Below are 288,358 nucleotides of genomic sequence, written 5' to 3'. Positions count from 1 at the left end.
TCCAGCTGAATTTTGAAAGTATCCAACACTGGGGAATCCATCATTTCCTTTGGGAGTTTATTCCAGTGGCTGATTGTTCTCATTGTGAAAAGTTTTGCTCCTGTGTCCAACTGGAATCTCTCAGGAGTAACTTGTATCCATTGCCCCTAGTTTTTAGCATGTGACTCCTTGTAAAAAGGGAGTCTTCATCTTCTGTGTAGCCACCCTTTAAATACTGGAACATGGTGATAAGGCAAGACTGTTAACTTTACAAGTACTATTCTGTGTGTCTAAGACCACTGACTCACTATTTAGTAAGTAGCAGTAACAGAGTGAGGATGTTGATTGATTTTTGAAATTATAGTTTAAATAAAATTACATTGAATTGTGTACATGGAGATCATTTTGAAGTGATTTTTAAGCAATTTGGTGTTCTTGGAAACATTTAACCATTTGTTTCCTAACACAAGAGAACATTTTTGTAGTTTTTTACACCTTTAGTTTGGTAAGCATAGAACATTTAAGACCTCAGAAAAAATGAGGCATAAGACCGCATTTGTTGAGTGCAAGACCTCTCGTGCAAGACTCTCCTACTTAATTTTGTAGGTACACTATAAAGACAAATTATTTTAATCTATTGGTGACTGAGTGAATTAGAGATATTTCAGCTTAACCTATACATTATTGAAAGCCAACCATGTAAATCGACTTTATGATTGTGTCTTTGTCTGAATTATGATATAATTGTCAGGCAAACAGTGATAATTATCTAGACAATATTTCTTTTGCTGGATAGTTTACTACATTACTATAATCTGAGATGGAAGACTTGATATCTTACTGTTTTATGTTTTTGGTATCTTACTTGTCTTTTACTGGACAGTGATGGTTTCCATTAGGCAGGGATCATGTTCAAGCACTGTTCTTAACTGTATGTTCTGTGACATTAGATATTGCAATTATTCATTTTAGCTACCTGGGACGTTTTAAAGGGTGTGTGTTTGTTTAATAGCAATGTAACTTATTGATAGCTAGGAATCCTTGGTTATCCCTTTATAGAGCCTTTATTTCATGGAATCACAGATTGGTTAGGATTGGAAGGGATCTTAAAGATCACCTAGTTCCAACCCCCCTGCCATTGGCAGGGATGCCTTTCACTAGACCACATTGCTCAAAGCCCGATCCAATCTGGCTTTGAACACTTCCAGGTATAGGGCATACCTGGACAACCTGTTCTAGTGTCTCACCACTATAGTGAAGAATAGTGAGTATTTTTTTCCTAATGGCTAATCTAAATCTTCCCTCTGTCAGCTATGTGTATGTTTTCATGTTGGTGTTCTGAAAATAAAACAGGTACTGTGACTCTCCTTGTATTTGAGGGCAAGAAACCAAAATAGTCTTCTAGCTGTTCAGTTAGACTGATTTGTTGGTTACAGCAGCTCTTTAACAACACCTTCTGCATGAACTGCCATAACATTCATAAAGAGAGTTGCTGGTCCTTTATTAATTCATTGTAGTTGAAACCAAACACACTACTAGAATATTACCAAAAGAAATTGTTTCATTCTTAAAATTTCAGAACTTAAGAATTCCTTTAACTACCTGCATTAATGTTGCATATCTGCATATGAAAGCAGTGACTTAACTCTGCTGCTTTGAAATTTTTGCTTTTGGGGCCATGAAATCCTTAGAGCTTTCTACAGAATATTCAATTATAATGTCACTCTGAAGAACTTCTGCATCATTTCATGGAATATAAACCGTGTATGTAGTCAATGTTCTCTGGAGTAGTTACCTTTCTATTGGCATAGAATTCTATTTTCTGTCATTGATGAATGACAGTTTATGTAGGATCTCCTTTTCATAGTAGTTGTAAAACATAATGTCTGTCTCTGTATTTATATAGATAAAAATTTCAGGGAAAAAGGGAGTGAATATCAAGTTGTAACAAAGAAATCGTTGCAAAAATGTGAAGATTTTTTTTCTTTCTGTTAATTATCTTTTGCTAAGTGATGTGTGCTAGGAAGTATTTTAAGGATAAGATGGCATTAGACTGGATATACTTCTCCTAAGAGAGACTTAGAATTTATATTAATTAGGTGATATATTAGAAATTGATTTTCAGGTACTCAGTGCACGTTGGTTGTACATAGAGTTACTTGGGTTCTGTTTAATTGGGGTTTGTTTTGTTTTTATTTGGTTGTTTAAGGAGCATTGTGAAATTAGATGCTATTGGTTTGCTTAAAATATCAGCTTAAGTTAGGAATCTCTGAACCTAAGTACTGATGGCCAGATTGCGGGCTTTGCATGCCATAGTTATATTTTTTCTCATTTTGCTCAAGCTATGTATTTTCTCCTTCTCTTTTAGAATTACTTTCACAGGCAAACTTAAAAGTTTCTTGTATTGCTTTGAAAGAATAGTATTACAATTTGGAAATATAATTTTGTGATTAAATAATTGAGGAAACAAAATACAGACTTCAATTGAGGAAACAATTGCATCTGGGAATTTGTGAAGATGCTGTTTAACTCTCCTTTTTCATTGTATGTGTTTCTCATGTTTTTTGCTTTGCTTAGAATATTGTGTTGGGATAATATAATTAAGATTTTTTTTAGTACTGACTGGTATCCTGGAGAGGATTGATAATTATGCTTTAAACTTCATGTACTTTTAAGAAATGCTGCATACAAAAACACTTGTGGGGATTTTGAAACAGCTATCACTTAGTAAGCAGATGAAACAGTTGAGTAAGAAAGTAGAACAATTTATAGGAATTTAAAAAGCCATTTTAATTAATGTTCCTGAGCCCTTGGTGCTTATTTTCAAGTCTCCTTTTTTTTTTTTCTTAACATTTTTTGATACATCTTTTTTCTTCCTCCTGCTCCTTATTTGTTGAACAAATAAATACAAGAGAGGCTTTGACCAGAAGACTCTGATTATTTTACAGAGCACTTACAAAAATTGTGCAGCAAAAATTATTTTCATGGTATAAGTATACTTTAAAAAACCCCAATAAATCCAAATTCAAACCCAGAAAACCCAGCACATGATAAAATTTCTTGGGTATTTACTTCTAACCCCTTTTCTCTAACTTTAGTCTTTCTTAGCCTTGAAGCTACAGAAAGATAATCCTCCTTTACTAACATTATAGTCCCTGTTAATCTTTTTTTAAATGAGTCTGTCTAGGCTCTGGCTAGGCTGCTGAAGTGATCCATGAAGGAACTCACCTTGTGGATGTGAAATGCTGATAGGGGTAAGCATCCACCTTGCCTCACTGCAGCAGAACCTTCTTTATCGTTTTCTTTTGTATTTTACACCTGAAAACATGCCTGTGGTATTTCTGGCAAATTAAAATGGTCCTTTTTAATGCTAAAAAATGTATATAAGGAATATGATGGTCTAGATAAAATCTGCTGACAGTACCTGACCATGTGTAAAATAGTGAAGTGTCTTTTCTCAAAGGTATGCTGATCCTTCTCAATGTGTTCAGTGGTCTGAAACCTTTTGCAACAGGTAATTGAGGAGCTTGCCAGTTTGTAATATAAAAAAGAAGTGACTCTTTGAATATATTTAAATAGGCTTTCTAGTGAGGGAGGCTTACTCATTTGGGAGAGGCAGTAGATGAGAATGCTAATAGGAAGACTGTTTTAGTAATGTTTTAAACGGTACCAGAAAGTAAGAAGTCTTTCTAGGATGCAGAAGAATAGTGGATTTAGGCTTACTACCATTTTCCAAGAGTTGACTGTGCTAATCATTCAGTGGATATACTCAGCTGATATAATAGCACACACGGCCCTAAATGGCTTAAATGGTAATGAAGGGAGCATAAATGGTAAAAGGATTTACAGATAAGATGAGCTATAACTATTCAGATAGGATATATAACAAGTCTTCTCACAAACTAAAACTTGCCTTTAATTTTCCTCTGGCAAATCTGGGGGCAAAAATAAGTGATGAATAATGCAATCTTTATGGACTGTTAGATTCACCTAGAGCGAAGTGAATTCTAGGAAGAGGCTACAAACTATTTGAGACAGCATTTCCTGTGCTTCCGTTGTTTGAGCATCTAAGCAGGAGAAAATGTGGATATGGTGTAAGAAATAAGGGTAAGAAAAGAACTGTGAAATGAGAAAAAGAAGAAGAAGAGGGGAAAAAAAAATAATAAAAATAAAGGGCAGATCATAAAAACTAAGAAGAAAGCTCAGGTACAAAAGACAACAAAACGGAAGGAAGGTGAGGAATTAAGAACTACTGAATGAAATAAAAGACTTTAATGTGCTCATGTGCCTATATTTTATTATTACTACAATAAATCGTAATTGTAGTCATAAAGAGGATTGTTATTTTAGTAGGAGCTCTAGAATCTCTTAAGAGTGAATCTTGGTCATTTGTGCTGCCTTTTGAGACAGGGATTGGAGAATTTACTTTTATTCTAAATTTGAACTTTATTTTGTTGACTTGCTCTTGCATTTTTGGTGATCCTCACTTGGTCTGAAATGCTGGGTTTCTTCTGCCTTTTTTCTCCTTTTTTTTTTTCCCTTAAATCAGACAAAACTTTTAATTTATTTCTAAATTTCCTGTGTATAATATTAGTACTGAACCCATTAAAAGTGTTACAAAAATGTCTATTGACTTAATTTTCCAGTCCCTGCAGGAATCTAAGTAAAATCATACTTTCTTTAATCTACTTTCATCTTTCCTCTTTTTCTAGTAATTAATATCAAGGTCCTTCTCTCTTTATTTTGTACTTTATTTTGACCTTTTATTACTAATATTCTAACACAATATGAGAATGATTGAAGGGAAGAGGAAAAAAAATTGAACTTTCTTTTAGATGTTAATTTCTAATTTCAGTGCTCAGATATGAAGGATGTTTTGAATGTATGATGATACTGCAGTAAATCGGAGTCACAGGCAATAGTATAATTTCTGCGATTGAACCCAGTTCTCTTAGAGATTTTCTTAGGTCTAATTATAACTAATTTATTTAAATTCCCATGCAAATAACTTAATAAGCTGGAAACTGTTCTATTGTACTTAGTTAATTACTTTTTAGTAAAAAAGAGCAACCAAGAAACTGCAGGGAAGAACAGCAAACAAATGCATCAATCACTGAGGCTTCCTGAAATCACTGGATTAAATCTTCATTTGACTTGTCCATTTACGAAACAGTTCTTTTTAGCATGGTTTGGAATTGTATCTATTGTATCCCTCCCCAGCATCCCTATAGGCCCCCTTCAGATCCTGTAAGGCTGCTATGAGGTCTCCACGCAGCCTTCTCTTCTCCAGGCTGAACAGCCCCAACTTTCTCAGCCTGTCTTCATGTGGAAGGTGCTCCAATCCCCTGATAATCCTCGTGGCCCTCCTCTGGACTTATTCCAACAGTTGAGTGTCTTTTTTATGTTGAGGACACCGGAACTGCACACAATACTCCAGGTGAGGTCTCACGAGAGCAGAGTAGAGGGGCAGGATCACCTCCTTTGACCTGCTGGTCACGTTCCTTTTGATGCAGCCCAGAATACGGTTGTTTGTTTGTTTGTTTTGTTTTGTTTTATTCATAAAAGACTTTAAAGGGTCTTACCACCTTAGAGATCATCCTCTGTGCTTTACTTCTCATTTGGTCTGGTTCTGATGCTTTTGATTCCATCCTTGGAAGTTTTGTTCTGATGCATTCGTATGGCATTATTCATTCCTATTTGATCTGTTTATTCTGAACAAAGCGCTAGGAAAGAAAACCTGGCTCTGTAAAGTATGATGTAAGCTAAGAATTTATAGTAAGTGGAAAGAAAAAAACCCAAACAAACCAGCAAAACGTGCAATGAAACAAAGCCAAAACTGTTCATTTATTGCTCATGATCCAGTAAATGCATCAAAGAAAAGGAGGTTTTGTATTCCTTTTTCAAGAAAACCCAGGGACTTGGTCTGTTGGATGTTCTTTGTTTATGGGGTAGCACAGACATAATTTTGAAGAAAACCTTGTACAAACAGGTATTTATGAGAGGATAAATGTGTTTTGGCACATAAGAGGTTGCTATCTCACAATGATAGGAAGGAAAAAATGGACAATTGCTGCAAGCAATTTTAGTTTTCTTCCAGCTGCTTGTTCTCAGGGGATGCTAATAAGCTAGCAGCTGAGGTGTCCCCACCACTGCCCTGCAGTTTATTTGCAGGAAAATCAGAGGGTTTTGAAATTCACATTCTTGTTCATGAGAACAAATTCTGGCAGCAGGATATGTATGGTAGGTATGCATGGTAGCAAGATAGTATGCTGTAAGTACTGGGGTGGCAGGTAAGGTATTAATGCTTATTATTCCAAAATACTCTGTCGCAAAAATGAAGGGAATAGCCTTGTTACCTTGATCTGTATGAAGTGCCAGTCTCCCTCTCTGAAATAGGAGCTTGTCCTGCCAACTCTATGTATGTAAGCATTCAGAACTTTTATCAAATATATAATGGTTACAAGAGACATTGGAAGACTTTGTAAGTTTTAGTTGGGGATTTTTGTTTATTCTTTGGAGAGACTGATTTCTATCCAGAGACTGGATTTCCAGTGCCTGCAAAAAGATAGCAGAATGTGCTAAGAAAGATATTTCTGTCTTAGATATTTCTAAAATATTTCCCTTAGGGCTCCATGGTAAATTATTATTTGAGTTTGGGTTTTGTTTTTTCGTTTGGGTTTTTTTTTAGTATTTGCATCGGGAATAGGGACTGTTCATGTGCTTGGAAGTGAACTCTGGAGGTCATATTTCATCTTACATTCTGATGAGTTACAAGTGCAGTGGAAGTGTTGGAGTGTTGCCTGCTTACATTTGAGATGAAATTTGGCCCAGAACATGATGGAAGATAATTTTGAATATAATTTACCCAACATCTGGCACTCAGTCTTTTCTGATTGAAATAAAAAAACCCATAGATTTGGTTTTTTTTTACCAAACCCTACTGTAATATTATTTCAGAATGCCAAATGAAAACAGTCATGGAATACCTGTCAAGAAGAGTGACTAATGAAGAATTCAGAATCTGTTTGTTGTTCAAAATGGTGGAAGTTTATTGACTTTCATGGTTATTGACTTTCATATATGGTGTCTGTATAAAGGCACATAAATACTTATTGAGAGCTCATTTCCCCAAGATTCTGTCTTAAGTCTTCCATGGTTTACGCTTGCACAGAGAAACTTGATTTGTGGCTGTGTTTGCTTTGCTCCTCCTTCTGCACCTACTGCAGCTAACCCTTGTACTCTGACTAGGATTTCCAAGTGCTATGACAGTAGAAACATAGAATCATAGAATCATAGAATAGTTAGGATTGGAAAGGACCTCAAGATCATCTAGTTCCAACCCCCCTGCCATGGGCAGCGACACCTCACACTAAACCATATCACCCAAGGCTTCATCCAACCTGGTCTTGAACACTGCCAGGGATGGATAGGTAACAGTGTTCAGATAGAATTCTTAAAATAAATTTTAATTATCCAAAACCAAAGCTGTATGTAAATATTTTCTATGAATCACATATATTTTCCCTTATGCTAAGTTAAAAGCAGAGAAGCCACAGGTAAAAACTAAACTGAATAGGGATCTGAAAAGGAAGTAAAAAAATACTTAGTCTTGGCAGTATGTATTTCTGTGAATATAGATCAGAACTCAGTTACAATTTGGCAAATGGTTGGGAGACAAAGACTAACACAGGTGGTACTATCGCTGCTGCTTCAGTCCTGGGGTATCAAGCTACAGATGTAAGCCAACATTCATCAATTAGTGAATGAGGTCAAAATGAGTATGTTCCTAGCACTCTTTCCTTTCCCTGTCTGATGATTCTAATTTTTCTCAGTTTACTTTTGTAACCTTAAACGTGGTAAAGGGACTATTTCTTATTCACTAAGATCTAAAATACTTAAAGTATATTACTTTATTTGCGAGTATGTCTGCATTTTAAGTATGTTCTCCTGTATGCTTTTGGCCTCAGAAGACATTACTGTATCATAGGGACTTTTTTGTGTGTCATTTGCATAGACATTTTATGTAGGTCCTGTTTAGTGTATGCTACTGGGAAAAACACATGCAGTGAACCAAAAGATATAGGCATGGTTTTATGTGTATATATATATATATGTATATGAACAGAAGTGAATTAAACCTTACGCATTTGTCCTTTGAAATGCCATATTTGAAGGTGCTGCATGAACTTCACTTTGTGGAATATGGGTATTTGCTTCCTCATTTTAGACAACAGGTCTGGGTTATTTGAGAAGCTTGTCTCTAGTACTTAGCATATTAGCACTGAATATATGAGTAATTGGGAATACAGAGAAATTGATTTGAGCACAACCAGATAAAAGCAGTAGTGAAAGAAACCCAAATCACTTTCAGAGAGGCACATTGGTGATACCACATGCAGTATTTCACGCTGCAAATGCAAAGCAGGCTTTATAGTATGGTTAGTGCTCTTTACCAGCACTAAAGACAGTGAAATAAATTTTCATCTGTGACTTCAGTGATACTAAATGAAGGCTGATCTCTGAAGAGGTGGTATATAAAATACAGTAGATCTGGTGTTTTATTAAGACATCTTTTTCCGAACTGATAAGCTGGCAGGTGGTATGAAACCTTTTATCTGAAAGTTTTTGGCGTTTTTTTCATCGTCTGATATGACTGTCAATGGATGTAATAATACTTTATATTGGGTAAAAGACACATTTCATTTAGATAAAATGGAAGTGGAAGATCTTTTTCTGTGTGATGGTGATACACCACAAAAATAAGATACTGTTTTCTCTGCAGAATAACACATCTTGAAGATGCATAACATATCTCTTCTGTGTGGAAAAATGGAACTGAAAAAGATAAATGAGATGAACTCATTTTAAGATGTATATTTAGAGATGGGTGTAAGGAGAATAGCTGACTGTATTACAGCACATTGCTACAGTTTGTCCATAAGGCTTTTTTTAGTCAGTTCATGCATAAAAAGGAGCCTAGTATAGTATCCCAAAATATAACCTTACCCAAGAAACAAGACTAAAATTTTTTGTCTTGGTCTGAGCTATTTGGTGGCAGAGAGCATGCTGGCAGCTATTTTAGATTATCTATAGTCTAGTCACAATGTGATGATGGATGCATGCTCTCTGAGATTCCTACCTATTAACAGGGTACAAATGAAGAATTGGATATCCGTAACAGCTTGCTGCTTCTTTAACTTCTCAAAACCCGAAATCTCTTCTGCTGTGATATTGGATCTCTGTACTGTGGTTAGACTGAAGAAAAATGAAACATAAGTAAATGAAACCCTTTTTTACATGCTTGCTCTTCTTTTTATTTTTTCCCTCTTCTGAGAGTGTATCTCAATGCTTTTTTGAACTGGCATTACTTGTATTCCAATGAAAATTCTGTTGTGGGTGTTTAGTCATCTATGTATGTGTTTACCTTTCAGTCTGAAATTGTAAACTGCCACTAAAATTATTGTAAGCCAATTTTAAACAGGATTTATGTGGCAATTGGTAGTTGGAGATGGCAAAGAAAATTGAGCTGTAATCTTGGAGCAGGCAGTGGAACGTGAAGGGAATTATGTTTGCATGGATCACAAGAGGAGAGCTGACTGTGATCATTGCAACAGAGGTATAGTATATCTGCTCAGGACTACTGAAAAGAGTGAGAGAAGCAAAGCTAAGGTACTTGCCTTGCCTCCAAATAAGTGAGAAAACCAAATACATTTTCATTATTTGGCACTACTAAGAATTACTTAGAGATTAGAATAGTTACCAGTAGACTATGAAATATCATATTTTACAAAATGATAGCGCAGAAGACTTAGCCTAGTTCCTTGGGGGAAGACTTCCTAAAGGAAATTCTGGCTGCACAGAAATTGAGATAGAGGTTCAAGTGGGACTGATTTCTGGAAAACTAATATATTTAGTATTGGCGATACTGTTGGAGTAGAAATTAAAAAAAAAAAGAGTTAATTTTTCATATAGACATTTTCAATCTGATACAGTTTTCTGATCTCTTGCTACACAAAACTATTTGTTTCATTGTTTCCAGTAACTTATATTTTTTTTGTCTGCTTTAATTCGCTTATACAATCATAGAATCGTAAAATAGTTAGGGTTGGAAAGGACCTTAAGATCATCTAGTTCCAACCCCCCTGCCATGGGCAGGGACACCTCACACTAAACCATATCACCCAAGGTTTCGTCCAACCTGGCCTTGAACACCACCAGGGATGGAGCATTTACAACTTCCTTGGGTAACCCATTCCAGTGCTTCACCACCCTTTACAGTAAAGAACTTCTTCCTTCTATCCAATCTAAACTCCCCTGTTTAACTTTTAACCCATTACCCCTTGTCTATCACTACAGTCCCTGATGAATAGTCCCTTGCCAGCATCCCTGTAGGCCCCCTTCAGATCCTGGAAGGCTTCTATGAGGTCTCCATGCAGCCTTCTCTTCTCCAGGCTGAACAGCCCCAACTTTCTCAGCCTGCCTTCATATGGGAGGTGCTCCAGTCCCCTGATCATCCTCGTGGCCCTCCTCTGGACTTGTTCCAACAGTTCCATGTCCTTTTTATGTTGAGGACACCAGAACTGCACACAATACTCCAAGTGACTGCAGTCACTGGACAGTCTGGGCAGTGACTGCACACTGAAGCCGGCTCATGTTAATTTTCTCATTGACTAACACCCCCAAGTTCTTTTTGCTCAACCTGTAGCTGTGCCTGGGATTGCTCTGACCCAGGTGTAGGACCTTGCATTTGTCGTGGTTAAACTTCATGAGGTTGGCATCAGCTCACCTCATAAGTGTGTCGAGGTCCCCCTGAATGGCATTCCTTCCATCCATCATTACCAGCTGAACCACACAGCTTGGCGTCATCAGCAAACTTACTGAGGGTGCACTCAGTCCCACTGTCCATGTCGCTGACAAAGATGTTGAATAATACCAGTCCCAACACTGATCCCTGAGAGACACCACTCATTACTGTTTTCCAACTGGACACTGAGCCATTGACCACAGCTCTTTGCATGCGGCCATCCAGACAGTTCTTTTTCCACTGACTGGTCCATCTATCAAATTATAAATTATCTTTTAACATTTTGTCCCCAGCTGTGACTAGCATTGATCCAACCAGTGCAACAGGTAGTGATAACAGTGATAACCTTTTAGTAAATTACTAAGGCTTTTTATTTATCTACATTTGTGGTTTTCATGGTTTTACAATAGCAGGCAGTTCTGCAACAACATAGTCAGCTTCACTCTCATGTTGATTACCCTTTAGAGCATTTGGTGAAATGATTGTAAAATATAAACAGTTTGCAGTACGCAAAATACTAGAAATACTAGTTTTTGTTTGCATTAAATCTTAGTAAAGGAGTGGAAACATGACTAATAAGCATGATAGGATTTCCTAAGTAGTGCAAAATGTGCCAATTGTCAATTCCTATTTTCCAGAACAACTAGGAATTCCTGAATGCCATGCTTCCATTAGCTTCCTGGTGAAATTAATCATTTTTACTGTGAAAAAGCTGTGGCCTTCCTTATTATGACAATTTTGCTCATGCGTCTTCAGATGATATCTTGATTCTAGTGGTTGGTTTCAAATATAAGAGATTTGCTACGTATGATTTCAGTCAAACCTTTGAATATTGTGTTGTGGTTTCAGTACTTAGAGCTTTTTAATCAAAACTGGTAAAAATTTTTTCCTAAGGTCCAGAAAATCTGATTATAATTTATTTTTGTGCTTTATATTTGAACTTTTAAGTAAAGGCATTACTTTACAATCATATAATTGAGCTTTGCAAATAATGTTCAGAGAACTTTCTGCATTAAATTTGTGACAGTTTTTTAACTAGTCCTTCAGAGAAAATGACAAGTGATTTTGTAGCTTTTGTGAAGATAATTGGGATCATAAGCTGAAAGATTAAGGAAAAAAGGAAATTTAAAAGTAACCACAAAGTTTACAGAGTTCTGCAATAGTGGAATACTGCTTAAGATCTTGTATGCATGTATGTTCTGTGTGTATTCTTTGTATATGTTCATGCATACTTTATGCTCACATTGGTGTCTTAAATTTGTGATGACTTGTAGATTTGTATTTTGCTAAATCTTTCTTTTGTTTTGCTTAAAATATTTCTCTTGTTGAAGGGAGTATTTTTCCATGCCTAGGCAATACTGTCTGAGTGCTCCTCTGAAATGGAAACTCTTAAGTCCGTTTTGAAATACAAACTTCATCTTTGACCATGGGTGCTAACAGGGAAAGGAGAAAAATGGACTTGTCAGTATAAATTGGTATTGTTCCTGCTTATGATAAGTTAAATAATAACAAGAGAAAAGAAATTGAAATAGTCAGATATGCTTGAAAACAACATAAAATTAAAAATAAAAAAAATCTTATATTTTCTTAAGATCCATATGTGAGGTCATCTGTTACGTTGATTCTGTAATAGCGTGAGACAATATTCTTTTGGAATTGCTGCAGCCAGGATAAAGTAGATCTTTTATGAACTGAAAACTATACTATTTACAAGTACATTTAAGCAGTGTTATTGTAGTTCAAGGATCACCACATTAACATTCTCTTTACAGGTAAAGAATTAATTAAATATAGCTTATGAAACAGCATGTATCCTAAGGATCACTACACCTTTATACTTCCATGCTGAGCTGTAGAGTGGAGACCTAAGTAATGTAAACATCAAGTTTAATCAAACCTTCCTGGGTTAGAATAAGACTGAAAAGATATTTTCAAATCACATATACTAAATGCTATTTATTGCATTAGGGAAACACTAGGTTATATTTTGAGTTTTGGTCTAAACCTGTGCTGCAGTCCAAACTCCCAACTGAACTCTCAGTTTCCTGTCCAGATGTTTTGGTCACAAGTTCATGTTCACGTTCACCTGTTAAGCAAGATACTAATTCATGATACTGATGGATTTGAAAAGAATTACTGAGGCTTAATAGATTGTTTAAGGTAAAATAAAATGAGGGGTTTAGGTAGCACATTGACCTTTAAGATCAATATCCATAAATTTTAAAGACTAAAATGTTGTACATAATGTTGGTTTTGCTTAGCTTTTCAAAATGCTTGGGAATGAATTATCAGATTTCTGATTTCTAAATGGCAGTAAACCAAATATTTGATCTATTTTAGAAATGTCTTCTTAGAAAATCATACAATTTATTTTTTTGTTATATTACAAAGAATAGCAGCCAGGAAAGATGTAACCAATAAGATTATTTTCTATAACAAAATTTTAGTAAATTTAATGTTTAATTATGTGATAAGCTGTGATAGTTAATAATAAAGATGAGATGCCCTATCTTTAGGGTCACAGTTGTCTTCATAAAGACACCTTTTCTTATATATGACTGTGTACATTTTAAATAAATAACTAATTAGGGAGAAATCTGAAGGCATCCTGAGCTTTATCTGCTTGGACAATTTCTCTGTATTTCTCCCAGGCCACCTTTCCGTGCTTCTGCCTTCTGTAGGCTTTTTTTTTTTTGTGTTTGTTCAGGAGCACCTGGTTAATCAACACAGGCCCCTCACTAAAGAGTGTGCCACCAGCTTCATGATATTATTGCAGTTAGCATTTGTAGATTATAGAATCATTTGGGTTGGAAAAGACTGAAGATTGAAGATCATCAAGTCTAATTTGAGAGATCTCTACAGATTTTCTTTTTTTTTTTTTTCTAAGTTGGGTTTCTTTTCTTAATTCTCAGTCCTTTATTTTTTAAAATTCATATATATGCTCAGAAGGTGTAAGATAAAATCACCGCTATTTTACTTTGAAGGATACAACTGTTCCTTATCCCAAACCAGAATTTTGACAACCTGCGGTAAGTGGCTGTAGACAGGAAGTAATGCTTTATGACAAAAGACAGTTATTTTGATTCCTCCAGTATTGTAATACCTCCTTCACTGATCTATCTTCTAGTTTGTGAGGGCTTTACTAGATTTTTGTTTAATGAAATACACTTGGACTTGCACATTTGAATACATTCAAGATTTTAACTAAGTCACTAATACTTCTTAGTCCCTAAAAACTGTCAAGAAAAAGTGACAATGATTACAGAGTTTAATACTACAGATAATAGCAAGTGCTGCTGTAAATAGTCCCTCATTAAAAAATCTGTTTAAATATTATAACAAATTTCTATAGGGCAAACTACTCCCTCTGGAAAGGAGAAGATACTTGGTGGTGGGGGAGTTAATAAGCCTGGAATTTCATTTTAGCAGCTGTGTTGAAAACTTTTACTATGCCAGAATAAAACCAGAATTTATTGTCTTTTTCTATAAGAATAATTATAATGAGACAAATGAAAACTTAGAAATATTTTTGATGAAGCATGAACTTAAAATAACATTTCAGTGGTGTTCATTATGTCATGAAGAAATTAAGTAGTGAGAGTTATAAAGATGAACCAAAGATAATTTTTAAATAATAACAGACTGAAAAAGCATGCAAGTCTCTAAATGTGAAAGATCAGTCCTTACTAGGAAAACCAAACAGAAACATTGCAGTTAGTTTGGAAAAGTGTTCTAAAGGACTCTGAGTTTCAGTATTTGAAAATGAAAGTGGTTGTGGGTTTTCTTCAGCTTGTTAGAAAGTGTTGTAATTTATTGCACATCCTAATTCCAAGCAGTAAAGGGAAAAATTTCCTTATTTTTTTAGTAAAGTTCATTTTATATATCTTAATTTTTCAGTTATTCAAAAACTATGCAGGTACTGGAATGTCCTGTTGCTGCAAGTCCTTAGGTAAGTCCTTAGAATCTTACTACTGAAAATAAAGCTTAATGCAGATGAATAATATAGTTGTTTGCAAAGCAAAGTGTTATTTTTTTTCTTATTCAAAAGGTGATTAATGAAAATTGTAAGAAATGAACAAGAGTGGAAGGACTTATTAGAGAACTGATGCAAGTAAATATAAGAGGTACAAGAAAAACAGTTGAAAAAGATCTTATGAAGAAGGTTTGCATTTATAGAGAAACTAATTTTATAATAGTTCAATGGAGGACAGAATTTGAGGCATAGCTGGAGAACTGGGAATAGAGCAGAGTAAAATAAAAGGCTTTTTGTGGCACTGTTGAAGCTTTATGTTCCTTTGACTCTCAAAACAAAAAATAAATCTTCAGAGCCTCAAAAGGGAGGGAAAAATACCTGATTTCTACAATCCTAATTGGTAAGAAAATACAAATAATGAAGTAGAACAGGTATGCAATTGCTTTTTAGTGAAACAATTGAAGAAATCATATGGATATGTGTCTATACGCCCCTTTTTTTCTTCTTTACTCCAAAATACAGCCCTTTCACATATAAAACTTTTTTACAGTGCTCTTGGCCACATACTTTGCCATGCAGTGCAAATGCCTTGTCAGAACTAGTTGTGAGTTTGGGAGTGGTAAAATACAATGCTTCATCACCCTGTTATTGCCATTCCTACTTTGTAGAACAAGGTTTTGTCTAACAAAGAACTAAACTCTTGTAACACTATGATTCACCTTCAGGTGGCTGAAAATAGCTACATTTGATAGAAGTGTGTTCCTGCTTACAGAGAAAGAGGAAAAGATAATATTTTTGTCATTGTCTAAGAACAAAAGTTCCCAACATTGAAATTAAAGTAGGTGCTAAGGTGTAGAAAATATGACTAAAAATGTCTTAACTTTTAAACAATGCACAGAGTGAAATATAGTATTGGAATTTGTAAATGCTATAAGATACTAAAGGTAAAAACTGAAACCAGATTCATAAATTTGAAAAAGAATTTGTCTCATAAGCAATGATTATTGCTCAGTATAATTAATGGAGAAGTATGCATGTGTGGGAGATGTACCTTGACCATTTGTTATTCCTGGTCTGTACTAAATGGAAGCAGTATTAAATATGTACTTTAAGGTTTTAGTCACTCATTGTGAGAATGGAACAGACTTTCAATTTTATACGTAAGACTAACACTGTTCACACAGATGACAAATGCCAACCAAGTAATTGAGAGGGCCTGATAATCTTGGGCTGGGGGTGTATGGGGAAGTTTTGTTAGGGGTTTGGGAGTGTTGTGCTGTCTTTTATCTAGATGAAAACATACTTGGGTTTTTTTAATAGCACTGTAGATCCTAGCTAGCAGTTTCTCAATAGGTTTTCTAGCGTTTTATTAAGGAGGTAAATATTTTCTAAATGGAAAAATTGAAAGATTGAATTGAAGGTATGTTTAAGATTATTCAGCTTATTTGCATGCATTTTTAATGGCATAAGTATATGCCTGACTTTTAAAAAATACCTTGCGGTTAGGTGCCATTTATTGTTACAGACTTTGCTGGAAGACTTCTTAATATTAAACATAATAACCAGTGCTGTGATCTAAAATTTCTAGAAAGTACTTAAGCAATTAATTTGCATTAATATTCAGCTCAGCAGCAGAAAGGGTGAGGTTTTCAAATGCCAGTAAATTTGAAGGAAGCTTGTGTTTTTCAAGTGCTGCTCTGTTGAAATAGTTAAGTATTATAATGAAACACAGGAAAAGGAATATTTTTTCACACTGTTAGTCCAGTTAGAATAAAGACCTTGCTCTCTGGCTGTTCTGATCTTTCCATGAGCTGTGCTGAAGCTATGAACAGGAAGGATATCCAGTAAAACCACATTCTCAAAGGAAAAAAGAAAAAAGTTGAAAACATATTTTGTTTCCTAAAACTCATTTACATAAGCTTACCTTATTACCCTTTTTTCCTCATTAGTACCAATCTGGCAGCTTCTGATAGGCTTTTCATTTAAACAATTACAGATTTTATAGCTCAGATAAAGCCAGCATGAGGTGATGATACCTAACTGTTACTGCTGCTAAATTTAAAGTGTTCATTTAACTACATTGGCAGATATTTTTTTAATCTGATATCTCTGAAATATGTCTTGTTGTATTTTTATTTTTTTCCCTTCATTTTAGCAATATGGAGTCTCCAAGGAGACATTGTCAAACTTGTTTGCAAAATCCTGGGGCAAAAAATAAAACCTTTGCTTAAAAAGGTGACTTTTTTTTAGCTATCACTTTGTAAATAGATTATTGCAAAAAGGGTCTTGAAAATTGTGAGCAAAATTGCATTGTGATCAGTTTAGCATGGGGCACAATATCGATCCTTGGTATCTCGCTAGTGACAGGTTACTGGCTGGAAAAGGAGCTATTCACCACCACTCTCTTGGTGTAGACTGTCAGACAGATTCCCAAGCACTGCACAGACCACTTGCCTAGACTATAACATACTGGTTTCTTCAGGAGGCGGCTGTGGGGAGCCATGTCAAAAGCCTTGGAGGCATCTACCCAGACCATTAACCATTTGCCCTGTATCAACCATGTAGGTTATTTTATCAGAGAATGTGATCAGGTTTGTCAAACACGATTTGCCTCTGGTGAATCTCTGCTGTCTTTTCCCAATTATGTGCTTCCTTTGACTTATGATAGCCCCCATGAGGACTTGCTCCAAAATCTTCCCAGGGACTGAAGTAAGACTGATTTATGTATAATTTCCTGTATCTTCCTTTGAGCCCTTATAGATGGGGGTGATATATGCCTTTTTCCAGTCTTCTGGGACATCCCCTAATCTCCACAGCTTCTCAAAGGATTTTGGATATAACTAAACATAATGATACATGCATACAATGTATATAAAGTTAATACCTGTGAATTATTTCTGTTTGGCTGTCCTTAAGCTACAACATGACATTATCATCTGTTAAATCCTTGTTTTATAATGGGGCAAAAATGTGTTATTTAAAAATACTTGGAGGAAGAGACTAAATTTTCCCAAGCATTTAGGCCAGTAAATACATTACAGTACAATGTATAAATTAACATTAGAAGCCTTATGTGTTAATGCTCTTTTGAAATATGTGGAATAATTGATTAAAAAAATAGGGGTAGTAATGAGGCTAAGTTCTCAAATTTATTACTGCCAAATTAGCTGTAGCTTACGCATAGTTAATTCATTTAATGTACTTATGCAATTTCAAGTGTATGGTACTACTGCTGTTTGTTCTAAGTCACATAAAAATTTTAACATCCTTACAGAAATTGTACTGGGTAGGAGTGTGCTCTTTTTTCTTTTTTTTCTTTTTTTAATTTTTTAAACAAAAAATCCTTATAAAAATGTGCTTTATAGTAGATTAGTAAAAATCAATTATTTTATAAATTAATAACAGGAATATTGCGATTGTGTTTGAGTTGTGTTATGCAGTGCAAACTGGAAAAAGAATACAGAACATCATACTTGTCAGCAAAAGACCTTATGATGTTTTCTGACCTTAATGTCACAATAACTGTAAAAATCCCTTTACATGAAAGCAGTAAATGTCATCATCCGTTTCGTTTACCTATTAACAGGAATATGTAGTCAAGGTAGTTTCCAGATGCTCTTTGCCATTCAGCTACTGATCAGTTGGCATACAAAAATGCTTAATATATGTTTTGTAATATTTGCAGAAATACTTGTATAGATTCCATAGACAGACAGCAACCTGGAGAAATGAAAATTTTGGACTTGTTTACTACTTGGAGAGTGACCTTCATCATAGGACAGAACGACTGATACATCCTTAAAAACCAAAAGCCTGAACAATTCTGTTGTACTTAACTTATGAATGGCCATTCACAGCCTTACAAGACTTAGTGCAACTTCTTTCCCTTCATGCTGGTGCCAAAAATAAGAGGTAGAAGAAAAATTGAGTTGAAAAAGATCTTGTGAAGAAAGGTTGTATTTATAGAGAAACTAATTTTGTAATAGTTTGATGGAGGACAGAATTGAAGAGATAGTTACAGATCTGAGAATAGCGTTAAAACAAAAGGTTTTTTGGGCACTTGTGAACCTCTACCTTTCTTTGACTTTCAAAATAAAAATGAAATCTTCAGAGCCTCAAAAAGGCAAAAAAACTCCAACCCCTAACCCCCAAAACAAAAATCTTTTGCAGGTTCTCTAAGGTTGAAGTTGGGGCAAGATGGCACTTAGCTCAAGGGAGGAGTAATTATACAAATGGAAGCTTTATCTTTAAATGGAAGCAGTTATTTTAAGTGATTAATTTCAAATAACTAAATTTAGAAGCACTGAGGTTCTTAGCACAAAATTAGCGTGCAAGACAATTATATTTGGTCAGTATGTGGTTCTGTATTATGTTGAAAAAGACAGTAAAAGAGTTAATTTTTACTGTAAAATAAGGAAAGACAGAAATGCGATAGTGAGTGTATGAGAAGTGGATGCCTTCAGCACTTGTGCTCTTCTGAGATTCTTTTTGTTGGATTTTTCACTTGAGAGTTTCCCAAGTGAGTATGCTAGGCTGAGTATCTCTGGGTGGTTTGCCACAGAATTCATAGTTTTCTGGTTTTGCAGAAAATACTTGTTGGTACAGAGTGAGTTGTCTTTGATTTGCTTATTGTTCCAAGAGAATTTAGTGTAGTCCCAGAGCATCTAAGTCTTTATAACAAAGTGTAGCTCTAGAATTTTAGCATGAATGGTAGCATATGCACTTTTGATTGTAGGTCTGTTCTTGCATGTAATTAATATTGCCCTCAAAAGACAATTCCAGTTTGTCTGGCAGCACTGTAGACTTTGTAGGCAGATAGTTGCTAAGGAAATACTCTTAGTGGAAACACTAAATTGTTTTTTATTCTTAGAAACTGTCTGTCCTAAAGTTGTTTGTTTCCTTATATAAAACAATTTAGTATACAGTGTTTCATTTGAAACTAAACAACCTTTGAACTTTACGTTGGCTGTACAAATCTGTGCAAATCTTGAAAATCTGAAAAGTTTAAAATAAATAGGAGAACTGGCTGTCTTGGAAAATGTTCTTCAGGACAGTATTTTACCATGGAATTCTATATGGAATTTGGGAAATTTTCATTTTTTCTACTTAATGTGGTTTCCTATGAACCTGCATGTTCTTCTTACTGCTGAAATTCAGTCAAGAAAATACAGGCCTAACCTTTGATTTGTGTGCTGAATGAAGCTCATTCAGTTGCAATGCTGTGGCATACCCTTTTTGTTGCTGTGTGACCTGAGCCTGAACATAAGCCTGACACTGAAACTAGTTTCCATAATGTCTTCTTGATTTGTTATTTTTTTAAAAGATCCAGACTGTTAATATCAGTTTCTTTTTAGAAGTCTACTTTTCTTGTAATTTTTACTAGTTATTTTCTATATTTGAGATTGGCTCCAATTTTTTTTCCCACTTCTAGACTATTCACAGTAGAAAATTATTCTAATCTTTATTTGCGGCAGCTGCGGTGTGAATAGCTGTTTTCTGACATGAGTGGTAACAGCTGAAAACAATACCCACATAAATTGTTCTCAGAACCAATCTATTTTATGCTAATATATTTTAAATGAGAAACAATTACAAAATATGAATCTCAAAATAGTAATATTTCTAAAGGCCTGGATGTCATTATTAATAGTTCTAAAATTCCGAACTTATTATAAGTGGTGTACCTTTCTAAGTACTTTCTCTTTGTAACATATGGCACACAGACATCAGTGATTAGAGAAATATAATTTGTCTTGTGCTTAAAGTTGTTTAAATGTTTTATTTACTGAATCCAAGAAGTTGAAGTAAATATCTTTCTGATCTCTGTTGAATTAAAAAACTGACCTTCATTTAGTCTATGTCTCATAATTCTGGGCAAAATGGAATCTAAAATAACTTTAATATTCTTTTCATAAACTGTCCTTTCTCACCAGCTATTGCATCTCTCTTTAACTGCTGAATTTTAAAAAATGTACTCTGTATTGCAATAAGACTGATTCTATTTTTTTGGATGACACTTTCTTTAACTGTCATTGTAGTAGGGCTTGTTACTTCTTTTGGTACAGGTTATCATTTTCTTTTTGTTGCTGATTTTAGATTTGTGCAGGGCTTCTGGAAAAGGTAATAATTGCAGGCAAGTAAGAAAGGGCTTTGTAAACTATCAATGAAAGAAAACACATACTAATTTTGCCAAATTATTTAAATGGTAGTTTGGGTACATGGCTTCAACTAATTTATAAATGATTTCTGTGCTCTCTTAGTAAATTCTCTATAATTTATCTAGGGTTTTTTATTATTCTTGTTTCCATATATTGCATTTCAGAGTAGTAGAGCTTGACAGAGTTTACTACTTCAGTTGCAAATTTAGGAGAGATTTTAGAGAGTATTTCATTTTCACATTGGAATTAACATCTTCAAGAGGTAAGCACTCTCACATTATAACTGTTATTAAGAATTTTGAAGTATACTTCAGGAAAGCTGCAAAGGTTACGTTACCTGAACAGATCAGAGAACTAATGTCACTGGAAACTATGTAATATTGCTGAGATTGTGCTTAATTTCAGCCGATTGGTGTGTAATGAAAACTTAAATATTGTCCTTTTTTAGCTTTAAAGTAGGGGTTGATGCCATTCAGATGTGTCTGCAGAGAGCTTTGGACATAGCATTTATGACCCTTAGAGAGGAATGATTATTTCTTTTTTTCTATTTTTTTTTTTTTTTTTTTTTTTTTTTTTTTTTTTTCCCTCTAGAATACATATAGAATAGTTAGGGTTGGAGAAGACCTTAAGATTATCTAGTTCCAACCCTCTGCCATGGGGAAGATCATCTCACACTAAACCATGCCTCCCGAGGCTTCGTCCAGCCTGACCTTGAACACTGACAGGGATGGAGTATTTACCAGTTCTTCGGCAACCTGTTCTAGTGCCTCGCCACCCTAACAATAGAGAATTTTTTCCTTATATCAAACCTGAACTTCCTCTGTTTAAGTTTAAACCCTGAACTTCCTCTGTTTAAGTTTAAACCCATTACCTCTAGTCCTATCACTACAGTCCCTGATGAAGAGTCCCTCTCTGGTATACAGTATTGGAAGGCTGCTATGAGGTCTCCACGCAGCCTTCTCTTCTCCAGGCTGAACAGCCCCAACTTTCTCAGCCTGTCATCATATGGGAGGTGCTCCAGTCCCCTGATCATCCTCGTGGCCCTCCTCTGGACTTGTTCCAACAGTTCCATGTCCTTTCTATGTTGAGGACACCAGAACTGTACACAATATTCCAAGATACATGGTGTCTTTTGATACATGTAACAAATTCAACAAACAGGCAAAACAGTTGTGCTGTGTTGTTTCTGATGACTTAAAGGATTTGAGGCAAGATAATTGGTTCCTCTGCAGCCTGTAATTCCTTCCCAACAAAGAAGTATGTATACAGAAATGATTGACAGGCAATTATTTGTTTTATGGACTCCTACATAAACAGTCACAAGTAACTCTTGTTTTATATCGTCACAAAATCCATGCTATTTCCTGAAGAAATGTTATCTCTAGCTACAAAAACTCAACATTGGAGTTGCATTCATTATGTATTGTGTTTTAAAGTAATTTTTTGCCTGGGTGTAAGTTCTGGTTAACAGTTAGGAAATACATATTGTGGTCATTAAAAAATAGCTGGGAGGACTAAAGGACATGCCTAATATGAGGCTTGTGCAACTGCTGTCAATGTGTGGACCTCTATCAACCAGCTCTGAGTCAGGGAGAGAGGCTTAGGAAAGTTGCTATGTACCTAAGTTTGCTTTTGCCATAGGTTTTTCTTTTTGTAACATTTTCGGTCTGTGCTTTTGATGTGTGATTGGTAGCAAGAGTATTATCCTTGACAAAGCCTACTGAGGGGATCTAGTGTTTCAGAATGGTGGTTTCACCTGTAACTTGTTTTTTTTTTTTCAGTGTATTTTTCTAGTCTGGATTGGGAGATGTCAAGAAGAAGAGGCAAAATCTTCTCAGTTTAAAATCTATTTTCTAATTTAGTATGTCAGTATGGATCTGGCTTATCTTTGATCTCTGTACAGCAGGTAAATGAGTGGGTATAGTTTTGAGTAATATAAACTATATCCACTTCCGCAGTTCAGGCAGATGGGCTACTGTTATGTTTTTAAGCGCACATACACACTGTATTGCTGAAGTTCTAGCAAATACTGTGGCACGTGGAAGGTAGGTGGCAACTAAAAGCTGGTAAAAGCCCTAGTTCCAGTGTAAACCATGATCCCAGTGGTGAAGGAAGAAGTATGTGTAAACAGAGATTACACCTTAGATCTATGTAATCTGTGCGCAGGACTTCCGCTAATCTCTTGGCTGTCAGTTGTGTTGTTGATTGCTTCTGCAATTGTTTCTTGCTGGCAATATGATATGTTTGTCTGACTCTTTCAAGCAAAACCTGTAGTTGGCATCTGGTCTGGCATGTGACTTATTGTTCCTTTTTATGAGGTTTTAGTATGAATTAAAAACATGCCCTGTCTGATGATGGTTACATCAATGCATTCAGAGAAAAAAAAAAACCACCAAACCAACAAAACATCTCACAGGAGAGATGAGAGAAAAGCTGAGGTTTTATGCAGTCAGGATATGAATTCTGATTCATTTGGCCACTCCAAGGCAATTCAGAGCCAAGCAGCAGGCTTGAAAAAATGTATCACAAGAAAAATATATTGCTTTAGAAATCTTTTCTGAGGGATTGTTTGCTGTGTACTGCTATTGACAATAGCACAGTTTAATAAAAGAAATATTTGATTTGTTATTGATAAACAACATATGTTATGGTTTCAAGCCAGTGAAAGATACTTCCCTCTTAATAACATCTGCAGGAGTCACATTACACATGTAACAGGTTGGCTTACAAACACAGTTTGTTTCTTTAGAAAGTGCTAGCAACATTAAACAACATATAGAAGTCCATGATTAAAGACAGGGATAATGAATCCTCTAAGGATGACTACCAACATAAGTCAAGGAATAAATAATGAGTGTACCAAGTGCTCTACTTTTCCAGTTGATTGCATATTAGAAGCTACTTCCAACAAAAGTCCTAATATGTTCTAACAAATTGTGGAAAGTCATTGGACTTGTTTTCTTTACTTTTGACGATTGCATTAGTGTTGTCTTAAAAGGAATTTATTACTGACTGAAAACTGAAGCAAATTTGAATGGTTTTGAAGAAGTTATTAAAAGTTTAGCATACAGTACTTTCATGTGCAGAGAATTTTATATTATACCTGGCTTTTTCCCTCTAATATAATTTGTATGCAAGTTATTCATTTTGTAGTGGATTTTTGAGGGGTTGGGAGGAGGGTGTTTGTGGGGTTTTTGAAACTACATTGGCTTATAGTAGGCATCAGAATCTTTGGAGTGTTGCAGTGTACCTGTTGGAGAAGTTACCTGAAGCTCTTTGCTGTACTGGACCCTGCATATATAGTGCAGATTTCTTGTAGAAAATTCTTCTATGCTGAAGGACTAGTGCTATTAAATGTAAAGTTTAAGCCAGCCTGTTATGAACTCTGCAAGGAGCTGGAACTGAGCATTTAAAAAAGCTTTACACTCTGTGATAGAGATGTTTGTGGAAGTCTGGGAGAAACGATGACATTATGCAGTTTCTTAAACAGCTGATGGCTTCATATTGTGCTACAAAATCAGATGTGAGGCAGCAGAAAGGGTAGCTAGCTTTGATTATAAGATCATGTTTAAATAAAATGTTTACTATTTGTTAAGTTTTGATTGTCATATGCACTTTAATGACTTAATGATTACTCTGATAACTGTTTTTCCCACAATTTTTTCTCGTTAATTTCAATGTAATCTGTTCATCTCATTAGCTTTTTTATTTTTTTGCAAATTTTAGGCTTTTTTGCCCCTCTTATTTTGGGTTCCCAAGAGCTTCACATCTGCATCATGTCTTCAGAATCTCTGTTAATGTTCTGAAGCATTTCCTACAGTACCTAGTAGTATCCAATGTTCATTAAAACTTTTAAATTTCACTTAACACTGAAGTGTTGAACACCTTTGTAATAACTCCTGGGATTCATATCTCTTTTATCATTTGAAAAGTTCTGTCATGCTGCCCTTTCTTAAATACTTCTGTATCATAATTAAGGATTTTATGCTTCCAGTCTAGTTCCAGACAAGACAGTTGCACTATAAGTTGTGATTGTAATGATTTTCACATATGTAAGAGGGTTTTAAATTGAGTGTGTGTGTAGTTCTGTCAATATTAACATATATATATTAATTTCCTTGACTATAGAACCTTCCTGTTTCATGCTTAAGCAGGGGATATGAGACATGACTGCTTGCACCTAGAAGGCAGGTTGCAGTTTATATTTCATTGATCAGTTCACCTTTATCTCATGGAGGAAATTATATACCAGTTACAAAATCTGTAAAATATATACTGTTCAGTTCTGGGTCATGAAATCAGGTACATCAGGGCAGAATCTTGAAATGCCTATAAAAAAAGTTATGGAAAATGTTGCAGACAGAACAATATTCAGTCCAAGTCTTATCATATTTCTTTTTATGCTCCTCATTCTTTTATTTGTTGAGCAGTATATTCGTTGCTTACAATAAAGGGTATGTGGTTTTGATTTAGTTTTCTATTTAGTTTTCTTACGTTCAGACGTTATTCTTCAGTTCTACAAAGATGAGATAGGGAGAGATTCCACAACAGCAGAGTAATAAATTGCAGCTCATCCCTGTTTTTTTTCAACTGCAGTAATATAATTATGTTCTCATTGCTCAAAGTCTAGGAACCAAGTATTTATCACCTTATCAAGAAAACCTCAGCATTTTAGGTTTTACTCAGTTGTCTAAAGAAAACCTTCAAGAACTTAATGGAAAGTCTTTTGGATAAGCATCTTTTTAATAGCTTCATCTGCTGGTGCATTTTAGGATGGTTTTACTTGTGAAAAGTTACACCTAGAATTGCATTTCTGCCCTCCCCTTTAAGCTGCAGCTGTTGACACATGTCTGTTGATGAATTGCAGTTCTGCATTTCTGCTGTCTTTCATCAGGTTTTGGAAAGTAGAATTCCTGACCTGCTAAAGGAATGTCAGTTCCCACCAAATGCACAGTTTGCTAGAAGAACTTTGCAAGGCTTAATGGTTTTAATCATAGAATCATAGAATCATAGAATAGTTAGGGTTAGAAAGGACCTCAAGATCATCTAGTTCCACCCCCCCTGCCATGGGCAGGGACACATCACACTAAACCATATCACCCAAGGCTTCGTCCAACCTGGTCTTGAACACTGCCAGGGATGGCGCATTCACTAACTCCCTGGGCAACCCATTCCAGTACCTCACCTTAAGTTATTTTATCTATCTGTAAAAGGTTTGTAAAGGATGGAAATGTGAAGATCTCAGATAAGATTCAAATGAAAACTAGCTGGTAAGATTCTAAGAATTCAGCCATAGCCACACTGAAGTGTTTGTTATTAATTTATTCCTATATTCTATATACTGTTCCTGTACATTTACTGTGTACAGTATGTTGTGCAAACAGTATATTTATATGTAAATATAAAATTTAATATAAATGATACTTCTGTGTTCCTTCAGAACTCAGGAAACTAATTTACTGAGCATATTTTGAGGTATATTAGGGATAATAAGGTCTTTTTCTGCTGTTGTGGTTTATTCCAGTGGTTCAGATTCATTAGTGTCATTTCAGGTGTTTATCACAGGATAACTCTGTTGAGAAGAGTTTAGCTTCTTTGGATGATTCATATTTTGTTGCTGGATAGTGAGTGAAACTTCCAGGGGCAGTTCATCCCAACTTAAAGCCAATATACCATTCAAGGTGATTATCTTTTGTTACTGTAATAAGAAAAGCTTTACATAAATAGGCTGCCAATCTGAGAACTCATTCAAGTGACTGAATTGCTCTGCTGAGTTAGATGTGAGTACAGTTGGTGTGTACATGTGGGCAGGCTTGGGGTGGATTTTGTTTGTTTGTGGAGTTGGTTTGGGTTTCTCCCCAAAGAAAGAAATATATTTCTCCCCAAGAAATATACTGAAAAGGTCTGGTTAATCATATGGTTACCTGTTCGTTGTATATTGTGTGTATTGTTTAGGATAGTTACAGTACTTGTTGATTAGCAGAAATCAGGAGCAGAACAGCTTTGCAACTGTATCTTGGGTCACAGATAAAAATTTATGCTTTATGTCTTAAATTCCTCTGGGTACTAAGCTGGGCTTTTCTGTATTGATGAAGATGCAGCTTGAGTTTGTAATACAAAGCAATAGCAAATTCACTAGTAATTGATATATTTTAAACTAGATAGTTGGTGATTAGTATTATTTATTTATAAGTTGTATGTTTGCCTTTTAATTATGTGCGCTGAAAAAACTGAATAACATTACAAATAGGTAAAGGAAATGAATGCTGAATGAAGGGTTGCCAGCTTTTAATTATGCAAATGAGCACCATTGCAGAAGAATTATTTAGTCATGTTTTTGTGCTTAGAATTGCAAATCTCCATGATTGTGTTTAGAACAAATGAAACTGGATTTGTGTAACCTCTTTTCTGTAGATTTTTGCAGTTAGTGAGATTGAGCAGAAGTATCAGTAGTCTTAAGAGACTGTATGTGATGTGCAGTGGGTCAGGGTAGTAGAACTGAAATATTACTGCCAGTATGAGGTACTGGAATGGGTTGCCCAGGGAGGTTGTGAATGCTTCATCCCTGGCAGTGTTCAAGACCAGGTTGGATGAAGCCTTGGGTGATACGGTTTAGTGTGAGGTGTCCCTGCCCATGGCAGGGGGGTTGGAATTGGATGATCTTGAGGTCCTTTCCAATCCTAACTATTCTATGATTCTATGATTCTTGTAGAGATCCTGTTATATTATAGTACATTACTCAAGAAGCAACAATTACCTGTTTTTCATGATTTGTTGATATTATATTTTTATTGAATGTGTTTTATTAACTTTTTATAGCTGTATGTTTTTATATTCTCTCTGCTGTGGAGCTCAGTTGCATATGTAAACTATGTCTCTTTTCAAGTGGTTTATTTTTCATACTCTCTCCCTCTCTTGCAGTACTGTAATTTTCCTTGGGTGTCTTGTGTGAATTCTGCAACCTGGTACCACTCTTGCTGGCAGCACAGTTGGTGCTTTGGTACTGCATCAATGAGTAAAGAGTACTGAAAGAGTAGACTAATTTATAGTAACTAAATACTAAAAATGTACCCGAGCTTTAGTAATGCTGGTAAGCATCAGGAAATGTATTTTTAAAATTCACTGGGGAAAAAAAAAAAGGAAATAAAATAACTGCAAAATACTATTATGACAGAGGATCAATGATTAATAGAAGTGTGTTTAGTAGATTGTACACTGAATGGTAAATACTCTTTCCTAATAAGGGAAAAAGCTAGAAGATAGGTTGTCGATCACTGAGCATCTTGATTGAGCTTTCCTTTTCTGACTGGGAGACAACTCCTGACTTTCAAAATGTTAAACTGTGCTGTACAAAACACTACACAGCAGCACATTTCTTTCCCAACACTGAAGAGCGTGCATATGTAGATGAGTAATGGAGATAATCTGCCAGATATCCATATCCAGAAAAATAATTTCCTACATTTCAGTGATTTATCGATGCTCTACAAAATGGACTGATGGGAGACTTTGCATCATATTGAGTAGAATCAATATTTTTAAAATCCTTTTCTCTTTCTTTCTTTGTATGGGACTTGGACTGTGGCATAGTGCTGATATTCGGGAAAGAAAAACATATATTTTCAGAGGTGGGAAAACTGAAATTCAGAATGTGACCAGAACTGACTCTTGAGCATGGCCATTTTGGATGAGAGCTCCGAAAATCTAAAAATGCTACTGCTGACAGACAGTGTTCCCCAGAGTGTCATTAAAATACCACTCTTTGATGTCTTTTCCTCTTCCAGTATTTTTTTGTCAGCTCCTCTATATCAATGATGACAGAAGGCACCACATGGCAGGCCAGCCTTAGAAGGTTTTTCTTTATGTCTTGAGCATCCAAGAAGGCTATTTACTTAGCTAAGTAAATAAATTAATCTCGATATGAAATAAGTTTCATATCTTATGTTCTTGTTATGTTATGATATGTTGTGATGTTGTTGCTTGTAATTTTTTTAACATAAGATTATGGCTGAGCAAGAATTCCGATGTTAACATGGTTTAAAATTTTAAGGAATTGTCTGTCATTTCCTATGCAGCTCAGCTATAAAGTTTAGCTGATACTTGATTTATCTTAATGATTTATCTTCAATTAATAGGGACATGAAATTGTAGTTATCAAATTTGAATGTTAGTGGGAGGGCAACTAGTTAAAAGGGGAAATTATTTTTATAAAAAAATAAAGCTTGATATCTGAACAAGCCCTTTCTCAAGATAGGAAGGAGAATTATGTAAAAATTATGTTAAAGTCTGTACCAAACATACACCGTGAGTGAAACACAACAGAAGAAACCGTATACTTTGATTCAGCAGACAAACTCTCAATGTGTTGCACAATCTGTGTTCTTTGCTCTGAATGGGGATGGTGTGGTGTAAAGGTGTGCCAAATTTTGCAAGTTTAGGAAATGTACTTCTCGGGTAGTTTGTTTGTTTTTTAGTTGAATATTCTACTCAAGAATGAGATCTGACTTATGATTTTGTATTATGTCAGTTGTTCATGAGTACTGCTCATTCATTTTATGAACATGAACAAGACAGTGCAAACCACCAAAAGGTTTGTCCAAATGGAAAAATCATAAAAACATTTTATTGTGTTTTATTGCATGTTTTTCTCAGGCTTTTAAAGCACTCAGTTTGGAGAACAGTAATATTCTCTATGTTTACTAACTTAACAAACCCTTCTTGTTCAGAAGAATGTTTCCATGTCTTTTTAATTATTACACCCTTTCATTCTGATATATTTATTTGTACATTTAAGTACTTTATTTTCTGTTATTTGGGGTTTGCAGCATGTTTTTCACTATTACCGAAGTAGTCTGGAAGTACTGCAAGCTTGATTTCTACACCACTCAAAAGTTAAAATAAGAAGAGAGATCATGATATGTCCACTGAACTCCGGAAGTTTTGCAGGGGTCAGCTTCATTTTATGGCTAGGCTGCATACAGAAACTGTTCCTTTGAATGATCATTGTGACCTTGCTCTTACTCATTTTTATTTCTTGCTATCTCCTATTATGGCTATTTTGAGTCTGCCTTATGGGAATAGCTAGTATAAATCTGAGGTCTTGGCACCACAGGCATTCATCAAGGAAAACCTCCTCACCCTAATCACATCAGAATTCAGATATATGTTTCTGCTTGGTGCATGCATAATATAAAATTGGTCCTCATAAGTATTACTAAACATTATAATGTTTGGGAGTAAAAAAGGATAGGGAAACAGACCAAAGCATTATTCTGAACAAGAAAGATTTATTGAGACAGCAAACGTAGTTTGGAGTGGTTCTACTGTGATTATTAGTAGCATATAAATAAACATGACCACTCAGTCATTCAGGATATTGTGTGTGAACATGTTCTATTTACTGAACAAGTTCATTGTAATGTGTTACAAGATATTATAACTGCTCTGTATTTTGTTTACCTTTTGACATGTCCAGAAACATAAATTGCAGGTTTGTGTTTACTTTTCCTATAAGGGTTCTAAAACTTGTCCCTAATTATTTATGGATGCAGCCATCAACACAGTCTGGTGGCCGTAGTCATGCTTGCATGTAGCTCTGGACATGGAAATTGAGTCTACTGATTGGGAAAAGGAAGTCATCATGCTGCTAGCTCTTGCCTCTATGAAGAAATAAACATTTTTCACTGACATAAATACTGATAAATTTTCAGTTTCAGACTTGATTGCCATTTTTGTTTATTCTCAACAATTCCAATGCATGGAATGTTTTAAGGCTGGAAAAAAAATAATTGTAATATTAGTTCTGCTAGATTCGGATTTAAAAAAAAACACTAAGGTCATATTCACAGCAAATATTATGAGGCTTTTACATTGTTCTTGCTATAAGGTTAGTCAGCAGTAGCATGCTTTTTTTATTCTTTCACTTTTGCAACAGAGGCATTGCTGTTACTTAGAGGAAGTCAGCCATAACATTGATATAGTCTGCTCTTTATCTGTTGATGTTTAGGATAAAGAGATACATATGGAAAATTGATAAAAAAAAATAATGGTTATTTTACTCTACTGAATTGAGAAAATAACACTCGGTCTTCAGAAAGAAACTTGGGCTTATGGCTGAGTATAGTGCTGTATCTCCTACTTTTTTCACTCCTGGTTGGAGATGTGCTAATTTAGACTCTGGGCAATGAGTGACTTTGGTCATTCCTTTCAATTTAGAAAGGCTTTGGGAAAATGTAAATGCTTCTAGAAATTGTGTGTTTTGTGAGGGAGAAGTTAAAACAGGAAACTAGAATAGTTAGTGGTGCATTAGTGCTGATAGCAATAGGGAAAAAGGAAGACATTCTAGGTTCAAAGGGATAGCTCATCTTTTTTTGTGTACAATGAGAGAAATATTATTTTCCAGTTGATGAAGGGTATTACTACAGGATACTTGGCGTCCTGCCTATAAAAGCTGTGGCTGGTTGAAGATAGATTAAACAGTTTCTGTTTGCCTCTCTTCATTTAGGATTCATGAATTTCTCATCTAAGCAGAAGTGTAAAAAGAAAAAGAAGAGAAGCTCCTTAGCTCAAAGACCAAAGCTTAAATTAAAAGTATTAGTATTAGTGAATGATATAAAAAGTGTAGTTGTCAGTATGGTAAAATGTCATGTTAGTTACCAGCTCCAGATACAAATACGTGAACATAATTCCTTAATTTAAAAAGTCTAAGTAGCTTGTATAAGTTTTGCTGTGTTTGAATGAGGTTTTTTGGGGTGTGCTTTGTTCGGTTTTTTGTTGGAATGTTCAGTTTGTTGAGTCTGGAGTGTCTTGATATTTCAGTAAGACCTAGACTTCAGAATTTGAGCAATGCTTCTCTTTAATTAATGTTTTCTTGGAATAATACAAGGCTACAAATAATGCTGAGTCTCACTGTAGGATCAGAACTGAGTATTTGGTTCATTAAATATGTTTAGGAGTGCTGATGAATATCTTTTGACTTTCTTTTGGATTTCTCTCAAGTTCATTTTCAGAGTAGAACTTTGTTTTATAGTTGTGGATGATACTTACCATTGCTTTATAGTTAATGTACTCCTGAATTATTCCAGCATCCTATTTTATAGCTTCACATTGAACTCTTCACTAGGTATTGGAGGAAATTTCAAATGTTTTGATAACTTTGTAATTGTTAAGGTGGTGCTCCATTTTCTTTTAGTGTTTTAGAAACATACCATGTAATTTGCATAGAACTTGAATTTCCTAGAAAATGTTGCTATTTCTAAGTTTTTCATAAACTAGTCACTGACTCAGTTGAGTCAAGATATTTATATACTGAATACCTTAACTTTTTATTTTTGAAAAATAAATGTGGAGGTTTGGTTTTGTTATAAGCACTTACGTTTTATAAGTACTTGGTCACCTTCTCAAGAAATAAGTGCTGTCAGAGCTGAATCCTTGCATTATCCATTTAGTCACCCATGACTTTAAGGACTTTCTTAAAGTTGTTTTGCTATATTGAATAAAATCAGAAATTTATATGTTTTATGTATTGTTTTTTAAAATGGGTAAACAACTTATAGAATCTGGGAAAATTCAATGCGTGTAGATTTCTTGAATTTCACGTAAATAATTGTTTTGGATTTATTTTTTTTTTGCTGTATTGTTTGAGGTTTGTTCTTACTATTGCAGCATACGTAATGAAATGTCATGTAAGTTTGGGTTTTGGGTTTTTTTTTCCATTTCATGGTAGAATTTTGAAGGGTTAATAACTATAGGTACAAATGCATTGAGGCAAAACTTGAACCTGAAGAAACTTTGTGTTGTGGTTTAAAATACTACTGCTGCTGAACTTAGGACACTCTGCAAGCATCCGTATTTTTTTACTTATATTTTTGTGATTTCAAGGATTGTATTAAGAAAAGAAAGTCTATATTTCAGGCTTTTCTTCTCCTTCAAGGTGAACATGTCTTAAATATATTAAATGAACTGTAAAATACTTTCTTTGTTACTTGTCTACATTCCATCCAAGAAGGGGATGAGGGAAAGGGAGGAATACAAATTTAAAAAAAACTTGATACAGAATGTAATGTCTGCTGGTGCAGACAGGATCAACCTATGCATCAATTTAACGCTATAAAAGTTTGCTAAACAGGTGATTTCATCTCATGCTGTTGTGAAAAGTTGTGTTGAAGCTGGGATATATATTGCTATTTGGCTATCTTTCTAATGATGTGTTATCTCGAAAATAGACATTTGTTAGAGTAGGATTGTATTTTGAGGTTTGCATTTTAGGATTTGGAATATAAGCCTCCAAGAAGAATGCTCAAGAGGTCTTACTAATACTAACAAATGAATAGTACACAAGTTCTTTTTGTACAGGAAACAATCTTCAAGGTTACTTATGGAATCTAAGTTGCTCTAAAATTATGTTCATTTTGGGGAGAATTTACTAGCCTGTTGAAAAGGTGTTTGTTTCATTTGTCATTACATTTTATGGTGATATTTTAGTAAATGTTGACTGTACAAATGCATTGTACATATTGCACTCAGTTAAAATATTAATTTTATTGGTAAGCTAAACTGTAATACTCTTGGGGCATTTACTTTATAATTTTGATTTTGTTAAACAGTTAAAGAAATATTGTGACATGTAGAATGAGATGCAACTGTGTACATGGCAGGCTTAATGAGATTTCGTAAAACTAAACCAGTTACAAAATGTTGTTGAGCATCACAGGGTCATTTATTGCCTAGACATGAGGAAACATGAAGAGCCCTTCTAGAGGAAAAGTTTGGAAAGGAAATAGGCAGGTGAAGGAAGACTTCAGAGAATCATAGAATGATTTGGGTTGAAAGGACCTTAACGATCATTTAGTTCCAACCCTCCTGCCATGGGCAGGGACACATTCCAGTAGACAAGGTTGCTCAAGCTCTGTCACAGAATCACACAGAATCAAAGAATCCCAAGGGTTGGAAGGGACCTCGAAAGATCATCTAGTCCAACATCCTGCAAGAGCAGGGTAACCTAGAGTACATCACACAGGAACTTGTCCAGGCAGCCTTGAATATCTCCAACACAGGGGACTCCACAACCCACCTGGGCAACCAGTTCCAGTGCTCTATCACTCTTACAGTAAAGAAGTTCTTCCTGATGTTAATGTGGAACCTCCTATGCTCCAGTTTACACCCATTGTCCCTTGTCCTATCACTGGATATCACTGAAAAAAAGCCTAGCTCCATCATCCTGACACCCACCCTTTACATATTTGTAAACACTGATGAGGTCACCCCTCAGTCTCCTCCAAGATAGAGACCCAGCTCCCTCAGCCTCTCCTCATAAGGGAGGTGTTCCACTCCTTTAATCATCTCTGTGGCTCTGCACTGGACTCTTTCAAGAAATTCCCTTTCCTTCTTGAACTGAGGGGCCCAGAACAGGACACAATATTCCAGATGTGGCCTCACCAAGGCAGAGTAGAGGGGGAGGAGAACCTCTCTTGCCCTACTAACCACACCCTTTCTAATGCTTCCTAGGATGCCATTTGCCGTCTTGGCCACAAGGGCACATTGCTGGCTCATGGTCATCCTCCTGTTCACCAGGACCCCCAGGTCCCTTTCCCCTTCACTCCTTTCCAGCAGGTCAACCCCCAACCTGTACTGGTCCATGGGGTTGTTCTTCCCCAGATGCAAGACTCTACACTTGTCCTTGTTGAATTTCATCAAGTTTCTCCCCTCCCAACTCTCCAGCCTGCCCAGGTCTCGCTGAATGGCAACACAGCCTTCTGGTGTGTCAGCCACTCCTCCCAGTTTAGTGTCATCAGCGAACTTGCTGAGGGTACACTCAGTTCCCTCATCCAGGTCATTGATGAAAATATTAACGAGCACTGGTCCCAGCACCAACCCCTGAGGGACTCCACTAGTCACAGACCTCCAGCTAGATTCTGTGCCATTGACCACAACTCTCTGCCTTCTTCCTTTCAACCAGTTCTTGATCCACCTCACTACCTGATCATCAAGCCCACACTTCCTTAGCTTATCTATGAGGATGCTGTGGGAGACAGTATCAAATGCCTTACTGAAATCAAGAAAAACCACATCTACCGCTCTACCATCATCCCTCCACCTAGTTACTTCCTCATGGAAGGCTGTAAGGTTGGTCAAACATGACTTCCCCTTTATAAAACCATGTTGGCTGTTGTTAATGACCCCCTCATCCTTGATATGTCTAGAGGTGGAGTCAAGAATAAGTTGTACCATCCCCTTTCCAGGGATGGAGGTAAGGCTGACCGGTCTGTAATTCCCCGGGTCCTCTTTCCTGCCCTTCTTACAGACTAGCATGACATTTGCCATCTTCCACTCCTCAGGCACCTCTCCCGTTTCCCATGACTTACCAAAGATGATGGAGAGTGGCCTAGCAATGACCTCTTCCAGGTCCCTCAGCACCCGTGGGTGTATTCTATCCAGAACCATTGATTTATAGATGTCCAGATTGCATAGCTAATCCCTAATCCAATCCTCATCTACCAAAGCAAACTCCTCCTTTGGCTTGACTCCTTCTGGGGCTATAGGAATCTGGGGCCCCCAGGGAGAGTCTTCAGGAGTAAAGACAGAGGCAAAGAAGGCATTCAGCACCTCTGCCTTCTTTATATCCTCTGTCTCCAGGGCACCCACCTCGTTCAGCCGTGGGCCTATATTGCCTCTTGTGTTAGTTTTATTCACTATGTATTTGAAGAAACCTGGCCTTGAATACTTCCAGGGATGGGGCAGCCACAGATTCTCTCAGCAATCTCTGCCAGTGCCTCACCACTGGGAGAGTGAAGATTAATCTAAATCTCCTCACTTTCAACTTGAAGTCATTCCCCTTGTCCTGTGAATACATGTCCTTGTAAAAGGTCCTTCTCCAGGTTTCTTGTAGTCCACTGTGAGATACTGGAAGGCTGCTCTAAGGTCTCTGAGCCTTCTGTTCTCCAGGCTGAGCAAGCCCAAACCTCTCAGCCTGTCTTCATAAGGTCAGTGCTCTAGCCTTCTGGTCATCTTTGTGGCCTCCTCTGGGCTCTCTCAAGTGGGTTGACATCCCTTGTGTAGGTGGCCCCAGAGATGAACGTAGTGCTCTATGTGGAGTCTTATAAGAGCAGCACGAAGTGGGAGAATCACATCCCTCAACCTGCTGGACATACTCCTTTTGATGTAGCCCAGCACATGGTTGGCTTTCTGGCTAGTAAGTCCATACTGCCAGGTCATTGTGAGCTTTTAATGTTGAGGCTTTGGTGGTGATGGTCTGAAATGTTTGTAATAATGGATGGAGGCATAAAGTCTCAGTGTGTGATTGGCAGGATAGTGCAGGACAACGCACATCCAAGGATCACTATCATAATTTCTGAAGCTGTACACCAATCTAAAACAATTTGTCCATAAAATATGAAAGTATTAATGTGACTTATAAGTGTATATATGTATGTTTTATACTTTTTCCTGTTCAAATTCTTTTCCCCATCATCAGGTCTGTACAATATCTGTAACATTTTTCTCTACAGTGCTGTGTAAAACTAAACAGTAAAGACATGACTCTAACAAAGTTAATGAACATTAGTGATTATTATACTGATTGTTAGTGAGAGTCTACTAGTTCCATGTGGTAATAAAGTTTCCACTATTTTAGATGGTTTTATATCATATGCACAGGATTTCATTTCTTTTGCTGGTTACTGCCCTTGTAATATTACCAGTCATCTCACTTACCACAGTAGTTATGTGCCTTTAAATAGCTTTTTAGGTGTTTCAGAAAATTGGATAGCAGTTATGATATTTGACTTCATTTTTTTACTAATAGAAATTATTTCTTTGGCCATGTTCATTCGCATCAGTTATTTTCCTCTGAAGACATCTGACACTGTAATTCTTGCAATTTCGTATTAGTTAAATTGCCAAATACGAGACAATTTGCCCTTTTTGGGAGCTAAAAAAGTAAAACTGAATAGTATTAATAACAAGGAGAAAGTTACTTTGAGAAAGCAGTAGATGTATTCTTCAGACTAGCTAAATGTTTAAGTGTTTACATTGGTTTTATTGCTGTAATGAATATGTTTGTTTGAACTTATTGTTCCATCTGTAGAGTCAGCCTAAGAATTTAACATAGAAATATCTCATGATCTACTTTAAAACAGATATTTTATATTTACCTTCAAATCCTAGGCAAACAGCAGGTTGTAGAGAAACATGAATAAAGGGTTTGTACAGTGTCAAAATGACATTAAATTCTCAATATCCTAAAGCTTTCTCAGTGTTTTGTTGGCTTACTCTGGCTGTTGTACATTGACCTTAGAATTTCACATAAGCATTGCTTATGACCCCTAGCTCCATTTCCTTCATTTTAGCTCTTAGATCTCATTTCACATTTATGTAGACATGGCTTAGATTAATTTCCTTAGGTAGGTTACCTCACAATTATCAACTCTGAACATCATCTGCTGACATGTTGCCCCCTTGATTTGTCAATGTCTCAGGAGTTGTACCACTACCCTTAAGGTCTTACTGTCATCTGCAGACACAGACTGCACAGCATACTTCCGCTTGCAAAGCACTAATGAAGTCGTTGAATGAAACTGGTACTAGTCTTAACCAAGAGCTTTGCTCCAACAAAAAATAAAGCTGCTTAGCTTTTCTAACTCACTTTGCTGTGGAAGCTTATTAGTTCTTTTCTGGAAATCTAGATAACTCTTGCCTACTGGTTCCCATTATTCATATACTTACTGATACCTACCTAGCCCTTCAGCATGTCTCTGAGCTGGGATTTCCCTGTGCAGAAATTGTGCTGGGTCTTTCCAACAGACCATATTTGTCAATGTACCCAGAAACTTTATTCAACCTTACATGATTGCCAGGAATGGAAGCCATGCCTGGTAATGTGCAGTTCCTTGAATCTTTTATATGAAAAGAAAATTGCCTCCTTTACAAATGAAGGCAGTACTGACAACCTAACACTGCCCCGCTGCCTTGGCTTTATGCAATGGTGTTGTAGAAATTTGGCAGCAGTTCTGCAACTTCCAGTTGGTGGCTTACTAGCATCTAACTTACCTGTTGATCTAGTAGTCTCCATAGATATTGTCACACTGTTAAACATCTTTACTGGGGAGGTGAGGTCATAGAAAACTGACTGTTTCACCATTTTTCCTATTTCTTTTTTCTGTTTTCTTGCCGAGAGTCTGTTGCATATCATTTTTGTCAAAATGTTAATTGTACCCTGAGGTCTTTTTACAGAGAACATTTAAGAAAAATCAGATAAAATTGAAGACATAATCTTATCCCAAGGCTAATTGGAGAGTATTACCAAAATATAGGGATATCTGTGCATGTTCATAAATATAATAGGTGGAATAGTTAAAGGAAAGATATTAGCAATAGTTAGAAGCAAGACCCAGTCTTAAATACATAAAATATACAAAATATAAGATCTAGAAAATAGAGTAAACTGAATTGGGGAGACTTTTATCCTTTCCCTTTTTTCACCCCCCCTCCTCCCTTTATTTTTATACCACTCCACCCTCCCTTTTTTTTCTTCTTCTTTCACCAAAATTTGCCTCAATATTAGGTCTGTATGTGTATAGTACTTTGTTATCTTCCAGACCATTACTTAAGAAGCATTAATCTGAGAACAATTTCACCTGAGGTGTGTTAAGTATGTGTGATTGAGTGTAAGTACTAATCAGCCTTGAATGTGCTTGAATTGAATATTTTATCTGCTGTTTAACAATCAGCCGAGAATTCTGCTGTAGTTAATGATGCTTCTGTCTTATTAGTCTCTTCAGCATATAGATATTACAATAATCTGTAATTCCTATAATTTATGAAAACCATGATATGGCATCTAGTCTTACTTATCATCAAAAACATACTTAGCTTCTCAAATCTCATCATGTTTATCAGGGTGAAGTTGCTCTACATATATATGTTTAAATATGTTTGCAGACAGGTAAAACATATTTTTCTTCTCTGTCCCAGTTGATAATAGATGTGAATTTCTAGACTTAAAATACTATGTTTACTGGTGTAGTTGTGAATATAGTTAGTGTATCAAAGATTCTTAATTAAGCATTTCTTTGCGGCAGATATCTTACCATAAGAATCACAGAATGGGTAGTGTTGGAAAAGACCTTAAGATCATCTCATTTCAAACACTTCATCTAATTCCAACCCCAAAAGAAGTGCTGTGTGCATGAGATTTCTTTTTGTGGTGTGTGTGTATATAAATGTCGTAATAGATTGTTTCTGAATTTCAGACTCAAATATTTGTGGTTCAGCATCAACTTTTTCACTTCACAGTGGATGTAATGTCTTTGCATTGTTTAGCTTTCTTAATGAATATTTGATAACCAGATGAATCTAGATATGAAAACAATCCTGCCATACCATTATAATTCCTGGACTGCTTATGATAAAAATGAATTGACTTGAGAGTGCTGGCTAGACATTTTTCAGTTCATTTTTGATCTCTCTAGAGTGGTTCTACTTTGCATGTACCCTAACAGGTGGTACTCTGAAGTATGGATATAGAAATAGCTTTTGTTTTGTTTTCCAGTGATCTTGAGCTCCATTTCTAGGTATGCATGTGCTTAGCTAGCTTCCAAACAGCCCATCACATTTGGTCATTCAGAGCTTCTGTTAAGACACAAATCATATTATGGCACACTGCCAGATTTTCTTCTCTCCATTGCAGGTGGCTGCATTTGTAGGAGAGTCTAGAAGGATAACCTTAATAAAAAAACCTAGTTCTGTTGTTGGTGGATAAGCTCAAATATACAGTTCTAAGAGTTCTTTTTGAAGGGTTAAACTCATCCATGTCAGATGGACAGCTTAGGTTATATTGGTAAAATAGGTTATTTTGAGTGGCACTCCTGTACTGAATAGCTTCAAATTAAACTACTGATCAGGGAATGTTTTTTGTCATACTGCGTATTTTAAAGTTGGAGGTAGAACTGTGTAATGTACTTTCCTCCTGGCTGAATGTGTCAGTCTATATGTAGCTTCCTGCTTGCCTTTATTTCACAGGTAAAAGCTTTGTATAGTAACACATCTGACTCTGTTTTTCCTGTTTTCTTTCTATTTCAGCTGGTGAATTTTAGTGAGTATTGGTTATTTTGGAAAGTACAATGGAATGACTGATTTGTTAATAGAAAGTGCCAAGCAACTTCAGTGATTTTAGGTGAAAGCTGAACTGCAGATGTTCAGTTTCAAACATGGTTTTCTTAAAGTAGTTGATCAGTGAAGGATAAAATGCAGAGAAAACAATTTTTCGTTGTGGTGATTAATTCCTTGTAATTCTATGTTTGTATTTAACATCCAAAGTTTTTTAAGATTAGTGGTTACTAATTAAATAATAGAAATTATTAATGGCAAAATTAATAGGTATTTATTAAAGAAGATTTTAATATTTGATAGCTTTCAGAAGCTCTTTAGATAAATGCTGTTCTTTTGGCACTCTCATGTATTTTAGAGATTAGGTTTACATGAGCTGTTCTGAGGGGATACTTTGTACATGAGCTGTAGTTCTGCCCACAGCAAGCTTTTGATGTTTCAAGTAGTATGTCCCTATTTAAAACTTTAATATGTTGATAAGTGTGCTAACTCGCTAGACACTCCTGTTGACAAATAGAGTTTTTAGACAGTAGAGATCTGTTAAATGGAAAAACAGAGCCATGTGTAGGGTTTGGTTTTTTTAATTGTGGTAATACTGGGGAGAAGGTAAGTGCAGGGTATAGTGGGGTAAATTGCTTGTCAGTACCATTTCATATTTTAATTTAAAGCTACAAGTTGTATAAAAAATGAGCTGGAAGAAATAACAAGTTATTTAATTTTCCTTTATGTGGCACCTGGTGTGCAGCTTCATAAAATCTTGAACATCTGTCTGAAATGTGCTCTATTTTCATTCTGCTAATAAATTAAAAGTTTGTCATAACTAATGACAAGAGGTAATTTGGCTGTCAAATACAACTCAACACAATAATTCAAGCAGGCAAACATTAATGTGGCTGGAAGAAAATGCATTACCTTTCAAGTCTCTCCTTCAGAAGAAGTAGGAAGAGTAAACATTGAGGAATTCATTGAGTACTACGTAACAGGAAAATGGATACAACCTTTCTCAAAAATGCAGCTTGAAATTCTGAAGTCACTTAGACCATAATATGACAAACATCATCATTCTGGATAAAATTTCAGTTGAAAATAAGGACGTACTTCCTAATCAAATTTATTAGGTTTCCTAGTAATTATTAAAAACAAAAAATCCAAAGCAACACCACCAACAATAAAATAAACTATGGCATCAGCAATCCCTGCAGCTAAGCATAACTCTTAATTCTTTTGTGACTTCAGGCACTAGGTCCCTGTTCATTTGTTTATTTAAGAAAATTTCTTCAAAATTCAGTTTAATTTAAGGCTAAACAGAGTTCCTAATTTGGAATCTTCCTGCAAGAAATAAAAAGGGACAGGAATTAACGCTGGCTTCCAAAAGAATATTAGCTCACAGAGAAAATAAAGATCTTAAGATGTCGCTAAAAATAAATATTAGAATACATTAGCTCCAGAACGAAATTACTGTTAGAAAAGAGAGGAATACCTTTTTAAAAAGACAAATTTTAACTTGCAAAACAAAAGGATTCATCTTAAAGCCTTGAAGAAAATGTCATCATGCAGTGATTCTGTGTGTCCCTGTAAGGATCCCCAAACTGAAATTTTGAAGTCCTGTTAATTTTCGGTTTTGTCAGATTGTGTGCTAGAAAGAGTTTATTTTCTTTGTCAGAATTTCTAAGAATCTGTGCTTTGGGATTCTGGTAAAATGGGGCATTATTAATTTCTTCCAGTGATGTGTTTGTGGGCAACCTATGATACAAGACTCACTCTTTATCTTCAAATATAATTATCATAGAATCATAGAATAGTTAGGATTGGAAAGGACCTCAAGATCATCTAGTTCCAACCCCCCTGCCATGGGCAGGGATGCCTCACACTAAACCATATCGCCCAAGGCTTCATCCAACCTGGTCTTGAACACTGCCAGGGATGGAGCATTCACTACCTCCCTGGGAAACCCATTCCAGTCCCTCACCACCCTAACAGTAAAGAACTTCTTCCTTAGATCCAGTCTAAACCCATGCTGTTTAAGTTTCAACCTGTTACCCCTTGTCCTATCACTACAGTCCCTAATGAATAGTCCCTTGCCAGCATCCCTGTAGGCCCCCTTCAGATACTGGAAGGCTGCTATGAGGTCTCCACGCAGCCTTCTCTTCTCCAGGCTGAACAGCCCCAACTTTCTCAGCCTGCCTTCATATGGGAGGTGCTCCAGTCCCCTGATCATCCTCATGGCCCTCCTCTGGACTTGTTCCGACAGCTCCATGTCCTTTTTATGTTGAGGACAGCAGAACTGCACACAGTACTCCAAGTGAGGTCTCACGAGAGCAGAGTAGAGGGGCAGGATTACCTCCTTTGACCTGCTGGTCACGCTCCTCTTGATGCAGCCCAGGATACGGTTGGCTTTCTGGGCTGTGAGTGCACACTGCTGGCTCATGTTCCTTTTCTCATTGACCAACACCCCCAAGTCCTTCTCCGCAGGACTAACATGAATTTCCTTTTTGCCCAACCTGTAGCTGTGCCTGGGATTGCTCCAACCCAGGTGTAGGACCTTGCACTTGGCATGGTTAAACTTCATGAGGTTGGCATCAGCCCACCTCACAAGCATGTCAAGGTCCCTCTGAATGGCATTCCTTCCCTCTAGCGTATCAACAGAACCACACAGCTTGGTGTCATCGGCAAACTTGCTGAGGGCACACTCAATTCCATTGTCCATGTCAGCAACAAAGATATTAAACAAGGCCAGTCCCAACACTGATCCCTGAGGGACACTACATGTATCAAGATTCAAGAAAATGAGTGCAGTAATGCTGCACCGTATCTTGTTACTGTCTTTTCTGGACAAATTCTATATACTTAATTTACCATGTATATTTTTGGTATACTGTTTCCAGATGTTTTAGGTGGAAGAAAACTTTTAAAATATGGGACACTGTTGCACTGAACTTTATAGGAAAATTTGTATGGCCACTGAAGGATTTACTCTAGAATGAAAAACTGTCTGCAGATTCCTCTTTTAGAATAAGGAACAGAGGCTTCTATTACAAAAGCACATACAGAATTGGAGTCAGATTCCTCCCCTCCCCCTCTTCATTTATTTCAGGAGTATAAAGTCTTCTTGTTCCTGTGTAAGGAAAGTGATACCAGAATCTCTGTAGACCAGAGTACTACATGAACAAAGATGAGTTTAGTGAATTGCTTTTTAAAAACTTAATTCACTGCTGTTCGGGTTTCTATCTATTTTCCTTTTTTCTCTTAAGGGATTGGTGTTGTATCTTTTAATATGGAAAAGCTTATAATTTAAAATGAAGATTAACATAATGTTATTGTGCTATTTTTTAAATGACATTTATATTCATTATTATTCTTACATACTTTGTGGACAATTTTGGAGAAAGATCAGTTAATAGTGGAACCTATTTTATTATATATATACTACAGCTGGTAGCTTCAAAAGTAGCTATTAATAAAATTCTACTCTTTCCTTAATTCAGGTTAGCTTAGGTTTGTGGATTGTTTTTGTTGGTTTTGTTTGGTTTTAAAAATAGTATTTATTAAAAAAAAAGTATATGTACTTTAGTGAGCATGATCACTGGATTTGGAAGTCTTCATGCAAAATTATATATTTTTTAAAAATAGACATTCTGATGTCTCTGAAATTGGGCTACATATGGAGATTAGATTTTCAGTTCGAGACTATTTTAAACTATATTTGTGGTTGACAGATTTTTATTAGGTTAGATGTATCCTAAATCAGATGAGAAAACCAACTAATTAATTTTGGGCACATTGTTCTCTCCTATTCTCTTTGTCTCCTTGTTTTCACTGCTTCCTCCTTTTTCTAAAAGAAAAAAAAAAAAAAAAAGGAAATTTTCGTCCAAAGGACAAAAATGACAACAGTGATCAAAACAGTTGTCAGTGATCAAAACTGAGAAGGGATGGAGTGGGCATGCTATGTTTAAGAGCTTAAGGATCCCACTGTGCTCCTGCCAGTTGGGACTGAACTTGTGCTTGCCCAACTTAAGTCTTTCGAAAAATCCTTTGATCAGAAGGACATTTTTAGACTTACTAGGCAGTTGTTGCATCAGACTTGGACAGTGTGGAGAGTTGCAGTTTTTCATAAATGTAAGCTGTACTTTGAAATGATGTAATTTAAAACTGAAGAATTTTATTTTAAAACCATATTCATTTAAAAAGTGGTTTTGCAACATTGATATTTTATTGTATAAAAATATTGGTAATATATCTCCTTTTCAAACAGCAGCAAGTCATTAATTATAAGCTCTGAAGAGATGCCTGCATGCAGTAATTTGAAAACAGTGTAGGATGGTGACTTATGCACAGTAATACCATCATGGTCATGATTTTGAGAGGTACTTGTGTCAGTTTGGAATTTATATGAATAAGACAGAAGGTTGTAAGCTAAATAATATCAGAAATTTTTACTTCGGTGTGCTTTTTGTTTAAAACTACTAACAAATATGAAAACTGAGTTTTATACTGATTGAAACTCTGTAGGTCTTAACAGGTCTCTTGTGACTACATCTATTAATATTCCCCTGAAGCATGAACATGCTATGAATATCTACAAGATCTATATTTTATACTGAAATGCTGCTATTAAGGCTTCTCAATTTATGTCATAACTGTATTTCCTAAGTGTTTTATATAGACATGATATATATATATATAATTATATTTTACTTAAATGTACTAACATGGAAACTTCAACAGCACACAAACAGTTCAAGAATCAATGGCCAGTGTGTCATACGTGCATTATTAACTGCAGAGAATGAAACCAGAACGCTACTGAATATTGATTTTAAGCTCAGGCATCTCTTCAACATCAGTAAAGACATGCTGTTGTCACTTTTGGAGTAGATACAGCTTGCTGCTTTCCTTACCTGTAATGTTTCCTAATTGTACTAAATAAGCTCTTTGGTACATTGCTCATATATTTGTGGGGTTTTTTTCTGCTTTTTCTTTCTGGTTGTTCAATATTACTTTTATAGCATATATAACTCATTTTATGACACAGTAATTGAAATACAACTAAAGTGTATTTTGCTTCTGTTGCATTGTGGAGTATAGAAGATGCACTGTGGAGGGTTTCTCTGTGTGTGGTGCTATAGGCAGAATTATGCAGTCTAAGCAAGTTGTGGCCTTTTCTGCACAGAAGCATGTAGTTCCCCCTTGCCCATTTCCCCCTCTGTGATTTTGACTGGCCAGGAGCGCTTAAGTAGCATCCATAGCAATGTCTGACTATGTAATTTCAGTCTCTTAATTATTTTTTCTGCTGCATGTCGCTGGAACTCACTCCTTGAAGTGAAATACGCTAGTTTTGTAGGACCCTGCAGTGGCTTGTTGCTTTCAGTATTAACCAAGTTTGTGTGTATATTTAGGCCTGTATCCTCAATACCCACTGGTATCTTAATCTTTTTTTTCTCCCTACTGGTTTTGAAATAACAGTTTTTTAGTAATGGGTGGAGTCAGGACATAAAGATTTCCTTTTAGATGAAGTAATATTGCAGTGTGGGACTTTATTCTTCTGTTTATTCCAGATATTCATAAGCTGTAGATATCTTCAGTGTCTTTTAGTTATTTTCCATTGCAAGGTTCTTTTACCTGTTTTGAGTGAATAATGTGATTCAAATGAGCAAAACAGTACAGTGAATAAAGTTGTGGGAGGAAATCCTTACTAAAAAATATAAAGCAAACATAGATCCATTTTTTGTTGATAGTGATTCTTGCACCTTGAAGAATCTGCCTCATCATGAAAAGAGCAGAAAGAAAAATTCCAGCTCAAAAAAAGGATTTTCTTAGATAAGAACATGTTACCTTAAAACAAGACTATGTTATCTTAACATATGACTATGTTGTCTTTACACAGAACTGGCTTTCCTAGGAGTCAGGTGATCATAGTACACTGATATATCTGACCTAGAAATTTAAACTGCACTACAAAACTAATTCCTTCTCTAGTAGAGAAGCCCCATTTTTAGTTGCGCACATGCCACATTGCCTTGAAAGTTTTTCCTAAGTATCTCACAAGATGTCCCAGAAATTTGATTTTTAAGGCAAGAATGACTCACTCTGCATTTTAACACAAAGTAAGGGTAAAAACTACTTGCTAGCCAATTCTGTCAGTATTTTAGAGTGTAGAGAAACAGTGGTATGTTCTAGTATGATAAAGTAGAACTTAATTTCATTATGTTTTGGTAATAGGTACTTCGTAACTAAAGCTAATTACAGGATGCAATAAATGTCTCTTTTTAAGCATAATTCTTTTTAAACTTTATTTTTTCTTTTGAACTTTTATCTGTATTGAATCAGACCAGTTAGCATTGATGCTCATCATTAAATGGGTATAAGCTTTAAATTGCACTGCTTCACATTCTCCTATACTAAGTACAGCACAGACAATGAAAAGCCCAGAAAATATATTTCTGTATTCACTAGGTAGAATATCTTCCTGTACAGAGGGCTCAGGAAAAAAACAGTTTAATTCTTTTGATCTGTCTGATATTTAAGAGCCTGTATGATAAAATGATGTGCTTCTTACATAAACAAGGAGATCAATCTAAGCTCTCTGAGATAAATGTTTTATGAATGATGGGGTCACTCTGCATTTTTTTTTTGTCTTCTATGTTGATTTATGCGCTATAAATGTTTACTTTTGGTCTGGGTCTCATGAAAATGAGACTAGTAACATGGTACACAGAGATTTTCTTTAATTTAGCAGGCTTCCAGTATCTGAAGGGGGCCTATAAGTATGCTGGGGAGGGATGCTTCATTAGGGACAGTAATGATAGAACAACAGGTGACAGGTTAAAACTTAAACAGGGGAAGTTTAGATTAGATATAAAGGAAGAAATTCTTTACTGTAAAGGGTGGTGAGGCACTGGAATGGGTTGCCCAAGGAAGTTATGAATGCTCCGTTCCTGCCGGTGTTCAAGGCCAGGTTGGACAGAGCCTTGGGTAACGTGGTTTAGTGTGAGATGTCCCTGCCCAAGGGGAGGGTTTGGAACTGGATGATCTTAAGCTCCTTTTCAACCCTAACTATTCTATGATTCTATAACATCACTAAAATTTTAGGTTGAAATATTTACTGCTTTACTAACTGCAAAAGCCAAACATGGTGTTCTAAAGCAAATGAGTAAACCTGTCCCTAGTGTTAAAAACCCAACCAATCCCTCCTTCCTTTCTCAGTCCCTTCTTCCTCCTCTCTCCCCACCCCCCCCCCCCACCCCCCCCCCCCCCCGATCTTTAAATTTTGTAAACAAATTAATTTCCTTTTAGGCCTTATAATTCCAAAATAGGTTGATTACCTGCTTTGTTCCAGCTTTTTCACTATGTAAATAAAGCTCTTACCCAGTCATAGAGTCATGAAGAGGTGGCTATTGCTCTTCCAGCCTAGTGTACATATTGCAAGTTTACATGTGAACAGCACTGTATTGCCTTTCTGACAATGAACGGCATTGTGGCCTCAGGGGAAAACTGTATTTTGGATCTGACATTTCTCTTTGTCACATAGGCATTTGCAGTACTTATTGTCAATATTTTATTATGTTTACCAAGGTGGCTTGGTGAAAAAAAGAAAAGTAAAATGAAGCCACTGATGGTTGAGCATGTGCTTGGGGTGCACATGTAGAAGAGGTCAGAGTAGACTGAAGGCTTTGTGCCTGGTAACAGAGGTAGAGGCTTCTGATGGGAAAAAATCTATGCTATTTTAACATATGAGATTTGAGGAGGAATTGTGGTTCATCAGCATAACAAGTAGCTGTGCACTGCCTCAGTACGCCAGAACAGTTTCCAGTGATAAGCATGTAAGGTGAAGATCTACTAGAGAATTTAGAAATAGAATATGGTAATCACTGTACTTCACATTGTCATGTGCAGAAATAGATTGATTTTCTTTTAGAAGCAAAAGAAAATTAAATTTATTTTTTTTGTTAGTCCAGTTGTTTTTCTTCTTTTTTCATTTTGAGAGATGTCAGAAATGCAGTAATTGAAGCTCTGTCTTCTCTGAGGTCTAGAAATAGTTTTATTACCTTCCTCTAAAATATAGTGCTTTTGATTGTGAATTCTGAAAGCGATTGCTATTCTTGCCTGTGCCAAACCCTCTTGGCTCTGCTTACCTTTTTTTCCTGTTCACTACCAGTCTGCCTTTTCCTGGTTCCTTTGGTGATGTCTAGAATTGTTTTTCCCACTTAACAACTGACTTTTTATTTTCAGTTTATTTCTGAGAACCAGCTTGCATTTTAAAATTAAAACCTGCTGTATGATTAGTTTAGCATTCATAATACTAGGTATTTTAAAGCTCTGTGAACACAATTTCTTTATATTCACTGGCATTTGCGTGAATAAATGATGCTGTATACCCATTCTCTGAAGTTATTAACAAAAATTTTGGGTAAAAAGATACTCGTGATTGCCACTTCCAATCAGGTAATCAATTAATCAGTTCAGCAAATATCCTTATATGATGTCATAGCTGATCGCCTGGAATTCAGTTCTGCAAAGCATTTATGAATATCAGTGTGTTTTATGAAGCCATGTTTGCATATTAATTTTAGTTCTACTGTTAATTTTTACATTGTTATTTTCCATTCATTAGAAAGTTGTCTTGGAAACAAAGTTGAATCAGGTATGTGAAGAGTTTAGATTTTACCTCTTTTTACTCAGTTAATAAATACTTTCCGAAAGAATCTTGATTTGTTAACCAGCATATCTTCTAAACAGCCCACCCTAGATTAATGAAGCAATGTTGCTGCTTACTTTCATAAGACTACTCCACCGTTCTTCATCAAAAGCTCAGTGTATATGTTAACTAATTCGTATAATTCTCTGAGGTGTGCATTGCCTTTGCTAATTTGTATTTCTTAAGCCTCTCTTAACTATTCTGACTTTGTAGGAAATATTTTTCATGTTCTTTCATGAGTTATAAACTCAAAACATAAAAAAAACTCTGGGAATTCAGAATCGTAGTGATACTGTGCTGATTACATGCTTAGATACTTACCATTGTGTAAGATTGCACAATATATTTGTGTGAAGTGTCAAACAAGTCCCAACCAAATAAACTCAAGGTTTCAAGAGAATATTCTCTGGACTAGTCAGTGAGATTTTGCTTGCCAACTTATTTTCTGTATTTATATAGTACTAAAAAAGCTAGGAGGAATGGACAGGTTAATAAATGGTTAAAAGGGTGGTGTCATAGTCAAGGGTTTGGTTGTCTTGAATACGGGACCCAAATTTGTAGGCCAGGTCTACTGCGTGCTGGTGGAGCTGCTCTGATAAAGAAAGGGAAGAGTGGTTTTGATTTAGCTGTTAAATCCCTAATATTTTTAAAGAACTCATAAAGAAGACAGATTTTTGGATTTCTGCAGCTCCCAAGTACCAATTCAGGTGTCCAAGAAAGCAGTTCTCTTAACACAGATATATGTGGACTGGATGCATGGCATTTGTTAGACATCCTATTTTGTTAATCTGAACAAGTGTATGGTGAAGAATTGGTCTGTTTTATTAAGTCTCTGTGTTGCAGATGTCACATAGTGTGACACATAGTCTCTCACAGGGTGCATATATATACCTTACGAATACACAGAGGTTCAGTTACTCACATTGTAAAATACGTACCCACTGCTTGTTCCAGTAGAAAAATGCTGTCCATATGTGACTCACCTGAAGAATCAGGTGTCTGCAACTGGTATAGCCTATAAAAACCTTGAAATTTGTCCTGGTTTGAGCAGTAGCAGTCATTTTTCTCCTTCTTGGTACCTGGTGCAGTGCTGTGTTTTGACTTTCGGGCTGAGAACGGTTGCTGATAGCAGCCATGTTTTGAGTTACTGCTCAGATGTTTGGTTTGTCCAAGGCCTTTTCTGAGCTCATGCTCCACCAGGGAGGAGGGGAGGCCGGGAGGAGGGAGAGACAGCACACCTGACCCAGGCTAGCCAAAGAGGTATTCCATACCATAGCACGTCATACCCAGGATGTAACCGGGAGAAACCCGGAAGGGCTGGAGCTCTGGGGGGACGAAGGAGGTATCGGTTGGTGCTCGGTCCGGCAGGGTGGAGTGAGTTATGGGTCAGTGGCTGGTGAGGTGTTGTATTCTCTTCACTTGTTATTGGCATTATCATTATTATTTGTAGTAGTAATGGCAGTAGTGATTTATGTTATACCTTAGCTATTAAACTGTGCTTATCTCAACCTGTGGGGGCTACATTCTTTGGATTCTCCTTCCTAAGTCTCTGGGAGTTGGGGGAGCGAGGGGGGGAGTGAGTGAACGAGTTGTGTGTGGACTTGGTTTAAACCACGACAAATTAATCCATGCCAAAAAAAAAAGATGCCTTACTCTGAAGGAGAAGTCACAGTTTGGAGAGTACAGACAAGGAGTGGGATATTTATTTTCTAAGAGGCTCTGTGATCAGTATCCTTAAAATATTTCAGATAACTAAGGAAGCTGAGTCAATAAGATAATTATAAACATTTATTATTTTCAGGGTGTTTATTATGGTGTTGGAGGGAAAGCAAAGCCTTGTATCCCTAAAGATGCTAGCTTCCCTCTTGCTTTAGGAAGTGGGGCAGAACTTGACAGGAACACGCTGGGAGAGGAAGGAATGGCTAGTGTTAGGGCAATGATGAGGTCATTTTCTATAAAAAGTAACTGACTCACTGCAACAAGTGTGATAGGGTGGTAAAGGCACACTACTGAAGAAATAATACCTTCTCCTTTTTGTTTGTTTTGTTTGGACCTTTTTTTGTGTGTGTGTTTGGGCTTTTTTTTTTGTTGTTGTGTTTCTGACCCTGGAAGTTTCATGGATTTCCTAAATTATGCTCAGTAAGAGTTGCTTCTTGCATTTTGGCAGTCACAGGCAGTTTGTAGGGCATGCAGTATTTTCTGCTGATGTGCTGGCTACCTTCTGAAAATACACAGAGAAATGTCTTACTTTTGCCAATTCTAACGGTGAATGTTTGGCTTTATTCCCAGTTCTTTTTTTACTGCAGAATTTGTTTCTTCTTGAGACACAGTTCTGTCCCTTCCCCTTTTTGTGTGTATGTATTTTTCTGCTTTCCATTAATTTTTCCTTTGCATAACTGTACTGAGTGGATCATGACAAACTTCCTCACAACTCTTTCAGTTTTTTCCCAATTGCCAATGAATATCTTGTTGTAAGTTCCAGTATGAATCCCTGGTAGGGCTAACACAGACTTCTGGAGGACATTTTTTCATTGTTATGTCTTTTTATAACTGTCTCCAAACCTTCAAAAATCTTTATTTTCCAGTCTTTTTCTTCTTCCAGATCAGTAAGGAGTATGTCTGTGTCTCTTTGCTGTACCTGATCTCCCTTGAATATCCTCTTCACAAGAATTTTATCAAGTAATGACATCTGAGCATAATCCCCAACAAATCAAGTGTTTCATGTTTCTCAGTTTTCCATTTTGCTGACCCTAGCTTCTAGGGATAGGCAGCTGCACACTGTCTATTCATAAAGCTGGCTTAGTATAGTTCCAGAGAAGAGTAGTTATTTTTGCTCCCATTCTTCCAACAGTACTTACAAGTATTTTGGAATATCAAATGGCATGGGCACTGTATCCTCCTTCAGTCTCTTAGTATAAAAAGAAGGCTTCAATTGTTCAGTTCCAATCAGTCTTCTCTTCATCAAGTTATATTGATTATTTTTTCCTTCACAACTGGGAGAACAGGGTGAGTCCCTGTTAATTATCATTACTCATTTGAGGAAAGCTGGGGAGAACCTTCGCCTGCCTTACACTATTCAAGTATTTAGCCCGTTTCTGTCCAGTCAAGAACTGAAGTAGGTTGAATGCAGTAAAGATGAAATATAGATGACCATCTGTTTCTCTGTAGATTTCTCACAAAGCTTGAAAGGATTGGAAACTTTTACTTGGGAAGTTACTTGAGTTCAGTTCTGTTGTTTAACCCATGATGTCAGCAACCCGTGATGTGAGTGCCTAAAAAAAGGGGAGGGGGGGAGATTAGCTCTGTGCTGCTAACTTAGCTAATGTTTAATGTGCCTGGCAGAAATGTGACAATTAACCACTATGTATTAATCATCTTCATTATTAGAAAGTTCTTGGAACCTCTGTTTGATAAGAAGATAACTCTTGTGTGGTTAAGATTTTGTCCTCTGTGCTTTCTATGCTGCTAAATCTGATCAGAGTGACTATTAGGGAATGAATGCACTTCTGCATGCAGTTTCTGGAAGGAAAAATACAAACATAAATAGAATGGAGAAAATGAAAACATAGGGGTAATTATAAGACTAATATAAAGCATGTGAAAATTATGCCAGGATCATTTAGGTTTTGAAAATACTGGTTTTCACATAGGAATCTTAAGTCATTTAGGAGTTTTCAATCATACCTGTTATGTTTCTTCCCAAAATATCAACAAAATTTGAAAAGAAAGTCAAAGTTTATTCACTTTTTAAAACATAGAACTGAATTGCTTAGTTATTATAGCTAGTTTTAAAAGTGCATCAAGCTAATTCCAAATTTCATGTGATAAAAATGCAGAAGTTACTCCTCTGTTGTAATCATGACGCTTTCTGTAGATAATTGAGGAAGATGAATCTGAAGGTTGCTAACTTGAAAGTTTTATAAATTGCACTTCATGTTCAGCATCTGTTGGTATGGGATTTTTTTTGCGTGAGATGTCATTGTTCGTGTGGGTGCTGGAAAGATAAGACTTTCATTACAGTATTAAAATGTCATGGTGGTTTTTTTTTATAGAGAGGGAGGCACATGTATAGGCTGTCGCTATGAAACCACATTTATAAATTGTGACTGGTAATCACAGGAAACAGTTACATCCATTACTAACAAGGAAGATAAGGAAATGGAGGAAATGCTGAAGACAAAATGGGAAGCAAATTAGGGACTTGCGCCTATATATCACATTAAATTAAGGTCATGTAAACTTTAGCAACAGAGCTGTAGTTTTCATTTTATCTTAGATTCCTCGTGTCTGCACAAAAAACCTGAGCGTTCTCTGTAGTTTTATGATACCATCTGAAAGATGACGTCAGATTATAGATTAATAATGGAAATCTGTTATTTATTTTCTCTTTGTTTCTCCAACCACCTCAACACAGTGATGGTAACCAGAATGCTAATGGTTATCACATGGTAAAACACACCATTAAACATTAAAACATTAAAAACATTAAACAATTAAACATTAAAATTTTGTTCTTTTAGACTGAAACAGGACACCGTGTTGGTAGGTGCTATAAAATGAGAGACTAATATATGTTTGTGTATGTATATGTGTGTGTATATATATATATATGTATATGCATATTTAATCTAATTATTGGCAGTGTGATCTATCTTCTGTGAAAGTAAATTCTCCTGTACTCTTTCAGACAGACAGGTGAAATACAGCTTATATTTTTAAAACTGTGGATAGCAGTCAGATTTGATCCATTCTTACATTCTTGGAAGACCAAGATTGTTGTTTGCATATTGATATCATTATAATTACTATCCATTTTTACCATTTGCAAGGATGAAGACTGATTCATATTGAATATGAGGTAATCAAATTCATATTAAGATTAAACTGGTGAATGAAAAGCTTAGTGTCACTTGCAGCATGGTATTGTTGCCTGCTTACATCACAGTAGAAACTCAACAAATACAGGTCAAACCCAAAATGTAATAATTGTCATTTTAAGGTGTGCTCCTGTTCTTTGATCATAGCACTTGCTAAGTGCTGTTAATTCTGTACTTTTTAATACCTGATCCACGTATTTTTAATTTGATTTAATAGAAAAGTAGAGACATGCTTGTGGCTTTAGATCTGCAAATATTTTCCTTTCCCGAGCCATATAGCAGGGTTGCACTACACATGTATGCAAATAAGATGAAAAGGAACGCTACTTAAAAGCTTGTTCTTCATAGAATCATAGAATAGTTAGGGTTGGAAAGGACCTTAAGATCACCTAGTTCCAACCCCACTCCCATGGGCAGGGACACCTCACACTAAGCCATGTTACCCAAGGCTCTGTCATCTTTCTAGTAATCCATTATTTGGTTCACATTTCCTGTCTCTTTCCTGTTCTTTGATTGTGGACTATAGGATAACTCCACCACATGAAATTTCAACTTCAGCCTATAGGAACAAATGAGTTAGAGGGTGTTTCCTTCCATAGTTCAGACATTCATTCCCCCTGTTTCTGCCAGTTTAGCTTAGCTAGTTTCCCTTGGCGAATCTGCTTCTCTTGAAACTTCTTTCCTGACTCTTGAAGATAACATTTTTCTGTGCCACCAGATACTAAAACTAATTTAACCAATTTATCACTCCCAGAGTAAAGCTAGTGCCTGTTTGTGTATCCACTGATGTGGCTATCAGGTTTTCTCTGATGGAATATCATTAACAAAGGCTTTCTCCATCTTATCTTCTTGGTGGCCTTAAGAGAGGGAGCTGAGCAGAATATGTAAAGTGCTGGTCACAGTGCTTGTGGTCATGCCCTGCTTTATTGAGATATGAGGAGCAACAGGGATGAAGGCATACCAGAATTAAAAGTCGTGGGTTAATAACTGAAATCTAATAAGTTACTGTGTTTTTCCTGATTTTGTTGCTATTCTAACAGACTTTTAGAATTTCTTCAGTAAGACAAATTTAATCTGTTTATCTAGTTGTAGGAATATTTGAGATGACATCCAGAGAGCTGTAACAGGTGCTAGGGCTGTATGGTGTTGTATGTTTCAGCAGTCTATTTATCATCTACTTGCCTCCTCAGGTATCTGCTTTTCTGTAAGACAACTCAGCCATACTGAATCTTGTGTTGCTACTACTAGCCTGCTTCTGCAGTCTCACCTAGTTTAATTTACAGTTATGCTAATAATATGTTGTCAGTGTAGCTAGATAGAACACTTCAGAAGTTATTCTAAAACACCACAAGCAATTTAGATTATTATAAAGCTAAGTAAAGCGAAGTAATGAGTAAGCTTTTGAAAACAAAGCTTCTTTAAAAAATACACTGAAAGTATACTGAAATTATCTGATTATTGAAAGTATATTTTAATACAGCTTCTCAAATAATTCTGTATAGCACATTATTATTTAGAAACATTCCAAGTCACAGAATAGTGAGAAAAATATGATTCTGTTCATTACATGATTATTTATTCTTGATAACATGCTGTGAACTTCATTGTGCAGTGAACATTACAATTAAGTATATTAAACACAGAGCAGCCATAAATGTTCTCACTAAGTAATAATGGTAATACTATCAGCTTACTGGTATCCATTTTTGTCAAGTGATAATTTTATTGGAGAACAATACTGAGACGCAAACATTTATTGTCCTTTTATAGACAATTGTTCCAATAACTATTTAGTGAGTACTGGTATCATAGGGAGAAAATTATGTACCTCAGATGCTGTCCTGCCTGTAGCTGTAATGAAGTCTCTGTAGTAATCTAATTGTAATGACTAAGCAAAAAAACGGAATTCTAATTGACAGCATAAAGCCAAGAAATTGTCAGTAAAGACATACTGACTTAAGCCTTGTTGACAGAGGCTTGTTGGTGTCAAAGCTGTTCTTTTTGGCCAAGAAAAAAACCCAGGTTCTTCCAAATTATTCAAATTTCACAAATTATGTAATCAAACTGACTTTATAAACACTGCTTGACAGTGAAGTTATTTACATGTTCTTTACTTGAGATTTTCAGGGGTGCAAAGGGGTTAAGAAAAATAATCTTGGGGTTTGGAGTACAATTGCACCTCCATATCTGGAAGTGGTCAGGGCAAAAATCCATGGCTGGATTAGAATCTAGAAGTTTAGAATCTTGATGTCACTTGGATTTGGCACCTCTTCCTGGCAGAAATGGGTCTCCCTTCAATCTGGAAGTAAGATTTTCAAGTTAGAGATAGAAGTCTGAATGAGTGAAGCCTCTCCTGAATCAACTTTCTCTGTAGTGTGGTACTGACTCTAGGATGTGGCCTACTCATAAAATATGGAGCATAAAATCTTTCCAAAATTGCCGTGTTTTTTAAAGCTTGACTGAGGGCATACATAATGTAACTACTTTCTAGTCAGAAATCAGTGCCTGAAGAGAGTAATTTTAGGATTAAGTGTAGGGTGTTGGGTTTTTTTAAATTAAGTGGTCTGTGTCTGTATCTCAGCTGTATTTTTCAGTAGGAGACAGGATATGAACCAGCAATGTGCACTTGCCATAAAGAAGGCTAAGAGTATCCTGGGTTGCATCAGAAGTGTTTCCATGAGGCTGAGGAATATGATTCTTTCCCTCTATTCAGCACCAGTGAGGCCACACCTGGTGTACTGTGTTCAGTTCTGGGCTCTCCAGAACAAGAGAGACGTGCACATACTTAAGAGAGTCCAGTGAAGGGCCATGAAAATTATTAAGGGACTGGAGCATCTCTCCTGTGAGGAAAGTCTGAGAGAGCTGCAACAGTTTAGCCTGGAGAAGAGAACATACTCTCCAAATGCTTCTGAGTTACTGTAGCAGATTTAATAGCAATTGATCCTGATTGTACTAATCATAGAAAAAAATCTGGCAGGTGTACAATTGCCCATCAGGACAATGAGGATTTATGCTTGTTTCCATTACCGATAACATAGAATAGTGAAATAGCATTTATCATATCTGATCAACACTTTGTGGCTCACTGATCATTTATAGCATGGTCAGTTGTTGACATGCTTTTGGCTGCCTTTAGAAAGGCTCAAATGGCTAATACTGTGAGGAAAAGACTTTGCAGGTGTCAGGTGTAGCCCAGATAAAGATGTTTTCAGAGGAAGCTGGTCTTCTCCTATATTTAATTCTCTATGAATGCTACTCGAATATCTTGTCAGTCTATTCACAGTAGTTAATATGATCCCCATTAACTCAAGATGATATCATCTTTCTCTAATATTTTTGGAAATCAACTGTAGAGAACCAAACCCTTGCAGAAGAGAAGAAACAATTGAGCTGCTTCAAAGCATCCTGGATGTAACAGCAAGGGCTTTGTATATAGCTGTTTGGCATTTTAAAAGCTTTCCAAGAAAATACATAATTTTATTCATAAGGTCTTTTTAAGACATATAAGCCACTTGCTTGCCGTCTTCATATTTACTTTAGTAATATGAATATGAGCTTTGTGTTGATTTCATCCCAGCTCTGGATTTTAGAGTGAAGATTGGCGTGTAAAGTACTATTTGTGTGTTTGCTGCCTAAGAAATGTTATGGTTCTTATACTGCTTCCTGCTCTGTGTGATATATCGTTCACTACATATGTTAAACTTTCAGCCAAAGTCTATAAAGAAAACAGTAAAGTAGTATTTCAACTCTGAGTTTAATTAATGCCACATACTGTGTAGAGTGAAGCAAAATGTATGAACCCTTGTAATGTCATATGAAAAAAGAACTCTTGACAGCATGAGCTGCTGGCCAGAGGCTGTGTTACTGTCAGGGTGAGTGGAGATTGCCAGCTGGTTCTGGTAAATCATCTGTATGATGTCTGGAGCTATAGCTACTTATAAGCTGATTGCATTTTGATTTTTTTTTTCTTTAAATGCTAATGTGAGGAATTTTCCCTGCTGGTTATGTTTTTTTTTTTCCATCTCCTCACCTCTACAGCTCATCTGATTGCTAATATGTTCCTTGCAAAGCCAAATCGTTGTTGGGTCTACATGCTGTCATACTACAGTTTTGTATTTTAAAGTTCCCTTGTGTTTTAAATTCTGCTTATGGATTAAGAAAATAATACATGGTGAATCAGTCAGTGATGAAAACATATAGAATCAGTGTCATGTGCTGGGCTACAAGCATAATACCCGAGGTAACAAAAATCATTGTTTTTTGGCTTATCTGTTTAGTGGGGTGAGTAATAAACAGTTTTGGATTTGTATTTGTTGAATTAGATGTTGATTTCTTCGTTTTTTTTTTTTTAGTAAAGCTAAGTATTTCTTGTGATAATATCCAGTCAGACTTGAAAGTTGCTTTGAGCTTTAAATAATCACTTTCCATTTTTAATTAACCAATTAAGAAATCATTCCCAGAGGTATATTTCTACCACCATTAAGGTTATTTCCTTACTTAAGTCTTGCTATACCTATTCCAGTATTTATTTTTTAATAAGAATTATCACAAAAAGATTGAAGTCTTAAAATAATCGTCATAGAAAGAATGCTTTTATTTATTTTCATATGTGAAAGTATCAAATAATTGTGTTAATCTTCAACACGTCAAATGTCCTAAAAAATGTTGGACGTTGTTAAAAAAAATAATAAATAAAAATAAATTGTTCTGTCACCCCAAAGTATGAGTGAATGTCTCATGGCATCCGTCTCTATTTTATTGGGAGTTTATTCAAATAGATAGATTCCAATGAATCAATATGCTTGCAATAAGAACACTCTTTACTGAAAATTTCAAACCACTTTTAATCATTTTATTGACATTTTAAACTTACTAAGTTTGTTTTTTTTCTGTTCTATACTCTCGGGAATGCAAGCTCTATTAAACACTTTAGAATCTGTAACTGAATAATAATTTTCTAAAAGGTAGGAGTATGAAAACTTGGTTAATAGCAAGGACTGTCAAATGAAATGTATTAACTGAAGCTAGCAGAAAATCTGGGCAAGATTAGAGAGCACTGTGGGTCTCTAAGCAATCTGAGTCACAGGATTTGCTGCAGGGATGGTGGAACTCTTGAGACCTTCATCTTTAGCTTCTCAGAAAGCTGAAAAGAAATTGAGAGAGAACATGAACTAGAAAAAGTAACTTTTGACCAGCTCTCATTGTAATGCCTCCAAATTTGTATTGCCTCTCAAACAGGTAAAAAAAAAAGAAACCTGTAAGTAATGTCAAATGGAAGGCAGTAGAATGAGACTGAAGTGGTTCAGTTCTTCAGTTTTCCTCTAGTTTGCTCCTCCACAGGATGGAGGATGATGATCTGCTCCTGTAGACATCCATGGGCTATAGAGAAATATCACCAAGCCTCAGTCAATTGAACAGTGTACACTGAGGGAACTGACTGATGCCTGACTGTGGTGATGGAATGAAATTTCATTGTATTTAATGACTGTATTGCAAAGGATATGTTTCATGGGGCCACATTCATTATTTCAGGGCCAGTGCTACTTTTAGCATTCTCACTATCTGAAAGTTGACTTTTCAACTATTCCTAATAGTGATAATTCTTTCATAAATAGTAGATAAACTAAGGTCACAAGTTAATGGAAGTGGTGTAAAAAATACTAATTACTTTAAATCTCAAAATGTAATCATGCATTGCATTTTTGTTATGACTGGTTAAATAAATGTGTAGAAAGTAATTTTAAGGAGGAAGATAATTAACCCTTTCATGCATTCAGTTTCTTAATTATTAAGACATTCAGACACAGCTAGGATGAATACTGCAATGATGTGATGAGGATTTGATTTAAGATCTTAAAGCCTGGTGGTGCTTTGCTCTGGGAGGACTGAGAAACATCACTGAGGGAAGTTTGTAAAGGATTACTATGTAAATAAATAGCTAAACATTACAGTTAATTGAAATTACAGGAAAAGAGAAGCAGTTCTGCTTGAAAAGAATAAAAATGACAAAATGCCTGTTCGCTACCTTATTTAAAACCTACTTTGTAAAATAACTATTTCTGTTTGACTTATTTCAGTGATATATGTATTGTTGTTGTAATACGAATGTATATTCTATGACCTGTGGCTATCATTATACTGGGTTCATTTGTGCTATTACCATCTCATTCATTAACAAGTGTGTGGTAAAACCTCAACAGTTTTGGTTTGGATAAATATCCAACAATATGCATGATATACATAAGCATTTTTGAGCTGTAAATTTTAAAAATCTGATAAAATCAACATTTCTTTGATCCTTCAAATAGATTTAAGGAGATTTTTATTTCTAATTGCATCAACTGATCTATTATGCATTTTTAACATTATTTTAGTGAAAACAAAAGCAGTTTTTAAGCATAAACCTGATCATTCTGATTTTATAAGTTTATTGTTTGTTCGGGGATTTTTGTTATATCTGTGTTTGTTTTTTTTCCTTCTCTTGAACACAAGGCCAATCTTTTTGATGGGCATGTTTCAGGAAGAACTTTTGCATAAAAATAAAGAGGTTTCTTTAATTTCCTTTTAAGTCATGGAGAAAACTTAATGGTTTCAAATCTAAAGGCAATGTCACAGACAAATATGAATATAAACAGCTCTAAATGAAAGTCAAGTATGTAAAAAATGTCAAATGTTTTTTTATTAACACAATAGACAGGTTTTGTTCTATAGAAAAATTAATGATAACTTCTTTAAGCAGTTTGCAGTTACTGCTTGCTTGTTTGCTAGAACTTAAACTGGTTCAGGAAAACAACAGATGTTAGTATCCATATCTCATAAGGGCCAAAATTAAAGATTTGAAAGGTTTTTATATATCTTATTGTGTCAATATGGTATATACAGTGTCCTACTTCTGTGTAAAACAGGGCTGTATGTACAATGGCATAAATTATTAATTCACTAAATGTAATAAAAGAGTGGTAATTTCATCTGTTACAGACGTATTTTAGAAAAAAAATAGTTTTAGTTTTAAACAAGAATGTACTGGTCTTGCCTATAAGCTACTATGAAAGAAAATTACTTTTATCTCAGTCAAAACCAGCACAAAAAAATTACATGACTTTTCCTACATAACCTTGTAAATGACAATAAAGCGGTCTTCAAAACTAAAATGAGGTACAGACTTTTTTTTATAGCTTATTGCTGGTAAGTTTGAAATACAAATCCAATTTGAAATATCAAACTAAAAGTTTAAATTAATAAAACCCACTGAATTCTTACTAAATATGTAGGGAAAATAACATTGATGGGTTTTATGCTGAATGAATTTGCCCATTCTGTGCCCATAGGAACTGATTTTTTGTACTTTGTCAGATAATCGTCATGTAATAAGATCCATGAAAAACAGACCTCTCATTTGCTTACATATACATCCCTCTTTCTTTTACAGATGACACGAGAGCAGTATATATTAGCAACACAACAGAACAGCCTTCCAAGGACTGAACATCCTCAGTTTTACCCAGTTGGGATTTATGGATGGCGAAAGAGGTGCTTATACTTCTTTGTCCTTCTGCTGTTGGTTACCATGATTGTTAACTTAGCAATGACAATATGGATTTTGAAGGTTATGAATTTCACAGTGGTAAGTATCATAGTAACTATGTTTCTTGAAGTAATAAGTTGTTGTTTAGTTCTCTTTACCATTTTATATACAAATCTTGTAATTTTGGATTAAAAATCATGTATGCTTCTTGGAGGGTTACTTCAGTCATTTACAGGTTTTCTGTATATTCTGCAGTGGGTAGACCTGTGCCCTATCGATTCAGAGGTTTTTGGTTAATCATATGTGCTTATGGATCTTATATCTGGATCTTTAATTTTTTTAGTTTGCTCAACCAGAAGTTTTGTGGTGACTGCCCCAACCAAGCACCTCTTGGTTGCTTGTCTCCACTGACAGCAATCAGTAGAATGTTACTGTGTGTGGTCTGTATGGATGGTATCGTTCTTAGGAGTATACTTCGTTATTTAGGTCAACTTACGGTGATTTTTTTCAGTTTATGTTGTTCTTAGTATTTTTTAGACTTTACATTTGTACTGTGTTTCAGCTAGAAATTAGAATGGCTGTTTTGATGTTGGTAAGAGGTAGGAATGAAAACCATGAGCTTTTATAAGATAGCCTCCATCTGGAATCTTTTAATAGCAGCAGATACCAAGACTTATTTCAGATGTACACATGAAAGAACACCTGTGTTCATTGGGATCTGTGTTACCTGCCCAAAGCTTTGTTTGGATAAGGGTGGTTTCAGTGCTTACTAGCTGGCAGTGGAGTAGCATCTTTTTGTATATGAAAAGACAGAACACTCCAGTTTAAAATAGCAGTGCTTCTTCTAGGATATTTGTCTATGGCTTTTACGTTCATAAACCTCATTTTGATGTAGCTAGTAATATATTTGAATTTCAAGGGTCATAGCACATTTCTATTCTCCATTATCTTACTGGAAATAAAAAATACCAAACAAGACCAACATTAAACATACGTCTAAAATTGTTCTGTATTTGCTAATACTCTGTAATGCATAAATTTATCTGAGTTCATTGCCTGATGAGATATATTGTGCAAATACATTGCTATTTCTGTTTTGTCAGTAGTGGTTAAATATTTTGGATTCATATTTTGACAACTGTATGACATTAATATTACCGTACTGAAGAGTTTGTTAGAAGTTGCGGGGGGATTGGGGGGGATGGGTTTGCTTGTTTGTTTGTGAAACAGGACATGCACATGTGCTTTTGCTGCTTGTATTGGAAGCATATTTAGGCAACCTGTTTACATCAATAAAACGGTCTACTATTTTTCCAAAGGAGAATTAAGCATGGAAATTTAAATAGGTTAAGAAAATGTTTGAAAAAGCACAGGATTTTAATCTGTGCAGAAGATTGCATTCCCGTAAAATATTGAAAATACTACTTCTCTGTCTAGGCAGTGTTTGACCTTCCACACTAAAAGTTACTGCAGCACTGTCCAGTTTAAAACTCTTACAATTTGAACGTACAATCTTTTTGAAACAAAACCCAAAAAGATGCTTTAAAAAGTGTTTTTTTTTCTTGCGTGTCAAAGCTTTGTTAGAAAGTGTTATGGTGAATCACTAAACTAGTGCAGGTATCTAATTCAGGGGACAACCAGATTGTTTCAGCGGTTCTGTGTACTACTGAGTTAGTAGATTGCAAACCATGCTTCTGTAATTACAGGTGCATATCTGAAATAATTTTGCGAACAGTGGGTCAATAATTTCACAAAAATAGTGTTTGAAATGTTATGCACTTAATTGTTGCAATTCAGAAATCACAAAGCTTATGTATACCTTTTATAAACCTGAATTTGTTATAAATACAAAAAAAAAATAAAATGGAATGCCACTGGTTAGTGTAAGTTAATCATTAAACCTCCTGTTAGGGAATTAATTTTAATTTTGTATTTTCACATTTGCCATGGCCATAAAAGTGAAACATATCACTCCTCTTTCATATGAATATCCCCATCCAGCCAAAATTGCACATGCTTAGGAACTTTGGATCTTGTTCAAATCCACTTTGTTGATCATAAACTGGAGAACACATGTATTCTTCTGTAGATTAATGAAATGTTAGTCTTCTACCTGGACTAGTTAGTATTCACATTAGAGCCTCTGTATGGGTTCAAAAATTGATTGCTTGAAGATTGTCATATAAAAAGTTCAGTAATTTTCATGCTTATGTCCACACATAACCATTTGAGCACCAGTGGGAAATTTGTATCAGGTCTGAAGGAGTCATGTTCTTAGCAACAGACATCTGAGAGTAAAATAATTTAGTTTAAGAACCTAAGCTTCACGTATTTAAAGAATGTAGTAGCTTTGAAATACACATAGATTTCTTCCATGGATGTATGTATGTATGTATAGATAGATGTAAACTAAGAAAGAGTATTTGTATATCTGGGCAGTGATAGGAACTCAGAAGTGGAAAGCTTTTGGAAAGGAAAATACTTTTGTCAAGCAGGTTTAAAGAATATTTGCTCAAAAGAAAAAATGCATCTGTGATAAAATAATTGTTGAAATTGAACTGCTTTGACGTTTTGACATCATTTTAAATTATTTGCTGTTTTAGCATAAACCTGTGTTGACTTTCATAAATATGATACTAATTGCACCACTTCAAGGGGTTGTGAAGTACCAGACCATGGGTTTGTCATTGCTGGCTGACAATTGTAATAGTGTTAATTTATATTAGTTGTTGCCTTTCTATTTTTAACTGTACAGCTGCAGCCACTGGCCATTTGCCACGATAAAAGCCTTTCTGAGTTAAATTTATAGATTTTCCAGTTGGAAAGGTTTTCTGAATATACTGACCTTGCATGTAAAAATCCCGTTCTGAATTTAAGCAATTATCCCACGTTCTTTTTATGCATAGAGAGGAGACATAGGGTCTTCTGTAAGGCCATTCATCAGGCAATTGAAGTGAATTGTCCTTAAGGATTGATGTGGAATAGCTTATCAAAGAAGTAATTAAAAAGGAAATGAGGTTTATTTGAAATTGTATAAAACCAGTACAGTCAAGTTGTGCAAATCTCCTTTTAACAGATTAAGTAGTATAGCTGATAAATGTAGAGAAACTTTCAGGTATGTACAATCTCTTCTCCAATGCATAATGTAAGAAAAAAAAAACTGAAAAGTAAATACAAGTTACAAATAATTGTCCCGATATTATGTGTGTCAGATGAGCAAGCCCAAAAGTAATTAGTATCTGTGTAGCAGAAGGAATATTAGATGGAGGAATCGGAGATGTAATAACAATTTTTAAAAAGATACTCCTCCACTGGTAGCTTGTGCTTCTGTCCTTTAACATCTATTTGAGGTCTGTTACCTCACTGTTTGATCATCTCTTTAAAGTTATATGTGAAAGCATGTAAGAATCTCAGGACAAAGAAGTTCCTAAACATTAATGTGGACAGAAACATGTAATATACTGTACTATTCTGGGTTTACATGGAAAGTAATCATTCAGGAGCAGGCTATATTTGAGGGAGGTCTTACCTTGAACAAAATTTTGCCAATAACTTAGCCCTGAAATAATCCCTGCACTAAACTTGTAATTGAAATGAAATTTTCTGGTTTTTTATGTGAATCGAGTGGATCCACTCTGTCCTGAGTGGTAAGGATAAAATAATTTGACAGCCTCTATAACATATTATCACCTAATGGAGCCATCAAAATCTCTGAATCACATGCTTGAGCTTCAGACTTCATTTACTGTACTAAATTCTTTCCTGAAAAGTAAGCAACTGCTGTCTTCAAGAATGAACTCAGCTTTCCTTATCTCTTAAGCCTGATCTTTGAGACATGTAGAACACCTAGGGAAAAATCAAGCCAAGAACTAAAATCTGTGTATTTTGTCAATGTTAAAAATACGGACTTTGAAGACTTGTATTTTATGGAACATTTATAATTTCCTTTCCTTCTGCTAAGTTTGCCATGATGCACAGGCTCCCCCATGGAGATACCTGTCTTTCACTTTCCCTCAGGATGTAACTGCCTCTCACTTAGTCTAGGTTATATGTGGCTTATGAAGATCAAAACTGGTAGTTGCTTTTTTTGTGTCTGTGCAATTAGTATACTAGGTGTTTCAAGGATGGGACACTCAAGTAATAACTTGGTGACATAACCACAAGTTGGTTATGGATATGTTTTGTGTTTAAAACAACCTCATTGTTTCACTTATGTAATATATATGAATTTCAAAGGAAATCAGGGAAAAAAATGTTTTACTGTGCATGCATTCTTCTTGTCATTTATTTGTCCAGTCCAGTGCATAGGTAATTAGCTTACATTTTCTTTAAAGACTTAATCACTTGAACAGTATTCTCTGATATAATTTTAATTCTATATTGTCTTTAACTTATTCTAATCCCATTAGAACTATAATTTTATACAATTTATTTTTCATATAGCTAGCAACAGCTAAAGTGTGATAGGCTGTCAATCTGCTTGCTTACTCTATAAAGAGATTAACCTTACATTTTTTGTCAATAAGGGAACACCAGTGTGGAAATCCACAACTGAAAGGTTTCTGCAGGTGTTTCAAATTACAGTTTTAGAAAAAGAAAAGTTTGCCTCTTGCTGCTGTGAAGTGACATTGTGAAGCAAGGTGGGACAATCAGCATAGAAACGTGTTTCTAAGGGCATTTATGTGTTTTCTAATATGTACATAATTGACATTGATACTGCATTTACTTGATATAACCTTATTCTATTGTTCATTGCATCGTAATTGAAGTTTGGAGTTTACTAATGCTGAAAAATATATAATGGTAGGAAAAATGCAAATATGAACTTTTTTAGTTCTTAAGATCTCTTTTGGGTTGTCCTGTGACTCAGCCACATATCCTAGGAAGCAACAGCACCAGATTCATAGAATCATAAAGTCAGAATGGTTTGGGTTGGAAGGGACCTTAAAGATCATCTAGTTCTAATCACCTTGCCCTGAGCAGGGACACCAATGGGTTTACTAATTCTGCTTGTATATCTGGTTTGGTGTGTCTCCATATTCTGCTTTCCCCTTAGGGTTCAATGTATAAAAAGACTTTTGGTTACCCTTCTGGGAATGCTGTTGGCCAATTCAGATATTTTCTGTTGTTGTAGTTACTTGCAGTGTTCTAGTCAGTTTTGACTGCTGTCATGGCATAATGTTTTCTCTATTGATTCATGTTAAACTCTTCTTGACAGTAGTAGCATGGGAATTATTTTTAAAATCAGGAATGAGACAACTTATCAGCTGGGTTAAAACAGTTATTTCTTAAGGGACCTTGAACTTCAGTTTAGCTTCAAACATAAGCAGAACACAAACAGCAATTTGCATTTCCTGGCTAGAATTCACACACTTCATGCTCACAATTGAACATAGTCTGGTTGCTGGCTGCCTAGCTCCAACTTCACACTCTTTGGACAGCAGGTAGTTACGAGATAGTTGAATGTCTTCTTCAAGATACACATGCCAACTAAAGGATGATTTCTTTTTATGTGATAGCATATATAATAACGCAGATATGTGCAACCATTCGCTCTTCTGTATCTTTATAGATTGTCCATGTGTTCCTTTAGTTTAGTTTTTAGACTTAGAATTTTTTTTATCTGCAAAATGCTAAATCTGAATGGTAGTATTTCATTAACATCACTTATAGAGACCAGTAAACACAAGTACATTTTCTTGGGTTTTAGTTGCTGTGGAAGAATGAGGAAATAATTTCAAAATTTTAACTTTCTGTGTTGTTAGGACACACACACACACTCACTCTTCTGATCTTCATATCCACTATGAATACTTTATAATCTCTTTATAAATAAAATTTTTCCATTAAAGCTATAATTTGATACCTAAGATTTTATTGGTACAGAACTAACAGCTGTGTTCAGTGCTTTTGTCTAGGCTTATAGCAAACTGTCTTGGCATATTATAGAATATGAAAATAATTTATTTACAGAACTATACTGTAATACTCATTATTCATTTCTAAACAAGCATGACAGTGATAGGAACTGTCAGGTTTCAAAGATTATTTGATCACCCAGATCTCTTTACTTGATGTTCAAAACAGAGTTCTGTTATCAGTTCAGTTGGTTCTACTGATATATGCGATTAAGATGCTAGTTGCCATAGGCAAATACTACCACTTCAAGCAGAACTAAGAAAAAGCTCTTTTCCATTTCTTAGATAATTTTTGTTGAGATATGTCTAACTGATAGCAGATTGGCATTTGAAATGTGTGAAGTTGTGTAATAGCTGTACTTTACTCAAAACTTGTTTTGTTGTTTGGCAAATGGACAACTTCTTTCATTTTACAAAAGCAGAAGTTTGTTATTAGGTTTTGAATAAATATTATGATTTAATAGTAGAAGTGTGATTTAATTCATTGGTGAAAAAAAATTAAAAAATCTATTTATATGGTAGTTGAAGCAATTTCAGCCTGACCTTGCCAGTGGAAAATTGTACTGTAGCATCCAGTACTTGAACACTTAGGGAAAATTGTCTATAAACAATGTTTACCTTACAGAGATGCATTGAGAACATAAAGAGGTATTTGCCTCTACAAGGACACTGCTTGCCCACCTGTCTCATTGTTTCTGGTTTGCTTCATGAAGTGTCATGATTTATTTAGAATCAGGTTAGGGGTCACAGATTCATACTTGTAACTTTATCCCATGTTAGCACTTCCAGTATGCCACAGGTAGCTTGCTTCATATTTAAAAAATTTTTTGATAGGTCCATGTTTTTCCACCACTCACTGCAGTAATTTCTGATGTGTATTGAACTATGATTCTTGTAACCCCTTGTAAGAGTTTTAACATTCAAAAAGAATGCTGGTTGTGGCTATAGAAAGCATAGAAGAGGGCAACAAGCACTTTAATTCATGTGATAGGTTAGATGACAATGATAGATGACAATGAATATATCTATTTATTTTCAGTTTGTGGATGTTTTCTATTAAATATTAATAATGTGGTTTAGCTGAGTTAATACTGTTTACTAGACAGCTTATTCTTGATCATTCACTGTGCAAATAGTTGGAACAAGTATCTTGGATTCCCCCGCCCACACCTCCCCAAACATTTGCTTTCATGAAAATTAAATTAACTGAATTTCCCTTATTGGCTGATAGCTGTGTTCCCTTTCCATGTGTATTCTAGCATAACATTAATGTCTCTGGAAAGTGAGATTTTCAAGAGAATATTGTACAAATATAATTTGTCATTCTTAAAGGTTTATTCAGTAAACCAGCTCTGACACTTAAATTTGTCCTACTGCATAGCTTGAATCACAGTTGTTTGAAGAGAGATGTTGACATGCAGTCATTTTTTATGGGTGTAGAGGGAAAAGAAAAAAAAATTAATTTCATATATGAGGGTTCAAGAAAATAACACAAAGTCATTACATGAAATGAAAAGAAAGCTAATGCATCAGCATATTTGTCTCAAATAGGGCAACTAAAGCAGACCAAGTCAGTCAATTTAATAGTTCAGGCCAAGCAGTAATGTTTTTTAATGTTGCTTAGCAGCAATTAGAAAGATAGCAGACCACTTCAATAAACTTCAGTTACTTAAAGGCACCAAAAATCTGTATGAATGATGAAACGTGTCATGGTTTCTTCTTTCCCTTCTAATACTGGCATAATTTATATGGATATAGAGTACAATAAAAATTACAGTCTGTGTTTGTAATCCTGCTTTTATTTGTTGTCATGGTTTGAGCAGTAGCAGTCATTTTTCTCCTTCTTGGTAGCTGTTGCAGTGCTGTGTTTTGACTTTCAGGCTGAGAACGGTTGCTGATAGCACATATGTTTTGAGTTACTGCTCGGGTGTTTGGTTTTGTCCAAGGCCTTTTCTGAGCTCTCTGCAGGGAGGAGGGGAGGCCGGGAGGAAGGAGAGACAGCACACCTGACCCAGGCTAGCCAAGGAGGTATTCCATACCATAGCACGTCATACCCAGGATGTAACTGGGAGAAACCCGGAAGGGCTGGAGCTCTGGGGGGATGGAGGAGGTATCGGTCAGTGCTTGGTCGGTCAGGGTGGGGTGAGTTATGGGTTGGTGGCTGGTGAGATGTTGTATTGTCTTCACTTGTTATTGGCTTTATGATTATTTGTAGTAGTAGTGGCAGTAGTGATTTGTGTTGTGCCTTAGCTATTAAACTGTGCTTATCTCAACCCGTGGGGCTGCATTCTTTGGATTCTCCTTCCTAACTCTCCGGGAGTTGGGGGAGCGAGGGAGGGGAGTGAGTGAACGAGTTGTGTGTGGACTTGGTTTTAAACCACGACATTTGTATAAATCTTATATCTTGAAATCAGTACAAGTCTGTGTACAGGAGCAGAATGTGCTCATGTCAATCTAGCCTAAATTAGACCTTGTACATCTAGAAATTATGATGAAAAAGAAATTAGAAGGTAAAACAGAATGTGAAGTGCTATGAATCTTACATTGCAGAGCATTTCCTCTTCTTTAAGTCAGGATATTAGATGTGATTGGAATCTCAGGCAGGATTAAATGATGAATCAAATGTTTTACCAGGAATGATACAGAAGCAAGAACTTTTAGTCAAAAATGTGAATAAGATATTTGTGTGGCCTGCAGGGTATGAGGAGAAAAAAAATATATATATAGCACCTTTACCCAAAAGATGCAACACTGATGGGATACCTTTTTTATGTCTGATGGTCACTTTTTTACTGTGCTGCTAGATATTTTCAAGGAATAAAAATCAAGAAATCCAATAAGAGCAGAATATAAATGATATTGCCAGAGGCAATGTAGAAATAGTGGAACCACCACAAAATGGAAGTCAACGATATTATACAACCCTAAAGTTCTTGATTATAACATAAATTTTACTGTTTTATTTCTGGAAAAGTATGGTCTAAGAGCTTCTCTAATGATTAGTTATTGCAGGCAACATGGTGTATAGACTTTCTGTCACATCAGTGTCCATCATGCCAATAACATAATCAGTTGGGCATTAACCCTCAGAGGCTCAAATTGTTTTATTAGGCCATTCAGTTTAGGAAAACAAATTGAGCAGGGACTCCTGCAATATCTTCAAAGCTTTGAGTTCAAAATTTAGTTTCAAGTTTATAAGCTCAGGTTTATAAAAACCAGATGTGCAAGGAGGTAACAGATTTATGTCTTCTTCAACAAAGCCTAATTGAATTAAGCAGAATAAAAATACAGTATGAATTAATATCTATTAAATTTGATTGACTAATTCAACTTTTAATTGATCATTTTAGTTTTGTGTACTCTGATGACACAAGTTAAAAAAGAAAAGTTTTTGCATAGAATAAAAATCAAAATTACTATCATGCTCTCTGCTTAGCAGAGATGGTATTTTAATGCTGAAGGTTTCTAGATAAAAGGAAATTAAAAAAACAAACGATCAAACCACACCGAAACCACCCACAAAAGCCCAGAGAAATTTAGTCATTTCCATTTTAGTGTGAGGTGTCTCTGCCCATGGCAGGGGGGTTGGAACTGGATGGTCCTTTACAACCCTAACTATTCTATTATTCTATGATTCATATCATGCTTTTCTGACATTTTTGTAGATATGAAGAACTTTCTAATTTCCTTCATTGTCTTTGGGATTATACAGCTCACTTTAACCATCTTTCCAGCTCTGGATGTGCTATATAGAAGCAGTAGAGGAAAGAAAAAATTATGATAGCTCTATTGTATGAACCTGCAATCCAAAAGGCACTTTGAAATAATTTTGGTCATGTTTTATGTTAATGCACATACTCTTACCATTTTAATTTATTTACCAAAACATGTGTCCAGTTTTTAAAGTAGTTGACTTGAAAGAAAAATGTGTGATGTGAACAGTTAACAATAAAAAGAAATTTGCCTGTGGGTTTTTTCTCAGGGCTGATTGATATAGTTTATATGTATATGCACATCCAAAATGTATTTTTTTTCTCAAGAGCAATGTGAACTGTTTATGTTCTACTTTTCTTTTGGTTTCATGTTGGTTTTGGCTCTTACGTAATTAAAATGGTAATTATAAAGGGAGAGGGTTGATTTTATGCTTAGTTTTACATTATCTTCACTTTAAAATTGCATAAATTAAAATTTGCAAAGTAATTTAAATCGCTCTATGATTTAAACTGGATTTGGAATTATTTTATTGATTATTATAATTATTGATTATAATTTTTAATATATATTAGAATGCTTAAAGATAAGCAAATTTATTAACAAGAGACATACAATTCTAAAATTAAAAGGTGTTCTAAAATTAATCAAGATAGAATCTAGTGTGAGTTAGCAGCCACATCTTTATGGCACTTCTGAAGTTTTAATGGAAAGAATGTGAAAGACAGATAAACTTTGCTTTCCCATTTTTCATTTCAGTCACTGGGCTCAGAGATCATATTACTGTTATGTGTTTTGGAAAGCTTACTTACATAAAAATGCATTTCAGTGGGTACTGTTATTATTTCAGTTATGAGGACTATATTGCTACTCTGTAACATTTAAAATTAAATGTTTCAATTTCTGCCATTTCATAAAACAGTTCTTTGAAAGTGAATGGGGGGGAGGCAGGAAATGGGAAAGATTAAATCTGAAAGACAAAACGGGCTGAGATCAAGCTGGCACACCTTAGCCTTTCTTACTGCATTGGATATAAGCGTAATACTGTGGAAACATGGAAAGAATAAAAGTCAACCATATCTTTTCCTTTTTTTCTGGCTATACTGAAAAATCCTAATAAGAGGAGATAGAATGGTTCTGTGGAGTCTCTTACAAAGAATGCAGTTGGATCTTTCTGCAGGTGTAGGTCTAGGTCTGTTTTCCATCTTGAAAGGGTTTTTTTTTTTGTTTTTTGTTTGTTTGTTTTAAATCTGTCCTTCTGGGGAACAAGATCTGAAGTAGGAAAGATGGGGCTATCTGTGTCCGAGTAACCAAGTAAGCTCTGGTCAGGCTCTTTTTTAGTTTGCTTTGGTTCTGTTTTGTTGAAGGAAGATCTAAGGAGTCCACCTGAGTAATCCAGTCATATAACTACTTCACAGTATTCTGTCTCAGTTAACTGAAATTAGAGTATTGTTTAATATTTAACTAGTTTCCCTCTGTAAAATCTATAAGGAAGAGGCCACTATATGAGCAGTTCAGATCACTTTAATTTACATTTTTTCTTTCTTAATTGCTGTTTATTACAAGTTAAAGAAGCAAAAGCACAGTGCAGCTATCTCTGTTTTTGCAGAATTCATCATAGGTGTATACATTCTGGTGTATAACTTTGTGTGTGCATATGTGATCTTTGTTTTTTCATGTAGATGAAATATATATGTGTACTTATGAAATACATACATGTATTTTGCCTATGAAATGCATATGAAACTATGCCAAGTGCAAGGTCCTACACCTCTGTCGGGGCAATCCCAGGCACAGCTACAGGCTGGGCAGAGAAGAGATTCAGAGCAGCCCTGCAGAGAAGGACTTGGGGGTGTTAGTCGATGAGAAAATGAACATGAGCCAGCAGTGTGCACTCACAGCCCAGGAAGCCAACCGTATTCTGGGCTGCATCAAAAGGAGCGTGATCAGCAGGTCAAAGGAGGTGATCCTGCCCCTCTACTCTGCTCTCGTGAGACCTCACTTGGAGTACTGTGTGCAGTTCTGGTGTCCTCAACATAGAAAGGACATAGAACTGTTGGAACAAGTCCAGAGGAGGGCCACGAAGGTGATCAGGGGACTGGAGCACCTCCCGTATGAAGACAGGCTGAGAAAGTTGGGGCTGTTCAGCCTGGAGAAGAGAAGGTTGCTTGGAGACCTCATTGCAGCTTTCCAGTATCTGAAAGGGCCTACAGGGATGCTCGGGAGAGACTCTTCATTAGAGACTGTAGTGATAGGACAAGGGGGAACGGATTAAAACTTAAACAGGGGAAGTTTAGGTTGGATATAAGGAAGAAATTCTTTACTGTTAGGGTGGTGAGGCACTGGAATGGGTTGCCCAGGGAGGTAGTGAATGCTCCATCCCTGGCTGTGTTCAAGGTCAGGTTGGACAAAGCCTTGGGTGATATGGTTTAGTGTGAGGTGTCCCTGCCCATGGCAGGGGGGTTCAAACTAGATGATTTTAAGGTCCTTTCCAACCCTATATCTTTTATGATTCTTTGATTCTATATGTGTACTTATACAGATATTCATGTAAATCATAGACTATCTTTCTTATGCTGGCTGCATTTTAGTATCAGTCTTGTTTGTCTTCTGCTCTTGATCAAGTCAACATACATGCCAAAATTTCCAGAAGCATGTCCATATATTTGGATTTAAATGCACTTAAAGAGTTAGCTGTAGAAACATGGTGCCATTAGAATTTTAATTTGCCTTCTTATGTAGCTGCAGTTGATTAATCTCTTTGAAATAGAGTATCATCACAGAATATTAGACTATTTTCATAGTTGATTTTGAAACTAATAATACTTTAAAAAGAAATAAAATCCGCTATTAGTTGGTGTTTTTTATAGAATAGCAGTTTCTATTCAGCTGTCAACCAAAGGAAGTGAAAAATACCATCATCTCTGATCTATATACAGCAGGTTAAATGTATGGTTTCAATATTACTGAGATAAGAAGTGGTCATTTTCTAAAACTGTGTAGAAACTAAAAAATACTCAGTATAAGAGGCAAAACAATCTTTCCAATCTAAATTTAATGTAAAATGAAAGCAGAATAGACTTCATATTTTCAACAAGTTTTTTTTTTCATTTGCAAAAAATGGTCTTTGTATTAAGCACTTCAACTTTCTCTTGTTATTCATTAGATTTATTTCCTTGGAAAGCAGAATATACCTATATACCAGTATGGCAGCAACCTCCTAAAGTTTAACAAATTCCTAGAAGTACAAGAGTCAGCAAAACTTCTTGAATCTTTTTTTTCCCCACTTTTGTAAGTATTAACTGTTTTTCTATTTTTCCCCAATCCGTGGTCTTAGTCATTAAGACCCATTGCCATGTGTTATCAGCATGAAGCACATACTGATACTGCTTTGCATATTACTTGAATGTAGTCATATGATAGTGAAAAGCGTGAGGACAGAAACATCAAGAAATAAAATAGTTTAACTATTCTAATTTTCTGTGAGTGGAGCCATTCATATAGCTAAAATTTAGAGTCTCTTGTAAGCATTTAAGTTTCTACATGCTTCAAAATGGAAGTAAAAGGGTGTGCAGGAAAAGTATGTATTGGGGAGGGAAGAAGAAATGGAAGGGAGAAGAAAGGACTAACCTAATGTGGCAAAAGCTATGAGATCAAAAAAGAAATAAAAGATCAAGAAGTTGAAATAAAAAAGAACCATTAATGTTTTATATAAAAAATGTTTCTTAGCTAAGAGATGTAATAATCTCAGGCAGAAATATGTTTCAAAATGAAAAACAACATAATTTAGACTGCTGAAATTAAAATGGTGACAGCCCTACCAGATATGATACACGGCAAAGATGCGTTCTAGTCTTCTGAGTAAATCATGGGACAAGGATCATGAAAATTAGAGTTTGATTTTTATAACTCTTTGCAGATGCCTATCTGTAAATATTAAGGATTTATTGCTTAAAAATGGAAGTTATCAGAAACCCATTTGAATATTTAAAAACTAAACAATGAAATCAACATGAATATATAAGATACTGAAATTTTACAAGTGAAGAAATGTATAACCCAATGGTCATACATAAATGGATCCATTAAAGTACCCATGTTTCTTGGTAGCTAGTGTATTCCTCTTAGTAGTGGAGGGAATAAACCCAAAATGGCTTGATTATGTTGTAATGCCAAAGTGTTTTGATTAAGCTGGGATTCATTTAATTCTTATGCGTGTTATGTCTTTTCTTGATCTTTCCCACTGTTTGAGTAAAAAGATAATATGCTTTGGTGAGGTATAGTATGCATTTTTGTTTATTAGAAGGTTTATTCTTTAATAATTAAGTGCTTAACTTGTATGGTTATAACAAGCAGCCTTCACAGCTTTCAAACAGTACTTGATTATTGATTTTGTTACATAGATTTTGCCATCCTTTTAGTCATACATTATCTTCAAATAAATAATCATTGTAATTGAAAAAGCTTTTCTGATAGTAATCAACTTACTTATGGAAACAGGCTTTTTAAATATGTAGTTTTGAAAAGGAAAGCAAAAGGAAACGAGTCGAGAAAAAACGTGTGAGAACAAGTAAAAGAACAGGGGGAAAAAGTGAAAAATAATACATTAAAAGCAAGACAAAACTGATAACTGTACTCCTTATTCTTTCAAAGTGTCTAATGTCGGACTATGCCAAGATTTACTAACACAGAGAGGTACTCTGAAATATAGCTAAAACTAGGTTCTAGCTTTATATTTACAGAGGATTATACTGAACATATTTTATTACCTTTTGTGGAAACAGGCACTCAGTTCAGCATTCCCTGAAAGTCTCTGATAGCTGATAAGAATACACTAATATTTCCTCTATGATTACCATTCATGTCATTATAAGATAAATTCCAGCATATTTATCAATACCAGTAATGTGTTATTTATGTGGGTGTGAGTTTTCACAGTGCCACTGTATATGCACACATGTATGTGTTAGCAAAGTACCACAAAGTGCATGGCACTTCGATTTTATATGATTTATAGGTTTAAATGTTTCTTGAAATATTTATGTATGCTAAAAGTTCTTGAAATATCTAGAAGCTATTCAGTAGTTGTTCCTTTATTATTTTGTCCAATTAATGAAGGGCTATAAATTTTATATTAATTTAGAAATGCATTTGGCCTCTAACCATTATGATCTTTCATGATGTGGCGGTGACATAAACACAATTGCTGGATGCCTGAGCAATTTTAGAAATATTTATTACTTATTATAAAACTGTCTCTATATAAAAATTATAGTAATAAGAGAAGGGTCTTTATTAAGAAGGCAGAAGAAAAAGGAGGAGAATACTGTCTGAGTCTTAAAAGTGAAAGAAGATGTAAAAGGAATAAAGGGAAGGAAAAGGAAAAAAAGAGGAAAAAATAAAGAGAAAATAATTTCTTCAACACAAATACAATAAGGCAATTTCTAGATACTGATCTGAGGCCCATTAGACTGGTATATATATAAAGAAGCTCTAAGGAGCATAATTGTTGAGGAAAAAACATAGGTAAAGATTAATGAATGAGTGCAGAAGTTATCAAATGTTGAGAGCCCCATGTTTTCCAGGGCAATGTTTGTGTGAATTTGGAGCAGATGCTGAACAATATGGCACATCTGATTTCATGCTGCTCATGCAAGCTGACCCGTGGCATTCTGTGTGAGGTCAAAAGTTTTCTGGAATTTCAGTCAGCAGGAACAGTGTACATGCAGACTGGTAGCTCAAATCAGGTATGTCTTGCTTTTGAGCAAGCATCTGATAATCTTGCATTCAAAGTAAAATCAGAAGCTCAGAGAACACCTGAAATGTTTGTTGTTGTATAATTTTTGCTGCTTTTTAAGATGTGTTGTATAATCTGTTGTAATTTATTCCTCTTTTCATCTGATTATTCAGGGTAGAAACTATTATTGTAAACTACTCTTACCATTGAGAATTAATTTCAACAAAACAACTTGTAATGCACAGTTTAGGAAAGCATATACAGAAATAAATTGCTTGCTAGTTAGAAGTGCATTTATTACCTGTAGCACTATAATTTTTTTTTAATTGCATAGGAAAAACAATGATTCATTTAAATAAAGATCCAATTTTAAATTAAAGCTTAAATTGCTGATCTCTCTTTCCCAATAATTTACATTTTAACATTTAAATACTGTTACTTAAACGAACCCTGTGTGTTTTTTAATCTGGCAGTTAACAGAGACATTTGTCTCTAGCTGCTTTCTTATATGCACTTTTGTTACAGATATGAAGAAAAGAATTTAATATAACAGAGAACTATTTAACATCTGTGTTTTTCCGTGGCCTTCAGTAAAAGTAACATTGTTGGGATAAATTACTAGATGACATGTTTATCACATATCAAACCAGATATCAGTGTCTTATCTCTGACAACAGCAAACAGTACATGTGTAGAAAAATATGTACACTGGAGCAAATGTGTAGTAGTGCTTCCCCAGTGCTTTCCCATGTTACATATTCAAGATTCAGAGATTTTGAGTGCTAGGTGGATAGCATTGTGTAAAGAGACAGTAGGTGGAGTTGGGGAGGAAGGGCCAAGTTTAACTCCACCACTCATAATGGAATAGAAGGCAGAGAAAAGTGTCTCTAACTCCTTGCTTCACAAAATTTAGCTTGCTTGGATCCTGAAATATCTGGAGAAATTCAGTAGGAAAAGGGGAAAATAATATGCCTTGGAAACTGATGTAATTTGTGTAGTGGCAGACAAATAGAAGGTAAAGCATCCTTCAGTGTTGCAGGTTATGGATTCTTATTCAGTTCTCTAAGAATCGGAACTGAAGTTAGAATCTGGATCAGAAAACCACTTTTGATATTGAAAATATAAAGGAAAGAGGAAACAATTGTCTAAGATACTGTGTTTCACGTAAGGTTTTCTTAAAACTGTGACTGAGATCTTCAGGGTAGTGTTGGTCATCCCAGACTACCATATTCATAAAAGGAGAGAAGTAGGTATGGGAAAGGTCTGTTGTTTTGGACCAGCTTCTTTCTTAATATGAGCAGTATGGTCATATTTGATGGCAGTATTTTCAATAGCATTTTTGATTTTTTAATAGCAATGGAATGAAACAGGTTTCTAAAACTCAAGGGCATATCATGAAGCTTGTTATTGTTTGGTTCTTTTGCCATGAACTCTAAAATGTATTCACTTTTAATTGACTAAAAAAGCTTTGGTTTATTTTCTGAAGTGATAAGCATTTATATAGAGATGCCATTAAAATGCCATAGAAATATTCATTGTCTGAGAAAGCTAGCTAGCTAGAAAATATTATTAATTTTCTCACAACATTGAAAAAGAACTAATAAAGATATGATCTAGAACAACATATTAAATAGCACAGGATATAATACAAGCCACAAGCAAATACAATATTCCTCAACAGATACTGTAAAAAATAAAACTATGTAATGAGCACCTAGCACTGGAAAATTTTCTAGAAAATCTCATTATTATTTTAAAAAAATCTTTTGGGATAGTTTTAGTACTGTTGTAGGAAAAACTATGTGTCATGGTAGATGATCGTAAATTGAGAAGGCATGTGCAGTGTTGTAGAATGGCTGCTTTGATCCTAGGCTTTCCTTACAAAGGTGATTTATTCATGCACTGCTCTATGGCCTTCAAGGACATGCAAAATTTATTACAGTATAAAGTAGCACAGAGAGGGAAACAGCATGAGTTGCCTATGAAACGGTTTGTTGTTAATATTATGATATTCCAGTTAACCTCATGATCTAGGTGAAAAGACCTCTCGGGTTGTCAATCCAGTTATCCAGAGCAGCAAGCTAGGGGAAGACGAGCCAAAACCAAGGCCAACAGGGGAATGGAAACTGTTGAGAAGCAAAGGGAGCAGTAGGTGAAGAATCAGATCACTGGTGTTACCTTTCAACTTTTTTCTTTTCCAATTTTTAGAACTTTTTTGTTTGTTTGTAGATAGACTAAAACATTATTGCTGTGGGCAGTGTTTTGTTCGGACTTTCTGAGCTAATCGTATATTAAGCAAATAAGGAAAGCCTGTAGAAAGTCATTAACCTATAAGAAGAATGAAACATTTGATGGATAGGACAAGGAGTAATGGATTCAAACTTAAACAGGGGAAGTTCAGGTTAGGTATAAGGAAGAAATTCTTTTTGAGGCACTAAAACAGGTTGCCCAAAGAAGTGGTAAATGCTACATCTGAGATAGTGTTCAAGGCTAGGTTGAACAGAGTCTTGGGTGACATAGTCTAGTTTGAGGTGTCCCTGCCCATAGTAGGTGGGTTGGAACTTGATGGTCTTAAGGTCCTTTCCAACCTCAACCATTCTATGATAAAGGATGTGCTTATTAATTCTATATTTGAAGAACTGATTCCTATGAAACAAAGATACTGATCATATTTTACAGGGAATATATTCTTTCATTTATAACTGTGTAATGGGTTGACCAATTCCAAGTAGTATTTGCAAAACCCAGAAAGTTCCTAAAGGTTGTGTGAAAAAAAAAAGGAGCTATAAAGACAGACAAGTCACTAAATATCTCAAGTAAATGGAAGGCTTGACATGACAAATCTTACTTTAAGAAATTGAAAAGAATTTACTTTGGAGAGAATCCTTTTGACTGTTTGAACAACGTGGAAGAGCTTCAGCCATAGTTCATGCCTGCCTTAACATCACAATCAATCATCACTGTGACACAGGCTGCTAGTTTTATGTCTTCTTCATTAACATAGCTCCATTATCACTGTATACCATTTTACCTGCGATGAATGTCTATTCTCAGTGCCTTGGGGTTTTTTCATTCATTTTCTGGGTTATAAATATTTAAGTGGTTTCAGAATCTCTTCTGTGACATTTTAATGTTCTACTGAAAACCAATGGAATCAAGTGATGAGTCACTTGGAAATGGAAGAAAAAGTCCTCAATAGTAGTATTTAAAAGTCACATGAGCTGGCAGGCCTTGGTTGCTGGCAGACGATGTATCTGATACAAGCTTCTTTTATTACTACTATCAACATGATAAAAGCAAATTAATTTAGTCTTTTATAAAACTGAGCAGAAGAGCTGCATGCTAAGTCATAGATTCATGTAGTCACATAGCTTTGGAATAATTTAGGTTCAAGGGACCTCAGAGTGTTATTTAATCTGACTCCAGCCACAGCTGGGCCAAGTTTTGAGAGACTTTTGCAGTCTGGCTGGGGAGTGTTCTGTTCACAATGGAGATGCGTTGCTGCAGCCCTGCCGGAGGCAGCAGATCTCTCCTCTTTGAATATAACTAATCCCTTTAGCCATTGATACACCCAGAGAACATGACCTGATTGATCCCTTCTGCCTTTTATAGACTCTTTTTGCATGTGAGAAGGTAATTGCTGCCTTCAAAGAAACATTGAAATTACTAGGTAATTACAGCCTGGTCTCTTCCTAACCCTGTTCTGGTGTACTTGCCCCTGGGAAGCAGCTGAGCAAAACTGAATATAAATATATAGACAGACACCTACCTGCAAGAAGCAAGCCTGTAGTATTAATTTCATCAGACTTTGCAATGATCTTAATAGGAACAGTGTGCATCCCCAAGGAAGGTCTATAGCCTTTCTCCTTGTGAAGTTTCTAATAGGTTAGGGAAGCTTTTTTTAACAAAAGTAGTTTGTCACTTTTGACCATCTTCTTTAGTATCACATTATGGGGATGCGTAAGCATGGTGATAAAAAAGTCTTTTCCAGTAATGGGAAAATTGATGCATATTGAAAGCATGTTGCACAGGCTATTTTTCTTGGTTTTGCTCAAATAGTTATCTCTGGGATTTGAGGACATTGAAAATCAGGTGATTTGAGGTGCTCTGTTCTCCTAGTGCCCTTTAACACTGTGATCAAATAGGTTTCCACTGACTACACTCAATAGAGGAGTGCAAGTAATCTACTTAGTAAAAAAGATTAGATTTCTTCAGGTGGTTTTAAAATTTATTAGAGCGTCCTCTTGTGGAATAATTGTTCTTAGCAATACAAATGTGTTTAAAAGAAAAGAGTATTATTAATCAAGCAAAGCTGTTATTAAATCACTAAGCATTTGCTGAGTTTATATGCGCCTATTTCTTTATGTTGAATTGAGACAATGATAGGTACTTTTGGTAGCTCAATCTCGAATTCATTTTTCAGATTAAGGACAAGGCATGTCACAATACATAAACATCAAGTTGGCTAAAGATACGTTGCAAAATATTTGCTAATTTTCTAATGGAATAAAGGAAATTTTTCTAGTAAGGAAAATATATTTTCTCATTGTACAAGGAGAATGTTGTATAATTAATGCCATTCTTACACATGCACTAGTGAATGTAAAATACATTGTATATTTATCACAGGGAAGGTCTGCTTAGCAAATCAGGTCAGATAATCTCTGTGTTTCAAAGTAAATTTATATAGACGATAAGAAATAAACTCAGTGAAAACAATTCATCTCAGTCAACACTGAGAAAACATTCGTCCAAAAGTAGTTGTTTCATTTCTGACCTTATTTCTGATCCCTAATTCTAAAGGAAAACTTGCAAAATATCTTCAGTATATAAATCTTGACACAAAATTTAGCATCACTAAAAGATACAGCAAAAATTAGCTTAGTGGAATTGCTGGGTTTATGACACATTATAATTTTCTTCATACCTCTCAGATCACCCTTAATTTTCCATATATAATAATTACCTTTTTCTCCCTTGCTGTTCCTCCAAAGTTAATGACTTATTCCCTTGCTAATATCTCTTCTGCTCCAAGGGTGCAAACTATACTTGTCTTTCACATTATCTAGCTGATTAACATAATTAAGTTAGAGTCAAAGCAATTGTACTCAATTTGAGTTTGCTTCTGTTTCAGTGTGAGTTCAGTTCAGTGTGTGAGTTTATCCTTTAAACTATACCAGTTGAACTAGTACTTTTTTGTGTATCTTTGCCTTCTGCTTTCCATCTAGTTACTTCTAATATTTTTCTTATGTCATGTGGAAAAGGTAGTGAGATGATGATCTATACTTGCACGTTATCTAAGTCAATTTTCATTGATCCTGCCAAATTATCAGAATATAAAACAGGAAAGTGTCATGAGATGAGAGTTGGTAGCAATACTGGCTTGCGAAACTCCTGCCCCGACTTTGTAGTCATCACCCTTCTAGACATTACAGATACAGAATTTATAGGGGACAATGGCTGATGAAGGTGAACTGTGGTCAGGGAGTGCAGATGAACAACCAGGAAAGTTACCACTTCAGACTGCCTGTATTGCTTTGAACCTGGTCTTGCTGAACTGCAACCATCCAGTTGTCCTCTGAAGGTTATTTACACTAGGATCTACAAAAAACAGATTTGTAAAAAGAAGCGTTACTTTTATGAGAACAGATTTATGTTCTTTCTTTGAATTTCACATCAAGTTAGCCACAGAATTCCTCTATGTCAGTACTGCTTTGTCTCACAAGATGAAAAAAATCAACCTTATGTTCCACCACATAAGCAAACAGTGTTTAATTCCAAGCCTTCTTATATTAACAATAATTTAGTTAAATGTGTAAGTTTGATTTTATATTTTTCTACTTTTATTTTTTCACATTGTACTGTAACTTGATGTGTTGTTTTCTGTCTCCTTGTGAGCAAGACTGCCCAACTTTATTTATCAGACATCAAGTTTAAAGTGAAAAAACCCAATGATTAATGAGATTACAGTAAATGAATGGAAAGTTGAGGCTGTCAGAAGACTAGAAGATCAGTTAGAAAGTGTCAGCAAGGAATGCAGGAATAAAGATATATTACAAAATCATATTGAACAGAAACCTCACCGAGTCATGGGCTCATCTCTGATACTATGGAAGCTATTTTCTGGGTAGTTGTAGAATCAGTCACTAAAGTGATTACAGGCAGGGAAGGACATGAAATACAATGTGAAACTTCTTTTTGAAATACTGATGAAAGTCTAGACAGATAAAAATGGGTTTCAATAAATGAGGAATGTATAGTAAAATATTTTGAGATTTTCATAAACTTTTCTTGTTTCTCACTGAAACAAAAGTGAACTTTTCATTATTTTTAAGAATTATCTGATAGTTTTGCACTGAGAATGCAATTATAGGATGTAAAAGACAAAGTTCAAAGGATGTAGTAAAACAGCCTGAATGTGTTTGATCATGCATTCTAGTATTTCTGAAGAAATCTATCTAAATTAGAAGTCAGCACAGCAGATACACTTTCTAGTAATAATTTTCATTGGAATTTTCAATTGTATTTTCACTTGTATTTTCATGGGAAAAGTTTATTACTTGGAAAATTTCTATTCACCTGAATAATGATAAATAATGTATCTGAGTTAATGGGATGCACTTCTTGGGATTACATCAGTGGGATTTACAATTCAATTTCACAGTTTTCTTTGTGAGAATTTGACATTGTTTTCTTTAGTTTCAACCATAGAAGAGCTCCCCATGGTGAATCCTCAGCTTTGAAATTATCTCCGATTATTATTCTTTTTTTCTGATGAGATATCCTGCATGTAAAACTGCTTACAGTTTTTAGTTGCTGCTTTTCTAAGTATAGTGTATTCTGGCAGTGGCAATGGCTTTCATTTCATGACCTGCTAACTGCCTGTGCACTCAAACAAAAAGGCAGTCTCCAAATGCATCTTAAAAAAAAAAAAAAAAAACAAACAAAAACACTCTTTAATTTTTTTATTTTTTTCCCCTTTCCACAGTAATGTGCTACAGACAAGGTTAAAATACTTTTTCTGTTCATTGAGAAGGTATATGTCCAAAACCAACATTTTTAAACTAATCTGAATCTACCTTCTTTCATTTTAAAGCCATTACCCCTTGTCCTCTCACTACATGCCCTCGTAAAAAGTTGCTCTTCAGATTTTTTGTAGACCCCCTTAGGTACTGAAAGCTGCACTAAAGTCTCCTTGGAGCCTTCTCTTCTCCAGGCTGATTAAGCCCAGCTCTCTCAGCCTGTCTCCATAGGAGAGGTGCTCCAGTCCTTGGATCATTTTCCTGGCTCTCCTCAGGACTCATTCCAATAGGTCCATGTCCCTATGTTGGGGGCCCGAGAGTTGTATGCAGAACTGTAGGGGGAGCTCTGTGCACTCCAACTGGCATAAAGGGTGAAACCCCCTCCTCATCCTCCCTGCCTGTCCTTCAGGAAGAGCCTGTATCCTTCCATTCCAACACTCCAGTCATAGGAACCATCTCACCACATTTCTGTTTTGCTAGTAAGACAGTAGCCCTGGAGATGTGTGTGCATGTCTCTAACTCATCTAGTTTATTTCCTGTGCTGCGTGCATTTGCCCAGAGGCATTTAAGTTGGGCTGTGATGAAGCTGACTTTCTAGTTGAAATTCTTTTATCAAGTCCAGTACGAATTTTGCTTCAGTAGCAGTGGAAAGGATGTTAAGATTTGATCCTAAATATTTTGAGTACTTGGATATAAGGAAAGGAGATACATATTAGGATACCCTAGGATTTGAGTTTCAGTTGTTGAATGGTTTTGCTGTAGCAGTTTTTCAGCATTTTCAATTTATGCAGCAATTATCTAATAATGATTTAGAATTATCTCCTAATTAAGCAGTCATAAATAGCAATGCAAGGCATGGTAAAATAATCGTCTTACAGAGAAGTAATACCATCTTTTCTTTTTCAGTGTTGTGTGGTTCTTTTGATGTCTGACATTCAGTGCTTTTTGTTTGACAGGCCATGTCCATATCCACATAGAAGTGTTTATCACGATTCATTGAAAACTCTACACCTAAAATCCCTAAAATTTAACCATACTGTCATGATTAAACTTCATGAGGTTGGCATCAGCCCAAAATGGGACAGTAAATGCAACTAACATACTGTTGGTATTTATTGCGAGTTGTAATTGAAGCCCATTGTCACTTATTTTGATGATATCTTAAATGTGAAATTTAGCTGCTAGAGATACAGGAGATTAGATATGACTAGATCATAGAAGAAAGCATACTACATGAAATATTAATGCCTTAGCTAGCTAAGACTTCTGCAGTGGGCGCTGTAACTCACTGTCTGTGCCTTACTTCTGTAACTATTTTTTTTCTTTGCAGTTGATTTTCATTTCAGAAAAAGGTTTCCATACAATATAACTATGTTGTTGGTTTATTGCTAGTATTTTAATAAGGCACATCATAAAACAGAAATTAGAAAAGTTGTTTCTTGTTTTAAAACAAGTTGTCTATGCTAGACTGCTTGTAGAGTACAAAAGCTTGATGATACAATGCAAACTTGTCTTATATGAAGTTACAAACACATATTGAAACTTCATAATTTTCTGATAAAACAATGACCTACTTCAGAAATACTGTAGCAGATAATGGTTCTGTTTCATTATAATCTTACAGTGATGCATGACTCTTACTAGTGATGCAATGAGCTAGTAGGATAGTGACACATTCAATAACACTGCTAGAGAAATAAATTTGTATTTCATGAGTAAAATTTCAGAAGCTCATAGCATAAACCTTGTGTCTTATTATGGTGTGTATTTACGGTTTAATTATGTAGCAGTCATTATCTTTACAGAATGCAGTGTATGGGCTAGTAGTAACACAGAGGTAAATTCACTGGTAATAGGAATACTAAAGCTCCAAGAGCATTACTGGATGCAGTGCATGCTCCCTGGATTACATGTCTGAGAGATCTGCCACACTTCCGTATGCTGCTTCTCCACTCTCATTTCAAGTGAGTGCATCTGTGTCTAATAGACTTCAGTAACGCTCCAAACTGTAAACCTTAACCCTGTGGAAAAGACCATTATGGTGATGTTTTTCTTATGAGGAGAAAAAAGTCCTATTAATCAGCATGGTGTCTTTGACATCAGAGTAAGTAATTTCTTTCCCCTAATTTCTCGTATCTCTCCTGCTACTGAGAGGTAGAAGGGATACTTGTGTGTCTGTATCAAAGAGTTTGTGGGAGACCTAACTTTGCTATAATCTCTTTTCACGTGATGGCAGGAGAAGCAGCTTGTCCTATATTGTCCAGTCAGTCTTAAGGACAGCCTACCTCTCCACTTGTCTCTTGTGGACTTTGTCCTTCTTGGAATGGGTAACCTGTCTCTTTTAATTGAACCAAAACCTAAAAATGATAGACTGTGATCTGAGAATGCTAAATATATTATAATTAATTATATCAGTAAAATTCTAGTACTTATCTTTCTTATCCAGTTAGAATAGGAAAATGAAGTAGCATTTCCACTACACGACTCTGTAAAAGTATATTAAAAAAAATGTGAAAGATGAAAGTAATTCTTATAAAAATATATAAAATCCCATTCCTTCTTTACCTTGATGAATGCTGCACTGGTACACAATTTCAGTGCAAATGCTAGGGGAAGAAAGGGAAGTTGCAGACCAACTGTACCTGGAAGTAAAAAATCCTGCCCTAAATAAGAACCTTTTCCTTGCAGGTTTCTCTGTCACTAATCCCAAAAGTGAAACTCGTTAGTTTAAACTACAGTGCTGTTTTAATGTCATGTCAATCATACATTAAATTCTAGTCACCCTGACAAGAAGACAGAAAGTGTGATCCACCACCAGAAACCAATTTAACATTTAATCTATCTATTATAGAATTTTTATAGTAGTTACTCAGATGACATCAGTACAAAAAGTTTAATTGGGAGCTGCAGGATTGTAGACCAGTGGTTTAGCTGTAGTAGTGTAGGTTAGTGTCATCCAGATTGCCAGTCAAAGACTTGAGTAGAGATTATGCAGTACTTCCATGAGCAATAAGAAAATGTTAATATTGTTAAATTTGCTTTAGCATGAAGCAGATAGCCCAGTTTTCTATCAGTTCTGCTGTTTAGGTCATTAGTTTAACTGTAGTAACATGATGCTGTCTTTGCAATGCCAATGCAATTCATCTCATTACTGCTGGGTAATCTGCACTTGTTAAAATCATGAAAAACCTAATGTTTGTGTGTGTTTTTATATGAAAGAATATAATAGCAGCTGATGCAATTACTACATCAAGGACCTAAGAGGAATATTAAACACAAATTGCAGGAAAAGATCTGATTTAGATTTCAGGTAGAATAATAGTATCTTGTCCTCAGTTCAGAGAACAATTAATAAAAAAAATACTCAGTCTTGAATGATGATCCTAACAAAATTAATTTGCCACCAAACAAATCTTGAATACAGCAAACAATTTGCAGTATCACCCTACAGAGATTCATGTGGCTAATAAAGGATCATAAAAGAGAAGACAGAATTTTTGGTACCTATGTAATATTAATCATTGTACTTAACAAATCCAGCAAGAGAACAACATACGCAAGTTAGGACAGAAACTAGGTTCTGCGGTATTTTATAGAAATGAATGGAAGCAACATAAATATTTCAGTCTTTATGCATACTTGCACTGCACTAAAGATTGATGTAGGAGGAATGTTTGCTATACCATTACAAAAGAAATATGTCTTGAATTAGATGGGTTTAGACATTAAAGTCATGCAAATGTATCAGTTACTTAGAAATTCTCTTTAAGTGCTGACTATTTAGTATTCTTAAGGGAAAATATACATTGTAGTGTTGCTTTAAGAAGAAATTCTCTAATATTTCAAGGCAACACTGTGCTATTCAGCTGGTTAAAAAATCCATAATGAGACCTTCCTAGAATATTAATTTTCTCTGTAATCTAGATCTCAAGATCTTGTGTGTGTGTGTGAAAAAAATTTTTGAAGAAATGCATAAATTTCTAAATTCCTAAATTAGATGGAGAAGCATGGTCCTAAGTGCCCATAAAGACAACACCTAAAAAACTCATGTGGGATATGATAGGCAATTGTTCTAATGCTTTCTTGCATAAGGTGCGGATCATGGATCTATGTGGCCCACCACCAGATTACAGCAGTAATAACCATAGTGTACAGCTAAATAACATTGTGCAGAGATTCACGGTTATGGTGGTGACATGCAGATTGTGTGGCTCAACTGTTTTTACTGAATGCCTGGAAAAATTATGTATCTGTTTGCATAAAATTACCTCGAATTGCCAAATCCACCACTAAACTGTGTCACTAACGGCCTCATCTACACAGTTTGAGCACTTCCAGGGACGTCATTCCACCATATCCTTCCCTGGAAAACCTCTTCCAATACCTGATCACCCTTTTGGTGAACAGTCTTCCTAATATCCAGTCTAAACCTCCCCTGGCACAGCTTGGGGCTGTTATTTCTTGTCTTATCACTTGTTATCAGGGAGAAGAGATCAGCCATCTACTTGCTGCATCTTCTTTTCAGGTACTTGTAGAGAGCAACAAAGTCCCCCCTGAGCCTTCTCTTCTCCAGACTCAATAAACGCAGTTCCATAGTAACAGGCTGATGTACACTGCTGCCTTGCAGTCTGAGTTCAAATAATATATCTTGGCTCTGTGTTTAGATCAGATATTGAAACCTGCCCTCCATCAGAAATATTTCTCAGCTGTCACCTAAATGGGAATTAACAGTGACATATCAGGAAAAAAAGTAGATATCTTGCAAGACATAATTTCTGAGTACTATACAGTACAGCCTGTGTCTCATTTCCTGAATTCTTTCTTTGCCAAATCCTCGTCATCAATGTGTTTGTAATTGTGAAGCCGTGAATACTATAAAAACTTTTTATGACTTCTTGTAGGATGCTTACACAAGCACAGAAAATTCTGCTGTTCGGTGACTCTGGGCATGGATTCACATACAGTTGGACGTTCCTCCATCTTTATTCTAAACCTTGCCAGAAGTCACATCAGTAGAAAACAGCCTAAACAATGAACTATCAAAAAAAAAAAAGATTTTTAGCCAATTTACAGCATATGGATGTGTTGTGATGAGTTCAGGAGTGTTCATTGCATGATCTTTCCATGAAAGGACACAATGAAGTTTGCTACAGCTAGGTAGAAATCTGTTTGCATGAAGTAAACCTCTCAATTATATATTCTTTGAAATGAATAGTGATGCTTATTTTAAGAGGTCTGAAAAATGGCAGAAAACTTGCTTAGTTTTTAGTCTAATAACCTTTGTAGAATGCTGTGTTCTTTCCTTCCTGAATGGCACTGGTGATTGATACAATCATACAAGACAGAAAACTAAGCTTCATCCTTCCTAGCACAAACTGTATCAAAGAACTTAATGAGCTTTAACTTCATAGCTTTATTTGCAATAAAACAATGTCAATCCCAAGCTCTGTTGTTACTGCGATAAAGAAGAATGTTCAATTCGTTGCAGGTTAATCTAGTGTAAAGCTATCATTGACAAAAAGGTGGTGGATGTGAATATTCTAAGTCTATTTTGAAAACAGTATTATGATAGTAAAGTATGGAAATACACATTTTCATTTAATGTGGGAGTACAGAAAGCCTTAGAAAATGTTTATTATCTTTTCTAAATTCACTATGGGAAGTGATACCCATGAATACATTAATTCTCTAACAGGTTATTCTGGTAACAATCTTACCAAATTTCTCTCAGTTGAAATGTGCTAGGGTCAGTGCTGATGGTGCAGACCCCTCCTGCTTTCGTGGTACATTAAAGCATCATTAACATTCTGAATTATTTGTAGAGTGATAATAAGTATCCATACTGAATTCAGAAAGAAAATCTTAACCTGAAATAAAAAACTTTGCTCAGTTGCTCAGATTCAGAGCTCAAGAAATACAGGCTAGTGTTTTTGTTTTTTTTTTTCATTAATGTATAGCTCATGGATTTCCTTGGTATTTAGGAATTTTTAAAACTTTTCAAGCCTATCCCCTCACCTTTCCTATTCTTCAAGCATCTAGAGTAAACAAGAGAATCATTAGAGCTATTTGTGTGTTGTTTCGACAGAAATATCTTTCAATTTCTTTAAATTACAGAGACTTCTTTGCTGGGTGAGGTTAAAAATGCTTCAACTTAGAGGGAAACATTTTCTTAAAAACATTCTACAACCTCCTGTGTTATACCACTGATGATTCGCAGAAGAATATACACAGGAAGTTCAGTGAAGGACCATAACTGGGACCTATTTAAAGGATAAACCTCATCAGTTATTTTAGATTATATAAATTTTTTTTTCAGAGAGCTGTAGGGGAGCTGAGAGTGGAAAGCTGCAGAGCTATAGCTGAAGGACATATGTCAAACTTTCAATGAATCCTAGAAATCACATTCAAATATCTGAATTAAGCAAATGTGATGACTTTCTTATCAGTGAAAACCGTCATTGCTTTTGGAATGGCAAAACAACACTGGTAGTCAGAATCGAGGATGATCATTCTGGCAACTTATTCCAGTATTACATAAAGTAACATGCAACAAATAGTTGAAATGACTGAATAGTAGTAACACTAATATATGACATTAAGATTTAAATACAGACTTTCTGGCATCTTATGCTCGGATCATTATTTTCATTAGTGAAAATGAATGGTTTGAATTTACTTGTGAAATGAATACAGCCCAGTTTATATATTCAAGTACAGTGGAACTCATATATGTAGAAATAAAAGACTATTGCAAGAGTGAAAAGGAGAAAAAAACCTGGAAACCTAGCAAGTAGTTGCCTTTTGCTTTGCTCTTGTAGGTAAAGGCAGTACATTGTGACATGTTGCATGAAAATGCTGTATAAATTCCAAAGATGCGATCTTTGCTATACATGCTATCAAAACTAGATGTGATGATGTCTGATACAGGCTTAGTATATCTAAACTCAGGAAATATGTTTGACACTATTAGTGGCACATTACCCAACTAGCACCACCACCACATTAATTTTCATAATTTCATATACTGATGAACAAAAAATCTCTGAAAATTAGAAGTTAGAGGACATTGCTATTTTAGGAGGTGGTTGGTGTTGTGATGAATTAAAAGGTTCTGTAATCTAGAACATAAAAAGTAATTTGAAATCCAAATAACTCTTGGTGATAGAGATGTAGTTAATTTATGTCACTGTTTCAATGTGTATTCAGGACAGATACTTTTTTTTTGTGTGTGTGTGTGGACATGTTTAACTGCATTCACACATCGAAATCCATTACAGAAAATAATTATTTAAATACATTAGCCATATCACACCACTGCACAACCCTGCAGTGTTCAAAAGACTACGTTATTTGGTTAGGACTTCACTGCAAATCACCGTCCGTGATGCAGTAATATAGGAATCTGGGGCTGGAGTCTCACAAAATTATCTGTATCCATTTATTTCATGTGATCACGCAGGAAAGAGGGAAGAGGGTGAGAGGAGTCTTGGAATTCAGCCACTCCTAATGTCAGATGACACTAGTGATGCAACCAGGAAGTGTCCAGGCCCAGCAGAACCTGGACCAGTTGCAATGTACAAAGAAATTGTGTCTATTCCTTCCCATAACTGCAGCCTAAGATTACACTGGATAAGTAATCTTGATTCTCAATAGAAACTAACAGTCAGTTACTGTCTGAATCGAAGTTTGTCTGCCCTTGGAAGGAATAAACACTCACTGCCCTTATGGCAAGAATCTGGTCATTTACAATTTGGAAAAGTAATAACTCTTTTCTGCTGCCAAGAACTTTATTTATTTATTTATTTATTTACTTGCTAACTGTGCTCTAGTGTAAATGTGATTTTCCACAATGCCTTTCCATCAATATTCCCACAGCATGTGTGTGAATATTCATGATGCTACACTTTTCTGGCTGTTCTTTGATAAAGCTGGTGCCTGGCATTGAAAGAATGATAAAATCAGAGACCTACTGAGTGAATAATGTTACTGCTCAGTGAAGGTCAAGGGACTGCACTTCATGAGTAGGTATATTTCTTCTAGTTGTATAAGTCTGTCACAACTCATGTTCCTGTCTCAGCAAGTAAAATAGTATGAATTTTAAGGAAAAAAAAAGGGTTAAACCAGAATCCTATTGTTTGCACATCTCTCTTCAGGCTTAAAAGTTGGGCTTTTACAGTCCTTTCCAATTGTGGCATCTAAATTGTTTTTGTGATGATTATACTTGAGAAATCTAAGATTTTTTAAACATGAATTTGATCTTAGTGGAATTATGACTAATCTAATAGTCTGATAACTGCAGGAATTACATTTTAGTTGCTTTTGATGATTGACTTAATTCATACAAAATAGTGTTCATGTAAACTAGAAATGAAACAGTGAAAGAGAACAGAATATAGGTACTACAGTATAATTTACAACTGGTTTTATTTGCACCCCTGTATAGTCTAGAACATTAGCATCTTGTATGTGATCACATACCAAAGCCATGTATTGATAATATAAATAGGCAATACTTGAAAAAAACCCAAAAAACAGGAAAAAAAAGTAGAACAACAGTGACAAAAATATTCCATAGTTCACCTAAGTATTATTATTGCCTTTTTGAAAAGCTTAGCCCAAACTTTAGAGGCTGAACTTTTGTATATGGAAAGCTCTTTTATAACTGTCTTCTTCAGATTGGATTGACACATGATAATTTCAGTTAAGTCTTTCTTGCTGGTACTACAGAAGTGTCTGTGTGTAATCCTTTTCCATCTTAGGGAATGTGCCTCAGCAATAGATTCAGTATCATTGACTACTCACAAGATGTGCTTGGCAGCAGTAGACTCCAGATGGTGAACTAAAAAATTTGCTTTCCTGCAGCAGCAGTAGCATCTGGGTATGTGGCTGCCTTTCTTGTTGATTTCTGCTCAGCCTACTGGGCTCATTTTCTGGTTTTATAGCATCATAGATATCAAACTACCCATGTAAAAGGCTGCTTTTAGGATGCATTTTCTTATTAATGAAAAGTGATTAACTTTTTTGGTATGCTTCAGATACTTAGAAGTTTTGGGGTTGAAGTGGTAAAATGGGAAGCATGCTTTTATTGGCATGAGTCATATTTCCCCATGGACTAAATACCCATTAGAGGTTAGAGCACATAAGCATTTTCAGTAGAAAAGACTGTTTTCTGTGTGCTTTGAGAATGGAGCAGCATAAGTGGGTATTATTTGGAGATAATCTTTGGCAGATTCACACCTGAACTAAAACCATAAATTTAAATTCACCCCCAGAGCTGTTCCCAAGGCTTATGCAGGCCAGCAAGAAGTTTAGAAAATTAGCATTAACCTCAATAAGGAATATAAAGCCCAGCTGTTTTGCAATGAAATGTGAGGTGCAGGAATTTAAGATGAGGAACACTTGTAAAATATATCCTTCTCTGTCAAAGGCCTGGTCTAGATGAAAACAAAGCATCTTTTCTCTGATGATAAGGTGATGCTCTGCAGCTAATCACCTTTTCACGTCAGTGAAAACTAGATCTGTTTTTATTTTTTTTTATTTTTTTTAGGGAAAAAAACATAGACTCTGTTTGTTAGTGTTTGACGGTGTCAGAAATTATAGAAGCCCAATATTGGTCAGTCCCTGAACTTTAGTAAAGATGCACTGAAGATGCTAAGGACATCCATGCTAGCAATCCAAGCAAAGGCTGCCTACAGTTGTCTGTACACACCACATCAGAAATAAGACAAATTGTGTAATTGATGCTGTTTAGATGTAACTGGAGGGTGATAAGGTAGAATACAGCCTGATGTGTGTTACACAGCATTTGGATGTGTAAGTAAGCCTCTGTAAAAAGGCAATGAAGAAGTGTTCTGCTTCTGATCACTTTCATTGATAGGTTATATTTGTCAATGCTTGAAGAAAACGTTGTGAGTACGTGCCAGAGGCTGCTGTGGGGACAGAGGACTGTGCCATGGGTGTATGATACATCCTGCCTTGGGTGCTGTGGGGCAGAAAGCCTTGGCGTCCCTGGGTACTGCTGGGGCAGGATGCTGTGTCATGAGTGGCAAGGTGTGTGGGACAGTATGGGCAAGTATCTAAGCCAGTGGGACCCTCCAGTGCTTTGGAACTTCACCACTGAACAAGTGAAAAATCCAGGAAAATTATTAAAACACTTAAATGAGGTGTGTTGTCATTCTGGTCATACCAGAGAAGGACAAATCATGGCAATGTGCTGGGGCTTGGCCTGTGCTTACAGGGCCTTTTTCAACCCTATCCAGCAACTTCAAAAGGAAAAAAATATCCCTGGATCTGATGGCAAAGCAACAGACAGGACAGCTACTCCAGCTCCAAGTACAGCAGGTACACCAGCCCCAGCGACAAGTACAGTAGTTACTCAAACTTCAACCATAACAGACAGTGCAGGTACTCCAGCTTCAAGCACAGCAGCTATGCCAACCCCAGTGACAAATACAGCAGCTGCCCAAACTCCAACAACAGATACTGCAGCCATTCCAACCGCAGTGATAAACACTGCAGCTAAACCAGAGGACCAGTTCATGACAATATCGGTTGCCCCTGTATGCAAGGGGAAAAGCAAACAAAAAGACAAGAAAGATGAAGAAATAGGATGAAGAAGAAATGACAATGCACTTGCTACCTGGGACAGCATCTGATCAGGAGTCATCATCACATGAATCAGGGGAAGAAGAAGAGGTGACTTCTCGGCCTCGGACCTCAACCAGGCTACAGAATATGCAAAAAGATTTTACCCATCAACCAGGGGAGCACATCATCACCTGGTTGCTCCAATGCTGGGACAATGGGGTCAACAGTCACAAACTAGAAGGCAGGGAAGCCAAGCAGCTGGGATCACTTGCTAGGGAAGGAGGAATTGACAAAGCTGCTAAGACTGAAATGGTTCAGATGGACTTAGATTGGCAACATAAAAGTGAATTATTTTTGGCCTGGTGGGCTCATGACACTTCAGGCCATTTAGGGCAGAGATGCAACATACATATGGGCTTGTGATCAAGGGGTGGACTTAACAATGGACACTATTTCCCAGGTTATTCATGAGTGTGAGACACGCGCTACAATTAAACAAGCTAAGCGGTTAAAGCCTCTTTGGTGTGGAGGACAATGGCTGAAGTATAAATACGGGGAGGCCTGGCAAATTGACTATATCACACTGCCGCCAACCTGCCAAGGCAAACGCCATGTGCTTACCATGGTGGAAGCAACCACCAGATGGCTGGAAACATACGCTGTGCTCCAAAACCACTGCCTGGAACACTATCCTGGGCCTTGAGAAACAGATTTTGTGGCGACACGGCACCCCAGAGAGAATTGAGTAAGGCAATGGGACTCATTTCCAGAACAGCCTTATAGACACTTGGGCCAAAGAGCATGGCGTTGAGTGGGTATATCACATCCCTTACCATGCACCAGCCTCTGGGAAAATCAAAAGGTACAACGGGCTGTTAAAAACTACACTGAGAGCAATGGGTGGGGGAATTTTCAATGGGTGGGGGAACTGGGATACACACTTACCAAAGGCCACCTGGTTGGTCAACACCAGAGGGTCTGCCAACAGGGCTGGTCCAGCACAGTCAGAACTTTTACATACAGTAGAAGGGGACAAAGTTTCTGTGGTGCACGTAAAGAATTTGCTGGGGAAGACAGCCTGGGTTATGCCTACTTCAGGTAAAGGGAAACCCACTCACGGGGTTGCTTTTGCTCAGGAACCTGGATATACTTGATGGGTAGTGTGGGAAGAAGGGGAAGTCAGATGCGTACCTCAAGAAGATTTGATTTTAGGGGAAAACAGCCAATGAACTCAATTGTATGCTGTTGCCTGCTATATAGCGCTTTTATAGCCCACCAACTACATGTCTTCAGGTCACCAGTGACTGGCCCTGATTTACCTCCGACCATCATCCCAACAAAGAATGAATTTTGATGAAACCAGACAAGTTCTGCGGTAAAGGAGCAATCAGCATCAGCAGCCAACGATCCAACACTGCAGACAGCTTCTCCTGCTCTGAAAGACTGTTACAAGAGATGGAGCCCGACTTCACGGACCATATGGACTCAGCAGCTTTATAGGGAGTGGTCCATGCACTAAGGAATGATAACAGCAGAGGTTTAGACTGGATATAAGGAAGAAATTCTTTACTGTTAGGGTGGTGAGGTACTGGAATGGGTTGCCCAGGGAGGTAGTGAATGCTCCATCCCTGGCAGTGTTCAAGACCAGGTTGGATGAAGCCTTGGGTGATATGGTTTAGTGTGGGGTGTCCCTGCCCATGGCAAGGGGGTTGGAACTAGATGATCTTGAGGTCCTTTCCAACCCTAACTATTCTATGATTCTATGATCTCTCTCTCTCTCTCTGTGGATGGATGTATATATATACATATATATATATGTATATACATGAGATAAGAGTGATGGTGTATTGAAAATGTGGGATCTGCACATGACATAAATGGTATGGAATAAAGGGTGGATACTGTCCTGGGTTCAGCAGTAGCAGTCATTTTTCTCCTTCTAGTAGCTGGTGCCGTGCTATGGTTTTAACTTTCAGCCTGGGAACAGCACTGATAACACTGGTGTTTTTAGTTGCTGCTCAGTAATGTTTACTCTTGACCAAAAACTTTCCGAGTCTCATGCTCTGCCAGGGAAGAGGGGAAGCTGGGAGGAAGCCGAGACAGGACACCTGACCCAAACTAGCCAAACAGGCATTCCATACCACATCATACCTGGTATAGAAACTGGGGGCAGTTACGAGGAAGGCCTAGATCACTGCTCGGTTGGGCTGGGTATTGGTTGGCGGGTGGTGAGCAGTTATATTTTCTTCCCTTGTTATTTCCCTTATCATTATTATTATTGGTGGTAGCAGTAGTGGTTTTATGTTATACCTTAGTCTGTTCTTATCTCAACCTGGGAGAGTGGGAGAGTGACAGAGTGACATTCTTCTGATTCTCCTCCTGGGAGTGGGGGGGGGGGGGGGGGGGGGGGGGGGGGAGGGAGGAAGGAGGTGAGAGTGAGAGAGTGGCTGCATGGTTCTGAGTTACGGCTGGGCTTAAACCATGACAAAGGACAAAATCAACTTTAAAGTACAAATTTCTTATGCCTCTTTTTCAGAGAAAGAAATGTTGGGTTGCCGCATGCATTTAAGGTTCTACTCTGTAATAACTCATGGAAAAAGTCTGAGCATAAATGTTGTTATTTGTAATTCCTACTAAATGATAACAACTTTTACAACTTCGTTTGTCAGCTTAAATCTCACACTTCTTATATGTGATTGGTTTGAAAATCCTGTCTTTGATAATGGCTCTCTGGAAAACTATAAACCTTTTATGTTAATAAACATGCTAGATTGCCTTGGTCTTATCGAAATGTTTGCTTATTTTACGTTTATGTAATTTTACATCCAAGAAGTGATACAGTAATAATTCATATAAGTATTTGATTTTACAGTACATTTATCTGTCTTTCACTTATGCTGTGTGTTGCACTGGCTTTATTTTTCTGCGGGGTTATAGCTTATACTTTAATGTAGAGCACTAGGAGTTTCCTAAATGTATTGAAAATTTATCATAGAGCTTACATAAATTGATACTGAAATAATGCTAAATGCTTCATAGGCTGTGAAACCCGGAATATGATTACAGTTATTTAAGAGTATGCAAGGTCGTGCTTTATGGACACTAACAATTTACAATACTCACTTGCATTAAAGAATTCTTTATATGTTAACAACTTCAAGTTTTGAATAATGAAGGCAAGAGTATTTAAGATATTTTTCTCTTCCAAATGACCACATGTTGGCACCACGTAAGATTGATGGCCCTCTCTGCTGTCGATGTTTCTCTTAATGTTTTTCAATTATTTTCTTAAATTCATTTTTCTTAAATGAATTCTTAAAAGTTTTCTTAATGTCTTTCAGTACTGAGTGGGGACATATAAGAAAGGCTGAGAGTGGCTTTTTGTTAGTGCCTGTAGTGATAGGACAAGGGGTAACTGTTTTAAACTAAAATAGGGTAGATTTTGATTAGACATTAGAAAGAAATTTTTTACTGCAAGGGTGTTGAGACTCTAGCACAAGTTGGCTAGAAAAGCTGTGGCTGGCCCATCCCTGGGAGTGTTAAAGGCCAGGCTGGACAGGGCTTTGAGCAACCTGTTCTAGTGAAAGATGTCCCTGCCCATCAGTGAAGGTTGGATGAGATGATATTTAAAGGTCCTTTCCAATTTAAACGTTCTGTGTTTCTGTGTTTCTTCTTCAAGAATTCTTTAGTGTAAAAGGGAATAATGCATTATGTGCATGCTTGTTCTGTTGCATAATACTGCTAGGTATTTATACAAAAAAGGTGAAATAAAAAATTAAGAATGTTTTACTTTTATGTTTATTATAGAACATGACCTTCAAGAAATTTACTTCCCTCCCATATATACTGGTATAAAGAGGATAAGTCCTGCTAATCATAAAAACCAAATTGGCAACAATAAAGTAGCCCAATTTAGGACTGGAAAATGGGAGTCTAATAAAGAAACAGAGATGTGATGTACATGCATTTCAAGTTTTTGTGTGGGTTTCCATAATTGGGCTGCAGAGAAGACTGGGGTGCTAATAAGGGACTCTGTGTCTATATGTCTGTATCTCTTTTGCCATTACAGGATTTTTCAGTGTAACACAGATGAACATACTTTAAATAAACATTTATGTGTTTCATACAAAAACACTGTGGAAATGCCTGACTTTTTACCCCTTCAACAGAAAAAAAAAGAGAGTGATTACAAACAAGGACTGGATGATTTTTGGTGTAGCACGTATAATGAAATACAGTCTTGTGTAGTTTTAGTTGCTGTTACTGTTGCACTGCAGAGTGTAGAGAAGGTCCCCATGTTTCTCCAGAGAGTGGGGCTTCTGGTTCCTAAAAAAAAGACAGGTGATAGTGGGCATACAAAAAATATTATCCTCCACATTTTACATATGAAATGAGGCACAAGAAGATCTTGATCTACACAATCTTACAGTGGCAGCCTGAGACACATCTGGGAAGAGATGTTAGAGACTTTGTCCTGTGTTACTCATTTGCCTCATCAGCTAAATCCTCAGGATTCCCCAAAGGGAACCAGCAATTATCACTACTACCACAAAACCCCTGTTAATAATTCTGAGATACATGCTAGTCAATTGGCAGCATTAACTATGTTAAAATCATTTTCTACTGGATAATTTTCCCCAATAGCTATACAAGCTCTTCATGTGTACTTGATTGCACCAATTAATGCTAGAGCATACTTTTTTATTGCATGGCTGAAACCTAGCAAACTATGTAATATATACAGATTTCTTGAAGCTCTTAGCTCAGCGGTCACACAGAAAGAATGTTTTACCATCAACCAGATTAGTAGCTAAGAGCACCATAACCTGCAGAAATGCTAACGTTGACACAAGAGGCCAAATATACTTGGGCAACAGGAAGGGTGAACAGATGCTCAAAACCAGCTTCAGCCTACACTTAAATAGGCTTCAGCTGTTTTTATTTCAACTCAGTTTCACAAAAGGAAAAATAGACAGCAAGTAAAGTATCAAGAATGGAAAGAAAATGTTTGGTTTAACTGTCCATCCAAAGGAAATGGGCCTCTTGTATCACTTGCAGGACAAAAGAGATAGACCTCCACTTTAGTTCTAATCCCATTCATATCCCATTTGTTTAGTGCAACAGGTACTTGTCATTGTTCTGGCCTTAAAGGAATTGCGGTTAAACTGAGATCAGAACTGCATCCAAATATGCTAACTAAGAGCATTTGGCAACCAATAGGAAGCAGATCAATTCTATAGTCTGTAGAACACAAGAAATAGCACTCTGTACTACTTGCCCTTCTTAAGGAAGGCTCTTCTTCACAAATTAAGTTGTTTTCTCTCATTTCACCCATATTGATTTGCTTTGCTTAATGCTTCCTTGTACAGCTTTTGTAATCTGATCATTCAATTTGCATTCCAATTGTCCAGTTTAACTGTGGTAAGGGGAGATTTGGCAAAAAGCACTGAGCAATGCAACAGCTCAATTAGTAATGAGGCTGGTCTTAGTGCTTCATTTTTCTGGATAATGAGTAGATTATCATATGTACTATGTTACTATTGATTTGATTTTTAATTAATGTTTGTAGTCTTTTTTTTTGATAGTTAAATCATGCATATCTAAACAGAGCTCCACTGTTTAAAATTCTTGGATGTTCACTGCATCAATTTAAGAGTAGCCACAACTACTGGTACTTAAAAATCCTTTCCAAAGGACTTGTCTTTGTTAACTACAATAGGATTCATCTAGTACTGCTTAAATTAAATCCAGCTTCATAAAAATTCAAGTACAATAAGCAATCATACTGGTTTCTGACAACATAGACTTTTCTGTTAGGAACATCAGCTGTCCTTTCTGGTCTGGGGATACTGTATTTGCAATTATGGGCTAAGAGTATCTCATGTTTTATACAATACCAGTTATTTGCAAAAGTGTCACTTGTAAATAACAAAAAATTATTAGCATATGTATATTGTATGTATATTTTTGACTTGTATTTTATGAGTTTGGGTGCTGCTTGTTAAATTTTCTATGATGCCTTTTCAAGATGCCTGATGAAGCTGATTTTGTGTATTGAAAGGGAGTCAAGCTCTTGTGACTATGACTTGGCAGAAGTAATCATAAAGAATTTGGTGGTTGTTTTGATACACTTTGGCCAAGGCTTCGTGGCTTAAAGAAAAGTTGTTAATTGAACAAGTGTCTAGATCAAGGAGGTTCAGTTTAAGCTAGTAACATAGGGAAAGAGAAACATATATTGTCCTTTGTAAGTGACACAATGAAGCTACATTTTGCCATTGTTTCAAGGTATCAGTGATGGATTGCTGTCTTAAAATTATACAAATGATAAAACATTTTTTCCTGAACATCTTTTTATTCAACATCTTACACTGGTAAGTGTTACTACTATTCTGTCATTGTTAGTTATGTGTTCATTGTTAAGGATCAAAGAACGATCGTTGTCCTAGAGGCCAAGTAGTGTAGATTAACTGCATCCATGCTACCTAGCGTTTGGCTTGTTTCTGGATTGTATATGGTCCCCTGTTGCTCAAAAACTCAATTACTATTTCAGGTTTTAGTTTAAGTTGTCTGAAATAATGTACATACTTTTTGCATAGTATAAAAGTGAGGCAGTTGCATACTCTAACATAACAGGAGGATGCAAATCTGATTCAAGCTTCCACATGTTGTCTGCAACAATGGTCTGTGGGGTATGTGTGTGTGCTGCCTTCTGTCATCCTGCTTGTGTGCTTGAGTGAAAAATTAGGGCAAAACCTGTGCCAGGAGATGTGCAAATAGTCAATGTGGTGAATTGGTGGTCCACCTTTTGAGCTAACTTCCTAGGCCTGTTTAGCAGTGTATGTATACACTAATAGTATGTCTGTCTATATTCCAGTTTTTACCAGGAGCACCTGAGGTGCTCCTTAAAGACCTTTTGGTTCAAGATATAGTTAGAAGTTCTTAAATCATACTTTTTCATATAAAAAAATGTATGTGGGTGGGGATTTATTTTGGAATCTAAGCTTTGCTTGTGAGTTACAAAGATTTGTTGTTTTTATTAAAAGTCTGTATTCTGTAGTACAAATATAATATTTTCCTTCTATTTGTTCCTTTATGTACTATGATCAGACTCTAAAACCAACAACTGATTAGGGAGTTATGCAGTAATTCTGTAAATTAAGATATTCAGTGAGCATTCTGGATTGATTTTAGTTGAACAGTTTGTAGGCTCTTCTCTGGTTTAGCATCACATAAATCAGAAAGTAATGACAAACAATTTATTTAATATGGATATATTATTTATGTAGGTCATGTTTGTAAAATTGCACCCAATCAATAGTATTTTTTGCAGTTTGTTTCTAGGAAACCACACATTTGTTCTCACTGTGTTTCTTTTATGATGTTTAATCTGTGTGCTGTTTTTAAAATATCTGTATTGCTAAATTCTAACCACATAGATATTCCATTTTGGTCAGCCAGATCCAGTCAACAGTGCCTCTTTCGTTCAGATACTCTTCAATATATCCTTTAGACAGGTTTAATTATACACAATATTCTGTGAATTTTGCTCTTTTATAGCACTCTTTCCGTATATGAGTGTACAAAAAATGAGGCTATTGCATAGAAGGGTATGGTTGTTCTCAGCTCCCTATAGTGTCTGTCAGCCCAGATCTCTCTGTTTAACCAGTCAGAAAAGAGATATTTCACTGATACCTCATTGTAATCTTTATTGCTTGTTGTGTTAATTTGCGAACATCAAAAACGGTGTTGTTTTTAATGTCTATGTAACAGCTATTATAATCACTCTAACATGATTAGCTTCTTTAAGCAACATTGTAATTAAAAAAAAAGAAGGTGGAAAGGGGAATTAATTCATCACACAGCTGGTAAAAGATTTACTTGGTCACTTAGTCCAACTTCCTATGTAATACATAGCAAGGAAGTACATTAATCCTGTTTGTATGGTACCTTGCTTTTATTTTTATCTCGTAGGTACTGGAACAACATTGTTACAGAATTTGTTATGGATTTTTTTCTTCTGCATAATGGGTGTTTTCTTTCAGATTATATACCCTTAACTTTGACTGCCTCTGATGTTAAAGATGGAGCTCCTTGAATCTTTCAAAATTGCAGTACTTTTCCTAGTCCTTTCATAATTTGTCACTTCTCTAAACTTTCTCTTCAATTTATCAGTGTATTTCTTCTTGAGTTTCTGTTGATCTCTATACTTTGCGTTTTATATAAAGAAGAGGAAGCCAATATTTTAGCTATCAAAACTTAAGCAGGTGCCTATGTCTGTCTGTTCACCATGAAGATTCAGAAGAAAGTTTCTCTTTTGGGATGAATGTTTTGTAGAAACTGTTTTGCCATCTTAAAGTATTTTTACTTCTGTATTGAGTTTGCATGGCAAGGTTTTGGTAGTGGGGGAGGGGGGACACACTAGAGGGATGGCTTCTGTGACAAGCTGCTAGAGCTTCCCCCATGTTCAATAGAGCAAATGCTAGCTAGTTCCAAAACAAATCCATTGCTGGCCAAGGCCGAGCTCATCAGCGACAGTGGTAGCATCTCTGGGATAACATAGTTAAGGAATGGGTGAAATAAAATATGGCAAGTTCAGTCAGGGAAGTGGGAAGTGAGAACACGTGAGAGAAACAGCTCCGCAGACACCAAGGACAGTGAAAGAAGAGGGAAGGTGCTGGAGCAGAGATTCTCCTGCAGCCAGTAGTGCAAGTCATGGTGAGGCAGGCTGTCTCCCTGCAGCCCATGGAGATCTGTGATGAAGCAGAAATCCACCTGCAGACCTTGGAGGGCTCCATGCTGGAGCAGGGGAATGCCTGAAGGAGACTGTGACCCTGTGGGAAGCGCATGCTGGAGTAGGCTCCTGGCAGGCCCTGTTGAGAGAGGAGCCCACACTGGAGCCGGTTTGCTGGCAGGTACTGTGACCTCACAGAGGACCCACGCTGGAGCAGCCTGTTTGTGAAGGACTGCACCCATGGAAGGGGCCCACGCTGGAGCAGTTCATGAAGAACTGCAGCCTGTGGGAAGGACTCATGTTAAGAGTTCATGGAGGACTGACTTGTGGGAGGGATCGCATGCTGGAGCAGAGGAGGAGTGTGAGGAATCTTTCCCTGAGGAGAAGGGTGTGGCAGAGGCAAGTGTGGTGAGCTGACTACAGAACTCATTCCATGTTTCCCCATATGCCGCTGGTGGGGAGGCTCAGCTTTACTCCCAGAGAAAACTAGCTGAGGAGGTGAGTGATAGGGCACCTTTGTTAGGCACCTAGTGCCCAGGCAAGGCCAGCCTATCAGAATTTCACTATAAAGATACATTTTGTTGGAAGTAATACCAATTATGGATCATTCTGTAATTTCATTTGTTTCCCTAACAATGCCTCAATAGTGAAATAGTCTCAATCTGAAACCTGTGGTCAAATATTTGAGCTTGGAAAGGACTTTGTGTAATCAAAATAGTGAAAACCTAACATGCAATGATTAATTTCGAGAAATCATTTCACTTCTAATGGAACGAGAAATGTTAGATTTGTCATCAGCTGTGTTACCAAAATTTACAAATTCATAAACTAAATCCTCTAAATTCGTACCTGCTCTTCTTGTGGTTGCATTTTGAGTCACAGGAACATAAAACTTTAAAAATAGTTTAGTTAAGTTGTTTGCAAAACCTTTGCGGAATGGTTCCTGCAGTTAACATAGATAAAGCTTGAAGGAATAGATGAGGGTATGATTTGTAACAATGAAAAGGAAGAGTATTCTACAGCAGTGTTCGTACAGCACCTGTGGAAGTGTACAAGGTCTTATACAGAAAAAACTTCAGTAAATACCTTTCAATGATTTGAATAGTTTTTGTAACAACAAAATGTAATATTCCACAGTTTTATAAAGTTTGTTTAAGAGTTATATGGCGGAAAAAATAACCCATTTTCCAGGAAGAAAAAAAAACCCACATTTTTCAGCCCCTCAGCAGAAGGCTTAGTGGTGTTTCATCATAGCTGAATTCGACATGATTAAACTTTTCATTAGGTAGTTTCTTCTTGGGGTAGCTACTGTAAAAGAACACATGAAAGCCATTGCATTTGAATCATCATGGGTTTAGGTGAATATGCATACATAAAGGAGCACATGTATATATTCACATACAAATTGTAGGTAGACTTTGAGAAGTTGCCCAGCTTTAAGACGGGATCTGATTAACTTTATCTCAGTAAAATGTCTTGATATTCTATTGTTACTGCTTCCTCCAAGTCAGTGTTAAAGATACAAAATGGGAATTTCCTGTGGTACTTCATTTCTCACCAGTCTTTCAGGTAGAGCACCATTAACGACTACCCCCTGAGTCTGTGTCACCCAGACCACTTTTACTTACGTAGTTAAGCACCCGTCCTGTGATTTTTCTTTTTTTTTCCTGTCTCTGTATTATCAGTATTTGTAAGATCACATAAATCTGCTGTTTAGAATTTAACATTTACTGTTAAAATTCAGCATTTTTCAGCTAGGAGAAATCCCTGTTTTGATATTTTGATGGCTGTGTTCTTTGAATAGTTCACGTAACTGACTGGTAGAATAACTTGTCTAGTAGAATCTAAGCCAAACTGTAATTCATTACCATTTTTTGCAGGGTTAGGTTTAGAGAAATAAAATATGAAAGCAGGTTTTCTGGATGGGTTGGTTTGTTTTTTTTTTTTGGATGGGTTTGTTTGATTTTTTTTCTTTTTTGCTTTTCCTACTTTAACAAAGTAAATCCTCATCAGAACCCTGCTGTTAGTGATTGCCAATTACCTGCAACTGCAGGAGCACTAGTAAAGCATTGCCTTAATTAGGGAGGCCTAAAAGTGCCTATGGGAATTTAAACAAGCATAAATGTAGCTGAAAGGTTTTGTTTCTCCTTGACAGATACCAAATTTTGTGCAGAAACTACTGATAGGCATTCTTGGAAACACTTCCACTGAGTTGCTATGAATGTGCTGTTAATCAAATTAGGTAAATTCACCTAATTTGATACTCATCTTGATAGAAAAATTTGGGGGTTTTCATGATACTTGTTTAAAATACTGTTTTTGTAATCATAGGCAGATACACAATATCCCTTAATTCAGAATTATTTACTATGCCTGCTAACTAGTAAATGAGCAAAGGCTATTTTACCTGATACATAGCAAAAGACAAAAGCAAGAACTGTCAAAGTTAAAATGAATGAAACTACTTCAGGTAGTATAAAATCTGAAACTATTAACATTGTAGATGTAGATGATTTAGTGTCCATATTTTGCTGTGTTACAAATCTTGTGATGACTCCGATGTTTCTTTTTGCTTTTTACTTCTCCGTTTTCCATGGTTGAGCTTTTGAGTGTGAAGTTACCATTACATATAACTTCTAAGTCTTTTTAATGTTTTATTGCAATATGATAATTGTGTTGCAAGGTTAGCATTAAGGGAGTTTTTAGCATAGTTGCAATTATAGACAGAAAATCTATTTGTTCTAGTTTATCCAGGTATTAAATGATGAAACTTGTTTGTATCCCAAATTCCCTAATACTTTCAAATTCACCTTCTATTGTACTTTAAGATGTACAGTGAAGGCCCATTTTTAATAATAATAATAAAATATGTTGTCTGATGCTTTAATGGGCATTTACAGTAGTAACTCATTTAGCTGTATCGGTTATTCTCTAAACTTACTTTTTTTCTGGCTGATAAGAGTATTTACACTAGTATGTTTCTTGCAATCAAGATGTGACATGTACTCTTCTGCATCATTCTAGTATGTTCTCCATTATACTATAAAACCCTGTTTGCATTACCTTAGTAGAAGAGTTGTTAAAGCATAGATGACTAAAAAGCAACAAGAGGTTTGGTTTTGGTTTGGTGGTTTGTTTGGTTTGTTTTTTTTCTTTAGATTTTTTGTTTTCTTTGAGGGTTTTTTTGGTTACCTGTTCTTGTAGCTTCCAAGACATTTTCATTCAGAACTGGATCAAGTGTTCACAAGGTAGAAAAGATCACCTTTATAATATACAGATACCTAGATAACATGCAGTGTTCAGGCATTCATTTTTAATTTGTGACAACAAAACTATGTTGGCTGTCATGCGTGTTTTCCATGTGGAAGCATCCTGTGGGTCTAGGAGGCATAGTATTAGCTGGATTTGGTGGAATGGTTGTGAAGGTGAAAAATGCTGCTAGCCTGAGAAAGACTAGCTCACTTTTCTAGAGAAAGCAATGCCTTACTTGCTAGGTTTTAAAATAAATATATCTGACTATAAAGCCAGAACCTAAAAAAGATGTCTAAGAAAAAACATCAGAGGATAAATATCTGAAAAAATTAATTTTCTTTCATTAAAAAGTACATATTGCCATAATCTCATTTGTTTAGCATTAACTGTAACAAAAAAGCTACCTGGGTCCTTTTCCCAATACTTCTGTGGCTTTTCTGTACAAGCTCTGACAAATAACTACAGGCCAGATTACTCGTGCTGCTTTTCAACGAGAAAGGAAGATTTACAAGCTTTTTGTTCTCTCACACAGTATAAGATAAGTTAATTTTATGTTGATAGGTTATCTGAGCAACTAGAGTTTAACTCTCGTACTAGCCATATCTGAAAGAAGAAATACAGAGAATAGCAGTGTCTGGATGCCTTTTCTTTGTTTCTGGGAGAGGAGTATTTTCCTAGTGAGAATTTCCTAATTAATGGATTTTTTTTCTTTTGAAATTAATTTGTAAGTAGACTTCCCTTATTGAAGTAGTGCTGTTTTGTTTTTTTTTTTTTCATGTGCAGCTGAATGACAGAAGAGCAATTTTCTTTAGAAGCGAAGATACCATTTAATATTTCCAGAACAAAAAGTTCAAACTGGCAATTTCAATGAAGTTTCAAGTTTAAACAAAACTTTTAGTATCAATAATAATGGTATATTTTTATTGGGTTTTAATTTATTTTTTTTTACCCTTTATTTTAGTAGTGCTTACCTTGCATAAATTCAGTTGAAGTTGACCATTGGGATGAAAATATAATGCAACCAAGAGCTTTCTAGCCTTTTTTTTCTTGATTGTGGGTCTTTTTGCCTCTACCCTTTAACTTTTCAGAACATCCTACCTGCAGATTTGACATGGACAATGCTGTGAAAAATTCATTCTATAAGAATGATCTTTCTTTCTGAAGAAGAAAGGAAAGTTCTTGAATTCTGGATTGAATTCTGATACCTTTATGGCTTCCTGACCACTATGGGTAGCAATGTTGTGAATGGATATAGAAATCTGTGGGGTATGACTTTTTGTTTGGTTTTGGTTTTCCTTATATGAATTGTGTGGCATATTGATTTATGCACTAGTCTGTGCTTTGAAAGTATCTGAGGAGTGGCAGAGTAGTGACCCTCAGAATAAGAGGAAAATTTGCTAGTGATCCTCCTAAGGCTTGCAGATTTTGGGGGAGGGGGTGTTCTCATGTGCAGCAATTGTTTTCCCTTGTTATTTTATTACGCACAAAGATTGCTTTTGAATATTTTAAGTATCAGTTATGAAAAATAATAATGTTTTTATACTTGAGAACTTTGTTTCATCCCGGCTTTACTTTTCAATCTTATATAACAGGACTGCTGGTATAAATTGCTTAAGTGAAGAATAGGTTTCTGAGCTTGGTGTTGGTTTTGCATAATGCAACTGAATGTAATCAGGAAATGTTCACACTGAGTATTTAATTAGACTCTAGGTGATCAATCTTGGTAGGGACTTTGCTAATTATCAAGTGGCTGAGTCACTGAAAAAGTCAAAGTAATGTTTCAGAGGGCTGTACTTCGCTGAGGAGTTTGGATGTGTGAGAAGTATTTGACGTGATAAATGTTAAAGAAGGTGGATGGAACAGGAAAATGTTTAGTAAATGGTTTAAAGTTAATAATGATCCCTTCCCAGGTAGCAGGAATAATGAATGGAGGTACAGATGTACAAGAGACTGGAACTCCAGCCTACACTAATCTTTATAAACTACAGTTATTGAAAAAGACAGTGCACTTCTGTGAGGACAGTATGTAGAAGCTGAAAATAAATATACAGCTTAATAAAGAGGGGCTTGCAGTGAGCAGAAATAGTTAAGAGAAAAGACATACATCTCCTGAAGAGGCTATGTTAGCTCTGAATTACAATGGTAGGAATAATTCTGTTTTTCTCCTACTTTACCTTCCTTACCCTTTTTTGCACATCTCCCTGATCAATTATGTGTGAATTTTATAGATATATTTATGCAGAGCAAGCAAAGAGCATGTCGACTTTGTCCCCAAAGAGCTAACAGTTCCACTGACTGCAAGAAGGGATAGAAAAAAAAACACAAAATCAGCATCTTGGTGTCTCATCTGTTTCCCTCTGTATCCAAAGATGTTTTGCATTCCTTAAATTGTGCTCTGTTTCCATATGGCTTCTGTTAGTGCCTTGCATTTCTCCAGCATTTTCTGGAATGTGTTATTTATGGCATCTAAGACACTTGTAAAATGATGAAATGGGTCACATCACATTTCTGAAACATTGGAGCTACATGTGTCATGAGTCTTCCAAAAAACTTCATATCTTTGGCATCTGTCACTGGTCAGCCACTGTGATCCTGATACCCCACAACCCCACCTGTTTTTGTTAGTTTTTATTATTTATTGTTGTTGTTATTGGATCCTTTCTTTATTCTCTCAAATACATAATTTTAGTCTTCTTAATATCCTTCTTTAGTAAGGGATATCAGGTTGATTCCAGTTACTGTGTCTTGTTATGAACCTAGAAATACTGGTAGCATGGTTTCAGTAGCATTGATATGAGCTTTCAAGTAATTAATTAGAAGCTTATTTGGAACATTAGCACATTTCAAATGAAGTTGAACAGTTGTGTATTCCTCCCCCTTCCCCGGGATTCTCTGGTTCTCCTCCTGAAAGAACACTGTCCTGCACTTCAGGTAAGGCCTTCCTTCTGCTGCAGTGCTGAGAAAACAACTAGCTGATGCTGAGTGGCATAGAAACTTAAGGGATTGTTAAAGTATGTTGTTAAAGTATGCTTAGAAATTAAGTTTGTTTATTTGAATATTTAAATTAATGTACTTAAAACATCTGTGTATAAGTACTTCTGTGTATATAAATTCAGGCTCTTACTAATGCTTCTGTATTTTTCTACTGCTTGTTTCTTGCAGTTATATTAGTTATTTAATGCCTGTGGCATAGTAGATTGTGAGCTTTATTATGGATAGAAGTTGGTTTTGTTTTCTCTTTGGTCAACGCTAAGCACAGTTAGATTTTTACCAAGTAAACTGTCAGACACTATTGTAACACAAGTAATAAATCGAATGTAGTATATTACTGTAGTCATGGAAGAAGTAAAATTAGTTTTGAAGCATTTATGAAAATACCCTGCTTTTTAACAGTCCATGCTTAGAAATAGGTTCTACTTTTGGAATACTGTGACTATTATTCAAAGTATTTTAATGGATATTTAAAGACATATATATATGTATTTATTTTTAAAGGCACAACTACTAAACATTTGCTTGGATAATAAAGATAACAATTTCAGTAAGGATAGCAAAAACTAATATAATGATAGTTCATGTGGAACATGTAGTCTAACTTCAGTGACCTGTTTCCGAATATAGAAGTCCACATTTTTAGCTCTGTATGGAAGAGTCAATTGGATACTCTGAAGTGCAAAAATAAATCACTGTGCTCATAATCCATAGGCATGACAAAACTATACTGTCTATTCTGCAAGAAAAATGCTTTCACAAAGATATGAGTTGGATGCCGGGTTTTTTTAAGTTTTTCTTTCTTAAAATGATTTCTGCATGATTTTATCTCCTTACTGTCTTGCCCCATCAATTATTTTACAAGTTTTATTCTAATCCTTAGTTGCTTTAGTGGTCACAGTGCACACTACTGAGAGAACACACTCCCATGGTGTTTTACTAAGAGTTATAAAGTTCTGGTGGGGGTGGACTTCACAATTCCTAAACCAAGAAATGCCCATTAGTGGAGTATGGTGCATTTTTAGCTGACAAGATAGAGATGTATCTTGTGTGGGGTTTGTTTTGGTGATGTGTGGTTTGGTTTTTGTTTGTTGTTTTGTTTTTTGGTTTTTTTTTTTACCTTATCATAAGTCATGAATGTCAGATACAGATTGTAAAAACCTGCAAGAAATTAATAGAAGAAAGTGCTGTCAGGGATCATTTAATAGAACAATGTCCCTGTAGCTCAGGAAGTACCGTCATCTCGTTTCACTCTCTGCCGTCCTAATCACTTTAATGGTCAGCCAAATTATTCCCTTGTCAGGGTGTATTTCCTTATGTTTTCTGTGAAGGTAATGTGAAAATAGTCACTAAGTGTCATTTGGTCAAAACTCCAGTTGTGTTTTATGGTGGTGTGTTGGATGATGAGAAAGAAACCAAGGTGAGGCAAGGGAAGCAGTCACTGTGAATGACTGAATTGTGTCTGCCTTTGCCATTCAGAGGTTCAAGGATATTAGATGGTAGTCAGTTGTTTGTTTTTTTTTTTGGGGGGGGGGGGTTCCACTTGAGATAGCTTTCCCTGTTTATTGAAACTTAAAAACTCTTCAACTTTTCTCTTAGAGACAGGGCTTAAGGGGTTGTTTGCAAGGCGAAAGTGGCTTCTCTTGGATGAGTAGCAGAGCAGGTCCATGGAGTATTTGCTTCTCAGACATTTTGCTTGTCACTAATATTGATGTTCCAACGGTGTGGCTTGTTCTTCCCTCCAAGTAATGTTCAAGTTTTGGGAGGGGAAAAAAAATTTAAACAAACTGAAAGCAGATAGTAAGTTCTCAGTTAAATACAAGTGACGTTGCTTGTTCTGTAGCAATACTATTCAAGCTTTCACTTTCACAGTGCATTACACTGAGGGACTTTGCTTGTTACAGTGGGAGACAAAACTTACAACGTCCCAGCAAAGGAGCGAAAGCTAAATATAACACAAATCTTATAACTTTTACAGAAAAATAGAATCTGTGGGGTAAAAATGTTTGAAATGTAGCGAGTATATAACAAACAAAATGGATCCCAAATCTAAGTCATTGTGAGCCTGTAGTAATAAAAACTTACTTGCATGCAAAGCACAATGCTTCCCAAATCTTTTGTGATGCCACGATTTATATATTTTTTGTGAACACTTGATTTTCTCAGGCCTTGAAGGATTATGTTAGGAAAGCTTATGCTGAACTATGATGCTGTCTTTCCTCAAGGCTTTTGTGTCCTGGGTAATACTGGATCTGTTAGTTCTGGAACAGACATTGCAGGAAATCTATAAAAACTAATAGGGAGCTGTTTTCCAAAGAAATACAGGTAACTTCAGCAGTGCCTTTTGTTTTTTTCTGAAATTGTGCACACACCCTTGTAGCACAGTATATTCCATAACCATCCTTCATTTACATCTAGAATGTTCAAATGAAATACACCATGCCTTTTTTTAGTGAGTGCAGTAGGTTTTAATTTAGTTGTCTACAGTTTTCTTCTGACAATGTAGCTTTCTGTATGGCCACTGTAAAAAGAAAAAGTTCAGTACTAATGTAATTTTATAAAGTTTAATTATGAAAATGCTAAGTACTGAGATGATTTCCCTAGCTCTTTCAGTGTCACAGTGACTAATATTTTTCTGAAGATTATCAGGTGAACTCAGGAATAGAAAATATTTCCCTTTGAAGTACATTACTAAATTGGAGTATGGTTCTTCGCCACTGCCTGCAAAAGCAGTTCAGGTTTAGTCTGCAAATATCTGTCTCCTGCTAAGGAAAGTGTAGTTTTTCATTATATTTAATAAGTTATTTAATTAGAAATTTAAACAGTGTAGGATGAAATTCTTTTGAAAGCACATTTATTGAGGTGACATTTATTTTAATTCTTTGACTAATTTAACTTTTTTTCTATTTTCATTAAGTGTCTCCCATGGCAAGACCTCATTTATTTGAAAAGTTAAGCACTGTATTCATAGGGTGAGAATGTTTATTTACAGGAGATTGGATAATATAGACTTACAAGCCTCAAACATGTATATGCTTCTGTTTCATGTGAGGGCAAGTTATCTTGCTGAACTCTTCAACATCAGATAAAGATTAAAAGATTAGAAAGCTCTGCACATGGAGAAACAAGAAAGGTATTCAGAGCTTTAAAACATAAAATCATAGAACCATAGAATAGTGTTGGAAAGGACCTTGAGATCATCAAGTTCCAACCTTTTGCCACGGACAGGGACACCTCACACTAAACCGTGTCATCCAATGCTCTGTCCAGCCTGGCCTTGAACACCACCAGGGATGTTTCTTTTTTTATAAAAGAGAGGGAAAAGATATGTCTTAAAGTTTTACATTGTCTGTGAAAACTAATAGTAATTCATAAAGTTATATTCCAGACATTGCTTCCATTAAAGTTATTAATTTTAAGAATGAAAACTAGCCCGTTTTCTTTCACAGTGGAAGGTCTCTTATTTTCCATTCATTATTTTGGTGAAGGTTGTATTCTTCAAGTATATGATCTATATTGTTAACAGGTTATATGTTTAGAACTTCTGAAAACTTGAGGCCAGTGCCTAGCCAGATAAGAAACTATATGTTTTTGGAATTTATCAAGAAAATCCCAGAAACCTGAAGAATGCTATTATCCTACTCCATCTATCTGTACCCAAATTCTCACTGAAAATATGCCGTGAAACTATTCTCATCACATCTTAAGAAAAAATATTGGAAAAATGAAACATAGTGTGGAATAACTTTCCCATAAAGAATGGCTCTCAAATGTATGAGAGAAGGAGTGACAGAATCAGGGGTGAGAACACTAAGCACATTTACATCAGATTACTTTTAAACATATGAACTGTGAAGATCACAGCTGGCCAAATGTATGAATAAATTAAAGAAAGCCTAGACCAATTAATAAAAGTTGCTAAGGGAAGTCTCATGGGAAAAGGTACTAGGTGGTAAAGGGGCTCAAGATTGTTGGTCAGCATTCAAGGACCACTTCTTCCAAGCTCAGGATCAGAGTGTCCCAATGGGTAGGAAATCAAGTAAGGGAGCTAGGAGACCAGCATGGTTAAACAAGGAACTGCTGGGCAAACATATGTGGAAAAAGAGAATCTATGGACTATGAAAGGAGGGACTGGCCACTTGGGAGGAATATAGGACAGTTGTTAAAGGATGTAGGGAGGCAATTAGGACAGCTAAGGCCTCCTTGGAAATTAATCTTGCAAGTCAGGTTAAAGACAATAGAAAGGGCTTCTTCAAATATATAGTGAATAAAACTAACACAAGAGGCAATATAGGCCCACTGCTGAATGAGGTGGGTGCCCTGGAGACAGAGGATATAAAGAAGGCAGAGGTGCTGAATGCCTTCTTTGCCTCTGTCTTCGCTCCTGATTCTCCCCGGGGGCCCCAGATTCCTATAGCCCAGAAGGAGTCAAGCCAAAGGAGAAGTTTACTTTGGTAGATGAGGATTGGGTTAGGGATTAGCTATGCAATCTGGACATCTATAAATCAATGGTTCTGGATAGAATACACCCACGGGTGCTGAGGGACCTGGAAGAGGTCATTGCTAGGCCACTCTCCATCATCTTTGGTAAGTCGTGGGAAACGGGAGAGGTGCCTGAGGATTGGAAGATGGCAAATGTCATGCCAGTCTGTAAGAAGGGCAGGAAAGAGGACCCAGGTAATTATAGACTGGTCAGCCTTATCTCCGTCCCTGGAAAGGGGATGGAACAACTTATTCTTGACTCCACCTCTAGACATATCAAGGATGAGGGGATCATTAACAACAGCCAACATGGTTTTATGATGGGGAAGTCATGTTTGACCAACCTTACAGCCTTCCATGAGGAAGTAACTAGGTGGAGGGATGATGGCAGAGTGGTAGATGTGGGTTTTCTTGATTTCAGTAAGGCATTTGATACTGTCTCCCACAGCATCCTCATAGATAAGCTAAGGAAGTGTGGGCTTGATGATCAGGTAGTGAGGTGGATCAAGAACTGGTTGAAAGGAAGAAGGCAGAGAGTTGTGGTCAATGGCACAGAATCTAGCTGGAGGTCTGTGACTAGTGGAGTCCCTCAGGGGTCGGTGCTGGGACCAGTGCTCTTTAATATTTTTATCAGCGACCTGGATGAGAGAATGTCATGGTTTAAACTAAATCTGCACAGTTCCCCCTTTGTTTCCCCTCCCCCCCCCCCCCCCCTCACCTTCCCACTCCTGGGAAGAAGGAGAGCCAGAGGAATACAGCTCCCACGGATTGAGGTAAAATCAGTCCAGCAATTAAGGTATAACACAAATCACTACCGCCACGAATAACAAATCAATTTAGAGGAGAGAAACAGGGAGAGAGAATACAATACCACTTGCCGCCATGAGGCCAGCCCGGAAGAGAGAGCCAACCCCTCCCCTCCTGGCCAGCTTCCAGTTCCCTCTCCGAGCCCAGCCTGGAGGAGAGAGCCAACCTCTCTTGGCCAGCTTCCAGTCCCCTCCCCAAGCAGGACGTGCTGTGGTATGGAATACCTCCCCGACTAGCCCAGACCAGGCGCCCTATCTCTCCCTCCTCCCTGGCAGAGCATGAGCTACTGCTGAACCCATGACAGGGAACTGAGTGTACCCTCAGCAAGTTCGCTGATGACACTAAACTGGGAGGAGTGGCTGACACACCAGGAGGCTGTGTTGCCATTCAGCGAGACCTGGACAGGCTGGAGAGTTGGGCGGGGAGAAACTTGATGAAATTCAACAAGGACAAGTGTAGAGTCTTGCATCTGGGGAAGAACAACCCCATGGAGCAGTACAGGTTGGGGGTTGACCTGCTGGAAAGGAGTGAAGGGGAAAGGGACCTGGGGGTCCTGGTGGATAGGAGGTTGACCATGAGCCAGCAATGTGCCCTTGTGGCCAAGAAGGCAAATGGCATCCTAGGGTGCATTAGAAAGGGTGTGGTTAGTAGGGCAAGAGAGGTTCTCCTCCCCTTCTACTCTGCCTTGGTGAGGCCGCATCTGGAATATTGCGTCCAGTTCTGGGCCCCCCAGTTCAAGAAAGACAGGGAATTGCTTGAAAGAGTCCAGCGCAGAGCCACAGAGATGATGAAGGGAGTGGAACACCTCCCTTATGAGGAGAGGCTGAGGGAGCTGGGTCTCTTTAGCTTGGAGGAGACTGAGGGGTGACCTCATCAGTGTTTACAAATATGTAAAGGGTGGGTGTTAGGATGATGGAACTAGGTTTTTTTCAGTGATATCCAGTGACAGGACAAGGGGCAATGGGTGTAAACTGGAGCATAGGAGATTCCATGTTAGCATCAGGAGGAACTTCTTTACTGTGAGAGTGACAGAGCACTGGAACAGATTGCCCAGGGGGGTTGTGGCGTCTCCTACGTTGGAGATATTCAAGGCCCGCCTGAACAAGTGCCTGTGTGATGTACTCTAGGTTACCCTGCTCTTGCAGGGGGGTTGGACTAGATTATCTTTCGAGGTCCCTTACAACCCTTGGGATTCTGGTTTGTTTTTTTTGTTTTGTTTTGTTTTGTTTTTTTTCCCCTGCAGGCTCTGAGAATGCTGTTAGAGGTTTTTATGAATGGGTGATATGAGTTCTTTTAATGTGGGGGAAAATAAACCCTACCTATACTTTTGTAAATGTACTGACTATGCCAACCCTAAAAGTTTTACTTTTTAATTGAGAAATTAGCAATTTGAATTCCTTGAGCTCTCAATACTGTCTTGAAATCTTTTATTGTCTTTAATTGTTTTTTATTGTCTCAGTTTTCTCATAGCCATGGCCCCATTAAAAAAAGCTGTAGTGTCAGTCTGGGAAAATTTTATCCCTTGCTTTCAGGTATAAAGGAGTAAATGTCTCCAGTCCCATCTGCTGATGCCACTCTTCAGCTGAAATCATAGCTACAAACTCCTTTGATTGTTGTTGTCATCTGTTAAGTGACATAATTTAAGCACCTGCTTTGCATAACATGACTCCTTAAAATGCCTAATACTGAAGGATCAGACATGTTACAAAATGGGAATGTACCATTATGTTGTAATGACTGCATGGTTGAAAACCCACACTACTGTTTTTTTTTTTTCTCCAACTGAATTTCAGAAATACCATTCTTTTTCTATAAAGATAGGTCACGATCAACTTATTTCCTTATTGTTCTTCCCAGGAAGCCTGCTGGGTTACATTATACAGTGGTACCATTTGATTTTGTAGGAGGTTTGGGTGCGGGTGTACTTATTCACCCCTGTTTCAGGGTCTGTTTTCATATATTTGACTCTGTAATTATTTCTAACCAGAAAATAAAAAAACATTTAGAAGTTAATTTTTAAAATGTGGTCATGTGTAATTGCAGAAGTATAATGTAATAATATATAAGGTGTATATAATATAATGTAATAATTTTAAAAGGCTTTGAATAAATTTGTGTGCCTTTTTTCCCCTAGGATTTCTTGTTTTAAAAATATTATATTCTAGATTATAATTGCTGCTAAAGCTAAATGTTTATTACTGTGTAATTTTGGTTTTGTTCTGGGGTTGTTTTCTTTTTTTTTTTCTGATTATGCTTTTGCTTGTTTAAAGAGGAGAAAATCCTCTAGAATTATTTAAACTTTAACCTTACACTTGGCCTAATGTAACAGCCAGGGTGCTTTTCAGTTTTTTCAGTCTCCATCATAATTTGGAATATCCAGTAGTTTATGAAACCAGTAATTTTTAATTAAAGCAATGACATTCCTGTATCTATGAAGAGAATTTTGATGCCTTGTCATTTTGATGGAAAATACTTTTTTTTTTGTCTTGACTTGGGTGGAAGCATAGTGTGCTGTTCACTGCAAAAGCTTCCACCAGTCTAGGTGGTTATTCCTATTTGCTGCAAAGTGGACTCCAAACCAAGATTTATAATGTTGCTTATAGATGTTCTCTGTAAATTGTCTAATCTTGAGGCAAAGCACGTTGAATTACCTAGTGAATATGTGGGTTACTTAAACTGAACAGCACAAAGCATTTCTGATAAGTTCATATAATTTGATAGGTTTAAGCTGGAAAGATACCCAACTGAAAGATTTATGACACCTCTAAATTTCAAATGATATCCATCAAAGGAGACTTTGTGTCCTTATTTTACATTTTAATAGTTGAGTTGGCTTTGCCCTATAAATAATTAATACCACTAAGAATTTAACATCTGAAGTGATAAATAGCACTTGGCAGTAATAATGTATTGTTTTGGATCTAAGAGCACATAATTTTAGCATCTGGACTGCAAAAAGCATTGTAGAATGAATTGCATTGTTATTTGATTTATTATTATGGAAAAAAATGAAAGATCAGACTCCAGGGTCTCATCACATAGCTACTTCAGTGCTGTCAACCTTTTAAAAGGTAGAAGCTGCTTCAACCCTATCTTTTGTGTGTGTGAGACTTTCCACTGTTCAAAGCCTTTTCCAGATACACCAGTGAACTGTCTTGCCCTGCATACTGGCAGTGGCCAGTACTGGTCACAGGAAGTATTTTAGAAAGTCTGTTAAGTGAATGTGCAATTACTGAATTTCTAGCTGTCTTTTTATCCTTCTGCAAGTTTCTGTTACTTAATGATGGGCTTGTGTTTTGAATCACAGGGATTTAATGTTGAATTGTGGCATGGAGTTCTACAATTTAGTTGTATAGATGGAGGAGGTTTTTTCCCAGTTTTAATTTTAACTTTTGCTCCTCTCTTTCATTTTCATACAAGAGTTTCCTGTGGCACTCACTAGGCTACTAGATGGTGAGATTTGTGCTTGGTGAAGCCACGCTGTCTCCAATCACCTCTCTGCCTTTCATGTGCCTTAACATGGCTTCTGGGAAAGAATGCTGTGATATTCCTAGGCACAGAAGTCAGGCTGTCAGGTTGGTAGTTCCAGTTCCCTTTCCGTGCTTTTTAAAAATGGGTGCAATGTTTCTCTTTTTCCAGTCACCATGGGTCTCACCTGACTGCCATGACTTTTCAGATATTGTGGAGAGTGGTTTAACAGCTCCATCAGCCAGTGACCTCAGCACTCTGGGATGCATCTCATCAGATCCCATAGGCTTAGGTATGCTCAGGTTCCTCAGGTGATCACAAATTGATCTTCTCTTACAGTGGGAGAGACTTTGCCCCCCCAGTCCCAGTCTTGCAGTTCATCCACTTGAGATGGTATTGGAATTCAGTTATTCAATATTCGATACTTGAGAGGTATTGGAAGAGAGATTGCCAGTGAAGACTGAGGCAAAAATGTCGTTGAGTACCTCAGCCTTCTCATCTGCTGTTACAGTTTGCTAGTTCCGTTCATCGGGGATATGCTTTGACCTTCCTTTTCTGCCTGACACACCTATTGAAGACTTTCTTATTTCTGTCCCTTGACAAGTTCAGCTCTAGCTGCGCTTTGGCCTTCCTAATCCCATCCCTACACAACTAGGCAGTGTCCCTATACTCTTCCCAGGATACCCTGCGTGTTTCTTTGTTGCCCTTTAGTTTGACCAGGAGGCCTTGAATCATGTGTGCTGGTCTCTTGCTGTGCTTTCCTGATTTCTTATAATGGAGGAACATGAGATCTTGCACTCTATGGAAAGCATTCCTAAAGATCTGCCAGCTCTGTTCTGCTGTCTTGTCCCTGAAGGCAGTTTCCCAAAGGGTCCTATTGACTAACATACTGATACCTGGGGAACTATGCTTGAAACTGGCTACCATCTGTCTAGCAAACCTTTGACTACAGCTCTATGTATCTGGTGGCCCTGCCTTTTTCTACCCAACTAGTGGTTGGTTCTTGCTGTTCATGCCTCCTCAGTTATCATGGGAAAGCATGGCAGGAGGTGGCGTCAAAAGTCTTTTCTCAAGTAATGTTTGTCATTGTCTGCATACACGTACATTTCCATACAGAGTCTCTTGCTGACTATGTAGAGTGTGGAAACTTTTTACATGTAGGCTGTTGAATTCACTGAGCCATTTTTGCAAGCATATATGACTCAAGTATTATTAGTCACAATGAAATTACTTTCGGCTCTTATTGTCTGTGTAAAGTAACTGAAGTGTTTTCCTAGGGAGATTGGAAATTGAATATAGCTCAGTGTTCATGTAAATTGTTATTGAATGCTCTATAAGTTATATAATTTCTATAGAATATATTTCAAGCTGCTATTAAACATCAAAAATAATCTACTTCTAACAAAATTTTCAAAACATGCAATAATACAGAAGAAAATGTTACTAGTTAACAGAGAACTTGCTCTCATGAGACCTCACTTGGAATACTGTGCACAATTCTGGTGCGCTCAACATAAAAATAGCATGGAGCTGTTGGAACAAGTCCAGAGGAGGGCCATGAGGATGATAAGGGGGCTGGAGCAGCTCCTGTATGAAAACAAGCTGATAAAGCTGGGGCTGTTCAGCCTGGAGAAGAGAAGGCTGCGTGGAGACCTCATAGCAGCCTTCCAGTATCTGAAGGGGGGCTATAAGGATGCTGGAGAGGGACTCTTCATTAGGGACTGTAGTGATAGGACAATGCATAATGGGTTAAAACTCAAACAGGGAAAGCTCCGGTTAGATGTAAAGAAGCTCTCTACTGTGAGGGTAGTGAGGTCCAAGGAAGTTGTGAATGCTCCATCCCTGGCAGTGCTCCAAGCCAGGTTGGATGGAGTCTTGGGTGACATGGTTTAGTGTGAAGCATCTCTGCCCATGGCAGCAGGGTTGGAACTAAATGATCTTAAGGTCCTTTCCAACCCTGTTCTATGATTCTAACTGTTGTGGAATGTGCAGAGTTTTTTATTATTTTAGAAACTACTCATTGCTTATCCCACAAAATAATGAGAAGCATGAGTACCAAGTCTCATGGAGACCCTTACATGTAGGAGGCCTTAAATTTAGTCAAAGTCAATCCACTTAGAGTTTTTATAATCTAGTATTTTTAATCTTTATCAAAGTCATTGCTAAATAAAAATGATTAATGGAAAGCAGGTCCACCATGCAGTAACATGCTAATGGGTCTCTTAAGTTATACCTCAATGGAAAAATAGTTACAGGAATGTAATGACAGGGTTGAGGGTGCATACACTAGTAGCAGAGAATAATGCAGAGGGATATAACAGTGAGAAATACTGACTTAATGCCTCAAAATCCATATTTTATACTAGTTGTTAGGATCTAATGTGTTATGGGAAGGGTTTTCATATCAACCATTTCATAATAGCATTTCTTATAAGGCTATGTATTGCAGTTGATTAATCCAGATGACATGACTACATGATGTAAATACTTGTATATAAGTAAAATATATATTATTCATTTTAGGCATTTGCAGAGGTTTGGGGAAATCTTCTTTTAATCCCGTTGCTCAATGTATCTTTAAAAATATATTTTTCTGGTAAATATTTTTATCTCAATAAATTTTTCAATTAAATTATTTTTTTAACTTCTGATGCAAATAGCTTACAGACCTCCATTATTTTTTAAATGCAGTATTTTAAAAACACAATAGGAGAAAATATTTTTACTCTTTTTTAACTCCTATTCCTTGGATTTTTGAAACTAGGGTGTGTACTGGAGAACAGTGCATCTGTTCTGTTTTGAAGGTAGAATTTAGCAAAGAGTGCTCTAAGTTTAAAGATGAATCGCAATGAAATTTGTTTTGCATGCATTTTATTTTTGTGGATATAATATCATAGTGATCTGGTATTCACTCTTTTAAAAAAAGTTTTTGTCATGTTTTCAGTGAAATATATTTTGAGAACAATGGCATTACACAGAGTACTTACTGAGTTGCTAAAACATAAGCAAATGTTTCTACACTTTATTGTTCTCCTTTTATTCCCAGGATGGAAGGAAGAGGGAGACAAAGCTAGTTTCATTCTTCTTTTCTCTGTGTGCATGTGTCAGTTTTATGTATAGTAATATTTAAAAACTTGTCATATTAATAATTTCTAAAGCCATGCCTTCACCCTTTCTCAGTTTTTCTAGTTAATCATTAGCATGTACTGTCATTAAAAAGCCATTAATTTTGACATATACTGATGCCAATGAACAATTAAATAAATCTAATAAAACAATATATAGTCTATTTCAAGCCTGTGAGATAAATTTAGCCTGTGCCAAGGGGAATAATAAAACAGATGGACCTGCCAACATTTTTTGTTGTTACTTAAAGCTGGATGTTGTCTGATATGCCAATGTAGAAGGGAAAATGTTTGACATATAATGTATATATATTAAGTCTTTTTTATTACTCTTGCTTTGATCTAATTTCTTAGACATGTAAACATAGACTTTAATCTCTATCATGCATTCTATTTTACCACACTTCTCAAAAAAAAAAAAAAATCTGATATTTTCTTATACCTACAGATTCTGAGATGAAATATATGGATTTCCAGTCTGAGATTAAAGGGCAAAAGAGCAGTCAGGTTTCTGATAGTTTGCTGCTTGTTTTAATGTAGCCTTTTATTTACTACATGTTAATATTTGTTTTGTTAGCTAGTTTGGGTGGTTTTTTTTCCTCCTAAAAAAGTAGCAGCACTATTTCATTGTAAAATTGTTAAATACCTTCCTGAAATAAAATGTGGATTCTTGGGTAACAAGAAAACTTGTTTGTAATGTAGGACACTTCAGCTAATGTAGTCTGTGTTGCTAAACTGGGTGCTGTATTATTGTGAAGATACTTGGCATTCTGTGGCTGTATTTCTGAGTTATGCCTATGAGACTAGCAATTAAAATCCGAAAATACATTCTGGAAATGGTGGATAGGATTTGCCTTTCTAAAACTGCCTAAGTTCTTGATATAACTGAGTTCTGTAAGCTATTTATGGTATTGAAAGTCAGGAGCTTGGAGATAGGATTCTTTGGATGTGGGATTTGGGCTTAGAAACATAGTTTTCTTTCTCTCATTATTTTGCAAGTTGTTTATGCTGTAGAGTGGTTCCAAACATTTGCAGACTTTAGATTTGTAAAAATAGGTTTGGTAGTGTCGTGTTAGAATGCTTTTCAGTCTGCATATAGTATTTATCAGACCACTCAAGAAATACTGTGTACCATCTTTACATGGATATTTTTAGAAAAGCGCATGGTGCAGTGAATGTATGACAACAAAAATGATGTCTAACCTATTTCTTGGTATCAAGGCATCTACAGTCAGTACTTACCTGGGAGAAAACCATCAAAGTTTCAAGCAAGCTCCATGTAAGGCTAACTATGTAAAATTGAATTGCTGAAGGAATCTGCTCAGGTACTCTATGGTTTCCATTTCTGTGTAAGAATTATGATAACTCCTGGGTTTCTATTACATCAGTATGAAATTTGAAATAGGTTTCAAATTTGACCAGGTTGTCATTATATGGTTGATATTCACTAGGAGCAGAGCGGAAGGTAGGGGAAACAAAGCAGTAGATCTCATCCTCTGTCACATTTATTCTACTTTATTATAAAACAATGACTTCATTAGGACATTAAAACTCATATATTGAAAATTATATTGCATATATAGGCTGAAATACTGATTATAGTAAAATTGTTTCATTCACCTGACCCAAGATTTCCCTCCTTGCAGGTGCTACAAGGCTCTCTTATTTCTTTGTATAGAAGTTCATGTTAGTTCTGTATATTCCAGCTTTGAGTCTGAGTCCTTGACAATACTTTCTGTTTTCTTCCTGTTTTTCTTGTGTAAACAAATGAGACAAACACCTTAGCTTTTAAACATATGTAAAGCACACCTAAACCCCTGTTTTTCCTGTAATAATTGACTGAAGAAATATGAACATCACTACCCATACTGTATGAAAATGTATTCTGTAATCCAAAACCCACTTCTAAGTTGTCATGTTTTCTAGACCTGATTTTCAGGTGTATATGAGATTCGTCAATATGTATGCATACCAGGCAGACCAAATATTATACATGATGTCTTTGAAAACTTCGTGCCCTTTCATGTGTTTGAGTAATTCTTGCTGTTATTTGACAGCTGCAGTATGTCTGACTGGCATAATCTTAATACATTTATTATCACCCCCAGTATGTGTCTACCATCTGACAAAGACTTTTGCATCAGTGGATATCTTAATTTTGTAGTGCATACAATGATAGACTACCCACAACTGGATTTGTGCTATCTGGGATTTCATTTAAGTTTTCTGCTAGAACATAATCAAACAGATTGCTCATACTAGAATTCAGGGAAGCCTCCTGATAAAAATCTGTATCACTATGAAAATATTCCTGTATTTAATAACACTGTTATGAAACTTTTACTGCCTATTTTGAAAGATTAGCAGTAGTCAGTCATGCTTGGTTTTAATTATGAAAATATTTTGGGGCAGAAGAGAGAATTTAGACTCTGTATCTTGTTTAAAGATGACTGTAGTATACAAACTGTCCAGCATTCTGCAGAAGCATCATTTGTCCATGAGAAGGCAATTATTTGAACATATGAGCTGTTAGCCAAAGGGTTATAATGTCATCAACAGCATTTTGTTTTTCTTGTTCTAAACAACTTGGTGCAGATTTATATGGAGTTATATTTGTAATGTGGCTTAAGTTCCCAGATGCCTTACTTGGATAAAATTTTCAAGATTAATTTCAAACAAATTAGAGTTAGTTAGATTATAAATAAAATTAAATGTTTAGAGTTTAAATAAAAAAGGGTGCTTTATAAAGAAAGAGATATCTTTCAATCTAGATTGGACCTCAGTTAAAAAATCATAATTTGTAGTTCAGATTAGACTAGTTCTGTAGGAATAATTTTACTACTTTGGTAATGAATTTACAGTATTCAGTGTGTCACAGTATTCAGTGTGTCACAGTAGTGCACGAGAGGGAAATTTTATCACTGCTGAAGATTAAAACTGCTTGTGTTTTTCAAAGCATCAAATAGGAAAAATCAGCAGAGGGAAGTAGAAATGCCCATTAGATTGGCTATATTGACTACAGGACAGCAGTTAGAGATCTTAAAATTCTGTACTTACACTACATTCTCTTTTACTTTGGGGAAAAAAAAGCGAATTGTTTCCTGAAGTTGTACATGGGGTTTTTGGTATAAAGCATGTAACATGCAATTAGGGCAGAACGGTGTTTACATGCAGATGACTTACATAACTTTAATTTTCTTCCCCCTGCTTTCCACTGAATCGCAATTTTGAGGTTAGTGTGAGTAACTCTAAATGCACTTAAACTGGAAGTAGTGCTACCAAAAGAGAATGACTGTATTAAAATTTATTTTGTTTTTGTTGTTGCCCTTTTTTTCCTTTTCCTTTTTCCATCAACAACTTGCTGGTGACCGATTATGCAAGTGTAGTCTCATATGCATTGCAAATGCATCAGTCCAAAAACTTTCATGTCCCAACAGATGAATTGTTTCATCTTCACTGAGAACTGAAATGTTTGATCCTCTACATACATAGCTTCTGAACTATAAATATAACCATAAAAAGGATTCCAGTTGACTTCATAGAACATCAGATAAATTTCCTGGTTGTGATCTGTATTTGAGGATAATTTATCGTTTGTTCTGTTCCATCATGTATTTAACATGATGGAGTTAACAGAAAGAACCTCTTCCTTTTAATGTTTTTAATCTATTATTTTATTTGTTTTTCTCATGCGACATCTTTTTTCCTTACAAAAATACAGTAAAAATTGCATTACCAAAATGTGGCTATTAAATCTCAGATCAGTCTGTCTGACTGGTGGTCATAGAGGATGCCACTAGTAATGAAATTCAGCAATTTCATGACACTTGTAATTGAAAGTAAACAACCCAAGAAATATGTATTTGTTGAACATGTCAAAGCCGTAGATGTTGTAGGCTGTTAAGGATCTTCTCTTTCTTGTTAAGTCTTTGAAAATTATACTGAGGAAGTATTTTTCCTTTGAACCAAGACTGAAGAACTAAGCCTTGAAAAAATATACTTGTTAGTGCTTCTTCTTTTAAATTAAGATATACCTAAAATGATATGCCTTGAAAAATAGGTATGAAAGGCTAAGTTTTAGATGCTTCAAAACTGGCTTGATTACTTTTCTCTCAGTTTTGCAATTTTTCTTTGGTGAATTATTAGACACAAGGTCCTTACCTAGAGTTTCAACAAGTGTCAGTTTCACTTTAAAATAACTTCTACATTTCTTTTGATCAGTAGAACAAAATGCCTTCATTGCAGATAGTGAAGATTGCATATTTGAGATTTGGGATTACCTTACTGCATTTTTTTCCTCCTCTTTTTTCTCCGTCTATACTGATTTTCATAGTATATCTTTTTTCTTGCATTCAGGAAACCTCTGTATGCAGAAAATATAGTTAGAAATTACTATAACAGCATTTAGTCTGACCTCATGAAAGCTATTTTTTTTCACAGGAATTGAAAAAAAAATAAATGTGACTAAACCGTGACTCTAGTCACAGTTGAAAAATGATGACAGATCAAAGGAAATGTGTGGTAGTTCACATTGAGGAAAGAATATACAAAGAATAACATTTCCAAAACATTTTTCTCCATGAAATGCTGGGTTGAGTCAGTCAGTTGTTGTCTTCCTCTGCCCACCCCAGCCTTCTCTTTTTTCATTCCCGAGCCTCTTAGCACATGAAATGAGATACTTGTCCCTTAAGGTGGAGAGAGAAATGCCTCTGCTATTTTCCTTCTGAAGATGCTATAGCAAGTCCTGTCTGCACTAGCAGGAGTGGTTTGCCCATAAAACCTCTGCCTTTAAATCTCTCCCATTTTCTCACTTTGATCTAAGGGTCTGTGCTCACAGATATATTTTTGTACTTTTGATTTTATCATTACACAACCCAGTTTTCTTGCTAAAACTGACACTTATCCTGAATCTATGTTCTCTGGATAGATTATGCTGCATCTGCTTAACTGAATTCATCAGTTAAAGCCTGTCACTACTGTCTGGAGAGTTACCATATCCCAAATCATCTTTACTGTTTTCAGCCTGTTATCAGCCCAGTTTTCAGGACATTCTTTCCTATATATTCCATCATATATCCAAACAAGGATCCTGCACACCTTCTCCTGGGAGTGATGAGAAGTATGAGTAAATAAATGTATGAAAGTGTCAATGTGAAAAATTTACTGCATACTTAATTGTACTACCTTATGTAGGTATTTTCAGAACTTCTACTTTCTGCACACTAAGAAATGATGCTTGTTCCATAACTCTACTACTTCTGCCACAAAAATCTTCCTCTCCTCCCTTCCTCTTCCCTCATTTCCCCCCATGTTAGTTACTAAGTCTAGTAACTAACTAGCCTTAGTTTTCTTAACTTGTTTTCTTGCAATTCAGTAAAACTTTACCAGGGTTTATTGCTAGTCAGGGCTAATATTATCATAATTCTGAAACAGTCAAGGCAAAACACTTGCTTAGGTCTGAAGTGTACATATGTTTTGCCCATAAGTAAAATCAGCAATAAATGTTTAAGTTGAGATCATATGTTAAATATAATGATTCTGTTTGACTTCAAGGGCATTGTCAGGACAAATCATGCTGCTTTCAACAGCTGAAAGGGGTAATTCCTGAAAATTCAGGTGTACTTAAGTCTTCATCCCTTAAAATCTTTATTTATTAATTTTTTTTTAATTAATAGCTGTCTGGGAAAATATGCAGCACTTAGGCTTCTGTAAGATATTGTTTGAAAGCAGCATTCTTATTTCCTTGGTCTAGAAATATACTTGGTGTAGAAATATAGTAAATACAGTAAAAACTGGGGAAAATAATCTGCAAAAAAAAAAATGAAAAGAGCATGGGTTCACAAGTATTCTCCCGTGTCTTAGATTTTTCTTTAGTTGTGTAGCTTAGATACTTGCAGTGTATAAAGTGTCTTAAAAGATCTTTAAATGTATTTTGTACAAGTATTTCTTCAACAAAGATGAGAAAAAAAATCCTGTTCAGTACCTTATGAAGACACATTCTGTGTGTAGTAGTCTCCACATGAAAATTTGAAAAGAATTATAGACAGAGTGATAGGAAGAGTTTTCCAAAAGCCACCTGTTTCACCCTCTGCTGCAACATGGCTTAAACTGTACATCATTCTTGAGATGTGTGTCCAGAAGTTCTTAAAAACCTTTACAGACGGATATTGCACAAGCATGCAAAATGTTTGTGGTCCAATCCTTAGAGTCAAAATATACTGCTAATACCCATCTGATTCTCAGTTTCTTCATTTTAAGTTCACTGTTTATTGTTGAATTATCAGTAGGCATGAAGAAAGTGTTTTCCTACCTAAATATTACTGTGTGTCTCCCTAATTTCTCCAGTCTGAACATCATCACCAAGTTTAGCCCCTCCTTGTAGGTCTTTTAATTGTTATTTAATGCTTATTTGCTTTGTCCATTGTTTCATTCTTATCCTGTTACTCTTTTTTTCATTACCTTGCATGTCATTGATCTCTCTTCCAGCTTCCTACAAATAATACATTTGATTTTCTATTCTGGTATATAGCTCATGATATTTTTTTAGAGTTCAAGGTAAGTTGATCTTTACTACCACTATTTTGCCTTTTAAAAGATAAATACCAATTCTGCCTTTCTGGTTTTCACCTTTACAGTTTGCTTTGATCCACCCTTTACAGGCTTGCTCTCATAGACTTTGAGCAAGCAATTCAGAAAAGCGTTGAAATGGGATGCAGCAAGTTAAGGGAAAAAAGTATGTTGAACCATAGGATATCCTGGTGTAATATAAATCAATTCCTTCAGCTAGGAGCTGAGGGTGTCTGCATGAGCTGGTTACTGACCTTGAGACCTTTAGCTTTTTTAAGTGGCACAAGAAGCACAAGAACACAGGAAGTCTGTGTTTTGAGAGTATTCTGTCAGTGCATGTGCACTTGGTACTTGCTGTGGGACTTGCTTGTGCTGCAGATCACACATTGATTGAGACCTTTCTGTTCCTTTTAGAGACTGTTGCTGCACTTTGAACAGATCTTCTGATTTAATTTCATCCAAAAGGAATCCCCTTCACATACAGAAAAACTGCCCCACAGTCTGAGCCAACATGGAGTAAGTGGGGAAATGAGGGATTGCTGCAATCTACTGCTCAATGTCACTGTTGTAGCCACATTTTAGCTAATAATTTATCGCTTGCAGATATTGGATACCTCAGGATGAAGTTCATTTTACTCAGCTGGCTTGAATATACCAAGTTTATACAAGTATTCATAAATGCATTCATTCTTCCTCTGCAGGATCTTAATCCTTTATCATTCCTGCACCAATTCAGAGAACCCATTTATGTTGACCTTTAGACTAAAGAAGAAAATTAAAAAGGGAAAAAAACCCCACCAAAAATGTCAATATACTTCAGTATCTACCAGAAACCTTTCTTCTCCTTTGGGTAAATTGGTTCATTAAGAAGCTACCATTTCACTGTAATTCCTTTTTCACCTTAGGCAACTCTCCCAGGAAATCTTCACTAAGAGTCCTTTTACTGAAGTTTGCCTTCTTCAAATACATTGCTTTTAGTTGGAGTTATTTTCCTTCTAACCTAACTTTCAAGAATTCTGTCCTTTTGTTACCAATCTCAGCTACATTACCACTTAATCTTCACATTCTTATCTGTTTCTTCTCTGTTAATTAGAGGAAAATGTGAAGCAGCCCTTACCCTCATTACTCTTTTCATGAAAGCTTTTCAGGAGCTTCCTCTTCAGCCTGTGTCCTGCTGCATTCACAAAAGATATTAGTCAGTAACCTGTGTTATCACTGAGGTCCATACTCTGATTTACTTTTTATAAATACATCATCTTTTTGATCCTCCTGGTCTGAAAGGAAAATCCCAAAGTGGCAAAGTTTTTTTTTGTTTGTGTCTTGTTTGGGTTGTTGGGATTTTGTGTGTGTGTGTGTTTTTGTGTGGTTAGGTGGGGGTTTTCGTTTGTTCTGGTGTTGTTTTTTTGTTTGTTTGTTTGTTTTTTAATTTATAATCATATTTCTCAGTGATTTAGCAGTTCTTTCTCCTTTTGGTCTGAACCTTAGAACAAGTGTATCAGTCCATGCTCCCTTGCTGCTTTTCCACAGCAAACATTGAATTCTTCCATCTCTCTCTCTTCCTAAGTTGTTTATTATTACTGTAATTACAAATGAGCTGCATGAAGTAATAATCAGATGGCTGGTTAGTCTTGATTCTAGTCAGACTCACGATTCTTGATATTAAGGATGTATAGCTTCTTTTTTGCTAGCACTGGTGTGGGTTCTTTAGTTGATATTGGGGATTGGACCATCAGCTGCTTCCCTAATCACCTGCTTCTCTGGAGGGTGTCCAGTTCATCCTCCATGTCTGGTACTTCTGGATGCCTTTCCAGCTGGCCAACTGCTTTTTTACTGGAGGCTCTCGTGCTTAGCATAATATTGTTATCCTTTTGGATCATAAGAGCATTGAGCTGCCTCACTTTGCTTGTGGCTCTTTTACCAGTTTCCTAGGGAATATTTGCAGGGATTCTTTCATTCCTGTTTCCTGTATTTAAAAGTGTGGAAGTCTGTGTTCCCTGGCTTGAGCACAGAGCCTGGACTGAAAAATTCCCCTCCTGGGTTCCTGTGTGGACACAACTCCAGGTAGCCACTCACCCTCAGAACTGTAGTCTGAAACAGATTTGATGACAGAGAGGATACTGATGCTGTGCTTTTAACAGGCTGAACTGTGATACTAAACCATGCTTTCTAAAACTTCTTTTTTCAATCAGTCTTAAATTGCCCTGTTACAAAAGTCAATGAGATACTGAACTGTTGACTCACAAATACATACCTTTCATTGTCCTTCAACGGTCAGGAGTTTAGCCATACCATAGGAAGTATGTGACAACACACTATCATCCCTCAAAGTGATGCAATGAATTTGTTTTTGAGATTTCTCTTGAAATTATCCCCTTTACAAGACTTCTTCCTTTTGCCAACATAACTGATATGTTCTGAAAGTCTTGTCATGCTGAGCTTTGCAAGATTAGGTGGTTCCCCTGATCATTGTGGGGTTTAACACTCTGCAAAAAAGTGAAAGTTATGATTTTTAATCCCTTTGGGCTGCAGAGAAGGAACTTGAAGCTATCAGGAGATGAGTATTCTATTAAGCAGGCTGTTAGATAAAAGAGGAGTTATTTTCAAGCAACTTTGTGGTATTTCTTACACTTTCATTTCCTTTACCCTGATAGAGATGGATCTCTGCAACAAGCTACTTCATTCTTAGTTCCATTTAATTTTTTGAGTGTATCAATAGAGTGAGGTGTTGCTTATTGAAAGATGTGTGTTAGCTGTTTGAAAAACATGCAATGTTTATACTGGAATACTAAGTAACGTGCATAAACATAGATACTCTAAAGACTGTTAGATAGTCACACCTCTTGAAAAGTAAAATCCTGCAACTACCAGGTTTTGATAAACCCTTTCCTCACATTAAAATAATCGCTTTCGATTTTGACAGTAATGGGTTTCTTAGACTGTCTTGAAAGTTGATTTCTTTAATGCTTTTTGCTACAGTGTGATCAAGGAAGCAGTGTTAATAGCTCCTACTTAATAATGTTTTGTTATAAGAAAAGTATGTTTTGCTGAATAGAAGTGCTAGTCCAGGGAGTTACTGAAGAATGTTTTTTACTGTAGGTACTTCAGTACCTCCATGTAATGAGGTTATTATAAGTCATTGCAAGTTAAGTCTTCCTCTGTAACAAATACAGGCATATTATAAGAAAATATTTAGGAAGATACATGTGCCTTATTACGCAAGTGTAAAATATTAAGAAAACACAGGATATGAAAGCACCTTTTGGGTCATTTTGCCTAGTTGTTATCATAAGCAACCCTGAAATGAATGAATCCTCCTAAAATTGATAAATTGTACCTTCAAACATTTTTTTTACGGCTTCCCTAGTTATTCACCTGCGGTACCAGAATCCTGTTTCTTTAGATTTTGAAATCTAAATCGGGGAATATTTTAAATCTAAAGCTCGAATCTGAAGGTAAGAGTCCTAACTTGCAAGGTTTATTTTAAAATGGTCTTCAGTCTTTCTGATGCAGCAGCATGGATTTTCTGGTAATATTAAAATGTCACTTGAGATGAGGAATCTTGGTGTTAAGGGTACTGATGGTAAATGACTTAATTTTTTTTCTAATGATTTTAATTATTTATACAAACTGGACTGTTACTGAGAGCAATCATTAGAGTAATGTAATTTTAACAGTCATCAACAGATTCTACTTCTCTGAGGCTAAGGAGGAAAAAAAAAGTTGGCTCTATCAGATACAGGGTAAGTGGTCTAATGAGTACATAAAGAAAGCTATTTTTCAGCCAGTTTGTGGAATCCAATCTTTAAATTAACTTTTTTATGATAACAATTATCTGATTCTAAGCATATCATATATCAGTAACAGAAAAAAAGTTGCAAAAAACCCAGATATGCTGAAATAAACAAGTCAGTTAATTTTTCTCTGCGTAGCTGTGGTGCTCATAAACTGTTGTTTATTTGTTCTGTTTATTTTCTTTCTAATTCTTCTTAGAGCAATGTGGATCAAATAAAGGCAGATTAGGAGCAAAAAGGAAGCATTAAGATAGAAAATTATGTACAAGGAAAGACAATGAACTGTGATTATTTAGTAATGTATCTAAAGAAGAAATAGAAGCAATTGCCTTATAGTGTTGGAGGTTCAGGGTATGTATGAAGAAAGTACTTTGAACTATAAAGATAATTTAGGCAACATAGTAGGTTGTCTAAAAAAGATACAGAATCTACCTTCAGAGAATAAAACAAGAGAAACTCAAATCATTATGTCAGGAGCAGTAAAGGTATAGCTGATTTTGCCATAGTGCAAGCCAATAGTAGAACCTCTTAACTTGAATTCAAGCAATTCAAGACATGTTTTATCATTTTTGAATAGAAATAAATGCTGCTGGAAAGACTGCTAATGCTTGTTTAGTGCTTGCTTTCTTTGCTGCCCCAACTTTTCCAGCCTTGTAACGCGCAGTCCTGAATTGCTTGGAAAGCACAGTAGAAATGTGAGGTGAAATTTGAGTTAAACGTGTATTAGGGATGGGTGAATATTTTATCACAGCTTTTTTTCTTTTTTTTCAGAGAATAAAATAGAAACAGTAGAAGTCTTATTTTCTGTAATAACCTATCTTTTATTTATAAACTAGTATATGGGGATTTTGAGGAACTGCCTCATTGGATAAGTTTAGGTATATTACATGATTATTCATTCTCACCTTCTGATTAGCTAGTTTCTAGAAGTATTTTTAAGCAGAAATTGGCACAAGCATATAGAGTTTAGTGGAGCAAGAGTTGAAATTTTGGTTTTGTCACGCTCATTGACAAGGCAGGTTGCAGACACAAGAAACACCAAATGCAACTGCATCAACACAACTCATTTTGTGTGATTGAATGAATTACAAGGCATTTCCACCAAAATCATCTTTAAACTTCTAAAAAATCTAGATAATTTAGCATTAATTCAATATAAGGGCTGGAATACATGAGAGGGATATGTCCTAAAAATTGTAGAGATTCCTAGAGCAACAGCAGAGCTGCTGCTCTAACACCTTAATTCTTATGTATACACAACAAACAGTGGGACTCTACAGATTTCTTATGGTTTCTTATAGGTAAATATTTCTTACAGATTTATCAACAAAGATGACTGCTTTTGTCATCATGATTTGTTTATTTTCCTCCAGTATCAGTATGCTAGCAATTTGCAGTTTTTCATTGTTCTTTCTGAAGTCAGGCAACCACTTAAATAATAAAACACAGGGATAATGTGTGATTAATTTTTCAGCACGGCTAAATTATCTTCAAGATTCTATGTTGAAATTACAAACAAGCCCCAAAGACAGAGAAGCACGTTGAATAACCTGTGCAATTTATGTGGACTAAATAAACACTTCCACGCCCAGTAATTTATTGTTGGTCTAATTAAAAAATCAGCAGTCTTACCAAGACAGTGTTATTAGTCCAGTTACAGTGACACTAACACCTGTTATTCAAAGCATGCAATTATTACAGCTTGCTCCCAGTACTGACAAAATTAAAAGCAATATACGAAAACTTCTGCTATCCAGACTTTTCTCTGGTGTTAGATTTGCCCTGCCTGCAAATGGTAACATGAGACATTGTCATTCTTTGCCAACAGCAGCTGGAGTTGATGGTGAGGGATTCTTCCACCTTGTTCTTGGGTCGCACTTCAGTTACTTTTACTTTTTTATATATATTTTTTTTTCTTCATCACTCAATGGTCTGTGCTATAGCCAAATGGTGAAATATTCAGCTCATAATGAAATAGATACATTTCAAATTTGTTTTCCAAACCTGAAGTCTATTGGCAAAATTACTTGTAATCTTCTGTAATCAATTTGTCTTCATATATGGAAAGAAAGGGAGGAAAGATAGTGACTGAAGGAATAATACTTCTGGATTTACAACTTCTTGGTGTTTACATTCAGATGAGGGACAGACCTTCTTTACCTCATTTCTCTGTGTATTCTATTTCTTCTTTTTATCTAGTTCCTGGTGTCCTATAACTGACTCTACATAGACCTGAAACCCTTCACTAGCTCTTAATAATTTTGCCAACATTTACAGAGAATAAGATTTACCATTGCCTGACTCCGTTTGGTACTTCCATTCCACCTGCATGAACTATGGAGCTGTAAGGAGTGTTCTACATTTTCTGACTCATTAAATATTGATTGTAAAAGGTGGTATTGGATAGAACTTATTTTTTGTTGTCCTGACCACACATTAACAAAATCACAGAATTTTAATGTAAACAGAACATTGACTAAAATGGTAAAGCAGAGAACATGTATCAAAATAAAGAAAAAACTAGTTTCGTTTCCAACAGTTTAAGATATATTAGGTATAACATTGTTCACTTCTATAATGTTTGGTCTAGACTACTACCCTCGGTTCAGCAATAGCAGTCACTTCTTCTGAGTAGCTGGTGCAGTGCTGTGGTTTTGACTTTCAGCCTGGAAACAGTGCTGATAACACCGATGTTTTCAGTTGCTGTTCAGTAATGTTTACTCTGACCAAGGACTTTGTGAGTCTCATGCTCTGCCAGGGAGGAGGGGAAGCTGGGAGGAAGCCGAGACAGGACACCTGACCCAAACTAGCTAAAGAGGCATTCCATACCACATCATGCCTGGTATATAAACTGGGGGCAGTTACGAGGAAGGGCTAGATCACTGCTTGGTCAGGCTGGGTATTGGTCAGCGGGTGGTGACTGGTTGTATTCTCTTCCCTTGTTATTCTCTTATCACTATTATTATTGGTAGTAGCAGTAGTGATTTGTGCTATACCTTAGTTACTGGACTGTTCTCTCAAGCTGCGGGAGTTACATTATTTCAATTCTCTTCCCCATCCTTCCAGGTGCTGGGGGGAGGAAGGGTGGAGTGTGAGAGAACGGCTATGTGGTTCTGGGTTATGGTTTGGCTTAAACCATGACAAGCACATATCCTCTCACCACATAGTTTCTGTTAGAAATGCACGCATTCAGTGGGTCTGAAAATCCTGTGTTTATTGTTTAAATTCCAGAATGTTGGATATCTCGGGGTAAAAGAATTGCATAGTTAGGTTCTGTGTTTTTCATAATTTATTATGGTTGCTTTAAGAACATGCAATTTATACATGATTGGAAAAAATACAGTAATATGAAATATAAGAATTCTAGGAAGATTTTGTACCTTAATCTAGATTAATCTATGAGAATGCATAGTATTCTGCATTTTGCACTTGACAATAAAGGATACATCCATGTCTGAATGAAAAATAACAGAAGTACCTAGACCAGGGAATAAAATCAAACATTTAAGCATGAAAAATGCATTTTTTTCTTATTGTCTGGTCTGGGTAGGTCTGTGTTTTCTGTTCATACATGTATTTCAAGATTACCTCTATAATTGAAGAATCCAGATCATGCTCCACACATTCAAAAATCACTCTAAAGTACAGAATGTATTCAATATATTATTTTTTTTCCCCTTAGTTCATATCCCTTTAAATGTTGCTGCACTGTACTATAGTAGCTTCTTCCCCCTCTTTTCCCTGATATCCACACAGGGTCAGCTGTTATCTTCAGCAGGTGGATGAAGGCAGATGTTTCCATCAATCCAGATTTTTTGCCATTCCAGTGTGTTGTACTGGGTATATTCCTATCATTTTTACCTTTAATTTTGGCTACTGAATTTCAGCTATCTTTCATGTTAATTCAGGCAAATACACTCTGGTTTCATTTCTGATACCACTACCCTTTTTGTTTACGCAGAACTGTAGCTGTCTATGGTTTTTCTTTCAATTGTACATCCATAACTATGTACAGGTACAATTTTTCTCCAGCTGGAATTATGTTCCAACTCTCCTTATGAAATCCAGCTTTTTGTGTGTGAGCACAATACAGATAATTTCCCTTGTAATCTTCCTCCCAACCTTTTGTGTATTTTTTCCATTTTATCAACAGTGTAGCTGCTAGTATCTTTCATCTTCTTAATTGTCCCATCACTGTTCCTCTATATAGTCTGCTTTTTTGTGCATTCATATAAAATTCAGTATTCTTTTTCCATCTTCAGTATAATTCACCACTGCTTCATTGCTTCAACCACCTTTCTCTCCTTTTTCATAGCATGTTTTTACACTGCAGATGTTTCATCTGTGGTCTTTCATAGCACTACAACCGCATCATCCAGAATCCTTTCCATGTTTAGGCTCAGTTGTTATGCCCACAAGGCAACAGGCAGTGAATGCTTATTAATTTATAGGACACTGTGTTTAGGTGCTATCTTTAAACACTACTTTTAAAAAATCATTATTATTATTTTATTTTTTCCCTTCTCCAGGTTTTGTGCAGTGCTTCTTTCTTCAGACTGTGAGCTTTTGGAGACACAATGTGGGTTTAAATATATACTCAGAAAATAAGCAGAATACCATGTATAACTGCAGAACTTCTGAAAAACTTGAATATTATTGATAATAATATATTTCCTGGCTCACCAACTACTTTGTTGTTCCTGTTGTAAAGTACTGAAACAAATATTTGGTGTATTTTATTAAGGAAAACAGGAAGAATTCCATACAATACTGAAATAAAAAACCTTACTTATCCATGTTTTAGTCACTTCAGATTAAGCATCACTTCAGTTTACTTTTCCCTGCACTTGTGGTCGTAAATTCAATTATATGGTCCTAAACAAAAATCTTGTGATGCAAAGAAAATCATGCACCACTTACCACAGACTGATGCCCAGTCATTCTCTGAGCAGTGGCACCTTGAAAGATAACCCTCCTTCTCCCCCACTTTGTATTTCTGAGCCTAATGTTAAATGTATGAAATATTCCTTCAGCCAGTTTGGGTCAGTTGTCTTGGCTGTGTGCTCCCAAAACCTTGCCCATCCTCTCTCTACTTATTGGAGGGCACAGGGGGACTAAATAGGAGAAATACTTGATGCTGTGCAAGCACAGTTCAGCAATAACCAAAGCATCAGTGTGTTATGAACAGTGTTTTAGAAAAAATCCAAAGCACAGCACCATACAGGCTGCTATGAAGAAAGCTAACTTCATCCCAGTCCCAGTATGTGAAATTAGCATTTAATTATTATAAGAAAGTACTGGAATAGTTCTTTCAAGTCTGTTTTTTTTCCTAGAATAAAGTAAGTTCACACCTAAATGATAAACTGAGTATCCATTGCCTGGAAAGCCTAAAGTAATTTAGGCAGTTTATTCTGAAGATTAGCAAAAGGAATGCCTAAAATTAATTATGTTAATAATATTATATCAAAATCATATCTAGAGGAAGATGCAAATATGTTTTAAGACAGAATTCTTTTGTAGTTCTCTTTTAAACTCCTCTATATTAATTTTCATCTTTCAGGGGGAACTCCAAAGTTCAACTGATCTTCATGGTCATAAATGCATTAAGTGAACCAGGAGACTGGACCTTCTTCTGATTACTCTTTTCAATCCTAATAACTTTTAATCCAGTTCTGTTACTTCTGGAAAGCCTTGAATTTTTCTATCTAACAGCATAGTTCTAACTCAATGAAAAATTTTTCTTATTCCAACTCCTCTTTAAACTGGGTAAGGAATTACTGATGAAGAAAACATACTGGACAGTGGTTCTATGAAGGGGGAGAGCGTCATTAAGTGTGTCGTAGTATGTGTGTGACTGTTTATTTTACTATTCAATCTTAGTCATTACACATTTCAGGAAGTTACTTTCTGGAAGATTCTTACATTTGTCAAGCAATTAAGGTCACAGGCACATTCTTTCAGTTCTGTATCTTAGTTGTGGCATACACTCCAGAATGTAGTCTGTCTTCTTGTATTGAGTAATTTTACAGAAACTAGAGTGCTCCTGTCTGTCCGGTGCCTGTCTGTATTCAAAATCTTGGGCTCTGGTAGGCGAGTAGCTCTTTGCTGAAGAATTAAAGAATGAGGGCTTAGAAATGTCCCTCAGGAAAGGTGAAGCCCTAATGGATGCAGTAGGCTCTATCATTAATTTGTTTCTGAGATTCTGGCAGTTTCGACATGCTATACAAATTAACTTGCCACAGCTAAAAATAAACAGAGAAAATACGATAAGTACCAAACATTAGTGAACAAATTAATTTCTGTGCTTCAATCCCCCTTCAGTAGCATAAGAACAGTACCACTTGATATAAAGCCACTGCAAGTATTTTGAAAATTAATTAATAGTTGTGAAGAACTGTGTGACTTCAGCAATAAACACTTATGAGAAGAGAAGCCAAGAGGGAAACTGACAGTACTGTCTTCAAAGCATGGTTTTAACAGAGTGCAATAGATGCAAAGAAAATAATGAGGCAAAGCAAAATAGCGAGTAGCCAACCTCGTGTGGATTCGATGGTAGACAGTATGTATAACTATAGACTTTATTGTTTGCAGACATGCAAAGTGGAACAGATATAATTTTCCTAAGCAAACTTAATTTCAGTATTTCCAGTTTTCTGGAATTTTGACTTTGTATTTTTTCAGCCTTTCCCCCAACCGCAGTTTTGTTCTAAGTATTATTTTGTGCCTGACAGTTACAAATATTCCATAGAAGCAGATAAAACAACATACTGAATTTGCCTTTTCAGTTAGAAAATGTGTTTATATCCAAATCATAGAATCATAGAATTGTAGAATCATAGAATCGACTGGGTTAGAAAAGACTTTTAAGATCAATAAATAGGTACTTATTTCTTGTTGAGTATTTATTTGCTGAGAAAAATAGAGCATGGGGATTGTTTTTTGTTTTTCTCAGGTGATTCTTTCCCATTATGATTTTATATGTTATTGCTGTAGTATATGTAGAAAAACAGGGTTGCTGAAATTGAGAATTAGTGGATAATAATGCAGATTACACATTCAGAAGCAAAGTCTGTCTTCCTTTTCAAAAATAGGCACCGCTGTCTTATATTGCACTTTCTTAGAAAGCCTACAAATACTTGAGGTTTTATACGTCAAATAATTTTTATACACATATCTTGATTTAAGGAAAGCATTTTAAAATATTACATTACTTTTTTAAAAATCATTTGATAATTCAGCTATCATAGTGTGCTGGTTTTGGCTGGGGTAGAGTTAAGTTTCTTCATGTTAACTGGTATGGAGCTATGGTTTGGATTTGTGCTGGAAACAGTGTTGACAACACAAGGATGTTTCAGTTACTGCTGAGCAGTGCTTACACAGAATCAAGGCCTTTTCTGCTCCTCACACCACCCCACAGTGAGTAGGCTGGAGGTACACAAGAAGGTGGAAAGGGACACAGCCAGGACAGCTGACCCCAACTGACCTAAGTGATACCCCTTATTATATGGCATCATGCTCAGCATATAAGGCTGGGGAAAGAAGGAGGAAGAGGGGATGTTCAGAGTGATGGCTTTTGTCTTTTCAAGTAGCTGGCACATGTGATGAAACCCTGCTGTCCTGGAGATGGGTGAACATTGCCTGCTGATGGGAAGTAGTGACAGAATTCCTTGCTCTGCTAGTGCGCAGCTTTTGCTTTCTCTATTAAACTGTCTTAACCCACAAGTTTTCTCACTTTTACTCTTCTGATTTTCTCCCCATCCCACTGGTGGGGTGTGTGTATGAGTGAGCAGCTACATGGGGATTAGTTGCTGGACAAAGTTAAACCATGATATATAGTTTGAATACAAACAGCACTTCGTCTAACAAAAAGGCAGTTCTTGGCTTTATTTAATGTTACACGTTTTGGCAAACATATAAGCTATTGCAGAGTCTGTGAATTTCTCTTGATGCCATTACTTTAATGAGGATATTCTATATTATAGAAAGCCTTAACATTACATTTTGTTATTCCATATTTCTTTGCTTTGGAAAGGAGTTCAGTATATTTTCTGACTCTGGTGGTTTCTGGTTTTGTAGTCAGAAGCATCTAGGCTTCTAGTCCTATAACTCATATGTGAAGGCATGATTTCTAATGGTGTGTTCTTTACAGATCTGTTATAGTGTGGAAAGCTACCTATCACATATCCTTGCTGTGTTTGGGAAATTTTATCGGCTAAATTACATTGTATGAAGTGTAATTTTCTTTGTTGTCAGAAAGAATTAACATTTTCACAGCTTTGCTTCAGATGTGGATGTAAGTAGTGTCAATCAAATATCTGCCATACTGGCATCATTTGTTTTAGAAAGGGAATAGCTATAATGATATAGTGGCTACACCATCTTTAGAGAAGCATAATAGTGTTTAATTCAGCGTCCTCTTCCAGCATCAGCTGTAGCAGCTGGGGACACTTTTATCCAGCTATTTACAACTGTCCAGTGATTGGAGGTTATTTGTTTCACAATTCAGCCAACAAAACCTAAATGCAAGTTCTTACTGTTCTGCTACATTAGAGTCAGCAATGGCATCAAAACATTTAATCAGCAGTTAAGTTAAATTTGGTAACTTTGCACTTAAGTGCATCTATCTGAATTCCACTGCCTGTATGGTAAAGAATTATCTTCTGTCAGGATTATAGTAACAAGCATCCAGGGGTAAAAAGTCTTGAATTTCTATCAGTGTGCAAAATGATCCTGTTTCTTAAGTATCAAGCAGGTTTCATTGTTTTTCCTGTAAGAATACAGCCAAAGCCTTATTATGCAACTATTGTTTGCTTCTGTTATATTAAACGTTGAATCATTTGGTTTGCTTGTTATAGCCAGGCTTTTACAATGGCTCCTTTCCTATTTCTATTCAGATAAACCAAAAAATAACAGCTGAAAACAGCCCTCAACTTTTTTGAAGTTGTTCTTTTCACCAGCAATGTGCTCCTAGTAGTGATGATCAACTCCTAATAAAAAAACCCTTTTTTCTTTCTTCCTATATGATATTTTCCTAACAATTCCGTAATATTTTTTCTATTATTTTGCTAAGTAAAAATTACAGATTGCTTTACCTAATGTTACATATATATATATATTTAGAGAAAATTAACTAGTGATTTAGAAGTTGTAATTTTAGATCTAGCTTCACCTCTTCAGCAAAGGAATACTTAGGATCTGCATTTGTGCCCTTGCATTAGGTACAGCTAAGGAATAATGTATGCAGTTCATCATCAGGCTGCACAGTTCAATACCTCCATCCTAGATGAAGCTTTACCTATAAATCCTCCCCCATCTAGCTGCTGTCCAAGATCACCAGGGGAGCTCCGAACAGCGGGACCATACTCATTAGTTTTAGGTATTAGGCCAGCTACTGTGTTCTTTTTAGCTTGTTCTGGATAAGGTTATTTCCTAAAGTGAATTATATATATTATTGATTGTAGGATGGAATGGGAAATTTGAGAGTGACTAAAAAAGGAATACGACTTGAAGGAATATCTGAATTTCTACTTCCATTATACGTGAAAGAAATCCATTCCCGAAAGGTATGTGGTTTTAATCTTTTGTTTCTTAATTTACAGCTAATATAAATTAATTTCTTCAATCTCAAACTACAAAGTTTAATTCTTACACCTCCTAAATTAGCAATCAGTAGAGGTTTGCCTTGAGAATATCTTAACAGTGAAAGCTTCCTTCTTGTCAAAAATTATTTTTTTTTTCTTTTGAAACCTTGCTTGCCTCTGGAAAGAAATGTTTCATCCTACAGAAAGAAGATTCAAAGCATGCATATTTTATACTTCAGATGACCTCAGCACTGGGAATGGAACATTTGATTCTTTATTTGGTGTGAACTCCAGAAACACAGGGTTTGTGATATGTGCAAAACGCAGGGAAATAAAGAATGGGTTTGTATATGCTGAAGATCTTTCTGGTATTGGCTAGTGCAATTTCTGGGGTTTTGTTATTGGGGTTTTTTTTTCTTTTTTTCCTCAGTAGGTATAGGCTATCTTCCTAAATTGCGTAGTATCTTTAGGATTTAATTCTTCAAAGAGAACCATTTTTAATATTGCTTAAGTGCAATTATTTTATCATAAAGCACTAGGTTGTTACAGAGGAAGAAAGAAAATCAAGATACTAGGCATTCAGAAATTAAATGTAGCTTATTTTAACTCATTTATTTTGATTCAGTTATGCTGTTTATATTAATATTTTCAATGGATTAAAAGAAATACTGGAAATTTCTTCAGTTCTTTTTACCATGCAAGTGATCACCTATGATCAGAGTGGAATGTTATTATGGTTTTCAGTCAGTCATTTGCAAAGAATTTTATTGCAAAAATTAACAGGACTGCAGGATATGTTTATCCTAAATGCCTTTGTGGAAAGTTCTGTCTGCTGAAAACTGTCTTTTATGTATATAAAAAAAGTCTCAAGTATATTCAGAAATAAAATTGTGACAGTTTCCCATTTATCTTAGTTCACTCTTGTGTTAATAAGTGTGTGAGGTAGTCTTTGTCCTTTTTTTTCTGTAAAACAGAGTAGTAATATTGTCCTAAGTAATGGAAAATTCTATAATATTTAATTGACCGTATATCCTCCACAATGTTGACTTTTTTATGGAACAGACATTCTTTTACTTTTCAATTCACTATATGTAGCAATGGTTACAAAATTCTGTTCATGATGTTGCTTTTATAATTATATCTAAAAATATTAATAACTAAGACAAATCTATAATAAAACATTTAGTAATTAATTATTTCTAAATAAATGCAAATATCAGCATTCTGAGGGACATGGAAACAGTGGAACAGTCAGTGCATAAGTACATAAATGACCCTTTAAGTACCAAACACTGATACCAAAAGTAAATCAATAAAGCTGAATTCCTCCTTCTAAAATCAGAAAGGCATCTATGAAAGGAAACTTTGGCTGTGAGTTGATTTTTTCCTGCACCACCTTCCCATAGAAAGGTGTGATCACTTCTGAAGCTCTTTAAAATTTTGAAACTCTAGAATTCATTAAATCTTTAATTAAGTCTTTTATCTATACATAAATATTTTAAGGGTTCAGTTAGACTTTAGTGTCTACTACAACATACCATGCCTAAACAATAAACATCTTTAGTATGCATATTCTAATATGCAGACTTTATGAAATTGGTGTAAAATGTACAGGTTGTATAATCTTTCAGGGAGCATACTATTTCTTAAGGGTAGGTTAGTTATGGTTTGTATCTTTTTCTCAGTTCCTTTCTGCATGTGGATGGTGTCTGTTACTGTTCTGTTACTGTATGTGCGAGTTAACGATTTTGGATATTTGCTTGCACAGTGCTTTGTATTGCAGAACACTGGTTCTGGTTAAAGTAAACATGTTTCAAGCGAGTTAATGAGAGACTCAAGTACAGTCCAAATTTTACTTAGAGTTGCTTGGGGGAAAATATACACAGAAATGTAACTACTGTAAGGGAGCAGGATGCAGTCTAGCAGAAGCCTGATGCAAGGTCATGCTAGTCCTGTGAGGCTCATGAAAAACAGATAGACCTGTCAGTAAGCGGCCCCAAACCAGCAGAAGAATAGAGATAGAGCTGATCATTAACTGGACAAAGTATTTAAACTAAACTATTTTTGGTGTCACAGGTCACATTAAACCACTTGTTACCTAAATAAGAAAGTAGAATGTATATAAACTTGGTTCTCATCTTGCAGTGCTTGTGAACTAAGTTCATGTTCCAGTCTTTTGCCAACTTGCACAGTAGTTGTGATAAAGTTTCACTAACTTGTGGTGTATGCAGTTGGGTGTGTCATGAGGGAATGACGAAAAAACCCTCTGGAGCTGTATTAAGCTTTACAGTAGGGATTTGTGATGTCTCTGCATGGTGTTTCCCCAGGCTTGTGGCATCTCCATATGACATTAGTTGTTTTGTCACACTTACCTTGGTGCTGTAGAAATTTAAGAGTGGGCCAGGTCTTCTGAACTCTCATTATAGTCAGCAGAGACCTAGCCACTGCAAACAGTGAATTCTGAAGAACTATCCTAATCACCAGCCATTTTGTATCACTTTGGGTGCTACAGAAAGCAATGATTTTCCACATCTTTTCTTTTGAAGCGATAATGATTAGATACATATGGAGTTAAAATGTACCATGGAATCACAAACTCATTCGTAGCTGATGTCTTTGCAGTCTTTCACATATTGCTTATTTATTTTCTAAAATAATAGTTTACTCTTTAAGCAAAAGAACACAGCCATTGAAGTCACATAATTCTATTGACTCCTGAGATATCTTGAAGCATATTAAATAATAGCATTGAGGAATGAGTCTGTTTCCTCTGAACTGGTGACATGGTTTGTAGAATGGCCTTGTGGGGACCTCTATGTAGAGCTCTCAGTGCTGCAGGTCAGGGCATCACTGCTTTCCCATTAGTCAGCACAAAGCAGAGAAGGACAGGAAGTCCAGTGATATCAGCAGCAGGTATGTTGTATTATGGGTAAGAGGAACAGATGGAGTTCTTACGCATACTCTAGAGCTATCTTTTAGTTAGCTAGATCTGGAGCTGATAAAACGTGTTCATTGGTATGTCAGGGTTCACCTCTGATTCTGATAGTGACCTACTTCTGATAAAAGTCCCAGGCAGTCTGTTGAGTAGCTATGATGAACTGAGCTCTCCACTACTGCAATTCAAATGTGAAGGGTGGCTAGGTTTAATACTGTAAAGTTCACATATGTTTACAAAGGCTAAAATTGCCACTTTTGCCTGCAGTATACCTGGATCCTCAAATAAAATTATTTATGCAGGGTGAAATGCAGACCTTAAACTGCCTTTACCATTGAATCATAGAATCTTTTTGGCTACTTTGGGTTATGAGTCCTGTCTCTGCTCCCTCCCAGCTCCTTGTGCTCCTCCTCATGGGCACAGAGCACAAGAGAATGAAAAGTCCTTGATCAGGGTAAGTGCTACTGACTAAGAACTAAAACATCAGTGTGTTACCAGCATTATTTTCAGACTAAAGCCAAAACACAGCACTGCACGATCTACTAGGAGGAAAAATAATTGTGTCCCAGCTGAAAGCAGGAAAATTCTGTAATACTTTGAGTAAGTCAGTTAGAGAAGAAATAAAATGTCTGGTAATATTTTCTCCTGACAGTATACAATTTTCTGTCAGTAAACTGACTAGTCACTCCTGTTTTGTCTGTAGATGTGTAAATGAGAAGGCTTCTCAGAGGGTGCTGATGGTGACCTTGCTTTTCTTGCTTTGCCCTTTCTACTCTGTTAAGTTAGTGGTGTCTGCAAGCCACAGTTTTCTACACAAAACTCACATTTACGTAAAAAAATGTATTTCTATATTTTCACCAAATTACATAACCATTTGTCAGAACTTGAACTGATACATCAAAACCTGAGCAGATAGGGCTCTTTTGATTCTGAACTGACATCTTTTATATCCCTGAGAAAAGGATATTCTATAACTTCAATTTTCTGAGAGTTTCATTTTGACTATGGCTGGGCTAGCAATATATTTTTGTTCAAGTTGCTAGTCTGAAAACAGTAAGTTTAATCTAGACAATGTTGCATTTTCCATGTTCATATAATTTACATTAATATCATACAAATAAACAATGCAAACTATATTCTTTGTAGTGTACCATTAATGAGATGTATGCAATCAAATAACACATAATGCAATAACCTGAATAATTGCAATATTCCAGTTCTTCGGGATGAGATTTTTTTATCATCCTACTACTGCATCTATACTACTGCATTTGTGAATGGAAACAATCAAGGTACAGTTTTATTAGTTTGTTATATAACAATAAATACAGCTAATGATGCTTTCTTGAGAATGTATTCTGGCTATATTAATCTTTTTCATTTGCACATGCAATACTTAAGGGCTGAAGAAAATGAAATTTTCTCTTTGTTAAATTGTTTCAATTTCAGATAAAATAAGTAAATAATTGTCCCTTAAGCTGGGGGGATTGCTTTGTTTTTTTCTGTACAACTAACAAGGTAAAAAATGTATATTCACTGAACATAGAAAACATGTGTTTGCCAGAGATATCCTTAGAGTGCACAGAAGTTAATGATTCAGTTAAAAGTCATCAGAAAAAGGTCTAGAAAACAAGAAACACTAAATACATATAAACACGAAACTCTTGAGAACTCTGTGCATATCTTTAATTTTCAAAAATGTGATAGCTTGAGAATTAAGAAATTGTAGGTAGTTCTCAAAGCAGAACTTCTCTCAGGTATTCTTTCTCTCCAGATTATCCCGGTGGAGGCTGAATATTCTTCTAAATATATAGCGAATTTTATTTTACTTTGATTCGGATTTGGAAATAAAACAATCTTGACAAAAACATTTCTGCAACAGATTTCTTTTTTCACTGTGTCCCTAAGTGTACACAGTCATTGACATATAATTGATCTTTGTCAATTTCTGCCACCACATTGCAAATATTTAACTTCACGTTTGCGGCTTAGATGCCTTTGTAAGAACCCCACATTCTTTTTCTGACAGAATGCCATGCCTTTGTTGAGCTTCTCTCCCCGATAGGGTTATAAAAAATCAGCATAGGAGATCACATCAAAAGTCTTTCTGAAGTCGAGGAAGGACATCCACTGCTCTTGTGCTTTGAGCCAGTCTGCTCATTATACAAGATGATCAAATCAGGCTCTCCTTGCACCTGACTCATTTTTTTTCATGCTCGTTTTTTTCCTAAATGCCTTCTTTTCCTTCATGTACTTTGCAGTGATTTTCAGGAGGATCTCCTCCATAATCTTCCTTGGAATTGTAGGGCTGTTAGTTTCCAAAGTCTGTCCTCCTTGCAAGATGTTCATAATCTCTTGTAAGATCCTGCAAGTATGTTGTACTTGTTGATTTGGGGGCTGAGGAGGAACACATTTCCCCACCCTCCCCTGAAATATATTCTCCTAAAAATTCAAGGCCAAGTTGTTTGTTATATCCTCTCTTTTTTTTCTGCCTACAACATACCCCATTGTCATACAATAAAACTAGTTTGAAAATCCTGCAGTCCTACAGCTACTGAGGTATATAGGTATCAGAGAAATTGCAATTAGGGAATATCATTGCTCTCACCTTTTTTGTACTGTCAAAAAAGCCACAAATGTACCTAAGAATCAACCACCTTTATTGCTCAGTGTGAAATGCAATGCCTGTTTCTGCAGCTGCATGCCTCAATATTCTCAGATAAAATCTGTAATGCTCCCCAGTTCTTTTCTTCTGGTACGTACTCTTCAGCCTTGCCCTTGAATCACTCAGCTGTCGCTGAGAATAAAGTCATTATTATGGTATAAAGGACTCCTTAAGTAATTTTGGCTCTCAACATGATGTAGTTCCGATGCACTGAAAGTCCAGTGTCACTTTATTGGCTATGAACAAGATATAAGGTTTTCTTAATCACAAGCTTTGCCAAGGGACAAGTCACTCTTATATTTGTTGGTGGTCTCTGTAGGGACTTCCAGTCTGAAATTGAGTTGGCTGTTCTTACTCTTCACTGACAGCTGATAAAAACTTTCATGATTCATGATTTTCTCCTTTATTTGTTATGCTTCAGTGAAACCTGTCATGAGGGTCAGCAGTTGAACAGCCATATATTTTGAATATATATTTTTTCATGTCAACCTGTATTCCTCTTATTATTACTGTGACTTGTTCAGTCAAGGAGGATCTCTGCTTTTTATACTGAACTTTCTGAGTTAATATTAGCCAAGCCTTTTACTTTGATTACAGCTTGAAAAAAATAATGAGTGGCCTATATCCACACAATTTTGCACTAGTCTGAGAGGCTAAATTTGATCTGGGAACACTTCTTCAGAAGGATGTGGTGACATTAATGAAGTGGCAACTGTTTTTCTGGGGTTTGTTGTTGTTTTCAGTATGAATTGCATTTTCACTTTTCTAAGTACTTACTTCATGTAGTACATCTATATTCCACTGGGGCAAATTTCAGTGAAACCGTGTCATGTTTCAGTTTGTAGTTCATCATGTCTTGTGCCTGATCCTAATACTCATTCAAACTGAATTTGATTTGAGCTGATTTAAGTGTATAGCTATATTTTTTTTTTCTCGGAACAACTTTAAAATAATGTAGTTGCAATGTGCAGAGACTAAGCAGTTACTTAAGGAAATCCTGTATGTGCAAAATTAAGAAAGATAGTTATTAAAATTTCCATAGAAAATCTGATCCAAAGCATGAATGTAAAAGCAGATGCCTTGAAAGAGACTTGAAAAAGAAAAAAGTCTATGCCTTAATCTTTTCATGCAGGAATTTACTCATGTTTCATCATGAAGAAAAACATTTATCCTTTGCATTCCATTTTATAAACCTAAGGTAGACCTTACTTTCTGCTCCTCTGTAGAAATCTTAGAACTATGGATGCACAGATAAAACTGAGAGGAAAAAAAAAAAAGGGAGTCATTGCAGGGGAAATTATCCATAGGAGCCGTTAAGCTAATACAATTTTATCTCTCAAACATATGGCTAGTCTGTATTTTGGTTTGAGGATTGCTGAGATAATTTGAAGTGCATTTCTTACAAGTTGGGCAGTGCAATGCCCTCACTTGTGGGTCTTTGGCAGACAAAGACAAGTTTTCCCAAAAAGCATTGTAAACAGCATATTTGTAAGTTAAGAGGAGATCTACTTCATGTTCAAAGACCCAGCATATTAACAGCAAATTAAAAACATGTAATAAAATTATACATCTAATGCTGTTTAGAGTCCCTAACATGGATTTCTGAAGGAGAGATCATGCCTGACCAACTCGACAGTCTTCTACAGCAAAACTTCTAGATTGGTGAATGAAGACAGCTAATATTATTAATCCTATCTTTAGCATGGCCTTTGACCCAGTCTCCCATCATATACTCTTAGACAAGCTGATGATATACACTCTAAAAGGACAGTGAAATGTGCTGACAACTGGCTAAACTGCTGGGCCCAAGGGGTTGTGATCATTGGCATGAAGGTCAGCTGAAGGCCAGTCACTAGTGGTCTGCTCATGGGCTTAGTACTTAGGCCAGTGTTATTTAATCTCTTCATTAATGACCTAGACCTGCACAGTGCACTCTTAGCAAGCTTGCATATGATACTAAATCAGGGGGAGGGGTGTTCAAGTAATTTCTAGAAGCTAAAGAGAACAAGAAAAATAATGAAAGCATTGCAGTTTTAACTATTCAGATTTTAAATTATTTCCAACTCATTAATAATAATACTTTTTTATTTTCCTGTTTCATATCAGATGAATCTCAAAAGTATTAGGGGCAATAATCAATTCAGAACTATAAAGATAACACTTTGAAAATTAATAGAAGAAAGATTATCAAAGTATTCATTTGGAAACAAAAGTTGGCACCCTAAAGTTTTAATGTATAATTTTCAGAAGTGTAAGTTGACTTAAAAAATTAGATTTAGGAAAATTTGTTTCTTATGTTGAAATTAACAGTTTTTTACAGGTGTTTTTGCAGTCTTTTTTACAGTCCTCTTTTACTTGGCCAGCTTTCTGTTTCCTACACTTTGTGTCTTGTATGATGTTTCTCACTTTAAAAAAGCATTTTAAGTCAAATTATATACAGTAGATAAGCCATTAATTATCTGTAAAAAACAAGCACCAATAAAATTCAAACCCCAAATCTGTTTGTTATGCGAAAGGATATGTGAGTGGTCAAATAGACTTTCTGAAAAAGTTTTTCTTTTAATGATATCTGCAATGAAATTATAGAAATTACTTCCAAAGTTCGATGAGAGAGTTAAAAAAATATTTTTTCTACCTATTTATATAATTTAGAACACCTGTATCTGTTTTAAGTTTTGGGCTTTTTTTGTTTGTAATGGTGGTGGGAAATGTTTCCTGCTCTTGTTCTCAGCATTTTTATATTCTATTAGGAAGAGAAATATCTTACTCAAGGAAGAAAAATGCACCAAGAACCAAGTTGGATTTTACTGTGTCATAACCAACAACATTCATGCGTTTTTTTTTTCAAATGGACACTCATATATTTGCGTATTCATGCACAACACTTTAAAATTACTGGGCAGTCTTAAGAATTGGAGTCTTTTATTCTGGATAGCAAACATGCTTTTTGAGTTTATACTATACAGCATTTGTTGTCATAAGAAATATATTATGCTATAAACCTCTAGTTGCAGAAACAACTTGTCACCAGCAATAAAATTTTCTGTTTTGAAAATGCTTTTGCAGAGCATTTTTTGTTTATTTTTTACTATTCCTGAAAGAGTTTTCTATCCATCTAGTACTGTGACTTAGACTTTATGTAGTTCTGAAATCTCACCATCAGTGACTAAAATTTCATATTTTGGTGCTGCCAGATCAATTGCTCAGGAAACTTTCTGAACTTCCATCAGTTTTAGGAAGCAATGTGGCTTCAGCATTATCTGTCATGAAGAAGTATCAAGTTGAAATTAGATGCAAGAAGCGCTACAAACATTTTAATAAGCTAGTATGAATTGCTATAATATTTGTAGGTGCAACAAGTAATGTATTTTTAGAATAAAAACTATCCTTTCCCCTTTTTTAGGCAGTGCAAGAAGCATCAGTTACATTAGATTTGCAATATGTGGTTCATTCAGTCCCTCCTTAAAAAAAGGTAGTTGGAGTAACCATTCTCTATTTTACATGCAAAATAAATAAGTACCACATTTCATCATCTTATGAGTTATGCTCTTGAATCTTTGAAAACATTATTACTCCAAAGCAGTTTCAAATTTATTATTTGAAAAAATAAAATGGAAGCATCAATCATTCCATAAGGACCATGTTTTGACACTGGCCTGCATCCAAGAGTGGTAACACTAACATTAGTTGAAGGCCTTTCTGACATGAAGAGCATCCTCATGAGGTAATTTCATAAAGCCAAACAATTTATATTCTTTTCATTACCAAGTGTACGGTCAGTGACTTTGTTTGAACTCATTTTATTTAAAGATATTAAAATTTCAACTGAAAAATTAACTGAAAACAGTAAGCTGCATTCTAGAAATAAAAAATAGGTCAAAGTTTTACCAAAGTAATGAATTCCATTCTTTAATCCTGCTTCGAACTTTGGATCTAATTATGCTGTCCTTTCTCAAGTGCAGTTTGTTGCTTTTGGTAGATAAAGCATTTTCCACATTCCATTTTTTCCATGTAACATAGCTATGAAATTAGAAATGTCGTTTTCCCATTAAGAATCTGTGAGTCTAAACAAATGAGAAACTGAAGACATTAAGTTTATTTTTCAGACCTTTGGGTCTTGGTATCAACATACTCTGCTGATTTGCAGGTGGCCAAAAAGTTCAATTGTAACCATTTTTTATATCATTAGATATTATCACTTTTTTCAAAAAACCTCAAACTTCTATGGTCTCCTTGAGAGTGTACAGAACTAAATTGCAGTTAATATCTTTATGGATTACCTTCTCTTGCTAAATTAATAATATGTGATGCAGATTAGTTCAGATGAATCAGTGTCTCTTATCTTCTTGAAATAACTGTTCCTAATTTTTTTTAATTGGTGACCTAGTTGATGCATCCCTTTCTTTTTTTTTTGTGTGTGTGTGGTTTGTTTTTGTATCTCTTGTTTGTTATATCTATGCAGTGCACTCACTGAACATCTGAATAAAGGGCATTCTGTGCAATCCTCTTTATATTAGTTTTGGGCCTACTTCTGTCCTAGAAATGCGTGCATAGCAGTGTCTATGTTACATTTCAAAACTCATCCATTGTAGCAATTTGCACTCTAGGCTATAGACACATGAAATGCTTTTATATTAAGTCAGACTTCAGAAGCTCAGTGTTGATCAAACTCTTCTGATTCGCTTTTTTATTTTTTATTTTATTTATTTCTTTTAGAGCTTAGAATTAAACTGCAACAATTTTTTTAAGGTTATAACTGTATTTTTTTTCAGGGATAAATCTCCAAGCTATAAATAACTCAAAAAAGAAAGCCTTAAAACAGTGAACTAGTGCATTGCTCTATGAGGTATTATTATGTCTCATGGACACAAACTAAGGGTAAAGTGTTTTGGTTTTGGGATTTTTGTTGTTGTTGTTTGTTTTATTTTTTTTTTGTTTGGTTGGCTTTGGTTTGGGTTTTATTTTTCATTTTTTAGAAATTCAGTTGGAAATAAATACTCAATACTGCAAGCAAATCAGACTTTGGAGATGTTGGAGTTCATGGATGGGATTGGGATAAAGAAAAATCACAAGGAAAGGAAAAGTCTTATAATGGAAGCAGCTGAGCAATTTAGCATCCTGTACTGGAATTAGTAATTATGGTTTCAGCATTATGATTGTAAAACAACAGCTGGATATGTACAGTGAAGTTGGCTCCTGGGCTTCAGCCAGAGGCTCATTTATATCTTCATCTGAATTCAAATCAGTTGCTCTGCTAAGGAAGTAACGGTAGTTCACAAAATTTCTTAATTTAGGGTGGCAATCTGTCATGCACAATTCTGCAAGAGCTACTACAGTATATACTCTTGCTGAAGTCTTTGCAAGTGTAAGTGGTAAGTGGCATGGGTTTAGGTTGGTGATGGGGAATTTTCTTTTGTTCTGAAGCCTAAGTAATTTTTTAAAATAGAAAGTTATTGTGCATAATTCTTGTTAATTAAAGTGAAATATACGTTGATACTTGCCACTGTGGTTGTGATTTACATGAAGGATGCCACAATCTGTTTCAGTAGAAATTAAAATTGGAGTTTACACTGAATACAGAATGGCTAGAAAGGTTCTCCCCCACCCCTCTTGCCAGATTAATATATAAATACATGGTTTGGGCAAGCTTCATTTTTGTCTCTGAGTTTCTCCATCACTGTCCACCCAAACAGAATATTCCTATAAATCTATGGTTTCTCTTTCTGACTAAACTACGTAACTACAAAATCGCAGAAGGAAAGTGCTTCATATCTTTTTTTTTGGTGTTGTTGTTATCCTAATAAAATGTAGGCATTTAGGAATGTCAGTTAAGTCTCCTGACAAGCTGAGCCAAAATGCACAGAAAATGCAGAAAGTGGATCAGCTTTTTGCAGGAGCAAGTACTGTACATTCTACACATACCACAGAGTGTTCTTTTAAGATGTACATTCTGCTTCTCTATAGATATTAGCATGCAGTAGTTTTTTTTTTTTAAATGCTGTGGTTCAGATTGAATAGTATACTAATTTTGGGAGCAGCTTCATTGATTCTTCATCATGAATAAGGGCAATATAATTTTGTTCTTGTGAAAGTGAGGAAAATGTGTTAGTGTATGAATTGGTAGAATTCCTATACTGCACAGATAAGCTGCTGATGCAAGAAAGAAGTGATGCTTCTTATATTGAATGGTGGTGATTGAATACTAGGGAAAAATTAAAATAAGCTTGTGGAAAAGACAGGTATGTTGCAGGAGGAGGAGAATAATGTTTATACTTAGCTGTGGCACTTACTATTCCTTTTTATTTCCTCAGAGTTTTTTTGCCATAAGTTGAAAAAGAATAGCTTGAAACATTTCAGAAGTTTTCACACACAAAACACACAAAATTGATATGAATATCTGAAATATTGTCAATAGAGTCTGCAAGAGGCCATGTTTATATTCTTCCAATTGAAGACTACATTTTTTTCTTCACTTCATACCTTGGTCTTAGGCATTTATCAATTTCACTTCACAGAGTCAGAGGAGCATTAAGAAAACTGTTCTTAACTACAGATAGAGTTGATGTAAGGATTTGTGTATTTCTGGCTATTTGTTTTGTAACTTTCTGAGGTTTCCAATGATTTATTGGTCTGGGTTTTTATCTGTGGATTTCAGCAACTTGGTGTAATTGCCTATCAAAAAATTGGAAGATGTACCTGGTAAGCATGGCACAGATGCTTTATGGGTGAATTCAAGTAATATAAATCAGCATCTAATGAGTCATTCTATATAGAACTCCTTGTTGCATGTGTACATTTCTGTAACAGTGACAGGCATAAATCTGTTTTTTTGGCCTTGAATTTAGCAATTAGAAGATGATGTTTATGTACATAGAATCACAGAATCATAGAACAGTTAGGGTTGGAAAGGACATTAAGGTCATCTAGTTCCAACCCCCCTGCCATGGGCAGGGGCACCTCACACTAGTTTGCCGATGACACCAAGCTGTGTGGTTCTGTTGATACGCTAGAGGGAAGAAATGCCATTCAGAGGGACCTTGACATGCTTGTGAGGTGGGCTGATGCCAACCTCATGAAGTTTAACCATGACAAGTGCAAGGTCCTACACCTGGGTGGGAGCAATCCCAGGCACAGCTACAGGTTGGGCAAAAAGGAAATTCATGGTAGTCCTGCGGAGAAGGACTTGGGGGTGTTAGTCGATGAGAAAATGAACATGAGCCAGCTTCAGTGTACACTCACAGCCCAGAAAGCCAACCGTATCCTGGGGAGCATCAAGAGGAGTGTGACCATCAGGTCAAAGGAGGTGATCCTGCCCCTCTACTCTGCTCTCGTGAGACCTCACTTGGAGTATTGTGTGCAGTTCTGGTGTCCTCAACATAAAAAGGACATAGTACTGTTAGAACAAGTCCAGAGGAGGGCCACGCGGATGATCAGGGGACTGGAGCACCTCCCATATGAAGACAGGCTGAGAAAGTTGGAGCTGTTCAGCCTGGAGAAGAGAAGGCTGCGTGGAGACCTCATAGCAGCCTTCCAGTACCTGAAGGCAGCTTATAAGGATGCTGGGGAGGGACTCTGCATTAGGGACTGTAGTGATAGGACAAGGGGTAATGGGTTAAAACTTAAACAAGGGAAGGTTAGATTAGATAGAAGGGATAAATTCTTTACTGTAAAGGGTGGTGAGGTACTGGAATGGGTTGCCCAGGGAGGTTGTGAATGCTCCATCCCTGGCAGTGTTCAAGACCAGGTTGGATGAAGCCTTGGGTGATATGGTTTAGTGTGAGGTGTCCCTGCCCATGGCAGGGGGGTTGGAACTAGATGATCTTGAGGTCCTTTCCAATCCTAACTATTCTATGATTCTATGATTCTATGTCACCCAAGGCTCTGTCCAGCCTGGCCTTGAACACTGACAGGGATGGAGCATTCACAACTTCCTTGGGCAACCCATTCCAGTGCCTCACCACCCTCTACAGTAAAGAATTTATCCCTTCTATCCAATCTAACCTTCCCTTGTTTAAGTTTTAACCCATTACCCCTTGTCCTATCACTACAGTCCCTAATGCAGAGTCCCTCCCCAGCATCCTTATAAGCTGCCTTCAGGTACTGGAAGGCTGCTATGAGGTCTCCACACAGCCTTCTCTTCTCCAGGCTGAACAGCCCCAACTTTCTCATCCTATCTTCATATGGGAGGTGCTCCAGTCCCCTGATCATCCGCGTGGCCCTCCTCTGGACTTGTTCCAACAGTTCTATGTCCTTTTTATGTTGAGGACACCAGAACTGCACACAATACTCCAAGTGAGGTCTCACGAGAGCAGAGTAGAGGGGCTGGATCACCTCCTTTGATGTGCTGGTCACGCTCCTTTTGATGCAGCCCAGGATACATCTGTAGGACTTAGCTTCTCCACCCAGTTTTCTGTTCAGGGACTGTTTATTTTGCATGTGTCTCAGTGCAGTGAGAAGCAGGGGGGCACAAAACACCTCCTTGTCCCCCATGTATCATCTCAGTTTCTGCATAGTAGACACCTAAGTACATACATACTACAGATACCTGGTATACATGACATTGGGCCAGGACCACAAGGTGTACTGCATAACTGAAGAGGAGAGGCAAATGCATCCAGCATGATATAGCCTTGCTGTTAAGTTGCCTTCCATTTGAATGAACCAAGTTCAAACTTGGAACACAGTGAGTAGAGGAAATAAATGTAAACCAAGCCTTAACTGTGAGTGAGTCCAAGCTACAATCTAACACATACCTTAGCTTTAGGCTGAAAAGACCTTCCTGCCTAGGCAAAAGATTTCAAAGCTCTTCAGTTCTCCTAACACAGTAATGAAGTTATCCTTTGTGAGGTACATAGAGACACTTGCTTCAGACTGAGATTACCAATTTCTTCTGTGTGGATTTGTGTTGAAATGATAAGGCACATATAATTGTACACTTGGCTCAAATTCTACTTCATGTTCAAAAGTTTTGCTGTTGCGTCACTAATCCATTAAAGCAAACCTCTCCTAGAGCAAATAGCTAAAAAAAAAAAAAATAATTTTCTTTTAATTGGGAATGAAGGTTCAGTAGACATTTTTACCATTATTTTGATGTTCTACAGATTTGTGATTTTTAATAGTTTTGCTATAGTAATTTAGTCATATTTTTTTAAATTAAAACAAACATTTTAATGATTTTTTTACTTCTTTTGAATAGTCCAATTTAACGTTTGTTCTTGAAGATGAAGGTGAATGACTCACTTTCTCAGCAGCTGGGTCCGGTCTCTCAGAATACCATCTTCATCTTAAAGTCCTTTTCATATGCAGTTCTACCTCTTTAAAACAGAACCTCCTCTGATCCCTATATCGCATTTAGCATTTCAGTTTTCATCGAGATGTGCTTTTGAAGTGCCTTTCTTGATCCTCTCCAAATACTGTCTTTTGCTACATGGTATAGCATTGTCTTTCAGCATGCAAAACTGGTCCTCAGCACTGCAAGTTTCATTGTAAAAGTCTATTCTATTTCAATCATGTTGTAATTATAATCAATTTTTCAGTTCCAGTAATCAAGCTATTTCCCTTCTTTTGCTTCCATTTCCTTAAAATGAAGCCAAGAGCCCTGCAAGTTTGTCAGTCCACCTGAAGGTTCAAGGAGAAGGCTTAATTAATGCTTTCAGCTGTGATAGAGAAAATGCATTCTTCTCACATACATTTGGATAGATCTCTATGGTTAAACTAAAGTAAATCTGATAAATCTGTAAAGACTGAAATTTCAAAATCGAAATTGTAAGAGAAATGTAATGAGAAATTGTAATGAGAAATCATCCTGAGGATAAACAAGTTTCTTTGGTTTTTGACCTCTAAGTCCATTAGTTTCTTACAGATTTTAATTATATCAGACTTCGAATATCTAGTCTTTTTACTTGTAATCCTATTTTACTTTCCCATGCAGATAAAAAAATATTTTAACTAAGTTTCAATGGGAAGGGAATCTCTATAGAGCTGGAATCCAGTTCTCCATATGCATATGACTTTTGACAAATTTTCAGAAATACCTTTATGTCTTCAGAATTTTAACTTTTTTTTTTTAATTGTACTAATGAGAGAACCCTTTTGATTCATTTAGGTTTTGATGATGAATCCTATTTTTGTGGACACAGTGGTTTTATATGAGCAATTATTTTTTTTCACATGGTTCCTCCTAAGCAGTTAAACTTATATATGCTATAGGTGCTTGTGTGTGCTAGGCCTCTACCTGAGCAAGCTTTAATCAGTCTTCATTCAGTATCTTGGAAGAATCTGTATTAATTCAATGTTTTACTTTCCCTTGTTTTCTATCAAACAGAAATGCCATTCTAAACTGTATGCGATTTTTGTTATAATTTGTGAATAAAAATGTGTTAATAAAAATAAATTATTATTGCACAGAGCTGGGAAACTCAACAAGTATCTTCCTAACCTTTTGCATGTTCTGGTCTTCTGCCTTAAGGCAAGGGTGAAGTGTAAAGTTGGTAAGACACTTTGACAGTAAATAAATTTACGTTATTTAGAGTGAGATAAGCCTTTAGAAGTAAAAAATTGCTTCAAACAATTTCTCTCCCCCCAGCACCTTCATATTTCATACAGCTTCTGAGAATAGAGAGTAATATTTTTAGGAGTTACGTGAGTGCTTAGAATTTAGACTTTTATTAATTTTGTGTCATTTGTTTTTTGTACCACAGTGAATACAAAGGTTAGGAGTATCATAGCCAGGATAATTTTTTTTATTTTTAGAGGTCAATAGATTTTTCCAGGATTTCAGACAAGATGGTCCCTGCACCTCATTTCCAATCTGCAAATCAGGCCTTATAACACTTTCCTATCTCAAAGAAGTTTATACAGGCTAGATATTTTAAAAGATCATGTGTGTTGTTAAATGATATAAGCAAATAAGAGCATCAGGGCATGATAGTATTACTACAAAGTACAGAAGTATTGCATTTTTATGCTGTATCAAGCATACTGAGATCAGTCATTAATATTCAGTGCCCTCAGTTACTATTGCAATTAGTATTTTGCTTCCTGTCTGGAAGATCAAGCTTATAGGCATCATTCTAAGCTCATCCTTCTCTTATAATTTATTTCCTGTGTGTTTTGAGACTGATGAGCTATAAATTGCTCATGAGATGTGATGTTTTTTTCTAATCAGAAGCTATAAACAGTAGAGCCTGACAGTATTTTATTTCTTTACTAAACTGTTTTGTTAATGAGGTTACCAATAAAATTTCCCCATTAAAAAATGAAACTAATAATGTTGTTGCTCCTGATTGGAAAGGAAGGATAAGCAGTTTTATTATGAATTGTTTCTAACAAATATCTTAATCCTTTGAGATGCTTTGAGGGTAGGAGTGCTAACACTAGAAACAGAGCAGCAGCTCTGTCAAGGTAAGATTGAAAAACAGGAAGATTCAGTTCATCCTGCTAGTCTCAAATGTGTCCTTCCACAACAGTGCAAGTGAGCTCTGACTCTCAGCAAATAGTATTTATAGAATCATAATACAATATTTCTTACAAAAATTTATTATAAATGCAACATCACATCCTATAACATTTTCACAGGCCTGATGCTCACTACATTTTTTTTTTCTTGCTCCCTTTCAAAAGTGAATAAAGTTTGATCATAAAGAATGTTCTGCGTACCATGTTCTGAGCAACTGAAGGTGTCATTGATTTACTGGAGCCAGGCAATTTGTTAATTGCTTTCCCCACTCTATGAATTGTTATTTTTATTATATCCTTCATGAAAATGGATCTTTATCCTCTGCAACAGTAGAAAGCAGGTTCCAGGAAATTTTCTCTTTCCATGATTATTCTTGACAAAAAACATAATGGATTGGCATACAAGCCCATGTGACAGTGAAATCCATGACATTTCAAGCAGATACAATGTTGAACACAAAATGTCCAATGTAATTTGTATGCTAAAAAGTGTAGTGCTAAAAGTATCTGAAGTCTGATTCCCCAATGTGCATACAGTGTAAGTGAAATAACTATCAATCTAAACTTACATATTTGTGAGTGACTTCTGTGGTTCAGGTTAAGAAGTTAAGTGGTTACTTCACATTATCTGTAAAGTTGAATTATTCATAAAGGTTGGTATAATCAGGTGAGATATTTAAATACAGTAGAAGTGTAATTTAGTAGAGCAAAAATAGTATAAGTTTTTTTTCATGAAAAATTTATTGTTGTGCTCCATGTCTCATCTCTTTCAATAGCCTCAATGCTCAGTGGTCATCTCTCAAACTTTAAGTATCTCACACTCCTACTATCTTGTGCAAATTACATATTATTCTGAGAAACTCCTGTCTTTAGAATCTTACAGGAAATTCTAGTCATGGTTCATAATGATTTCCTCCCTTTCCTACCCCATTAGGACACACTGAAAATGCAATTAAAAGAATAGGAAATCAAGTGCCAACCTTGAGCTATTAGTTTTACTCTGGCTGAAAGGCATTAATTGAATTGAAATAGCCCAGCAAATGGACCAAACTACAATATCAGCAATTTAGAAAATGTCTATGAAACCTGAGGTGTCTCTGCTAGTGGGGCAGATAAATATGTTGAAAATCTTGTGAGAAAGAAATCTTGTTTTTTCTATATCAACTGTATAAAATAGCAAATCGTCCTTTCGTTAAAATCTTTGGGAACTTGATTTTACTTGAACAAAATAAGGATTCAGTTTGAAATATTTTAATTTTATATATTTAATGTTACTCACTCCCAATCAAATCCTGACAGATCTAGATATGGTCAGTTTAAAACTTCATAGCAGTAAATATAGTGGAAGTATATGTGTTATGTTTCTGGTAATATGACAGATTTTCTAAGGACTTGCAGAAGTTAGCTGTGCTTATGGTTGCATGTCCTGGTAGGAAGGAATTAGGAAACATTCTTAGAGTTTATCTCCTAATAATTAGATTTCTACTCAGTCATATCTGTTTTACAGTATGCAACTAAAATAGCAAATAGGGGAATTTGTGGGTTTTTTTTTCTTTGTGTTAAGGATTTTTTTTTTGCTTGTGGTTTGGGTTTATTGGTTGGGTTTTGTTTGGTTACTTTTGATTGATTGCTTTTTGGGTTTGTTTTTTCTTTTGATAAGTAGTAATATGTACCAACAGCATTCTTCAGTAGATTTGCTAATTCTGTAGTTCCTCAAGGATTTTAGAATAAAGAAGCGTTTCTGGAGAAAGCAGGAAATAAAGGGTAAGGCTTATATTTTGGTCAACAGACAATTGCTATTAGGTACTTAGGTTTTGACATCAGTCCATAATAGATCTGGATTGCATCATCCTTTGTAAATGAAAATTAGTTATTTTCCATAGATGTAAGATAGATGTAAGTTTAGGATAAACTAATTTTTGAAACTTAACAGAAAATACCAGATGGAAGATGCCAAAAAAAATTTAATTATCATAAAATTAACTTTCAATGCCCTTGAGCACAACTATTACCATTGTAGTTAATGCTAATAACTGATTTGCTGTACTATTTTTCTTTCTCTGGTATTGTCCAATAAAGAAACCTTAAGAATGAGTCACTGAAATATATGTAATATTTAATTATTATGCTTCTTTAGTCTTCCCGATTTCTGCCATTTAATGAGTTGATTCAGAACTGACAATATGAAGATTTAGATAACTTGTTTATTTTTTTAAAATGCATTATCTATTGAAGCAGTAGGTGTTCTGTTTCCTTGTGATAATCTCTAATTCTTTCTTAAAGTATGTGGTCTGCTGTGTATCCTAGTAATTCTCTTAGGTCAATTATTTGTTTTGTGAAAACACCTGAACATCCCCCCGCAAAAAAAAAAAAAAAAAAAAAAAAAAAAAACCAAATCCAAACCCAAACAGACAAAATCTTAATAGTTTTAAATTTGTTAACATTGTGCTTTCTTAGCTAACTTTGGTTAATGTATTGGAACAGAAGTGGAAGAGAACCCCAAATATTCTTTCAGTGTATTATGCATTATAGTCTTGATTCTTTTTCCACTTAAATCAACTACAAAACTCTCAGTAGTTTATTTAGTTTAGCTCCCATCAGAAATAGGTAGTTTCAAATCACTGGTTTAGTTTTAAAATGTTTTTAATTAATATTGTTTTTAAATCTGTAAAATGGGATTTCTGTATAAGTTAGGTTTTTATCAGACTCTGACAGAGCACATCTAAATCAGAAGGTGTTAACTCTGAAGTACACTGATAGTAATATCAACAGTTTAAATTGTCAGATATTTTTTTTCTCTTGATGGTTTATTTTGATTGAAAGTATTCCAGATGCGACTCCACTGATGGAGATGAGAAATTCAGCTATCAGCCCAACAGCTTCAACCTCCAACTTCTCCAACTTCTCTGATCTAACTGATTTATTGTTAAAAAATTTATATCAGTGGAAAAAAATGAAAGTGCACTGATACCATAAAAAGCTTTTTTTTCTTTTTATCAGCCTAATAATTGAGAAGAACAGTTCTGATTTTAATTTGCATTTTCATATTTAATTTAGAAAAGGTTATTCTTAATTATAGCATATCCTGCAATGGGATTTCACCTGCTGCACCAAAGTGCAATTGTAACCAGCAGCCTTTACTTAGTAATATAATATAGATTTGTGTGATTGTGCTGGGCTTTACCTAGGTCCTTAGTAATTTAATGTTGAATACTACCTGAAACAAGGTCAGTAGCTAGCAGCTTTTAAAGATTTACTGAACTGTAGAAGTGGTACACTTTAAACATGCTAGCCTTCTTCAGATACTGCATCTTCTTAACTTTGATCACAGGAAAAAAAAATGAATCTCAAACACATTTAAGCTCATATTTTGAAAATGGTTGAAATGTGTCCAAACCTGTCTGATTTGTGTAATTCAAACTCATTATCTCTGTTATTTTACTTAGTTACTCTGCCTTTTTGCAAATACACTTTATTATATGGGTTTAAACTTAAACAAGGGAAGTTCAGGTAAGACATAAGTAAGAAGTTCTTTACGGTGAGGGTGGTGAGGCACTGGAATGGGTTGCTTGAAGAAGTGGCAAATGTTCTATTCTTGGCAGTGTTTAAGACCAGGTTGGACAGAGCCTTGGGCAACATGTGTGGCATCCCTGCCAAGGTGGTTGCAACTAGATAAGCTTAAGGTCCTTTCTAACCCAAACCATTCTATTATTATAGCATAATCAAATTTCAGAGGGCTGCTGTTTCCACAGCAGAGTGCACATTACATACCAAGTCTTTAGAAATGCTTCTTCCCTATTTTTTATCTGTATTTGTGAAGGATGGCAGAGACAATCAAAACAGCAGTTAAGATGAATTTGTCTTTTGTTGACATAGAAGAAATGCTCAGAAATATTTTGTGGTATTTCAAAGCTGGCACAAGTAGTGTTTATAGTAGATAACTAGCTGATCATCAACATCTTTTCTCTAGTTGACCTAAATGCAATCAAAAAACCACCAAATTCTGTTGTAAGAACTATAGTCAATTAACATTAACTTGCAAGTAACTTTTGGTTCCTTTACCAGAGATTTTAAAATTGTTCATAACATTTCCTGTGAGACCCCACCTTGAGTACTGCATTCAGCTCGGGGGACAGCACAAGAGAGACGTGAACCTGCTCAAGCAAGTTCACAGGAGGATCATGAAGGTTATTCAAGGGGTGGAGCACCGCTCCTATGAGACAGACTAAGAGAGACAGGCTTATTCAGCTTGGAAAAATGAGGCTTTAGGGAGACCTTCCAGTAACTAAGAGGGGCCTACAAGAAATCTGGAGAGGGACTTTTTACAAGGACATGTAGTGACAGGACAAAGGGGAATGGCTTTAAACTGAAAGATTTAGACAAGATATAAGAAGTTCTTCATTATGTGGGTGGTGAGATATTGGAACAGGTTGCCCAGAGAAGCTGTGGGTGGCCCATCCCTGGAAGAGTTGAAGACCAGCCTGGCTGTGGCTTGGAGAAACCTGATCAAGTGGACGGTGTCTTTGCCCATGTAAGGGAGGTTGGAACCAGTTTATCTTTAAGGTCCCTTCCAACCCAAACCATTCTATGGTTCTATGATTTTATTAATATGAATGACATTGATCAATCCTGGATTTTTGTATTCTAATAGCATATTTTTGTAAGGCAAATTTTCCCTGATATTTTAGCTTCAAATTGTCTTTTTAAGTTATTTTCAGACTTTAATGTCTAAAAGCAACATATCATGCTGTAGAATGTAGGCATTTCTGTTTTCTCACCCATCTAATGCTACTGTCTTACCTGTCCAGCAACCAATAATGATTTGAGTCTGCATAATTTATACTTAAGTAATAACATTTATCTTTACTAGCTTTTATATATAATAACTAGTGTGGAACACAGTGGTTTTGTAGAACTGCTGTGATTTTGTAGTGATTTTCTGATATATCTCAGTTTGTCCTTTTGAATTCTGTCTTATCACATAAGTCTTGTTCTTTTCAAGTTGTCCTTGTTTTAATGAATTAAAAGAAATGAAAGAAAATGAAATGTTGATGGCTATACACAGTATTAGTGAGAGTGACAGAAACCCTAGAATACGAAGGATGTGTAGGACTGACTCATCTTCACTCCAGACATGGTTCTCAGGTGATTAAATGTGCTTCCTTGTAACACTGGAAAATATTTAAATTTTCTCATCTGAATGTTGTACTGTTTGTACGAAACATGACCCTCAGTGATGCTAATTCTCTCCTGTCTGAGAAATTACTACTATTCACAGACTGTTTGTGTGCTTCAACCTGGAAGGATTTGATTTGTGTTTGCTTTTCCTAAGTGTAGAAAGCAGTAGTTTATTTAGCTGAGTCAGATGGTATCACTTAAAAATTTTTAAAATTTATCCATATTTTCTATATGTAGGGGGAAGGGGAACAAATGGGGGGTCTTCAAGGAATAATTGTCTTTTTACAGTTCATACAAACCCTTACATTGCCATTGAACTTACCAAATACAGTTTCCAGTCTTTGATATGAAATAAGCAAGTAGGTCTAATCATAATCCTAAACCCCCAAACAGTATATTCTTACCACATGAAAATGGTGCCTCATCCTGATACCCTGCAAAGAGAGTCTGTCTCAAGCAGAATAGATCTGTGGTTGTGTCAGTGTCTGCTCACAGTATGGTGTCCTGTGAGGTAAAGGATTTATGCTGAGAAATTCTGAACAGACTTTAAATAACCAGCAGTTTGTTTTCTCTAGGACTGAATTTTGCAGAGCAGTCAGAGGTTTCAAAGCATTTTGGGAACAGCACCACTTTTTCAGCTGACAAATAAACAAGCAAATCCAGACTAGGTACAGTCAGGAATAGAACTGGCAGGTTTTATTTGAGGGAGGATGAACAGAAAGGAGGATATAGAAACTTGGATTTAAAAAAAAAAAAAATCTTAGACAAGTTTCTTATTTTTTTGGCAAATATATTTAGAATCCAGTCTTTTCTGGTTTAATAGTGTGTGATTCTGGAGAAGGAAAATGCATAAAAAATCTGCCCCCATGGCAAGGGGGTTGGAACTAGATGATCTTAAGGTCCTTTCCAACCCTAACTATTCCATGATTCTATAATTCTATGTTGGTTTAAAGTTTCACAAGCCATGATGATTTGACGGCTTTATCATGTTTTGACTTCACTATGTCAATGCTATTTCACTTTTTTAGTTTGACTTCCAAGTTATATAGGTAAAAAAAACATAATGAGAAAAGATTTCTGTACATTTCATTATACAAAATCATACCTAATTTAACAAGGTCATTCTCAGGGGTAGAGCTCAGTTTCTCAGTTCAATTTCTACTGCTTGAGCAAAAGAATTAAATGATACATGTAATAAGCTTCTGACCTTTCTGTAGACCTGCTGGTAGACACAGATAGCAAAAGCTGTATAGCAGTGTATTTTCTGGTAGTTTGATGACTGCAGTAGCACATAGACTCTAGAATATTGGGTTCTATTTCATATTTCAGAAGGAAGGTATTTAGAGGTCAGAAGTCCTCTGTTACCTCACATCTTCTAGTACCATCCATCCTTGAAGCAGATTTCTTCCTCAGCCAGGCCAAACTCTGCTGTAAGTGATAGTTTTGGATTTTATTTTGTGTATTTCTGTAATATCAAGTTTTTGCTAATTTTAACAGAAATTGTGTGTCTTAAGCTTCAAATATTTTCTCTCAATAATAACAAAATGAGAATACTACTTTTGTAATCTTGATTCAGGCAGCTTCTTCTTTCTTTCCCCAGTACAATTATTCCAAAGCCAAACATATGTAGAGGGCTTCTTCATTTTTTGGTGTTTTTTTTTAAATTTTCCCCCTCAGAATTTTCAAAAGAGGGAAGACTGTAGTAGAGATTTCCTTAAGTTGCCTATCCTTTCCCAAGGGCCTGCTGATAACACCAAGAGATGAACCCCTGGGTGAACACCTTCTGTTCACATCCTTAGTGGAAGAACATCTGCTAATGGGAGTGTTACCCAGGGATTTTAGAGTATTATCTAGTCAACACGGGCTAGATGTCTCGATGTTTGGAGTTCACAATAAAGATAGTGTATGTATGTTTACCAGACATTGCTAAGTTCATTAGCTTATTTGGATATGTACCTGCACCCTTCTTCCCCCAGGAGTGGAAGTGCAAGCAGGTGGTTTGCTGCAATTTTAATTATGACTCTTTCATCTGTCATGCTCCTCAAAAAACAAGGGTATGCTTTGATGACCAAGAACAGTAGGGAACTATACTGTCATATAACTTATATATTGATCACAGTTTTAAATATTGGCTGGTTAAATAAATAAAGTTCTTTTTATAAAAGAGAAAAGCTACGAGGTTAATCATTTGAAGCTTGAAATTAGAATCATAGAATTATGGAATAGTTAGGGTTGGAAAGGATGTTAAGGTCACCTAGTTCCAACCCCCCTGCCATGGGCAGGGACAACTCACACTAAACCATGTCACCCAAGGCTCTGTCCAACCTGGCCTTGAACACTGACAGGGATGGAGCATTCACAAATTCCTTGAGCAACCCATTCCAGTGCCTCACCACCCTTTACAGTAAAGAATTTATCCCTTCTATCCAATCTAACCTTCCCCTGTTTAAGTTTTAACCCATTAACCCTTGTCCTATCACTACAGTCCCTAATGCAAAGTCCCTCCCCAGCATCCTTATAAGCTGCCTTCAGGTACTGGAAGGCTGCTATGAGGTCTCCATGCAGCCTTCTCTTCTTCAGGATGGACAGACCCAGCTTTCCCAGGGAGAGTTAATGATGTCCATAGTGGTATTAATTTCCCTTCTTCTTCCTTCTTTGCAGTTTTCTTTTTCTCATTCTATTCCATGCTTCCAAAGTATAGACTTAGAAGTCTACTAAACTGGCTTATGTTGAGGGGTTGTAGTGACCTCCATGAGGCAAGCTTTTGCAACTAGTGGTGCTCCATTGTCATTCACCACTTCAGTAGCTTTCAAGAAATTGCTTTATTCTATAGATAGGTTCCATTTGTCTGCATGTAAGAAAAATCTATGGGGAAGTCCTCCAGGATATTTTTTTTTGAGAATCCCAGCCCTTAAAGGATTGGTCTCATCAGTATTTCAATCATATATTATTCCTAATCCGTATAAACACTGTCCCAGTGGTACTTGAGCTTGTCTTGGAAGACTTGAACAGTCATCACAATGACATATTTTGCAAAATGCTGTCCTTCCAGGTCAGTGCACGTATCAGTTGGAACAGATCCCAAGCCACAGAGCAACCCACAAATGCCCTCAGTGGGACATTGATTCTTTTTGAATAGGTGCTGAGAAAGAAGAACGTGAAAGCAGCACGTCTATGCTTTCCCCTATTTTTTGGCCTTTTATTTGAATGACTAAACTAAAAAGGGAAATTTGCCTCTGCTGGGCTGATCACCACAGTATCCCAAGATTATTGGATACTTGGAGCATAAGCACATTAACTTTATCTGATATATCAATGTCAACACATATTTAGAACTGCAGTGCATTTGCTAAAGGGGGCAGTTTATTCATTCCATGGCAGTAGAAATCCTTCCTGTTTCTTCCTAAGATCATCCAACCATTATTTCTCTGATTCTACAATGCAACCAGACAATTAATGTAAATTCGTGGTGGACCACAATGCTTCTTTTCTAGGACTTTAGCCAGTTAACACTTCTCATTTTTCTCCAACAGACAGCTAGTGAGTACTGCTGACTACTGGATTAAGTATTTCCAAAAAATATTAGAGATCTGAAATTGAATAAATATATAATAGTATGAATACTAGTAAAAAAATGTAAAGAAAAGAATAAATCAGGGACAAAATCAATACTTCTTTTCAGTTTTGTGTAGCAAAAAGATTGAAATGAATGAAAACGTGCATTCCTAGAATTTCCTGTGTTTCAGATTAACAAGTCCAAATGACAATTGTGCAGTCCACTGTTCTGATTATTATAAATTGTGGCTGGATTTCTGGGTTTGCATGCTTGTACTCATGTAATCATGGGGTTTATTTTCCATTGGTCTGTTTTTTGTTTTGTTTTCTTAACTTTTTCTTTACTCAAGTCAGATCTTTTTAAAGGTACTTATACATTAATGTTGCTAAAAGCAGAAATCCAAATGCTTTAAATCTTCATTTTATATTATTTCATAAACTGGACTCCTTTTGGTTTTTGTTGTTTGTTTTTATTTTTTCCCTAGAGAGCAGAACTTGATGCAGTAGTTTACCATTGATGTTTGTGGTAACAACAGTCTTTAAATCATACAGCTGCTATGAAAACCAAGTCTATGGTTTGTGATAGCCTGTGGTCATGACTTTCAAAGAGACTTTTCAATCTTTACTGTTGTTGAATCAATATCAGCATTGCAGTTAATAGGAATACTAATTAATATTTAAGGCTGAGAAGCTTGGGATTATTCAGCCTGGAGAAGAGCATGCTCCAGGGAGACCATATTGTGGCTTTTGAATACTTACAGGGGGTTTATAAGAGAGATGGGGAGGAACCTTTTAGTAGGGCCAGTGTCAACAGGGAAAGGGGTAATAGTTTTAAACTAATAGAGGATAGACTCAGACTAGGCATAGGGAAGACTTTATTTACAATGAGGGTGGTTACACACTGGGAACAGTTTGCCCGGAGAGGTGGTAGATGCCACATCCCTGGAGATATTAAAGTTCAGGCTGGACTGGGCTCTGAGCAACCTCATCCAGTTGAAGATGTCCCTACTCATTGCAGGAGGATTAGACTAGATGACCTTTAAAAGTCCTTTCCAACCCAAAGCTTTCTATGATATTACTAATTACAATTTTGTATGCATGCGTTACGACATCTAAATATCAGAGTGGTTAGATAGAAACAACAAAAAAAAGGACTCCTCTAAATGTTAGGCCTTAAATAGTTATGGTTAGGTATTAATCAATTAACTAAAGAATTAACTGACAAATACATAAACACTCATTCACTCTTTGTGATTAATTAAGATGAAATAAGAAAATCTTTACTCAAATTAGTGAACCATTTAAAATCTCATTTCTGGATTTTTTCAGATGAGGTTAGAAGGCCAGTCTTAAACATATGCAGCAACAATGTCTCCAGAGGAAATCAAAAGCCATCAGTACTGCACAGCACGGCTGGATTTGGAAGGAGAAAGGAATTTGGTGTTTTCTGAAGTGTCTGCTACTTAAATATGATTTGTCTGCATAGCATCTTTAGGAGATTGTGTTGGAATTGTCATAGATATTTCCAGGTGGATGCTTAAGGACTTGACACAATGGAAATAGGAAATCGCTCTAATTACTAGGTTATAAAATTACAATTCACATCCTCTCAGAATGAAGCATTATTTTAGTTTAGGGTGGCAGTGTCACAGCACCATCATTATCTTCTTGTTCATAACCTGGTTGTCACAATTGTTGGAAAAGTGAGAGTGAGAGCCATTTGAATCCCCTCAGGCTAAAAAGGGAATTAGACCATGTCTCCCACTTCTTGGGCAAATGCTGTAGCTATTAACCAACTATTAAAAAGCCTGGGCGGCAGTAGTGACAAAATCAACATTTTTTTTGACAGGACAGAGGTACCTAGATAACTTAGTTCAAACAAGACTGTGTAACTTTTGTATTTGGACAGGACAAAAAAAATCAATATCTAAGTAATTTTTCTTTTTTTGGGGGGAATGGAAAACACTGAAAGTAACTGATTTACCAGAGTGGATTACATACATTTTTATGACATAGGTTCGATTAAAAATTTAGCCTTCATATAAGATATCTTGGTGCTTTTTTTGCACCTTGCCTTGAAATCCTTAGATGAATTTGAGCACAGATTGTCAAGTATTGAATGAGGTTTTAAGAACAGAACTGTATTTTATTCCCTAATTTTCCCTATAGAAATTAAAATTGTCTCCCTTAGGAAAAGTGACTTCTCCCTCAATTTCTTCTAGCTCTTGCTTCCATGGTAATTCTTGGTGGATTATCACTGCTAATAAATCAGTGGCATATGAATAAATTAATTAAAACCAAAACAAACAAAAAACCGCCAAAGTATTTTCCTTGCTAGATGTAGGATAGTTGATTTGTCTTGAAATTAATAAATTCTGAACATAGCCAGTCTTCCAACCTCTGTTATCTTTTCTCACTCTCCATGATGTCTGTTTTAGTTCCAGTCTTTCTGCCTCTATTACCTTTCTCTAAAAAACTGGAGAGATATCTCAGCAAGAGTAAAAGCCCATATAAACCTCTGCTGCTGATTCCCTGCTGGAAACATAGATGCATCAAATTCCTGTATAAGCTTTTTTCGCAGTAATGACTCAAACTTTATGTGATACATCTTGGGTGTCATATGTTATGATAGGAGAGTATGTTTAAATAAGAATAGCAAATATTTTATATTTTAATAAATGTTTTGAAAAATATGTATAAGACAAAATTCTGTGTTTTGTATCTGTACTGAAAACATATGGTAGGTACAAATACATCTTGTAGCTACTTTAGTATCCGAGTGATTTTGCTTACAACCTGTAGAGATCTGATTTCTCCCTACTGACTGAAAGATGCTCATATTTATGCAATTTACTGTAGGTCACCCTGGTTCACATTTCCTACCAGGACTAACTTGACATGGATTTATACATAGATTTTTACTTAAAAAATATTTCTCTTTTTGTGCCTTACTGAAAGCAAGAAATTACGTTGTAGCCAACCTCAGTGTGTAAGTTTCCATGCCACTGGATGACTGTTCACAGAAGCGCTCCTTTGCTCTTTGTTGGTGACATCTAGTGAGTGTAGTAATGTATCTTCTCAGTCAGTCAGTTTGCTGAGCTACAGCATAGCTGATTTAAAACAAGACTGGGAATGTTTCACATAGCCTGCAGAATGAAAGGAACTAAGAGACAAAGTTTGAAAATCAAAGAAGAATTGATTTCCACTTCAGATTAGTCTCATTGTTTCCCTATTCTTGAATGGGAAATATACTTTGAATATTTCCTCTTGATACCAAGATGTTAATACCAGTTATTTTGGAGGAGTCTTTGGCAGCTATATCTACTTAGAATTCTTCAGGAAGAGCCACATGCAACATTAAGGTACTGATATTTAAACCCCAGAAACATTAAAACAAATTAATAATTAAGAAACATTAAATTGTTATTTTTAATATTAGTTAATTCATTAGAATTAATAAATAATGTACTCTTGTACATAACACACAATTCTAAATTACCAGGCTAATGTATTCTTCACAAAAGTACAGTTAAGTTTTGTCAAAGTGCTTTTTTACCGTACGCTTTTATTAGTAAAATATGTGTGTAGCTAGACTAAATAAGCTACTGATAATTTCTGTGAAAGTTATCAAGTTCAAGAACAACCTGACTGTTCTTTTTGGATGCTGTTGTAAATGTCAGTCTAATCATGGTTTTTCTTTTTACTGGTAAATATTGTCTGAGAGTCTCTAATGCAGTTCCGGAGGAAAACTTGTCTCAACGTTACCCTCTGAGGTCACATATGTTTTTGAAGAGCTTCTTACTAGAGCAGGGTGAGATAGAGGGTTTCAAATAAAGGCAGGCTTTTACGCCTAAACACATAAATGAATTGTCCTTAATACAGACTGATTTTTATCATAATATTTATTAATTTATTTCTTAAAAAGAAAATTATGTCAGCTTTATTGGGAGTCATGTGGAGGGACCTAAAGGACAACACTATCACTCTTGTATACATTCATAGTGTAATCACTACAGCTGGAATCATAGAATCATAGAATTACAAAACAGGGTTGGAAAGAACCCTAAGATCATCTAGTTCCAACCCCCCTGCCATAGGCAGGGACACCTCACACTAAACCATATCACCTAACGCACTGTCCAACCTGGCCTTGAACACTGCCAGGGATGGAGCATTCACAGCTACCCTGGGCAATCCATTCCAGTGCCTCATCACCCTCACAGTGAAGAACTTCATCCTTATATCCAATCTAAATTTCCCCTGTTTAAGTTTTAACCCATTACCCCTTGTCCTGTCTCTACAGTCCCTAATGAAGAGTCCCTCTCCAGAAACCTTATAGGCCCCCTTCAGATCCTGGAAGGCTGCTATGAGGTCTCCATGCATCCTTCTCTTCTCCAGGCTGAAAAGCACCAACTTTCTCAGCCTGCCTTCATATGGGAGGTACTCCAGTCCCCTGGTCATCCTCGTGGCCCTCCTCTGGACTTGTTCCAACAGTTCCATATCCTTTTTATGTTGAGGACACCAGAACTGCACACAATACTCCAAGTGAGGTCTCATGAGAGCAGAGTAGAGGGGCAGGATCTCCTCCTTTGACCTGCTGGTCACAGTCCTCTTGATGCTCCCAGGATACAGTTGGCGTTCTGGGCTGCAAGCACACTCTGAAGCCAGCTGATGTTAATTTTCTCATTGACCAACACCCCCAAGTCCTTCTCTGCAGAGCTATTCTGAATCTCTTCTCTGCCCAGCCTGTAGCTGTGCCTGGGATTGCCCCTTCCTAGCTGTAGGACCTTGCACTTGGCATGGTTAAACTTCATAAGGTTGGCATCAGCCCACCTCACAAGTGTGTCAAGGTCCCTCTGGATGGCATTCCTGATGCCATTATCAGGATGGTGGCAGGTGGCACCAGATGCATCAACCGAACCACACAGCTTGGTGTCGTCAGCAAACTTTGCTGAGGGTGCACTCAATCACAGTGTCCATTTCATCGACAAAGATGTTAAACAAGACCCATCCCAACACCGATCCCTGAGGGACACCACTGATTACTGGTTTCCAGCTAGACATTGAGATATTGACCACAGCTCTTTGCATGTGGCCATCCAGCCAGTTCTTTATCCACTGAGTGGTCAACCTATCAAATTTATGTCTCTCCTATTTAGAGACAAGGATGTCATGTGGGACAGTGTCGAACACTTTGCATAAGTCCAGGTAGATAATATCAACTGCTCTACCCCTGTCCGTCAGTTCCATAGCCCCATCAGAGAAGACCACCAAATTGGTCAGGCAGGATTTCCCCCAAGTGAAGCCATGCTGGCTGTCACCAAGCACTTTGTTTGTTGTGTGCCCTAGCATGCCTTCCAGGAGAATCTGCTCCCAGATTTTGCCAGGCACAGAGGTGAGACTGACTGGTCTGTAGTTCCCTGGGTCATCCATTTTCCCCTTCTTGAAAATGGGGGTTATATTTCCCTTTTTCCAGTCATCACGAACTTCACCTGACTGCCATGATTTTTCAAATATTGTGGACAGTGGCTTTGCAACTTCATTCGCTAGCTCCTTCAGGACCCGTGGATGGATTTCATCAGGTCCCATGGACTTGTGCACGTTCAGGTTCTTAAGATGGTCTTGAACCAGAGCCTCTCCTACAGTGACACCTCTGGTGGTCATCTAGTCCAACTCCTCTGTGGAAAACATGGTCAGCTAGAGCAGGTTGTCCAGGATTTAGTCCAGTCAGGTTTTGGATATTTCCAAGGATGGAGATTCCAGAAGTTCTCTGGGAAATCTGTTGTAGTTCTTGATCAAACTCAGACTATGTATTTTTTTCCTTGCTTCTAAATGGAATTTGTTTTATCTCAGTTTGCATCAGTTGCCTCTTTTCCTGTCACTGACACTACTAGAAGACTCTGGCTCAGTTTGCTTAGCCCTTCTCATCAGGTTTTTATAGAATAGACAGTGCTAAAATCCTTTATCCTGAGACTTATACAGGCAACAGTCCCAGTTCTTTCAGCATCTTTTCTTATGACAGATGCTCCAGTTCCTTCATCGTTTTTGTCACTCTTTTTTGGACTTGCTCCAGTATGTTGATGTCTGATTTGTATTGGGGAGCCCAGAACTGGCTGTAGCACTCCAGATGATTTTCACAAGAGCTGGCTAGGAAGGAAACTTCCGTTCTTTGACCTACTAGTGATCTTCCTAAAGCAGCTCATGTGGTTGACCTTCTTCACCTGCTGAGGTCCTGCTGAATGGCAGCACAACTGTTAGGTGTATCAACCACAGCTCCCAGTTTGTGTCATATGCAAAGTTACTGAGTATGCATTCTGTACTATTGACCACTAAACCATATCACTCAAGGCTTCATCCAACCTGGCCTTGGACACTGCCAGCGATGGAGCATTGACAACCTCCCTGGGCAACCCATTCCAGTGCCTCATCATCCTTTTTATGTTGAGGACACCAGAACTGGACACAATACTCCAAGTGAGGTCTCATAAGAGCAGAGTAGAGGGGCAGGATCACCTCCTTTTACCTGATGGTCACGCTTCTTTTGGTGCAGCCCAAGATACGGTTGGCGTTCTGGGCTGTAAGTGCACACTGCCGGCTCATGTTCATTTTCTCATCAATCAACACCCCCAAGTCCTTCTCCGCAGAGCTACACTGAATTTCCTTTTTGCCCAGTCTGTAGCTGTGCCTGGGATTGCTCCCACCCAGGTGTAGGACCTTGCACTTGTCATGGTTAAACTTCATGAGGTTGGCATCAGCCCACCTCACAAGCATGTCAAGGTCCCTCTGGATGGCATTCATTTCCTTCAGCGTGTCAACCGAACCACACAGCTTGGTAAGGGGATGGGTGAGGGACAGGTGTGTTTATTGTAAGTGAACTAAATTCAAGAATATTGATAAAGAAATATTTATAAATTAGTGTTCCTCTAAAGTTTTTACATTGGTAGATTGTTGTGTGCATTGGTTTTTTTTCCTGCAGAAAGAGAAATGTAGAACATTCTTTATCAAAGAAGATTATGTTGAATCATAATATAAAATATATTAATGAACTTTACCTCATTAGATAATATTTCAAAGTAAATAAGGCAAAAATATGACCCAAGAGATGGTGACAGAATTTTTCTCCAAGCACATTTCTAATGTGACCTCAGCAGGGGAGAAGACCATCTGTCCATGTGTTTTTCTGAAATAATATTCAGGCTTGTTTGGAAAATAACCAGAAAAAAACTGTTCTTGTAGCAATTGACAAACCTGTAATATATAATGGAGTAATTTAACAGATTGAAGGGCTTTATACAATTCAGGAGATTAGAATAACAGGAAAGGCAACACCTTAGCAGTAAAATTGACTCTATGCCCTGTACTCATCAAATAGTAATAATGGTAATACTTAGTGCTTGGTAGTTCTTTAAATGTTAATATGTACAGTAAACCCTAAGCTAAGGCAATATCAGCTGCTGCATTTATTTTAAAGTTCTTAGTAAGTATAGACTGAAAAGCCAGGAAAGGTTACAAATTGTTGTTTTTTTTTCTCTGCATTACTTTGGTACTTTCAGCCCTTCTATATTTCCTGAAGTGTGTTCTCTTCCTAAAGAAACTGAAAATTATGTGTATATGTGGTACCTGTAGTTAGTATATTGAAACTTGAACTTACAACAGGAATTAATTTAACTGTAAATTGATCTGGGGATCTTAATGCAGTTTGTCTAAATACAGCAATCTTGTTAAATGCAAGGGGAAGTTTTCCTCATTTGAGAATTTTATTGTCAAGCTATTATGGTAGTTATATTCAACTTAAAAGCTATAGATTCTCTCACCTTATAGCTTCTTAGAATATATCACTAATTTACAAATCCTTGAAGGTGTACAAGAATGTTACATATTGCTATTCATATAACTTGTTAGTTCTTCATAAGGAAGTATGTATTTCAACACTGCTTACATTTTGTTTTCCTATATTGAAAATAGTTCTTTTGGAAATCTTGGCGCATTTTATATTTCAAGACATATAATTAATTTTCATAATTTGGGCAAGAGCACGTTGGCTTGCCTAAGGGATGCAGGAGAGAAACAAATGCAAGTTACTTATTTAAGGCTGTGTGGTCTACGTTATGCTGAAAGCCAGATTAGTTAATTGTTCTGATTTGAAAATCTATGTATATAGCAATTTAACCTTTTTTTCCTTGCCAAAGAGGCAAGATATTAATTTCATAAATATCATTGGACTCAGGCATGTCTCAGACTCCTGAGAGAAATTATTTTCCCTGCTTAACAGCTTTCGACTCATAGTTTTACTCTTCTTGGATGTCTTTGGTGATACATGCTGTTGTTATGACATACAGAAGAGGAGACTACATTATGTAACATTTAATTTTGGTCTCCAGATTATATAGAACTTTATAGTTTTATAACAGTACCATGCACTGTGCTCAGAAGATGAGAGTAAACCAATTTAAAATTAATGCAGTATGTTTACTGAGGATTAAAGGAAGGGAAGCTGCAATCTGCAGTTGTGGTTTCAACTTCAACACCCTGTAGAGCAAATTCAGTTCAGCAATGATATCATAAATGCCAAAATTGTTTTGGGAAGATCTGGGCCTAAAAGGAGATCTTACAAATAATAAGCTAGGAGTAAATGAAAAAACTATCTTTAGCTAGTTATACCTTAGAGATTTGAGCACCAAGAGCAAGTAAAAAAAAAAAAAAACTCTTAAAAAGGAACAACCCCAGATGAAAAATGAAGACTTTTCAGGGCCTGAAATGTTAAGAAAAGAAATTTTTTTTTTTGTTGGGTGTTGGATTTTTTTGGTTTTGGTTTTAGGTTTTGGTTGGGGTTTTTGTTTGTTTTTGGTTTGTTTTGTTTTTTACTCAGGAACAGTCTCACACCTGACGAAGAAAAAAAAATCTGTGGTTTACAAATTAGGAATTCGTAACATTTCAATTTATATGTTTATTGCATAACCCAGAGAGAAGCCAAAAAAGCATTCAAATTATGGTATGTATGATACATTAGCATTGAAGTCCCTTGAAATTATTCTGACATATTTGACAATAATGATTTGTAAGCTCAGTGATTCAAAAATTAAATGGCGGGACAGCCAGTGTGGATTCAATGTCCTCCTTAGTGCAGCAGAAGATAGCAGTTTGTTTAGGGGTTTTACAGTCTTTTGGTTTTTTTAGAAGTGTGGCAAGAGGATCGGGAAACAATATTTAAAATTTCTGAACAGATCAGCTATAGAGAAAATTACTTCCATTCTTTAGCTGATAAAAGAAATCTAATTGCTACATAATTTATTGTTTCTGATAATATTTTATGAGGTAAAAATACCAATTTTGAGTCCCAAATTATACAATCCTGTGTGTTGCAGATGTGAAATGCGTGTATTGTTTCATTTCAGTAGGTATAGAATGAAACAAGTTCTTGAAAGTGAAAACAGATAGGAATCAGGAATTGAAGCTTTCAGTATTATTTTTGCATTTTCTTTGTTAGACAGATCAATTCATCTTACTCTTCTAAAAGACTCTTACACTGACAATGACATTTGGGTTTTATACATCCAAAGTTTGCAACTTTAAAGAACAAACAATGCCTGACAGCTGGCCCTCTGAAAAAGCCTGGTTTTGTCTTGAGAAAGAATGCTTGAAAGTGATTTGTTGGCCAAAGTATTTTGCTACTAAATTGTGGCAATTAGAATAAATATGAATTGTCATTATGCCATACAATTGTGTCTTAGCCTTTTGAAAACCATATACAAGTGGGTATACAGAACAGCTGGAGCAATGGCAGCTCTAGGACACTGGTCTGGTTACAATTCTTTACTACTTCTGAGTAATGAAATGTTTTCACTAATTTGGTGACATTTCTACAAGCCCTGACACTTAACAAAATGAAAATAATTTTAAACAATTGTAGTACTCCAGGAGAGAAGCAGAGTTCTTTATACTTAACCATTATGTTTTACATGTATCCTAGGTTAGTCAGCATCTGGATAAATGGAAGAACTTACTTCAGAGGGGTCCAAACAGGTCCTAAGCACTGTGCCACCTATGGGAATCATAAGAGCTTGAAACATGCCAGAATAGATGGACACCTTTATGTGTCCTTCTTGGAATGATTCTTAAAGGCAGCATAGATCTGGCCAAAAGGGCTATGGGAGAAGTTTCCAGGAACTCTGGGATTTGTCTTAATTTCCTTCAAGTCCATACATCTGTGTCTACAGTCTTGTCCATCCTGTCATTTTCTTAAATGCAGGATGCTTGTAGTCATAAACACAAATACGTGTTCTCTGAACATTCTAAAATGAATGCCCAAAAGTTCTAAATGAACTAAAATATATGGTAATTTGTTAATTAGCTAAAGTGTCAGTTATTCACTGAGTTAATATTTGGTTGCAGTTTTAACTGTTTCACAATTTAAAATAGATATGAATCCAAGTTTCTCATCCAAATCACTATTTCACAGATTGGTTCTAATGCCACACGAGTATTCCCTGCTGATTTTTATTTATTCTTATTCAAAACAAACCTGTTTCTTTTTTTTTTAACTCAATAATAAACTAAAAATGATACTGCTACATTTCTTAATTTTCTGAATTTCTTCTGAATGAAGAAATTAAAGGTAATTTAAGGTTTTCAGGCAATAAAAGATGTAGAATACATATTTGTATCGAAAATCCCAGTCTTTAAAAACCAAAAATTGTTGATTTTGGTATGTAAGAGGAGCCACACAGATCCAAAACTCAGCTCAACTGAACAAGTTCATTGTCAGAAGTGTAGAGCAGAAGGCTTTGTGGTTTTTTATGCTATAGGGATAAAATGGAAAAGATTGTTTAGAAAAACATTGCTGTTTTTTCTGTTCTGCTGTACTCTCTTCCTGAAAGTTCGAAAAATTCAGGCTCTACCATCTATCTTGTATTTAGAGTTTCCTGTCAGAAAGAACTCATCATGTTAAGTAGCAGTAAAGGGTAGATAGTACAGATAGATCGTTGCTGCATACAGATACTGAAAGGATATTTTGTAGTAAGCTGAGACCATCAAAAATATCTTGTATAGCAATCCCTGTATGCACACAAGACTGCTGTACCAGAATCAGCATAAAGAAACCTATGTCATCTCTACAATTGTTCTAGCTGGTTACACCCATCAGAATTGTGGTATAATACTTGAGCACAAAATAACCTCTGGTTAATGAAATATTCTGAGATTTTTTTCAGTCAGCAACTGACAAACTGATGTGTGTGTCTGTATTGTTAACATCAGCAAAGCAAAGCCAGTGCTTTTTCTTCCATTTTTGGGGATGATAAATTATATTTTGATCTAACCTATGTCAAAGAGCTGAACAAATTTTAAGTTATTAGTAATCTATTGCTTGGTGGCTGGGCTTCTCATTCAAGCAATCTAAAATCTAAAATTAGATTAAGCTTTATTAATTCATTATCATTAACACCGCTATATGAATTACGTACATTTCCTCAAAATACGTGACATTGTGCAGAACTTGATTTTACTTTCAAATTCTTTAAAATGTTCCATTATATTTTAATTCTGCTACAACACTTGAAGAAATTTCACCCCAAATTCAACCAGCCCTCTGACTTACAACTTTAGAGGAGCCTCCAGATATCAGGAATCACCAGTAATATGGTAGACTTTAATGACTCAAAATAGATCTGTATTAACAAAAGAGTGCTGGTAGACATATTATGCAATACATTACTGAGAAAAAAATATGAGACTTTAAAAGACAGAGGTACTACAGCTTTAAAAAGAGACTGTGACATTTATGGAATCTTCCTACAGAGTTAAAGCAAAAGGTAAAACAGTTGATACAAGACAGCTGTGCAGAAGGTAAACTGCCTACATGGGTTAGATTTCAGTTCTTTTATCCTGTGGAAATAATCTCAGATTAATCCTCTTGCATTAATATCTAATAAAGTTTGTGTTAGATCCTGGCAACACTGGGAGTGAATTCTTTGGAGTTACAGCTAGTTACAGCTTGGGAAATACATTTGTGTTGTGGATAGCATTTGAGATTTTGTACTCTGTTCTGTCTCACTTGCAGCGAACTTCATCTGGAGCATGACTTTGGTTTTTCATTTCTTTACCCTTACTTTATGATAACATTTCCTAAGTCTTGATACTGAGGTGGCAGTAAAGGACTTTGATTTTAATGCTGAATGAACTAGTGAAAATCACCTTAGACAATGCATTGTTTTTTGGCTAAGCATAAGGAAACTTCCATGACCATGAAGAATGCATCTTGACAATTAAGTCTCTTAGAAAGATCTTCATCCACCTAGTGGCAATTATAGCTTACTCACTCGGAAGAATGATTAATAGGGCAAAAATGGACAGAGTATTTTATGCATTTAGCCTTTTTTAGAACCCCTGTGCAAAAGGTGCCAGGTTGCATAAAGCATATGCTTTCTTTAGAGTCAAAGTGGGAAGAAATGTCCTGGGAGTCTGGAACAAATTTGTGAACCTGCCCTTGAAATGTGAGGTGCAACCTTGAAGCTCAGTTTGTCAGGAGAAAAATGTGATAAAGAAATGAACTATAGGACTTGGAGTGTTCCGCAGGTCTTGGATTTTGGTCTTCTCGAGTCTTGACTTCACACTGGCATAAAAGCCAGATGAACTAATTGCATCTGTCCTTCCTTGCTCACCCTTCAGCAGCAGGAAATCCAGATACCTAGGCAAGGGAAGAAGTGGCAGCTTTTAATGATTCCTTGGAAAGGAGCCAGGTTTTATGAGGCCTGCCATGTAAATCAGCTGCCTTATTCTATACACATGACATAAAAAAGTTTTGTACTTCCAAAGGGGTGCTGAGACATGGCAAGATTAAAAGGTGTAACTCTGTCCCTGACTGTTCAGAAATTAGCTGGAGCATTTAAAAGGAGCATCATATCAAAGCAACTGGAGATAGAATTATGTGGGAGACCATTTAATTTTTTTTTTATTATTTTTATTTTTTTATTTTTCCTGATTGGATTATTCTATTCAGGGAACCTTTTGTTGGCAGGATGATGTTTTGAAAATACAGCTTTCCTGGCTTTGTAATGAGATATTCATTATCTTTTATCAGTATAGCATATAAAAAGAAGCAAAGATAATGAAGTTGAATAACCCCTTCTTGATTTTGTGTCAAAATGAAACTACTATGGAGCTCTGTCTTATATTACATAGATTTTGACAATCTTCATTTCCCACAGTATAAACTTTTATTAGTGTTCTTGTACTTTGACTGCTAGAATGTATTTTGTATAATTTCTGAAATGTGAAAATATGGATGATGATATGGGTTATGGTTATGTTTTCCCTTTCCTTTTGCATTCTCCCTTAAAATATTTGGCTGAGCTTTTTTTCACAAGAAGCTACATGAATGCTTACTCAGGGTAGAACTGTTCTCAGCTAGAATTCTTCTTTTTCCCTCAGGATGTTTGACACTTCAGAAGTGCTGACCTAGAAAGAGCACACTGTTAAAATAGTTTTATGATAGACCCTCAAAAGAGATGCTGATAGATGACTAGCATTCACAGCCTTTGGCTGATGTAGGACTATGCACTGATGGCCATGCGGGAAACAACATGAAATTCAAGCACAGGATATTGGGAAATTAAATTATGTTTTGTTATGGCTTTTTTAATTGTATTGGTTGAAAAAAAGAAAATCCACTAGCTAATATTAGCAACATGAAGCAAAGCTAATTCTGGTGTGGTTTTCCTATGTCTGATGCATAGTTCTACTTTTTTTTAGTAGTAGTATTATTTGTTTTGATTATAGATAGGTGAAAACATTGTATTTCATAATTGTTTGCACAGTTACTGTAGTCATGAATAAGAGATAGGAAGGAAATGTATTTTTTTCAGTGTATCGCTGTCATATTGGAGTAGATTTATTGCCAGACTACCAGAGGAAAGAAAATAATTTTCAAGATGTATGCATGATTATGTGTGTTTTCATTCAAAGGTCTCCTGATACAAGGTGATCCATCCATTATATATATATCATCTATATATAGAATGATATCTTCCATTACTCACTTAAAATGTTATCACCCTGGGTAAGAGATTAATAAATTCAAAATATAAATATAACATTTTCAGAGAATTAAATGGAACAATTTAGATTTTCTTATGTAAAGGTTATAGGCTAGCAGAAATACAGCTAAAATTAACTGAAATTTGGTTTTAGGTTGACATTTAAGAAGTTAATGTGTTCTTGAAATTATACACTTATCCTTCCTCCCCAGTCCCCATGACACTGACACAGCACAACAACAAAGATGATTAAAAGGAAAAAGAGAAATACTATAATTTTGACAGTTAACTAGGATTCTCTTTAAAGAATTTAACATTGCAAACATGGAAAAACGTGTCAAAAGTATTGTTCCAAATAGATGTTTTGTAAATTTTTTACATGAAGGAATATTTAACTGTAGAGTTAGAATCAGTTACTAGAAGCTTGACTTTAAATGGCTTTCCACCTTATTGCCCGGCAATCTCACGTACCCTGGGTGTTAACCATCTGCATAATCCCCATCGCAAAATGGATAAAGTAAAAATAAATGTGCTCTTCAGGAGAGGAATTATCACATAACCTGTTACCAGTTAAGAGGCAGTTACAAACATATTTGAATCCAACAAGACTCAAGACTGAGTTTGGTAATAGGACAGTTTGCCTTTCAAAGGATTGTGTTGCAGTTCAGACAGACCAAAAATCTTTGCAGTTCACTAGCTAAAATTTATATTTGCATAAAATTATATTTTATAGGGTCTATAAGGACGTAACTATAAACGTCACTCTGATATAAAGCCACAGGATTATCAGTGTTTTACATTAATGTTGTATGTTGTAACCTGAAAAGAAATGTTTAAGTCAATTCTTGCTGGTCTCTGCTACTTTTAACAGTTGCTATCTGAAGTTGGTTTAAATCCTTAATAAATGTGACAAGTGCACAGTCCTTTTCTGAACAAAGAAAGGTTCTGATCTAGTTTCTGCGACTTTGCCATACATCATTTGGACAGAAAAGGTGTAAATATTGGAAGACTTGCAGTGTGTTATATTAGATTCTTTGGCAGAGAAGTATTTCTCTATTCTCAGACATAGCTTAAAAAGTCTGTTCTTTGCTATTCCTAGTTGGTATCCTTACTCTCTAGTGCGGGACTTCCCTTTCACTTCTACAAGTTCGGTGGTTTTAGTCAAGCTGTGTTTTAGAGAACAATGAAATTATTTTAGAAAAAAAAAACTCTATTTTGTTTATCATTATTTTTTTCTTTGGTAAACCAGATAATTTGAGTGATGGGATGAAGGTTTGAGGTGAGACCAACGTAAGCTTTTTCTTTGCAGAGAAGGAAAAGATAATGCAAAATGCATCCTGAGGGAAGATAAATAAATATTCCTTTTGTTGTTGTTGTCTTGGCTTGGAGAAGCTGAAAATGTAGTCTTACATCATTGAAAACAGTGCAGACTTATTCAGTATATGGTTTTTATTTCAGTTCCATGTTCTGCAGCTGAATAAAAACCAACCAAACAAGCAAGCAAACAAAAAAAAAACCAACCTCTGATACATTCTCAGTATTTTTTTCATGTTTTAAATCACCTTTAAGCTTCTGAGAACTACTTAAATCTTTAATATTATCTCTATTATATTATATTTGTTTTATTATATTTTCTCTTCAAAATTCTTCAGACTTCTGATTCCCAGCAGTATTCTCTGTTAAAAAGTCACTGAGCCACTTCCCTACACCAAATATTCTGAGAAAGTCTGTTACCAAGAGGAAAGATGTTGTCTGAGGAAATTTGGTCTAATTAGGTCTGAGAATGTAGATCAGCTGATATATTTGTTTGTTTGTTTTGTGTTAAAAACAGCTTAACAAAATTAAAATTGAATATATGACAAACAAATTATTTTCATTGCCTTTTAGAATCGGATGGGAAGATACATTGATTTAATTACAATACTAAGCATAGGGATTTTATTAATTCTAGTACTTATTAAAATGTGAATCAATACACTGAACAATAGTGTTGCTTAGTTCAATATCATATAAGTTCTCATGACAAATTTTCTTGATTTTATTTTAATTGTAGGATTTAGTTTACGAATAAAATGTTTTAAGTCACACCATTTTTTAATGAGAATAAAGCTCCAGAATCCTGAAAGAGCTGACAAGATTCAAGGAAGAAAGAAGTTATTTCAGGGTCCTGAAAAACTTTGTGAAAAAGTCCACTGTTAAATATTATATTTATTATAATGTTGCATATACAGATTTTAGAGTGCATTTGGACAACTTTGGCATAATTTTCATATACTCAAACACTTTGACAGTTCTAAACAAAGGCTTTATCTTTTAGAGTAAGTGTTCTCTGAGAAGCATGAACCAAGTCTAAATTTTGTGAATTAACTTTGCTCAAAATCCAGACGTCAAACAAACCAGATTATTTTTCACTCTCCTCTAGGGTGAATGTGAGGGGAAAAAAACCCCACATTAAAGTCTAATGTTTCACTGCAAACAACTGTGGTGCACTGGAAATATTTTACAGAGATTTCATTAAGGTTTTAGGAGAATATTAATAAGATCTTAATGGAAAATTAAATATAATTGTACTGACAATCACTGTAATATTCCAGTAAAATTACTTGGAACTGTTTGATCATCCCTTTATATTTAGGAGAGCTTGACTAATTGTCAGGAACACAGCATAAACCACATATTAAAGCAGCTATTATGGCAAAAAAAGAAAGGCAGAAGGAATTCTTAATTTGTAGGTATTTCTTGTGCAATATTTGATGCAGAAGTTTTAGAAGTACTCAAACCCTAATGCAAGCCTGAATGAGATCTTTTTGGCAGTTGAACATTGTTGCTAAGGAAATGCATCCATTTTTAATATTTCATAGTTGTCTATGATCTTGATTTTAAAAGAAATTAGTCTTCAGGACTTAACTGATTAATTCTGCAGATTGCACAAGTGATCCAGGTCCATGGCATTTCTCATGCTGTTTTAATCTAAATGTCATCTGTGAAAAACTGCAAAGTCACAGGACTGTATTTGTTGTAGTCTCTGTCAATTGAGGAAAGTTTTCTCCAGTATTTTAATATCTGCAGTGGAAGAGTATTTGTTATGGAACAGTTAGCCAGTTACTGAAACAGCAATAAATTCTGAATAGCTAAAAGTAGAAAAGAAAGAAAAATTGTTAATTATGTCCTTTGGAAAGGATCTGTCATATTAAAGGGTGACAATTATCTACAACTGCAAAGTTGACACTAGTGCTATTCCTACTGGAAAATAATATGTTTCCCTGAAGGGGCATGTGCTGTCTCTTTCCCTGAACCATAATCAAATGTACAGAATTTTATTTCCTTAATTCTGACCTTCAGAACAGATCTGGTGGCTTGTTTTAGTCTGTGATTGGTAAGTCTCCAAGCAAATTTTCTAACAGAAATGCAGTTTATTAAAACCACAAAGTCCTACAATAAAGATGGGGATGAATACCTCCTTTCTAGAGATGACAAATTTTAGAGGAGCATAGAACAAATTCTGAACGCAGATATTGGCCAAGTTTGTGTCATAGTAATGGCAAAGCTCCTTATTAAATATTTTGCAAGGTTAAAGAATGTACAAAAGCAAAATCTGAGGCTATAGCTTTTAAAGGTCACTTCCTAGCTGTTGGAATTCAAGATGAATGCGTGATGTGTAGGGGATGTTTGTGCTTTTTAATCTTGAAATACTCTCTTCTACCTGTTTTGTTCAGAATAGTGTAGGAGGTTTTATTGATTTTTCATAACTTATGGTGATAAAAGGTATATACTTTATTAAAAATAATAATTCAGATTAATATCTTGTAGTGGTTCTGCCTGAAGAGCTGGAAAGCAAGGCTATTCTGTCTTACTTATTAGCTGTTCATATACCTATTCAAAAGCTGAGGAGACTGTACCAGCCAAATAGGTATAAGGCATCTTAATTTCTTGTTATGTGAGCAGTCTTTGTTAATAGGCAATTTTGTTATTTCACAGTGTAAGATAACCACACTCTCCTCCCTGAAGTGGGAAGAATAGTTACCAGCAGATGTTGTTTCCCTTGGAAAAATTCAGAATACCCCTTGTAATAGAATCAGGAATGGTGTGTAGCAGAGAGAGATGGAGGAAAAAGAGATTTACAGGTGCAATATCACCTCGGCAAGTGTAATGATTAGGAAAAGTATAAGAAACAATGAGACTGATCCTTTCTTATGAGAGAAATACTTTGGGTCCTGAAAAGAAGACTGGGACTGACTGCACAGAATATGGAAAGGTGTAACTCATGCTTCCATAATTAGAAGTAAAAATTAGCTTCTCCTTCTCTCTTAAAGCCAGAGTATGTGGAAAGTTACCTGACTTTGCTAGCTATATAGCCAAAAGTAAATTTTCTCAGTAGCAGCACAAATGTTACTTTCATGAAGGGAATGCTGTGAAGACATTTTTAGACTGAATGCCTGTGCTTAGCAGCAGATAAAATACATGCTGAGACTTCTGCGATAAGTGTTGAAGTCCTCAGCCCTGGGCTATCATGATCAAGATGTTTTATGAAAATTTAAAGTATACTCTTCATAATCAGTGAATTATCTGTAATTCCTGTAATTGCCATTCTTATTCTGATTCCTTTTGATGCCTTGATCAAAGCCTCATTATACCTCATGCTAAACATCCGTGGAGTTAATAGCACTTGCATCAAGCAAGTGCGATAGTGAAGCCTGAAATTGATATAATAAGCAACGGGTGCATGCAGGGGAAGGCTCAGTAAAATAACAATAATAATAACCCTTCTTTTCAGTAGGGTGTTTCAGAGTTCATTTGAGCTTATGTGTGCTTCTGATTATTTAATACAGGAACAGCAAGAGAGAACTAGTAATGCAGAAAGCATTGCCAAGGTAATTAGGATCTTCTTGAAGGAAGACTTATCAGGAAATATCAACATTGTAGAAACTAAGATAGGTGGATTTTCTACATTTGTCCTAATTAAAATTTTCTGGGGGCTTTTCTGCTCAGTAGTAGACAATTTTACTTGCTGTGTCACAAGCTTAATGACTGAGGAGTGAGCTTTAAGTGTTTAACAAGCTTCCTGCAAGTACATTTGTACTGTTATTTTCAGGTGGGATGTTTATATCTAAGTCCATTTAAAAAATTGTTTGATGCTTAAATTAATTCCACAAAAGTCACATCTTTTGTCTGTTATTTAAAGATGTGCTTTTGCTTTATCACTGAGTGTTTCTATGCATGAGTGAATTCTGCCTTAATAAAAATTTTATGGTACATTATACAAGGAAGTAAAACAAAGACATTATTTCTATCTGGAGGTTATAGCCATGATCCCTATGCAGCTTTACCTATTCATGTGGCTCCAGAGTGCTGTGTTTGAATCTTGTTGGCTACACCTATATTACTTTGGTAGCTATAACTGTATTTGGGTTCAGATTTGCTGTGTCATGAACCTGGATGATATCTGTGATCGCCTTTCGCATATAGAAAATCTGACATGGAAACAGAGCATAGATTGAGAACTGGGATACCATCCTTTGACGAACAAGAAATATCTAAAAAGCATGCTTCTTGAAACCTCATTTATACCCACAAGTACATTTCTTTCAGTATCAGCTAGAGTGTATTTTTATTTCTTTTTCAAACGATTTGCTTGTGCTTTGCTTACCTGTATTCCAAAGCTTTTAATTTCTTACGTGAGTCAATTAAGTGAGATATATTTCCCTTCTTGATTTGGAAAAATGGAGTTTGTAACTCACTGAAAATATGGCTCTACATCAATATTTATGTTATTTTCACCAAATCAGTCTTGACATTAAGTCAAATCTGCTACTCATTTTACTAGTGTTACATAAAAATGCTGATTATTTTTTTCTCCTGCTTGCATTGATGATAATTATCAAAGAATATTGTATGTAAATTATGTTACCTATAAATCAGTCTTGCCATGGACAAATGAAATGCATTGACTTGACTACTTTTCCAAACCTCCATAATATGTAAAACTGGTATGAAAAAAAATACCGATTTTCAATAATATTGGTCAAATTTTAAGATATATGGAATGTTTCCTTGAAGCGGAAGTCCAAAGTTTATTCTGATTTCGCAGTCAACTTCCTGATTCTAAATGTAATTCAGTTGTGACTCTCAGGTTGAAAGGATAATTGGTCAGGAGCAAAGAACACTAAATTTTAATATATTTTGGAAATGCAGGAATATGGAAAATAGTGAAGTATCAAATTTAATTGGATATCTATGTATATTAAATCTTCTCATCTTGGAATTGTCCAGGAATAACTTCAACTATAAATTATTCACTTCTCCCTATATGAAGTATCCCTATGTTGAGGACCCTACTGTCCTGACACCTTGGGAAGATTCTTGGAAATTGAAGTATTCTTGGAAATAGTATTTTGAGAATATTCTGATGAAGAGTATTATTCTTTAATTTGTATTTGACAGTCCCAAGCTCTTACAAGCTTCCAACAGTTTTAACAGAGAGTTCAGTCTTTTTAAGTACTCAGCAATTGTTGGCATTTGAAGGTCTGTTTTTTCCAAATCAAGTTCCATCAAGTTTGTTTAGTGCTAATTATAAAGTTAATGGTAGAAAGTTTGGCTCTGAGACTGACAGCCTTACGGATGTGAGGGTTTTTTTTAGTCCCTGGAGCTTTGGAAATACATGGTCATTCTGAGTCACTAGTTTGTCAAAAGATCCCTGTAAGGAGATATTCTGCCATAACTATACTAGTTGCCCATACTCCCTATCTATTGTATTTCTTTTTACATCTAAGTGAGAATGTGTAGAGGTCCAGAAACCTGATGTGTTGTGCACAGGAATCATAAGAGATCTAGTGCTTTCACTATAAACTACGGTATACATATTCTTACTATTTGTAAGGGTGTTGAAGTCTATGATAGTATCATATTAACAGTGTTCTGAGCATAAGTCTGAGATTATATTTAATTATACAATGTACCATCTTACCTAGAGTAAGCTAATGTTGTATTAAACTAACTGGAATTAAATTGCTTCATTTAAGCTTTTTCTAATTTAAAGGGTGCATTTTAGCAATACTCTCCAAAATTGAGCTAATTAGCTGGGATTGCCTGTTTAAGTAGTGTACAAAAAATCATGAAATTTGTCCAAAATATGTTAAAAATAATTGAACCATCTATAAAAAAAATAAAGTTTTGCTATGATTGCTCATGCAGATTATTTTATAGTCAAATTACTTTATAAAACAATTTATCAGTCTTTCATGTGCTACAGTGAGGTGCTCATCTAATTCTAAAAATAAAATTAATCCTTAGTACTGCAGTGTTATCCTTACTCAGAAAAAAACAAAACCTTTAAACCAAACAAAAAATCCACAAACATTTTTTCTGGAAAAAAAAAAAAAAATCCATGGTATTTATTACTGTATTCACATTCAAGAAGCTTTTTGAAAATATCTCTGAAATTCTTTGGTTTATTTTTCCTTTCATGAATCCCAGCTGCAAACCTGTTTCAGATAAGGGGTGACTATAGAATCATAGAATAGTTAGGGTTGGAAGGGACCTTAAGATCATGAAGTTCCAATCCCCCTGCCATTGACAGGGACACCTCCACTAAACCATGTCACCCAAGGCTCTATTCAACCTGGCCTTGAACAGTGCCAGAGATGGAGCATTCACAGCTTCCCTGGGCAACCCATTCCCGTGCCTCACCACCCTTACAGTAAACAACTTCTTCCTTATATCCAATCTAAACTTCCCCTGTTTGTTACTACTTGTCCTATCACTACAGTCCCTAATGAAGCATCCCTTCCCAGCATCCTTATAGGCCCCCTTCAGATACTGGAAGGCTGCTGTAAGTTCTAAACATATTATACTAACATCATGTTCATCTGTTTCATCTTTAATACACTACTGAAAATCCTGAAGTTGTAATATTTTGGGGCTTGCAACATGAGTCATGTTATAGAGTTTCATGAGCTTCTGCTAGCATTTTAGGTCCTCATATCTGTCAGGGAGCAGCAAGGGCTGGCTGCTCCCTAAGGGGTAAGGAGAGGTCAACCAAAACAATGCTGCCGGGAGGGGTTCAAGTGGAACTGGACTGAAATGCCCCCCCCAGTGGCAGGGGAAGCTCCAGGGAGGTTGGGCAGGGCCAGTAAGTGCTGCTGGTGCGCTCATGGCTCTAAGAGTATCCCCTTATAATACTTCAGTTGCTAACATTTTGTTATTATTAAAAGCTCTATGTACTTGTAAGAAAGAAAGTTCTTACTATGTTGATTTTTGTTATATATGGTATAATATTTGAAATGGTATCACAAATTATTTACTACCTCTTTTCTGAAGACGACATCTACATAACAATGCAGGAATAGAAAGTTCAAGTGGTCTGTTAATGAGAAGATGTGTATTTATAGTCTACTATGCTTCATATAAAATCACATCTGTTTTTTTAAGAAATAATTAACAAATTAGTAACATCAAAGATATTTCTGTGTCAATGTGTCATGCATCAGATATAAAGGATTATACTTCAGTACAGAATTTAAATTAGGAGAAATTATATTTGTAGTGAAAACTTCTTACTCTATTACATATGACTCATTAAGGATGGGGAAAAACCACAGAAAGTAGCATCCCTCAAATAAAGTCTTCTGCCACAGATGATTTTTTTTTTAAAGTTTTAGATTTTAATGAAAAAGACCTTTTCAAGACATTGTTCAGAATTTTATTTTACACAGCTGTAAAATGTTCACCTATTGAGTTCGGAAATAATTTCTAGAAAAAAAAATAAAACTAGTATATTTTCACTATCTGAAATTCTTTGTTCTTTTGGGGGTTTTGCATGTGTTTGCAAAGCAAGCTTTGCATTGTCCTGTAAATGGGCAATATAGCTGAGAAAAGAAGCTGTCCAATAAGGAACTAGCTGCCATTGCTGTGTGTGAAGAATACTCAAAATTTTCACATAAACAGTATGACTTGTTCAACATTTTTCACTGGCTTTGCCGTAGACATTAAACTATTCCTGAAAATGCTTAACAAACACAGGCAATCTCAGAGCAAATTTATATAGCACACTAACTACTGTGCTTAATTCATCACACATTCTTGCAGTTCAAGTTAGAATTACAAAGAGTGGGAAAGAAGCCATGGTTGTGTGTATGCTAATGCAAAATGAGGGAAGAGGAGCAATATCTGAATTTCCACAAGAGAGAGGGGGATGAAAGAAGTCAGCTTTCCAGTTACAGCTGGATCTTAGGGATTACTTTGCTCCAAGACCAAATAATACTCATAATCTGAAAGCGGTCTAAGTTTTCTGTACTTCAGGAAACTCCCTGTTCAAGTATCCCATCCTGCAAGTTTAGGCAGCAAGAACAGCTTCTGAGCTTACAGGATTGGGGCTGCAAGAATGGCATGGCATTTTCCAGGGGTAGAAAGTTTGAATGGGCAGGATAGATCTGCCTTTTTAGTTCTTTTTCTCATGCATTCAAGTTAACTCTGCATCAAGAAATGATAATAGGTGATGAAGAACCTCTTCAGGGATGTTCCTTGGAGTTGTTCATGCTAATGTTAACACTGCATGTATACAATTATATTCTAAATATGAAGCATGTCTGTTCCTGATACTGATAATGCTCAGCTACAGAAATACATGGAACTCATTTTATAGCACTATCATTATCTTATTACATGTAAAGGAAAAACAGCACTACATTACTTTATTACATGTAATGGGGAAATGGTCTTTATGCTCACCTCTAAATGGAAGATCTGCTATACAGCTGTATAATGCCAGCAACAGCAGTAAGAGATCTTTGCCCATTTTTTAATGTGTGGCTTTTTGTCAGGTGTAACTTAAAGCCTTTTTTCTTAAGTATATATACAGAAATTATCCTAACTAATTGTCCTGGTTTCAGCTGGAACAGAGTGGTACTAGCTGGGTTTAAACCACAACACTAATATCCAATCTGGGGCTTTTTTGTACTTTATCAGCTATTGGGTCATGTCAGCCTAGAAAATTATATCAGGAAAATAACTGTGCTTGTTCCTAGGCTTGTCTGACTTCAGAACAAATGTTATTTACTTACAAACACTTCCAGTATTTGAAGAGCATAATAATCCCCCTCTTTTTACAGGAAAAGTGTGATGACACACTTCTATCTCCCTTCTGACCTCTTTATATCAAGTACTTTGTGGATTATCAAGTCTATTAAATTGCATGTTGAAGATTATCTAGTCTATTAAATTGCATGCTCAGAAAGAGTAGCAGATCTGGTGATCCAGAGACAAAATTATACAATGTTTTTATACCACAAATACATTTGTATTCATATGACTGATGTTTGTCTCAGTTTTATACTCATCTTTCAGATCTTTAATTCCTCTGATTTTAGCTAAGTATCCTCTGAGTTACTAGCTCCTCTGAGCAGACTACCTTTGAATATCTTGAACCTGTCCTTAGGCACTTCCTGTGGAAAATAGAAGTGCAGGTAAACAGTGTAGATAAAATGCTGGGCTGCTTAAATTGATAGAGCTCTGCCACTGGGTTTTCTTTCTTCAGTAATTTAAGATTGCAGCTTTATATTTGACATCCGGAAACTAAGGAATATAGACTTCAGTTCTTAACTTTTTCATTCCTCTTTTTATCTTCAAATAAGACAAAGAAGGGAGAAGAAAGAGGGCTTGGATCACCTAATTTTTCATTATCCCATGCTTGAGAATTTGATATCCAAGGTCTTTATTTACAATTAGAGCCTGAGCACAAGAAACCTGAGAGACAGGTTTTAGCCTGTTAAGTATGTTTAGCCTTGTTAAGTATTTTCCTAAGGTGAAAGAAAGATTCAGATTAGACCATGGATAGTGCTTGGAAGTGTAAATTGCCAAACAGCTGAGCTGGCAAAAAAAGGCATAGGAATACCTTCCCTTGCTAAGAGTGAGATTATTCTGAAAAGACTCTTAGCAGAATACTGGCTAAGCAAATGGGAAAAGGGTTCCTTAAAAAGTATATTTCGGCCATACAGCTGTCTTATCAGGAAAACCTTCTTTCCCAGGGCAGCAGTTGTCTGGACTAATGATCTTCAAAGGACCATAAGGAAAGTGAAAATCAAATCAAGTGTTGAGAAAAAGGTCCTTAGCAGCTGCTTTTGTTGCCAGAAGCTCCCTTGATTGCATCACATGTTTAGCTCAAACCAGTCACACTGAACACAGTGTCTCACTGATAATTACAGCTTCTTATATAGGGAGATGGACAAGTGATTTTCATCTGCCAGATTCCATGATGCAGAGCTAATTGGCAGGATGTTAGAGAGGTCGTAGCATGGTCCAGCGAGAGATGAAACACACCTGAATTCTTAGAAATTAGCTCAGAATAATTTCAGACTTCCCAGGGAACTGATTATCATTTAAAGTTAATAATCATAATGAAAACAACTGGGAAGAGTGTTTCTGGCAGAGGCAAGGTCTGAATTCAAAGGAATGGATTTGAAGGTGTAGAAAAATTAAGTGCAAAGCTAATGAATCATTCAGGTAAAAATAAATCTTTATGTAGGGCTCCTTAACTCCTTTCTTACCTTGTAAAACTTTCAAGAACAGGAAGAACCAATATATTCACATACAAACGCAAAGTAGCCTATCTAACCTAATATGCTCAGTGCAGGGATGCCCAGGGAAGAATCCAAGAATAAGATGAGTATATAATGATTTTCAGATATTTTTTTCCCCCAGCTCTTAGTCCTTCCTAGCTAAGGCACTTTCTCGGCTGTTTTTGTCAGGGGTTTTACCTATGCTTAGTTGCCAGAAGCATTAATGTACCCATGGTCTCACTGCAAGCTTCAGGGGAAATACAGTGTGGTATAAGGTGATTCCATGGAGGAAAGTGCCTCTGCAGCAGCAGCAACCACCAATTTTTTCCTCCTCTCATGCACTCATCACCTTCCAATGAGAGCATATGTAAACTCTTTTTTTTTTTTTAGGCTGGGTTTCTCATGGCTATTTGTTGAAGCTCTTCCCTTTTCCCCTGCATCTGTCCTTCCCTTGGAGGGGTAGATCTGGCTCCTCATTATTCAGGAAGCAAAATTCAGTCCTGTCTTAATTTCTGAGATTCCTTAAGCTATCTGTGAACACAGAATAGGCTTATGCATATATACTTAAACATTCCTGGAATGCTTAAATATAGTAGGATGCTGATAGCAGTGTAGTCATTCTGCAAACTGACTCCAAAAATGACTGTACTTAACATCATGACATGCTTGTCTTTGTTCTGCATCAGCTTGATCACTGATGAACCCAGGACAATCAATAGTAGCACCTGTCAGGTACTACTTGTGGGTGGGTCAGGGTTGGTTGTTATATGACCTCACCTCCCAGTGCTCTCTTTCTTTGCTTTTTTGAGAATAATGATACCTCTTATCTTCAAAGAAATGCATGGCTGTGTTTGTAAGGTTTTAGTAAGTGCAATCCTAATACTGTAGGTAATGCAGGTTAATAGAATAATGTAGTACAGTGTTGGCTAAGTAGTTAGAAGAGTGTATGTTAGCAATATGTGGAAAAGGCTAACAAAACAGGTTTGTATTAAAGTTTTTTATTTTGTAACTTTGTAATATCCTGAGGAAATAAAGCATTATTTGTATAAATTAAGTTCAGCTCTGATTTCTAAAGCAGGGATTCTATGAGCAAAGGCTTTAAGCTCAAGACAGCAATCTTGTTCTTTTATGTAAAAAATTGACCTGTAAAATACTTTGTGAAATCTTTAAAAAGGCTATTACATTTGACAGAACTCCTCTCTCAGCATGTATGTTTATATTTAGTTCTAACTTAATTCTACCTCAGTTTTTTGTTCTCTCACTTATTGTCTTATACATATTTCCCAGGATAGCCCACTGGTCATACAGTCTGACAGAAATGTAACAGTGAATGCAAGAAATCACATGGGACAGTTAACTGGACAACTGACAGTAGGTGAGTGTTCTTTATTGACTGTTATGTACATCAGTATGGCTTTATGAATAGATTTCATTAATTGAAATTTAAGATAAATTATTGCTGAATAGTCAGAAAAAAAATTCATCACCAAACTAAAAAAAAAACAATGTGTACAATGTGTAGAGTGGATTAGAAGAGCATGATTTAGTATTAGCTGAGTGCAGGGAAAATAGAAATTCTTCCAAATATTTAAAACAGTTTAATGGAAAATTATATTTTTTGAAGTAGCTGTAACAAAACAAACTAAAACAAAAATAAATCAGCAAAACATGTTTCAACAACAGTTTTGGTGGGAAAATAATTATCATATTCTCACAAGTTCTGTCAGTCTTCCATTGCTTCAGTGGGAACTGGTTTGCTCCCATTAGTCTTGCAGTGCAGCTGCATCAGCATATATTGAAAACAATTGGAGTAGCAGAATGTAAAAAACAAAATAAAACAAAATAAAAATCCAACTGCTTTCCTAGTCATTACAAAATTCTAGTAGAAAATGATCATACTGCCAGTCCTAGGATAAAATGGTGGCTGATATTTTGCAAAACATAAAATACAGCAGATCAGAGTTCCAAATAAAATAGAAATAAAAAATCCTGTACTTATCTGTTCTTCTTTTCATGAGTTTTTTCCTGTTTTTATTAAGTTTAGCATGTTATGCTGCTTTTTTAGCACAAATCGTACTTACTATGTTAGTAAATATGAAGTAATATTTTTTTATATTTTCAGTACTGGGATAGTACTGAAGATATTAATTGCTTTTAAGAATATTGGCCAGAAATTCAGTACAAAGGAATGTTCTAGATATGTTAGAAAACAATATATATAGACTTGGAATAAGATGAAAAATAATACAAACAGGTATGTCTAAGATCCCAGCATCTGTATAAATTTGAGGAGATGCCCCTTAGACTCTGTTGTTTTGTTTTTTTTTTTACTTCTGTATTAAGCTGTGTTTTACCTACTCATGTGCTGAGGTTATGCTCACAAATAGTGTTAATTTAACTCTAGTTGTAATCTACACCGAGCTTTCATAGTGGCTGGAGCTAGCTGCTTCAAGCTGTAAAAAATCTTTGGCAAGTGCATACAGTGACACACCATCTGCACTGATTTCCCTGAATGACTACATCAAATGAGTGTGCAAAGGTAACCAGACTTGCTAGCAGATACAGATAGATGAGGAATATTAAGCTAACACCTGTTATAGCCATATTGTACTTGCCCAGTGTGTTTATGGAATGCAGTTCTGTCTCATCTAATAGCTCTATTATTAAAACTTTCCACTTTGGTTAGTAATTGCTAAAAGGTGAGGTGTCTATGGCAGACATTCACATTGACTAAAATAGATATGGTATTTTGATTGCTGACACCATTCCTGCTGAACACTGAAAATGTATGTGAGTATATTGAGATTGACTTACTTAAAGACATCACACTAGAGGTTAATATTCTAAAAACATAAAAGGCCTGAAGAAAACATGTTCTTATGTTACCATCATTAGGGTAAACACCTATAAGCTTCTTGGTGTGCAGCTGGTGCAGAGTGTCTGGAGAGTGGAACTTTGCTAGATTGCAATATTGTAATTACATTATTTCTTATTCTTTACCCTCCTCTAATTTTCAGGCTGTACTGCCTTTATTCTTTCTCATATTAATAGAAAAATCTTCCTTACTTTTTATAAATGCCTCATACAGCACTGAATGCATATTAAAATATTCCTTGTTACTGATTAATATTTCTTACTTACTACAGGTACTCGTAACTACCAGTGGCATCAGTATAAATCTGAACTACTGGAAATAAAGGATATTAAAAGGCTCTTGAAATTAAGCCTGTATTATTCCTGCCCTCCCTTATAAAAAATTTTATTGTGTAAGGTAGAGCACTGAAAGACAGATTTTTGCCTAGCTAAAAACATGGAAACCTCTGCTGAGAGAAGTGGTGGGGGCTTTCCTATACCACGTTTGCTGATACCAGAAAATATTTTTTCCTGTTAGTTGTAAATATGGTCTGGAAAGTCCCAGACTTGATAAAAAATGTGCTTTGTCCCTCCACTAGTGCTGCGTGCTGAAGCAGTTGTGTCTGCCCAGCGAAAGGGATTAAAATAAACAATGGAAGAAGCAGCGAGAAGAAATTTTTAATCTTCAAAAAAAAGGAAATTATTATGCCTAGTTAACAACTTTGAGATGTTCTTCTCTTTTAACTTCTTTAAAAAGATGAATAATTAAAAATCCCAAAACAAAACAAAAAAAACCCCTAACCCTACAAATTTATATGCATGGCAGGGACATTCTGAAAAGAAAGAAGGATGATTGTACATTTACGTGGATGACAGTTCACTTCCTATACATGTAATACCATTGGCATTTTATCTGTATTTCACAGGACATGTGTGGTGTTACAAGGCAATAAATAGGCTGGTCTCTTTGTTGTTTAAATTGCTGTTGATGTCAAATTTTATGTCAACTAAAATCTCTTTTTTTGGTTTGTGGAATTGTGCCAAGCATGACTAAGACCATCTTAAAGAGGATCTGATTAAAACTTTAACTGCAAAATAGACTTATTGTAAAAATTAGGTGTAAGGCTGCAAGAAAGATGTCTATATGATCACCCAGGGAGATGGAAAACCTCCAGTGCACTCTTGATAACAGGTATTCAATTCTGTGAGTTATTGTGTGTTATCTCTGTAAAGTACATCATTAATACATCTTGAAACACATCATAATCTAACAGGAGTGAAGAAAAAATATGGTAAAAAAAATAGCTTAGACCACTGAATGATTCAGTGGTTACATGTTTGAATGGTGTAAAGTAAAATTATGGCTCCAGGTCTTACAAAACCAAGGTTGCATTCATTACTATAGTACAGCATGTTTATACTGACACTGAAAATTGTACTGAGAGAAGTCACAACTGTAGCAATGCTGTCTATTGAGATCTACACCAGTTGGGCTAAAGTGTTGGTTTCTGCTCTGGTCTATTCATGACATATGGTCAGTAAACTGCCAGATTTGTATCTGGATCTCCAAAAGGACTCCACAGCCTTCAGTTTTTAGACATTCCATTTAAGACTAACAAAACAGATGTTAAGGTAGTGAGGCAATGGAATGGATTGCCCAGGGAGGTTGTGAATGCTCCATCCCTAGTAGTGTTAAAGGCCAGGTTGGACAGAGCCTTGGGTGATATGGTTTAGTGTGGGGTGTCCCTGCTCATGGCAGAGGGGGTTGGAACTAGATGATCTTGAGGTCCTTTCCAACCCTAACTATTCTATGATTCTATGAATAGCTTAAACTCTTCTTTTGGGTCACTTTATAATTAGTAAGGCTTTTGTCATTGTAACCTGTAATTTCTGTGCTAAATTACTTGCTTCACTTATATTTTTTACAGATGTTTTGCACCTTAAATGGAATTTTTTGTTGAAAATTACTCTGTTGTTTAATATTTTCCTTGGTTTAAGTTAGTTAGTAATCAGTCCAGAGAATATTCAGATGACTCTCACACCAAAATATTGTACCTTCTGAGTATACAAATTTTATAGTATTATGTTTCTTACCAAAGTTTTATAGTAAGCTAGACACTTTCCAAATATATGAGTATAAACAGTTTATATAGGAGGTGAAAATACAGCTCATATGCCAGTCTGTGGTGCAGATCAATTGTTGGATATTTTAAATGACAGTAATGTGAGGTAACTTGCCCTTTCTTAGTACAGGTTAGCTACCTTGTACTTAACTGCAACGTTAAAGGATGTCTTTCAGCTTCAGGAACACTGCAGAAGGTACAACAGAGTGGTGCCTGACAGGCCATATGGCTTTACGTCTCCTCCTGGCAAAGTACATGAGACGAGCCAAGAGGCAGTCAGAAAACATGCCATGCTGCTCATAACAGTTGAAATGTCCAGCTGGAATCTGAGTCTCATCCCTTCTCATAATTTACTGTGCAATGTGACGTTGCCTCTGTTTCTGTCTGTCTAGTCCCTAGAAAAATCTTTTTACAAACCATCTGTGCTATAACAGGTTTTGTAATAGGAGCTCACACAAAATATACTGATATACTCTTAATGACTTTGTCTCAACCATCATGAGAATCTACTCACATGAATTAATTATGTTGAAGTATGGTATTAGGAAAATGTGAAGCCCTGAAAAAGAGTCAAAACTTCAGCCTCTTTGCCAGCACTTTGAGGGGTCTGTCAAAGTAGCTTTTTAAGAATTATCATGTTAATTTATTTGAAATTCATCCATGTTTCTCCTGCATTTCTCATCTTCCAATTGTAGAAATCTTTTCGACTTGATCACTTTGATTCCGCATCAAGAAGCAGGAGTAGTTAATAGACTAGTAAAAAACAATTGCAAATAACTCTTTTCTAGTTTTTACTTCTGTTTGTCTTGTAAGTTAGTTGCATCATTCTCTGGGTTAATATGCGCGTGTACATTTTACATTCAGTAGTGGGGAACTTACGCTCTTGTGATTAGGCCTTTAATTAGCTGGACAGAAAAATAATACTTCTTTATACATCCGTTACATTATTAACTCATAAAATTATTAACCATACTTGGTGTCACCAGTCATTTACAGTTCACCTGTGCTTAGGTAACAAGATCCCTTTGAAAGAGAGAGACACTTTACAGAGTACTTCAGATGCATTTAGTCATTTAGGTACATTTTCAATTTTTAAGCCGTATCTTTCATGTCTTTATGATACTTTTGTATGTTATGTGCAGACATAACACTACACTACTGTTTAATATTTGACATACTCTATGGTGTAAAACACATCTTATGTCTCCTTTATGAATAGCCTCAAGAAAACTGTGCTATAAAAATAGAGTAGTAAGCTATTTCCCTGTCACTTATTAGGACTAGGTGGTAATTCTTTGTGGTAGGTATGGCCATTATTTAACCTGAAATCTCTTTTCTGAAATACAAGAACATATAGTGTCAGTTGATATAGCAAGAATTAAAAATTCCCCCATGAATAAATACAAATGCAAGCAGAAGTAGAACAATATCTAAATTCTGTACAATTCCTGTGGGGTTATTTCAGGGGCAAAAGTGCTTGTGAATTCTTGGTTCTAAACAGCATAGCAAAGAAGGTCTACACTGTGGATATCAGATTCCTTCCTTTAAGTATCCTCACAAGCATGTTATATATAATTTTCTTTCAATCTTAAAATCAGTTCTTGTTAAATTATTTAAGCACTACATCGGGACTTCCAGAGCTGGGATCTTGAGACCCTTCCTCTTTCCTCATTCAGTATATTTTTTTCTTCTTTCTGCATTCTTCAAACTCTAAAAGTTTTTGACATTTAAGACTTTACCAAAGATCCATGTTTTTTTCTTATTCTTTTCATCAGTCTGAGCTCAGGAAGACTATTTATACCTTGGACACAAGGTACGGCTCATGATAGGTCATATCTGAAGCAAAAGAAGAACAGCTTTTGCTGTCTGTAACAAATGAAAACCATACTTTGTAGTTTTATAAATAATCTGTTATTTCTTTCTATAATATTTGTAGGATAGACAAAATACATGCAGATTATTTTCTCTCTCTTTTTCTGTTTATTCATCATTTATGTTTGGAAGTAATTTTGAGGTCAGATACTTGATTTTGATATTTTTTTCTTTCCATAATCTGCACCTGGCTTGGAAAGGACAAGCGCATGGAGGAAAAGATGCCTTTTTAAAGTCAGAATACATGTTCTTAAGTTTGGACTTTAGAAATCCTTTAAGGCATATGCAGGAGCTGGGGCAGCATGCTTTTTTTTCTGTAACAACAATTTTGTTGTATATACTCAGCATAAATCATACTTATCATTGAGTTTCTGTTCTGAAATTGAACATTTTTTTCACATGTGGAAAGGTATAAATCACTGGAACATAGTTCCCCAGGAAAGTGACAAGGCTGTGCAGTATCAAGCTGGTGCTGTGATGTGTTTTAGCTTTAGTCTGAGAACAATGCCAATTACACTGAAGTTTTAGTTGTTGCTTAGTAGCATTTTACTCAGATCAAGGAGTTTTCAGTTTTATGCTCTCCCAGTGAGGAGGGGCACAAGAAGCCAGGAGGAAGCAGAGATAGGACACCTGACCCAAACTAGCCAAAGGGGTTTTCCATACTACAGCATATCATGCCCAGTATATAAACTGGTGGGAGTCACCCAGAAAGCACAGATCACTGCTCGAGTCAGGCTGGGTATTGGTTGGCAGGTGGTGAGCAATTGTATGATGCATCACTTGTGTTTATTTTTTCCTTTCTCCTTTTAGTTTTATATCCTCTTTCCTCGTTCCTTGTTATTTCCCTTATCATAATTATTATTAGTAATGTAATATTTTACTTTATTTTATTTATTAAACTGTTCTTATCTCAACCTGCAGGGTTTAAATCTTTCAATTCTCCTTCCCATCCTGCCCAAGGAGGAGAGACAGAGTTAAGCAAATGTCTGCGTGGTACTGAGTTACCAGCTGGGTTTAAACCATGACAACAATGCTTTTAGTCATATGCTTCAGTTTCAGTTAGTCCTGTGAGGAACAGGAGGTTGTACTCAGTTATTGTTATGGGTCCCTTCCAACTTGAGATATTCTGTGATTCTATGGTTCTTTCAAAGAGGTACAGAATAAGTCCATGGAGAGGGAGGAAGAGGGACAAATAGCAAGTCTTCCTCAGCCAGTCTACTGGAAGCTCAGGTCCTAGATGCTTACAGTTGGTGCTGGCACAAATAACAAGTCAAGCAGAGGATTGATTGTGTGATGGCTTCCTGCAGGATATCCCTTGGAAAAGCAGCAACTGCAGTGCTCTTTTCTCATGAAAAGGCAATAGTTAAAGTCCTTTATCCAGTATCACTTTAGACATGATGGGAAAAGAATAAAAGGGAATGCTAAATCAGTATTTTCCAATCAGTGATTGTAGAAGGGGAGCAAAATTGCTGTGGTGACCCTGTGTAAAGGGATGCCTGATAAGCCTCAGCTTGGTGCCTTAGTATTTCATCTCAATGCTGACTTTGATTCCAGAGCATCTGTAGGGAGACTGGATATACACCTAAGTAGATTTCAATTACCAGCAGCTATTTTGCCAGCAGTATAGCAGTCCTGTGCTTACTTTTCTGTTTTATAGGCTTTTTTATTTTACTTCACTGTATTTTAAATGCAAGTCTAGGTGTTTCTATTATTTGTAGAAAATTCTGTTTAAGTCTTCAAATATTTTATCCTCAATATTAAAATATATATTCCACTCCTACTGTACCATACCATACCATACCATACCATACTAAACCATAAGCAGTGGTTCAGTTTAATTGTAGAAGTAGAGTCTGAGTGGGAGCAGGTCATTAGTAGTTTGCATGGTGGTGCTGACACATTAGTGTTTAAACATTAATCCATTGCCATCTGTCCTGCTGTTGTTACCCACACACTGTTGGCCAATATAGGCAGCATAACTACCCAAATGTTCAAAGCGGAGAAGTGATTTCCTTTTCTAGGAGAGAGATCCCAAAAGTGAAAGAAATAGACATTATTCAGAGGTATTTAAGTAGGATTTGAGGGATACAGCATGCATCTTCAAGAGATGAATCTAACTTTGGTTTTTAGCTTTATCAATGCTAGTATTTAATTTAACTGCAAAAACAGGTGTGTTCATGTGTTGTGACATTCACTAGACTGCTGCTGGGTGCTAAGCATTATTAAATTACTTAGAGCATCTGGACCTTTAGCAAGTCCCTGGAAGGACATTAAGATTTTATTTTTACCTCTTTCTTTTCCCTAATGCTCAGGCAGCTTATTAATATTGGTAAAAATATATTATTTTAATAGACGTGGCTTAGGTGAAGGACAAAATAAACGCAAATAAATGAGAAGCTGCTTTTAACTTAATCAAACACAAAATCATAATCATAATAATAAAAAAAAGGCAGTGAGATATTTCTGATGTTCTCCTTTACTTCAGAGCTACAGAGAATACTTGCAAGAAGAAACTCAATAGCATGCTGCTGCTGTTAAATATGTTGAAGTGACAGCAAAGAGATTTATCAAAATATGGATGAGAAGTAATTTGTTTGTATACTTAGAGTCTTTATTCAGCTAAATTATCTTTAAAAAGTCTGAGTTTTATCACCTGCCTTACTGACCCAGCTATGGGAAGTTTACCTGTTTCTATATATGAAATAAATTTTTGCAAGTTCTGAATAGGCAAGCTTGGAAACATTTGTCTGTTTGTCCATGAAAATTATTTGCCCATAGAAGATCATGAACCTCTTAGATCACAAGGTCTGTTAGATGACTAGTAAGGCCAGGTTGGACAGTCTTGGGTGACATGGTCTAGTGTGTGGTGCCCCTGCCCATGGCAAGGGGGTTGGAACTAGATGGTCTTAAGGTCCTTTCCAACTCTAACTATCTTATTCTATGATTCTATAATAAAAACCCTTATGTTTTCTAGGGTTTCCTCTTACACATCTTCAGACTATGAGAAATTGCATCTCACTGTTTTGTTACAATTATTGTGTGTTTCTAAAAACATTAATGGTGAAGTTTCGATTTATTGCCCTGCTTTGTCTGGTTCCTATAAAAATAAGCATTTCCAAAACCAACTATAACACATAGCTTGGTAACACATGGGAAATTGCCAGTAATATCCGTAACCTGAACATAATTGGTTTGTTGTGCTTCTTCATCGAGATCATTACATTTATTTGCCTTTTAATTATTTTGCTTCTGTTCTGAACAGTACGGAGTTTCAAATTCCATATGATACTCATACTAGAGATGTTTAATTGTGCCATTTGTAGATGGGCAGAGCTGTCTTGATGTCATTTTTCTCAAACATGCACAGGACATTTAAAGGCATGTTTAATGTGGATTTTAAAAATTTCTATATGCATAAATATGCTCTGAAAATACCTTCTTTTTCCTTAGGTTATTCTTAGGATACTAAATATTGCAGTTGCAGCGGAATTATGAACAGATGGCAACGAATTAATGATTAGCTGAATATTTTAAAATTTAGAATAGATTTCTTCCTGTGAAGAAAAGCATTCCATAAATCTGAAATTAATTAGTTACTGGGAATAGTTATCACTCTGAATCACTAGCATCAGTTATAGGTGAAAATAATTCAGTGAGCACTTTCTCCAAACCAAAATTAAGGACTACATTGCCTTTAAAATAAGTTATTCCCACATTAGAGTCCTGTCCTGGGTTCCGCAGTAGCAGTCACTTTTTCTCCTTCTTAGTAGCTGGTGCAGTGCTGTGGTTTTGACTTCAGCCTGGGAACAGTGCTGATAACACTGGTGGTTTTTAGTTGCTGCTCAGTAATGTTTACTCTTGACCAAAAACTTTCTGAGTCTCATGCTCTGCCAGGGAGGAGGGGAAGCCGGGAGGAAGCAGCAACAGGACACCTGACCCAAAGTAACCAAAGGGGTATTCCATAGCATAGCACATCATGCATGGTATATAAACTGGGGGCAGCTACCTAGAAGGGCGAGAACACTGCTGGGGTGGGGCTGGATATCAGTCAGCGGGTGGTGAGCGGTTGTATTCTCTTCCCTTGTTATTTCCCTTATTATTATTATTATTGGTGGTAGCAGTAGTGGTTTGTGTTATACCTTAGTTACTGGACTGTTCTTAACCCATGGGAGTCAAATTCTTTCAGTTCTTCATCCCTCTGGGAGCAGGGGGAGGAAGGGGGAGCAGTGAGCTAGTGAGCTGCTTGGCTGACTGGGCTTAAACCACAAGTCCCAAAACTTTATGAGTTTCCTTTTGTCATGTTCTGGTTGGCTGTTTTATTTGGAAAAGCTGTTTGGTCATCTCTCACACCTATTGCCAGGGCACCTGGACTCTTTACAGCCTTAAAGTTGTCAGACACTAAAAAATTGCTATCCATTTTGCTTCTTGGCAGAGGATAACAAGGTGGTTCTGACACTCACCTGTCTTTTAAGAGGGAAGGGAAAATTTGTTAATCTTCTGTCCCTAGCTTGGTGTTTTCTGGGTCTTCATTTGCTTGGTTTCTGTTTTATGGTTTTTGTTTGGTTTGAGTGTGGTTTGTTTTGTTGTTGTGTTTAGTTTTTGTTTGTTTGTTTTAACAACTTTTCTGTGTGGAACTTGCATATAAAGCCAGATACCAATTTACCATGTCTGTTTTTCTCTTTGGTGAAGTGATTCTAGTTGGCTTGCCATACTGCCAAAGAAAAAGCTTTACAGCAAGTCTAGCCAAAAACATCACCTATGCTGCAGGTCTTGACTCTGAATTTATACATTCATCTGCATCTGGGTTAGATACAAAATCACACATTCCTTTGAAGACACTGCAGATTTCCTCATGATAGTAAACTTGTTCTGTTACCGTAAGATCCTGTTCTCAAGTGTATCAGTATAGACTGTCAGTATAGCCTAGTGGTGTATTTGAAAGGTCGACGCTCTGGAATTGATTCACAGGTAAGACAGGTAAAGTGTCAGGTAAAGACAGAATTTAAGTGTCAGCAGGGTAGAAATTTAAGGTAGATATCTTAATATGTGAATTGTATTACATCTTCTGTGTTACAAATCAACTATAAACTCTATTGAGAACTTAGAAAAAACACTTAGAGAAGCTTAGAGCCCAGATTTGCTTGTATCCTGATTCTGCAGCTTTTCTGGCCCTTGTCCCACTGTCAAGGGCAAGGAGAGAAGTAATTTCCTAAATGGATAATATTAAAATCCTGAGAGCTGGGCTAAGCCATCATCATCTTCTGCTATCATTATACTGAATGCTACTTGTTCAGAAATCTGCAAATGCAGTTCAGTAATCTACCAAGTAGCACAAAATTACCATTTTCTGGTCATCAGGCTATAATTTTTTACTCCTTCTTTAGTACCTGGTGGTAGCCTTTTTGTAGATGAATCCTGTATATCTTTTAATATTATTTTGTACATTCTTTCATTGAATCTTTCTTAGATAAAGTGCCATTATATGAAATGCCAACAACTTCTGCATAGATAACTTCACCATATTTGTACTCTCTAGGTAAAGCAGATAACCTGAGAAACAGTCACTTTGGAAAAAATAGATTTTCTAGTCGTCCCTATGTTATAGCCATCAGCATTGAATTAATTCTATTAAATTTAAAACTTTTTTTTATATACATTTCTTTCCTAAGAAAACTTCTAATTACTTTAGGAGCTCTTATCCTTTATTTCACTCTTTTTGTCTCAAAATGTGATGAGTCCATGATTTACATTAAAAAGTTTAATCTGTATTCAGAAAAATTTTAATGGTCTAATTCAGTACATTGTGAATAACATTATACAGTGATTCTAGTCAGAACAGGTTATATTTGGAGTCCTAGAAAACTGCAAAAAATATCAGGTAAAGCAACTTGTGTCTTTTTATATATTTTTAATAAAATTCGGGGGGGGGGGGCAGAGTTATTATAAGTGAATATCATAGAATCATAGAATAGTTAGGGTTGGAAAGGACCTTAAGATCATCTAATTCCAACCCCCCTGCCATGGGCAGGGACACCTCACACTAAACCATATCACCCAAGGCTTCATCCAACCTGGTCTTGAACACTGACAGGGATGGAGCATTCATAGCTTCCCTGGGCAACCCATTCCAGTACCTCACCACCCTAACAGTAAAGAATTTCTTCTTATATCCAGGCTAAACCTCTGCTGTTTCAGTTTTAACCCGTTACCCCTTGTCCTATCACTGTAGTCCCTAATGACTAGTCCCTCCCCAGCATCCCTGTAGGCCCTCTTCATATACTGGAAGGCTGCTAAGAGGTCTCCATGCAGCCTTCTCTTCTCCAGGCTGAACAGCTCCAACTTTCTCAGCCTGCCTTCATATGGGAGGTGCTCCAGTCCCCTGATCATCCTCATGGCCCTCCTCTGGACTTGTTCCAACAGTTCCATGTCCTTTTTATGTTGAGGACAGCAGAACTGCACACAATACTCCAAGTGAGGTCTCACGAGAGCAGAGTAGAGGGGCAGGATTACCTCCTTTGACCTGCTGGCCATGCTCCTCTTGATGCAGCCCAGAATACGGTTGGCTTTCTTGGCTGTGAGTGCACACTGAAGCTGGCTCATGTTCATTTTTTCATTGACTAACACCCCAAGTCTTTCTCTGCAGGGCTGCCCTGAATTTCCTTTTTGCCCAGTCTGTAGCTGTGCCTGGGATTGCTCCAACCCAGGTGAAGGACCTTGCATGTGGCATGGTTAAACTTCATGAGGTTGGCATCAGCCCACCTCACAAGTGTGTCAAGGTCCCTCTGGATGGCATTCCTTCCCTCCAGCATATCAACCAAACCACACAGCTTGGTGTCATCGGCAAACTTGCTGAGGGCGCACTCAATCCCACTGTCCATGTCATCGACAAAGATGTTGAACAAGGTCGGTCCCAACACCAATCCCTGACGGTCACCACTCATTACTGGTCTCCAGACGGACATTGAGCCATTGAACACAACTCTGCATGCGACCATCCAGACAGTTCTTTATCCACCGAGTGGTCCACCTATCAAATTGATGTCTCTCCAATTTAGAGACAAGGGTGTCATGTGGGAGAGTGTCGAATGCTTTGCACAAGTTCAGGTAGATGACATCAACTGCTCTTCCTCTGTCCATCGTCTTCATAGCCCTATCATGGAATGCCACCAAATTGGTCAGGCAGGATTTGTCCCCTAGTGAAGCCATGCTGGCTGTCACCAAGCACCTTGTTGTTTTTCATGTGCCCTAGCATGCCTTCCAGGAGAATCTGCTGCAAGATTTTGCCATAAAATACAAGTAAAAATATTTAAGTTGGCTTTTAATTTTTAGTGATAACTGACCAAAAGTGTTCAAAATACATACAGAGTAGAAACAAATTTCAGAATGACTGTGTCTAGTGCCTACAGAGAATATTACCAGTAAGAAAGAAAAAAAATGAACTGCTTTACTTCTTAAATCTTCACAAAGGAAGATAAACAACAGGTAGTAAAAAAGGCCACAGGGTAAAACCAGGAACATAAAAGGTAAACAACCATTAGGTGATACGAATGCATTTCACTTAATTCAGTTTCAGTTCCAGTCCAGTTCAACTTAGAATGATAAAGCAGGCACCAGAGAGGTATTATTGCACTATTAGCAATTATTTCAGAGATTATGCCGATGAGAGGTAATGTCTCAAAAGATGCAAAGAGGTGAAACATCAGATCTTTTTTTAAGAGAGAAACCCTGTGAGATAGTAGAGGTTAACCAGTAGGAATTTTTCAGTAGAATTTTTGGGACATTTTTAGAACATTCAATACAAAGACTTAAAGCTTGACCTAAAGGAAACACAGAGTGATTGAAACAGTTTTAGAAGTGAATAAATAACCTTATGATCTGCAAGGTATTCTGTTTCCCAAGGAGAAATGCAACATTCCTGTTTTATCTTTGAGTTTTATCTATGTAATATGCTCTTCATTAAGCACAGCATCTAATCAGGTATCTCATACTATGTATTGTTTCCTCTCTTTTAACTCTTACTTATTTTCAGTGGAATATGCTGTAAATAATATACTTCTGTTATTTAGTAGACAACTTTGTTTTTTTTTAAACAGGTACTGGCCAAACAATGTAAAATAATCTTATAGCCTAATTCAGCTAGCAAACAGTGGCAACTTTCTCACTGATTTTGTATGGAAATGTAATGCACAGACTGCTTCAGTAAGACTCAGCTTCTGAAAGGTATATAATCAGCTTTGTGAATTATTTCAGTTGTAAAAGCTAATCACATCTCAGAAAGCTAAACATTCCAAAGTTGAGGGTAATGCTGAAAACATGGAAAATTCTCTTAGGGTTTAGTATTATTCAGGTTGCATTCACCATGAGGAGGAAAAATTGATAAACTTTCTATTCCTATTCACACTTTGGAGTACTCCAAAATACATTAGAATTATAATGAATTAATTTGCATGAGTTGGATATTTATGCTTGTTGATAAAGTTGATAGCTATAAGTAGAATGTGATATAGTATAGCTATTTGCTGGTGTCACAAAGAAAGATTCATGAACAATAGAAGAAAACATCCCCAGGAAACACTATGCAGTATGCCTGGTAATAAAAAAATATAAATTTATAATTTCGTATATTCATAATTTACCTTATGTTTAAATATATTTCATTAGATAATTTAAATTTAGCCATTTACAGGTATTTCTTATGTAAGTGTATTTATATGTTATCATATATTACTTATATTTTTACAATATATTTATAGTATTATGAGAAAAATCACTCATTATACTTGCCACAAGCTTCAATTCTCTAGTTCATGTTTTGACTAAATTAAATTTAATGAGATTATAAATGGAGAAAACATACTGTCTGAAGTCTTACACAAACAATTAGGTGCTTGGCATATCTTCCTTTGGCTTGTGTAGCTTCCTTATCTAAGGACCCATATAAGTGATTAAGATACTATACACAAATCTATAGCCTGTCAGCTGAGCTACAGGAGCAGATAATGCACATGCTTTTAGCCCTTAGAGAAGCAAAATTAGTATTAACTTAAAGTTCAAGCAACCTTCAGGAGCCCATTTTACTTCCATTCATCAATGTGTATTGATCATAGCTGATGAAACTTATGGATGGCTATATAAGTTCCTAGGTCTTTTAGCCATGTAATTTCTCAAAGTTTCCAGTAGAAAATGCAATATGATAGGGATAATAGGAAAAAAATACAGGTTTGCTCTTGTGTAGTTGTAGCCTCATATAAAAGTAGCATGGAAAGTGCTGTCTGCTGCAACTTGTATACAGCTTTTATATATATTTTCACACCTTGAGTTCATCATCAAGATGCACCAGGAAGGCAGATAGAGGGAAGGATGTATTCTATCCATTGCAAAGGTGACAGGCAATATTTTAGGCATGTCTTTTTGTTGAGTTTCTATAAGTAAAATCTGCCTGGGAAATCAAGAGTTTTCCTGTGAACTCCCATTTGACCAAGTCCTAAACCTGTAATGTCACTAATCTTTTATAGATACCAGAAGGTCTATATATAATGAAGAAGGAAAAGACATGCTACCACCATATCTCTTGTCCAGTTCAGGTGGTTCTACTTAATTTTCTTTGTTCATGAGTATTTTTGTTATATAAGTGTATATAATAAATATGTTGCATTTGTTATAATAACAAACATATTTGTTATATATGATAAGCTAATAATATCCCTATACTATCAATACATGTGGACAGCTGATATTACTCACTGTAGTCTGATGATAAAAAAAAGGTAACAAATATGTGCAGTGCTTCTTCTGGCCTAGCACTTGCTCTGCTTCCTTTGTCTGAGTAGGTAATCATTCTGATGGGAATCCTTGAAGGTCAGACTCAACTAAAAGCAGTAGTTGACAGACCCAAGTAGGGTTTTTTTTAATTGCTGCTTTCGCCTCTTTTTGATATAAAAAAGCGGGTCCTTCCCTTCCTCAACAAACAGAACACAGAATATGTTCTGATTACCATGAATGTCTGCTTGTATAGATGTCTTTCTTTCAGCTGAAAGATCTCTTTATTCACATTTCTCAATGCTGTTATTCAGCTGGTATGAGTCCTTCATTTGCATTATTGCATTTGCATTCATTAAAAAATTTGAGACCTCTGGTGGCCAAAATAATATAATATCTAACATTCCTGTGAATATTAACAAAATTTTATCTAGGTATATTTCACAAATACCGATTTTAGACCCAGCGGGGGGTTGAATCTTTATTAAAAATGCTTTATCTTTTTTATCTCACATCTCAGAAGCATCAAGGCATTCTCATAAAAGTAGTTATGTTTATCAAAAAATATCATATATTTAATAAATCATCTAGTCCAACCCCCCGCAAGAGCAGGGTAACCTAGAGTACATCACACAGGAACTTGTCCAGGAGGGCCTTGAATATCTCCAACGTAGGAGACTCCACAACCCCCTTGGGCAACCTGTTCCAGTGCTCTGTCACTCTCACAGTAAAGAAGTTCCTCCTGATGCTAACATGGAACCTCCTATGCTCCAGTTTACACCCATTGCCCCTTGTCCTGTCACTGGATATCACTGAAAAAAACCTAGTTCCATCATCCTGACACCCACCCTTTACATATTTGTAAACACTGATGAGGTCACCCCTCAGTCTCCTCTTCTCCAAGCTAAAGAGACCCAGCTCCCTCAACCTCTCCTCATAAGGGAGGTGTTCCACTCCCTTAGTCATCTTTGTGGCTCTGCACTGGACTCTTTCAAGCAATTCCCTCTCCTTCTTGAACTGAGGGGCCCAGAACAGGACACAATATTCCAGATGCGGTCTCACCGAGGCAGAGTAGAAGGGGAGGAGAACCTTTCTTGCCCTACTAACCACACCCTTTCTAATGCACCCTAGGATGCCATTTGCCTTCTTGGCCACAAGGGCACACTGCTGGCTCATGGTCATCCTCCTATCCACCAGGACCCCAGGTCCCTTTCCCCTTCACTCCTTTCCAGCAGGTCAACCCTCAACCTGTACTGCTCCATGGGGTTGTTCTTCCCCAGATGCAAGACTCTACACTTGTCCTTGTTGAATTTCATCAAGTTTCTCCCCGCCCAACTCTCCAGCCTGTCCAGGTCTCGCTGAATGGCAACACAGCCTTCTGGTGTGTCAGCCACTCCTCCCAGTTTAGTGTCATCAGCGAACTTGCTGAGGGTACACTCAGTTCCCTCATCCAGGTTGCTGATGAAAATGTTAACGAGCACTGGTCCCAGCACCAACCCCTGAGGGACTCCACTAGTCACAGGCCTCCAGCTAGATTCTTGTCATGGTTTGAGCATGTTTTTGAGGGTGTTTTTGTTCAAGGTTTTTTCCAGCCAGGTGGAGGAGGGGAGTCCGGGAGGAAGGAGAGACAGGACACCTGACCCAGGCTAGCCAAAGAGGTATTCCATACCATAGCACGTGATGCCCAGGATGCATACTGGGAAGAAGAAAGCTGGAGGGAGAGAGCTGTGGAGGAAAATGGAGGAAGGAGCACATGGTGCTCGGCTGGGCAGGGTGGAGTGAGTTATGGGTCGGTGGCTGGTGGGGTGTTGTATTCTTTTCACTTGCTGTTTGCTGTATCATTATTATTTGTAGTAGTAAATGGCAGTAGGGGTTTTGTGTTGTGCCTTAGCAATTAAACCGTTCTTATCTCAATCCGTGGGGGCTACATTCTTTGGATTTTCCTTCCTAACTCTCCGGGAGTAGGGGGACTTGGTTTAAACTACGACATTTTTGGCGCCCAACGTGGGGCCTGAGGGTTTGAGATAAGAACAGATCTGAGCGGATTTATGGTCTCTTGTCACAATGCTGATTTATTGGCTCTTAGAGGTTTTTTCTGGATCTCGCTGTTTCGGGATTTTGCCGGGTACTTTGTGTATGGATTGGATGTGTTTGTGTTTGTGTCGGAGGCTTGTAATACGGTGGGGCTCTGGCAGCAGGGGGGGATGGACGTGGCCGTGGACTTGGACTTGTACCAGGCCGTCCCGCTGCTCTTCGCCGTCCTTGTCCTTATCCTCATCGTCGTCTGTGTGGAGCTGCGTGAAGCCAGGAAGGAGCGGCCCCGGGAGCTGCCGGCAGCTGAGGCTGCCAGGGAGAGCGGCACGGGGAGCCAAACGGCTGTGGCAGAGCAGCGGAAGCAGGCGGGGGAGGAGCGGAGCAGGGCAGTAGCTGAGCAGCAGGATCACGCAGCGGGGGAGGTGAGTCCCGCGGCCGTTCCCGACCCTCCGACGGCCGAGAGTGTCCCCCGGAAGTCGCCCGCTGAGCCCCAGCAGGAGGCAGGAGACCACGCAGCACTTCCCAGCAAGGCAGAGGAGGAGGATCCGAACTCGGGAGAAGAGAAGCTGACAGTGGGAGAGCTGGCAAGCACGGTAGCTACATCAGCCCCAGTGACAAGTGCAGCAGCAGCACCTGAGAGTTCTGATGGTTTTGAATGGCTTTTGGGTGCCCTTGGGACCTGCCTGCTGATTGTGATGGTGGTCGGCATGTTGGCACACACACAGAGTGTGTTCTACCCACAGCCATTTTGTCTGATCCCAAAAGTTAAGCAGAGTCAGGTCTGGGTCTTGTCTAGGGTTAGACAAGGATATAGGAGCACCAGGAGACTGTTCCCAAGGCTGGACAGTCATGAGTGGCAGGGCATGTGGGACAGTATGGCCAGGTATCTGATCCACTGGGCCCCTCCAGTGCTTTGGAAGCATTGGAGGTGGAAGGCAGCTGTATGGAGTCCCCAGCAGCAAGCTGTAGAACTGCTGAAGGGGACAGTGAATGATTTTGAGCCTGGTGGGCCCAGATACTTCAAGCTATCAGTCCAGAGATGCAACATAGAGATGTCTCATGATCGAGGGGTGGACTTAAGAGTGATGGTGTATTAAAAAAGTAGGATCTGGGCATGACGTGAATGGTATGGAATAAGGGGTGGATAATGTCATGGTTTGAGCATGTTTTTGAGGGTGTTTTTGTTCAAGGTTTTTTCCAGCCAGGTGGAGGAGGGGAGTCCGGGAGGAAGGAGAGACAGGACACCTGACCCAGGCTAGCCAAAGAGGTATTCCATACCATAGCACGTGATGCCCAGGATGCATACTGGGAAGAAGAAAGCTGGAGGGAGAGAGAGCTGTGGAGGAAAATGGAGGAAGGAGCACACGGTGCTCGGCCGGGCAGGGTGGAGTGAGTTATGGGTCGGTGGCTGGTGGGGTGTTGTATTCTTTTCACTTGCTGTTTGCTGTATCATTATTATTTGTAGTAATAAATGGCAGTAGGGGTTTTGTATTGTGCCTTAGCAATTAAACCGTTCTTATCTCAATCCGTGGGGGCTACATTCTTTGGATTTTCCTTCCTAACTCTCCGGGAGTAGGGGGACTTGGTTTAAACTACGACAATTCTGTGCCATTGACCACAACTCTCTGCCTTCTTCCTTTCAACCAGTTCTTGATCCACCTCACTACCTGATCATCAAGCCCACACTTCCTTAGCTTATCTATGAGGATTCTGTGGGAGACAGTATCAAATGCCTTACTGAAATCAAGAAAAACCACATCTACCGCTCTACCATCATCCCTCCACCTAGTCACTTCCTCATAGAAGGCTGTAAGGTTGGTCAAACATGACTTCCCCCTGGTAAAACCATGTTGGCTGTTGTTAATGACCCCCTCATCCTTGATATGTCTAGAGATGGAGTCAAGAATAAGTTGTTCCATCCCCTTTCCAGGGACGGAGATAAGGCTGACCAGTCTATAATTACCTGGGTCCTCCTTCTTGCCATTCTTCTAGACTGGCGTGACATTTGCCATCCTCCAGTCCTCAGGCACCTCTCCTGTTTCCCACAACTTACCAAAGATGATGGAGAGTGGCCTAGCAATGACATCTGCCAGGTCCCTCAGCACCCGTGGGTGTATTCTCTCCAGACCCATCAATTTATAGATGTCCAGATTGCATAGCTAATCCCTAACCCAATCCTCATCTACCAAACTAAACTTCTCCTTTGACTTGACTCCTTCTGGGGCTATAGGAATCTGGGGCCCCTGGGGAGAATCTGCAGGAGTAAAGACAGAGGCAAATGTTTAAATAACTAATTTTTCATTGAAAAATCAGAAGACAGTACATAGAATTTCATTATATTTTACATTTAAAAAGATCATAATTCATGGCAATTCTGTTTGATTTCTAGGCCCTATATTTAAAGTGGTTGGTTTCTTATGTATTTCTGTTTCTGAGTTTGTTGTCTGCCACGTGGACATGGAATGTGACTTAGAAACTAGACACAACTGCTAGTGTACACCTACATCTGATAAAAACAAAATATCTTTATCAACAGAAGAGAAAAAAATCTGTCTTCTTGTTATTTAGTATTGTTTATAGTTATTCTCCTGCATCTCAGTCTCAACTTATGTTTCAATAAGTTGAGAATGAATGAAACTGCACTGTAGATGGCTGGAAACAGACCAGAAGACAAAGCAAAGAAAATGTGAGCTTCACCTTGTTTCTAATATTTGTGTTACTTTCGTTGTTGATAGGAGTGGGAGTAGAGCACTTTGCTACCAAGAGGATGTATGAGCTTCTTAATATATAGGGTTAAAGTCACAAACCTTTCTTTTGTCCTAAATGACTAATGAGCGGTTTTAAATATTCGTAAAATTCCAAAAGCTATGTCTAAAGTAATGTCTGGGTAGAAACTGTTTCAGCTAGGGAAATAGTCTTACTTTTAGTTTCTGTTTTGTCTCCATTGTAATGACTTTCTACATCACTTCTTACGTTCAAAAGTATTATACAAGCATTATTACCTCCATTTTCTCATTTTACAGAAAAGTGGAAGGAAGATGAACTTTATGGAAAATACTTAGGGGAATTAAAAAAGGACTCCAATCTGAATAGCTTCTCCCGCAGCAAAAAACGTGATACAGTGCATTATAAAGCAAAATATGCATAACTGCAGAATTTGTTGAGAAGAGGTTCAATCTGCTGGTAGGGGAGATCTGAACTGGCCTCCTGGCTATGATGACTGGTCATTCTCTCCAAGCGGTAAAAAAACTACAGGATGAGCAGCAATTTCAACAGCAGTAAGCTTTGTCGTAATACCAAAAAAATCCCCACCCAAATTAACCAAACCCAACTTTATTACAACCAAACCCCTTTTTATCCCCTTGTTCAGTACTTTCCCAACCTGCACAAACACCCTACGTTCAATCTCATTGGCTCCTGTAAAAACCTCCAGGTAAATAGTCCAATCACAATGCTGCAGACCCTCTCACACCCCCACATCATCAGCTGAGACTCCCGCCACAACTACATCCTGGCCCATCCCCGCAAGGCTTGCTTGTTTACCTTCCCTTTCCTTCAACCTTCCAATTTATTGCCCCAAAGCTTGTTAAGCATTAAGGCCTCAAAGTTCATTCCCAAACTGTTTTTCATGGAAATCTTATCACCCTCACTCCCCCCACATATTGTATGTACTGCCCAACATTTTTATTTAATGCTTTTTCACTATATCTGATATAAATAATTTTATGCTTTCTACTGTTTTAATTGTAGCTGGCTTAATGATAGTATTGGTTATGCAACTGCTGTGCAACAAGCATGTGTTATAAACCATCGTTACGTAGTATGGAGGAATGAGAAATATTCATTATTCATCTATATATGTTAAATTAATGGAATATCACAGAAAATAATTTAATTCATATTATTTGAATTTACAAGTAAATATTTTTCCTAGACAGAAGATGGCAAGAGTTTGTCTTTGACATCCCTTGATCCTGATTAAATCCATTAAGAAGCTTACAGTATCTCTAGTTTGAAGTAGGTTAGTAGTATAGCATAAAGTAGCAAAGCTAGAGAGCTCTTCAGATAGCCATGTGTTTTGTAAGAAGTACCTTTCCAAACAGAATTTGGAGGACAGATTTTCTTGCATGTTTGGACTGAAATATGCATTATTCAAGCAGATCTGATTTGCTGGAAGTAGGCATAATGGATAGTTAGACTGCTGTACAGATTTCAGTTAAAAATAAAAAAAAAAACAATTGCTTTGTTTATGCATAGCATTCTAAGAGATGATTCATAATTCTTGTTAGTAGTACTATTACAGATTCAGACTTATTATGAGATGTGTATGTTTGTAGTGTTTTTGGAACACAGCTCTTTGCATTACAGCTAAGAAGATAATACACAAATAAATTGCACATGCAAGTGCTTACTCTTATTTCAACTGGGAAATGAAAATGTAATGAAACAGAATTCCATTTTGATAACATTGATTACCCTGTAGGCAGTTTAACTTTTCAAAACCGTTTTTATAACAGTCTACGTCAAAGAGACAAACTTACCATGTTTTGTTAGTAATCTCTCGAGTGGCTTGAATACGCTAACCACTCTTTCAGCAATAGGTGAGTAATACTAAGTGATGTGCTTTTAAATCCTGAGTGCAACATAAAGGAAAAGCCTATTTATTTTAGTATAAAAAGTAGAGTTATATCCTGTAGTGATATTTTGGAGTAGCTGAATTCTAGGGGTACTTTTACTTAACGTGTTACTGAAGAAGCACAAATGATGAGTATCTAAAATATATGCATTTCTTTCTAGAACCTCCAGATCATTGTTCTGTAATGCGTTCTGCTGCGCTATAGTTAATTTGTTTGGCTGGGCTAGAGTTAAATTTTCTTCATGGTAGCTGGTATGAGGCTATGTTTTGGATTTGTGCAGGAAACAGTGTTGATAACAGGGATGTTCCAGTATCTGAAGGGGGCCTATAAGGATGCTGGGGAGGGACTCTTCATTAGGTAGTATAGTGACAGGACAGAGGGTAATGGGTTTAAACTTAGGGGAACTTGGAGTTAGATATAAGGAAAAAGTTCTTTACTGTTGTCTTGGGTTCAGCAGTAGCAGTCATTTTTCTCTGTCTTAGTAACTGGTGTAGTGCTGTGCTTTTGAATTTCAGCCTGGGAACAACACTGATAACACCAGTGTTTTTAGTTGTTGCTAAGTAAAGTTTACTCTGACCAAGGACTTTGTGAGTCTCATGGTCTGCCAGGGAGGAGAAGCCAGGAGGAAGAAGAGACAGGACACCTGACCCAAACTAACCAAAGGGGTATTTCATAGCACAGCACGTCATGCCCAGAATGTAAACTGGGTGCAGTTACCCAGAGGCATATGAGATCACTGCTCGGGTTGGGCTGGGTGTCATTTGGCAGGTGGTCGGTGATTATATTCTCTCCCCTTGTTATTTCTCTTATCATTATTATTATTGGTGGTAGCAGCAATGATTTGTGTTATACCTTAGTTACTGGACTGTTCTTATTTTAACCCGTGGAAGTCACATATTTCGATTCTCCTCCTCATCCCTCCGGGAGCAGGGGGAGGAAAAGGGGTGGAGTGAGTGGGTGGCAGTGTCATTCTGGGTTACCAGCTGGGCTTAAACCATGACAACTGTGAGTGTGATGAGGCACTGGAATGGGTTGCCCAAAGATGTGCATGCACCATCTCTAGCAGCGTCAAGGCCAGGTTGGATGGTGTCTTGGGTGACATGGTTTAGTGTGTGGTGTCCCTGCCCATGGCAGGGGGGCTGGAACTTGGATGATCTTGCAGTCCTTTCCAACCCTAACTATTCTATGCTACTATGATTCTATGTCCTAGTTACTGCTGAGCAATGCTTACACAGAGTCAAGACCTTTTCTGCTCCTCAAACTCCTCTCCCCCCCCCAGCAAGTAGGCTGGGGGTACACAAGAAGCTGGGAGGGGACTCAGCTGGGACAGCTGAGCCCAGGTGACAAAAGGGATATTACATGCCATATGTCATCATGTTCAGCAAATAAAACTGCAGGAAGAAGAAGGAAGGGAGGACATTCAGAGTGATGGCATTTGTCTTTCCAAGTAACTGTTATGTGTGAAGTAGCCCTGCTTTCCTGGAGATGGCTGAACATTGCCTGCAGTGGGAAGCAGTGAATTAATTTCTTGGTTTGTTCTGCTTGTGTATGTAGCTTTTGCTTAGCCTGGTGAACTGTCTATCTCAACCCATGAGTTTTCTCACTTTTACCTTTCTGATGCTTTCCCCATCTCACCAGGGGGAGTAAGTAAGCGGCTGTGCGGTGCTTATTTGCCAGCTGGGGTTAAAACAAGACAGAAAGCTCTATTATCCTAAATCATCACAAGTATTAAAAAGCAGTTATTGAAACATGGGCTGTCACTAGAAGTGATATATAATGAATAAGAATGTGACAGATCTTTTTTCTCTTTGATTTCTCTCACATTTTCTGTTAATCCATTTTCTTTACCAAACTAACAACTTTTATGCATGTAAATTAACAGCATCACAGTACTTATAAGGCCACTTTCTTTTAGGTAGCTAAGCAATCATCAACTCTTAAAAAAAGTTGAATCTAATTAGTATTATTTGTTAGTGTCCCTTGATTTCCTGACCAATAACTATGCTTGCAGAACAAGGATAGGTCCAACCTTCCATCAGCTTTGCTTTCCTGTCCCTGCAGGATGCTGTTATCAGGCAGGCAGTGGACTCTGGTGGACTCCTTGCTCTGCAACCCAGAACTGTTAAAAAACAAATCTCCTGGGCCATGACAATAAATACTGATTATATTCTTTTTTGCTTGTTTCTGGGTTACTTGTTTATTTTTTCTGTTTGTTTTTTTTTTATTGTTTGCTTGTTTGTTTTTTGTTTGGGTTTTTTTTATTCTTATCATCAGAGTGGAGTATTTTTGATTTCAAAGAATCACAGAATGCTTTGGGTTGGAAGGGACTTCTAAATGTCATGCAGTCAAACACCACATGCTGTTGAGTGAGAACATCTTCAACTAGACAAGGTTGCTCAGAGACTAGTCCACCCTGGCCTTGATTGTTTCTGGGAATGGGGTATCTATCACCTTTCTATGCAAGCTGTTCCACTGCCCCACCACCCTCACACTGAAGAACTCTTTCCTAATAGCTAATCTAAACCTGTCTTCTTTTAGTTTCAAACCATTACCCATCATCCCACCACAAAAGGCCCTACTAAAAAGATTGTCGCTTTTTTCATGTTCTTGTTACCTCACTGCATAAATGAGCAGAGTATTTTTACAAACAGCTCTCCAGAGAGTACTTAGAATCATAGAATAGCTAGGGTTGGAAAGGACGTTAAGATCATCAAATTCCAATCCCCTGCCATGGGCAGAGACACCTCACACTAAACCATATCACCTAACGCTCTGTCAAACCTGGCCTTGAACACTGACAGGGATGGAGCATTCACAGCCTCCTTGGGCAACCCATTCCAGTACCTCACCACCCTAACAGTAAAGAATTTCTTCTTATATCCAATTTAAACCTCCCCTGTTTAAGTTTTAATCCATTACCCCTTGTCCTATCACTGTAGTCCCTAATAACTAGTCCCTCCCCAGCATCCCTGTAGGCCCCCTTCAGATACTGGAAGGCTGCTATGAGGTCTCCATGCAGCCTTCTCTTCTCCAGGCTGAACAGCTCCAACTTTCTCAGCCTGCCTTCATATGGGAGGTGCTCCAGTCCCCTGATCATCCTCATGGCCCTCCTCTGGACTTGTTCCAACAGTTCCATGTCCTTTTTATGTTGAGGACACCAGAACTGCACACAATACTCCAAGTGAGGTCTCATGAGAGCAGAGTAGAGGAGGAGGATCTCCTCCTTTGACCTGCTGGTCACTCTCCTTTTGATGCAGCCCAGAATACGGTTGGCTTTCTGGGCTGTGAGTGCACACTGCTGGCTCATGTTCATTATCTCATTGACCAACACCCCAAAGTCCTTCTCCACTCTGCTCTGAATCTCTTCTCTGCCCAACCTGTATCTGTGCCTGGGATTGATCCGACCCAGGTGTAGGACGTTGCACTTGTCATGGTTAAACTTCATGAGGTTGGCATCAGCCGACCTCACAAGCATGTCAAGGTCCCTCTGGATGGCATTCCTTCCCTCCAGCGTATCAAACAAACCACACAGTTTGGTGTCATCAGCAAACTGGCTGAGGGTGCACTCAATCCCACTGTCCATGCCACCAGCAATGATGTTGAGCAAGACCTGTCCCAACACCAGTCCCTGAGGGACACCACTTGTTACTGATCTCTAGGCGGACATTCAGCCATTGACCACAACTCTTTGTGTGCAGCCATCCAGACAGTTCTTTATCCACCGAATGGTCCACCTATCAAACTGATGTCTTTCCAATTTAGAGACAAGGATGTCATGTGGGAGAGTGTCGAATGCTTTGCACAAGTCCAGGTAGATGAAATCTACTGCTCTTCCCTTGTCCATCAGTTCTGTAGACCCATCATGGAATGCCACCAAATTGGTCAGGCAGCATTTGTCCTTAGTGAAGCCATGCTGGCTGTCACCAAGCACCTTGTTGTTTTTCATGTGCCTTAGCATGCCTTTCAGGAGAATCTGTTCCAAGATTTTGCCAAGCAGAGGTGAGACTGACTGGTCTGTAATTCCCTGGATCACCTATTTTCCCCTTCTTGAAAATGGGGGTTATATTTCCCTTTTTCCAGTCATTTGGAACTTCATCTGACTGCCATGATTTTTCAAATACAATGGCCAGTGACTTAGCAACTTAATTTGCCAGCTCCTTCAGGACCCATGGATGGATTTCATCAGGTCCCGTGGACTTGTGCACATTCTGGTTCTTAAGATGGTCTTGAACCAGATCCTTTCCTACAGTGGGCCTAAGTTCTTCATTCTCACAGTCCCTGCGTCTGCCTTCCAAGACTTGGGTGACATGGTCATAGCCTTTGCCAGTGAAGACTGAGGCAGAGCAGTCATTCAGATCCTCAGCCTTCTCCAAATCCTGTGTAGCCCAGTTCTCCTGATAGCTTCTGGAGAAGGGCCCACATTGTCCCTAATCTGTCTTTTTTTTGCAATATACCTATAGAATCCCTTCCTTTCGCATCCCTAGCCAAGTTTAATTCTAACTGGACCTTAGCTTTCCTAACCTGGTCCCTAGCTTCCCTTACTGACTAGCTTCTGCTTACTTCACATTAAGTGGAATGTGCTTAGTCTACCTGTGTTTATTACCTGTTACCATAGAAATATCCTGACTGACCTTTATCTAGATATTATAGGAGGCATTTTCAGCTTTTTGTCCTCAGATTGTTTCACCCCAAAATTGCCTAATATGCTTTCTGACTGTTGAAATGATACTCAAGGGCTCTCCTTCCTCCTCCTTGCTGCAGTTTCCCTCCAAAGAAAATGCAATCACTCAGGCAGAGTGCCTGGTGGCACACCAGTTCAGGTGATGGCTCACCAGTCTGGCACATGCAGGAGACCAGATACTGAGCACCATGAATGCACTTACCAGTAGGAAGTCCTTTTATTTTAAGGACTTGTTGTACCCTTATGTCTTTTTCAATGTCTTTTCCTTCTGCAAAATGGGGGAGATAAGCATATGATGCTTTGTACATAGTGGTGTTTAAAGACTTTAAAGCATGTGACCTTCATGATTATAGTGATAGTCTTATCAAGTACTGTATTTGATATTATGTTCCAGTATGCAATAGTTTCACGTAGAAGGTTATGGTAGTTGTAAAGCAATCTGAAATTAGGAACTTTATTGTTTTGAAATACAATTAATATTTGTTAACTGAAATTTATTTTCTTAACAGAATTCCTGCCTACATTTTCTAATAATTAAAAATACAAGTCTTCTGAGATTTGCCTTAGAAAAGAATGAAATTCACAAAATGATTGAAAACTAGACTAGTACAGAAAAATAAATACACAAATGGAGAAGGGCTTTGAGTTTTTGAAAGCAAACTTCTGACTAAACCAGGAAAAATTTTTCCTTCCAATTTTTCCTCAAAGGTATAGATTTTAAGTCAATTTTAATATTACTTTAATACATTTTGCATTCAATTAACGCCCTTTAATTGTTTGCCTTTTAAATATCTCAAAATGAAGTAGAATTAAAAAAAAAAAAAAAAGATAAATTTACCTTCTAATTTTCTCGTGTTTCTGCCACTGGAAAGATATACAACAACTTTTTCAACTCACCAGAGGGTTTCAACTCACTGGGTTTCAAAAAATTAAGTTTTCATATAAAAAATAAATACATATTTAAAAGCTTTTAAATAAGATATCTTTACATGTGTCAGTGCAACAAAACAGAGTATCCTTCACAATTTTATTGCTAGCATGCATCACTAGCTAAATGCTAACATCTTAAACAAAAAATTCTGGTGTGCCTGGAGGCAACAGTATGAGGAACGTAACTGCTGACCTATGGAAAATGTTTAGAGGATAATGGATTCATTCAATAAGACAGCTATGTGTGAATATATATTGTGTTTACATTTCTCCTGATGGACAATTAGACTGTGTTTTATTAATGAGCATCCTCGAATGTGTGTGAGGTGTAGCATTTAGCCTGTGGCTAACATTAGGTTGTCTGAAATATGTCCCTGTCTGTCATTACAGAAATTTAGTATTTTTCAAAACAAGGATACCCATATGACTACCCCATTTAAAATACAATTCAGTTGTACAAAGAGAAGGAGAAAATACCATTTTAGACTTTTACAACAGAATAAACTTTTCTAACTTCAAGGAAATTTGGCATTGCAAATGTTTTTAGTATTCCCTTTCATTTTCTCCTTACATCCATGAATTATAAAGAATTTTAATGGTAGAAATATAAGTTCATTTGTAAGTAAGAGGAACTGTTGTTTTGATTTTATAGGTGATTTGGTAAATATAAATTGCTATGGCAATAACTCATCCAAAATTAGTTATCACAGCTTTTATTATTATATATTTTGATAATGTGCATTTGCATATTAAGCTAAAAACTTCCACATTATGGAAGCAAGTGTTTTTTACAAACCTACAAGCCAAATTGATAAGCTGAAATAAAAGACGGGGATTTCTTAATCCATAATGCTTTCCCCATAATTTTTACCCATATAGAATTATGGGTCATTCCATGTGTACATTACAAATGCAATTAGGGATCAATGATTATAGAAAATTGTAACATAATTATTCCATTAAGTCCTGCAATTTGCCTTACAGCTGGTTGTGCTATATGCAGTTTATTGCTTTTCAACACGATTTTCAGAATTAAGGTTTTGTTGTCGCTTAATAAAATAAAATATAAAATAAAATAAAAATTTTCAAAACCAGCAGGAAGAAACACTGAAGAGTAAGGATAAGACCAGTAAATTGAAAGGCATAGTAAATTTGACAGAGTTTTGGTATCTACAGACTTCTTTTATTGTACTATTGGATGCAATTCCATACATTTGTTTAATTTCAAGATTACTTTAGAGTTTTGGAGCTTTCAAACAATTTTCATAGAATATGAAATAAACTGTGATATGTCAGTTCATCTTTTTTGTTTTATTTTTTGTTTATGTTTTCTTATTCTGTTGTTCATGTTTGCAGTAGAACTGACTGAAAAAATACAGTTTTCTGGTGTGCTGATTTGCTGGTAATTATGGAATAGGGTATGTTATCTTTTTTTACTGTTGGCAAAAACCCTGCAGTTTAAGCTGAATAGCCATTTCAAGATCTCAGAATTTAAGTACATTTGAAGTTCTTGTGCTGTTTTCCATGTGTCATGGGTTCAACAGTAGCAATCATTTTTTCTCCTTCTTGGTAGCTGGTGCAGTGCTGTGTTTTGACTTTCGGGCTGAGAACAGTTGCTGATAGCAAATATGTTTTGAGTTACTGCTCGGGTGTTTGGTTTGTTCAAGGCCTTTTTCTTCTGAGCTCATGCTCTTCCAGGGAGGAGGGGAGGCCGGGAGGAAGGAGAGACAGGACACCTGATCCAGGCTAGCCAAAGAGGTATTCCATACCATAGCACGCCATACCCAGGATGTAACCGGGAGAGACCCGGAAGGGCTGGAGCTCTGGGGGGATGGAGGAGGTATCGGTTGGTATCAATCGGTGCTCGGTCGGGCAGGGTGGGGTGAGTTATGGGTCGGTGGCTGATGAGATGTTGTATTGTCTTCACTTGTTATTGGCTTTATCATCATTATTTGTAGTAGTAATGGCAGTAGTGATTCGTGTTGTGCCTTAGCTATTAAACCGTTCTTATCTTAATCCGTGGGGGCTACATTATTTGGATTCTCCTTCCTAACTCTCCGGGAGTTGGGGGAGTGAAGGGGGGGAGTGAATGAACGAGTTGTTTGTGGACTTGATTTAAACAACGACACCATGCAACACTGAAATAGATGTTTTTGAGTTTAAATTCTATCCTGATATGCAATAGTGAAATAGTTTCTCTGTAAATTAATTTAACAATATTTTATGATACAAATTACCAGGCCACAGAAAGCCCAGTATTTTATAAAAGCTTCATGTGTTCAATATGTTTTGGATATTCTATATATGCTGATGATATTCTTACAACATATTGCAGATGAAATATTCACTTCCTTGATTTCAGGAGCTGATGCTGTGGAGGCCCAGAGTAAGAGATTTGAAGTGAGGGCAACCGAAAGTGGAAAAGTATTGTTTTCTGCAGATGAAGATGAGATTGTTATTGGTGCTGACAGACTGAAAGTAACAGGTATGATAATAATAAATTTTCTAAGTGAATGCAAACCTTTTCTTTCTTTTTTTTTTCTTCTCTAATATCCTCAGTAATAATTAATCTTATCAGTCTTCTTAAAGATTTTCATCCACTGGAGAGGAAGTCTTATCATCAGTGACTTCTTGACCAACCAAAAGATACTGCATACTCCAAAAATCAGCTTCTCTAAAGGCAGACTTAAATTCAAACTCTGCAGGGCCAGCAATGGTACAAATCACCCTTATCACACTGCTTTGGCTTTTATATGTTAGCGTTAAGCATTGTTTTGTGATACCTATACCATTTGTTTAGGTCATGCCCCTTCACAATGATAAAGGGGGTCATATACTAAGAATTTTTTTTCTGTAAACATAATATCAAGTCTGTCTTCCATGTGAATTAAGGTTATGTACTCTACTTTAGAAGATCATCTGAACAGTAAGTAGAACAAAATAGAAAAAATTACTGCATTTTATTTTAAATGTTAAATGTATATTAGTAACTCATTTTATATTAGAAGTGTGTTAGCTTATAAAAAAAGAATTGGTTATCTAATTCTGTTTTAGATAAATGCTTGAAATTTAACTGATTAAAAAAGGCCCACCTGAACTTAGGTTGGATTTGGGCTATCTATTTATAATCTAGAATAAGATAGAAAACTTGAATTGCTTCATCAGTAAGCGTTGTTTAGCTTAGGTCAATCTATATCTGGGGATGTCTCTGTACTGAGTTTGAAATCAGTCTATTAGTTTGAAATTTCAATTATATAGAAAATATAAGGTGGTTCTGGTTTGTGATGGTTATGATATTGCCCCTTTGTGGTCTATAAAAATAAGAAATGAATTATTAGCAACTTTAAGCCACTTTAAAAAAAAGAAGGTACTCCTACTTTTATGTAGAACCAGATATAACATGTAATGCCAGATACAGCATTAAAATATATCTGGGAAGTCCAGAGTCAAGATATGACTGAAATTTCTTCATAAACTTCAAGACTGATGCTTGACAGTATATATGGTATAATTTTTCTTCCGATTTCATTCCTATCTGACATTTGTCTTCTCTAGCTGAGCAATGCTTTATTACTGCTAAACCAAAAGAAAATGTAGTTGAGTGATGTTGCAGTATCCAGTATAATACACTGAATTGTGCTGCGTTACCAAATTTGGGGTTAGGAGAGGGAAACATCAGTGTTTGTTGAGTCAGCAGGAATGCCTCAGAGACAGTAGTTGTACAAGAATTTTACATAAGGAAGAAGTTCTTACTGTGAGGGTGGTGAGGCACTGGAACAGGTTGTCCAGAGAAGTGATAAATACTTCACCCCTGTCAGTGTTCAGGGCCAGGTTGGACAGAGCTTTGGATGGCATCATCTAGAGTGAGCCGTCCCTACCTGTGGCAGGGGGGTTGGAACTAGATTATCTTAAAGTCTTTTCCATCCCTAACCACTCTATGATTCTATGATTACATATGAAAACCTGCTAAGGTTCAAACTTGGTCAGAATATTAAATACTGAGGTCAGAATATTAAATAAGGTAATCTTAAAAATACAATTGACATAGGAAATTTCAAAGTATTTATCATAAGTTAAAAATTAAACCATCTTATAAATGGCATTGAGAAATACATCTGCTGTTAAGAAATGTAATCATAAGTTGTAGGTGTCATGGTAATTTTTTTTTTTTGGGCTTCAGAAGTGAAGCATTGTTCAACCATCTTTAACTTCAGAGTTGTGTGAGTTCCCACAGCACTTGTTGATATCAGTGATACAGAAAGCAGCACAACAGTGAAATTTTTTTTTTTTTTAGTGATGCTTAGCATGGGATATGAGATTGCTCCTTGTGAAAAGAACATGATTTTCTCCTGAGTTCTAGAAATAAACCTGGCTGTATGTGCATTTATATTAAGCTTTCACATGCAAATTAAATGAAAAACAGAAAACAAACAAACAAAAAGGATTAAAAAATGAAAAAGAAAAAAGTTCTGAATTGAAGGAGTTACTGTATACCTGTTGAGTCCTACTAGAGAATTTCACTACTAGAATTGTTTGGACAAGTAATTTATTTTCCTTCTATGGCTAAAATGAAAAAAAAGAGTGAGGCTTGAATTTTCAAATAAATTCTTTCATTGAACTAGAAAAATTCTTTTATAGAGTAAAATAATAAAAACATTGACTTGAATTGCTTGCACAAACACACTCAAAAGAAAGATATAAGCAGCATTTAAATATTGAAAAGAAACTGCCTATTGTAGGATTTGTCAGGATCTAAGTGTTGTCATTTAGGTCATGAAGTTAAATACAAAGTATGTGCTATTAAACAGCTTAGAATTTCAGGCAGTTTCTTTAGAAAAACATGTCAAGGTGTTTTGAAGTTGTAATTTGAAAGAGTAATTTACTTTCAAAAATCACTTGAAAGTTATTGTTTTCTTTTATGTTTATTCAAAAGTAATTTAATGAAGTTTGGATCATTCTTTCTGATTTCTGGATAATCATCTTGTCTCAAAATCAGATTTCATTACTAACTTCTTATAAGGTTAGAAAATGCTAGTTTTAATTTTATGCTTTAAATCCCTGAGGCCCGTTTTAGGTTAACCATTCCATCATCTTGCCATAGAGTTGAAATTTTACCCTACAGAAGAAGGGAAGATATTATATTTCTAAATGAGTATTTTTGAAGGGTTTAGAGAAAATAACCTCATATCCCAATTTCTATAACCCTAAAAGGCTTTTTACAGTTTGAGTACTAATCTGCAGCCAAATAATAAAGCCATAATGAGATGTCTATTCTTTACTTTTGGCTTCAGTCTAAAGCTAAGATTATTTAACACAGAATTCCTAATGAAGACTAAAAATTATATGATCCATGCAATCTCAATAAAGTTGTTTTGTTTTGGGGTTTTTTACATCTCATAGGGGTTAAACAAAAGAAAACCATATAATTCTATCTTCATGGAAAAATAAAATAACAAAATCTTTTTCATACAGTAGCTCTGAATTCTGTCCAAAGGTTGTTTGATACCTTTAAATTCTTCAGCAAAAACATGTCCCTGTGAGTTGCCCAGTCAGATTGTATTACTGAATATGATATGATATGAGTGATGAAACCTGGCAAGACATTATAATGTCAAACATCAACCAGAATTATTTTTTTAGTGTATTTTTCTCAAGCCTGTGTTTTGATAATGTTGGTGACTTAGGCTCACGTAGGGAAGGAGTTGCGGAAGAAAAAACAAAAAATTAATATTATTTGAAGGTGAAATTCCCACATGCAGTTATTGAAGTGTGGTATTGCAATGAAAACCTGATTTTGTTGTCTTGATTAGCTGTGACTACTGTCACTTTGGAAACACTTCACTGTGAATGGGTCCAATAAATGATTCATTTTGGTAATTAATTTTCTAAAGCATGCCCACTGTATGAGCATTTATAAACCACTGTGGCAGTGTGGGATTTATGTGGTCTATGATTTTTTCCTGAATTCAGAATGCTTTTGTAATGCACAGCTTTAACAAGCAATCTATCATAAGGCAGTGTAAGAAATACTTAATAAAAACTTGAAAGATTAGGTAGGTTTACAGCTTCTCATTGACTATTTTTGCATCATGGAATTGCAATTGTAATAAGGCTTGCACGTGTTTGCTTGTAGTAGAAACAAAAAGAAGACACATGAAAACTTTGCAGACCTGAATGACTTCCTATGAGTCTTGCTTGTCAAATAGAAAAGTTGTGCAGAAAGATGGAAGTCAGCGAAGGACAGAAGATAGCATACTTCAGTTTTAATGGAAACTTTCTCTGATTAATTGCAGGACATGTTTAGGTTGTATCTACTTTGACACCGGAACAGTGTTAAGGAAAAATCAGTAAAGGGCTGCAAATATCTTTTTCATTACACTAAAGTATATGCTTATAGAGGGTTCAGCATGGCTTTGATCAAAGCCATTAACTACACTAGATGAAATATGAGAGCCTTGATGTATCAAAGAAACTTAAGAAGATACCTACATGCTTATATTCTAATAATAGTCTAATATCCAGAATTAATATGCAGAGGAGTGCATCAGTATCACAGTTTTGATTTTAAGATTATGCTGTAGGACTGTGAGTCTGCAGGTAATTGAAATATAGAAAGGTCTTCCAGAGTTGTTAAAAGGAAATGATAAAGTAGAAATATAGCTTATAGTTATAAAAAGGAAATATGACAGAAATATGAGGAAATATCTATGAATTGCAAATTAGGTAGGAAAAGTAGAAATAAAATATTTGTAACAAGCACTGAAACGTAGAAAAATATATGATTATTTGATGTATGTTATTACAGCAGGCATATATGTAGTGCCTTTAGAGACTGAATAGGAATTTCAATATGAATGGGAAAGAAGGTCTTGGATTTGCCACATTCAGTTGGTGAGTTGTCATTTAGGACAGATGGAGTTTGGAGAGTGAAGTGGCACAAGATGAAAGGAAGCAATCACTTTAAGCTGGTTTATGCAGCCAAATTATATGACCACAGTAAAACTGCTGTATTTGAAGTTCTAGTAAAAAGTTAAACCTTTAAGTAGATATGCCAGACTCCGAGTACCCTGAACACTGAGTATTCTTTTATCATCTGTCAGTAACAAATATGTTACAAACATAGAATTTCTGTGTTTCCTCAGAAATGACTACATTAATATTTACCCCAAAATGTTCTGGATTAATAAAGTTTCTGATAAGTTTATTTAGATCTCAGGGAAGCACTTAATGTCCAGACTGATCTGTATGAGAGCTCTGGTTGAAAGATAATGTTATTGCAGGAGTCTAACCACTTGGCAACAGAGCAACCTGTCAGAGCATTTTGCTGGAGGTACTGCTATAGAGCTGATTACAAGCACATATATGTGAACTCCCAGCTGCTTATGAACTCAAAGTCTTATTGACAGGGTAAAACCACTGAGACTAAATAAATACATTTCTTATTCAGGACATTGCATAAATAGATTTATATCTTCTAGTTAAGGGTAGAATGCATACAGCCAGCTCAGATTGCAAACAGTGTGTACTTACATCAGCCTACAGGTGACTGTGTAGATTTTGGAGAATTACATTGACCTAAGGATAATAACTGTTTACAGAAGAAAGATACTGATTTTTTGGCACTTGAACAAAAGCATGCCAAGGAACAGAATGGTTGGTCTCAGGAATGTATGTAAAGAGAAGGAAGCTTGATAAAATAAGTTTTCCTGAAAAAGGAGTAGACCCAAAAGCAGACAAGTGTACAAGCAGTTCTGCCAGACCAGGAAAATATGCTCAATGTCATTCCACAGAAAAAATACTCAACAAGGTTGTTTCTATAGACAAAGACACAAAAGGAGCCAGCATCTCATCAGTCAGGAGAAAGGAAAAGGAAGGAAAAAAACCCAACAAACCCCAAACCAAAAATAATATTTTTTGATGGTTCGATAAGGAAAATCATCCTCTATGAAAGTCAACCTTTCTATGATCCATGCTTTCTGAATGCCTCTCCTTCCATATTTAACTTTCCCCCCCCCTTTTTTCATAAAATAAATTATAAGAGTAGACATTTTAATCCTTTTCTTCTGGGATGTAATCTGTTTTATTCCATTAAATAGGACTTATGTTTTTGAGCTGATCCTGTACTTGTCTGAGCTGTTACTTTGCAGAACACAGCAGCTTTCCAAAGTTATGGAAGAGACTGTTTACTCTGTTCTGGTGCAAGGCAGTATTGATCCAGAGACTGATTCTAACTTCCAGACTCAATCTGCTTTTCAGGTTAAAACATTGATTAAATTACTGGATATTTGTGACCAATGTAAGAATTAACATTTTTAGGAAAATCTGCCAATATCTGCATCATATTCCACATTCTTGGTTGAAGGACTGCATAGAGTCCAGAGATGCAGTTTGAAACAGTTGAAGTGTCTGGATTGGAGGATACTGGGCAAATCTACATGGCCTATGTAAAGGTAAAAGCCCAGTGGAAAATTGCCCCACGATTGGTAAGCTGAGATAACTTAAATCAAACCAGCTAGTTTAGAAAACAGACACTAAGCAGGATACAGGAACTAGGTATGAACTGTGTTCAGATTTTGTAACAAATTTCGAACTCTTAAAACCTGAACTAAGCCTGACACTTACATGCCCTCAGGCACTGGTAGTTTTGAGAATGCTCATTTAAATCACACCAGTCAGACCCATCTCTATTTTTAAGGTATAGCTACCCACAGGAGGGAAAGGTGAGTCATAAAGGAGTTCCAGCATTCCCATTTTCTCTTTTTTGCCTTAAAGTACTTGCTTGTGATTTATTTCTGCCTGGAAACAAAATTCTATTGTTGGAGATAAGGGCCAAGCTGTAAGGCACTATAGGATTTTGCTTCCATGAAAAGAGCATTTGGCTCCAAATACTTGTCCTATAATGACAATACTATAGGCCAAAAATATCATGTTTTGTCCAGGAATAGAATTCTCATTAGATGCTAGATGATGAGATTGTTTGGATTTTACTTTGTAAAGACCTCAGAATAGGAGGAATGTTATAAAATTTTTAGGAAATATTGCAGGCATTCGACTTTAAAAAAAAAAAAGTACTTCTTACTATTTGCCATATAATAGATGTCAGACCTGCACCTTGTTTCCTCTTGATCCTGTGTGAAACCACTACAAAGAGGCTTTTTAATTTTTATCCCATCTTACAGCAAATTTTTTACCCTAACCAACTTTCAGTACAATCTAACTTATTTAGTAGCCATAAACTGTGTGGTGAGGTTAGACAAGAATATGTCATGACATACATCATATTTCATAACTTCTGTGAACCAACAGCAAGATCCTGACTCTAAATTTAGGCAGAAAGTACCAGAAAGAATAGATACAGAAGTCCTCACAGGGATGAGCTGGTTTAGTCCATGGCAGTCACAGTTCAAAACAAATCTTTACTCAGAGGAAAAGTTAGCAGATTTCTACCAGTAGCATTTTGGACTTCACTGTTATCTGTAAAGCTAGTTATAAAGCAAGTATGCAGCTAAAGCTGTGAAAAACATAGATTCAAATAATTTTTACTCTGCAATACCTCTTCAAGCTTATTCATAGCATACTCCTATAAGCTAGGAGTAATTTCACCCACAGGAAGCAACTCCAGGAAAAAGATTGTATCACCCACAAAAACATGTCATGCAGTCTTCAGCCCCCATTGCATATTTAAATTCATATCCTCATTGTGGCTAATGGTGAGTTCAGATTTCAGAATGTCTGACAGCATTACATTCAACACACCAAGATCTAGAGCCATTATTTTGGCTCTAGAAAAATATTATCAATGTATATAGGCCTTTTTGTTTGAACTAAAAGTATATTCTGGTGTCCTCAACATAAAGAGGACATGGAACTGTTGGAACAAGTCCAGAGGAGGGCCATGAGGATGATCAGGGGACTGGAGCACCTCCTGTATGAAGACAGGCTGAGAAAGTTGGGGCTGTTCAGCCTGGAGAAGAGAAGGCTGCATGGAGACCTCATAGCAGCCTTCCAGTATCTGAAGGGGGCCTACAGGGATGGTGGTGAGGACTATTCATTAGGGACTGTAGTGGTAGGACAAGGGGTAATGGGTTAAAACTTAAACAGCAGTGGTTTAGACTGGATATAAGGAAGAAATTCTTTACTGCTAGGGTGGTGAGGTGCTGGAATGGGTTGCCCAGGGAGGTTGTGAATGCTCCATCCCTGGCAGTGTTCAAGGCCAGGTTGGATGAAGCCTTGGGTGATATGGTTAGTGTGAGGTGTCCCTGCCCATGGCAGGGGGGTTGGAACTAGATGATCTTAAGGTCCTTTCCAACCCTAACTATTCTATGATTCTATATAACCATGTGGTTTTGCTAAAGTTTCAGAAAGAGCAGAAGTGAGTTTGTGTGTTTGAAAGTTAAGTGTGGATAAATGGATTAGAATTTAGAATGGGTAGTGTAAATTCCAGAAAAAAGAGTGGCAAAAATCAATATATATTTTGTAAAATTAACTAAATTATATATGGTAACAATCATCTAATAAAAAGGGAATGAAGAGAGAAACTTCAATATCCAGGCAGAAATGCATGCAGCTGAAGAATGTGTAATTGCTCTGAGATTCAAAATGGAAATGGATTTATACTTCATTGGTGCTAATAAAAGGGAACAGAACCTGTGTGGTGATGTTGACCACCAAACCAAGACAACTATACAGATTAAGCTTTTTAAAAACAAAAACGATCATCTAATGCATAGGTCCTGGTGTCAGCATTTTAGAATACCTCTTATTTCTTTTAACTAGGGAGACTGACAGGGATGGGAAAATAGGTCAAGATGCAGGCTGCACAACAGATTTATAGATTATATGAATGACACAGTATTGGAAAAGTCACATTAAGGGGTGTTGCTGATCAGCGAGGAGGAGCTTGAGAGTGGGAAGGTGAAGGGGGTCTGAGAGAGAGCTACCACCATGTAATGAGAACCTACTGTGTTTGAAAGTTACCAGAGAAGACAGCAGCAAACCAAAATCAAATGGACTTCAGAGATCCATTTTAAAAACTCAGAGAATTCATAAGAGTCACAGAAGCCCTCAGAAAAAGAGTAAGGAATGATTTTGGATCACAAGCTGAATAACATTATGTGATGGAAGAAAGTCAAACAGGAAGTTAGAATCTGTAAACAGGAGTAAAGCCTACAGATCTTCTGGTCTAACAGCTCTCCAAAGTGCTTACTGCAGATTAGTGTACCATTGTTCAATAAAGAACTGGATAGAATGAAGAGCCATGAGATTGATTAGTTGTGCAGAAGCATGATCTCTCCAGGAAAAGAGAAAAAGATGATGCTGTTTAGCTTGAAATAAAAATATCAAAGGGGATATGATATCAGTCTTGAGGCCTGTTGAAAAAATAAGGGATGCTCTCTATCTGTTTGGAAAAAATCAAAACCAAAGCCAAGACTTTAATGCAAAGTACAGTGAAAAACTAAAACAGTTTGGCTGCAGAGAATGTAGAATTTCCTTAATTTTCTTTACAGAACAAGTTATACCAGCATCTGTTGAAGATAAATTGGTTGACCTTGATTTGTGTTTTGATCACAGGAATGAGTCTTACAGGAGATCGAATGTTTTCATCTCTAGTCACAAGCCAGCTAATGTAAATTCAATAAAATTTGTTGTTTCTAACCATAACAGTAATGTTCTATTCACTGCAGCTGTCTCTGCTCTAGGTAGGCACACATTTAATAAGTTCTTGCTTGTTTAAAAGAAGCCTTCTCTATATTCATTGTATTTTAAATGTCATGTGCAGCTTTATTATTCACATTGAATTGTTTATTTTTAAAAACTGTTTTAAATGTTTTGTATTATTTATTATTATATTTTAATACGTTATGACTAATATCCTGGGCTTTTTTTTAGCTTTTATTTATCAGAACAATGAGTCACTAAAGGAACCCTACCTGGCACTTGAATTTAGATCAGAAAGTATAAAAAGTTCCTTTCTATCAAAATAAGAATACATTTGTGGTAGAATCATTTTACATTTATCAACCTTATGTGCACAATATTTATTAAGACCTCATAGAAAGTATGAAATTTGTATATTATATGAGGTTTTGACTTAGCAAGACTAGATTTATTTCTAGTAGTTTTACTTGTATACTTTAAGAAGTTTGGGGGGTTTTTTTAGCTATAATATGGTATTTAATAAGAAAAAAGAGGCAGGTAGCATGACCAAAACCATGATATCAATACATTAGCACTTCTTACTAACCACTCAGGACACCTATCAATTAAAACACTCATTTTCACTTTTGCAGTAAAGTGTTTCTGTTCAAGCCAAGTGTAAACTACTTTTTTTTTTTCTCTTTTACAAAGTAAACCAATAACAAATAATTTTATTCCTGTCTGAAGATTTTCCTTTTCTTTAGCAGAAACCACTAGAAGTGTCTCTGTAAATCCTGAGCAAGTCATAGCACAATGGGACATTATAAAAGAGGTGGAATATACTTTTGCTATAGAAGGAATGTGTTCTGGTTTAACGAAAACCAGGACAAAAGGTTTCTGAGTTCCAGCCTCAGAACTTCTAGAGCCACTGAACCAGCACCTAGTTTCTTGGCTTTCTCTACTGCCTTTCAGGATATGCTTTCAGAGACAGGCACGTATGCCTAATACCTTTGCTCTGGCTTGTCCTGGGGAAGTCCTTCAGAGTTCTTATTCCTTTCATACAGCTGTTGACCAATAATGGGTTGACCATTTCTGTCAACCAATGACTGGTCAACAGCTTTATTTCTTTACTCTGTGAATGTATATATGTATATATATTTTTTTTTCCTGGCAAACCTGTTATTAAGATGAGCACAACTTTGTTGAATAGAGCAGAACTTCATTGTGTACTCCTAGTCAAAATTTTTCCATCTACCAGCTAAACCATTTTTCCAAGCAGCCACTTCTCCAGGGGGAAGCTTCCTTTGTCTGAGATCTCATGATCAGACAAGAATCTCATGTAAATCTATATAAGATGTTGTATTTGGATACAGAACAGGTTTTCCCCTTACTTGAAATCTAACTAAACACAACCTAGCATCAGTGGTCTTGGAACTGCTGATTGCATTGGTATAGACCGTAAATTCTGACTGAATTTACTGTGAGTCTCAGCACCTATGTGCTTATTCCTGGCTTAGAAACATAACCTCCATATAACTTCTCCTACTTTTGTCCTCTGTTGTAAGCTATCCCTGAAGCTTTTCAAACGGGCGTCCCAGATCAGAGCTAGCATCCTTCCTGGGAAATCTCTCTCAATTCCTCCAAACCTCAGCTAGTCTCTTTTTTTTAAGGAATTAATGCCTTTCTTCCTCTTACCTCTTTGTTAAACTTTAGTTCCTAAATTTGAAATTGTCATCATCATAGAATGGTCTGGTTTGGAAGGGACCTTCAAGATCATCTAGTTCCATCTTGCCACCATGTGCAGGGACACCTACCACTAGACCAGGTGGCTCAAAGCCCTGTCCAACCTGGCCTTGAACACTTCCAGGGCTGTGGTATCTACAACTTCCCCGTGCAACTTGTTCCAGTGTCTCACACCCTCATAGCAAGGAATTCCCACTGAAGTGTATATTCCTACCATAAATGTTACTGTTTTGTTATATGAAGGACACTTGTATTGGTTACATCAATATTAGTATCAGTAAAGTGTATGGTAGGTTGTGTTTAGCTGTCACTACTTAGAAAGCATTAGGATTCATTTTTATGGTAGCTATTCTTTAGTAAATACCATGATTTTCATTGAGGCTGTTAGCAGGTTTATAAACCATATCAAGCATACTTTGTGAGCATGCTTAGAAAAAGACTGTGATAGCATAGATCTAAGCACACAATCATGCACACACAAATGCTTTTCAGTTCTTCCAGGCAGACTTATGGCTTTACAAATGCCAAACTGTTGTTCAGCTCAAGTGGAGTCCTTGTCCTTAAGTCATCATCACTCTAAACCAATTTGATACATAAGGTATGATAGAAGTGACAGCAAGTTCTATAGGTTACACCCCTTACAGTGTAACTAGGAATGGTGCTTTTTCATGTCTTTTTTCTGCATCACTTTCTGCAAAGCAAGTATATTGTGGTGGTCAGAGGTCTAGGCACAGCAGTATGTAAAGCTTTTAAGTACCTGGCTATCACGCTCAGACACAAAATGTATCCAAGATCAACAAAGCAAAATACTGGCAGTAGCTGAATTCTAGGTTCAATTGAAAAATTCCTTCCCCGATTCACAGTCAAAAGCATGAGGTAGGATTAGTAGTTACATCTGAAAGTCTTTTCTCATTAAACGTCAAAGGGGGATACCTTTTTTAAAAAATACTTCTTTTCATACCAAGCAAACCAGTTGTATTAGTTTTGCTGGTTTTATCTTGGCAGCATTACTAAATGATGGACTGCTTTTTTAATCTGTTTCTATACTCAGTCTGGAGTAGAGAAAACGCAATAGATAAAGCATATTGTGCAGAAAGAGTATCAACAAGTTTGTTTCATGTTTTAGCTGTCAGGACTTTTCAGGCTTTTCATAGTTACAGTTTCTTTTTTTTTTTCTTTTTTTTTCTGGCATACTTTGCCTTGTCTCCCTGATTTAGATTTAGGATGAAAGCAGAAGACCAATTAGAGTTTCTGAATTTGAATTCTTCATGAAAATACTTTATTTTTCCTTCATGACAGCAAAACTAACAGTAACTCAAAACTGTTTCATGTTGACAAAGTATTAATGTGGAATATTAGTACAGATATTAAAAGGAACTTCTAATGCAAAGGGGCAAAGGGAGTATCTTGATGAAAAAAACAGACTATATTACTTACAGTGATGTCTGGAGGCCGGAGGGAGACAAAAGGACAAGGAAGGTTGAATTTAAAAGAAATAAATTCCTTTAGATGGTTTAAGAATATAAGAATAGATGGGTCTTAGTGAAAGCTGAAAGGCTGGATTGGTAAATATCACAACAGTTTGTCAACTGTACAATACAGAGAAATACCTCTTATAGTTGATCTGAAGAAAAAGGAGAATAACTAAGTTTTTCCTTTTCATTTCTTAACCTCTCTAAAACTTGTAAGGTCTTTTGTTGACAACTGGACATAGGAAATATATTCTTCCTGTACATAAAACTGAAAAATGGTAGAGCAAAATAATTAATTTCTTGATGATGGTCAAATTGTACCACATTCTGTTCCTTAGACGGGACAATCCTAATGCCTGGTGTTTAGTATTTTGTCTTGAAAGCGCCTGAACATAACGTAGTGTAAGAGGATGTGAGCAACCAGTTTCTTTGGCAACTGACTACACAGAAGTTTCATGCAAAAGTAAAGCCTGCTTTACTAATTTTAACCAGATATGCCTTGGTATGTAGCAAAGCAATGAAAAGTGTTTAAACCTTAAAAGCCTTAGGGTGAATGTATGATAGGTTATTGCATCAGTGGCAAGAGTGTGATTTTTGAGTCTCTCCTGACTCACAAACAGTAAAAAAGCAAAGACCAGACTAGTGTTAGGCCACAAGACTCACAGCAGAGCTGGCTGTTACGGGATTTACCAGGTAATTTGAATTGTGCTTGTAATCTCAGTTCTGGTACAGCTCCTCGGTGACATAGAAGGGAGTATTGAGATGGCATTGATAAATTGCCCTGTGACCAGCTCAGTCCCATCTTGAAAATGGAGTGGTAGATCTAGCAGTAAATTATTGCCATAAACCCTCTTCCCACAACCTTTGCAAGGTACGTGGCAACTCTCTTGCGGTTCTTGCCTACAAAAATAGCCAAGGTCTTTGGCAAAAGATGAGTATTTCAGCCCACTGTAGCATCTTGCAGTATGCTTTTGTATCTTGTCCTTTCTTGCAGAAAATATGCTGCCTTTCCTGATTAATATTGATCACATGTAGGCACGTGTTTGCTAACATAACCATTGGTGGTTTACAGTCATTACGGTTAGCTGATTTCCAATACACCTCATTCCATTTTGTTGCTAATTTAAAAGGCTGGCTTCACTGCTATACTGACTTGAAGGTAAGACTATTAAGTGATAAAATTACTGTTGAACATTCACTCTCTCACAGCTGCAGAATTTCCATTTAAAACTATGGTAAAGACTTATCTAAGTTAAGTCATTAGCCCTTTTCCATTGCAGTAATGCCAGGTTTGAATGTGTTGTATTCTTCTGGGTAATTTACTTCTAGAGAAAAAACCAAAACGTTAATAAAGGGTGGGAATAAAAAGACAATCATAATAGGTTATAATCAAGATAACTAGTGGTAATATAAAATAGAAACCTTTTAATAGCCTTGTGAGGAACTGATATTATAGCTTCATTTTATTTCTCATATCTGAAAAAAAAAAGACTTTCAATAATTGGAGGTACTAACATTTTTGTCTAATAGGCACCAAAATGCATTATATCAACATATCTCTGTTTCAGCACTGTAGAAATACATGTGTATTTTTTTCTCACATTTAATTTTTTTATTAATTCAGAAGTATTTGAAGGCATTTCCACAATGACTTTTTAAATGCATACTATATACTTGCATATGATAGACTTTTTACATGTGTATTGGTGCCCTCTACAGGGCGCACAAATGCACTTACCTAAATACTAATTTATAATTTATGAATGGTGTGTTAATTCCTATACATTAAATTGCTGTAGTAGAGCTATTTCAAAAATCTGAATAATAGACCTGCTGCTTTCTGGCTTCCTTTTGCATGAACAAATCAATTTATGAAACTGTAGGAATACAGCAGTAGTTATCACATAATTGTAACAGTTTTTCAGTGTGCTGCAGTAGTGGCAAAGAACGTAAACGCACATTTACGTATGGCATAAAGAACTGGCCGCTAAAGCCTATATATGGCACTCTATTAATCAATTTTAATGCAGAGGGTAGCTCAGAGGAGTTCTGATATAGTTGAAATTATATTTTCAAACATGCTTTCCTAAATTATATAAAATTTAGATATGTCAGCTTCTGAATTACACAATCACAGAATCCCAAGGGTTGGAAGGGACCTCGAAAGATCATCTAGTCCAACCCCCCTGCAAGAGCAGGGTAACCTAGAGTACATCACACAGGAACTTGTCCAGGCAGGCCTTGAATATCTCTGGTGTAGGAGACTCCACAACCTTGAAGGCAAAAACCTTCAAGATACTTGGGTTGTGTGCATTGTTGCTCTACTTTCAGTTCAATATCAGTAGTTCACTAACTTCTAAAGATGCCAATTTCTCTTTTTTTAGTTATAAAGTGAAATAATCTATACTCCTAATTTAGGCAATTAGTGAGATTTTTAAATGTAATGAAGAAACTCATGATAAATTCCTCTGAGCTTTTGACTTCTCAAAATCAAACTATTCATGGAATATCTTAACTGAAGGGCAAATATCCTTTTACAAAAATCTGGTGATTAATTCTTTTGGACTTTTTGAAGAACATTGGATGGACATTCCTGGCTAGGTTTTGTAGGTAGACAGCAGTGTTACAGAGTTTTCAGAAGGCTTCATAATGGGAAATTAACACTGGTTGTTTGTGAAACTAGTTGAGAAACAGTTTTCTCATTCTCACTTTTCAGGTTATCCCCCCTCCCTCCTCCAGATTCTGTTTTTCCATAGTATTCTGTACACATACATGACACTCTGTTTTAGTAAGAATCAAGATAAAATTATAAGATAATTTAATTAGCCTTTGTTTTATACTCAGGATATCCAAGTTCATATCCCATTCTTTTACATCCCAGGTGAGTTCCCTGGTTATGAAGTTATTGACTGTTGTTTGATAGTGTTCTCATTCATTGATTCATTCATTTTTTATCAAGGAAACAGATCCTATTTTGTAACTGATTAATTATTCATTAGAGCATAAGTCTGAGAAGTGTTATCTTCTGCAACAGGGTGAAAATACAGTATTTTTGATCTATTAAGTATAACAATAAGCCAAGTAAAATCTATTTTTTAACAAGTCTGGAAGGACAATTTTTGTTCCACTATTGTAAACCCAAAATCATTTACACCTTTTTAAGAAAAATGCGAATCCAGACTGTATCTAGGAAAAGAAGATGATTTAGGAGGTTTAGGAATTACTTACTGTGAAATCTAAATGTAAGCTTTAAACCTATTCATATATATGCCACTGTTGTGACTTTTCAAGGAGACTGTGTCAATTCTAGCAGAAAATTGTTGTGGTTATAATTTTTATTGTTGTGTGTCTTCATCTGTCATACATCATTTGGGGATAAAAGTAAAAGGTGCTATGAAACCAATTATTTTTAAAACTTGTTATTTGTAAATCTCTTACATATTTTACACTTTCCTTCATATTTTGAAAAAAAAACTAAATTTCTTGTGACTCTCAGCAGTTTCATGCAAACATATTGACATTTTTAATCCGAAATATAGCATTTAAAAGAGCTATTTTCAATTACTAATTAACTTCATCCAATTTTTCCTTTTTTTTTTCTTCAAATAGATTAACTTTTTCAGCAGAATAAACCAAGTGGCAAAAGTAGATTTTGCTTGTGAACCTTCAAACCGTGGATAAGCAACTGAAAGCATAGGCATACTCCAGTTTCATTATCATTGCAAGGCAAAAGGTTTCTTCACTGCCCACCATTGGGAAGTAATGTTTCAAATGTTTGTACTCAATAGAAGTTAGTATGATATTTAAGAAGATAAATACTAAATGTTGCGATTTTGCAAGTATTTCCTGGAGCTGAGATTTGCTTTGATCAAAATTTATCACACCAAGGAAACTTAATTTTTAGTTATTGGGGAACGCATTCTAAATTGAAGGTTTATTAAGTCTTGCTTTAGTTAAGATTGCCTTATGGAAGTTATGTATCAAACATTAGTCATAGAATCATAGAATAGTTAGGGTTGGAAAGGATCTTAAATCATCTAGTTCCAACCCCTGTGTGGTGGGCAGGGACACCACACACTAAACCATGTCACCCAAGACTACATCCAGCCTGGTCTTGAACACTGCCAGGGATGGAAAACTCACAGCTTCCCTGGGCAGCTCTGGGTAGCAAATCTAAATCATTCATTTTAGAATTTACTTTTTGATAACAGCTTGCCTCTGAAGATTTCTATGCTCGTGATTTACTTTACAAGTGAACAGCTGCTCTTCTACGTTGGAGGTATTCAAGGCCTGCCTGGACAAGTTCCTGTGTGATGTACTCTAGGTTACCCTGCTCTTGCAGGGGGCTTGGACTAGATGATCTTTCGAAGTCCCAACCCTTGGGATTCTGTGATTGTGTGATTGTGTGATTCTGCATCTAGTCAGGCCATAATACAGCTTCCTCTGCTGTCCCTTCAGTGGGGCTGGAACTAGCTGATCTTAAGGTCCTTTCCAACTCTAAGTATTCTATGATTCCTACCTGTACTTCCAATACGGCCACATCTGTGTCATACCTGAAACCTTGGTTATTTAACATTGGTGAGTTTTTTGCTGCTGAGGGATTCCACAAGGCTGAAATCCCAGCAGTCATGCCAATCATGGCAAAATCCAGTTCCATAGCAAAAATTTATGCTTTTTTTGTAATAGAAGCGCCTTCCTAAATTACACTTCAAGCCATTTTTTTAAATTGAAAGTCTTGAGCTGCACAATGAACATGTGGTCCAGAAGCTGCATTCTGACTCCTTTGGGTTTCTGATCAGCCCAACATAAATTATAATAATGGCTTTTACAAAAGTGGCACCAAGCATTTTCTGTGGCCTTTTTATGGTTGTTAATCTTCGTAACTGAATATTTCTCTCTTTATTCAGTCTGGTAGTGATCAGCTCTTCCAAGGTCTTAGTGTTGAATAACAGCTATCTAATCTCACAAAGGCACTTTTAAATTTTATCTGTGTACACATGGTAAAAGAATTAAAAACTTTTTTTTTCTTATTGCAATTACACTTTTAGAACATAAAGTCTATGTTTTCAAGGTCTCTTCAATGGTAAAACAATCTTGATTAATTACTCACATTTCTCTGTAAAGTCTGTGGATGCTTTAACTTGATAATGGGGTTGAAACAAGTAGAACCGTAGAATCATAGAATACTTAGAATAGAATAAATACAATTACAACCTTCAAAAATTATATTTACAAAAATATTTTACAAACTCTTCCTTAACTCTCAAACTCACTTGACAAATCGGTGTTACAGCCTAATACTTGCATAATCTTAGCACTTCATATTGTTAGTTGACATTTTTGGAAAATCTAGAGAAAGATGAGGGCAGTAAATTTCAACTGTGCCTGTGATGCCACAATGTCATATAATTTGTACATGTCAAAATCCTACACAATTCTGCTGTCAGTACATTTAAGGTGATTTGCTTACCAAAAAGATGTTAAGGAGTGGGATAATGCTAATGTTTGGGTTATTTTTAACAGTAAAATAATATATTACTTGGTTTTGATTCTTGGCTCATCAACTCCTCAGCTGGCATTCTTTTCACCTGGAAGGTACCGTTGTTGTTATGTGAGCTAATTTATAAATTACAAAATTATCATTTGCTGGTTAAATAAATGACAAAATTTCCTTAGTATGAGCATACATAAGCAAATATAATCTGACACCAAACACTGGCATTGTACTTCCATCATTTTCCAAAGGCTGAATTTCAAGAACCTGTAAAATGAGCAGAAATCAGTAGTTTACACTGGTCTCTCTGAATTCTGGATATTCAATTTCAGGAGAAAGTGTGACTATTTTTGCTTGAGCAAAAGGGTCACTTTGATTTGCTCTGTATCAAAAAAATAGTGTTTTTATAGGTCTGGTTTTTCTGGTGTTTATAAATCTGTTAGGCATAAAGAGGTTTCTTTATAAATACAGAATTGGGCTTCTGGTCTTTTTTCCTGGCTTATACTATTTGTTGAGTTTTCTCTAGCAACCTCTGTAGTGACTGTATTCTTTGACCAGAAGTTTGCCTTCACAGATGCTTCTTTCTTACTGAAGTCTTTACTTAACTCATTCTCTTCCACTGGAAACTGGAGGTGGGAGTAATTTTATTCAGTTACACTTACAGTTTTGATTTTACATCCTTTGCACATCCTCGGTGCCCTTGCTATTTTATTTCCTCTGAAAGGTTCACTTTTTATAGCTATCCATTCTAACTCATGTTCCTTTGAATTCAGTTCCCTAACTACTTCCTTTTGAGCTGTACTTGAAAGGACTTGAAGGTTCAAGTAGTTTCTTTTTATTACTTTTTCCTGTGCATTCATCTCTCCCTAGAATTTCACTCATCTCAAAGTAGGTCTTGGTTATGATTCTGTAAGTAAGGGAATACAGTTAATAATAATTCCTTGTCTTATTTCTATAAAAAAATTGTTTCAACATTGTAAAACATTAAATAACTGAACTATATTTCTTTCATTAAAAAACCATGCTAATCACTTTGAATATTGTTCTGTTTATTAGTCATAAAAAGGTATGATTGTAGCACAATTTCCTAAGCATTATTGAACTATGTGATCTAACTTCCCATCCAAACACTACATATTTGCACATAGTAAATTAAAAAAATAAAGAAAATCTTCCTGTAGCTTTTCTTTCCTTTTATATTTTTAACTAATATTCATCCATGTCTTCTATTTGTTGTAGAATTCCTTTCCATTTTTCATAATCTTGCTGTTTAACTCTGGAAAAACATCAGTAAATTCTGGATGGCTCTTATTTTTCACCTTTCTTACTGAAATCAATATAAGTGCCTGCTTTTCTTCTAGTATAAAAGAATTTGCAAATATTTTTGAGTTAATGATAAAATATTTTTTGAGGATAAAGCATTTACTGTGAGAACTGTTACACTTTTACTTTTAAGGCCGTACAAGAAGAAGAAGAAAAAAAAAATTGTGGTATTATATCTTCAAATAGCCAAAGGAACACACTGGTTTGTTTTGAGTTTTAATTGTATTTTATTTAATTATACTGGTTTATCCTTAATTCTGCCTGCCTGGATTTTCAGTCTGGTTGAACAAATTTTGTCTTCATTTTGAAATTTCTGTTTTGTTAGGTAAGAAATGCTTTCTCATCTTTTAAAAAAACTGCTGTTGAAAATGAGGAAATACCAGTTCTGGCTTAGAAAAGCTGTCATTTATCTTCTGTTATCAGTCTTTGCCTCATATTATCTTTGACACTTCTGATGCATTTAGTGTCTGACCTGTATGACAATGATGTTTTATACCTCTTTGCATTAATTCTGTTCTTTCAAACATTACAGCTGTGGTCTTCTCATAAACAAAGGCTGGCAATTTTGCATCCTGCTCATCTGTTTATGTCTTAATATTCCATTGCCACTTCAAAAGTAGAAAAACCCTTGGTCTTGAAAATATTTAATTTTGTTGATGAAAAAGGTGATTAGGATGTGGAAGAGCACTCTGATTTCTGAGATCCAGCTCCTGTAGAATTTCTTATGTGCCAGTATAGTTGGGGGTTAGAATTGCTTTGAGTGACAGGAAGCCTGGCTATATAGACATGCTATTCCTGTCACTTAAAGGCAGTAGAATTGCAAGGCAACATCAGGTTTAAAAAACAGATTTTGCACTGCACTTCTGTGAATACTTTTAGGTGAAGAGATAATGCTTTTTTCCCCCCTCCTGGCGTTCTCCATAACACTCACAAAGTTTTGTTATAGAAAGTAGATTTAGTTGTTTTCTTGTGAAATCTTCATAGCAGCAGTTGTAATGAAATTGTTTTCAGTATGCTTTGCCAAGATATTTGTTAAGTTTATAGATTTCTGGAGATAAAAACCTAGGACCTAGGATACTCAATGCGACTAGAGTATTTTACAATAAAGGAATTTATTTTTACAATATAAATAAAAAAAAGGAATTTTTTTTACAAAAATGGAGTTTAGAAAAAGATGAACAATGATGACTATCTGACAGTACTTTAACAATTTATTAGATTTTTTTTGGCTTCTTGCTCAGGACATTTTCTCTTTAATGCTATAAAAAGGTATTAGCAATTAAATATTCTATAGCCTCATTCTGCTTTCAGATCCTGGTAGGATAGTTTGCTAAATGTTGTTGGCTAACTGTAAAAATATCTATATATCTTGTCTCCATGAAAAAAAAAAAAACCAACATTTCTAAACATACTTATAAAATATTTAAACATTATATAATTGAAAGCATTGTGTTTATAATATTGTAACGAGGTGGTGCCTCAGTTCTGTTGAGCACTTACATAGCTAGCAGGAGATATTGTGGATATATTTTTAAGCTTACTCAAAATCTGAGGCTCAGAACACAAGAAAACTTCTATTGAAACACAGCGATTAGACCAGAATGTGTAGTAATCACTTTTAATTATCCCAGACTGTTTCCTTTATCTTACTTCTAGTGATGGAAGGTAAAAGCATTACTTTTTTTTTTTAATCAGTTCTTTTACATTTTTTGGTGGTTCTCTGTTGGAAAGACTTTTACACAATTGTTCTAGCTATTTTTGTTAGTACAGTGCCCAGTACACCACCTTCAGAGAAGGCAAGTAAAAGCTTATGGGCACATCTACATTCTTTGGGGATTTTCTTAAAAAAAACCCCAACCAAACAAAGAAAAAAGCCCACCTAAAATTTATATCATATTTCTATTATTACAAAACCTTTGAAAGATTGCCATCCAAATTTAAGCAAATGAAATGAGCGTGTACAAAAAATAACTGATGCTTCTAGAATGTGTTTTATCAGGAAAACCTATGATATTCTTTTCCTCATCTGTAGAACAATCCATCTCCCAAGTGTTGAAATGAGACTTCAGGCACGTCAATGCTGAAAAGTTTGGATCTATAAATGCTTTCAGATTTGTATATGGAATTCATCTACTAATGAGCAGAAAAAGTTTCACATTATAGCCATCCAGATTTTTATATAAAAATGCAAACATTAATATGATGAAACATTTGTTATCATTAATAAAGGATTAAATCAGACATCTTGTCCTAAAAATGTCAATTTGTGGTCATACATTTCAATGTGTTATTTTCCAAAGTAATTGTACTGTATTTTATTTATGTATTTTAGGCACAGAAGGGGCAGTGTTTGGTCACTCTGTGGAGACACCCCATATCAGAGCAGAACCTTCCCAAGACCTCAAGTAGGTGTTGTTCAAAAAGTTTTTTGTAAGTCCAGTATTCTCAAAAATAATTTTCTTCATTAAAAGCGAATATCTGTATAGTAATGTATACTACATACTTAATGACTCATACATAGCCAAAATGATGGTAGACTCAAATTTGTTCTATTAAAAAAAACCACTAACTTCTATCACAGAAAATGTAAAATACATTACTTTTTATAAATGACTTGTCTTTTGCTGCAGAATCCTTGAGAAGTGTGTTTTCCTCAGAGACAGGAATAGTCAGAGGGTTTTAAGTTCAAGTGAGTACAGTACTTTTTAATAGATTCAGACCCAGATTTTGATTTTTTTTTATAGCTGTTGCAGAATATGTAAGTCAAGTTAAAGTAAACAGACCCAAATTTTTTCTTCAAGTGATATTTCTGGGTTCTTAAAATACTACTCACACACACACACTTCCAAAATTCATTTCCAAGTGAGGCTAGATTTGTAAATCAGAAAAGTCCAAAGTTTTCTGGATTAGTCACAAAAGTGGAGAAACAAGTACACAGTAAAACAACAAGTCTAAAAGTTACTAAAATATTTCTAGAATGAGAAACAGAAAATTTAGACAGGTTTATAGTGAAAGCTTTTTCTTGAAGTGCATGTATGTGCTCTCATAAATACTGGTCTGTCATTTATATACATAATTAATGGGAATATATGACAATTGCAGAAAATCAAAGGTCCCTCTCAGCAGAACAGGTGCGAAACCATACAGACATAGGTTGAATTCTTCTATGATTCCTATGATATAGCTATCCCCTTATCAGCCCATCAGTGGTTACAGTGAATTGCCACGGAAAAGCATTGTTCAATGCCCTTCCTTATATTTGTAAAGGCACTTAGGATGATCATTATAGGACCATTGTATGTGAGGTGTAAGAAGTAAATGACTGTGTTGAATTGTTTACAGTAATCATTTTAAGGTAATGTAATGGTTTGAGGTCTTCCAGAAGACCCTATCCTTGCCAAGACTCCTGTCAGTCTTTGTTGAGAGTAGTTGTAAAGATGTTTATTAGCGATGACCCCTGAGGTGGTATGGTGTCTAATCAAGGGAGGTTCAGCACAAATCAAAGTGGAAACAAAAACTTTTCTCAGGGGTGCAAAAAATTGAATAAGAGGGTGGAAATCGTTCTACTCAAAAGAATATAGAGAAGGAGCTTTGTCTACTTCCTAATACTTAAATAATCATTAAAGAGTGTAAATGTCTAGTAAGCTAGACAACCCTGTGTCTTCAGGATTCATTTCATTGGGATTAAAATCACCTCATGGCTTATGAAACTTACCTATCAGGCACTCACCTCTCTTGTCTTTTGCATTTATTCATTGCCACAAAGCCCATTGTTGCTTAATGTTTTCCGACTCCATCATTTCTTCAGCTTATTTTTCCAAGGTGGACTTAAATTAATGAGAATTTTCCATTCAACTTTCTGCCCTCTCATTAATAATGAACCGAACCCAGACTTAAAAAAAAAAAAATGGATGAAACAGAAACCATTGTTGTTTGATCAGCATTAACTTACGTGCAAGCCATATTTTTCTTAATATGTTCAGCCTATATTGTGTTCTACAAGATTTTGTATACGTGTACTCCTATATATTACCTAGAATTCAGTGATATTTCTTTTTTAAAACTCTGAAGTTACTTTAATCTTTTTTAAAAGATGAAAATTACCATTAGGACTTAGATGTCTTGGGTTTTCGCATGAGCCTTTCTAGAAGGTAACATGCAGACCCTTTTTAACCTTGTAGCTTGAAAGAACTATAAATAATTGTGAGTTTATGTGATGTTCTCTGACAGCAAAATAAAATTAGGCACTCAGATCATATATATTTCTTTAAAGATTCCCGTTACCATATGCCTTTTAATCTTATTTCAAATTATATAAAAAAATAAAGAAACCAAACTGTTGTATCTTTTTTAAGTCCTAGCCCTACATTAATTTTCCCCAGAAATATTTTTTTTTCTAATTTAATTAAATGTTGTCAGAAAGCAGTGATCTGTCGTTTAGGGGATCATTTTCCAAGTACATCCAAATAAATAGGTCACCAGTGACATCTCCCTGTGACCTATGAAGCTACCTCTGTCACAGAAATAAAACAGTAGCAAAACCTATTTTCTGTCCTCAGGCCCAACTGATAAAATTACGTTGATATTGTAAAATCATTGTATCCTCTAAAACAGAATAGTTGTATCCTAAATGCTGAGTGGGAATGGTCTTTGACTCATGCTACCCTACAAATACTGTCTGAAAATTGTTTGGCAGAGTTGTAACTGAGTCTCAAATATGCCAAGAGCTGTTTAGTTGCGTATGTGAATGAGTACCAGGCTCTGGCCTGGGACCTAGCACCTTTTAATGTTTTAATAAAATCTTAGCCAAAATGTCCACTAGACCATGCTGGCAGTCCTAAACCAATTTATTTTTCCAAATGCTGCATCCCCATGCTTTGTGACTTCTGTAATTATCATTAACATGGGACAGTAGAGAGTTTACTGAGTTGACATTGGAGTTCACACAGGTGACTGCAGTTTGACAGTGAGTTGCAGTACATAAATGCAAATACATTAGGCTATAATAATACTTGTATACTTGAAAGACACTGCTGTTGTGCCCTTGACTCCAGCAGGGTTTGTTGCATCTGAGGTTGCCCCAGGGCTGTTGTACCACTTTGGACCCAAGCTGCTGCTACATGTTCAAGAAATTCTAGTTCCATGTAGGTCCACCTTAGGACTAGGTACAAAAGCACAAGCTTTGGTCAACTATTTAATTTTCAGAGATATTCCAGGTAGAGGTGGTTGACTATTTTTTTAATTGGAATTTGAACAACAGTACTCAGTGCCTAGGGGCTGATGTTAGTGACAGCAGGAATCATTTCCGAAATGCTTTGTACTCGAAGCCAAATAGATTCTTGTTCCACCGTACCTGCATACTTCTTTTGCTGTAGTTTCTCTGTTGAAATGTGATCTGATATAGTACTTGTAGTCTGTAAAACTTGTACATTAAAGCCAAGTAATGCTGCTGCAACATCCATAATATTTCAATTTCCTGCCTTTCTTATGATTTTAAGTGAATAGGCTTACTACTGCAATAACAAAAAGTGCTATTTATATTTTTATCACTTGAGCAAAATTTAATTTCCTTTTTTGTTCCTTATACTAAATTTCCCACCAGATATTTTCTCACTCTAGTTTTTCCTCTTCCTATGGGTATCTCCATTTTCACTCTTTAGGCACTTTGCCAAGAAAACAGGACTTCTTAATTTTGCTGCCTATCAATTTTCTCCCTTCATGTCCCTGATAATTTGTGAAACAGCTAGGCAGTTTCATCCATATTTGATAGAAAGGCAAAAGATCCTTAAGTTTCTATGTGTTTTCAGAAAATCAGTGCCTCACTAGAGATGCTAACAGAATATCACAAAGTATTAGAAATTTGCCTATTTGTATACATACGGCTTCAGGCTAACGTATCTTGCTTCACGGTCAGGTCATTATTATAGTACATAGAGGTCATAAGGTTCCTAGCAGTGTTGTGAGTACAGAGAGCATGGTTTGGGTTCTTGTCCTAGCACCATGTTGGAGCCAGACAAAAGATCTGAAGCTTAGACAGGCTGGGTATAACAAAAAGGAGGCTCAGAGGGTGGAAGGCCATGTAGTGGATAGTTACAGGGAGTACATGAGTTTGTAAAACTGTTATATTCCACTGTTCACAACCTTCTATTGCCTGTAATTATACAGAGAACTGCAGAAGTATTTCAAGATAGAATTCACTGCCAAAAATAAAAAAAAAAAAAAACTATTTGGCGTCTTTGTAGTTTACCACTCTATTTTGTGTTGCAGAAGGTAAAAAAAAACATCTCTAGTTCTCTCTAAACTGATGCTTGCCTAAAGAAGTGACTGAAAGTAAACTAAAACTTTCCTTCTTTCCCTAGGTTTGTTTGGTTTTTGCTTTTTATGGGCTGTTTGTCTTCTTGGCCTGTTCAAATACAGACGCATATTTGAGCCATCATAGAGTATATTCCAAGGTCTCTACTAGGCTTAATCTGAAGAAGTTGAAGCAAACCTGTTAAAAGAATCTCAGCAGAATAATTTTCCACATGAGATGCAGTTTCCTTATGATGTAGATCAGCTAAAATATATCCAATTATATAATCTTAAGGCACTTTAGAGAAACAATATTGAAAACATTGTTGCAGGATTACAGGTGGTCTGGGCTGTCGCTTCCTAAGCACAGGAAGCTAATAGTTTTCAAAACTGAGAATATTTTATGTCAACCAGTTCTCATGCATTTCCAGTTGTTCAAAGAATCCAGTCTGGCTGTTCAGTCTCCCTCAGGCACTTTATGTTCAGATCTTACTCTTGACAGCCACTTGAGCATTATCTGTGGGCCTGTTGCTTCAATCTCTGACAAGATAGATTTCTATTTTAAGAAAATATATTCTGAAATACAACTCAGGTAATGGAGCTATTTCTGGGAAGAAAATAAAATTTATGTAAGGATGTTTAGTGGAGTGGCAGGGCATGTGTAGAAGGGGTTTCAGGTCAGAACAAAAGTAAGGAACATTATGGGAAGAGGAGTGCTTTAGGTGGAATAGGGGCAGCTCTAAGGTGTCAGATATGAGGAATTCTTTTCCCATACCTTTTCTTAAGGGACTGTTTTGGATTGTCTCATACACAGGTCTTTGTCTCACAGCCTGAATATTTAGACTTCGAAGCATGTTGTGTTTTTTTCTCTAAGAAATAAAAGCACATGTTCTAGACCTCAAATTTCTACTAAGTTTTTTGATTCACAAAAGTTTGAGTTTTAGGGGACTTTACATTCCATAGTGCATGAATTCTTGCTGAGATTCCAGTTAAGCCTTGGTTTATGGGGTTTTATTTATTTATTTATTTTATTTTTGTAGTTTCCCTGTTTTTAGCTATTCTGGTTGTGTCCTCACCCACTCTAAGAAACAACCAGACATTAAGTTCTCTCTAATTTTCCTCACATAACCTGCTTATTTTGCTAAGCTCTTGCTTTAAGTACTTGATCTCTCCAGCACTCCTCACCTTTCCTTGATGTTTCTTCACTTTCCCAAGTGCTTTAATAACATCACTGAAAAATTCTTCGATGACACTCTATTCCTTACTTCCCCCCCCTCCCAGTGACTAATATTTTTTAATATTCTCATAAGAGATCCTTTATTTCCCTATCTGGGGAAATTGTTTTTCTGATTTATTTTCTGTGTCAAATAACATTAAAATATTCAGTGGTTTCAGGTGTTGTCATGATAACGCAGACCCATTGGACTGAAAGCAGTGGCATTGTACAAGACAATTAGAACTCAGATTTGAGCCCAGTGTGGTGATTTCTGGGTTAATGAGAATTTCAGGAGTTACAATAAGGGCATGCTGACACATGCGAAGTCAGTGACACACAGACCACAGACATAACATGAAAGGGTATAATGAATCCCAATCTTCAGTTCTGATTTAAGTCAATAAATTGTCCATGAGTTGCCAAGTTGGATATTGAGAAAACAAAGTCATGTTAATATTTACTGGTTTAGGCTATTACTTATTCCTTAAGATATCTATTTAACTTTTTCTAACTTAGGGCTCATGTTATGAAGTCACAAAATAGTGACAATTTGTTCCCTTAAAGTTTGGATTTCCAGATAAATCAAAGAGAGCTTCACATGAATATATGACAATTCACTTCTTGATGAAGAGTAGTTGTTGATCAGTGAGCAATACTAAGGATTCATGAGGCCTGCACATTTACATATGCATTTCATTAAAAAAAAAAAAAAATTATCCTGAAAATATAAGCACTTGATTAATGTAACAAGCATTAGAATGCAACAAGCTTCAGGAGAAATAACTATACTGGCAATGATTCATATGTATCTCAAAAAGGTACACATTTTAATACATTTACATGTACCAGAATAATATTTTAGTCACTTTATATGTTTAAAAGTGCATGTATAATCTTGCAAATAGTATAAGTAATGAGTTTCAAATGAGTGACTAACAATTTCATATTCAGAGCATTCCCATTGTGATGTCACATGCAGCTAATAAAGAATCCTCTGTTTAAATAGTTATAACATCTTAAAAAAGGCTTCCAGGTGTATTTGTCATCATGTTCATAAAATTACTTAGGAATTTATGAATACTACTGGAGTTTGCAGACTGATTTCCAGGAAATGGATGAAATGAAAACCCTAATTTTATCAAGCACCATTAGTGTTCAGGGAATTCCTTAAAGGACTCTCAGTCTCAGTGGAGGACTCTTGAAATCAGTTTCCTCGAGTGTTGGGGCAGCCAGCTATTCTTTTCATAATCATAAAAATGGAAAGAATGTATTTTTAAAATTGTTGGTGTTTCTGTAAAACAACATTTTCAAAATTATATTTTGCAAAAAAAGCTTAATTCAAATTTGGAACAAGATGGTTTGTTCACTTGTGGAAAGAAAAAAGTGCTACTTTCTATGGGGTTTTGTGTTTGGGAGTACTTGTTTAAAAGCAAGAAATAGGAAGCAGGGAAAAGCGAGGCTTGCAGAAACCATTTGCTTTCCTTTTTCCTTGTGTATCTTACATCTCTGCAGCCTCAGACTGCCACAAATCTTCAACTACAAGCAGCATGATCAATGTCACAATTATTGCAGTCTATAGAAATCTGCAAAAAGGTGACCAAATTAATGTGTAGGTTTTCCATTGGTTTTATGTTTGCAAAACCCTTTTTTAATAACAGGATTTCTGGGCTGACTGAAAAAAAAAGCCACAGCAATGGACGTTGGCAAGCCCATCATATATAAAAGTTAAATACTTAGAAGTATTTCTTGACCCCCAGCTGTAAAGGTGCCAGTAAAAGGGAAATGAGTACCTGCTTTTCATGTGCGATCTCTAGTTGACAGCCTATTTTTTAATCTCATTTTTAATCCAAAGTCCAAAGTGGTGGAAGTTCATATTAGCTGTTTTACTAAGTAGCATGCATTGGATCCACTACTTAAATAGACAAGAAGCAAATAAATTATTCACATCTGAACAGAGAAATCTTCTATTTCCTTCTGTTTTAAGAAATACCTTCTGCTAGCTAACAGAGGAAAATTAACATAGATAAATCATATCCCATGTGAATATGAGGGATATACAAGAGGTAAACCTGAAATATTTCTTAAAACCCCAAATTAAACCTTTTGGTTCATATTTTTTATATTATTTTCCTCTAATACAATCTAGGTCAGCTTGTAAACAGGAAATACTGAATGAAAAATAAATGTTTCTGCATTTCTAATGAGAAATATGTTAATACCTTCAAAGGAACATATTGAAGATATATGAAAAGTTGCCTTTTTTAGCAATAACTCTTTAATGAATTCAGCTGAAAGTCACATAGCTTTGATCCTCTGAAATTTATCTTTTTTCACAAATTAACCATTGATAATTAAAAAGAGAAAAAGCCCTTCTCAGCTCTGGATAAATCATCTGTCTGCATCACATGCAGTTATTATGTATTATTTGAAAACCTCATTTTAAAAGCTTCTTTGTCATTCCTACAGTGTTGTAGTTCCTGTCTAATAATAGCACTAATTACCTTCTCCATCATAACTGTTTATTGTTTGGGAAATAAAAAATAAATTGTATGAATAGTATTCATAGATGCAAATGCCACTGTGACAGGTCATCAGTAGATCTGAAAAGAAAGCAGATTCTTGATAAGCTATTGTAATAATTCATTTTTCCTTGGAGGAATGAGTATTACAATGTGGAGTGTTACAATAAGTTTATAGTAGAGATTAAAGCTTTCAGAAATATGACAAAAAATATTATAAACCAACTGCATATCAAACCTAATTTATTTCAAAACATTAAGGAAATAATCTCTCTGTGTGTATAGAATTTGCATTTCCAGTAGCATCATGCAGATTGTGCAGCTAAGTCATTTTCAGATGATTATTCATCATCCCAAGAATAATATTAAGAAAAATAAGTTAGTAACTGTAAAACAGATTTAGTCATTCAGTTTTACTTGTTGATGGGTGGCTGATAATCAGCCATTCATTAACATTTCTACCACATTATTTGTTTTCAGGAAGCTGCTAAAAAGATCTATTGTCTGAAAAAGAATTTTCTTCTCCATAGTTTGTAGAAGGCTGCTATTAACTTCTCAAGTTCAGAAATTAACTGCCCAAATGTGTTTTATTTTAGACTTCCAGACAAACTGGAAATCATTTATGTTACTATAGTTCATGAAAAACAGTGATGACATCAGAAAAAACAACTTTGAGCTATACGCTGTCATATGTTTCAGGAGGAAGAAGAAAGTTTATTTTTCAAACAAAATCATAGTTTCTTGAAACATATTTGTAAATAGATTTTTATTGTTTACCTGTTGAAAAATTTCAGTCAGGTCTAAGAGTGGTTTTGATGTTAGGAAACCAGAAATATTTGTGACTTTGCTAATACCTATGAATTCAAAGCAATAAATGTAGTTAAGAGCACTTTTGTCTTCATGATTATGAAATGGCAGATGAAAGCACTAACAAATGTTAATATTCCTGGAAAGAAGGTTATAAATCGCAAAAAAGATGCTGCTGAAAAATACGGAGTGGCAGTATACAATCATTTAACATTTAAACGGATCAGTTTCATTTTAAATTAAAGGTAAAACCTCTTTAAGGCAACAGCACTTTCAAAAACCTAATTTCTAAATTTTATAGTTTATATTGTTTCTAAAAGGTTTTGGAAGCTCTTTTTCTGCTATCTTATAGCCATCAGAAGTTCACAAACCAGCACCTGAAAAACACTGATGTACATGATCAGATAATTCATGATACTTAGATTCTTCCTGGTCCAAAGAACTGCAAAGCCTTCTATTAACTTCTCCCTACAGAGTGTCAGAGTTGTTCTCTTGGACTGTTTAGCTACAGATATATTTTCTTTCCTTCCACTTCTGAGTTTCAGTGACATGTTACAAACAGAAATATTTTACGGACACCATCTTGGTGACTTACTCTGTGTGCAAATGTGGCATTTTGGTTTCAAAATGATAATCCATCACTATTCTGTACACTTAAAATATTCAATAGTTGAATACACTAAAATTCTCTTGTTCCATTGTTTGGCAGATCTTTCATTTGGCTTTTCTGTAGCAAATTCTTTGTCAATCTGCTCTTTCCTTTATATCATAGAATCATAGAATAGTTAGGATTGGAAAGGATCTCAAGATCATCTAGTTCCAACCCCCCCCTCATTATATTTTTGGATGGATGTGACCTAACATTCAAAATACAATTTGTTGAAGAGGGAAATACAGTATTTGCTTCAAGCTAATTGTTCTAGATATTTTTGTCATTAATACATTTCATCTTACAGAAAGGCTTTGTTCAGGTAAAATGTAACTGTGTTCTGTCATTATATTTTTGGGATATAAATGGATTAAAAGATTTGTCTCCCTCTTAATGGGCCTATACAGTAAGTCTACAGCTGAACACAACTGGAATCCAAATTTCTGTTTCTTAGTTCAATATGGTTTTCATCCAAACATCTTTCCTAGTCAGTGTGTGAGCTGGACTTTTATGAAGTCTTTGCATTAGTACTTCCCTTTTAAGAGAAACCTGCACAGTGCTGTGGGATCATATAGTTAAGGAAGTATTATAGTTCACATTAAAGGTAATGGAGGATCTCAGGTACACAGTAGAGGGAAATGGAGACTGACAATAGAAGAACAGTAGTTGTTTTGAGGACAGATACCAAGACCCAATTATATGTGTCATAATCCTATTATAACAGGGTTAAAGAGCGTAACATTTTGCAGAACAGCAAAAGCATGCAAAATCCCCACGATAACAGAGACATAACAGATTCTCTTCTCTTCTTCATACATAATGCAGTTACACCTACTCCAAAATATGAATGGGCCGGTGAAGGCAGAGTAATTCTGATTAGTTTTACATCATTACTTAAAACTTTTTAAGTGTTTTGTTTTCCTGTTATTTAGTTGACATTTCTTACCAGACGCTAAGCAGACTTTAGTTATTAATCTGTCTCTTCAGAAACACTCCAGGAAATGTGTGGATTCTTAAATACCTATATTTTAGTATTAGTATAGTTAAGTAAATTAGGTACTAATGCTGGAAAGCCTCACTAACAGATAAGCTTATATCAGCATATGCCTAAATGTTGTCTTAAATAGGAATAGATTTAAACAGGTACTTAAATTTTTCTTTCTACAGATCATAAAGCGTAGTGCAAGAATCACACATAACTCATTTTTACTTCTTTACCATTCAAAATGCATTCATTTCTATATGCAGTGTGGGTTTGGGGGCTGGGTGGGTTTTGGTGCCTTGATTTGGTGCATTATTTTTTAGTGATTGCTTTTGTGTTTCAGACTTGAATCTCCTACTAGATCTTTGGTGATGGAAGCACCCAAGGGAGTGCAAGTCAATGCTGCTGCAGGAGACTTAAAGGCTACCTGTAGGAAAGAACTTCACTTACAGTCCACAGAAGGGGAGGTAAATTCTGCCAATGTTCTGTAGCTCTTCCAGGAGTAATGCAAAAAAATGTCAGGACAGTTTATTCAGTAGCAAGGTAAACATCACAAGAAAAGTTCTGCATTTGCCTACATTAAAGTAATTTTGGTCTAGCTTGCTCAATTATTAATTCTCATTTGCTTTTTGCAAATATTTGAATTACTAAGTTTTATTTACACTGAAAATGTTAGATGAAAATAGTGATGGTGGTAAAAAAACATTATGAATCTAACAAACTGAGAGACTTTTGGATTAATTTGTGTGAATGCTTCATTAAAACATGATGAAGAGGTTTAATGAATAAAGGCTGAGTTAGAATTCAACTTGGCTAGGGATGTGAAAGCTAATAGGAAGGGATAGTATAGATACATTGCAAATAAAAGGTAGACTAGGGACAATGTGGGCCCCCTCCAGAAGTTGTCAGGAGAGGTGGCTACCCAGGATTTGGAGAAGGCTGAGGTTCTTAATGACTTCTTTGCCTCAGTCTTTACTAGCCATCCAAGTCTTGGAAGGCAGACGCAGGGACTGGGAGAATGGAGACCCTAGGCCCACTGTAAGAAAGGATCTGGTTCAAGAACATCTTAAGAACCTGAATGTGCACAAGTCCATGAGGTGGGTGTCAGGATGATGGAGCTAGGTTTTTTTTCAGTGATATCCAGTGGTAGGACAAGGGGCAATGGGTGTAAACTGGAGCATAGGAGGTTCCATATGAACATCAGGAAGAACTTCTTTACTGTAAGAGTGACAGAGCACTGGAACTGGTTGCCCAGGGAGGTTGTGGAGTCTCCTACATTGGAGATATTCAAGGCCCTCCTGGACAAGTTCCTGTGTGATGTACTCTAGGTTACCCTGCTCTTGCAGGGAGGTTGGACTAGATGATCTTTCGAGGTGCCTTCCAACCCTTGGGATTCTGTGATTTTGTGACCTGATGAAATCCCTCTGAGAGTCCTGAAGGATCTGGTGAATGAGTTGCTAAGTCACTGACCATTGTATTTGAAAAAACATGGCAGTCAGGTGAAGTTCCTGATGACTTGAAAAAGGGAAATATAACCCCCATTTTCAAGAAGGGGAAAATGGATGACCCGGGGAATTACAGTCCAGTCAGTCTCACCTCTGTGCCTGGCAAAATCTGGGAGCAGATTCTCCTGGAAGGCATGCTAAGGCACATGAAAAACAACAAGGTGCTTGGTGACAGCCAGCATGGCTTCACTAAGGGTAATCCTGACCAACCAATTTGTTGGCCTTCCATGCTGGGGCTACAAAGATGACGGACAGGGGTAGAGCACTGGATGTCATCAACTTGGACTTGTGCAAAGCGTTCGACACATCCTTGTCTCTAAATTGGAGAGACATCAATTTGATAGGTGGACCACACAGTGGACAAAGAACTGGCTGGATGGCCACACATGAAGAGTTGTGGTCAATGGCTGAATGTCCAGCTGGAGACCAGTAACGAGTGCTGTCCCTCAGGGATAAGTGTTGGGACTGGTCTTGTTCAATCATCTTTCCTGGTGACATGGACAGTGGGATTGAGTGTACCCTCAGCAAGTTTGCTGATGACACCAAGCTGCGTGGTTTAGTTGATATGCTGAAGGGAAGGAATGCCATCCAGAGGGACCTTGACATGCTTGTGAGGTGGGCTGATGCCAACCTCATGAAGTTTAACCATGCCAAGTGTAAGGTCCTTCACCTGGGTTGGAGCAATCCCAGGCACAGCTACAGGTTGGGCAAAAAGGAAATTCAGAGCAGCCCTGTGGAGAAGGACTTTGGGGTGTTGGTCGTTGAGAAAATAGACATGAGCCGGCTTCAGTGTGTGTCTACAGCCCAGAAAGTCAACCATATTCTGGTCTGCCTCAAAAGAAGCGTGACCAGCACATCAAAGGAGGTGATCCTGCCCCTCTACTCTGCTCTTGTGATACCTCACCTGGAGTATTGTGTGCAGTTCTGGTGTCCTCAATATAAAAAGGACATGGAACTGCTGGAACAAGTCCAGAGGAGAGCCACGAGGGTGATCAGGGGACTGGAGCACCTCCTGTATGAAGACAGGCTGAGAAAGTTGGGGCTGTTCAGCCTGGAGAAGAGAAGGCTGCATGGGGACCTCGTAGCAGCTTTCCAGTATCTGAAGGCAGCTTATAAGGATGCTGGTGAGGGACTATTCATTAGGGACTACAGTGATAGGACAAGAGGTAATGGGTTGAAACTTAAAGAGGGGAGGTTTAGATTGGATCTAAGGAAGAAATTCTTTACTGTAAGGGTGGTGAGGCGATGGAATTGGTTGCCTGGGGAAGCTATAAATGCTCCATCCCTGGCAGTGTTCAAGGCCAGGTTGGATGAAGCCTTGGGTGATATGGTTAGTGTGAGGTGTCCCTGCCCATGGCAGGGGATTGGAACTAGATGATCTTAAGGTCCTTTCCATCCCTAACTATTCTATGATTCTATGATTTGCTTTACAATATTTTATTTCCTGAAACTGTTACCTTCTCTATAAGAGAAACAGAGTTCTTCAATGATACGTTCTTTGTGCTGTTTTATCAGTGTCTTGTGTCTGTGCTCAGCTTGACATCAAATGATTTTGTATGGATTCTTCATGTGTAAACCCATGCAAACCCATGAAAATAATTTTAAATTGAGTCACTGGTTTAGTTGGCAATCCATGTATTGCAAAAACTCATGAAAGATTTCTGATATGAGAGTCTTTCCATCTTCAATCCTTAAAATGACATAACATGAAAAAAAGTCATGCAAAAGTATCAAAGGCTCTCAGATTTCTGTTAGACTCTTTGGAGAAATGGATATATTTTGACACTGTTTTAGGATTTGCCAGTTTACAGCATTTTTGGAAAAATTATTTTTTTGTAAATATCTATTTGGGAATGGAGCTCTCCAGAAGTCTTTTGCGTTTTCTGTTTGTAATTTTTATTTTCTACCACATGTTCCCAGATACTTTACAAACTGTTCAAATAAGCAACAACAAACAAAACCCTCACTGACATCTTCATCAGATAATCCCATGCAATACACACTCTGCATCACAATGCAGATGGGAACATTTTTGGCCAATACACTGCATCAAAGGCCTATTTTGATAACATTTTTCTATTGATGCAGGTATGAATGCTGTGTAATTAAAGCGGAATATTTTCCTAGTTCAGAGCCTCTAATATTTATATCCCACATGCCCCATCTTGTTTCTGAGTTTCTCCAAAAACCAGCAGCTCTTCTCACAATCTCTCCTGTTTAATTACCACCTCTCTAAATATGAAGCCTTTGTTACTATTGCCTAAAGTTGCCAAGCTAACAATAAGGACAATCTAATCCTCTTTGAGTATGTCCTCCTTTCTGTGGACATATTTATTGCAGGGACTACAGCTTGTTGTAACCTTTCCCGATTCACATCCATAAATTCCTACCTGGCCCAATCTAGTATGTTTCCTGCATTTATTAACATAAATTTTCCACCTGCCAGGTATTTCTTTGTTCTTTCCCTTAATGATATTGCTAGAGTCAAGTAATAGTCAAATGAAAAATAAAAAAGAAGAAAACCAAACCAAAAGAAAGACTGTTACCTTTTCTCAATGCCCTCCCTGAAGCAACATTGCATCTTTGTCTTGATTTAGTATCATGCATCTCTGTGGTGCTTTGTACAAATATTTAATCTGCAGATTCATCAGCCTTTTTTGTTTATATCAACACTGTGAGTTTATTGCATGACTTCTAATTTTTCTTAAGTACTTACTACAACTTATTTAAAAGACAGTTTTGGAAATAATATGCTATGACCTCAGTTGAACTTTGAGAATGGGAACTCAAGAGAAGTTATAATGACTACATATGTATTATTCAGAATTGAAAAGTAGTTCAGTATTAAATGCTTTGTAGGGGGAAAAAAATGACAGTGTGAGGCAGACTTTCCTGAACTTCATATTAAAAATCACTGTATTCCCTTATGTGTCAAGTAAGACTGTGCACCTATGTGATTTTGCACATTATATGTTAGATTGGTAGAAAACCAATTATATGGTAGATAGGTAGAAAACAAGCTACCAACCTTTCCCCACTCTTTCCCAAAGAGCTGTTCTGTAAACGTTCATTTGGCAATGTTCAAAGTGTCTAATTTACTCTTGAATACTTGCAATTCCAGGAAGATATGTAAAGAACTGTACTCTAAATCCACTGAAAAATTCCATCCTAAGATTAGACCAATGTCTTTATAGCCCACTATTTTATTTCTTACACTGAAGAGAGTCAGAGGAAAATGCAGAAACCCTGTGGAAGGCATACGATGAGCTTCCACAACATCACAGATAGTGCAAAGCTACTGTGGCCACATTAGGGACTTCCTGGACTAATTACAGACTGGTGTGAGGTATGGGGTAAACATCTGATGGATTAAATGTCTACATAACAAAATATTGATTGGTGTCCTTGCTTTACAGTGCTAAAGATACACCACAAATTAGCAGACAGTGTAGGAAAAAGTGTAAAGGGTTTATCATTACTCATTTTTATGAAAGCACTGTCCAAACCAAAACAAAGTACATAGGTAAAAACTAATCCTCCTTTTGACCTAAAAATGTATGCTTTATCAGTCAGGTTTCTTTCAAGAATAAAGAATGTTACTTTTGTGAATTGGATCTATGAACCATTTTTGTGATAACTTTTTTTTGTACTAAAAAAATTACAAGTTTTTTAATATTATTCTCACACTGGTTGTAGTTAACTAAATTTAACTTTTCAATGTTTCTAATTTTATTCAAAAAAATCAAAAACTTACTATTTTCCTTCTATAGCATAATTATTGATCCATTGTGGCAGGAAATAGCTATGTAGCATTTGCAATCAGCTATAACCATGTAGCAGAACATTATGAATTTACTGTGCATTAATATATGAAACATAAATTTTCCTTTTATTTAAGAATAACTTCAGAATACAAACAAAATGAATGTGTTTATGAGATACTTTTCCTCTAGCCTCATTTCTCATGCAGTATAATCTCTAGCCTCCTACATCATAAACTAAATGCTTCTGCAAGCATTCTGAATTCTGCTCTTTGATACATTTTATTTACTGCAGTATTATAATAATCCTTTTACCACTATTACACATTATAATGTGTGATCGCAGACTGAATACTGGGGGCTTTAATTTAGACTTAGATTCTGCTGCCCTTTATAAAGCTCTTGAACTGTACCCTTGTGAGTCGAAGCATCAGCAGAATCCTTTGATTCAATTATAGCTTGGCATTTAATTGTGAACTTTGTATTATTCTATAAATAAACCATAACCAATGGTTTAAAGCAGCAATCATTTACAAAGAAAATGAAATGTGAAGCTTCAGGCAGTAGCTTAATTTATTGGTCATATAAGAAGAAAAAGAACATTTCTTCTCTGGAAATTCAACACAATGACTCCTATTTGACAGCTGCTTCTTTCACATGTAAACATAATGCAGATGTACAGATCAATTTCAAATTCTGTAGGTACTAAATTTTGTTAGGCATAAAAACATGTTAGAATTGAACATGAAACATTGTCATATAACAAGCTTAAAGGATTTGTTTAGTTGATATTGTCCACTTATTCATGTAACAACTAATTTTAATGGTTTTGACAATATATCACTCTCTGAAGAAGAAGACTGCTAACTAGTCTCAGCTCTTACAAGTCTTGTGCAGCTACTATGTATTTTTACAAGCAGCTTCTATGGAAGCTAGAGCCTACACTTGCATTGCATCCTGTTGACTATCAAAGACCAAGTAAATAAAAAGGGGGAAGGCACACAGAAGCTTCTAAATTTTACAACTATATTCATATTAGTCATCCTTTCTGACCTTTTTCCTATTTGTCTTTGTTCCCTTGTATTTCCTTGTCAAATTGCATGCCTTCATAACACCGTTTGTAGGCTATATTTGGTTGTTTCCTGTATAATGAGCCTGATCCCTTGGTAAGGCCTATAGCTGTCAAATTAAAAATGAGCAATGATCTTTAACCGTTTATTCAAAATCAGTGTAGCAGAAAAGGAGCCTAGTTTATATATACCATTTTAGCACAACAGTTTATGAAGTGTGTACCCAAGATTATTTTGTAGAGGCAAACAAATGCGTATAGTGCTAACATTTGTTCTATAATCCTGTCTGGTTCTCCTTCTAAGTCCAAGGAGATGTCTTTAACACAGAGATTAATACTTAATAAAACTGGAATGATCTTCAGTTGTAAGCCCAACCAACAGTGCCTTTTTAAAGCTTTGGTTTTGGTGGGTGTTTTGTGGTGGGTTTTATGTTCTGAAATAGAAAAATAGAAAAAAAGAAAAAGAGGAATTTTTTTAATTAGCTAAATACACTGAAATGGATTTACCTTGTTCTGCAAGCTGCTTGCCATCACTATGGAGGAATGGCTGATCAAAGGCAACATTTGGTAGATTAGTTCAATTCATCTGAATTATGCTTGCTGAGATTAAAGGTTTGCAAAAAAAAAGTTTGACATGCATGAACTGAAAAAAGCAATGGCAGGCTCTAAAGCTCAGACACCAACTATTTATTCACTAAAAATTGTCTAACCAATGTGTGCTGCATTTTGTTTTCATAGTCTTTTTTCATGGTATTAACCAGTTGACTTGTCACTGTTGTCTGGGAGGAAAGAGATTAGTAGAAATGAAGTGGAATTTTTATGTATTTTTTTAATTATTGGTTTCAAAAATTCAATTAAGATGTTTTGACAGGTACTTAAAATTATTAGAATACCATGTCACTTTTTAACAAAACATATAATTTTCACTTAAAACTGTTATTAATGTTTAAGTTAGTTTGCAGCAAGATACACTTTAGTGTAGAAGTCTGCAACAAAATACAGTGTTCCCAAACTATAAAAGCAGTGTTTTAACATCAGCCATCTTTGAACTGTTTGTTCATGAGCAAATTTTGAAGAGCTTTTTGGCATTTGATTAGAAAGTTAAAAAGAAGTGACAATAAATAATTTATAATGTGAATAGAATATATTTCCATTAACATCATATTTTAATCTAGTTTGATTTCAATGGTAATTAATTAGTTTTTGTATTCAGTAGAATAAGTACCAATATTCCAAATGCATTTCCCTTTCTGGATTGGTTACATAAATCACAAAGATTTCACATCTGTCCCTTGATTGAATTTGCAAAGACTTCTAACATAATGGAGAATATGCTTCTAGAAATTCTTGTGTACAAGACTACCACTGGCATTCAATAAGCATTGGAGCTTGTAAGCTTCTACTGGTCAACATTCACAGCAACCCCAGTTTGATCTTCCCTGAAAATACTTTCCTTAACCGAAAGAATAAACACACCAGAAAGGTTTTGCTTCTGTAGCCACCAATCTAGATGGCACTGGGGTTTTAACTCAGAATTTACAATATATGCTTCTACTTATTTAACATGAATTTCCAAAAATGTGTACTTAAAATGAATTATGACTTTCATGAACACCACTTTGGTATTGAAGAGTCAAAACATAATTTCTCCAATTCAAGAAGGAACTGTACACTCAACTAATGTACAGTGTTGTATTTTACATATATATGTGTTTGTTTTCAAATCACTTTCAGTTGTCAGCAATTCCAAGCATAGCATAGAGATGGGATGTCAGTAATATTAACAGAAGAGCTGTTTCTGAGTTTCTCCAAAAACCAGCAGCTCTGATCTTTTGGTCTTCTCAGAAATTTAAGTATATTTTAATCCCAGTCATCACATTAATTTCACTGTTTAACTGTTCCTCAATACTGTTAATCATTATGACAGATATGGTTCCAGATACTGTGCCAGCTTAAGTTCAGATTTTACAGTATTTATGTTATCAATTTAGCATTTTAATTTTCTGTTATGATTTTTTTCAGAACTATCTTTCAGATTTAATGTAATCTAGTTTAGATTAATAGTTTTAAAATAAATGACAGAAACATAAATATGTGTTAAAACAAATGAGTTAGAACAAAAAAGTTAGAACAAATTCAAGAAAAATGAATTAAAGAACTGCAATTTATCCTATAGTCCATCTTCAACTTGAGTGTTACAATGTACCAGCATATGAGAATTACATAGTTGAGTCTAATGACCAAATCTGTATAATCCTTTCTGTATGCATGCTTCTGATAGCATATGCAAAAGAGCAAAAAGACTGGCCAAAATCTTCTGTTGTCATAATTCAGGTTACTTCTGAAGACCATAAGTAAATTCAAAAGGTTTATTTAGTGAGATGTCATTACACTGTCTTCTCACCAACCTTTTAACTATCCTTCTTTTCTTTGACATTTCCTTCAGTTTTCTGCCATTTCTTAGCTACACTAGCCCTGAAAGATGCATTTGCAGCTCTGTGGAATTACCTGTGTAATCAAACTATACACAATACAGAAAAATTCTTTAATATTTATAACTCCTAATTTCCGTTTGGCTTTATTAACTTAGCCTGTCATCTCCTCTCTTGAGAAGACTTAGTCGAGGACCTAGTGGAGAAATTTTATACATGGCAGGTTTGTATCTTCGTATGAAATGGCTTGTAGGAATATTTAATCTTTTACCCCATGCCTATATCTTTCTCACTGAAAGTTGTTATTTGTAGATAATCTGTATTTTGGTTTATCTTCCTCTCACTGTGCAGGTTAACATAGTCTGTTGAACAGTTGACTTGCAGATCTATGTTAGCAAAAAATGTGTGTAAAAAGTAATTTTTTTTTATTCCTATCACATGCCCAAGAGGTTGAATTAGTTTGCTACTTTAATTAGTCAGAAATCATTTCTACTTTCAGCTGTTATAGGGCTAATTTATTTTTCTCAGCACTAAGATGCACAAGACAAAGTAGTGATCTAAACCCTAAGTATTTTGAGGGAATGATGCTGCTCAGTGCTCTGCTCTGAAATAGCATATCTGAGTAGTTGCTGCCTTTTCCATTTTGTAAATTGTCAGTCAGGCTCCTACAATGTCTCAAGAATGGATAAAAGTTGTGGGTTTATTCTTGCCTATTTATCTGCTGAGGTATGAGATTTTCAGAAAGTGCATGACTGTCCCATGGCCTTGATGAATATGATAATGCCTTATCTTGAACCCTTCACCACACAAAAGGTGAGAGAAAGACTGGGTGTAATAGGAACTTCCAGTAACTCCTGTCATCTAGCAACAGTATTCCCTGGGAACATAATACTGTTCAGTTTTTGTCTTGACACTTCTTCCCTTCTCTTTAAACATGACTTTCCAGGCATGAATTTCAGGTTTTAGCAGATTGTAGGAGGGGAGAAGGTATATTTTTAAATATTGACTATGTTCCTCTGAAGCTCCTTACATATTAGGGCTACCTTGAAAATATGTTAGACACCTGCTTAAGTAATAGATAGCAATGTGCATCTCTAAATTTAGTCTTTTATTTATAGCCTTGACAGCATATGTACAGAGTAGACTTTAATGCTGTTGTTAAGCTATTTTTATTAATCCTCTTCATCTCAGGCTTCCCCAGGGATTTATAGGAGTCTATTTATTTTGCTCAGCCTTCCCAATTTTCTGCAAAGGCATACATAGAGCTTGTTAGACTTATCACAGCAAATATACCTTCACAAGAAACCACCTGTATTTTTCTCAAGACACTATACCCTGGTATCCACACTGCCCACCAGATATTCTGAGATGTATGCTGGGACAGGACCTCTTAGCTACCCTTCAGGATTATGACCAGAAAGACCTGGATTGAGCTACATTACAGCATGACATTTGAAAGCACCAGTGGCAAAGCATGCACAGCTACGCTTATAAAGATCATTTAATTTAATGAGCAAAATAACTGAGCTACATTGTATTGTAATGCACGCTGGAATAAAATCACTGGATTATAGCATTAGAGCACTACACTACAGAACATCTACAATGACGGGCTGCAGAAGTGCAAGTGTTCTCAAGTAAACAAACATAAAAATATTGAGTTCCTAAAAAAAAAAAAAAGATATTCAAGAGATTCTAATCTAGACTGATCTCTGACACATATTCCCTCTTATTTTTGAGCTAATTCTTGTTTGATTCAAGACATGTCTTCTAGAACCCCTTCAGTTTTTGATTTACAGATTTCTCATGATCCTTCCTAACCACCTCTGTAGCTAAACTGTTAAAATGGTCCTTCACACACTCTGTCAAAACTACAAGTAATCTTATGTCATAGTTGGATTTTCTTACATGCAGATATTCTACACTGAAGAGCCTTTTATTGTCACATATATAACATTCTAATATCTACTGCTTCCATTTTTTTTTAAACAAAAGCATAAATATAGTCTTATCTCCTTGGATACCTTATCAGGATTTTAAAATCAGTATTGAAAGTCCCAAAGGCTATTTAGATTTTTTTTTTTTTTGAGATCTATTTGGTAAAAGTTTTTAAGAGCTGCTGATTACAAGTATATGACATTACTGGCTCCTATTTAGTATTCTGCTGAGTAACTGTCAAAATTGAAAATATTTTATCACAGTCATGTTCTGATATCAACACTTGATCTTTTTCCAGGTACAGAACTATGCTGAGCACTATTCATTAAAAAAGATATATGTAGACTTACATAGAACTTAACACAGTTGAATGCCACTGGATTTTTATGCAAAGTTATTGATAACTCCACCATTGCTACATTAATAGTGGACTTGTTAACATTTCTTTTATTCTTTATATGAGAAGTGAATACTTTTTATTACTCATCACTGCACTGACTGGACAATTTTGTTCTGTTTCCTTCCATTTTACCAATTTCTAGCTTCTAGTTTGCTAGAAATGTGGGGAAAAAATCTTTTTTCCCCACATTTTATTTTATTTTATTATTATGCTTGCTATAGTTACTTCCACATTTATTCCTAGCTGAACTGAATGTTTTTACATGCATAATCTTTTTCAGTTAATATTCTAGCAGAATATTATTAAATTGTTCCCAACACCGTCTGCATTTCTTCCATCTAAATTATTTCTGAAGAGGTTTTGACTCCTAATTATTTCAGGTCTATACTGGAGTTATAAAGCAGCAATGTGTGTATGTGTGTGTAAATGAATCTTTCCTTTGTCATGTAAATTACAGAAAAGAAGATAATTTGCTGCATTTCAGTTTTGTAATCAATTTGTCTATCAGTCAGGATGTGAATTAAACTGGCACTGTGTCATGAAGCTATCACCTGTGCCTCTGAGATTTTCCCTTTGTACCCCTTTAATATAAGTTTCCACCTATTACAGTGTCATACTCTGGAGCTGGAGAACTCACAGTGATGGGGGGTGTTGTATTGTTTGGTATTGCTTTAAGCCTGTATCTCCTTTGATGATCTCAGTCATGTACAATGCTTATGCTGTGAATGGTAGCATGACAGTGCATCAATCCTTGTATGGGAGTGTTTTCAGCAGCCTTAATTTTTTCCCCAGCTTGCTCTCTTTCAGTTCTCTCCAGCAGAAGCTGAGTTGTGCTTCTTTGCTGCTTTTCTACCATACACTGATGATTTTATCATACAATAATACTTGTCTCATGTAGAAAAATGCAATACTTGCCATATCTCCACAGGTTCTTTACGTGTACTGCCAACACTGTGATAAAATGGTGTCAAGCTGGCTTTCTTGATTTTCAATACCTTATGAAATAACACTAACAAGTATTTAAGGAACTCACCCTTTCCTCAGCTTCACACTGTTATCTGCAGGGCTTAAAGGCATTTTGATTTGTTACCTGTCTGCTAGAAGTTTCTAGTCTGCACTTGAGGTAATAAATGTCTTACTTTGTCTCTTATTTATTCCTTCCATAAATAAAAAGTAAATTCTAAGCAGACGGAGACTCATGTGTTTGTGCCAGTGGAAGACATGAAGGTTTCCTGCTTTAGTTACAAATTTCATGTCATTGTTTATTGAACACCTCAAAAAATGTAGCATAGTGTAAATATTACAGAACTCAGTACAGATTCATGAACATTACCAATATGTACAGTTTCATATTGACTTATGTTATTTCCAATGGAAGGAGATTTAAAAAACCCCACACAATATTTTTTAATCATATTCAGCATTCAGAAACAAATGGGAATAGCTTGATGCCCTTCTTAATGAGACTTTAACCTGAAATATTTTCTTCTCTTAATTTAGGTCAAGTAAGCTTTTTATTTTGTGCATATGACTCTGTACCCTTACTTAATTATTCTCTGGCTGTAGCTGTTGTTAAGCCCCTACACTTTAGCACAGTTCAGCACATATTTCCAGCTGCTTACAAGAGCACACTGGGGAATGTGCTTTCATACCACTTTACACTTACTAAAATACAAATTCTTCCAGAGCAAGGGTATGCTATTGCCATGAGTGAATAAATTGTAATCTTAAAATGTACAAATGAAAATTCAACCTCAGCAAGAGAGGGATGTTTTTACAAGGGCATGTAGTGACAGCACGGGGTAACAGCTTCCGATTGAAAGAGGGTAGATTTAGATTAGATATTAGGAAAAAGATACTGTGGGGGTGATGAGACGCTAGAGCAGATTGCTCAGAGGAGTTGTGGCAGGCCCATCCCTGGATGGGGCTTTGAGCAACCTGGTCTAGTGGAAGGTGTGCCTGTCCATGGGTTTGGAACTAGATGATCTTTAATGTCTCTTCCAACCCAGACGATTCTATGTTTCTATGAAGTATATTGTCATAACTTTTTTGTATGATGCTTCTTGTATCTGAATAAATTATTGGGTGAAGCAATTGCATGTACTGTAGTAATGAGTAGTAGTTGGGATACAACTACACAGAGCTGAAAAATAAGAAATGTTGACAACTTTTTATTTCTAAAAATATTTTTCCAATATTTGTAATAATCTTTCTAATACTTCTAGTAAAATATTTCTATGTGACTTTTTAAGTATTTCTAAAATACTCATGACTGCATCAAAACTCTTCTTTTAAATGTCATAGTGCTAAAAAAAATTTACTTACTTGCTTTTTCCCTCCTCTTGTAGATATTTTTAAACGCAGATACAATCCGCCTGGGAAATCTACCAGTGGGCTCGTTTTCTTCCTCCTCCTCCTCACCCAGCTCTGCAGCTCCTCGCCAGACTATCTATGAGCTATGCGTCTGTCCCAATGGTAAACTTTACCTGTCCCCAGCAGGAGCAAGCTCCACATGTCAATCCAGTAGCAACATCTGCTTGTGGAGCTAGAATGACTCCAATTTATCCTCACACCAGAATAGCCTTTTGTTACTATCCCTCTGCTTCACAGTTCTGCTCGGTTTCCCTTGTGACAAGTTTGACGCTTCAAACGGCCTGCAGAGCAACTTCTTCCAGTGTAAGCAGGAATGCAGCGCTGCCTTCTCTTGTGGTTTGTGTTGCCACTCAACGTAGAGATGGGAGTGAGATATTCAGAAATCAATGTATTCCTCATCAGGAAACCTGGAACATAGTATCACCTTTTTTCCAAAAGGGAGAATAACACAGGTGCCTTTGCTACATGAAGTGAAGCACATCATAGTTTTAGATTTTTGCAGGACCTGGATATGAACTGCACATATATATATATATACGATACATAAACAAATTTGCCCAGAATCTGATGGTGAGATGAATTGGTTCCCCCTGTATGATAACTTTACTGTCTGAAAGCACAATTTTCCATTCATCTTTTTGGATGTAAATTTTTATCCCTGAATTTTACAATTTTAAAGCATTGTGTGATGCTTGCTTTACTAAACAATTAAATTCAGTAAATGGTTTTTAACACAAAAAGAGACAGAATCCCTCCCTGAGTTTGCTTTCTTTAAAAGTGTGTTCTTATTCTTTTTCTAGGGTTTTGTACACTAGGTACATTTGGGACGTGTTCAGCAATATTACCTTTCAAAGTTAAAAAGACATCTGCTATTTTTTGTCAGATCTGAATGGCCTTATATAGTATTTGTGTTGGCTACTGCATGTGAAGCGATTGCTTTAAGTAGAACTTACAGTTTCTGGAAAAGAACAACAGGGCAAAGACAGAAATACTGATGGTATGTTTGTTGAACAGTGTATTACTCTTCACAAGGTATTTATAATTGGCAAATGCAAAACCAAGAGAAAAATATTCTAGCTACACCTAACTGCTGCCATTTGAACACAGTACAAACCTTAGTATTAATGTAATGTGTAATGCTAAGAAGCAGTGCACTAACAACTGAGATGACATTCCCATTTATTATTCTGTTTTGTTTACCATCTGCTGCTAAGGTTTTCAAAGTAATAGTAATATATATAAAACCACACATTAAATGACATTCAGTATTAAAAAGTACATTGATATTGCATTATCAGGTCTGTGTTTAAATTATGCAGCCCCGCTTGCACTCAGATTTCACTACTGGCTTTCTTCTTTGGCATGTGGGATTTCTTTCTTGTATCAATGTTCATACTTGTTTGGCTTAGTTGGTAATTGAAATTTTATAAAAAAATGCTTTGGTATGCTGCTAGGAAATTTATCATAACATTGATTAACAAGAGTATCTTGAAACTTGCAGAACCCAGGAATGTAAAACAGTATAAAAATGTTTCCTATTGTGGAAGATGGCTTGATTACATGAGGTAAGTGTGCTTTTTAATTCTGTCCTTCAAACTACATCACCTATCATGAAACTTTAGTGGCCTCAGATTGTAAGACCACCAACGCAATGATGACTTTTGCAAGGTAACTCTAAAGTCAGGGCAGGCAGTGTAAGGGTATTTCTATACAGGTTTTTTTTTGGTTATTTTTATCTTAGGGAATAATATGAAAATGAGCAAACTAATACTGTGATTACTTTTGCATTTCATTACCACCTAATAAGGTTGATTTTGTTTTCACTTCAGGTGAAATTCACTCCTATGCAGAGGTCCAGCACAAGATGTGTCCATGGCTTGACTGGTGCTTCCCTTTCCATTGGCCCTCTTCAGAGGTGTGAATTTCCCCCCACAGAAAGAACTCTGGATTTACTGTTTCTACCAGTTAAATGAAGATTTTTAATTTGTTATTGTATCTCTTTAAAATAAGGCTCTTAAGAGCTGATTTGTTATTTCATTGAGAATTTTATTCTTCTACTTGGAAAGAAAATATATTAGAAAATAGATTAAAAGCCTGAAGATTTTTAGTAGGAGGGACAAAAAGAGATACATGTGACAAAGAAACTGATAATAAAACATTAGAAAGTGGGGCTGTGAAATATACCCTCAAAACTGTAGGGAAACAGATGTCTTTTTCTAATGCACACAATGAATAGAATATGAATAGAATATACAAATAGTATTCAGGAAGAAAAGCATATAGATCTGTATGAGGACACATCTATATGTATTCATTTCTGTGCACATCAGCATACACTGGCAGCCTAAAAGATTAGCAGATTATAGTGACTAATCTATTTGGTGAATAAATTGTGGCTTCTTATGAATTGCACACAGTGGACTAGGATGTTTTTCTTTCCTCAAATAAACCCACAGGATGGCTTGCTGATACTTTGTCAAATTTTCCGCTGAGAATTCCATATTTGTTTGCTCATTACATTGTGTGATTACTCACCTGTACTACGTATGAAAAAGGTTTTTGCCCTCTGGAAGAAAAGACACAACCTTTACAAATTTTACACAAACTTAGGCAGGTAGGGAAAAATATCTTTTGTTACTAGATTAATTTTAAAAGAAAGGCTGGAATAATTTACCACTTTGTATGAAGAAAAGTAAGGGCAGAGGTGTGGGTGGCACAGTAGACTCAACAAAACCAAGCCAGTAAGTCCCACACAGCTCTGCACCATCAGGATTTTCTTGCTTGGAGTCCCTTCATTCTAAGGTAGAAAGCATTTGAGGGCTTCATCAACCTACAAAATAGCATAATGAGTTCTCATAATGTCTCATAATATTCTGGTGAATATCATAATATTGATGTTTTACTTTAAATCCACTGCAAACTGTAAGAAAGGGAAAATCTCAGGTTTTATTTTAAAGAATATTTCTAGCCCACATGATTTCAGAGAGTACTGGAAACGTGGTTTCAATGCATTTAGAGAACTAAAAATATTAAAGCACTAGTTATCTGTAAGCAGAATTATTCCTGAGTGGAAGGAGAAACAGGCCCAGTGGTTTTGAATGTTCAGAGCTGGCAATAGAGAAAACCTCAATAGCAGAGTTCTTCCACTTACAGTATGCCCCCGAAATATGACAAAATATGACATAATTCCACAGTCTCATTTCAGATGGAAGGAAACTAGAAGATCTTAGCGCAAATATATTTAAGCATGGAGCCATAGCTGTGCTTTTTCAGTGATGGTTTTATAACGCTGAGGTAATTTTTTACAAAGCCACAAGACATTTGCATTTTCAGATTCTTTTTCTCACCTTCCTCATAGATTCCAGGCCCTGTCTCCAAATTACTTCAGCCTTTGTTGGCCATTTATATATGACAGGTTATGGTTAAGCCCCAGTGAATGCTTCTCTAGGTAGAGTGTTTATCTGACTGAATATTTTGATTGTGTATTTTAGAAAAGAGATGTCACTTATTCTGGTTAAGGCAGGAGTTTCCCACTAAGAAATCACTCTGTTGTGACAATTGTAGGGGAAAAAAAAATATCTTAGGCTATTCTTAAGCACTAATTAAAAAAAAGGCATCTAAAATATTACTCTGAGGTTTTTTATAGTATATGAATACGTGTATCAAAGCTTCTTTTTGTACTAGAATGTTTGTATGGAAACCTCTAAGATGGTAATGCAGCTGTTTAACTTCTTCAGTGGTATCCTTATAACAACAGTGAAATATATGGAAAGACCTTATTAGCTACATGTATTTAATACAGTAGGTTTATCTTCTGTAAAAACATGTGTCATAATATTACAGGATACTGTCTCTTTCTTGTTAAAAAAAAAAGAAAAAAGAAAAATAAAAGCGTCAGCCAACCTTTGAGCACTGTTAGCTGTATGGTTTTGTATTTCAGTTCATTCATTGATTAAGTGATAAGACCAAAGACTGACACTTCTAACACTATAACACTGCTGCTTCTACTAATTCTGTTGGAATGAAAAGATGACAAGTTGTAATTACAACATGAAATTGTAACATAGTTTAGATTTGTGCAGCATTTTGAGCTGTAGATTGTTCACTTGTTTCCAGGATTTTAATTTTTTGTTAGGTGGTGCATTTACATTACTTTTCACGCATACAAGCATCTTTGGTGTTCCTAAGGAAGTGAAAGAGTATGTATTCCAAAACAAGCCCAGACATTGCTTGTTTCAGCTGAAGTTATGCTGTTTTTCTTGCAAAACAGTGGCTTGACTGGATAACAGAATTCACTTCAAACCATTCTAGATGCAGAGGGCTAGTAGGTCAGGACTGAAGATATAGCCATAAATATCTAGAAGGATGTAATGAAGGATATTCTAAGATATTCAGTTGCTAACACCATGGTGGCTTTTTTATGTTTGGGGATTTTTGTTTTAGATTCTAAATCATTGTCTAAATAAAATTTAAAAAAAAATCTAAAAAAGCCCAAAACACCATAAACATTATTAATTGTTATCAGTTGATTCATTGTAATGCACATGTAAGTTCGATTAAAGATTGAGTGTTATATTGTTTCAATCAGTACTCAGTAAAGGTCTGCTAACCATTTTTGCTTTGTAACCTCCATGTTAATGATTTTCTTGTGTATATAGATATACAAAAAAGATGGGAACTATTTTCTTACACATACTATGCAATATGTTTGTAAAACTGCAATATTACCAAAATTACAAAAGCTGTGCTTTTGTACTGTCTTGCTTTATGTAAAAAAATATCTTTTTTCTATTTAATGAACTGTCTTATAATTGTAGATAATGTTAATCAAAAGTAGTATACTGGAACTTTCAGATTTCTTATTTCATTTTCCTTGTATTTTTCATTTTATGAAAATAATAGCAAGGTTTTGGAAGTTGGAAATTGCTTTCTCTTGGAAAGCTAGAATTTTTACAGCATGTAATTAACACAGAGTCACAGTCAGTTTGAAATCTTTTCTGTACTTTCATTTGGTCTTAGCATTTTTTTCTGATGCTACTATATAATCATAAATAAATGTGATACATACAATAGGAAACATATCAGAACTCATTTCAAGAATAATTAAGGGTGAGAGAAAGATGTAGGATATTTGATAAGAAATGTTTAGGTTTTTTCTGTATTTTTGTTTGATATATTTTTTTTGTTAGTGTGATTGCTTTCCTTACTTTGGTCTACATTTGCTGTATGGAAACAGCTTTAATTTGTTTTTCATTTTGTTGTCCTCACATACAGTATACCAGCGTTTTATTTCAAAAATGGTTTTGAAAACAACATACACTGCATTTGAATGCAATACCTATGTTTAGAAAATCCAATTTAAAAAAAAATTATTTCTATGTCAGCATCAGTAAAGTTAAAATTGCAGTGCTGCATCTCATCTACTGTAAAAGCTTATTACACTACTCAAGTTCCTTTGTACCTTGCCAGAAGAAGCTAAACTGTCTATGTTTAAACTGCAGCAGTACACAAGCCACTTGACAATTACAGAGTCATGTAAAAGGTCTTGCAGGGATGCCGTCAATGTAAACAAATCTTCTCTATGTTTAAATTGGGTAGTGTCAGTTCTGCTAACAACATAGCTTTGCACAGAACTCTGTCAAAATGCAAAGTGAGCATTTGGGTGTCTTTTTTGCACTGAGCTCCTTGACGCCATGCTACAATTTCAGCAATATCCACAGTAGCCAGACAGTAGCTATCTGTGTAATGTCAAAAAGATTGTAATTTATGTACAAAAGCAACAGTAGGTCCTGCTAAGTCTCAAGTGACTAAAACGCAATAGCTAATAAAGTGAAAAATTTACTCTTGTCCATTTTATTCAGTCTTGGTTTAGTCCAATCTGGGAAAACCTCATGACAGTAAAAGATATAGTGAAAAAAGTCCAGCATAAACGTTGTGTTGTTTCAGTACAGTCCATACTGAGACTAGAATTTAATGCAAACTTTCTGTGTAATACAGGGTCTCCTCTGAAACTTTTAACTGATCTTCAGAATATGTTGTTTGAATTTGAAAGCATTATTTGATCTCTTGTATGCTCTTATACAGGCCAGGACCAGGAAGTTTCAGGAGAACCAAGGTAAAAGCATATATTGTATGTCTGGCACGATTACAGTCTATTAACCACAGTTAAGCTTAGCCTACTTATCTAAGAAAAAAAATAAATGAAATTAGGAAGTTTCCTTCAGTTTTGGGAAAATTTTAATCTTTAAGGGCAGTTGTCCATTCTAAGGAGTACCCAGCTCTTCCAGTGTTTCAAATAATGATATGTTAAAGCACTGAGAGTAATTTATATTAAAGAAAACTTGTCATTTGGCTTAATCAAGTTCATTTAATGCATGACTTGACCTGAGAACTAAAGGTGCCTTTTAATCACATATATACCTCCTTGTTTGTGAGACCTGTGAGGGAGTTCAGCTTCCAGCAGCATGTAGAGCACAGTGAAGAATGGACTCCAGCATTAGAGGGACATTCCTTGAAGCAAGACATTTTGTTTTCTGTGCTTTATGGTATTTTGGGAGGTGGAATACAGTAATTCTTCCCACTGAGAAATCTTCATTCTAGCACAGTAACCTATTTGTAATTATATTTTTTCAAAATTACTCAAAAAACGATCATTTTATGTTTACTGTTTTCCTATCCCAAACACTACAGCAGTAAGTGAAAGTAAAATCCTCCCCCTTAAATCCTACCCACTTTTGCCTCTTCAGCAGGTTTTTCAGTTGGCGCTCATATCCTTATTTCTTCGCAAATAATAAAAGAATAGACAATGGAAAGAATTTAGCTATCTCTTTATAAGGCTCCTTCGCATGTAACTGGAGTGGTATAAAAGGGGAAGTTCCTACCGAAGAGGAAGATTATTTCCTTTGTTAAAACAGAAGTTATATGAGAAGGAAAACACAGGTAAATACTGATTTTAGTCTGATGTGCTAGAATCATAGAATCATAGAATAGTTAGGGTTGGAAAGGACCTTAAGATCATCCAGTTCCAACCCCCCTGCCATGGGCAGAGACACCTCACACTAAACCATATCACCCAAGGCTTCATCCAACCTGGTCTTGAACACTGCCAGGGATGGAGCGTTCATAGTTTCCCTGGGCAACCCATTCCAGTGCCTCACCACCCTAACAGTAAAGAATTTCTTCCTTAGATCCAATCTAAACCTCCCCTCTTTAAGTTTCAACCCATTACCTCTTGTCCTATCACTGTAGTCCCTAATGAATAGTCTCTCACCACCATCCCTGTAGGCCCCCTTCAGATACTGGAAGGCTGCTATGAGGTCTCCACACAGCCTTCTCTTCTCCAGGCTGAACAGCCCCAACTTTCTCAGCCTGTCTTCATATGGGAGGTGCTCCAGTCCCCTGATCATCCTCATGGTCTCCTCTGGACTTGTTCTAACAGTTCCGTGTCCTTTTTATGTTGAGGGTACCAGAACTGGACACAGTACTCCAAGTGAGGTCAGAATGAGCAGTAAAAGTTTTTGGAGTATAAAATTCTTAATAATTTTTAATTTTTCATAAGTTTCATTATTCAGTGAATGCATTTAAAGTATCTTAAAATAAATATGCAAACTATTCTATCAGTTTTATTTTTTTTGAAAATACAAAATAATCACTGAGCTTATTATTTGTCCTTCTTTACTAGTGTATTTATTTGTTTTACAAATTTAAGAGGAAAAAAAATACCTAAAATGTTAACTAGTATAAATCTTACTATTAAAAAATCCTACCAGTAACAAAATATTGTTTCCATAGCTCATGGGTGGCATTCATCCTAGGTAAATTAAGAGTCTGATTTCTTTTACAATGACATGCCTTTTTTTATTTGTGTGATTGTTGTGTGATTGGGAGCCTCAGATGATAAAGGCAATAAAAGTATCTTTGTAGTAACGGAAGAAGCAACTATGATAGTATCTGCCACACTACAGTGAAACTGAACAAAAGGCCATTTACTCATGTGGAGAGGATCTCCTACAGTAGTTTGGTGTGAAGACAACAGTCAGGATGCTTTTGAGATCCATGCTCCCCAGGGTGAATAAGGCACAGCATTACGATAACCTTGGAGAGACAGAAAGGCAGTGTTTTTTTCAGTCTGCACCAGAATGGGTAGGACAGTGGTGCACAGGCAGTAAATCCAAATCAGCCATGTGGCAACAGTGCACAATAGAAATATAGTTGAATGCTGAATTTTTAATTTTTTTTTCTAAGTGCAAAACAGTCACTAGATTTCTCCCTAGGCCTAATAGTAACTCAAAGAAATGGATGGAAAGTCAGGTAGAGATTAATAATTTTTGTGTCTTTATATCCAAGTTACTTTCTTTTTCCTTACTTTTCCTGATTCTTGTTAAAAACACCCTTGTAAAGGAGAAAAGCAGTAATCTAGCTATAAATTTTTCACTTCTCAAAATGAAGGTGACCGTGAACTCTCTGTCTGCACGTGTATCTCTTTTTATGACAGAAAGAGCTGAAAATAGGCCAGTATGCTAGGGTGGTTTCAATCACTGGTAAAAACAACAGGTAACACTGACAAATTCTATGTCTTTCATTAGGCTTTAAATGTTCATTAAAAGTTTGTGCAAAAAACCTGTGGTTTGGTCCATGACTTTTTAAACTGTTTTTCTAAAATGCATCATTAGCAGTATAATTTTCCCTTTGAAAATTGTTCCTACTTCTAGCTACATGTACCACTTTGACTCCCACACAAGGAGAGCTCTAAATGATTGTGCAATCTTCACTCATTTGTCAAAACCAAATTAACAAATTGCAAAATGTCCAAAATGAGTCATAAAAGAAAATGGTTAAAAGAAAAAAAATAAATGTGCTGCCAGTGCCTTTTCATACTTTGGCTGTATTATCCTCACAGTGGGCAAGCTGCACTGCTTCTGGAAGCAATAGATATTTTTGACCTTCCCAGTCACTTTTAAAGAGACTCTGCTGACCATGCTGCTTCCCGTCCCTCCTCCACAGGAAACTTAAATTAAGGACATGGAGCTTCACCACTGGGGTTTAGAATTGATTTTTGTTGAGCAGTCTACCTTTAGACTTACTGTAATCCCTATTTTTATGTGTAAAGGGGAGAGAAAAATCAGATGGCAGGTACTGAAGTTGACCTTACTCATTGCTGCAGGGAGTGGGTTACCATTCAAAATAATTGTTACTTGCTATGGTGGCTTGAAATGCAGGTAGAGAAAGAGAGCATACAACCAAAACATTAAATAGAGAATGAGCATGGAGAGAGAATAAAGGCATGGGGAAAAAAGAATCAGAGAGTGGTATTAGAAGAGATTTACAGTTCAAAGGGAAAGAGAATAATTTTGTGCTAAAATTTCTCTTCAGCTCTCTGGCCTTGTCATATATATTATGCCCAAAGTGCAGGAAGTAGAGGAAAAGCTTCAGGGTACAGTTGATTCAGAAATTATTTCCAAGATAAGAAATGTACTATTCATAAGAAATATAGTACAGATAATATCAGAAAACTCTGTTGCTACTCTGGCCGTGATGAGAGGCACAGCTGTGGAACCTTTAGGCTATAGAAGCTGCATGGAAGACAGAAAGGACAATCCTGAAAGAATAAGGGAGTCACTGAGGCTTTCGTCAGTCTAAAGCAGTATAAATTAAAAAATGCTGGAACGAGAGGTAGAAAATTGAGTACAGTCTGTAGGATAGTCTATAGGTTGGGGTTTGGGTTTTTGGTTTTTTTTGTTTTGAGGGTATTTGCTGTTCTTTTGTTTTGTTTTTTCAAGCAAGAGTCTAGACTGTAAGGTATTTTCTTATTTCTCTTCCTCTTCCCTTATCCATCTTCCATCCCCACATCCTCCCTTTCCCCCCAGCATCCCTGAGCAAGACTGACTTCTACTGTGATTCATTCCACAGCAGTGAAGAAAAGTATATATATATATATAAAAAATAGAAGTGAACAGGCTTCTGTGTTATGAAAGGTAGATCCACCAGCTAAAGAACTGGACTGGTGCAAACATTCGTTTGCATTAAGTTTTTTCAAGCACATAATACATTTATGTCTACCCATATCACATTTCACAGTTTTAGAGCCAGGATGAGTCTTATATCACCATATGTAGAAATAGTTTATATTTCTACTTATAAATTAGATCATATGCAGTGCAAGTTTTATTTAATCTCTGTGATGACTATTGCCACCTCTTCAAGTTTCCTAGCATAAACTGCTGGACTACAGTAGACTACTAAAATGCCGATATTAAACTACTGGCACTTCCATTTTTGTTTGGGAAAGTCTAGGACACCGTACCAGTATTTTCTACAGTGCTGTGATAATAAATGCCTCTTCTCATGCATGTTAGCACATCTTTGTGAGCAAGTCACCACGATTAACCAGATTCCTGGAGCTGCTTCCTAAAATGATTTGTTTATTTACCTCCAGTTTCCAAAATCTTGCATGTCTTTAATATAATGTGGGGTTTATCTTTTTGTTTAACTATTGTACATTATGTACTTTTTAAGACTTTATTAATGGCCACATGTTTCTGAGAACTGAAAGGGAAAAATACATTTAAATCACATTTTCTCACGTTTTACAGAACAGTATAATTTCAGTTGATTTAGGCAATTTTCCTATCTATTTTTAGGAAACCTAAGAAGCAAACATTTAACTAAATTAAACACTTTATAGAGTTTGCCTAACAAGTATCACTTCGGTTTAGACTACTGCAATGACAAAGTATTTACATTCCAAAGAAAAATTTCTAAATGGTGTATTATTCCCTTTTAGAAGCAAATAATGTATTATCATGTTGTGAAATATGACAAGTTATATCAATTTTTAAATGTAAATAAAATTCTTTAGTATAAACTTCTGTGGAATGTGCACCTTCAGTTTATTGAACTTTTCTATCAATGTAATTAATCTGGAAAACAAGTTAAGCTATATGCTAATCTTTTTCATATTTTATGTTGTTTTCCATTGTCTCACATGTCCTTTGTATAAGTGGGATATACTCTTTTATGTTTGGAATATTTTTTTGTGCAGAGTTCATATATTTTTGCTCTATTATTCAGTGCATATCAGCTTAACATTTGGATTTATTTATCCTGAACACAGTTTTGGCACTACACTTAACATCTAGGCTAAACTCCTTCAAAGCTCTGAATATGTATTGAACTGTAAGTATGTGAGTCATTCCAGTAAACTTAATGGAACTTCTGAATTTTGAAGTTAGGAGCATGATAAAATGTTTTCCTGATCAGTCTTCATAAATCAAGCAAAGTAAGGCAATACCCTGCAGGTCTAAAAATTACTTACTATGAAATAATGAAGGTGAAAACTATTCTGAATATTCCACAATGCTTCACTTCAGTTTAATAAAGCTACTCTTGAGAAGATACATTAATCAAGATTTCCCTTTTCATATCTGTGTGTGACTTCTATGCCCCACTGTCTGGCTCCATAATCCCCATTATTACTTCTGATTTGAATTATATCAGAATCTATTAAGTTGAAAGTGTTTTGTGCAAGTCCTAAAAAGACATGCTGACCTTATATGAACATACTCTATTGTGTCTTTGAGGCACAGTGCCATCAATCAGCAAAGCAAATCAGTGGCATTGGGCTGTGTTTCACATGTACAGCTCTAGAAATGATCTGTGTTTGAAGCTTTGAAACATAGATAAAACCTTTACCCTGAACATAAGGGGCAAAGGAGCTTAATTCCAGAGTTCATCTGCCACAGCTCAGTTTGCTCATTCTGATGGTCTCGTACTAAAATTGTCTCCCCAGATAACACTGGACAGTGTGAATGCACATCATCAGGCAATGATCACCCCTTAATTCCACATGCTAGGCTGAAGAAAATGAATTTGAATTCTCAAAAGAGGAAGGTAGCACAGATGGCCACTATATATTGCCAGTTTTTCCACAAGACTGGAGTCTTGGAGAGGAATTTAAAAAACAAACAAGAAATTGGTTTTCAAATTGTACCATGCTACTGAGCTGCATGACTATTTATTGTCATGGGACACAGAAGAGCTCAGACAAATGGAGAATGCTATTTTCTTCACACCTGCAACAATCAGTAATACAGTAATCACAGTATGGTGGAAGGAGGAAGTAAATAACAGGTTTCACAGTCTTGCTCCCATGAAAATGTCAGCCCTGTAATACAAGATTTTGGATGGGAAGATCTGGCTATCAGCTGTATAAGAATTGACTATCTGCCATCTGTACTCTGGGGAGAATAGTTTTCTGAAAATATGTTTAGTTGTGTGGTTTTAATCATGGTGATTGCTTTGCTCATGCCTTCTCTTTTTCTACCCATTAGTCTTATAAATCTTTAGGACTGATTCTGAAAGAGTCTTTAGTAAATATTAATACTGTGAAAGTTTGCCAGTTTAATGGCCTTGCATTTTCAAATTTAATAAAATAATGCATTTAAGTAACACTTCATAAGCCAAGTTTAAAAATCTTGTTAAAATTCCAAATCAAATTATCCTAATCACCCTCTAAATAAAACACCTTAGAAAACACTCTGCGTAGTTTCTTGTTAGCATTCCCATTGGACTTCTGGGGCTCTGGAGAAAACTCCCAATCAGTGTCCCAGCCTAGGTCAGACCAACATCTGGTAGCAGCAGCAGGGAATGGCATTTAGGGGCAGCATCTGAGTTTGGTTGATTTACACAGTCCCGTCCCCACAGACACCCCTAATATGCACAGTTGTATTCCCTGCCTTGTACCTTTGATATTTGTTTATGGATCTGTTGTGCGTGGTTTCTGTATTCTTTAGCCAAAGCTGCTGACACAACTGGTTTTTGTGGCAACAACTTCCAAAGGTTCACCTGCTGCTCAAATAAGATGTTTCTTACATCTATTTTAAACTCATCTTCAAATAATTTCAGTGAGTGCCCTTAGTTCTGACATTGTGGGCTATAGATAGACTAGGCTAGACAAGACTAATGCAGTTGGGAAGGGACCTACCGCTAACTGCTTGACCAGTTCTGGGCTGCCCAATAGTTAAAGCATGTTATTAGGGGCATTGTCCAAATGCATCTTAAGAACTGGCTGGCCTGGGGCGGACTGAGGTCTCAAAAAATAAAAGTTTCCTAATATCAAGTGCGACCTCCCCAGATGCAGCTATTTGATGAATAAAAACTCTGCGATCACCTTATCCACTACCATAAATATTAAACACATCCCCTTCAACCCTCTTCAAACTGAAGAGTCCCAGTCTTCAGTTTCTTATAATGCTCTAAAACTCTCAGGTAAAGCCCATCTTGTCCTGGTCTCCTGGAGACTGATGTCACTTACCTACACTGGTCCCCTATTTCTGCACTTATTCTCCAGTGATCTAGCCCCTGTGACCTCTCTGCTACAGAGAGTGCATAGAGTGTGAGATTAGCTCCAGTACAGCCAGGGTCCTCTATATTAGGCTTGTAGTCCTGGCACAGAAGCTTGTAAATTTTGTCCTTGCTCCACTGTTTGACATTGCACATGCCAGTCAGCTGGCCTAGCTAGCAGTCTTGTTTGTCTACTCCATTTACTGTGATTGTGATATTTATTCCCTCCTGGCCTTTCAAAGGCACACTGAACATTAACCACATCCTCTCAGTGGTCACATCACTCTGAACCAGGTGCTCTTATGTGCCTGCTGGCTTTCACCTAACTCCTAGCATAAATACTCCTCTACAACCTTTTTAATTTTGAGCAGACTGGCTCCATTTCTATTAAAGTGCAGTCTTAATAGGACCACTGAGGGTATTTTAAATCTATTACTCTCAGAGTGTTACTGCAAAGGGTACACATGTTCCTCTGTCATTGTTCATCTTTCCTGACAGCAAGGGTCATGCATACTTCAAAGTTCCTAGAGGTTCTACAGATGCATATAACCACCCTTCCCAAAGCACATAAATCAGATTTTGTAAAAGAGCTGAGAAAATGCTCTTAGACCATTACTTGGACCTTTTGCTCTCCTTTTTTTTTCTTTTTAAACCTGTATTAAAAATAAACCACTGAAGCAGCATTTTGAATTTTGTATGACCATTTTATTTTTCAGCAAAATCTGTCTTTAAATAACTTCTGGTCACAGTTCCTCCTTTCCTAGCAATTATTTTTCTAATTTTAGTTTGCTTAGCCTTATATTCCCAAAGTGTTTGTTGCAATAAATTTTGTTCATATATTCAGCTGGCATATAGATTATGTTGCTTTCTGAACATTCAACAAGTAAGACACAAAAGATATAATGGGGATTTTGAAAAACATTACATTTGAAGAATATTGGGGAACCATTTAGGGAATATTAGGGAAATTTTGTGGTTTGGACAGCTTACTGAATTTTTAATTTTCCAAGTGCCTGATTAAATACTCCTGTTCTGACTGATCCAGTGTAGTTTCCAGCCCCATTAGTCTCATGGAAGGTGTCTCTCCAGAAAAGGTTTCCAACTCTTATCTGTTCAGCCTTTCCTCTTATCCAACAATTCCTATAAAGGTCAAAAAGTGCTTAAAGGGCTATGTAAGACCACAGGAGGCCTTGCTGGGTATTTGTCTGGTAATCAGTGCTTGGAGTTGTTGCAGCTGGTGACTTCTTTCTCCTGCTGGGCTTCAGCCCTCCTGACCATTTGGCTCTAGTTCCTGATCAAATCCCCACTCATAGCTCCAAGGCTACTTTTTTACTGCTGACTTCTGAGGTAGTTGTCATGCTCTGCATCATGGTGTACTTCACGCTATCAGTGCTACTTGTGGAGTGCTGTGGTAAGTACCACTGGGGGAAAGGGAATTGTTTAACAGCAGGTGCTCTGTGGCTGGTGACTTCTTGGGATGAGAGCTCTCCAGAGACCTGAGTAAAACCTGTGTGCAGCAGTCCGGAGTTAGGCATTCTGAGGAAAAAAAATTTGGCCCATTTTTCATGAAAAACAGTATTTTCTATTTATTTATTTATAACATGTAATTTTCTTGGAAGTCCAGTTGTCATAAGTAATTGCAATACAATGTTTAGTGTTTTCTGCATGGTAAAACCAGTCATTTTCAAATGTTTGTTTTTCCATTACTGGGGATCATGGTAAGTACTTTGCCCTCTCTTAGCATTTTATGAGGCCTTTAACTGCTGGTAGGCAACAATCTTGAATGAGTTTTATGAGACTACTCACGGGGTTACCAGCTAAGTGACCAGTACAAACATCAGTAAATTACTTTGTACACCTTTACCAAAATTCAAAGAACCAAAATAGCACGCAGTGGTTAAGACATTTCTTTGCCTCAGATCCAGTTTTAAGAGCTAATCCGAATTATCTTTTTAAGAAAATCAAGAAAAGTAGATGAAACTCAAATCTTCAGAAGCATCAAAAGATTTAAAGAGAACATTGTTATTCTAATGATGTCAACATGCCTCCCATTGTGCTTTAAAAGCAGAAAACCAAGAGACAGTAAATTTTCAGTTAGCAAATTAGCAGTTCTTACAGTTATTAAACTAAGGCATTACATGTTTAGAGTACCTTGGGAGCTATCTTTTTAATATTTTATATGACTAGTTTTTACGAAAAAGCTTTTATACCTATTTCATGCCTGGCAACAGTAGTTATCAGAAAGAGAAAGAAAAAAGTAGAAACTTCTGTCGTGATTTTTAAGAGTATTTAAGTGTATGTGCTTTATTCATGTATGCCTTAGCACTTTATACACAAACCATTGTCATCCTTTGCTTTCAATAAATGATGAACAAATTTCAATAGTTTAAGAATTTGAGTGTGATCTGCATGACCCTAGCATTCACCTATGCTTCCACAATTTATCCAGACTTGTTTGGGCATGTTATTTTTTCTCAATTATTAGGGAAGACTTTTTTTAATAACTAGTTGTTATTGATGTTTTTAAAGGACATCTACACTACTCCATTTTCCTTATACACATATATATAATAATTTGATAAATCTCTGGATTATTTCCTCACTACAAAGAAATAATCATTCCTCAGAAAAGTCAGGAGGGTGATAACCCAATCAAATTTATTACCAGGTCTAGTGATATGAAGCAAAATCCATAGTTAGTCAAATAAAGCAAAATCCAATAAGTGCACTGCATACATAAATATTTATACCAAAGGCAAAGATTTATGCTCAGTTTCTTTGTAACCCAGAGGCTTTTCTCTGATTGTCCTGTTCACATAGTTGATATTTCTTCTCCACAAAATATGTGTTCTTATTTGCAATTTTATTGATTCTTACTTCAATAATCAAATCATAATATATCACATGTAAATACATTTGATATTTGGCATTTATGATTTTGTGAAAAAGCTTATCATTTTAGTTAGCCTGACCAATTGTGAACTATTTAAAAAGCTTCACCTAAAATAAAGTTCAGAAATACATTGCTGTTACGTTCCCTATTATTTATGAAATCTCATGCCCTATATATCTTAAATTGTGTTTTCAATAAGTACAGTGGGTAGGTATCAAAAATACAGGTGTCAGCTAATACCATGCGTGAATGCTGCAAAAGGCCCAAGGAGTATGTTCATCTCTAATTGTCTACACTCCAGAGCAGAACAGCTGCCACTTGTAGCAGATGCATCATCTGACTAATGATATTCTCCAGAGTGTCAACAGGCTTTTCTGGTGCAGCTAATTATATATGATTATGTTTGGCATAGACACGTGCCCTCAATAGACACTTTTATCATTGTTCACTGAACAGTGGAATACTTGAGTCAGCTGTTTATTATGCCAGCTATAATGGACTAACAGCCAAAAATTTTCATTAAGATGGCTGTTTACTGGATTACGTAAAATGAATCATTGACCCTAATGAACTAGTGTCCACATGTCAAAAATAGTGGGTGGAAACAGCAGCCTTAGCAAGAAGTCTTTAGACAGACAAAGGAGTCTCTTTTAATTTCTATGGGTAATTCTGTAAGTATTGGGCTGGCACATAATTATGTGGTCATTCTAGGAAATTGCACTGCTACTACCTGTGTGGGTTTGTAAATAAAGGTGTCATTCCTAAAAGTTCACATGAAGTTTTTTGCAATGATCATGTTTGACAGGCTCTCATTTCCCAGCTCTTTTTTATGTATTGTTCACAGAGAGGGATAGAGTGAGAGAAGAAAAAAAAAAAACAAAAACAAAAACCAAAAAACCACACATCACAAAAAAAACCTCAAAACAAACAAAAAACAAACACAAAAAATCCCGTCACCAAAAAAAACCACCACAAAACCCCCCACAAACAAAAAATAAGCAACCAAAAAAAAAGCAAAGACCAAACACAAACAAAACAAAAAACCCCACACAAACACAAATAAACAAACCAAAATATACGAACCCTATATAACCCTATATTCTTATTATCAAGTCTAACTTTGTTACTTGTTTGTGTCTGAGGATACAAAGACTTAGTGAAAGTGTACAAAGACCCCATGAAGGTGTACAAAGACCCCTTGAAAGTGTGCAAAGCATTGACTGATTTGATGAATAAAGAGTCTACATTTGTGGAAGTACGAAAACTTTGAAAACACTGCACAATGCATTTTTTTTGACAAGGAATGTCAATTTTTAAAAGGGCTGGGAGTAAGGCCTTGGAGGTTTCATTGAAGCTTGTATTCTCTATTTTTTGTTTAGATTCTGAATGAAAGACAAGTTTACGTGTAGGAGATGAGTTTCTGATCATGAAATGACACTGACTGATTATTTAAGTGGATTCCATGGTTTAGGTTCAACAATAAAGCCCCAATTTTTTTTCTGTAAAGATTAATTAAATTATAATAAATATCAAAATAGTGAGCTAATAATGGGGGAAAAGGAGTGCTAAACAGGTTGTCTGATACCTGACATGACTGGGTATCTTCAATTACCGTATCTATATCTATCAATACATATCCCAAGAACTGTATACTCAGAAAACTCTATTATCTTGTAATAGCCTGAACATCCTTTTGTGGCAAAGATATGGTAGAAATACTATTGTACTAAGTTTTTAATATTACAGACAGGCAAAAAATATGCTCATTTCTGTGTTCTGTACATCAGGCAATATTTCTCCTTGTAAAAAATGCCTACCCTTCACTTCTGAAATGGCTTACATGTAGGCCTGAACTGATAACTCTGAACAGGATCATCTGTTAAATAGAATAGTTGTTTGTTAATGTCAGACTCATCTACTGTCAAAATACACTACATACATTGCCAGTCATGGTCAAAGTCTGTCTGCCTTCTACAGCATCATTTGCACTGGTAGGAAGGCATCCACAATGGTGCATCAAAAACTGCAGAGACACACAGTACACAGTCTGAACAGTATTTGATTTTACCCTTTATGTATTTGATTTTCCTCCACAGTCAATACCACGCAAATTCTCTGTGTAAGTAAGAAATAGATCTCCATCTAAATATGTGGTTTTTAAGGTCTACATCAATGTGCACATTTTGATGATATTGATGATGACAGGCACTGCAACTCTATAGAACATTTTCTTTCGTGGGCCATTTTTTCCCCCTACTGTTCATTAACTTCTGTTAAAGCTTTGATTATAACCTCTGTTCTAAGGACTCCTCAAATACCAACTTTGCCTCAGGCCTTTCCTTTCTCTGTAGAGTTAAAACATTTACCTACCTACCACTTTGCTAATGTATAGTTGGTAACTGAAATTCAAAGATATAGTACTTACTATTGTGAGTGTTCACGTTATTATTTGTCTTTCCCCGCTATTATTTAGCATTACCATTCTTCACCCTACCTGTGAAGACATTTAAGGTGTACATTATAGAAAAAAGCATAGCTGTAATTTTTTTTTTCCAGTTCCTACTAAATCTTCCATGTCTCAAAAAAAATAACAACCATACAATAAAACTCCTCTTACTTTATATCTCCTCAAATGTATGTAAAATGATCTATTTCCTTATGATTGTCTTCCTCAAGAACTTTTCTGGTTGCTTCATTAATTGCCTAGTTTCTCCTAATCCTTTTTAGAAGTCTTCACCTTTGAAGGTCTTAATCCACTTTGGTTTTAGTGTCCCTTTTTCCATTGTGTAACTTTCCTGTCTATGCTTTTCAAATATGGTCGTTTTCTGGTCATCCTACACTAGTTTCTTTTTTTTTCCTTCTCATTCCCAGTAATTTTGGTCTTTTTTTCTCCATTTCAGATCTCAAAATATACCTGCTATTCTGATATTTGAGCATTACCAAAGGTGACGATTACAGTCATTAGAGATTAGTAACTAATTTCTGTTATTACTTTCCCCAAAGAAATTACAGATGCAATTCTGAAATGCTGTGTAAGGACTATATGCTGCTTAACTTCAGTCTCTCACCATGTTTATGACACAAAGCTACTTTCTTAAATCTGAAATTATATTTTCAAGAAAAAAAATTAAATGCTTAATAAGGCCATCAACAAGGAGAATATAAATATGTGTGTATCCATTTATTCTGGTAATTGTCATTCTTCATGTAATGCCTCAGTATTTCAGAGCCTTTTAGGAAGGATTTGGACTTTAGTGTTCCCTGATGCTTAGTGCCAAATGCTTTTTACCGAATTCTATATAGAGATTATGTGACCTTCAGAATTTTCAGTTTACAAACATAAATTTAACATTTGTTACTTAGG

The 288,358-nt window shown here is 36.2% G+C and overlaps 1 protein-coding gene across 2 annotated transcripts; it reads left to right on the top strand.

Moving 5' to 3' along the window:
* The first annotated feature begins 61,019 nt into the window (after positions 1-61,019).
* SGCZ (sarcoglycan zeta) lies at positions 61,020-268,936 on the top strand. 2 transcript variants are annotated; one of them, XM_005149070.3, is made up of 7 exons: positions 61,020-61,214; positions 140,766-140,867; positions 193,548-193,635; positions 223,512-223,634; positions 245,151-245,223; positions 255,626-255,749; positions 268,736-268,936. In XM_005149070.3, exons 1-7 carry the CDS (start codon positions 61,020-61,022, stop codon positions 268,934-268,936), a joined length of 906 nt encoding a protein of 301 aa, XP_005149127.2. The 2 variants fall into 2 exon arrangements, with proteins under 2 accessions (XP_005149127.2, XP_033920752.1); XM_034064861.1 differs by lacking the exon at positions 223,512-223,634.
* Positions 268,937-288,358: the final 19,422 nt, after the last annotated feature.

The sequence above is a fragment of the Melopsittacus undulatus genome, chromosome 7, assembly GCF_012275295.1.
Source record: "Melopsittacus undulatus isolate bMelUnd1 chromosome 7, bMelUnd1.mat.Z, whole genome shotgun sequence".
NCBI lineage: Eukaryota > Metazoa > Chordata > Aves > Psittaciformes > Psittaculidae > Melopsittacus > Melopsittacus undulatus.
Note: the sequence above shows the minus strand (reverse complement) of the source record. Positions and strands in the feature narration are given on the sequence as shown.

What these genes read in the sequence shown, in the direction of transcription:
- SGCZ (XM_005149070.3), top strand. Translation starts at nt 61,020, where the DNA reads ATGACACGAGAGCAGTATATATTAGCAACACAACAGAACAGCCTTCCA. An exon ending in AAGAAATCCATTCCCGAAAG is followed by an intron (nt 140,868 to 193,547) that starts GTATGTGGTTTT and finishes CATATTTCCCAG; the next exon opens with GATAGCCCACTGGTCATACA. An exon ending in TACAGTCCACAGAAGGGGAG is followed by an intron (nt 255,750 to 268,735) that starts GTAAATTCTGCC and finishes CTCCTCTTGTAG; the next exon opens with ATATTTTTAAACGCAGATAC.